Source organism: Microcaecilia unicolor, chromosome 1 (assembly GCF_901765095.1).
Source record: "Microcaecilia unicolor chromosome 1, aMicUni1.1, whole genome shotgun sequence".
Taxonomy (NCBI): Eukaryota; Metazoa; Chordata; class Amphibia; order Gymnophiona; family Siphonopidae; genus Microcaecilia; species Microcaecilia unicolor.
Genome location: NC_044031.1, coordinates 266572768 through 266831611, shown reverse-complemented (window position 1 = coordinate 266831611; position 258844 = coordinate 266572768). Strand labels below are relative to the sequence as shown.

Below are 258844 nucleotides of genomic sequence, written 5' to 3'. Positions count from 1 at the left end.
AAGATGTTCGACACTGCCTCTAATGGTTACCAAGTTACTTTCAGTATCTGAGATGCATTTTTCACCTGACTCAGTTGACCATTTCTTAAAGCTCCATACATACTGCTTTCAGATCAACTTCTATGTTGCTGAGCTGATTGCTCATTGTAGAATGTTTTGGTGTGACTTGCTGTCTGAGATGGCTCTGGCAGAGGAGAAACACGAACAGCTTGGTGTTTCCAGTGTGGCAGTGAGAACAGCGCCATCTTGCTGAAGCATGCTCTGCAGCATTGTTAGCTACTACTGTACATGATTTTTGCTAGTTTCCTAACTAGTAAAGACGCTTTCACAATTTGCGTCTGCATGGATTAGATTGCCATTTTGATGCAGCAGTCTCACTTGGGTCAGCTGTAATTAAACATATATCTCGGGCACACAGGAAAGAAGGAAGAAATTTCTATCTATGAGACAAGAGACTCTATCCTTGGGAATTAAATTTCAATTAAGATTTCCTTGTAAATGTGTTTTACGGTTAGATAATACGATGTACCATTTCTTTGAACCAACTCAGCTACAAGCATTTTTAGATGCAAGACTCCCTAAATGTTAGCAGAGAAGTTTAAATAGAAGTTGGAAATAATAATGTGTAATCATAACTTCCGATATCTATCTTTTTGTTACTATAGTTTATTTATTTTTTTGACGCCTTACCCTCTATTAAGGCATTTCAGTCAGTCTTTCTCTATCTTGTGGACTATTGCAGGACTACCAAATAATGGTTGAGGTATTATTCCTCAAAAAAATTATTTTCCTGAGTAATGGCATGTTACTTGACAAAGTGTGCTTTGGAAATGTATTGAAAATGAATAAATAAAGAATAAAAAAAAAAACATATATCTAACATACTCTAATGTCCCAACCTAATCTTACCAACCTCCATTCCCAATTCTGTTCTGACTTAGATACCGACCTCATCATTGGTTTTACTTATCCCTCCTCCCCATTCCCCCTCTACGCATTCCATCCCATCCTTCTCTTCTCCATCTCCCCTTTATTATATCCTTCCTTACCCCTTTTCCCCTAATTTATACTATCCTTTCCCGTCTACCCTATTTTTATCCTAATCATACATTATGAAACTCAACTTATCATACATTATTCAAGCTCAACTTCATAATGTTTCACTACCGTTTTGAAATTTCTGTTATAAGACTTTGTATTTCGAATTACTATGTAAGCCGCATTGAGCCTGCATTGTGTGGGAAAGCGCGGGGTACAAATGTAATAAATAAATAAATAAATCTAGGTTGCAGGATTTCTTGCCAAATCAGTGGGAGACCCAGGAAACATGTCTGCTTGTTTACTCAACCATCACATGACCCTTGCCACAGAATTGTATTTATTTGTAATTTAAGACCTCCCTGGTACCTTCTGTAGCAGGGGTTTGTTGTATTTGGTAGGCAGTCACCTAGTGTGTACGCGAATGATGAGTAATCCTTTTGCATAAACAAGATTTATTTAATTGGAACCACGGCTGGGAACAGGATCCTCTGGGAAGCTGTAAGTAGCTTTATTCCTTCTCCACAATGACCACTTTCTCAATAAGCTAGTTCACTCCCAAGGCTGCTGTTCTTTTTTTTTTTCTTCTTTTTATCAATTAAGGGGTCCTTTTACTAAGGTGCACTGAAAAAAGGCCTGCGGTAGTGTAGGCGTGGGTTTTGGGCGCGCGCAGATCCATTTTTCAGCACGCCTGCAAAAAATGCGTTTTTTAATTTTTGCCGAAAATGGACGTGCGGCAAAATCAAAATTGGCACACATCCATTTTGGGTCTCAGACCCTACCACCAGCCATTGACCTAGTGGTAAAGTCTCATGCAGTAACCAGGTGGTAATGACCTACGTGCATCAAATGCCGCTTGACACGCGTCAGATACATGCGTCGGAAAATACAAATTATTTTTCAGATGCGCAAATTGGACGCGCGCCAAAAATGAAATTACCGCAAAAGGCACACGGTAGCTGGGTGGTAACTCCATTTTGGTGTGCATTGGGCACACGTAAACGCTTACGCAGCTTAGTAAAAAGGTCCCTAAACAAATTACCACATAAGCATTCACTTGAATCAGAACCATAATCCACATATTTATGCAAAAATCAAGAAAAAGGTACCGTATTTTTCGGACTATAAGACGCACCGGACCATAAGACGCACCTAGGTTTTAGAGGAGGGAAATAGGAAAAAAAAAATTTCCTTTTTCCCTCCTCTAAAACCTAGGTGCTCCGGTGCGTCTTGTCCGAGTTCGAGATCGCCCTCCCCCCCAGCCGTGTCACCACTTCTCCCTACTCACGTCACGCGATCTTCCCTGGTGGTCTAGTGATGTCGGGGCAGGAAAGAGCCCCCTCTTTCCTGCCCAGCGCGCTGCTCTCCGTCCTCCTGTATGCTGCCTGACGGTCTCGGCGAGATTCAAAATGGCCGCCGAGAATTGAAGTCTCGGTGGCCATTTTGAATCTCGCCGAGACCGTCAGGCAGCATACAGGAGGACAGAGAGCAGCGCGCTGGGCAGGAAAGAGGGAGCTCTTTCCTGCCCCAACGTCACTAGACCACCAGGGAAGATCGCGTGACGTGAGTAGGGAGAAGTGGTGACACGGCCGGGGGGAGGGCGATCCCGAACTCGGAGGGAGGGAGGGAAATCTCTACCTTCGGACTATAAGACGCACCCCCCATTTTCCTCCCAAATTTTGGGGGAAAAAAGTGCGTCTTATAGACCGAAAAATATGGTAAATAACTTACACAAATATCAAATGTGGATTCAATAGACCACATCTAGGAAGGGAACGATAAGGGAAGTAGTGGAACATTGTACCAAGGCTGTTTTTCTGAACTGTTTACTTAAATAACATCTCTTCAGGCAAACACAATGTGGCACAGGAAGATACAGTGACAAAAGGCAACAATTATTTACTCTGATGCTTGATACCTTTAACTCTAAAGCCCAGAGAAAATCCAACTCTCCTTTCTTTAATCCTTCTACTATGAATAGCAGGAGATCAATACAGTTCCTTTCAATAGTCACTTACAGTTTTGATGTTAGCTGCCATGAGACTAAGGGACTCTGACTCGGATGCAGATTCTTGCAATCAGGATCAGCTATTTGGATCCTCAGGAACTCTGCTAATGTTGATTGTAGTTGTCCTTGTACAGCCAGTATATCAAATCAATTCTTGTATACCGCTATTATCAGTGCAGTTTACATTCTAGGTGCAGGGGCATAGCCACGGATGGGCCTGGATGGGCCCAGGCCCAGCCACTTTTGCTCCAGGCCCGCCCAGCCTCTTCTGCCCGCTCTCCCCGTCTGTGTGGTCTGCTCACTTTTACTGCCCTGAAGCGCCGTTCTCCATCCAGCACCAGCGATTCCCAAAGCCAGCCTTCTGCCAGCGCGTGTCGTTGGGGCCTCTTCTCAGGCACGTCCCGCCTACTCTGCAACTTCCTGTGTCCCACCTTTGCAGAAAACAGGAAGTTGCAGAGTAGGTGGGACGTGCCTGAGAAGAGACTCCGACGACGCGCGCTGGCAGAAGGCTGGCTATGGGAATCACCAGTGCTGGAGGGAGAACAGCACTTCAGGTCAGTAAAAATGATCAGAACTGACCATGTGCAGGGGGCTGTCGTGGGGGGGTAGCGGATGGAAAGGAAATGCGGCGGCGGCGGCGGGCGGGGGGAGGTGGTAGCAGGTGGAGAGGAAATGCGAGGTCTGTGCCCACCCAGTCCACCTCCAGGCCCATCTAAAAATTAAACTCTGGCTACGCTACTGTCTAGGTAAGACAAAATCTGATAATGTTAGTGTGAGGTATACGCACAATTAGAGACCATTGGTGTAATGCATGAGACCAAAAACATTATAGGAAAGGATAATGGATGATACTATGAGGTAGAAGTCAATGAACTGTTATGAAGCTGTCTTTGGGAAGAGAAAAGGTTTTAGCCTCTTCCTGAAACTAAGGTAGCTGTTTTGTGTTCTGAAGGCAATAGGTAGAGAGTTCGATATTTTAACTCCAAGTACAGGGAATAGAGAACTGAAAATCTTCTGATTTCAAATTGTCTTTGAAAAACGGTGACACTAGCATCAGTTGTTCTTTTAGTCTGTTAGGCTGAACCAAACGTAGCGAAGTAGTCTTAGTCAGCAGTTCAGAGGTAAAACCCTGTAAGATTTGAAAAACTAAACAAGCAGATTTGAACCTCAGTCTTTCTGCTATGGGAAGCCAGTGCAGTTTGTTAAGATGAGTTGAAACACTAGTATATCTATTCAATCTGTATATTAGTCTTGCAGCTGTATTCTGTATGATTTGCAGTTTTTTTCTGATATTGACACTAAATACCAAGAAATAGAATGTTACAGCAATCCAACTTAGGTAGGACTAACATTTGGACTAGTAGTACAAAGGCTTTTTGGTCGTAGAATGATGTGACTAGAAGTAGCTGTCTCATTTTGAATATTGTTTTCTTCCATAGCTGGTTAATATGGGAAGAGAAGGTGAGTGAAGAATCAGGTAAGACTCCTAGTACTCTGGTTTCAGCCTCGACTGCAAAGCTTTGACCATTGCTACTACTACTACTACTTAACATTTCTATAGCGCTACTAGGGTTACGCAGCGCTGTACAGTTTAACAGAGGACAGTCCCTGCTCAAAGGAGCTTACAATCTAAAGGACAAAATGTCAAGTTGGGGGTAGTCTAGATTTCCTCAATGGAGGTGTAATGGTTATGTGCCGAAGGCGACATCGAAGAGGTGGGCTTTGAGTAAGGATTTGAAGATGGGCAGGGAGGGGGCTTGACGTATGGGCTCAGGGAGTTTATTCCAAGCATAGGGTGAGGTGAGGCAGAAAGGGTGGAGCCTGGAGTTGGCGGTGGTGGAGAAGGGTACTGAGAGGAGGGATTTGACCTGTGAGCGGAGGTTGCAGGTAGGAACGTAAGGGGACATGAGGGTAGAGAGGTAGTGAGGGGCTGCAGATCGAGTGCATTTGTAGGTAAGTAGGAGAAGCTTGAACTGTATGCGGTACCTGATCGGAAGCCAGTGAAGTGATGAGGAGAGGGGTGATATGGGCATATCGGTCCTGACGGAAGATAAGACGTGCAGCAGAGTTCTGAACGGATTGAAGGGGGGATAGATTGGACAAAGATATTGGTGATGGGACCTCAACTCCCTGATTTCAGAACCACGTGACCTTGTTTTTTTGCACATTGAATTTCAGTTTATTGGTTAGAGCCCAGATGCTAACATCAGTCATGCCATTCGCCACAGACTGAGTTGTATCTTTGTTTGATGCTGTCACTGGTAAAAGAAGCAGGATGTCATCTGCATAGGATAATAGTAGTTCATTAAGACCCAGGTGTATTGAAGCAAGGGATTACATAAAGAGGTTGAACAAGATAGGGGAGAGGGGAGATCCCTCAGAACACCACAGTTAGGAGACTAGTAGTTGGAAAGTTGGTTGTTTTGCTTGACAGAATAGCTTCGATTTGAAAGGAATTCACTGAACCATTTGAGCACAGTCCCTGTTATTCCTATCTGATCCAGGCATTCGAGTAGCAATGTGTGGCCAACTGCATCAAATGCCGCCAATATATCAAATTGGAGAAGAATTACTTGATCGCCTTTGCATAGGTGTTGTTTGACATACGTAGTTAGAACTAGCAGTAATGTTTCCATAATATGGGGTCTTTTTACAAAGGCGCGCTGAAAAGTGGCTTGCAGTAGTGTAGGTGCGGGTTTTGGGCGTGCGCAGAATAATTTTTCAGCGCGCCTGTAAAAAAGGCCTCTTTTTTTCCCCTGAAAATGGATGTGCGGCAAAATCAAAATTGCCGCACGTCCATTTTGGGTGTCTGACCTTACCGCCAGCCATAGACCTAGCATACATGGAGGGGCATAATCGAACGGGGCGCCCAAGTTTTCCTGAGGACGTCCTCACAGGACGTCCCGGCGAAGGGGCGGGGAAACCCGATTTATCGAAACAAGATGGGCAGCCATCTTTCATTTCGATAATACGGTCGGGGACGCCCAAATCTCAACATTTAGGTCAACCTTAGAGATGGTCGTCCCCGGTTTTTGGTGATAATGGAAACCGAGGACGCCCATCTCAGAAACGACCAAAAGCAAACCCTTTGGTCGTGGGAGGAGCCAGCATTAGTAGTGCACTGGTCCCCCTCACATGCCAGGACACCAACCGAGCACCCTAGGGGGCACTGCAGTGGACTTCAGAAATTGCTCCCAGGTACATAGCTCCCTTAACTTGGGTGCTGAGCCCCCCCCCCAAACCCACTCCCCACAACTGTACAACACTACCATAGCCCTAAGGGGTGAAGGGGGGCACCTACATGTGAATACAGTGGGTTTCTGGTGAGTTTTGAAGGTCTCACGTTTACCACCACAAGTGTAACAGGTAGGGGGGGATGGGCCTGGGTCCGCCTGCCTGAAGTGCACTGCACCCACTAAAACTGCTCCACGGACCTGCATACTGCTGTCAGGGAGCTGGGTATGACATTTGAGGTTGGCATAGAGGCTGGCAAAAAATATTTTTAAAGTTATTTTTTTAGGGTGGGAGGAGATTAGTGACCACTGGGGGAGTAAGGGGAGGTCATCCCCGATTCCCTCCGGTGGTCATCTGGTCAGTTCAGGCACCTTTTTGAGGCTTGGTCGCAAGAAAAAATGGACCAAGTAAAGTCGGCCAAGTGCTCGTCAGGGACGCCCTTCTTTTTTCCATTATTGGTCGAGGATGCCCATGTGTTAAGCATGCCCCAGTCCCGCCTTCGCTATGCTTCCAACCTGTCCCCCGGGAACTTTGGTTGTCCCTGCGACGGAAAGCAGTTGAGGGTGCCCAAAATCGGCTTTTGATTATGCTGATTTGGGCGACCCTGGGAGAAGGATGCCCATCTTCCAATTTGTATCGAAAGATGGGTGCCTTTCTCTTTCGAAAATGAGCCCAATGGTAACATAGTAGATGACGGCAGAGAAAGACCTGTACGGTCCATTCAGTCTGCCCAACAAGATAAACTCATTGTGCTACTTTATATGTATACCTGACATTGATTTGTATCTGTCATTTTCAGGGCACAGACCGTAGAAGTCTGGCCAGCACTAGACCCGCCTCTCAACCACTAGCCCCGCCTCCCTACCACCGGTGCTGCCACCCAATCTCTGCTAAGCTTCTGAGGATCCATTCCTTCTGAACAGGATTCCTTTATGTTTATCCCACGCATTTTTGAATTCCGTTACCGTTTTCATCTCCACCACCTCCCGCAGGAGGGCATTCCAAGTATCCACCACTTTCGCTGTGAAAAATACTTCCTGACATTTTTCTTGACTCTGCCCCCCTTCAACCTCATTTCATGTCCTCTAGTTCTACCACCTGCCCGTCTCCGGAAAAGGTTTGTTTGCAGATTAATACCTTTCAAATATTTGAATGTCTGTATCATATCATCCCTGTTTCTCCTTTCCTCCAGGGTATACATGTTCAGGTCAGCAAGTCTCTCCTCATGTGTCTTGTAATGCAAATCCCATACCATTTTTGTAGTTTTCTTTGCACCACTTCAATTCTTTTTACATCCTTAGCAAGATACGGCCTCCAAAACTGAACACAATACTCCAGGTGGGGCCTCACCAATGACTTGTACAGGGGCATCAACACCTCCTTTCTTCTGCTGGTCACACCTTTCTCTATACAGCCTAGCAACCTTCTAGCTACGGCCACCGCCTTGTCACACTGTTTCGTCGCCTTCCGATCCTCAGATACTATCACCCCAAGATCCCTCTCCCCATCCGTACATATCAGACTCTCACCGCCTAACACATACTTCTCCCGTGAATTTCTACTCCCTAAGTGCATCACTTTGCATTTTTTCGCATTGAATTTTAATTGCCAAACCTTAGACCATTCTTCTAGCTTCTGCAGATCCTTTTTCATGTTTTCCACTCCATCCCGGGGAGCAATGTCACTCACAAATATATTAAACAGAATTGGCTCCAGCACCAATCCCTGAGGCACTCCACTACTCACCTTTCCCTCATCCGAGCAAATTCCATTAACCACCACCCTCTGGCATCTGCCCGTCAACCAGCTCCTAATCCAGTTCACCACGTCGGGTCCTATCTTCAACCTGTCAAGTTTATTCAAGAGCCTCCTGTGGGGAACCGTGTCAAAAGCTTTGCTGAAATCTAAGTAGATTACATCTATAGCACGTCCATGATTCAATTCTCCAGTCACCCAGTCAAAGAATTAAATGAGATTCATTTGGCACGATTTACCTTTGGTAAAACCATGTTGTGTCTGATCTTGCAACTTATTGGCTTCCAGGAAATTCACTATCCTTTCCTTCAGCATCGCTATATCTTTTATCTTCCTCCACCCATGCAGCCACCTCCACCCACCCCTACCAACTTATCTAATAGCCCACTCAACCACTAAGTCACTTGCTTGCATACCAAATCTTCTCCACTCACGAATGACATGACATGAATGCTTATATTCCGTGAAACCTGGTCAACTTGTTGCAAATTACAAACAAGAGAACTAGAAACAACCCAGAGAATAATTACTCCTGCTGGAATTCTGCGCGAATGTGGAGCACAGAATTCTGCAGCCGGTGGCAGAGACTGCCGCCGGAAGCCTCAGCAGCCATTTTTAAAATACGGTGGGGCCGTCCGCAGCACAGAACAGAAAAGTGGAGAGCACTGGAGACGGAATACTGGCAGCAGGCAGGAAAGAGTGGTATTCTTTCCTGCCCCCGCAGCTGCAGAGACCACTACACCACTAGGGCAAGCAGCTAGGTAGTAGTAGTACGCTGGAGGGGGATGGCAGCATTGCTGTGGTGGTGGGGAAAGGGTAAGCAAGAGTAAGCATGGCAGTCTCTGCTGCCCCCCCCCCCCGAATGTTGGCGCCCCCCGCCATGCATACCCTGCTTACCGTGTTCTGCTGGCCCTGCTTGATTTGCATCTCTCCCAATGCTGGGGCTAAACTGCACTTCCATTGAGCAGCTAGTACTATTATGTCTACAGTGAACTCCAATATAATGAATTTGTCCACCAACCACTCAGCCCTGTCTACTTCCCCGCTCAGCAGCGCTAACTCCATTGTTTTAAGGATTGTAATATGAACCAGCCCACTTAGAAATGCAATCACTTGTTCCCAAAATATTTAGACAGGTCCACCAAATATGAGCAAATGTTCCCTTAAAACCATATTCTCTCCTGCAATGCTTGTTTCCCCTGGAGAACATAGTTCTGAGAAGCACTGGTTTGTAATACATAGAAACATGATGGCAGATAAGAGCCAAATAGCCCATCCAGTCTGCCTATCCTCAGTAACCACTAATTCTTCTTTTTCCTAAGGGATCCCATATGTCTGTCCCACGCTTTCTTAAATTCAGTCACAGTCCTTATATCCACGACCTCCACCAGGAGGCCATTCCATGCATCCACCACCTTTTCCATGAAAGAGCATTTTCTTAGATTCCTCCTAAGCCTATTTTCTCTTAACTTCATTCTATGCCATCTTATTCCAGTTTTTCTTCATTTGAAAAAGGCTCACCTCCTGTGCGCTAATGCCACTGAGATATTTAAACCTCTCTAACATATCCCCTCTCTCCCGCCTCTCTTCCAGAGTATGCATGTTGAAGCTCATAAGCCTGTCCCTATGTTTTATGACCAAGACTACTTACTAATTTTGTAGCTGCCCTCTGGACCGACTCCATCCTTTTTATATCTTTCTGTAGGTGTGGTCTCCAGAATTGCACACAGTACTCTAAATGGGGCCTCACCAGAGACTTATACAAGGGCACCATCACCTCTTTTTTTCTTGCTGGTCATTCCTCTCCTTATGCACACAAGCATCCTTCTGGCTTTGACTGTCACTTTTTCTGCCTGTTTGGCCACCTTAAGGTCATCAGACAAAATCACCCCCAAGTCCCGCTCTTCTTTCATACACAAAAGCACTTCACCCTCTATATTGTACCGTTCCCTTGGATTCTTGTAACCCAAGTGCATGACCCTGCATTTCTTAGCATTAAATGTTAGTTGCCAATTATTGGACCATTCTTCAAGCTTCCTAATGCCAACCATATCTTCCGGGGTGTCCACCCTGTTATAGAGTTTGGTATCATCCACAAACCTTACCAGACAGTCCTTCCACAATATCACTCACAAAGATGTTAAAAAGAGCCGGCCCAAGGACCGACCCCTGAGGTACACCATTGATAACATCCTTTTCCTCAGAACAAGCTCCATTTATCGCTACCCTCTGTCTCCTCCCATTTAACCCATTTTTAACCCAGTCAGTCACTTTAGGTCCCATACCAAGGGTACTCAGTTTATTTATCAGTCGCCTGTGCAGAACCGTGTCAAAGGCTTTGCTAAAATCCAAGTACACCACATCTAGCACCCCTTCCACATCCAACTGTTTGGTCACCCAGTCAAAGAAATCAATCAGATTTGTCTGACATGGCTTGCCGCTAATGAAATCATGCTGCCCAGGTCCTGCAGTCCATTTGATTCTAGAAACCTCACAATACCATTGAAATAAGACTCAACCATTTCTACTCAGTGACTTGCAATAGCTATTTCTGATATTTCCTCCCATTGATTGTTACTCAGTTCTTTAACCAGATCTTATTCCCAAGGTAACATATATCAGGATTTCTCTATCTCTGTTTGTTCAGCAACCTATAAATGTTTTCACCCGTTCTGTTACTGGCTTTGCTGGTCATTCCTGCTCATCTGTAGTTACTTTGGGCAAAATCATCTCTTCCAGATACTCTGCAACACTGCTTGTCAGTCTTTTTGTGGCCGTGACCCCGTGATAGTGTCCAAATAAAATTGTGCAACCCCTGGAAGTGCAAAATAATGATGTACCTATAGGTTGTTAATAAAGACCTTCCCTGGAATGCTTTGTTTCATGTGTTGTCTGGGAATATGTTTGACATGATGAATTCCTAGACCCCTAATGCAGGCTGGTAGGGCCGAAACACGAGTCGTGTCGGGTCCCCTTTATTGTTTTTGAAGATTGTTAATAAAGACCTTTCCTGGACACCATCTGCGAGAGGTTCTTCTATTTTGTTTCTCTACTGTTTGATGCCTGTACCTATAGAGAAAACCACCCAGATTGTGCCTCTATTTGGGGTTCTGACCCACAGTTTGTGACGCTCTGTTCTACAACTTCCCTTTTGGTTGCTTTTTCCTTTGATGTACAGAGATCCTGCTAAAAGCAGACACTTATGCTCTCCTCCTTCTCTAACTCCTTCCCTCTAATATCTCTTATTTTGAACATGTTATTCCTTGTCTCCTGTAACTTCAGTCTAAGGGCCATTAATTGGCTAGCTTTATTCCCATTCTCAAAATATGCCTGTCATGTTCTACTCATATGGAAATTTATTTTGTCTTTGTCTAGAACTTTCAGTGCACTTCTTGCCAACTCTAACTGCTTGAGTATCCTTTTAGACACCGTGCTTTGCTTATGCATTTTCTCTAGCCTGGCAATAGCAGCCCATAACTGGATTGTTTGTGGCAAGTGTTCATTTGTATTATCGAATTGCAAATATTCTTATATTTCTCACTCACATTTTTCTAGTGCTTTATCCTCTAGCAGCCCATCATTGAGTTCGCAATAATGCTCTCCAGTTTTTAAAGACTCCGCCCTGATCTCAACCCACACAGGTGCATGATCTGACCAGGTGATGCAGTTAATCCTTACCTCCACTATCTTTTACACTAGTGATCCTTCAGCACATATTATAGCTACAAGTATCTGTGAGTAGCTTATGTCCATGAATAAAATGTAGTCTATGAGCTGCAGCATAGTTATGGCATTTTAAAAAATGTGAGCCTATGGCTACTATGTCCTTCTCTTCCTGTTGTTTTTTTCTAGGGTCTACAGTCAAGTTGAAATTCCTACCCCCACCACCAGCAATGTCCCTTCCTTAAATTCTAGTATTTTCCTTAATAGGTTCTCAAAAAAGCTCCCTGCTAACTACTTGAGGCATAGACACATACTAGTCTGTTTATGATTATCAACAGTAGTATTGACCATCAAAAATTGCCCTTCTAACTGCTGAATAGTATGATTAACTATTTGGAAATTAATATCCTTACCCCCTCCAATTTCTTTTCAACCCAGCTGAATACTAGCAGGATTGTGGGATGCTCTCTCTGCTGTATCTAATGCTCATCTCTGGGTATTAGAAGAGTTTCTTGGATAAAGCACAAGTCCGTCTTTTGGCATGTGGCTTCCTAAAACATAGGTTGCATTTTCATATGTATTTTGAGCCCCCACATATTGAGGGTAATTATTTTAAGTTTATCCCTCATTTCTGTTCGGAGGCAGTTCTATCCTCAAGCTCCCTTTGGTCCTTGTCCCCCTGAACTCGCTATCCTTCTTTTCCCCCTTTCCCCTTCAAAACGCCTTGCTATTTTTACCCTCCCTTCTCCTTGCCTACTCATTACTTTGCCTGCTCCCCAGCCTCACTGCAGGTCTCTACTAGGGACAGGTGTACATTTCAGCCAAGGCTTCCCCATTGCCACCACCACCACCCCTATTCTGCAACAATGTGTCTACCTGCATCTCCATCTACCCCCCCCCCCAGTTCACATCCATACACTCCCTCATTCACACTCCATTTCAACCACCCCCTCATCCTTTATTTGCCAGTACTTTCATGCTATCCCTAACTTGTCTTAAACATTGTCTACCAGGAATTTCACAGCACCTCATGGAGCACTTCCAGATGAATTAATAGTTTCTCCTGAGCATTAGCTGAGACATCTGCCTCCTTTGTGCACTTTTTCCTAGCAATGGCATGGGTTCTACATCTTCCTTAGGGGTATGGTTGAGGTTACAGGTGGACGTAGGCTTTTGTATCCAGCTTGCTGCAGTTGTTTGTGGACTTCTGCAACTGTGCAACTGTTTTAACCATGAAGGAGTTGTCATTTGTAGATATTTACAAGCTAAAGGGGAAAAGCCCACTATACTTGATTTTGTCCTATCTCAAATATTTACCTAGCTGTTGACTGAAACCAGGTTTTTCGGTTTCAGCTGAAACCAAATCCTCCACTCAGTTTCAGCTGAAACCAGCCCAGCTCCATCCTCTGTACAGCACCCACTCCCTCCCCCATGACCAGACCAGACAAACCATCCACCCCTGCAACCAGACAGAGCCTCCCTTTCCCCTCCGCCACTGTGACAAGACAGAGCCCCCCTCCTGGGTCAAAGCTGCACAGCTACGCTGCCATCAAGCTAATGACATCACAGGAAACCACCTAATTCCATGTTTTAAAGGGGGCAATTGCAGAAATAGTTCACCCCACAATGTGCATAACTGCTAGTGAGGAGAACCTGTTGTTCAGTTGGAAATGGGCAGCAGAGAAGACAGCTGTGGGCAAGGGGTTGATGTGAGAAATAATGTTTGGTAACTGGTGATATTTCAACAGATGGAGAGTTGAGTGGTGGCAGCTGGATTATTCAAACACAATGCGTTGTTTGCTTGTATGCTTGACTGAGAAAGCAAATGTAATATTTTTAGCAGCTTTGCTTTCTGTGACGTGAAGTTGCCATAGAGCAGATTTCAGAAATGTGTTTTTGAAGTGAGTTGGTTGGAAAACATTAAATCTAAACAAAATTTGTGAAAATAAACTAGAGCTGAAGCATTTCTTGAAGCTTGGTCTATCTGAAGAACATTGGAGCATATTAGCTTGACAGACTTCTGTTTTTATGGAAAAACTGCTGCCAAAAGAGGGAATAAATTTACCAATAAATGCAATCTGCCATGATAGGGATGATTGTGAAATATTCAAAGAATTCAGCTCAAATATATAAAACTGAAATAAGCTCTGGCAAGAAGAATCCAAGACTGACAGATGGAAAGATTTGTGTTTCACATTTAGAAAATTCCTGAACACTGAGGGTTCAATATTCAAGAGGGTTTAACCAGGCAGGAGCTGGCCGGCCACTGATACGCAGTGGCACTTAATTGGGTAGTGCCCCTGAATAGCTCTACTAACCAGCCATTCTCTAACTGAGGGTCTCTTTTATCAAAGCGCACTAGCGGCTCCCAGTTTGGTAATGCTGACAAAGGGCTTAATTGGCATTGCCGCACGGGAACTTCTAGCGCAGCTTGATAAAAGAGGCACCGACTAGGCTAGGAGCAGAGTTTAGACAGAGCCACAGCTTAGATGGTTAGGAAAGCAAAAGGTCTGTCCTAACTTTTGCTCCTCCCAAATATATAACACCCCTAGTTCCCTTGTGTCTCATTTTAGATACTTGGGTGTTTTCCTGGATCAGATACTTTCTTTCGACCATCACATTTCTGCTCTGTCCAAAACTTTTTTTTTTCCGCTTATACAGTTCAGAATAATTTGCTCTTTTTTAGATGAAGCCTCCCAGAAAGCCTTGCTTTATGCGTCTGAGCTATCGAAACATTATTTACTCTGGTCTTCCTCAATCTCAACTTTGCCGTTTTCAATCAGTTCAGAACACTGCTATTCGTATTCTTTCCCATGCCAGTTGATTACTAGCCTGTGTCTTATTCTGTGATGTTAATGCTCTCTTCAAAATCAGTTTTAGTCTCCTCTAATAATCTTTACTGATTTGTTTTATCTCAGTAACTTCTGCTTGATAGTTGTTCTTTCTTCCACTCCTAGATATTAATATACACCTCCCTATTCAAGTTCCTTTATCTCACAGTCATCATTCAGAGAGATGCTCTCAGTTTTGCTCAACTTTCCCCTAAGGAAAGTCACCTTAGCACACTTGTTCAGCCCAAAAGCCATCTCAATGTCATCTGAATAGCTTTTCACCACTTGAAGTTGTTCCACTAACTGCTGGTCACTGGAACTGTAGAGTTTCTGGTCATCTACAAACAGTAAATGCAATGGAGTGTCTGATGTCTCTTTAAATTGATACCTCTTGATTGCTGGCCTCTTTGGAGTAAGGCTAAATCCACAGCCCAAGGAGTTAATAAGAATACTCAGTGGATAAAGTGCCAAGGAAAACAGAAGCAGGGGCAGAGAGTCTCCCTGAAAATATGCCTTGCTGAATCTTGATGTTAGGAATGACAAACTGTCCACCTGCATACTGCAGGTGGAGTGTGATTTGCCACATTTTCATGGTAAACAATTATTTTGTACATTTCTAGGCAATTTATTATCCAGGAATGTGGGACTCTATCCAAAGCTATCTTATAGTCAATCCATTCTATACTAAGATTTCTGCTTTTCTTAGCACTGACTATGATGGCTTTATGCAACTTTAACTGGTCTTTTGTTCCATATTCAGTATCTTTGGTGATTGTGATACATTTTTTGTAGAAGGCAAAAGTAGAGACTAACAGACGATTCACCACTGGAGACGTGAGTCCAACAGTCTTTATTACATCAAAGATAATGACCCGACACAGGCCGTGTTTCGACGCTAAAAAAGCGTCTGCATCAGGGGTCAATAAATACACCAAGTAGTGAATGCAAAATGAGGAGTCCTACTTGTATGTGTGTTGTCAACTCACTAATCACATAGCACTAAACAGAAAATGCTGGACACAAACTATCAGCATTTTCTGTTTAGTGCTATGTGATTAGTGAGTTGACAACACACATACAAGTAGGACTCCTCATTTTGCATTCACTACTTGGTGTATTTATTGACCCCTGATGCAGACGCTTTTTTAGCGTCGAAACACGGCCTGTGTTGGGTCATTATCTTTGATATAATAAAGACTGTTGGACTCACGTCTCCAGTGGTGAATCGTCTATTAGTCTCTACTTTTGCCTTCTGTGATTCGTCATCGTAGAGAACTTTTCCTGTTCTATATTTTGGATTTGTACATTTTTTGTATCCATTTATCAAGAACACCTCTATTCACACAAAGATTTTATTTTTCCCTAAATGCAAGTTTTCCAAGGAGGAGTTGTTGTCTTTCTCTTTTTCTTTTAGCTCAGGATCCTCGATGGTAAAAAAAACCCCTCTCAGTAATAATTTTGGCTGCATAATATGTGTATTCATTTCTATAATTTCCAAAGGTTGCCTTATTTATATAAATTATGGCCATCTTATTGATCATATTCCTTACTCTAGGTGTTAAATTCAACTTTGGTTACCTTTCTCTCTCCTGGAGCCCAGCAAATTTATCTCTATCTATATAAACCATTATTACCAAAATTGTCATCTTGCCGTTGTGTTTTAGATATCTGTCCTTCCAATCTTTTTTAAGAATCCACCTGGTATTATAATGCTTTGGCTTGTGTCTTTTTTAAATTCCTTATTGACATCTGGGAAACTTCCGGTAGAGATGGGTACAATTGCCCTTGTTCCTATCCCCAAGGGTCAAAATTTGGACTTATCACTTACTTCTAGTTTCAGACCAATAGCAGGTATTCTGTTGCTTATTAAGGGGTCCTCTTACTAAGGCGCGCTAGCATTTTTAGCGTGAGCTAAAAATAAGCGTGTTAAATGCTAGAGATGCCCATATATTCCTATGGGCGACTCTAGTGTTTACTATGCACTATAAATGCTACTACGCCTTTGTAAAAGACCTCTTAAGTTACTGGAGACATTGGTTAACTGTCAGCTATCTACTTATATTGATAAATTTTCTTGCTATCAAATATCACAGTTTGGGTTCAGATCCCAACATATTTCTGAATCCCTTTTACTGGTTTAGTATTGTCAAAGAGTATTTAAGCAGGGATAAACAGATTTTTTGCTTCAATATGATATTTCGGTGGCTGTTGATTCAGTGGATCATAAATTATTGTTAACCAGATTAAGTAGTTTAGGACTGACTGGCCCAGTATTAAATTGGTTTAAAGATTTTCTTTTGAACCACTCTTATACTGTTTGGGAAGGAGGTGCTATGTCAGGCTTTTGGAGATCTGCTTGTAGCATGTCTCAGGGCTCACCTCTGTCTCCAATGCTTTTCAATTTGTCTGAGTTCTCTCTCTATCATTAGGTAACGATGAACATTTATTTTCTTATGCTGACGATATCCAGATGTTGCTTCCAGTTTGCTCTACTTCAGGTGAAACGTCAGTTAAGATTGCAGTTGCTGTGGAAAAGCATTCAGAGATGAGCTATAGAGAACATGCTTCAGTTGAATCAGGCAAAAGCAAAAGTTTTATGGTTCTGTAATTTTCTGGTGGATATCCCTCGGAATCTTACATTACCAAGTGGTATTATTTTGAATGTGGGAAATTAATCCTGAGTTTTAGGTGTTATCTTGGACAATTCATTGTCTTTTGAAGCTCAGATTAATCAAGTTTGGAAGAAGTCTTTCTTTTGCTTGTATCAATTAATGCTAATTAGACCTTTTTTCATAGTTCTCATTTTGCTCTTTTGGTTCAGATGCTGGCTTTGTCCAATTTGGATTATTGCAATTCATTGTATGTTGGATTGAGTCATAAATTACTGTATAAATTGCAACTACTACAGAACACAGCAGTAAGGTTGATTTTTTGGCTGAGGAAATGGGAAAGTGTATCTGATTATTTTTTAAAACTTCATTGGCTTCATGTTCATGCACAGATTATTTTAAAGTCACATGCATAGTTTTTCAGATACTTTATAGTAATACTTCTGTATTATTCATTTTTTTTCTCACTGCTTTTATATGCCAACTAGAGTCTGTAATAGTTTGCAATTGAAATGTTCTGTATTTAAAAATATTTGATTTAAGCGTCAGCTGGATTCTATGTTTACTTTTCAAGCAGTTGTTATTTGGAATAAGTTACCAAGAGGAGCATTTTTGATATGACGTCCAAGTCTAACTTTGGACATTTTGCTAAAATTGTCCAAAATTCAAGTGAGGAATATAGCCATTTTCAAAACATAAAAATGTCTATTTTGTTTTTGAAAATGGCTATTTGCTAGATATTTTTGAGCTCTGTCCATATTTGAAAAAAAAAGAAAAGGTCCAAGTGAAAAACACACATAATCAAGCCATTGGGATGTAGGAGAAGTCAGCACTCATAGTAGACTGGCCACACAGACACCCCAGGAAAGCAATGCTCCCAGGTACACACCTCACTGTTTCTCCCTTATCTTGTCTGCTGAGCCTCCCATAATTCACCCAAAGCCCACCACCCTCCAACTATACACCACTACAACAGCCCTTATAGGTGAAGGAGGCACCTATATGTGGGTACAGTGGGTTTCTGGTGAGTTTTGGAGAGCTCACAGTTTCACCCACAAGTGTAACAGATAGAGGGAGGTATGGGCCTAGGTCCACCTGTCTTCAGTGCACTGCACCCACCACTAGACTACTCCAGGGACCTGCATGCTGCTCTAATAGACCTGAGTGTAACAGCAGAGGCTGGCTGGTAAGTAATGTTTTTAATCACATTTTGGGGAGTGGCGGGGTGGGAGGGGGTTAATGACCACTGGGAGAGTCAGAAAAGGTCATCCTTGATTCCCTACAGTGGTCATCTGGTCATTTAGGGCACTTTTTTGTGGCTTATTCGTTAATAAAACAGGTCTAGACCAAAACATCCAACTTATAGCCCTGGATATTTTTCTTTTGTTCCATTATAGCAGAAAAACATCCACGTGTTAGGAATGCCCAGATCTTGCCCTTAACATGCCCCCTTGTGATTTGAACGCACTTCTGACAAACTTCATAGAAAAAGTCTATAAATTGGTTTTGAAAATACCAATTTGGGTGTTTTTGTGAGAAAAATGTCCAAATGCAGATTTATGCCAATTTTGGGACATTTTTCTATTTTGAAAATCTGCCCGCAAGTGTACTTTGAGTAGATCAAAATTATATGCACTTGCATGAGAGGTTGGAATCTTTTTTTATTTGATACAATTGATGGTTACTTCTTTAGCTTATACTTTTAATAACGTAATTCCTCATTTTGATTGAGCTTCTTTTATGTAATCCACCTGGAACCTCTTGCTGGGATACAGCAGTATGTAAAATATGGATTAGATTAGATTAGATAAACCAACAGCTCAACTGCTAATTCCTCCACCTCTGGGTCCTTCTCCTGTAATTCTTCCTCTTCAGTTGACTTCTGTTCCTGTCCCTCATTTATCATGCTATCTTGCATTTCTGGAACTCTTTTCTCCATCTCCACCTCATCTATCATAGAAACATTCCTCGTTGCTGCCTCCAAATGCTATGGCTGCTGCGGTACCTCTCCTTCTGTACTCCTTGTTAAATCCCCTTTCTCCCTCTCTTTTTTTCTTTTTCTGTGGCATCACTCAGCTGTTTCAAGACATCCTCACTCAGGTATCGTTCTTTAATTTGTCCAATCAAAGATCTTAGATTGACATGGGTTGCCTTTTGAAGCTTGTCCTTCGATATATTTCCTCTTTCTTCCATTTTCTGATGAGCTCTCTTGGTGTATTCTCTGTAATCAAATATAGGATTTATAGCATAACAATAGCAGTACATTATCTCCTTTTTATCTTCAAGAGTTCACCTCACAGTTTTTAATGCTCTCAACTTTTTCATCAGTTTCTGTGGTTTATCTCCTACTGCAGTGGGTCCATGAACAAGTTCACCATGGCCTATAGCTGCATCAGGGATGTTCTCCTGAAGGTTTTGCATTGTCACTGCCACCATCATTAGCCCTAGTGTGTAAGCCAGAGGTAGTCAACATGTAGACAGTATGTATTCTTCCTTTTCTTTCCTGCCTTACTTATATATCAGTTTCACCTTTCTGAGATTTAGCATCAATGTTATACAATAGGGTCACCATGTGAAGGTATATCAGCAAGACTTGGGGAGAAAACATATGCCCTCCCCCACAGAGACACACAGCAATTCACCAGTTTATCTGCTGAGTTGCTTTATTGTGATCCCCTTTCACCCAATTTGGATCAATTGTCACTTTGTGCTATTTCCCGTGCTATTTCCCATGATCTTTCCAGGAATGTTTGCTTTGCTTATTTTTATTTGGCCGTTTTGTCATCACTGGAGCAAAGTCATTGAGTGTTGTAGTCAAACCGGGGTGTGGGAGTCTTTTTTCACCCTCCAAATGACTGCTTTCCCCTGCAGGCTTGGCTTTTAACACAGTTCGAGTTAGGGTAGAGAACTAAGTCAGTCCGGATTTTATGGTCTTTATTTTTACTATAAACTTTTCACTTTCAAAATCCCAATAATTTATTTATTTATTTATTTATTGCATTTGTATCCCACATTTTCCCACCTATTTGCAGGCTCAATGTGGCTTACATAGTTTTGTTATGACATTAACATTCCAGGATGTCAGATAGAATTAGTAAGGTGATTAATAATCCACTTTCAAATCCCAATAAGGGTCCATAACAATAAGAAAAATGGTCCAAACCTAATAAATGTTCACAGAGTCTTTGCAATCCTGGTAACAATTCCCTTGAAGTATATTCCAGCTTATACATTTTAGCAGATCCTCAGCAAGGATTCCTCCTCTAGGTATGCTTAACTTGTAAAGTTCAACAGTTAAAAAAAAACCCAAAACAAACTCTAAGGCCTCAGCAACTAGCCCTTCTCGAGAAGGGCTGGCAGCTCACCTCTCTCTACACAGCTTGATTCTGGCTATGTCCTTCCACTTGTTAGGCCTGGGTTTTGTCAGTAGCTTCCCACTCCATTTTACTGCTCTCTCTAGGAGATTCTAGTGGTATCTCCTTCTCCTCCTCAGTGTAGGGCATCAGTTCCTCAATCTCCAGGAAGTCACTAGTTGCTTCCAGTTCTGGCTGGGCTGAGGGGAACACCTCCCTCCACTCTCCCTGGCTAGGAGGGATCGCATACTGTCTTTTGATCCAGGGGAACTGGGCCTCATCCCTACTGCCCCCTCTAGTAAACATTTGTGGGAACAGCCACCCTTTCTCTAAGAGATTCTTCCTGATTCCCCCTCCTGGAGTATGCTTCAGGTCTTGGACCTCTCCTTTTGGTTTCCGCTTACAAAGTGGTTCTAGGGGTTAAGTTTTTCTATTGTCTCTCCTTCTGTTGGGGTTTCCTAATCTTGCCTCAAAACATTGTGTGCACTCTTTTGAAGAGGGCCACGCTATGTGCAAAGAGGGTGTACACATTCTAAAAAAGTGCACACTATTTCCTGGATTCTATCTATGGTGCTTTGAGTTGCGCGCACAACTTAATTGAATAATGAGCCAATTAGGGCTGATAATTGGCATCCTAACAAGGAATTATTAATGCTAATTGGATTTAATTAGCAGTTATGCATGTACATTAAAGTGCCAGATCTGCACCTAAATTTTGCGCACAAGTCTGAAAAGGGGGCACAGAAATGGGAGGATCATGGGCGGATCGAAGGCATTCTTAGAATTTACGTGCATAGTTATAGAATAAGGGGAATACACAACTAATATAGGCACAAGGATTTGCATCACATTTCCATTGGTACAAATGGCCACACCTAAAGTTAACAATAGTAGGAGGATCACCATAAAGGACTCCAAGGTATAAGGTCACCAAACATATAAAGAGGAATCCAATAAAATTTATATGGAAATATGATGTTTAATTTTAACAAAATATTTCTAAAAAAGCAAGGAAAAGACCTCAAAATGCCCAACTGCTTACTTTCAGTTTTCGGCGGCTTTAACTGGGGGCATGGTGTTCATCACTGGTCATAAAAACCTTGCTTGGAACAATTTTAACTTTTAATTTATTTCCAAAAAGATTTTTAGCAATTGTACTCTTTTTTAGAAAAATTGTTTTTAAATATATTGACAATATCAATGCTAACTTCAAATTTTATTTGGATCACAAAAAACCTTCACTAATTCTCATGAAGTACTGTAGAGCAGCTTTACATAGAAAAAGTAAAGTCGAGCACTTATCTGTTGCCCTTTTGTTAAAATTAAACATCATATTTCCATATAAATTTTATTGCACACCTAAAGTTAGGCATAAGCGCTGTTCTATAAACCATGCCTAACTTTAAATATGGTTTATAGAATAGCACTGTGCGTTATTTTTTTCTGTGCCGATTGTTTAGGCGCCATATATAGAATCTAGCCTTATGTGCACGTACACAGTGGCTTATGCATGTGATAGTTCGCGCATGTGCAAAGGGTCCTCTCTTTGCAAATAGTACACACGTGGAGGGGCATAATCGAACGCGAACGCCCATCTCCATGGGCGTCTATGTCCGAGAACGGGTATGTGAAGGGGTGGGACAGACCATATTTTCGAAAAAAAAATGGGCATCCATCTTCCGCTTCGAAAATACGGTTTGTACAGACCAAAATGCCATGGATTTAGTCGTTTCCGAGCTGGGCATTTGATTTTTTTTAGCGATAATGGAAACTAAAAACGCCCAGCTCAAAAACATCCCAATCCAAGCCATTTGGTCGTGGGAGGGGCCACAATTCGTAGTACACTCGCCCCCCTGACATGCCAGGACACCAACTGGACACCCTAGAGGTCAGTGCGGTGGATTTCAGAAACGCATAGGTCCCTTACCACGGGTGCTGAGACCCCAACCCCCCTCCCCCAAAACCCACTACCCACAAATGTACAACATTACCATAGCTCTTAGGGGTGAAGGGGGCACCTACATGTGGGTACAGTGGGTTTTGGAGGCCTCCCATTTACCAGCACAAGTGTTACAGGTAGGGGGGATGGGCCTGGGTCCGCCTGCCTGAAGTGCACTGCGGTACCCACTAAAAGTGCTCCAGGGACCAGCAACAGACCTCTAGGACTTGTTGCTGCTATATAACATTGGCACACCAGTTGACACCTGAAGACTAATCTCTCCGAAAACGTCCTTTATTGGAATAAGTACGCTTACTCACAGTTAACTGCAGATCAGAGGTTGTGCCCCACTGGCAACGAGTCTCCCTGGTACTGAGATGAGCAGTAGGTCAGAGCTGGCAGAATGGTGTACAATGCCCTCTTTCAGTCACATTCAAGGTAAGAACTAAGTTCTGTAACATGGCTAACACATGAAAGGGATCTAAAACTGTCTTACAAAAATGGCCACTACCTCATGGACTACCAGAAACAAAACAGGGCACATTCTGACCCAGTAAGCAGAGGGAAAAGCACCATGGGAGTAGAGCCTACCAACTACCAACATCGTGAGCATGTAACACAAGCTAGTGGAATCACGGAGCCCAATACCCTACACCCACCACAATGCATTGCTGATGTGACTCTGCAGTGCCCTTAACAGAAAAGGTGTTACACTCACCCGAGACCCGCATCAGAACCAGGGAAAGGCTGTCAGAGGATAGAACACATTCTGCTGTCATGGAGGTGGGTATACAGGCTGGGAAAAAGTTTGTAAAGTGGGGGTTTTTTTTTGGTGGGAGGGGGTTAGTGACTACTGGGGGAATCAGGGGAAGTGATCCCCGATTCCCTCCGGTGGTCATCTGGTCAGTTGGGGCACTTTTTTGGGACTTGGACCTGAAAAAAGGGTCCAAATAAAGCGGACCAAATTCTCGTTAAAAACGCCCTTCTTGTTTCGATTATCAGCTAAAGATGCCCATCTCACCTCGGCCGATAACCACGCCCCAGTCCCGCCTTCACCATGCCTCCGACACGCCCCCATCAACTTTGTTTGTTCCTGTGACGGACTGCAGTTGAAGATGACCAAAATCGGCTTTCGATTATACCGATTTGTTCGCCCACGGGAGAAAGATGCCCATCTTCCGATTTGGGTCAAAATATGGGCATCTTTCTCTTTCGAAAATAAGCTGGTTAATGTGCACTATTATCAGCAATGAAAAAAAACACAAAATTTGTGTTTTTTCTGCTCATTTTCATTAACAATGTGGGATATATTTTTAATATTTCACATCTCATCATAAACAAATGCTCATCCGTACTCAGTACTCCCAAGGATGGAGAAAAAAAGACATGTCCCTTCTTTATGAGGGATTTTACACTTCAGCTCCCATCATCTCCCCTTGGACATAATTGTTAGCATAATACATCCTCTCTAATATGCATTGTATACTGAGCTTGTGAACGCTCTGAAGCACAGCATTATAGCAAAAAAGAAAAACGTACCCTCTGATTCCATAACAAGTCACTTTATTAAGTGCCGTTTGTGCGGTTAAATTTATAGAATGCTGCTATCCATGCAGTCATCTTAGCGTTTAAAAGGTTTATCAGCTAATATTCAGTGCTGGAACAGCTCCTGGCCAGTTAAATAGCTCCCAAGTGTTTTAATAGAATAGGTTCACAGCCCGCAGAAAGTGAGTGCCTAAATTGTGGCACCCAGTTATAGATCTTAACACATTTCAATTTTCTAGTATTGCCGTTTTTTTTGCTCATTCTGTTCTACTCTGAGAATGAGTTTTAGCTCCTCAACGCTACTCAAAAAATGCATTTCCTTTCTTTTCATGTTTCAATCATTTTTTTATTACATAAACCCAATACAGTAACAAAGGAGGGTATAAATCCAAAGACAAACTGAAAGCCATATACACAATGCATCACGTAACTCTGGTAAATCAATAACCAACAGCAACCACCCCCCCAATCCCTGCCCTACCTTTCCCTCCAAGCATGGTCCTGTTAATTAACAATAAAAGTGATTGATGAGCACATATCCAGTCAAAAAATTTTTTAAATTAACAATAGAGCAACCAACTTCTAGCCTGTAGTGTGAAAGTCTTCAAAAAGAGCTCCCAAACATTACAAAAACATTTACCCAATGCTTCAGAAAAGTCTTGCACCTGGAGTCTATCCATTCGTAATTGAGAAGTCATGTAGGAGCACCAACATTGTCGTGAAGGGGCCCCTGGAGACAACCATGAAAATAATATGGTTTTGAGGCCCATCAAAATCACCAGTAGAACATAATCTATAGTCCTGTGGTACAGGGCCGTCAATATATACTCATCAAACAATAATACTGGCAGGCGTTGAACAATTAAAGACCGTAATCTGTGAAATCCCAGTGCACTCCGCACAGTAGGGTAGGACCAAAACATATGGCCTAAAGAAGCTTCAGGGAGGTCATATTTCGGACAATGTCCGGTTGTGTCCAGCCCGAGCAGCACAATATGGGGATAAATAAAGCCGGAGCGCAATTCTTTTCTTTTTATTTATTAACCCTTATTTTTGAACAGTCAAATTAGAAAAGCATACTGCTCTCCCTTCTAGCACAGTATTGTGCAACTCCCAGGACTTGCTAATAAAACAGAAGTGACATTGTATGCCGCATTATTGGCATCACCGTTAATCAGGCTGTGTGATAGATGCAAGCAACACTTTTTTTACTCACTTTGCTGATGAGTTGTAGGGCTGCTGCTTATCTAATCTCTTGCAAAGCATCTGCTGTTGTGCATTGATTTTTGAGAGTAGGTTTTTATGGACTTTTAAGTATGGATGTTAAAAAAAAAAAAAAACCATGAGACCAACAAAATAGTGATTTACACAGTCAAGGTGAATTGATGAATCATAAATGAAAGGCTGAAGTGTGCCTGGACTGAACAGCGTACCTCTTAGATCCAGTAAGAATACAGCAGTATGTATACAATAAATCAGAAAATGGATCAATTCTTTTTTTTTGTGTGTGTTGCAGTAGTTGAATTATATAATAATTTAAACATCCTCTCCAGATCTATAGATTATGAGGCAACTGTGTGGTTTATTTTATTTTTTGATTTGATAGAATTTGACATACCATTCTTTATATTAATATCAGTGGTTTACAACCAAGTGTAATAAACAGGGAAAAACAAGTCAATCTCAAACACTTGACATAGACCACAAAAGAGAGAGGATGCTTAGTACAACAGTACAAACCAGAGACTTCTTATAGCAGAGATAAATGTTGGGTTTTTTTGTGTGTAATCTGAAAAAAGTGGCCAGCTAGCCTCATGGTGCAGTCGGTAGGTTCCTTGCCTGCTGTGCCCATGAACTGAGTTCAGATCCTGCACTGGGATTTCTGCCAGGCCAACTGAGCCATCCATCCACTCTTGTCAGTAAACGAGCACCTGGCCTTAGCCTGGGAGGAGGGGGTAAAGATGACTGAGAGGCAATGGCAAACCACCTCACTAAGGGCCAGATGAACTAACTCCACATAAAGAGCCCTTGGAGCACGTGGAGTGGAGGAGTAGCCTAGTGGTTAGTGCAGTGGATTTTGATCCTGGGGAACTGAGTTTGATTCCCACTGCAGCTCTTTGTGACTCTTGGCAAGTCACTTAACCCTCCAATGCCCCTGGTATAAAATAAGTACCTGAATATATGTAAACCGCTTTGAATGTAATTGCAAAGAAAACCTCATAGAGGCGGTATATCAAGTCCCATTTCCCTTCCCCTTCCCTTTCCTTACTGATCCCTTAGCAAATTGGTAAGGAAAGGGCATGCATGTTAGCTCATTTGTACATGATTTCCTTCCTAAGGAGGGGAAGCCAGTCGGCCAGCTGAGCATGCGCAGAGCAGCCAATCGTTATGTTGGCTGCTCTGCGTATGCCAAAGACATCCTTCAACAAAAAAAAGGACATCCCTGACGAGCACCTGGATGTTTTCCTTCAGCTTTTGTCCTTCTCAGAGCAATGTTGGTTTTGACTTTGCACATTTGAAACTTGTTCACTCTTGTCTTGATAAAGAGCAGCTTTGTTTAGTGATGGGGGTGGAGAATATGTGGCTGAAAAGTCTGGCCAGAGAAAGCCTTTTGTGTCCTTTATTTCAGCAGTGGTGAAATCCATCCCTGCAGAACAGTTCTTGGCAGACGTTACACACAGCTTGCACCCCCCCCCCTAGGATAGGGACATGTGAGGAAGTCCAAATCAAAATAATTTGGACGTCCCTCCCTCCAGGTCTCTCTCTCAGCCAATCACAGCGCGTTTAGCTGTCACCGTGATTGGCTGAGAGAGACCTGGAGGGAGGGACGTCCACATAGTTTTGATTTGGACGTCCTCTCATGTCCCGATCCTGGGGGGGGGGGGGGGGGGGGGGGGGGGGGGGGGGGGGGTGCAAGCTGAAAACAACCTTGGAGGGGACGGAGAATGTTGAGAGAACCTCCATGGCTGTGGTCATTTCAGGCATGTAAGAAAAACATGTCTGAGAAGGACGCCCATCACAAAAGCTGAAGGAAAACATCCAGGTGCTCCTAATAAGCTGTTGATCATGTCAGGCCCAGAAAGCAGCACATTGTTAAATGATATTCCTTGAAACTGAACACTGGAATGAAACACAATCCTGATCTGGCCTGGTTTTTGTGCATGATACACTCCAAAGGTAGGTAAATACCAACATTCTTCTTTGTCTTTTAACGGTGGAGCTGGCTCTGCATGGTAAAGTCCACAGGGAACAGGAAAATACCCTCTACTAAATACAATGAACATCACTGAGAAGTAGAGGGCGACATGACAGGGCCGCCGAGAGGGGGGGACAGGGGGACAAAAGTCCTGGGGCCCGCCGCCGCCGCCACCTGGCCCGCCCTCTGTTGCTCCCGGAACTAACCTTAAGCCTCCTTTCACTTCGCAGCAAGCAGCAGCAGGGCAGGCCACTCCTTCCTTCCATGTCCTGCCCTCGCCTGACGTAACGTCCGTGAGGGCAGGGCACGGAAGGAAGGAGGAGAGGTCTGCCCTGCCGCTGCTTGCTGCGAAGTGAAAGGAGGCTTAAGGTTAGTTCCAAGGGCCCGGCCCGGTAGCGGGTGGGCCCGGCGACCTCGGGTGGGTGGGCGGCGGGAGGGCCGGTGATCTCGGGTGGGCAGCCGGCGGGGGGGGGCCCGGCAACCTTGGGTAGGGAGGCCCGGGGGCGGCCTTGGCCCGGGCCCGGCTCCGGCGGCCCTGGACATGACTCTCAGGCAGGGAGAATTCAAATTGAAACTCTTTATTAGGCACCAAAGTAGAAGACCCAACACGGGCCAGTGTTTCGGCTGGAAAACCACCTGCATCAGAGGTCACAAGACTGCACATAAAAACACATAATCATAAAATTAAAAAAGAGTGAACTTATGTAAATTTTAAAATCTCACATCTATAAACATGTATATAAACAGAAAAATGTCATCATAATGCTAAAAACTTTCAAGGCAAATAAAATAATAACATCTTAAACATAGCAATGAAAAAAATATATCAATAAAAAGTGTGAACAATGAATAAAATATTAAAGATTTAGACCTTAGAAATGAACATAAAAGCAATCTAAAACAATTTCAACAATCTAAAACAATTTGAGCCATAGGATATTATGGGGTCCTTTTACCAAGCTGCAGTAAAAAGGGCCCTGCGCTAGTGGCGGGGGCCATTTTTGCCATGCACTGCGGCCCTTTTTACCGCAGCAGGTAAAAAAGACTGAAAATGGCCATGGCTATGCAGTAAGATTACTCCTACCGTGTGGCCATGCGAGAAGGAGCATTTACCGCCTAAGAGCTCCCATGCTAACCCAGAGGTAACTTTGTAGCATGTGGCGCTGCCCGATTATTGCTGGGTTAACGGCATGCTAAAAAAATATGGGCTGATTTTTCCCTAGCACAGGAAGTGGCACATGCTGGGGCTGGAACTACTGCCGATACCCTTTCTTATGAACATATTCTTTATGTTTATATTTCTAATCCCCTTTTTTAAAAGCTTTTAATTTAATTTCTCATTTTATTTCTCATTTACTACTACTACTATTTAGCATTTCTATAGCGCTACAAGGCGTACGCAGCGCTGCACAAACATAGAAGAAAGACAGTCCCTGCTCAAAGAGCTTACAATCTAATAGACAAAAATAAATAAAGTAAGCAAATCAAATCAATTAATGTGAACGGGAAGGAAGAGAGGAGGGTAGGTGGAGGTGAGTGGTTACAAGTGGTTACGAGTCAAAAGCAATGTTAAAGAGGTGGGCTTTCAGTCTAGATTTAAAGGTGGCCAAGGATGGGGCAAGACGTAGGGGCTCAGGAAGTTTATTCCAGGCGTAGGGTGCAGCGAGACAGAAGGCGCAAAGTCTGGAGTTGGCAGTAGTGGAGAAGGGAACAGATAAGAAGGATTTATCCATGGAGCGGAGTGCACGGGAAGGGGTGTAGGGAAGGACGAGTGTGGAGAGATACTGGGGAGCAGCAGAGTGAGTACATTTATAGGTTAGTAGAAAAAGTTTGAACAGGATGCGAAAACGGATAGGGAGCCAGTGAAGGGTCTTGAGGAGAGGGGTAGTATGAGTAAAGCGACCCTGGCGGAAGATGAGACGGGCAGCAGAGTTTTGAACCGACTGGAGAGGGGAGAGGTGACTAAGTGGGAGGCCAGCAAAAAGCAGATTGCAGTAGTCTAAACGAGAGGTGACAAGGGTGTGGATGAGGGTTTTGGTAGAGTGCTCGGAAAGAAAGGGGCGGATTTTACAGATGTTGTAAAGAAAGAAATGACAGGTCTTGGCAATCTGCTGGATATGAGCAGAGAAGGAGAGAGAAGAGTCAAAGATGACCCCAAGGTTTCGAGCTGTGTTCCGCCCTTGCAGAAATAGGAAGTTACGTCAGAGGGCGGGACACAGTGAGGGAAGGCCAGCCGACGAGGCGACCCCTCCTCCCCCATAGGCAGACGCGAGGCACCGCTCCGCCGCCCCGCAGACCTCCCCAAAGGCTGGGCCACGGCGCCGGGCGGCAGGAAAAGAGAGCCGCTGGCACGGAGCCGGCAGGCAGGCGGGGACTGGGTCGGGGAGGGGACCTACAAAAAAGGTGCCGGTACTCTACCTAGCGCATACTGGGGCTGGAACTATCACTGGTGCCCATGATAGGCCGGCAGTAGCTCCAGATTAGCATGCGGTAAGCCCGCGTTGAGCTTACCGCCGCTTAGTAAAAGGGACCCTTAGCCAAGAACTCCACATGGTCCTGACTGTCAAAATAAATAAATAACCGCATAAGAATTTTGTTAAGTGCGATTCATGCAGTGGTGTGAAAACTGGCCTGAACTGGAGGACCCTTCATCAGAACCCCTCCCCTAGGGGGAACTCAAGTTTCTGTTGTCCCAGAGGACCTGACACCCCTGGATCTAGCAGCCTCATTCCCCTAAACCTCTTGAGGGTGAGTTGAGATGCTAGCAGGAGGCAGGCTGACCCAGGCTTACCATTACATTGTTAAGAGGTGGGGTGGGAATGGGAGGGGGTGGCGAGTGACTGTAGCAGGTGGAGAGGGAAGGAGAGCTTTTTGGTCAGAAGTAGTGGAGGGAGGTTGGGTAGTTTCATTTACGGTTTTGGTTTCTGCCAAAACTGAGCGGCCAATATTGGTCGCAGATTTGTTTTTGCAGAAACCGAAGATCCTAGGTTCAGTCAGGCTCTACTCTTAGTTACTAGCTGTTCTCTACTGCTGTTGTTTTTGGCACAGATTTGCGTTGTTCCATTTTTTTTCACTGTTTATAGACTTTCTGTAAGCTGGTGATATTGTAGTGATTTATCCTTTATTTTTTTTAAATATCTCTCTACAGTATATGTTCCGTTTTATTTTTTACTTACTGATGATAGAGGTATTTTCTGTCAATGTGGTATCAGTACCATTCTGTTCTGCCTCCTTCCCACCAGAATCAGTTCCACCCAACTATTATATTTGTCATTGCGCGTACTTCCTCAGCTGGCAACACACCCTCTCAGGCACTTCTTCTTCTTCCCTCTCAGAGCATATTTTCACTCATTGTGATAAACTTGGGGAATTTTCAGCAGACATTTCACAGGGCTTTTTCCCTTTCTGCAGTAGCATTATTATTTCAGTTCTGCAAGCTTGCTAATATTGAACTTGCCAATTTAAAACCTTTTGGGAAGGTGTCTTAGTAAAAGTCACTCAGGCTAATTTGGAATGGTTGTGGTGGGGGAGACCTCAAATCGGGGGTTAAAGAAATGTCAGAGCCGTAGCCTGTTGCCGATCCACCCAGCAATGGCATTCAGGCAGCTGGAAACACCTGGTTCCCTGAAGGCATTGGCCTTTCATGGCTTAAAAAGATATCCATAAGTCCTGTAACTATTGCTTCAATTAATCAACAGTGCCTTCTTAGTTTGGATAATGCATGATTGTGGTGCATGCTTTTTTAACTCTTATATGACCTCCATTGCTTTGTTATTTGAAATACTGAGGGGCCCTTTTACTAAGCAGCAGTAAGCCCACCACAGGCTTACCATGCACCAATCTGGAACTACTGCCGGGCTACCACAGGAACCCAGCGGTAGTTCCCACCCCTAGCGTGTACAAGTTCCAGTGCTACAAAAAGATGATCTATTTTTGTAGAACTGGAACTTATGGCATTAATCAGGCAGCACTGCAAGCTGCCTGGTTACCGCTGGGTTAGCATGGAAGCCCTTACTGCCATCTCAATGGGTGGTGGTAAGGATTCTCCTTGAAACGACCACACACTAAGGGGCCCTTTTACTAAGCCACGTAGGCGCCTACGCGTGCCCAACTCGTGTCAATTTTGAGTTACCGCTTGGCTACCAGTTGGCCCTTGCAGTAATTTCATTTTTGATGTGTATCCGCTATGCACACCGGAAAATATTTTTATTTTCCGGCGTGCGTTAATCGGGCAGCAATCATCATCCTACGCGCGTAGACCATTACCACCCAGTTCCCACGTGAGACCTTACCACTAGGTCAATGGCTGGCAGTAAGGTCTCAGACCCAAAATGGACGCGTAGCAATTTTCATTTTGCTACATGTTCATTTTTGTCAAAAAATTAAAAAAAAACATTTTTTACAGTTGTGCTGAAAAATGATTCTGCGCGCGCCCAAAACATATGTCTACACTACTGCAGGCCATTTTTCAGCGCACCTTTGTAAAAGGGCCCTGAAGTGTTTCGTTTACTGCACAGCCATTTCTTTTTCTCAAAAAAAAAGAAAGCCTTTTACCCGCTACAGTAAAAGGGGGCCTCAGCGCGCATCAAAAACACATGCTAATGCTAGCACAGGCCCCCTTTTACCGCATCTTAATAAAAGGGCCCCTGAGTGTTCTAGGGATGCACAATATCCTTGAGGGGCAAATCATAGGGAACTCTTTCTTTCTCTGTCTCCACTGATGAACAGATATAACTCTCAAGTTCTGGACTGATCTGCTGGGAGTAAAGGAAAGAAAATTATCAGGTAAGACAAAATTTCTCCATAGCCAGATAGCCTTAGGCATCAAAATATCCCACTTCTGTAAGTGAACATCCCCTTGTCACCATCTGAGAGAGACTGCTGCCCTAGATCAGTGGTTCCCAAACCTATCCTGGAGGACCCCCCCCTCCCCCGCCAGTTGGGTTTTTAGAATATTCACAATGAATATTCATGAGAGAAATTTCATGCAGTTCCTCCACTGCATGCAAACATATCTCTTGCATATTCATTATGGATATCCTGAAAACCCAACTGGCTGGGGTATCTCCCAGGACAGGTTTGAAAACCATTGTCCTAGATGGACCATTGTTCAGATCAAGTTTGGTGTTTCCAATGTTCTAAAGTGACCCCCATGCATGAGATACTTTGGTTATACTTCTAACACTTACTTTTACCAGCTTTACTAGGTGTCTCCTTAGAAACAGTGTTTTGCTATCCTAGAACTATCCTAGGATGTCACATGGGTGCCTTTTTATGAACTATAGGTATTCTAAGGGAACTGGTTTCCTCAAATATCAACACATACAATTACAGAAACACAGTTATCTGTACGTAAGCAAGGAAGAATCCTTCCAAAAGGAGGAAAACGCCTCAAGACAGACCTCTCCCGTATTTATAATGGGACAAGGGCTAAAATTTAAGAAGAAGGCTGCCAGCCTGCTTAAGTTAAATAAATTTTGAAGACTATATGGCAGAGCAATTTTGTTTATTAAGAAACTAAAAAAAAACAAAATACAAAAAATAATTATAACCAGGAGGTTTTTATATCGCCAATGATGATGAAATTTTAGCCCTTGTCCCATTATAAATACGGGAGAGGTCTGTCTTGAGGCGTTTTCCTCCTTTTGGAAGGATTCTTCCTTGCTTACGTACAGATAACTGTGTTTCTGTAATGGTATGTGTTGCCGTTTTATGAAAACAGACTTCTTTTTTCAAATGTTACAGAGTTGAGATGCTCACAATTACTTTTCTGTATATTCTTATCAGAGCTGCCTACATAATGATAGTTTCCTGGAAAAACTGACAATTCCTACAGCACAAGGAGGCAGCCTTTGTTTACCTTACAAGAAAATTACAGAAGCCGATCAAGAACAAATTTTAATGAGCACTTCCACAACATTAACAGCAATGATGCTACCGAAATTAAATAGCACAGTCTTAAGCTGCTCCCAATATAGTACAGTCCATAAACAGACAAAACCCTGTCTGCAGAGAATAAATATTCTGCTGGTCCTCCTCTCTTTTTTCTCCTTTTGCAATATTATTGATTGCAAATTTGCTGGTTTTATAAGCAGAAAAATTAATGCAGACAGTTTTTACTGGGACTGATTATTAGACCACCACTTGCTACATGAGTATTTTCTCCATTGCTAGTCGTTGTTTTGTTGTTGAAATAAGGATAAACATCTACCCGACCTGAGAATAGGCATACAATTACTTAACAATACTTGAATCTCTGACATTTGGGCAACCTGATGAAGTCCATTTCCAAATTTAGGAAAGTTGTTGTGGGCTTGTATTCTTGGCTGGTCCTCACATGCTTACTAACAATCTATAGTAACTTACTATAGATTGTGCTACTTACAGAACAGGTAAGTACTGCTTAATTCCTGTGCAACTTAGTTTGCAGACTTTAAGATTGTACAAATCTGTGAGAATTTATGAATCGTTCCTCCTCTGTCCTTGTGTGTGTGGCCGTGATACACGGAGGCAATATGAGGAAGCAAAGCATCTGGAAGCACCACATGGCCAATGTGAGTTTTCCATAGCCTGTTAGGATGTCTTCAAAATTCAGTTTTCAATTGTGATGCCTCCTCTTCGGCTTGGATGACTGTCTGAAGGGGAAATAATGGAAATGGCATGATTATGAACAAGGAATGCAGAGTAGAATGTTCCCCTAAGCCAGCAATCTTGTCTGTCCACATTTAACAATGGATTAATAAAGTTAACACTTTGTATTAATTCTTGTACACATTCAACATTTGCAAGTGTTTTATTACCAGAAATCAATTACCCCGATAAAATCCAGTGTCTTCTTCCTTCCCAAATAACTCAAATCCTTATCAGTACAACTATTAAAAGAGTGGATAAATGCAAAGTGATGCACATTGGGAAGAATAATCCGAATGATAGTTACCTGATGCTAGGGTCCACCCTAGGAGCCAGCAGTCAAGAAAAAAATCTAGGTGTCATTACAATACGCTGAAATCTTCTGCCCAGTGTGTGGCAGCGGCCAAAAAAGCAAACAGGATGCTAGGAATTATTAGGAAAGAGTTGCAAAATAAGACCAAGAATATTATAATGCCTCTGTATTGTTCCATGGTGCTACCTCACCTTGAGTATTGCATTCAGTTCTGGTTGCTGTATCTCAAAAAATACAGTGCACTCCATTTAAGTGCACGTCAGATAAGCGCATGCTCTGTTTAACTGCATGCCATACTTTGGTCCCATTTTTGGCGCCATCAATTTCTATGGGGACACACTTCGGTTTAGCGCACCACTGATAAGTGCAAGATTCGCTTATATGCATGGTTTAAGACCGCTCCTCTGTAGGAAAGACTCCGCATACGCGCACGCACGGAATATGGAAGTCAATTGGCACGTGACAAAGGGGCGATAAATTTGAAATCTCATTGGTTAACTGCCACAGGCAGAATAAGCAAAAGAAAGTTGTTAGAGTTTACACTGGGGTTGGAGTCGTCATTGCGCAACTGTAAGACTTTAACACTGGCTGAATGAATAGAAGTTCTTAAAAAATTAGAAAACAAACAAAGTCAAGCATCTATTGCTAAAGAATATGGTGTCTGCCCCAGTCAAATTTCACGTATCTTGAAGCAGAAATATCAGCTTCTGGAAGACTGGTAAAACAATACAAACCCACATAGGAAATGTAAACGGGCGGGAAAAGCTGAGGATGTAGAAGATGCTCTTCTTCGGTGGTTTTCTCAAGTCAGGAGCAGACAGTTTTCTGTCAGTGATCCACTGCTTATGGAGAAAGCTAATCAGCTAGCTGAAAGTCTTGGACTAACTGAATTCAAAGCCACTGTTGGATGGTTGGAAAGATGGAAGGAGAGGAACAACATAAAATTCAAGAAACAGCAAGGTGAAAAACAAGATGCTGATGACTTTGGTGCTGAAAATCAGGTTGTTTCAGTTCTTCCCACCATCTTGAACGAGTTTGCAGCGCATGACATTTTCAATGCTGACGAAAACGGTCTCGACTGGCGAGCGATTCCTGATGGAGCACTTGCATTCAAACAAGGCAAAACTACAGGAAGTAAAACGTCGAAGGACTGACTGACGATCCTCCTTTGCTGCAATATGGATGGGAGTGAGAAGTTGGAACCACTCATCATTGAAAAGAGCAAACAGCCCTGTTGCTTCAAGAATGTTAAGCAACTTCCTGTGTCATACGATGCCAACGCAAATTCATGGATGACTGGGGAAATTTGGAAGCAGTGGCTAAAGAAGTTAGACACTAGAATGTAGGCACAAAAGCATCAGATTTTGTTGCTTTGTGATAATTGTGCTGCACACAGTGATGATGTCAGGCTGTCTAACGTCAAGGTGGTCTTCCTGCCACCAAACACTACCTCGCTGATCCAAACTGTGGATCAGGGCATAATAGCCAATTTCAAAAAACATTATTGGGCTCTTGTGCTATGTCGTCTGATGAGCGTTATGGATGACCAGTCTGGCAAGGATAAACGTGCTGTTGAACTGGCTCGTAATCTATCTCTGTTGGATTCCCTACATATGCAGAAAGAAGCCTGGAATCATGTTACACAGGCAACCATTGTGAACTGCTACAAGCGGGCAAGCTTTGTTAAGGATATGGAGAGGGACGAAACAGATGCAGCTGTTGCAAACGCATCAGATGAACAGGCTATTGACATCCCAGCCGGTGTTACTGAAGAGGAGTTTTCATCACTATGTAGCTGTTGATTACAATCTACAAACAGCTGATGACAGCACTGATGTTGAGATATGTGCCTACACGCAGGCAACGGCTGATGATGAAACAGATGATGAAATGAGCAGCGAGGCACATGCTAACGAAATTCAACAACCTCCTGTCACTTTTGCAAGAGCACTGGAGAGTCTCAACACCGTACAGGCCTATCTGGAGGCCACTGGATGTCAGTGCTATGACAGTTTTTACTGTCTGGTAGACGTAGTCTATGGAACTCACAGACACAATAGTGTATAGAGAACTATGACTGATTACTTCAGTAAGCCTAACGTCAGTTAACGGAGACTGTATACTGTACTTCTAATAAACAGTACTGTACATATGTTTATCAGATGTCAAACTTCTTTGGGTCACAACGGTTAAGTGCATACTCCGGTTAACTGCATGTATTTCATTGGTTCCAGACCCTTGCACTTAAGCGGATTGCACTGTATATAGCAGAATTAGAAAAGGTTCAAAGAAGAGCTACCAAAATGATAAAGGGGATGAAACTCCTCCTATAGGAGGAAAGGCTAAAGGGGTTAGGACTCTTTAGCTTGGAAAAGACATAGATGAGGGGGGATATGATTGAGGTCTATAAAATCCTAAGTGATGTAGAACAGGTAAAAATGAATTGATTTTTCACTCTTTCAAAAAGTACAAAGACCAGGGGACACTCACTGAAATTACATGGAAATAATTTTAAAACAAATAGAAGGAAATCAAAGAACAGTTAAGGTCTGGAACTCACTGCCGGCAGATGTGGTAACAGCAGTTAGCGTTATCTGGGTTTCAAAAATGTTTGGTCAAATTCCTGGAGGAAAAGTCCATAGTCTGTTATTGAGATGGATATAGCTGAAGCCACTGCTTGCCTCGGGATTAGTAGCATGGAATGTTGCTGCTAATTGGGTTTCTGCAAGGTATTTGTGACCTGGATTGGCCACTGTTGGAAGCAGAATACAAGGTTAGATGGACCATTGGTCTGACCTAGTATGGCTAATAATATGATTCATTTAGCAGCTTCCTATATTTTACTTCTCTTTTTCTTGAAATTACTTTATGTACAATATTTTATTTATAGCAGTATTTATATCTCATATTCTCCAAACATGTTTGGTTCAATGTGGCTTACGAATATAGTTAGAAGAGGAAGGATGGGGGGAAGAGAGGCAGGAGAGTTAGAAGAGGAAGGGGGTTACATTTTAAGAGGAAGGCTGGGGGGGGAGTGAGACAGGAGAGTTACATTTTAAGAGGGTTTTTGGTAAATTTAATTTAAGAGATAAGCTGGATGTGTAGAGGGTTTAGAGGGAGAGCTTGGTCAAGGAGAGTAGGGTGGTCGGTTGACTTAGGGGGAGGTGGGGGGTTGATGGTTTAAGGAGAGTTTGGGAGTGAGGTAAGCGAGGGTCAAGTGGCTTGTCCCTTTTAGTTGTATGGGGGTAGGAACTTTTTGAACAGGTAGGTCATGAAGTGTTTCCAAAAATTGGTGTGAGGTGTTAAGGATCTTAGTGACTTGGGCAGAGCATTCTAGAGTTTGGTGCATTGGTAGGGGAAGTTCGCTGAGTGAACAGACTTGTAGATGAGCTTATGACATATGGGGTAGTGAAGGGTCAGGTAATTCTTCGCCTCTTTGAGCGTGTTTTTAAGAGGTAGGATAATCATGTCTGAGAGGTATGTGGGTGCCCCACCGCAGAGCCGTAGCGAGGGGAGCTGACACCCGGGGCGGCTCGCCGCTGCGCACCCCCCCCCCCCCCTGGGTGCAGCACGGCGCACCCTCCTCCCGCTGGAGCGCACCCCCCCCGGAGCGCATACTTCCCCCCCCCCAGAGCGCATACCTGCGGCGAGGGACGGGCGGGAGGGCCAATCCGCCCCGACTGCACGTTGCTGGGGTGTGTCGGCTCCGCGCTGGTTCGCTGCTCTCTCTGTCCCAGAACAGGAATAACCTGTTCCGGGGCAGAGAGGGCAGTGCACTAAGTAGGTTAGCAACATTTGGCAAAAGCTTTAAAAATAGTTTATTTCATACTATGGTTCAGTGGCATAGCCACAGGCGGGCCTGGGTGGGCCAGGGCCCACCCACCTAGGGCTGAGGCCCACCCAACAGTAGCATACGTTTAGTGGGTATCCCAAGCTCCACCAGTTGAAGCTGATGGTAACGAAAACACTACTGTCCATGATACTGGCACCTGCACATGCTCAGTTTTCAGCGCATGCCTGCTGCAGACTACCAAGGTGAAAAGAAGTGTTTTCCTGCTAGCTGAGATATTTTCTTTGGTGGTGGTGGTGGGGAGGGGGGTGGGGGGGAAACACTTGGTGCCCACCCACTTGTTTCCTAGGTCCACCCAAAATCTGTTGTCTGGCTACGCCCCTGCTATGGTTAACTAATGTAGCAGCACTTTCAGTGCTTCAGTATTAGTTAGCTTATCCTATATAATAATTCTCACCTCCAACAGGATGTGCCTGGGACCGTGCCTGCCGGAAGTGGTCTGCTAGGCAGGCACACACTGACGTCAGACAATTTGGCAAAGCAAAACAATCTGAGTGCTGGCCATTAGGACACAGGGTTGATAGGAGAGTTTTAAAAGACTGAAGGAACCGCAAGTGTTAAATGGGGGGGAGGGGGGAGTTCTGAACTACTGAAAGACATGAACATTTGGGAAAGGAAAACAATGTGAATGCTGGCCATAAGGACAACAATGTGAATGCTGGCCATTAGGACACAGGGTAGATAGGAGAGTTTTAAAAGACTGAAGGAAACAAAAGTGTTAAACTGGAGAAGGGGGGGGGGGGGGGAGTTGTGAACGACTGAAAGAAATGCAAATTTGGGACAGGAAAACAATCTCAATGCTGGCCTTTAGCACACTGGGTACATAGGAGAGTTTTAAAAGACTGAAGGAACCGAAAGTGTTCGGGGGGGGGGGGGGGGGGGGGCAAGTTCTGAATGAATGAAAGAAATGACAATTTACGAGAGGAACACAATCTGAATGCCGACCATTTGGACACAGGGTAGATAGGACACTTTAAAAAAAAAAATGAAGGACGTGAAAGTGTTACATCTTGGGGGACGGGTGAGGAGGAAAGCGGTGGGGTATCCGGATACTGGGCGTTAGGGCCACGGGGGTACATAGACTTTTGAAAGCCTTAAGGAACCCAAAGTGTGGGAAGGAGGAGGAAAAGGAGGGGAGGGAACGGGGTGAGGGGCATTAGGAACAGGGGAGGGGGCCCTGCCACACACTCTCATTCTCACACACACACTGTCACACAGACAGTCTCACTCTGTCACACACCCGCACATTCACTCTGGCTCTCTCTCTCAAACATACACACTCCCAGGAAAACCTTGCTAGCGCCCATTTCATTCGTTCTAGAAACGGGCCTTTTTTACTAGTATATGAATATTATCCTCAAAGTTCTCTTAACTAGCCATGCATCACAGCTGTTTCATATACTCAAGGCTTTCACTTATTGTTACCAAGAGTGATCTGGCTGCTTTCCTACTCACACATTATCTCTAAATCTGATAAGTGTAATGCCTGCTGAGGAGACACACTAAAATGCCAGCTCAGAGGAGCTGCCAAGCCTCTGCTGGTATTGCTGAAAAGGGACTGTTTCTGCTGGAATAGAAATACTTTGCATGTGCCTCACTAGAACCAGAGCCAGCACACTCTGTTCATTTCCAGACAAAGCAGTGTGTTTGCTATGTTGGTCTGCTTGAATGCACAGAAATAAAAGTGGGACTAACAATACAATTCTCGACCATCTTGCATTATAAGCCATAGAATGTTTCTGCCTGTCATCATCTGATCACATATCCATCCATTCCCTCCTCTCTTTCCCTTTCTATCACTAGAATGTTTTCTATAATTCACTTATATGTAACCCTGGTCTCACCACACAGTTCCGGGCACCAGCTAGCTATTCGGGTCAGTACCTGAACCAGTGCCACAAACAAAAAGTTTTTTTCACTGAGTTGGATGCAGGCTGGGGCCGGGCTTGATCCCGGTAGGCTGAAGGGTTTTAAGCCACACTTTCATAGGCGCCCAGTATAAGAGGCTTGGGGAGGCTAAGCCTCCCCAGCTGGAGGACCGTCGAATTATGATTGACAGGTCGCGGTCGGACCGACGACGCCGACCCGAAACGCCACCCGCATCAGCTCCCAGTTCCGCCCACAGGGCTCGCTGCTCGGCCCAGCCACAGGAGTATCTTCATCAAAACTTTTTCGGAGCGACGCCGATACGCGCGACCATGACACCGAGCCGACACAGACACGCCATCCCAAATTCAGCCCGTCCAGCCACAGGCCCCAGGCAGTTGAGTTCCGCCCGCTTGGGCTCTCACCGGCGCGCTGGTCCTGTGTGTCTGTAGTGCTTACTGCGTGCTTCTTCTTTCTTCGCCCGTCGCCCCTCGCCTGGGCTCACCTTCAGCTCACACTACTGGGAGCCATCAAGTCAGATTGTGTCAGGCTCTAAGCAAATTAGGGAGGCTCATTTTTGAACGTCTTTTCCAAAGAAGAAGGCGGCTTATGAGGGTGAGAAAGTGAATGTATGTGTCTGTGTGTCCTTGCTAAACTCTCAGGCTATGGCAGATGGGTCATGATGTTTTTTTGCCTGTCTATCTGTGCATATATAGGCGACCCAGAAAGCAGAAAATATTTATTTATTTTTATTTATTCATTCTTGTATCCAACGAGTATCCAAAAATCAAATTTCGGTTCAATGTGGCTTACAACTGATTAACAAGATGAGGTTACTATCTGGATTGACCCTATCTAGCTTTGTCTATATGCACTGGACAGAGATCAAGTAAATTGCTTACTTTAGTACGTCTCTGTAAAGATATAGGGATAATCTTAGCTTTCAGCACAGAAGGGGGAAGATCTATTAGGGTAGCAGTTTGTGGTTAGTATATGCTTTGAACAACCACTTTATTCTTTGACAGATGATACATATCTAATATCTAAATTTAATAAAAGGTATTAATTGTAGCTATTTTATTTTTACTTGTTTTTTTTCTGTGTTGTCAGACAATTATGGATGTAAGCTCCACCCCTGGCCCCACCCCTAATCCCGCCCCCTTTAGCCTCCCCAAACAGTTGGGCCACCGACCGCCTATGCACACTTTATTATTCTTCTTTATCAGTCTGGGAGTAAAATAATTTCACTCACACTCCAAAGAAACTGTCCACTACAAGTTTTATAACAAAAAGCAATAACTTTACTGGAACACTGCAACAGGCAAATATCCAAACTTCATACTTTCTTGTACTAGAACAGTTCCCTTTGTATCAAAACAGTTCACTTTGCGGAAAGAGATATTTGTGCCAGTCCAAGACTTTTGATGAAAGTTCCAATTAGTAAATTAATAGTCTCTTTATAAATCCTAGGGTATTTACTTATTGACAGTACCACCAGTTCTCCAAATACCCATCCTTTCTGGCAGAACAATCCAAGGCTGTGCTTCCTGCTCTTGCTGCGGCAAGCTGTCCAACTGGGCTTCTACCCAGCTGCTGGACCCACTAAGGACCAGATCTCCCTGTCTGTCCTTCCTCCAGAGATGTACTTCCATGAGCTGCTTGCATGGGCAAATGAGCACGAGGGCACGTTAATGCTCCTGGCTGTGGAAGCGCAGATGGAATTCAAGATCCACAGGGACAGGTTAAAAGAAATTGAAGTTATTACTAAGGAGTTAGAGAAGGTCTGGGGGAGTAAAAAGCTCCCCAGAGAAAAAAGTGCTTATTCAAGAATTGGACTGATAATTATGTTATTTTGAACTGTCTTTAGTTTGCTTCTGATTCAGGAAACCAAACTGTTATACCCTACCAGAAAATGTCAGGTTCTAAATCCAGAAAAGCCAGTGGGCTACAATTATTTGTATTAATGTCAACCTACACCTTATTCCCCCCCCCCCCCAAAAAAAATGTCTATTAGATTGTAAGCTCTTTGAGCAGGGACTGTCTCTCTTTGTTAAATTGTACAGCGCTGCATAACCCTAGTAGCGCTCTAGAAATGTTAAGTAGTAGTTTCCCCAGACATGTCCTCTTTTTAGGCAACTGTCCAGGTGTCTGGCAGTTTTCTTAAACTAGGGGGATTAGTGACCGTTTGGCCAAGTTTTAAAAACTCGTCATACTCGTTCCCTACAGTGGCAGCATAGCCACAGGCCCACCCATCCACTCAGGGCTCAGCTAATTTACCCACTGTCCCCCTGAAGTCTGGCATGTTTTCCTCTTCTTCCTCATCTCCCCTCCTGGCAGATGGGCACCTCTTCCCTAGTCCCTTCCTCCTTCTCCCCCTCCCATGGCGGTCCTCTTAAGCCTTGGATATGTTTCCGGTAGTGTCAGTGACTGAGGCACCCACTGCTGGCTGGCTCCTCAAGTCTTCTCTCTACTGTGTCCCATCTCCTGTGATGTAATTTCCTGTTCTTGCGCAGGCAGAACGTGGTAGACAGAAGACTTCAGGAGCCGGCCAGGAGTGGGTGCCTCAATCGCTGACAGTGCCAGTAAGTGATTAGAAAAAGCCTCATGTTCTCCCCAAATGTGTGTGGGTTTAGCTTTCTTAAATTGCTGCTCCCAATATTCACGCATCCTTGATCCTTCTGTGTCAGCATGCTGTCCACCTCCACCCCAACACTCCTCCTGTAGCAACAGAACCCCCATTACACATAGCCTCCTGACAGCAAGTCCCCCAAAACACCCATTCCTCTGACTGCAAGACTTTCATGATCGATCACCCCACCCGACAGCAGAATCCCCTTAAACATTCCTCTCCTCCCAGCAGACAAGCCCCTACTCCTCCCACTGTGAGAGTAGACAGAACTGTTAGCAGATAGATGTGCTGTTCACTCTCTCTCCCCTCTGAAATCACCCTGTGAAAGGAGGAAAGAGTGAACAGCTGTTTATTGAGCTGGTTCCTCCCCCTTTGCCTGCCTGGAGGAGCAGCCTAGTGGTTAGTGCACTGGACTTTGATCCTGGGTTCAATTCTCACTGCAGCTCCTTGAGACTATGGGCAAGTCACTTAACCCACCATTGCCCCAGGAACAAAATAAGTACCTGTATATCTGTAAACCGCTTTGAATGTAGTTGCAAAATACCACAGAAAGGCAGTATACCGTCCCATTTCCCTTTCCCTAGAGAGCTGACTGCTTGTGAGGTTCAACATACATGAAGAGGGAGAGAGACTGAACAGCACAGCTCCACAAATACCCTAGCTGCTACTTCTGCCACCAGACAGGCTCTTTCCTGTTCTGCTCCCTTTTTACCCACCCGGAGCACTCCTCACAATCCAGTTAATGCTTTTGTTGGCAAAAACCTCCTCTTTATTCAACCTTAGGTTATTGGGCCTGAGCAGGATACCTCTTAGGAAACTGTAAGAACGGGGCATCCAAATGGCAGATGGAATTTAATGTAGACAAATGCAAAGTGATGTACATTGGGAAGAATAATCTGAATCATAGTTACCTGATGCTAGGATCCCACTTTAGGAGTCAGCACTCAAGAAAAAGACCTAGGTGTCATTGTAAACAATATGCTGAAATCTTCTGCCCAGTGTACGGCGCTGGCCAAAAAAGCAAATATGATGCTAGGAATTATTAGGAGAGGGATGCAAAATAAGACCAAAAATATTATAATGCCGCTGTATCGACCTCACCTTGAGTATTGCATTCAATTCTGGTTGCCATATCTCAAAAAAGATATAGCGGAATTAGAAAAGGTTCAAAGAAGAGTGACCAAAATGATAGAGGGGATGGAACTGCTTCCATATGAGGAAAGGCTAGAGAGGTTAGGGCTCTTCAGCTTGGAAAAAAGATGGCTGAGGGGGGATATTATTGAGGTCTACATAATCCTGAGTGGTGCGGAGCGGGTGGAAGTGAATCGATTTTTTACTCATTCAAAAAGTACAAAGACCAGGGGACATTCAATGAAATTAAATGGAAATACTTTTAAAATAAATAGGAGGAAATATTTTTTCACTCAAAGAATAGTTAAGCTGTGGAACACTTTGCTGGAGGATGTGGTAACAGCAGTTATCATATCTTGGTTTAAAAAGGTTTGGACAAGTTCCTGGAGGAAAAGTCCATAGTCTGTTATTGAGATAGACATGGAGGAAGCCACTACTTGCCCTTGGATTGGTAACATGGAATGTTGCTACTAATTGGGTTTTTGCCAGGTACTTGTGACCTGGATTGGCCACTGTTGGAAGCAGGATACTGGGCTAGATGGACCACTGGTCTGACCCAATATGGTTGTTCTTATGTTCTCTCCTTACAGGTCCTGGTGGGGGTGAAGGCAGCCAATGACCATGTGCTCTCTAATCCTATCACTTTTATAAAGTCACAACTCCACCCCAACTATGACACCTATTGTCAATTATTCTCTACTAATCCCTCCCTTTGGGCTGGGCTCTTTGCCCTCCCATCCATACTGCTCTCCCTCCCCCCAATGAATCTGAAGAGTTCTACATAAGTCTAGTAATCCCCTGAGGACATTTCCAAAACTCAGTTTACCAGGGGATTATATATTGTGAGGAACCCCTGAGGGTCAGGGAAGAAGGGATCCGGGAGAGGAGCAAGATGGGTAGATTTCATACCCGGGATTCCAACTACAAGTCCCAGGATCCTAGGAGTTGGGAAGCCATGAACCCACGGAGGCATAAGTTTCCCAAGAGCCAGCGGAGGAGGACTACAGTTCCCAAGAACCTCTGCAAAGCCCTGGGGGCAAGCAAAGGGAGCAGCAAGGGAACTACAAGACCCAGGATCCCAAAGGAGAGGAGGGGGATTGGCTGAGGAGGAATAATTAGGAGGGAGAGCACCAGCTGGGGACCATAAAGGGAGAGGAGCCCATGGAATGGGAGGGGGAGAAAGAGTTTGGAGAGGAGATCCAAGCCCAAGATGACTGGGGAAGTGAGCCCATGGAGGTTGCTGCTCTAGCTCAGGTACAAGGGAAGAAGTTGAAAGGCTTCATAACAAACCTTCTTCAAGGCTGGGGAAAGCTTGGAGGAAATGTTAAGCAGCTGTTCCACTCAAGGGGGACAGAGGTGCCGTGCTGTAAAGCAGTGAATGATTTTAGCTGTGGCCAGAAGTCAGACCCGGCTGGAGAAACAGGTAGTGACTTGAACTGTGTCCAGGAACCTGGCTATGCTGGGGAAGCAGTGAGTGATTTGAACTGTGTCCAGAAGTCATGGCATGCTGGGGAAGCAGTGAATGATTTAAACTGTGTCCAGAAGTCGTGGCATGCTGGGGAAGCAGTAAGCGATTTAAACTGTGTCCAGAAGTCGTGGCATGCTGGGGAAGCAGTGAATGATTTAAACTGTATCCAGAAACTGAGGCTGGCTGGGGGAAGGAAGAAGGGGTGATATGTGCTGTAACCAAGGACTGTGTCTGAAAGAGGAAATGTCTTGGCCTTGCTGATGGAATAAAGCGGTTTTAAGCATATTTTTGGAGTCTGCTTCTGGGCGTGCTGTGTCCAGGGAAGGGCCCTTCCAGGGTCAGCTGAGTTCATACCTGCAGGAAGGCTGAAGGTGGAGGCCTGCTGACAATATATATTTGAGTATTGTAATCATTTCTTCATTCTGTCTTGAACTGAAGAAGAGGGGTTTTGCTCCTAAAATCTAGTGTTGTCAATCCAATAAAAAGCTATACATGTAACATATTTCTACCTTTCAAAGGATTATGGAAAATGGACCTCACTGTATCTGGTGGTGTAGAGTATTTTTATTCTAGGAAAAGGCTGCTGCAGTTCTGCTTTTAGAAATTTTTAGTCTTCCTTGTTGTCACTGCCCTCAGAACAGATGGTCTCTCAGATAATTACGTTAGTTCCTCTTTTAAAATGCTGTTAATACCTCAGCAGATGTTGCCTACATGTATTTCTTGTCATATGACAAATTAACAAAAGAGTGCTATTATTGAGATGTGAGTTAGTTATGAAGCACTGCTCAGTGCAGTAGGCCTGAGGGTCAATTATGTCCTGACTAGAGAGTTGCACGAGGACCAGTGGCGTAGCCAGACCTGACTTTTTGGGTGGGCCCAGAGCTAATATGGGTGGGCATTATGTATATAGGTATGAGTAGTGTTTCTCGGGATACTACAAAATAATGCCTTAGAATGCTGTCCAACAGCTGCCCTGCATCAACATAAACAACATACATACATAAAAAAAACAGTATTTGTAAATATAGTTACATTATACCATATCAAACTTGACCAAACATAAGTCTACTATAATAGCAAACATCTCAACGCACATGACAGGATCCTGCATTATAATTACAGCAGACATATAAAAATGTATTCAAATTCTGGTAGCACCTCAATAATAGCAATAAAATCCCATCACTGCCAGGTATTTTGTGAAGTAACACTAAATCCTGCAGAGCCTATATTGCAAACCATAACACCAGTTCCAATAACAGTACCTTTAAAAAGGCATCAGTGAATATATACAACAGCAGTATGCATACCATTGGAAAAGCCAGAAAAGTCAGACTCATGGATCCCTATACAAACCACATGCCAGTAGAAACTCTCACCTGCTCAGTTACACGCAGACAACAGACCAACCCTCATCAATTACAGAATACAGAACCAAAAATTTATTGAGTTAATTTCTAAGCAGATCACAATTCAATACACATAATTTTAAAACATATTACAAAAACATAAAGACCTTCCCTACCTCCCCCCCCCCCCCATTCATCCCAGCAGCCCCTGGCATCAGCTTTTCCCTTTCCTACTCCCAATCCGTCCCCATAGCTCACCTTCAGCCCTTCCCTTCTCTACCTTACCCCCACCCATCCATCCCTGTAGTCCAGTATCTTCCCTTCCGCACCATCCATCCCATAGCTAAGCATAAGCCGTATCCTACCACCCCACCCCTCCCTGTAGCCTAGCTCAGCCCTGTCCTAATCCCTACCCACCCACCCCCATGGCATTAAATATAAAATACTTTTTTTAATGTCCTGGGCAATGCTGAGCCCACCTCCGCACTGGTCCACCAGAGAAAACTGCCTACATTTTTTTTAAACCTAGGCACTGCAGAGACCATCCCCACCCAAAAACCTACCAAAATGAGAGAACTAGACAACTTTTTAAAAATGAACCTGGGTACTATTAAAATTTATTGTTGGTGAATTTTTGAGTGAGGATGAGCTCCTCATTGCCTAAGGCAAAACAGATATTTAATGATTAAATATACCTTTCTTTTTTTCCCTAGGCAGTGAAGAGTCCACCCCCCACCCAGAAGCCCAACACCAGACCAGAGTAGTCAAAATGCTGGCTGGTGGTGGGCTTCTGGGTGAGGGTGGGCTTTTCACTTTCTATGACAAAAAAGAAAGGTATATTTAATCATTAAATATACCTTTTTTATCCTAGGCAGTGAAGTGGTTATCCCACCCAGAAGCCCACCACCACCAGCCAGCATTCTGAGTACAAATACAATTGCTACATGACACGTTAAAATTTTTTTAAAACATATATATGTATTTACTACCTGGCTCCTGTAGTTGTATGGGGCCACGGGAGAGTGCTACTGCTATTACTGCTACTGTGACTGCACTGCGATCAATTAACTCCCCAAGAGAACCGACTTCAAATCATAGACCTGGCCGGCAGGGCACCATGCACAGGCAGGCACAGTGTGGACTTGAAGCTGCACTGGCGAGCTTTCCCATGCAGCACTGTGTGTGCCGGCATGATGCCATTGTGCCATGCACAACTGCGCACTGCGGGCCCCGGACGGGCCTGGGGGGGGGAGAGAGACAACAGTGTGTGGTGGCGTGCTGGCACATGCATGGCGCGTGCAGCTGAAGTTGCTTGCTTCAAGAATAACAGTGGCCGCCCGCAACTCCGCAAGACTGTGTTTCGCACGAGTCCACGTCTCTGCGAGATTACATGAGGCCCCGCCCGGCATCGCGCGCTGGCTGAGGAGGAGCTGCCAGTGAGTGCCGACTGATGAGAAAAGCATGTGGGAGGTGGCTGAGCAGGCCGCCGTCGCCGTGAGGGAAGAAACAAAGGCCGTGGAAACAGTGTGGCTGCTCGGCTGCTGTAAATCTGGGTGGGCCTGAGCTGAGATTGGCACCCGTAGCTACGCCCCTGACGAGGACAGTAACTTCACCCATCCTCGCCCGTCCCCACTAAAACCTCCTTCATCTCCACCTGTCCCCACAAATATCTCCTCTATACCTGCCTGTCCCTGCAAGTAATCTCCTCCATCACTGCCTGTCCCCTGGACTAAAATAACCTGACTTGTGGTAAAATAACCCAACCTATACCATCTTATGCTCATTATAATAATTTGTAATATATTTGCATGGGTTTCTTAGTAGCTGCTACAGCACATGGTTAAAGCAACGTAGAACCCCTTTGTGCATTAGACACTGCATAACGTTTGCTTTAGACTGGCTCCAACCAGTCTAAAGCAAATGTTGCAACCGCAGTAAGCTTTGTGTATCAGCCCATAGGTCTCCTTCACATTCTGGTAAACCCTTACGTAGGCCCTGCTGAGATGGGGGGGAATGGGGCAGGGTGGGGTGAGGGGAGATATGATAGAGGTCTATAAAATAATGAGTGGAGTTGAACAGGGAGATGTGAAGTGTCTGTTTACGCTTTCCAAAAATACTAGGACTAGGGGGCATGTGATGAAGCTACAATGTAATAAATTTAAAACAAATCAGAGAAATATTTTCTTCACTCAACGTGTAATTAAACTCTGGAATTCGTTGCCAGAGAATGTGGTAAAGGCGGTTAGCTTAGCGGAGTTTAAAAAAGGTTTGGATGGCTTCCTAAAGGAAAAGGCCATAGACCATTATTAAATGGACTTGGGGAAAATCCACTATTTCTGGAGTAAGCAGTATAAAATGTTTTGTACTTTTTTGGGATCTTGCCAGGTATTTGTGACCTGGATCGGCCACTGTTGGAAATAGGATGGACCTTTGGTCTTTCCCAGTATGGCAGTACTTATGCACACCCAGACATTGTATATTTCCTTTGGTGGGGTGGGGGGGTGAACCACCTCCAGCCACTGCATTTGCCCATGCTTCTGTTGTGGATCCTTAATCTTGTGCTGCAGAAACCTCCTTTTGAGTCTTTAGGCACTTTGTCGGTAAAAGATCTCACTCAGAAGATGGTCTTTTTGGTGGCATCACTTCTGCATGTGCTTCTCAGATACCTGGAGGACGCCAACAACTTCCGGCGTTCCGATCATCTTTGTTTTGTTTGCAGGGCATAAGAAAGGAAAGATGGCTTCAAAAGTCATGGTGGCCTAGTGGCTCAGACAGGCAATCTCCTCCGCTTACCTGGCCATAGGGAAGTCACCTCTGCAGCTGAAAGCGCATTCCACCAGGGCACAGGCGACTTCCTGTGCCGAGTCCCATTTTGTTTCCTTGGATGAAATCTGCAGATTGGCCACTTGGTCATTAGTCCATAATTTCTCAAAGCATTACAGGGTTGGATGTGGCAGCATATCAGAATGTGGCATTTGGCGCTTTGTTCCCGCCCCATTTGAGGACTGCTTTGATACATCCCACAAGTCTATGGATTGATCTGTGGGATGCTATGGAAGGTAAAATTAGTCCTTACCTGATAATTATTTTTTCATTAGTCCCAATAGATCAATCCAGAGGCCCACCCTTTCATTCTCTATGCTCCAGTTTTGTGGTTGTGGCACGTCAGGTTTCTTCGTTTGTTTTTTTTTTTACAAGAGGCGAAGTTGTTGTTTATAAATGTAATCAGTATGACAAACAAGAGCAGCGCTTTAGGCATTTCCTCCGACAGGAGCAATTGAGAGGCCTGCATAGGATTACAGAGACAGGAGAGAAATATTCTGTTGGATTTCAGGTTGTTTCCACTGTTTTGGTATCGATAATACTGAGGTATAAGCTGCTACACATATAGCAAAACTATCTCCACCCTGCTGGCAGAGGGACATAACCCACAAGTCTCTGGATTGATCTGTTGGGACTAATGGATTGTTAGGTTCTCAAGGCAGAACCTGGGTTTGTGAGCCCTTGGACCACGGACGAGGAGCGGCAGTGGCAGGCAAAGCCACCCCACACCAGAGACAAGGCAGAACTCTGACAAGAACAGCTAGATTTCACCTGCACTTGATCGCCGTTCCCTAAGACTTGAGCCCCTGGGTGCAGGCAGCCGGCAGGACTTACAGGACAGGGCAGGAACTGGATACCAATTAGGCTGAACAGGGACTGAGGGTAAAGGAATATACACAGGAAGCAAGACAGAATACTGGGCTAGGACTCACAGACAGACATTACAACACTAGGCAGGAAGCGGACAGGCTAAAGGACAAGAACTGAAAGCTTCCAGGCAGCCACCGAAAAGGGTACAAATACAGGTAACAGCAAAGACTGAAAGCTGCCAAGCAGCCACTAGGGAAAAAACACAGACAGACAACAGAACAAGCACTGAAAGCTGCCAAGGAGCCACTAAGCAGGGAACTAGCAAACAAAAGCTAATAGCTAACCTACACACAGACTAACCAAGGAGAAGACAAAGAAATACAAATAAGAAACAAGACTAGGAAACAAACAATAAAGCACAAGCTAAGCTACACAAAGACTAGACTAGAACCAAGCAAGGATTTCAGACAAGAAACAGAATAACCAGAAGTGCAACAAAGCACACCAACATACCAGGGACATTAGACCATGCAAAGGCAAACACAGAAGTTTCCAGGTGCTTAATAAAGCCCATCAGCAGCTGAAGTTCAAGCTGCAGGAACCACAAGGCAGCTACGGGTGCTGTTCAGGCACAAACAAGAAAAGCAAGTCTGGCAGCCCAGAAGATCCAGACCGGATAGGGCTGAAGTCTGGAACGTGTGACAGTCCATAGTAGCCACCGGTTCTGGCCACCAGAGGGCGAGGTGAGCACAGACAAGGAAACAGTCACCAGCATGACATGGATAGAAAATTATCAGGTAAGGACTAACTTTACCTTCCTATTTCTCTTGTCTGTTTACTTTCCTTATATAAAAGATCTGTTGCCATATTTATAGAAGCTTGCCATATTTATAGAAGCTTTCAGATTGGATCACTCTTTCCACTTCTCCAGTACCTACACATGCCATTAGCTCCTTCTTCAGGCACTCTCCCATTTTACCAAAATCAGCATGTCTGAAATGCAGTACAGTTTTGTGTGTCTGCGTAGCACTATAGCTCTTATAGTGAACCATATAATGTGATGATCATATTGCCTAGGTGGGCACTCAGCCGGACATTGGAAATAAGTTGTCCATTTGTAAGCACTAGATCCAACATCACCCCTTCCCTTGTCGGTTCCGTCACCATTTGTCTAAGCAGTCATCCACAATCTCTGATTCTGCAGATGGGACTTTCCAATCCACATCAGGCAAGTTGAAATCTCCCAGGAACAGCACCTCTCCTTTCATTCCAAGCTTATGGATATCTTCAATCAGATCCTTGCCCAGCTTCTCCATTTATGTTTGAGGTCTGTAAATAACAGCCATGTAGATACAGGTTCCATCTTCTATTTCTATGATGTTTCTTTTTTCCACAGGTTTCCTGCATTGCAGTCACTTTTTTGCTTTTCACATACAGTGCCACTCCTCTACCTCTTTGTCCCTCCCTATCCTTCCTAAAAAGATTATTGCTTGTTATAGTTGTATTCCATTCATTGGAATCATTGAACCAGGTCATTGTAATTGGAATAGCAACAGTATCCAAGTCTGCCTCAAACACCAGGGCCTGCAAATCTTGAACATTTTTACTTTGACTATGAGCATTTGTACTCATTGCTTTGCATGTGTTAAGTGAGTTTAGATGGTTTTGTGTTAACATTACCTTCCCCGCTGCTCTCATGTTGTTGCCACGGGTGACGTTCTGAATTCCCTTACTTCTTTTGTCACCCCCACTCTCCAGTTTAAATATCTAGAAACATACTGTCTGAATTTCTCCCAAAGATCTTTTTTTCCTGTTACAGAAAGATGTAGCTCATCATTATAGTACAGCTTTTTATTCTTCTGTATATTGCCCCTTCCTGCTGTGCATCTAAAACCTTTTTTACAGCAGGCTTTGAGCCACTTATTGAACTCCGTTGTTTTATGTAGTCTTTATTCTCCCTTTCCATATGTAGAAATTATTTCAGAAAATACTACAGTCTGAGCCAAGGACTGGAGTCCCTCCCCAAGCTTTTGGAATGCTCTGTGCTCCAAATTTGCTATTGTTGGCCAGGTCATTTGTCTCCAGGTGGACTACAATATCAGTATTAGAATCCTTAATCTCTTCTCTGACCACTTTCAGTATTTGGTTGGTAGTACTGGTAGCAGAGAAATCTGGAAAGAATTTCACCTGGTTGGGACTCTTGAACTGTGTTCGCCAGTTAATGCTGTGGATAATGGAGTCTGTCTCCTAGCAGTAAGAATTTTCTGCTTTGAGCCGATTTCAGTGTTTTGGGGCTATCCTTTAGATTGAATTACATTCTTTCTCTGGCTCCACCTCACTACTTCTTTTCTGAGAATCTGAGCAACTTTACTGAGTAATACCAGTACCACTGGAGACCAAAAGTCCTCTGGAACTTAAATAAAGTTTAACAGTAATTCTTGCAGAACAGATGATGAAATCTAGTTTTTATGACTGGGGAAGAGGTTACATTCTCTAGCACTGGAACCAAGCAAGTTGAAACACTGGTTTCTATTGCCATCATGTGGAGAAGAATACACCACTGAATAATTTCTATCCATAAGAATACACAATTACAACATCTCTATCCATCTTAAAACAGGCAAACCAATACAGTAAACCAGGGGATGCTCATTTCCAGGCCTGCAAACAGATCTGGTTTTCAACATATCCAAGCTACTACAAATTATTTATGTCTCCCATTATGCACTGCTCCTTCTATACAGCTTCAGTTGGTGTGCATCAGAGTAAAACATGATATAATTTTCTTGTTCTTAGACTTGAATGCATGCAAATATGAGATTAGTAGTTTTATTTGGATCTTTGTCAGTAGTAGCACAAGGTAAGTTATATTCAGGTACACTAATTATTTCCCTGTCCATGGAAAGCTCACAATCTAATTCTGCACCTGAGGCAATGGAGGATTATAGACTGGTGAGCCTGAAGTCAGTGCCAGGTAAAATAGTGGAAACTATTGTGAAGAATAAAATTATGGAACACATAAACATGGTTTAATGGGACAGAGTCAGCATGGTTTCAGCCAAGGAAGTCTTGCCTCACCAATTTGTTACATTTCTTTGAAAGCATGAAAAGACATGTGGATTAAGGCGAGCTGGTTAATGTAGTGTATCTAGATTTTCAAAAAGCTTTTGACAAAGTTACTACTACTAATAATAATTTCTATAGCGCTAGTAAACATATGCAGATTATAAAGAGGTATTCTCTGTCCCTAGAGGGCTCACAATCTAAGTTTTTATACCTGGGGCGTTAAGTGACTTGCCCAAGGTCACAAGAAGCTGCAGTGGGAACTGAACCCAGCTTGACAGGGTCAAAGCCTGCTGCACAAACCATTAGGCTACTCCTCCACTCCTGAGAAAATTAAAAAGTAATGGGATAGGAGGCAATGTTCTGTTGTGGATTAAGAATTGGTTATTGGACAGAAAATAGAAGGTATAGTTAAATGGCCATTTCTCTCAATGGAGGAGAGTGAATAGTGGTGTGCTGCTATTTAACATTTATAAATGATCTGGAAATCGGAACTAGTGACACAGATGACATAAAACTATTCAAGGTTGTTAAAACAATTCAAGGTTCTTAAAACACATGTGGACTGTGGAAAATTTGCAGGAAGGCCTTTGGAAATTGGAAGACTGGGCACCAAATGGCAGATGAAATTTAATGTGGACAAATTCAAAGTAATGCACATTGGGAAGAATAATCCGAGTCATAGTTACCTGATGCTAGGGTCCACCTTGGGAATCAGCACCAAGAAAAAGATCTAGATTTTGTTGTAGACAATACACTGAAATCTTCTGCCCAGTGTGTGGCGGTGGTCAAAAAAGCAAACAGGATGCTAGGAATTATTAGGAAAGTGATGGTAAATAAGACCAAGAATACTATAATGCCTCTGTATCGTTCCATGGTGCCACCTCACCTTGAGTGTTGCAGTCAGCTCTGGTCACTGTATCTCAAAAAAGGTACAGCGGAATTAGAAAAGGTTCAAAGAAGAGTGATCAAAATGATAAAGGGGATGGAACTCCACTCATATGAGGAAACGCTAAAGAGGTTATGGTTCTAAAGCTTGGAAAAGAGCTAGCTGAGGGTGGATATGATTGAGGTCTATAAACCCTGAGTGGTGTAGAATGGAGAAATGAATCGATTTTTCACTCTTCCAAAAGTACAAAGACTAGGGGACACTCAATGACGTTACATGGGAATACTTTTACAACAAACAGGAGTAAATATTTTTTTCATTCAATGAATAGTTAATCTCTGGAACTCTTTGCTGGAGGATGTAGTAACAGCAGTTAGCATAACTGGGTTTAAAAATGTTTAGACGAATTCCTAGAGAAAAAGTCCATAGTCTGCTATTGAGATGGACATGGGGAAAACACCGTTTGCCCTGGTAGTGGTAGCATGGAAATGCTGCTACTAATTGGGTTTATGCCAGGTACTTGGAAAAAGAATACTAAGCTAGATGGACCATTGGTACCACTGGTCTGATACAGTATGGCTGTTCTTATGTCTTGCACAAAATCATAAAGAGAAGCAGTGGGGTTTGAACCAGGCAGCCCTGGATGTTGAGCTCAATGCTCTAACCACTAGGTGGCTGCTCCACTATTGCTTGTGGATATCCTGAAATGAAAGCCAAGACTTGTTGCAGCAATCGTTCAAACAACATGCATTAACCAACAATCCCATTCAGCACAGTAAGTTAAAAAATAAGTGCATTCCTTTTCTCCAATCAGTACTTAGAATTAGTGTATCATTTCCACACGCAGGGCCCAAGAGACAGGCAGAGCTCCGGAGTCTCAATGCGTGGATGAGACGATGGTGCAGGGAGGAGGGTTTTAGATTTGTTAGGAACTGGGCAACATTTTGGGGGAAGGGGGAGCCTATTCCAAAAGGATGGGCTCCACCTTAACCAGGGTGGGACCAGGCTGCTGGCATCGGCATATAAAAAGGAGATAGAGCAGCTTTTAAACTAGAAACAGGGGGAAGGCCGACAGTCGCTCAAAAGAGGATGGTTCGGGATAAGATATCTTTCAAAGATATCACCAAAACAGGGAAGATAGGGTATCCTGATAGTGAGGTTGCAAAAGAGATCATAGTAGATCAGGTGTCCTTAAATAAAAATAAAAATCAGACAAAAGATTGCAAATTAATACTGTCAAGTACCAAGCTTGATGTAAATAGGAACAACAAACACAGTTTGAAATGTCTATATGCGAATGCCAGGAGCTTAAGAAATAAGATGGGAGAGTTAGAATATATTGCACTAAATGAAAAATTAGATATAACAGGCATCTCTGAGACCTGGTGGAAGGAGGATAACCAGCTAGGACACTGCCATACCGGGGGTACAAATTATATCATAGTGATAGTGTGGATTGAATTGGTGTAGGGGTAGCATTGTATATTAACGAGAGCCTTGAATCAAATAGATTGAAAATTCTGCAGGAAACAAAACACTTCTTGGAATCACCGTGGATTGAAATTCCATGTGTAAAGGGGAAAAGGATAGTGACAGGAGTGTACTACCGTCTGCCTGGCCAGGACGAACAGACGGATGCAGAAACGTTAAAGGAAATTAGGGACGCAAACAAACTGGGCAACACAATAATAATGGGTGATTTCAATTACCCTGATATTGACTGGCTAAATGTAACATCAGGGCACTCTAGGGAGGTAAACTTCCTTGATGAAATCAAGGACAGCTTTATGGAGCAGCTGGTACAGGAGCCGACAAAAATTCTACACCTAGTCCTTAGTGGAGCGCATGATCTGGTACAGGAGGTAATGCTGCTGGGGCAGTTTGATAACAGTGATCATAATATGATCGGATTTGATATTACCTTTGAAGTAAGTATACATAGGAAATCAAATATGTTAGCGTTTAACTTTAAAAAAGGAGACTATGATAAAATGAGAAAAACGGTGGAAAAAAAAAAAAAAAAAAAAAAAACTTAGAGCAGCAGCTGCGAGGGTCAAAAGTTTACATCAGGCGTGGATGCTGTTCAAAAACACCATCCTGGGAGCCCAGGCCAAATATATTCCGCGTATTAAAAAAGGAGGACGGAAGACCAAACGACAGCCAGCGTAGTTAAAAAGTGAGGTGAAGGAAGCTATTAGAGTTAAAAGAAAATCCTTCAGAAAATGGAAGAAGGAACAGACTGAAAATAATAAGAAACATCATAAGTAATGTCAAGTTGAATGCAAAGCGCTGATAAGGAAGGTTAAAAGGGACTTCAAAAAAAAGATTGCGTTGGAGGCAAAAATCACATAGTTAAATTTTTTTTAGGTATATTAAAAGCAGGAAGCCGGCAAAAGAATTCGTTGGACCGCTAGATGACCGAGGAGTAAAAGGGGTGATCAGGGAAGACACAGCCGTAGGAAGATTTATTAAATGAATTCTTTGCTTTGGTCTTCACTGAGGAAGATTTGGGTGGGATACCAGTGCCAGAAATGGTATTCGAATCTGACGAGTTGGAGAAACTTAATGAATTCTCTGTAAACCTGGAGGATGTAATGGGGCACTTCTACAAACTGAAGAGTAGCAGATCTCCTGGACCGGATGGTATTCATCTCAGAGTACTGATAGAACTGAAAAATCAGCTTGCAGAACTATTGTTAGTAATATGTAATTTATCCTTAAAATTGAGCGTGGTACCGGAAGATTGGAGGGTGGCCAATGTAACGCCGATTTTTAAAAAAGGTTCCAGAGGAGATTCGGGAAATTATAGACCGGTGAGTCTGACGTCGGTGCCGGGCAAAATGGTACAGACTATTATAAAGAACAAAATTATGGAGCATATTCAAAAGCATGGATTAATGAGACAAAGTCAACATAGTGAAGGGAAATCTTGCCTCACCAATCTACTATATTTCTTTGAAGGGGTGAACAAACATGTGGATAAAGGTGAGCCGGTTGATATTGTGTTATCTGGAATTTCAGAAGGCGTTTGACAAAGTACTACTACTACTACTTAGCATTTCTATAGCGCTGCCAGGGTTACACAGCGCTGTACAAGTTTAAACATGGGGAAGGACAGTCCCTGCTCAAGAGAGCTTACAATCTAAAGTACCTCATGAAAGACTCCAGAGGAAATTGGAGAGTCATGGGACAGGAGGTAGTATTCTATTGTGGATTAAAAACTGATTAAAAGATAGAAAACAGAGAGTAGGGTTATATGGTCCGTATTCTCAATGGAGAACGGTAGTTAGTGGGGTTCCCCAGGGGTCTGTGCTGGGACCACTGCTTTTTAACATTTATAAATGACCTAGAGATGGGAGTAACTAGTGAGGTGATTAAATTTGCTGATGACACAAAGTTATTCAAAGTCGTTAACTCGCGAGAAGATTGTGAAAAATTAGAAGAGGACCTTATGAGACTGGGCGTCTAAATGGCAGATGACGTTTTATGTGCGCAAGTGCAAAGTGATGCATGTGGGAAAGAGGAACCCGAATTATAGCTACGTCATGCAAGGTTCCATGTTAGGAGTCACAGACCAAGAAAGGGATCTAGGTGTTGTCGTTGATGGTACGTTGAAACCTTCTGCTCAGTGTGCTGCTGCGGCTAAGAAAGCAAATAGAATGTTAGGTATTATTAGGAAAGGAATGGAAAACAAAAATGAGGATGTTATAATGCCTTTGTATCGCTCCATGGTGCGACCGCACCTTGAATATTGTGTTCAATTCTGGTCGCCACATCTCAAAAAAGATATAGTGGAATTAGAAAAGGTGCAGAGAAGGGCAACGAAAATGATAAAGGGGATGGGACGACTTCCCTATGAGGAAAGGCTAAAGCGGCTAGGACTCTTCAGCTTGGAGAAAAGGCGGCTGAGGGGAGATATGATAGAAGTCTATAAAATAATGAGTGGAGCTGAACGGGTAGACATGAAGCGTCTGTTTACGCTTTCCAAAAATACTAGGACTAGGGGGCATGCGATGAAGCCACAATGTAGTAAATTTAAAACGAATCAGAGAAAATGTTTCTTCACTCAACGTGTAATTAAACTCTAGAATTCGTTGCCAGAGAATGTGGTAAAGGTGGTTAGCTTAGCGGAGTTTTAAAAAGGCTTGGACGGCTTCCTAAAGGAAAAGTTCATAGACCGTTATTAAATGGCCTTGGGAAAATTCCACTATTTCTGGAATAAGCAATATAAAATGTTTTGTACTTTTTTTGGGATCTTGCCAGGTATTTGTGACCTGCATTGGCCACTGTTGGAAACTGGATGCTGGGCTTGATGGACCTTTGGTCTTTCCCAGTATGGCAGTACTTATGTACTTATTTAGAGACACAGACCACATTGAACCTGGCTGTCCTGCTTTTCCTAATGCTAGTTCCATTTTTTCTTTAAATTTATTGGAAAAAAGATCCTACAGAGAGTTCAGAATGTTAATGTTGCAAGAAACAATATATTACAACTTATTTTGGCCATAAATTCCATTGATGCCTGGAGTCAGGACTTTCAAATCAGCAGAAAAATAAATACATTTGTATTTATTTACTGCCTTTTTGAAGGAATTCACTCAAGGAGGTATACAGCAAGAAGTCAAACATAAGCAACAGACTACATCTCCCACCTTACTTCCCTCTCCATTGCCTATTTCTACCTACTCATCACGTCTATTATTCTGGTATAATTAACTTTTACCCTCTCTAACAATAGTCTGTATTCCTTTTACTGAGTAAGCCGCATTGAACCTGCTTTGAGTAGGAAAGCGCGGGATACAAATGTAATAAATAATAATAATAAAAATATTCAAAGTATTGCATAATATACTACATTACAGTGTCAACACAATACTCAAAACATGTTAATAGAATAGGATGTAAGCAAAGATAGAACATATAGATAAGGGAAGGGAAATGGGACTTGATATACCGCCTTTCTGAGGTTTTTGCAAGTACATTCAAAGTGGTTTACATATATTCCAGTACTTATTTTGTACCAGGGGCAATGGAGGGTTAAGTGACTTGCCTAGAGTCACAAGGAGCTGCAGTGGGAATCGAACTCAGTTCCCCAGGATCAAAGTCCACTGCACTAACCACTAGGAGTAAGAAAATAAGGGGACTAATTTAAAGAAAGTTGCACATGGCGTCAGAAAGGTGCTTGAATATTATCTTAGCTAGGATAGGAATAAACATGTCCTGCTATAGTATGTGTAGCTGGTGTGTGTGTGTGTGTGTGTGTGTGAGTGAGAGCAAGTTAACTACTATTTCTATTAAAGGCCTGGTTGAACAGCCACGCTTTCACCTGATTCCTGAAGTACAGATAGTCTTGTGTTAAGCGAAGCCTTTCAGGGCATGCATTCCAGAATTTGGGGGCAACTCTGGAAAAGGCTTGCTGGTGGGTATCACATCGTGTGATGTCCTTTGGAGAAGGTGTTGTTAAGGATACTCCTTGGAAGGACTTTAGTGTCCTTGGAAGTGCGTAGAGGGAGATCCTGTTCTTCAAGTACTCTGGGCTATTTCCTTTAAGGGCCTTGAAGTCCAGACAGTTTTAAATTTAGCTCTGTATTGTAGTGGCAACCAGTGAAGTTTTTGAAAAAAAAAATGGTATGATGTGGTCACGTTGCTTACAACCGTCTGTTAACCTTGCTGCAGCATTCTGAATGAATTGGAGTCGGTGCAGATCATTTGTAGTCAGACCACTGTATAGTGCATTACAGTAATCCAGTCAATGTTATCATGGTATGCACAACTGAGACAAGACTTGCTTTCTCAATGTAAGGAGAGAGGCGGTAGAAGCAGCTCTTGAAGATTGCTTGGATTTGGAGGATCAAAGTAAGTATTGAATCTAGCTATATTCCAAGGTTCCTGGCCTGTAATTTGAGGGGTAATTCATATTTCTCAAAAGAGATTTTAATGTCAGGTATGTGCCCACTTGTGTGGGGGACCCATAGAAGCTCGGTTTCACTTGCGTTCGGGCAGTTTGTTGTTTTTAGCCCATTCTTGAATTAATGTTAGAAACGTAGTCAGTTTATTCAGGGCTACGGGTCAGTCAGGTTTAATGGGTATGAGTAGCTGCACGTCATGCGCCTAGATGTAGGACTGAGTGTCCATCGACCAAATCGTTTCAGCTCGGGTAGTGGCTGGAGGTAGATTTTGAACAGAATAGATGACTGTATTGATCTTTGTGGTACCCCACAGGTCAGTGCCCATGGTGGCGATGAGGTGCTGCAAAACAGTATGGGCTGTTGCCTGTCTGATAGGATCTGAACCAAGTAAGTACTTTTCTATCGATACCCGTTTCTGCTAGTTGTACTAGCATGATATTGTGATCCAGTGTCAAAATCTGCTGAGAAATCTAGCAATACTAACACTGAGACAAATTTCCTGTCTTGGTTTCTGTGAAGATCATCTTGTAGGGATACAAGGACAATTTCTGTTCTATAACCGGGTCTGGATCCGATTGACATGGATCAAGCCAGTTTCTCTCTTTTAGCCAATCATTGAATTGAACAGACTGTTTTTCTTCTCTGTTTTCCTAGAAATGGTATGTTAGATACCAGTCGGTAACTTTCAAGTTTGAACTGGTCAAGGTTGTTCTTTTTTAGCAAAGGATGCACCACTGGCCTTTTTAATGCCCATTAGAAAGAGGCAATCGTGATTTTTGTGACACCTTCTATGAGCCCCATTTGCCTGCTGCACTATCTTTGATGGGCAGATGCCCTTCTCTGTTATTGGGTTGAGTCCCATATGTATGTCAGGAGGGGGCAAGTTTGTGAGATGACTGGAGACTGAGTGGGATTGCCTATAAATCCTGGTGGAGACTAATTTTATTGGCAAAGTATGCAGGAAAATCATAGTTCAGTTTAGACTGGGCAGGCTGGTTCTGTTGTGGGGGGGGGTTGCAGTTGGCTGTTTTGTATGCTGAACAGGTGCTTGGTTGAATTGGCAGCCTGTGAAATGCATTGAGAGAAATATTGTTTTTGACTGCTATTAAGGCTTGGAGGTTCTTTGTCATGTGTTTTCTACAGTTTAGCCTGTCCTCATCCAGGCGAGATTTATGCCATCTCCTTTACAGTTTCTGTCCTTTGCGCTTAAGGGTCCAAAGTTCTGGAGAAAATCAGTGTTTGTGAGTGGGGCATAAGACTATTTTAGTGGTGCTGTTTTCTCTAAGGTCTTAGCTAAGTGTGTGTTCCAAATATCAACCTATTCTTGACACTGTAGTTGCCATTTCATCCACATGTGGATAGTCAAAGGCCTCTAGCAAATTCTCAGCAGTCAGCTTTTTCTGGTCTTTGATCTCCTTTCAAACTCTGAGAGGTGCCATTTGTTTCAGGTGGTCACTTAGGGAAAACAATTAGAGAATAGTCTGTCCATGATAGGGGTTTTATTTCAATACTACTATCCCAGTATTCTAGCATGCCAACCCCTTTGGAGAAAATATAGAGTCTAGTATGTAACCCTTTTCATGGGTTGGAGAATTGATCACCTGTGTGAATCCCAGTGCTGTTATGTCCAGGAAGACAGATGTGGTGGTATCTGGTGTTTTGATGAGTAGATTGAAGGCTCCCATAATCACCATCCTAGGGTAATTCAGGGTCACTTGTGTAATCAGATCAAGGAGCTCTTGCACAGATGATGTGCTGTTATGAGGTGCTCGGCATACCATGAGCAGCCAGATTGGTTTCTCCTCTTATAGCTGGATTAAAAAGATTCTGATTAATTTAGTTGGTGAATGGCAATTCTGTGCAGTTTGACTGCTACGCCTCTACTCTGTCTTCCTGGTCTTGGCTGATGTTGAAACCTGTTGGGCATAGTGCAACCAGTGGTAAGCCCCCGCTTTCATCTAGCTAGGTTTCACTTATTCCTAAGATGTCAAGATGCTGTTCATGGATGACTGAAGATTTCTTAGCAGCTGATTTGGCATTCACCAGTTCTATAGTGCAAAAAGGGTGGTTTGGGGGTAGCTTTGGTATGGCAGCGAGGTGATCTTTTAAGTACTATTATTGTAGGTGTTTTACCTCTTGCACTTTTGTCTTCTTTTTGGTGGTGCAGATTATAGGTTCCCTCTCTCACACACCACTGGGATCCCCAAGGTCTCCGCATTCTTTGTGTCAGAAACTCCTTAGGCAAATTTCACTGGGTGGCATTAGAGTCCTGAAAGACTCTGTGAATCAGCAATTTTACCAGTTGGCACTGTAGGATAAAAGGCTTTAAGTCAACAGATCTGAGAGAACAGACTTTTTAAAGTGGTAAATTCAGACCAGGCTTGGGAGATCAAAGGCTTCTAGTATATAGAGAAACAAATGACTGTACTCTGCACTTATATGTGAGACTTAATGCAGAGGGGGTTGATGGTGTACTTTAGTTTTAATAGAATCAGAAAATTAAAAAGTTATGTAGTTAAAATAAAATTTCAACTTGCAGATTGTAGTTATGCACTTTGTAGTTTTCTGGTTCTGATATCCTTGGATGGTCCAGATGAAACAAATTGCTGTAGGCTTTTACTTTTGTTATCCGGGAGGATGGTTAGACATAAATATAGATCCAGTTTACATCACAGACATGAGGAGAGTTGTTTATAATATAAAAGGAAGATAAGTTTCCTTTCTCCAGACAAAATAAATGAAAGCAGTCTGAAGTAAAGTTGAGGACTGGTGCTTCAACATGGACTGAATAGAAGTCTGTAAAAGTTTGAGTTGTAAACAGATTAAATAATACACTTTTTGTTTGTTGTAGGAGCTTGACATGTACACAGCCTGCACAGACCAGCAATTCTCTGATTAAATGTCAAATTAGATGTTATCTATTTCTTATGATTGTTTTATGGTCAGGATTGGTTTTATAATATTTTTTTACTTCACATTTTATGGCTGAAATGTATCTACATGTTATACTTTGCATGCTGTTGACTTACTTGGTATGCTCACCTGTAGAGGGGAGAAAGTCACAAATAAATAAAATAAAGCTGTATGGAGTAGACCAGGAGCAGCACTAAAAATATTTCTTCACAGAAAAAGTGGTGAATACATAGAATAACCTCCAATGGGATAGGGATAGGGGATGGGATTTGATATACTGCCTTTCTGTGGTTACAATCAAAGCGGTTTACATATTATATACAGGTACTTATTTTATACCTGGGGCAATGGAGGGTTAAGTGACTTGCCCAAAGTTACATGCAGCTGCAGTGGAACTTGAACCCAGTTCACCAGGATCAAAGCCCACTGCACTAACCACTAGGCTACTCCTAGGGAAGGAAGTAGAAACAATTTAATACAAGGACATATAAACCCTAACTTTCAACAAAACGTCATAGAGCACAGGGTACAAACATACAATCATAACCAGTAAAGAAACATTAAGCCCCTTCCCCCCAAGAGCAATCTCCTTTCAGCCTACCCCACCTCTCCTCCAAATACAAAAGAAAAATACTGAGTAAAAATACTAGCTTTTACCTGCTTCCTAATATTTCACAAACCCAGAGCCACACCAGAAAAACAAAATGTACATGTCCAAATTAAAATAAACCCCCTTCGCTGCTGGCAACGCCAAATTATCAGAGCCACCTAAACATAATTTGTGACCCAGGTTGAATGGCTACAAAAGACCCTCCAAATAACAGGGCCCAATTCCCCTAAGAGACTTAAAAACCAAACAACTTTAAACTGAATTTGAATCTTAAGTAACAAATAATGCAACACAAAGAAATGGTGCAGCTCAATCCCAAAGTTTTATATATATTGTCATAGCTCATATGTAGCCTCTGTAAGACCCTCAGGAGGAGGAATGTTGGCTTTGGCCTAACCCCTGGTAAGCCTTTCCTCAGCTGAGAGGTGCCCAGCTCTACCACCGGCTGCCTTTCAGGTGCTGTGGCGGACTTGCAGCTCATCTGCATATCCTTTACAGCCTTCTCCGAGGTGACTCCCAGGTCCACTCCGATCCACTCAGGGCCTCTGCGGGGGCATTTTTCTCTTTACATTTATTTTTCTCCCAGTTACTACTTATGGCTCCAGTACACTTTTTCTTCTTGGTACTGTCCCTTCCTAATTTGTTTCTCCATCTTAAACCACTGTACACTGCAGGAACACATTGTCCACCCTCTGTATTCATCATCTCACCATCTCTTTTTTCCTCTTCCTTTTTCTCAGCTCTCAACCGTCAACATTTCCTTCCTTCCTTCCATTCATCCATTTCCTTTCTGAGTACATCTCGCCTTCATCGCTGTCGTCGTACCTCTCCTACTCTTCTCCGTACTCTCTTGCTCCTTCTCCTGCTCTCCGCTGGGGACATTAATCCCAATCCTGGTCCTCCACATCAGCTCTCATCCTATTTGTGCAGGTCACACCGCGATATCTCCAATCTAATTTCTGTTCCTCTCCTCCCTCCTCCTTCCCAGCCTCTCTCTTGCGCTCTGTGGAATGCCCGCTCTGTCTGTAACAAACTTTCCTACATCCATGACCTCTTTAGTGATAAGACAGAATAAAGCTAAAATTTAAGGTATTAAACTTTATTAAAGAACTTACAGACCACACTCAAATCAAGACAGTAAACACACCGGCCTAGAAAATAAGTTGTTTTAATGACAAAGGTAAGACACAAAAAGCATGTAGCATACAGAAGAGGCTAAAGACCATCCATTATCTATACTCTGACTTTGTGACACTTGAACATTTAGGGGATACTTTGCTAAAATATTTTTCTGCATGTAAAGTTTGGTCTACATGCAGAAAAGGCTGACCAAATAATGTATGCTTATAGACGTACAACTGTTCCTAGGAGCGTAGTTTGTGTAGAGAAGGGATGGAGTTAAAAACGTACACACACATACATATTTACACTTGCCTTGTAGCAGGTGGAAATGTCTGCAATGGCATTTATGTGCTGTCTGGGCTGAATCTGGGAGCTTATTGTATACAGGCAATTAAGCATCTATGCTGTTTTTATAAAATACAGCAAGATGGAAGGTGGTAGCAATACCTCTTTGAAAGTGGCAGTAGCTATTCAAAATTCCAATACAATAGGATGACGATTACCTAAATGAACCTCGGCAAGGGTGTTGTCCAGATAATCATGCATCCGGATGATTGGACAAATCGTTTAGAAACTATTAGACCTACCTGTTTTAAAAAAAGAGAACTCATTCAGAGCATTGTATGTTGAATGTGAATTTTTATTTTCAACAATAAGTGGGAAACAAATACCAAACTACAGTACTGTATTTGTAGTATATATACTACTGTATTTCTATTTTAAAAAAGGAAGTAATTCTTCTTCTTTGCTTCAGTGCCAATTTTCGTTTCTCTGCTGCAAGATCACGTAGTCTTTTCACACAAAGGAGCTGGGCCGCACTGCTTTCTTCCTGCTTTTCCAGACAAGCCACTGCTGTATTTAAACATTCAAAGGCTTTTGCATGCATTTGTCCCACATTAGCATTAACCTGGTGATTATCATCAGTTTCTGATTCTTTGTGTTCCTTGTCTTGTACCGATGCCACAATTTCATCATCCATTATGATCCGATACCCTGGATCATTAGCGTCACTGCATTTCCATTTGCTGACATTCTCAACATCACAATTGGAGCAGCCAGGAACCTGTAGAACATCCTTAGCAATGTTTTTAATGACATCATCTCCATGTCTTTCCAATTTGCTTAGAATAATATTCCATGCCTTTTTCAGAGTTTGATTGTTATGACTAACCAGAGATTTACTGGGAAGCAATTTTCAATTCAGACCCATTTTGTCTGCATGGTAAATACAATTGGGACTTTCCTCTGTTACATCCCTGCTCTTGTTAATGTCATTTCCCGAGGGGCTAGCGCAGGCCGCAAGGATGAATCGCTGGGATGGTACAACATGGAAGACAGAGAGGGGGCGGATGCTGGGCCACTGGCGGAGGAAAGGGAGACAGGGGTGGTGGTGCGCTGCTGCACGGTGGGCCTGTTCCCACCCTGGCCTACCCATAGCTACACCACTGTGCGTCGCTCTGGATAACTGGACATCTGGATGATTGTCATTGAACTTTATACATGCTTTCACCACTTATCAATATATTAAATTTAGTCCGATCACCAAAAGGTGGATGTGAGATAGTACATGAGTAATGGCAAAGTCTTCACCTTAACATCCTCACAGATCCATTGTTCTGATGGTAAAAGGTATGTATTAATAGATAGAACAATGGATCTATGAGGATGTTGCCAGTACTTATGTACTGTCCCACATCCACCTTTTGATGATCGGACTAAATTTAATATATTGATAAGTGGTGAAAGTATATATATATATATATATATATATATATATATATATATTGGAATTCTGATTAGATACTTGCACTTCCAAAGAGGTATTGCTACCACCTCACAGCATGCTGTATTTTATAAAAACAGCATAGATGCTTAATTGCCTATATAAAATAACCTCCCACATCCAGCCTAGACAGCACATAAATGCCACTGTATTTGCTAAAGCACTTTTGGAGACTAATTTTTGTTTTGACTTAATTTACCCTAAATATGTATCTTCCTAGGATCTAGTTGGTTAAATCTTTTTGCACTGAACTACTTAGATGCTAACTGCAGTATATAAGCTTCTGAACTCCATTGAATTGAAAGTGTGTATAGATTAGGGTTTTTATAAAATAAGCATCTTTTTAGACTTCTAATATCCTGTTATAAATATCAGACCCATAAAATTCAATTCTGTTTATAAAAATTAGGCCTCCAAAATATGACTTTCTGGTTTACAAGATTCCAAGAACGAGGCTATAGCAAGGTAAAAAAAACCAGCAAATTTTCAAATTCATTTCATTATGAAACCAAGTCCGATGTCACTCTACAAAAATCACGTGCTCTCTTGAGGCTTTCTAAATTTACTTTGTAAGAAAACCCTTGGCACACACAGGCCTTCTTTCTTATTGACCGTCTCCCGCAGAACATAGTCACTGACCACTTGTTCGAATCCCAGAGTTTTGAAGAGCTGAGCTAAATATTCTGCAAGAGAGAGAAGAAAACATGCAAGAAACAGGAGCTTGGGAAGAGAGAGAAGAAAACATGCAAGAAACAGGAGCTTGGGAGTCTGCTAATGTTACAGGTGCGTTGAAACCAGAATCCGAGTGAGACCCAAGGTCAAATTGGGCTTTTGACACATGACTCTCAACCAAAAATTAAAGTATGCCCCCTTTCACAGATTTCTGCTTGGCATTCTTTCTCCATATGTCTGGCATTCTGATGCGCACCAACTGAGAAAAGAGCCCTATCAACATGGGGCATAATTTGGATATTTTCTTGCATATGTGAATAGATCAGCATTATATAAAGCAGGGCTGTGGAGTTGGTCTACCAAACCTTCAACTGACTCCTCTACTTTTCTACTGCCCAACTCCTACTGATATTAGGCTTTATATTTTTTTGTTCTGGGTCGAAAGTACTGGTAACTATAACATATTTACCAGTCATTAGATCCAGGACAAAAACAAATGATATATATATACTGTATATTTAAAATGATAACTTTGCCATATGTTATAAGCTTTTATTCTGAAGCTGAAGTCGGAGCTGATACATTTTTACCGGCTCCGATTCCACAGCCCTGATATAAAGACACAATATCCAAGTGAATATAAACACCACCAAAAAACACGGCGATGTCGATAATGTGTGTGTAAATTCCATATCCTCCTCTGTACTTAAATGTGATACACATAGTTCTATATATGTATTTCTTACCTATATATGCACAAACATATAAAACTCAGTTTATTTACAATTTAATTTTCCAGACAAACATTTTCATTCTGCAGCTCCCCTCCCCCCCCCCCCGTAAGTGGCTCTAACATGGCTATGGAACCATGAACTACCATGCACAGCTGCTGTTTTTCTTCTCTCCCCTGCCCTTCCAAATATCCTAACCCTGTCACTGAGCAATAGTCCTCTGGTTGGGAGATATGGGGTGCAGTTTCCTTTGAAACCCAGTCCAAGAGTGCTACTGAGCCTCACACCCTATGGAGTGATATTGGCAGTTACTTAGAGAGGAACAAGCTGAAGCATTATCAATTGTGCAGCAACAGTTGCTAAGCTGGAAAAGACAACCTGAGCTTACAGACAAAATTGAGGGCATTGAAAACTAGGAGGAGGAGTGGCCTAGTGGTTAGGGTGGTGGGCTTTGTTCCTGGGGAACTGAGGAACTGAGTTCGATTCCCACTTCAGGCACAGGCAGCTCCTTGTGACTCTGGGCAAGTCACTTAACCCTCCATTGCCCCAGGTACAAATAAGTACCTGTATACAATATGTAAGCTGCATTGAGCCTACCATGAGTGGGAAAAGCGCGGGGTACAAAAATATATATGTCCCGCTGCAGTAGCCTGCAGTTCTGGGGAATACCAGACACCAGAATGTATCTTGGTGAGAATCTCTAAGGCAACCTTGGAGCCAATGTAAGAGTTAAACTTGAGCAGGCCCACAGGTCACTTAGAACACCACATCTGAACTTGCCTAGAGATGGTTAGTATGTTATAAGGTCAGATTGCTTCCAAAATAAGATCCATGGGATCTATGACCTGGGAATCACATAAAATTGATATATTTTCTTCAAGATATCTCCTTCTGTGACTCTGTAAACAGAGCACCTTTAAGGACATTTTAGGAAAACTCAAGGAGGAAATCATAAGTGATAAAACATCCTGAGTCTGCACTAAAGGAGAGGGAATACAGGCACTTCAAGAGGCAGAAATCACAGCATCAAATTAACTTCATCTAAACTCCAAGTTTTATACAAGCAATATGTGAAGTGGCGAAGTGCTCCACTGGGGAGAAGATGCCTGAAAGGGGGGGGGGGGGGGGGGGGGGGGGTTATCAAGGTGCAGTAAAAGGCAAGCTTTTACCACACTTTGATTTACCACGTGAGTTGGTAAGCTCCAGTGTAACAGTCTCACAGGTTGCTGACTACCATGGTAAATGATTAATGCTGCTTGCAAGCTACTTTGTAAGCAGAGTTATTCTAGCAGCCTGGGAGCACTGGGCCTCAAAAGCTTATGGAAACATGATCCCTAGTGATAGTAGTGCAAGACTGCATTGGCCAAGGCAAGAGCAACTGGGGATTGTTCCTGCCCAATTACTACTACTACTACTACTACTTGTCATTTCTACAGCGCTACAAGGAATACGCAGCGCTGTACACCATACATAAAAGACAGTCCCTGCTCAAAGAGCTTACAATCTAATTAAGACAGGTAACAGACAGAACAACTGAACCACCAACGAAAATAATGGTAGGCCCTTTCTGAGGGTGGGGGATCTGATCAGGGAGCTAGGGATTTTGAAATTGGCTCCACAGCCTCTTTAAGCTCCAGCCAAGAGCATCAGGCTGCAGCTTTGGGGCCCAATGCTATCGGCATGGTAAAATAACCCCAGCTGTTCCAGATATGATCTGGGTCCAGGTCTAGGTTTGAGTTGCTATGTTTCACGGGGGGATGGTCTGTTCTCCAGGGATAAAGCAAATATATAGTTTTGGAGGGAGAGGGAATGGAATTTGGGCAATTTCCCACAGTGGGGAGAGGGGGTTCAGGCAATTCAGTAATGGAGAGAATATGATTCTTATGCTCCTGAATCCAAATCTTAAATTCCCTTTTTGTTCTTTGTATCTCTCTCTCTCTCTCCCTCCTACTCTCACCCTTCCTTATGTAGGCATGGAGGATCACAGGCTGCCCTGGTTCCTCCTGGGTCCAAGCTACCTTCAGGCCCCAGACTGCTGGGTCCAGAACAGAGGAAAGCATCAACTGTTTGATATCTGGGTACCATGATGTCCAGGAATTTTCCACCCCTGCTTCCTGCACCATAAAAGTCTTTTAATATGATTGATAAATGATGTAAAAGCTCAGTGAAAATGGCATAAAGAACTGAAGAATTTTAAAATAATCAAACCATAGCTTTTTATTTTTAAATAATATACGATATTACTAAGGAAGGAATTTATCAACATGAGCTACTGTTAAGATGGATTACTTTACCACTAACATGCTATTTTAGTACAGGTCCCATTTTATGAATGAGTCCTAGTTACTAATAACCCAGGTTAACAGTAAATAACCCGTCTTGGTGATAGGATAACTTTCCCCCTAAATGGTCATATGTACTTTTGAAATAAAATGGCAACACAGAAGGCGGTTTTCTTTACAGCACAGAAAATCTTACCTTCAGTGAAAAAATAGGATCGTGTTCCATCCTGTCTGACATAAAAGTTTTCTCCAAGCTTGCTGCCAGATTTAAATCTGAGCATTGTATGATCATACAGCCCATAATCTCGAAACAGAACACTTCCACCAAATTTCAGCACCTATGAAAAAGGTGACAATAAATAGGCCTCTAAACATTTTAAGCAACTTTTAGTTGTCAGTTCTTTCTTCTTTCCATCCGACTCAAGTCTTGACTACCTCATGCTGGCCATGCCCCTCTGCAATCCAACTGCTGTCTTGCTACATCCATCTCGCTCCCCATGGTGGTAATTGAAAGTGGGGTGCTGATTGTGAAAGAAGGCAGGCCTTCCCATAACTCCTCAAAACATGATAAGTGGGGCAGGGAAAAAAAAAGGACTTTATTAAGCTCTACAGGTTGTAACTCCTCAAAATACGATAGGCTGGACAGGGGAAGAAAGCCATCATGAAGCTCTCCAGGTTCATGAAGCAGGGAGGAGAGGTAAATGGCTTTTCTGTGGTGATGGGAACTGTTTCCTTGCCTTATTACTCCCCCAAAATCAGAGAACTTCATTATTTTTCAAGCAGGAGCCACTTTGGTACAAAACAAACTAAAACTGAGGGACATTTAGAGTGAAGTACTGGTAGAACTAAAACCATCTACTCGACCACACTCTCTTCCCTCATCCCAGTCCACCCACCCTCAACACATGCTCTTCCCCCAGCTGCCCTCCTCCTACACACACAAGACCAATTCTTGCATGCCTCTCCCACTAGTCAGCCTCTACATTCTGACTCTCTCTACAATGTTAATCCCCCTCACCATCTCTATAGGCTTGCTGATAGAACAGCTGTGTTACTTTCGTGAGGAACCCAGGAGTTGTCTGTGAGTTTGAGCCACATAGTACCCAAACTCCCATAATGATTTTAGGATCTGAGAGCAGGAGTTTTTGCACTGCACTGCTAAAACTCACTGAATGAGGTAATATAAGATGACAGATCAGCTGTTTCAGTGGCAGCAGAGCCTCTGCAGAATGTGTGGAAAACATGTGTAGTGGGTAAATAGGAGATAATCACATGACTGATTGAAGCTGCCACTTGCTCCCGGAGCTTTACAATGGAGAATGCCAACCTAGAGTTTTTTTGTCAACGCTGGAAGGGAACCATACACTCTTGAGACCTGACTGTAAATCTCTTGGTCCAAGGAAACAAGGCAGGCAATTTGCAAAAGCCAAGGTAGCAGAAGAAATGAGTAAAATTAACAACATACATATAGGCACCTTTGTGGTTTGTATTTGTGAATCTACATATGAGTTGGTACTTTTTCATGTTTATTGCTTTCTTAAATTGTCCGCATTATTTACTATATAACACAATGTATATGTCATAATTTTTATACTAACTTTTAAGTGCATATGGTTTAAATTAAGTTACTTTTAGTTATTTTGCTATATATGTTTTGATATGGTGCATATATGTTGTCATTTTACTACAATAATACTTATCTCATTTTAACAGTATCATTTGTGGCCACATTTTGCCCACTAATAGGACTGTGTCAGGTGATTTGTTTGTTATACCCTCAAGTGTTGTTGAATTAAAATTTCTTTTGGACCTCTACATACTTAGGTTTACTTATTTCTTCTGCTACATATATCTTAGTCCAGTCCTTAGCTATTTCTTTTAAGACAAGAATTATGTCTGGTACTGCTACTATATAAAAAGCATCAGAATTTGTACTTTGATGGCTTACCTTATAAATATTTTCAACAGCAAGGTGCATCTTGTCAGGGTGGATAGCAGAAAGCACAAATATTAAGATGACCACATCGACAGAATCTGCAAGTATGTTATCCAGGAGGTCATCTTTGGTCAGATCACACTGGAACACCTTACACCTCTCTGCGTTATACAATGGGTTTTGCTATTAATTAAAAAATAAAGAAGTGGCTGTTTGGTAAAAAAAATAGTAACATATCAAAATATTTCCCAATGCAAAGCTTCAAGGGTCCTCCAGGGGATAAAAGATCTTTCAGCTAATTTGCTACTTTCAAAATCAGGGGTGGGCAGTCATTTCACATTTATGGAGGAAAAGAAGAGAAGGCACAAGCTTAGATGTGTGGTCTTTCTGTACCTGTTAGAAGAATTAGCCAAGAAAAAATCCTGAACTTCCAAATATTAGTACTCTGTTCGAATGCAGAAAAACACCACAATCAGCAGGTGCTTTCTAATGGATAATGAGCTCTGAACATTCCTTACTTATTTCCTCCCCAAAAACACAGGACTGTCAGAAAATCCTAAACTGCAACTGGAAAAAAAAAAAGTTTTAATCTCACACAGATAATTCCAATGATCTGGTTTTCAAATGAACCATCACTGCTTTCTAAACTATATCTATACAAGTATGTTTAGAAGTGTGCACACAAAGCCCATGTTGTAATGGGATCATGCTGTCTACAACCATATCCAGTTTATTTAAAATTATACATACCTTATCAAAATGTCATGTTCAAAGCATGGCACAAACATTACAAAAACCTACAATAGCTGCAAATCAACACCACACAAATATATAAATATCCAGAGAAGTTGTGTAAGCAGACCTCTGATTTGGAGGTGGGAGGGGGGGCATCACAACATTTTGTCCCCCACGATGCCACCCTCCGTATCCCTCCCCCCTGGGCAACCCCACATACATGAGCTAGTAGGGGTCCCCAAGCCCCACCAGTGGAAGCTCTCCTCCATCCAAAGCCTGGCAGCTAGCAGCACTTTCCCTGGGACACTGCCACACCAGCAGCACTGCCAGGTTAAGTGCTGCTGATTATCAACAGTTGGATGGCCCTGAGCGGCTTTAAGTAGGCTATATCAATCCATCATCATTCAAACTGTCTTCATTTTTAGACCATCTTCATTATCACTTTGGTGGTCTGCTGTTCCATTCTTGAGTACCACAAGCCTGCTATGCTTTCAGGATATCCACAATAAATATGCATGAGATAAAGGCTATGCATGCCTCATGCATATTTAGTGTGAATATCTTGAAAACCTGACTAGCTTATGGCACTTACAGACCACAGTTACCTACCTTTGGTATAAAACAAATAAATTCACTTTTAAAATTCCTCAAGCCTCTATTTATTTCAAAGTGTAACTTTCATGCGAATCCCACCTGCTTTCACCATCTACAGCTGGAATTAGTTTAGTAGTGAAGTCTTCATTGTCAAGGGGAAAGCAGAAATGGGGGGGGGAATCCACATTTATATCTAACTTCAAATATGCTTAATGAAAATCAATACTACTATTACTAATTTCGGTAGTGCTACAAGACACACACAGCGCTATACATAAACACTTAAGAGAGACAGTCCCTGCTCAACACGCAAGCAGGACAAATAAAGGATTAGGGAATTACATTTATTATGGGAATGATAAACAATATGAACACTGAACATGTGGATAAGGACTTAAGAGTTAAAAGCAGCCCCCACAAGATGGGCTTTTAGGCTGAACAAGGCTAGAGAAGGAGCATGATGTACTGACTCAGGAAGTCTATTCCAGATGTACAGCACAGCAAGGAGGAAAGAATGGAATCGAGATGGCGGTGGAAGAGGATTCAGTTGAGAGTAACTTATCCAATGAATAGAGTTCATTGAGGGGGTCTTTTACTAAAGCTTAGCTCAAGTTATCTGCAGCAGGGCCCATTTTATTCCTATGGGCCCTGCTGCAGATAAGTACATAAGTATTGCCATACTGGGAAAGACCAAAGGTCCATCAAGCCCAGCATCCTGTTTCCAACAATGGCCAATCCAGGTCACAAATACCTGGCAAGATCCCAAAAAAGTACAAAACATTTTATACTGCTTATCCCAGAAACAGTGGATTTTTCCCCAAGTCCATGTAATAACGATCTATGCACTTTTCCTTAAGGAAGCCGTCCAAACCTTTTTTAAACTCCGTTAAGCTAACTGCCTTTACCACATTCTCTGGCAACGAATTCCAGAGTTTAATTACACGCTGAGTGAAGAAACATTTTCTCCGATTCGTTTTAGATTTACTACATTGTAGCTTCATCGCATGCCCCCCTAGTCCTAGTATTTTTGGAAAGCATAAACAGACGCTTCACATCTACCCGTTCAACTCCACTCATTATTTTATAGACCTCTATCATATCTCCCCTCAGCCGCCTTTTTTTTTTTTTTTTTTTATATTTATTAAGATTTTCCATTATATTACAAGACAATCTTCTTGTTCAGGTAAAGTATCTAGTAATTTACAAAATTGCAAAATAATAATAATGAAACAGGAAATACAAAAAAAAGTGAAGGTTAAGCTTCACCAAGGAAAAATTATACTCAAGTCCATAATTGTGATCCAAGATTTCAGGAAAATACGGAGACAAATAGGAAATTATCAATAGAAATTATACAAAAGCTGTTAAGTAGAGCACAATTATATTTAACGCTTTTCCATTTTCACTGAGGTTATAAGCGAGGACACATGAGACGGCTCTGTAAATACGTATTTTTTCTCCCCAAGCCTTACTATGCACTTGCAGGGGTATCTTAGAAAGAAGGTACCCCCCAAGTGCAAAATCTCAGGCCTAAGGAGCAAGAATTGTTTCCTTAGTCGTCGAGTCTCCTTAGAGACATCAGGAAAAAGTAAAACTTTTAAACCCAAAAAGGGTTTATCTTTATTACGGAAAAATAAACGAAAGATCCAGTTCTTGTCTGGTAATAATGCCACCGTGGCCACTAATGTAGCCGCAGTTGCCAATTCGGTATCAGAAGTCTCAAGTAAAAGAGAGACATCAATCGGAGCTTCGGGTAAAGAGGTTCCTTTCCCAGGAATATAATACACCATAGACATTGGTGGCAGATTCTGTTCAGGAATTGATAAATTTTCACACATATAGCGTTTCAGCATATCTGTAGGAGTTACATTTTGAAGTCGAGGAAAATTAATAAATCTGAGATTATGATTTTTGGTATAATTATCAAAAGATTCCATTTTGTCTCTAAGGCTTGTCAAGTCTTTCACCATAATAGGTTGTAACGTTTCAAGTTTCACAAGTCTCTGATCCAAATTGGTAATTTTCCCATTTAATTCTTTAATCTGTTGTTCTTGTATCCCTAAGTTACTTTCCAAAGATTTTACTTTAGGGTGAAGATCATTAATCTGCTTAAGGAAAACTTGTCCCAGATTGGAAACCAAATCCCACAAAGCTTCAAGTGTCACATCTTTAGGTTTACTCATAAATTCTTTAGGTAATTCAAACCTTACAGGCTGGTTTGTATCTTCGCTTTGCCCCTCAGCTTCTCTCCCCTCGGTTTGCAGCGTTTCCACAGGCAAACTGATCTCCAATCCTACCTCCGTAGTAAAGGAGGCTTCGATTCGGCGTTCTTCTGGGCCCCTAACCTCTATGGGAGTAGACCCTGTCGAATCCAGGAGGAAGGAACTGGCGCCAATCGGCTGGGGAGGAGGAGTGCGTTCAACGGGGCTTAGAGTCACTTCAAGTCCAGAGAGCGCCAAATTCTCCGTTTCGCCGGCGCGTACATCTGGTAGTAAACCTCCTTCGTGATGGGCTCCTTGCGATCTCAAATATCGGTCCAACGGACCAGGTAAGGAGGGTGTTAGCGGGGAAGCCCTGCCCGCTATTCGTCCTCTCCGTTTCGGCATGTTTAGGAGCTTGAGTCGCTGCGACCTATCAGCTTGCGGCCATCTTGGATCTGTCCTCAGCCGCCTTTTCTCCAAGCTGAAGAGCCCTAGCCGCTTTAGCCTTTCCTCATAGGGAAGTAGTCCCATCCCCTTTATCATTTTTGTCGCCCTTCTCTGCACCTTTTCTAATTCCACTATATCTTTTTTGAGATGCGGCGACCAGAATTGAACACAATATTCAAGGTGCGGTTGCACCATGGAGCGATACAAAGGCACTATAACATCCTCATTTTTGTTTTCCATTCCTTTCTTAATAATACCTAACATTCTATTTGCTTTCTTAGCCGCAGCAGCACACTGAGAAGGTTTCAACAAATCATCAACGACGACACCTAGATCCATTTCTTAGTCTGTGACTCCTAACGTGGAACCTTGCATGACGTAGCTCTAATTCAAGTTCCTCTTTCCCACATGCATCACTTTGCACTTGCGCACATTAAACGTCATCTGCCATTTAGACGCCCAGTCTCCCAGTCTGATAAGGTCCTCTTGTAATTTTTCACAATCTTCCCGTGAGTTAACGACTTTGAATAACTTTGTGTCATTAGCAAATTTAATCACCTCACTAGTTACTTCCATCTCTAGGTCATTTATAAATAGTTAAAAAGCAGCAGTCCCAGCACAGACCCCCGAGGAACCCCACTAACTACCCTTCTCCATTGAGAATACTGACCATATAACCCTACTCTCTGTTTTCTATCTTTTAACCAGTTTTTAATCCACAATAGAATACTACCTCCTGTCCCATGATTCTCCAATTTCCTCTGGAGTCTTTCATGACGTACTTTGTCAAACGCCTTCTGAAAATCCAGATACACAATATCAACCGGCTCACCTTTATCCACATGCTTGTTCACCCCTTCAAAGAAATGTAGTAGATTGGTGAGGCAAGATTTCCCTTCACTATGTTGACTTTGTCTCATTAATTCATGCTTTTGAATATGCTCCATAATTTTGCTCTTTATAATAGTCTCTACCATTTTGCCCGGCACCGACGTCAGACTCACCGGTGTATAATTTCCCGGATCTCCTCTGGAACCTTTTTTAAAAATCGGCGTTACATTAGCCACCCTCCAATCTTCCGGTACCATGCTCAATTTTAAGGATAAATTACATATTACTAACAATAGCTCTGCAAGCTCATTTTTCAGTTCTATCAGTACTCTGGGATGAATACCATCCGGTCCAGGAGATCTGCTACTCTTCAGTTTGTAGAACTGCCCCATTACATCCTCCAGGTTTACAGAGAATTCATTACGTTTCTCCGACTCGTCAGCTTCGAATACCATTTCTGGCACCAGTATCCCACCCAAATCTTCCTCGGTGAAGACCAAAGCAAAGAATTCATTTAATCTCTCCACTATGGTTTTGTCTTCCCTGATCACCCCTTTTACTCCTCGGTCTTCTAGCGATCCAACCGATTCTTTTGCCGGCTTCCTGCTTTTAATATACCTAAAAAAAATTTTACTATGTGTTTTTGCATCCAACGCAATCTTTTTTTTGAAGTCCCTCTTAGCCTTCCTTATCAGCGCTTTGCATTTGACTTGACATTCCTTACGCTGTTTCTTATTATTTTCAGTCGGTTCCTTCTTCCATTTTCTGAAGGATTTTCTTTTAACTCTAATAGCTTCCTTCACCTCACTTTTTAACCATGCCGGCTGTCGTTTGGTCTTCCGTCCTCCTTTTTTAATACGCGGAATATATTTGGCCTGGGCTTCCAGGATGGTGTTTTTGAACAGCATCCACGCCTGATGTAAACTTTTGACCCTTGCAGCTGCTGCTCTAAGTTTTTTTTTCACCGTTCTTCTAATTTTATCATAGTCTCCCTTTTTAAAGTTAAACGCTAACGTATTTGATTTCCTATGTATACTTACTTCAAAGGTAATATCAAATCCGATCATATTATGATCACTGTTATCAAGCGGCCCCAGCACCATTACCTCCCGCACCAGATCACGTGCTCCACTAAGGACTACGTTTAGAATTTTTCCTTCTCTTGTCGGCTCCTGTACCAGCTGCTCCATAAAGCTGTCCTTGATTTCATCAAGGAATATTACGTCCCTAGCATGTCCCGATGTTACATTTACCCAGTCAATATCAGGGTAATTGAAATCACCTATTATTATTGTGTTGCCCAGTTTGTTTGCGTCCCTAATTTCCTTTAACATTTCTGCATCCGTCTGTTCATCTTGGCCAGGCGGACGGTAGTACACTCCTATCACTATCCTTTTCCCCTTTACACATGGAATTTCAAACCACAGTGATTCCAAGAAGTGTTTTGTTTCCTGTAGAATTTTCAATCTATTTGTTTCAATGCTCTCCTTAACATCCAATGCTACCCCTCCACCAATTCGATCCACCCTATCACTACGATATAATTTGTACCCCGGTATGACAGTGTCCCACTGGTTATCCTCCTTCCACCAGGTCTCAGAGATGCCTATTATATCTAATTTTTCATTTAGTGCATTATATTCTAACTCTCCCATCTTATTTCTTAGGCTCCTGGCATTCGCATATAGACATTTCAAACTGTGTTTGTTGTTCTTATTTACTTCATGCTTAGTACATGACAGTATTAAATTGCAATCTTTTGTCTGACTTTTATTTAAGGATACCTGATCTACTTCGGTCTCTTTTGCAACCTATCAGGATACCCTATCTTCCCTGTTTTGGTGATATCTTTGAAAGATACCTTATCCCGAACCATGCACTTTTGAGCAACTGTCGGCCTTACCCCCATTTCTAGTTTAAAAGTTGCTCTAGCTCCTTTTTAAATGCCGATGCCAGCAGCCTGGTCCCACCCTGGTTAAGGTGGAGCCCATCCTTTAGGAATAGGCTCCCCCGTCCCCCAGAATGTTGCCCAGTTCCTAACAAATCTAAAACCCTCCTCCCTGCACCATTGTCTCATCCACGCATTGAGACAGGAGCTCTGCCTGTCTCTTGGGCCCTGCACGTGGAATGGGTAGCACTTCAGAAAATGCTACCCTAGAGGATCTGGATTTGAGCTTTCTACCTAAGAGCCTAAATTTGGCTTCCATTACCTCTCTCCCACATTTTCCTATGTCATTGGTTCCCACATGTAACAAGACAGCCAGCTCCTCCCCAGCACTTTCTAAAATCCTATCTAGGTGACGCATGAGGTCCGCCACCTTCGCACCAGGCAGGCAAGTCAACAGGCGATCCTCACGTCCACCAGCCACCCAGCTATCTATATGCCTAATGATCGAATCACCAACTACAACAACTGTCCTAACCTTTCCCTCCCAGGCAGCACTTGATGCTCTCCTTCTAGGAGACCTCCCTCCTCCAAGGTAGCACAAGGGCTACCAGACTGGAGGTGGGACTTCTCTGCAACATCACTGTAGGTCTCCTCTATGTACCTCTCTGTCTCCCTCAGGTCCACCAAGTCTGCTACTCTAGCCTCAAGAGAACGGACACGTTCTCCGAGAGCTAGGAGCTCTTTGCATCGGGCACACACATATGACATCTCACCAACTGGGAGATAATCATACATGTGACACTCAATGCAAAAGACTGCATAGCACCCCTCTCTCTGCTGGACTGCTGACTCCATCTTAGTGTTTTTGAGTTCTTCAATAATTTAAAACTTGCTACAGTATTAAGGATATTAGCCTAATATAAAAGTGTCTTTTAGTTTATATAGTATATTGTATGATTTATTTAGTGTTTCCTTCTTAGATGGCAATGAAATGTATTTAAAACTCTGTAAGAGCACTCTTTGCTTGTTACCCTAATTACAATAACTGACTATAAATGAAGAGTTGTCCTAGGGGTTGGCGGGAAGACTAAACTAGATCCTGCAGTGCCTGCTAGATTCTGTTAATGCTGTGGTACAAAGTTTTTAAAACTAAGTGGAAAGACTATGGAGATTAGTTGATAAAATTTGCTTTCTATATTTTTATTTTGCCTAACACTAACCTACAATTCTTCCTCCTTTAAACCCCAATTTTTAAGTTCCCAAAGCACAAAGCAAAATAGCGTTCACTTACCAGAGAAATGTCCTCTTCTCTTGGAACTTCTCAAAAACTCGCGATAAGCTTTAGTAAAAGACCCCATGAGTGGAGTGTAAGAAAAGCTCAGAGAGGAGAAGATCTACTGAGGAAATTCAGAATGAATGCACGTGTAAGTTAGTAAGGGGAGTTTGAACTGTATACAGAGACCAACTGGGGTACAATAAAGCAAGTTATATCTATTGAAGAGTTACAAGCTGATTTGTGTAAATCAGAAATGCTACCTTACAGACTGGTGATGATACTTCAGTCACATCTATTGAAGAGTTACAAGCTGATTTGTGTAAATCAGAAATGCTACCTTACAGACTGGTGATGATACTTCAGTCACAAGCTGATTTGTGTAAATCAGAAATGCTACCTTACAGACTGGTGATGATACTTCAGTAACAAGCTGATTTGTGTAAATCAGAAATCCTATCTTACAGACTGGTGATGATACTTCAGTCACAACATGCAATGGCACACACTGCCTCCTCACATCTCCTGTCTGGATCCTTATATATGTCTGTCTATCTATGAAGGAGGGAAGCAGTGCAGAGGGCTGAACAGGTCACAGATCTGCATTCTCATCATTTTGACCTGCTTTCTGCACTAGTCTGAAATGTTTCACATGTATGCCCTGAAGTAAATCTGAATAATCATTTTCACAGCATGAGCGTAAACTGCTCAGGCCAAGTACTTCCAGGTATTCAATTACACGGCTCAGGAGTTTTATATTCTTAAGGAGGAGTATGCACCACAGTGATACCAGGGAGAAAAATTTAGACATCTATCAACACCAACCTTCACAAATTCAATGGCTCTGGGAGAGAAATCACAGGCGTAGGCAAATATATTCATATCTTCTTCCAACAGGGGGAACAGACAGTTCCCTACTCCACAGCCTGCTTCCAGAATAGTTAGCTTCTGATTTTCAAACTGTGGAGAGGCAGGAAAAATGCATGGGATAAGCACTTCTACCAGCTTTTACATTAGGTACTATAAAACCTAAATTTTTCCCTTAAATTCATATAATAATTGCCTAATGCCAGAATTAAAAAAAAACATTACACACAAATTTAACCTAATTCAATGTATAAGGAAATTAAATATTTTTGGAATTCTGTTGTTCACATCCTTACAAACCAGAGTAGATATGGATAAACAAGAATTTATCATGCAGAAAGCCTCCAAAAAACCCACATGACCATATTAATCAGAAAGGAAACTATGAGGCTACTGGAGAACTGCACCATATGAGGGATGAGAGAAGAGACAGTCATGTTGCTATTTCTCCACAATGTCTTACTACAGGCCGAGACCTACAGAAGTATTTATAGTTCTCTAGAACATTTTAAAATTTTCCATCTTGGAATTAGTTTTCAAATATTAGCAAGCTGCATTCAAGCTAATGATAGGTATGAAGCGGAAGGTTCCGGGTTATGGAATTCTTTATCAGACTGTTTCTAGCTCTGTGCAACAACCACAGTCCTCCTCACTGAGCCAACCACCAGCTTTATAATCCCAGTCAGCAAGATCATCACATACAATGACCTTTTACAAACAACAAATATTCAGTCAGAGATTATTCCTGGCAGAAGTGTAGAGGGGCTCCCCAGTGTTCTGAGGTACACAGAGTGATCTCGGAGGGCCCAGGGACACCATCTCCATTCATCTACACTTTTGTTTTAATTCCCGCAGCATGAACAAAGAAAGCAAGACAGACATGGAATGCCATGGGGCAGTAATGATACTGATCACATAAAGGGAGAAACCACGAGGGTCTCCTAGGCTTTTTCTAAAGGACAGGGCCTCACTAGTAGGCCCTCTTTTATTCCAAGTGGTGACCAGCACCCTTGTTCAAGGACAGGTCAACACTCTGTGGGAAGGGAAGCACGACTTTTTGTTGCACCTTGGGATTGTGAGGCCTCCCCACCCCTTCTCTTAAGTCTAGCAAAGAAGCAAGTCTGCACTGCCCACGAGACTAGCAGTACCCAAAGAGATCTGACCAGATCTGCCATCAGTAGCAGTCTTGGCAGGTGGATGGCTGAAAATGGAACAGACACAGGCCTTGCAATGCTGCAGATTGTGAACTGTTACCTAGAGACTACTGCACTCTTGTATTGCTGCAGGTTGAAAGCCCATGGCCAACAGGCTATTAGACACTTTAATCTACTATTGGGAAATATGTAATTTTGACTTTGGCTCTGATTGAGATCATTAAATGTTGGCCCTGAGGGGAGAGACAGAAGGGACATATACCCTCATCAGTATATGACCCCAAAGTATTAGAATCAGTGATCTATTGAATTATGCTTAGATTATCAGTCCAGAGAAGTATCAAGCTATGTAAGTGTTGCATTTATAAACACTGTTCAAATACAGCTGCAGCCATTTATACCCACCATGTGTGTGATGTTTCTTCAATGAGGCACACTTACTATACACGTTTAATCACTTCCCCAACCCTGTGCCCATAATCCTGTTCTTCCTTTTCAAGTTAACGGGGATTCTAACTGTACTTTTCAAACAAGAGAAGCCAACTTGCTTTAAGGCTTAAAGTTTAAACTCAGTGGCATATTCATGCCAATTTGTTATAACTGGGATAGGACTGTATCATCCTCTACCAGTCTCCACTACTCTACTAGCACAGCAGACCACAGCCTACCTCCCGGCAGGCTCTGAGTTCCTCAAATTCTCTCGTTGTCCAATGTCGATCCTTAAAGAAGTTGGTGCTGTTTCGTTTGTAGAACAGGTCCCAGTTCTTCTGAGCCTCCTTCTCCAGCTTCAGTTGCTTAAAGTGAGACACCAGAGTTTGATCCTTCTCCAGTCTGGCTGCTTCCTCTGCAGTAAGAATCCGTGCAGGGCTCACTCTCCTTTGCAGCAGCGAGTCCGAGTAGATAGGGGCTACTAAATTTACCGAATTGGCTGTCAGAAGATTTTCTGACACTTCCTCCAGTACATGCACAGGTCCAAACACAGAGTTTACAGGGTTTTCCCCTGGCTGCATTTTGCATCCTCCAAGCATCACACTGAGCAACACACAGCTTATGGTCCTTCAAGGGTTTCTAAAAATAAATAAATACCCAGATTAACATTAAATCTATGAAAAAATCAGTGGAAGATAATGGAAAGCAATACTAGGAAATCTAGGAGCCCTTTAACTAATGCTTAGCACATGATGATGGACATTAGTGTTAAGTGCCACGTGGCCCACAGAAATAAAATAGGACACGCAGCATTTAGGACAAGCTAAACTTTGGTAAAAGGGCCCCTTGTAATACATAATTCAAGGTCACCTTTTCACATATTAGTTTGTTTCTGAAGATTTTGTTTAGAATTTAAAATCATTTGAAAAAGCTCTGTCATTCCCATTGCTAGAAACATGAACTAAGTCAGCCGCAATTTATGCTAACCCCCAACTAGAGGCCCACACAGGCTACATGTACAAGGGAAAGGAAAATGGGACTTGATATACTGCCTTTCTGAGGTTTATTTTGCAACTACATTCAAAGTGGTTTACATATATTCAGGTACTTATTTTGGGCAATGGAGGGTTAAGTGACTTGCCCAGAGTCACAAGGAGCTGCAGTGGGAATCGAACTCTGTTCCCCAGGATCAAAGTCCACTGCACTAACAACTAGGCTACCCCTCCACTACTTCTCCACAAGGAGAAATTTTGTCTTATTGAATAATTTTATTATCTTTAGTCACAAAATTCAGGAGCACTACCATTTATCAAACAGACCAGTATTCTCCAGTGACTACCCTCCTCCCTCTCCATGAATGAAGAAATGACATTTGTTGTCTCAAAAGCTCATAAACAGCATCATCTCAGTTTCTTAGGCTGTTTCAAGAAAAGGCATCACAACCTACAAAGATTCCAGGTTTCTACAGAACTAATTTGGATATTAGATTACAGTAATTAATAGTGACATAGGGGCTGATGTAATAAACTGTGCGGTGCATCTGAAGGGTGGTTTACTCTGGATTCTCCTGCACTAGTCTTACTATCCAGTGTAAAATTCCACAGTAAAACCACCACACTGAACAGTAGTGCATGCAGCATGCAAACCAGCAGAAGCAATAATTGCTAATGTAATAATAATAATTTTGAGTTTCTCACTTTTACCTTAGCTCTCACTCAATACTTTTCTGTAGTTACAAAATGGAACTCAAAGCCCCCCCCCCCACCCTCAATTCCTGAAAAAGAAATTCCCAGTGGTTCAAGTGGGCCCTGAAACCCCCTTATAAAAAAAAACAAGCAACACCCCCTCCCCCCCCCCCAACTTTAGGCTAGGAGGTAAAAGTGCTCCTGCTTCTGGTTCCTTAGCAATGCTATATCACCAAATCTCCAATGAGGCCAGGTGGCAGGGAAGTACCACTACACAAATGGCATGTGATCTTGGTCACAGGAAGGGACTATCCTGAACTTTACACTTGGATCCCAGCCATAGGGAGAAAGAGGATGGGATTTGATATACCACTTTTCTGTAGTTACAAAGTGGTTTACATATTATATACAGATATTTTGTACCTGGGGCAAAGGAGGGTTAAGTGACTTGCCCAGCATCACAAGGAACTGCAGTGGGAATCGGACACAGTTCCCTTGGCTCTCAGGTCATTGCACCAGCTATTAGGCTTCTCCTCCACTACAGAAGCAGAGTAATACTGTTTATTGGATGTGAAGAGAAGTCTAATATTTAGAATAAATAACGCAAACTGTAGTAGATGTTTATTATACTAATGTTTTTCTTATGCCACCCCATGAATGTCAGTGCTCATTTCATTCTCAGGGTGTATACTAAGGATTGCCAACTAACTATTTTTTCAGGACAGGTTAATTCTATTCTGCTTGAACTAATAGATCCTGACATACAAAAACAAAACCCGGGCTAACCCGGGGGAGGAGGGGGCACATCAACAGCCAAGTGGAATCAGAGAAACAGCAGACAGTATTTTGGGGAGCAGGTAGGACGGGCAGTTTCCAAAAAGCACATTTAACCAGATTTTTATGGGAAGGGTGGTACTGGGGTGATTACGGTTATTGGGGGGGGGGGGGGAAATTAAAGGGCTTAAGATTATTGGGGAAATGCATGGCTAAAGGTTTGCTTAGTCATCTAATACCCTTGCACCAGCCCTGAACAAAATGAGCTAGGTGGCAATCCTGTGTATCTGGGCCAATCAGCACTTTTTTTTTTTTTTTCAAGTTTCTCTAGAAGATTATTTTGGTACTTATATCCCACATAATCTGAACACCAGCTATTCAGCCCCATGTGGCTTACAACAGTTAAGTAAAAGCAGATATAAATATTTGATGTAAAGATCGATCTGTTAAAGTGGCAGCTAGAGTTCATGGGCTTTTACAGAAATACTAGAATTCAATGGATAACATATTTCAGAAATTTTTCAGAGAGAAAAAGTTTTCAGAAATTTTCTGAATACTAGAAATTAATTTAAATTTCAACTGGTAAATCACTCCACCATTTAGTGTCTATGTAAGAAAAAAATCTTTAAATATAAACTTGAAATTGATGTTTTTACGGTTAGGATAATGAAGTATAAGGTATTTTTGTGATTTTATGGGTGCATTTCGAGCTGGTAAACCAATTAAATCCAACATATATTCAAGTGCCAAAAAACATATTTTGAAAATTAATGTGCAGGTTTTGAAAATTAGTCTAGCTTTGATTGGAAGCCAGTGTAGTTTGTGGAAAGTAAAGGAGGAGCTCTGCCAAATTTTGAAGCTCTCAATGCTTGCTCAATTGTTCGGAAGGAATTGAATAGGAAAAAGGATCTAACTCTTTTTAACTTCCATAATGCCACCGCTTCTCCAAAGTAAAACCACCTGGATCACCCACCCAGAAATCGCCATTGATGTTCCACCTAGGAAAACGAAGAGCTCCATACTCAGGATTCACCAGCGAGAAAACAACTGACATTAGCACGTCAAGTCCAACCAGCAACGCCTCAAGGTGCCGGGAGCGTATCGCAAGAACACGTTCCTTCCTGGAAAACAACCACCTCCATGCGTTCAGTGTCTTCTTATTAAACCTCACTGAAAGCTAATCTCACCAGAACGCAACACGAATAAAGCTGCTCAGCAGCACCACACCGGCTGTATGTATTGCGAAATCGACCGGACTACCGGAAGTAGCCCTAGCCCCTAAGCCCCGGAAGCGGAAGTCGGATGAGGCCTAGCGGCGAAGGGCGTGGTGGCTATGCTGCGGGTGACAGGAGAGTTGCAGCCTAGCTCTTCCCGTTTGTTGTTGTTGTTGCTGCAGTTCTGCGGCGCGCGACGGACCGTTCCAGTTCCCACTATTCTCAGCGGTTCGTTCGCGTTGTAACATAGTAGATTAGGGGGTGAAGCGAGTTTGTATTTTTCTGTCAGTGATCATGAACGGGGCGGCAAATCCGCTACAGGACCGCGAGGAGCACGGGCTGCGGCTAGGGGAGAGCTTCGAGAAGCGGCCCAAGTCCTCCTTCCACACTATACGCTGTGAGTACAGACCCCGCCCTTAGAAGCTGCGCATCCATTCAACTTGCCACACAGACTTGTCTCCCTGGAGGGCAAGGGGCCACGCCTCCGTTCTAGAAGCCCCGCCCTTGTCCGAATACTTGAGAGCATGCTGTCTTCCCTTTACATTTTGAGAGAATCCAAGCCCCGCCTACCAGACAAAACGTTAGAAGTTGAGAGGCTGCCTGGAGTAGCTTCCGGTTTACGAATTGCCATGGTGATGGGAGGGTGTGTCCTTTACTAATATTATGCTCTCTTCCTCATGTCTGATCCTTGGTCGTTGGCTGACACGAGTTTCACTCATTTTGGCAGAGGAGTGTGGTAGCCGTGTTAGTCCACTGTTAAGGTTATCAATAGAAATCAAACAAAATAAAACATGGAAAAGAAAATAAGATGATACCTTTTTTATTGGACATAACTTAATACATTTCTTGATTAGCTTTCGAAGGTTGCCCTTCTTCGTCAGATCGGAAATAAGCAAATGTGCTAGCTGACAGTGTATATAAGTGAGAAACATTCAAGCATTGCTATGACAGTCTGACAGGGTGGGAGGATGGGGGTGGGTAGGAAGTATGCATGGGGACATCAAAGTATACCATTGGTATTCTAACAGGGTGGGTGTGGACAGGTGAGGGGAGGGTGATCAACAGAGACATACAGCTTTATGGTTTATAATGGGCTAGGAACCCCAGGTCCTTGTTAAGTCCTTTCTGTTGGGTGTTAAAATATTCAATCATTCTGACTTCAAAGGTCTTACGTTCTTGTATGGTTTTAAAGTTACCTTTGAGGATTCTCACTGTGAAGTCACTGGTGCAGTGTCCTGGTCTTGTAAAATGTTGCCCAACAGGCGTGGGAACCCTGCTGGCACCAGCATTGTTTATATGATGTCTATGTAAATTGAATCTTGTCTTAAGCATCTGGCCTGTTTCTCCAATATAGCATCCTTCATTACATTTTTTACACTGAATGATATATACCACATTGGAAGATGAGCAAGTGAAAGATCCCTTTATGTTGAATGTCTTTCCTTTGTGGATGACTTTGGGGTCCTGTGAAATATTTTGGCATAGTTTGCAACTGGATAAATTACTGCCCTTCTGTTCCTTTTCAGTCTGTGAAGGAAGTTTACTTCTGATTAGCTTGTGTTTTAAATTGGGTGGCTGTCGGAAGGCCAGTACTGGTGGGGATGGGAATATCTCTTTCAGTAATTCATCCTCCTGGAGTATAGGTTGTAGATCTCTTATGATTTTCCTCAGTTTTTCCACTCTGGATTGTATGTCACTACAAGCGGGATTCTGTCTGTGGATTTTTTCTTTTTGTACTGTAGCAGATTCTCCCTGGGTGTTTTGAGGGAGGAGGCAATTTTCTTGGAGATTATTTTGGGGTTGTAGCCCTTCTGTTTGAAGGATTCAGTCAGGGTTTTAAGGTGTCTGTCTCTGTCCCCTGGGTCAGAGCAGATACGGTGGTATCTTGTGGCTTGGCTGTAAATGATGGATCTTTTTGTATGTGAAGGATGGAAGCTGGAGTTGTGGAGATAGCTACATCTGTCTGTGGGTTTCTTGTATACAGATGTTTGTATACAGCCATCACTGATTGAGACTGTGGTGTCCAAAAAATTGACTTTTTCTGGGGAGTAGTCAATTTTGAATCTGATTGTAGGATGGTATGTATTGAATGCAGAATAAAATTGTTTCAGAGTTTCTTCACCCTCCATCCAAATTATAAAAATGTCATCGATGTACCGGTAGTATTTTAGAGGTTTGGTCTGGTGTGTATTCAGAAATGTCTCTTCCAGCTCAGCCATAAAAAGGTTGGCATATTGGGGTGCTGTCCTGGTGCCCATCGCAGTGCCCATTATTTGCAGATAGATATCATTGTTAAAGTGGAAGTAGTTGTGAGTTAAAATGAATTTGATTAATTTTGTAATAGTTTCTGGAGAGTATTGATGGTCCAGTGTGGATTTTTTTAGGAGTCTTCCACATGCAGCTATGCCATCCGCATGTGGAATGTTGCTGTATAGTGATTCTACATCCATCGTGACCAGAAGGGTGTTAGGTGGTAGTTGCTTGATATTTTTCAATTTATTCAGAAAGTCTGTGGTGTCTTGTATGAAGCTGTTAGTTTTGTGTACGAGAGGTTTCAGAATTCCCTCTATGAATCCAGATATTTCTTCCGTGAGTGTGCCAATACCTGATATGATTGGTCTGCCAGGGTTTCCCAGTTTGTGGATCTTGGGTAGCATGTAAAATGTGCCTACGGAAGGTTGATTTGGTATGAGTTTCTTCAGGTGAGGTTGCGCTTGTGTAGGAAATGTTTTGATAAGGTCTTTCAGCTGTTTTGTGTAGTCCTGTGTGGGGTCCTCAGTTAGTTTCCTGTAGTATTTATTGTCTGAGAGCTGTTTGTGGCCCTCTTCAATGTATTTTTGTATGTCCATAATTACCACTGCGCCTCCTTTGTCTGCGGGTTTGATGATAATGCGTTCGTTAGTTTGTAGGGTTCTTATGGCCGCTCTTTCTGGTGGGGTAAGATTGTACAGAATTCTTTTTTGTTTGTTGGAGAGTTGTGATTTAACCCTATGTCTGAAACTTTCTATGTAGTTATCCAGTTTGTAGTTTTGTCCCTCCTGTGGGGTGAAATAAGTGTTCTTCTGTTTAAGACTGTATTTCGGATCATTTGATGTCTCTCTATTGTGGAAATGTGCTTTAAGACGCATTTTTCTGAAGAATTCTTCTAGGTCTGAATATAGCTGGATTTTATCTAGGTTATTCGATGGGCAGAATGAGAGCCCTTTGGAAAGCACAGAGATCTCATGTTGTGATAATTGATGGTTCGAGAGGTTTATTATCCCCATTTGGTTTGCATCTGTAAAGGTGTGATCAGTATTCCCTGGTTTGTTTGGGCTCTGATTTTCACATGCCTCAGATGTGTATCCAAGTGTCTCCAAAGTGTCTGGAGCTGTTGGTTCTGCAGAGCTGTAGCTATTCAAGGATAAGCAGTTTCTCTCTCTTTGATTTTGAAGAAGAGAATATAGCTTTATTTCCTTTTTGCGGATAGCAATGTATTGTTTTTCTCCCTGGATGTTATGTAGGTCCTCTTTAAGTTGGTTCACAAGGTGTGGATGTAATTCCTCCATGTTCCTCATGGTTACATCCCTTTGGGTTTGTATTATTCTTTTTTTCTTGTAGAGTTGATGTATAAGTTCATTTCTTAATTTCTGACTAGTGCGTTTGCAGAGTTTCTCTGCATAGTCAGAATTGTAAGTAGTAGCCAAAGGATTTTTGATCCTCAGTCCTTTGGGAATGATGCCATTCTTCTTGCAGATTGTCAGAAAGTAAAGATGACTGTTTACTTTTGTTTCTTTTTCCAAAAGTTTGTTCATTTGCTTTTTCATGCGGCTGTATGCGGTATCTTCCATCTTAAGTAGAGGAGTGTGGTAGCCGTGTTAGTCCACTGTTAAGGTTATCAATAGAAATCAAACAAAATAAAACATGGAAAAGAAAATAAGATGATACCTTTTTTATTGGACATAACTTAATACATTTCTTGATTAGCTTTCGAAGGTTGCCCTTCTTCGTCAGATCGGAAATAAGCAAATGTGCTAGCTGACAGTGTATATAAGTGAGAAACATTCAAGCATTGCTATGACAGTCTGACAGGGTGGGAGGATGGGGGTGGGTAGGAAGTATGCATGGGGACATCAAAGTATACCATTGGTAATCTACAATAGCCAAGTTGGGATAGAGTCAGGCAATGTGCTCCGGTTGAAAGTGAGAGGAAATGCCGGCCTTGAATGGCAAGTGATTTATAAAATCCAGATCCCCGAAGGTTTACTTCTGCCTTCTTGTTTGCGAATAAAGCGGTATATAAATGCCAAGTGTGGATAAGTGATGGATAACAAATAGGGTACTTCTGTAACTGCGTCTATTTAGTTATGTGCACCATATGTGTGTAACAATGCATGTATGTGCACTATGTATTGTGTAACTGTACGGCATACAAATGGGCCGTTCAGGGAGGAGCACGGGCATGCCTCTGTGATGCATAGCTTATAGAATAATGTCAGTTGCATGCAGATCTTGGAGCATTTAGGTGCAATTGCTTATGCCTGCCATACATTGTGTGCAAATTTTAGGGCTTACCCCAGTATTTTGTGTGCGCACAGATGTTGTTACAGAATTGGCACTATGATGCCTAACACAAGGCAGCCAGGTATAGAATTGGCCCCTATACCCTGGATTCTATATATTGGATCTAGATTTGCATACCCAAATTTAGGTGCACTCCTGAGATGCATGTGAAAATTAATTGAATAACGAGTTCATAACCATCAATAATTGGGTGACAATAACCAAATTGATGTTAATTGGCACTCATTAGAACATGCACATGCATCTGGCTACACACTATTCTGTAAGGCAGCGTGTCTAACTTTCATAGTGCTTAACTCAAGGGGGTGTGGCCATGGAAGAGGCATGGGTATTCCAAAAAATTATGTGCATCGTTACAGAATACTGCCTCAGCGCGCCTAACTTGGGTGCCAGCATTTACACCAAGGTTCAGGAGGCGTAAGTATGGCGCTTAAAGTTTGAGCGCAGGAATCAGTGCTAAGCATGATTCTTTAAAGGGAAGGCACCCTTTACAGAATTGCGCTTAGCGCCAATCTTTTCCAGCAAAAGCAAGTAGCCAAAGAAGCACAGGGAGCCTTCAAGAGATGTCACAAGTATACTTTATTAATGAGACTTGACCCATAACAGTAAAATAAAATCAATCTGCCAGCTTAACAAAATAAATTAGTACATCAGTTTTCATTAAAACAAATGCGTTTTTACAGCTTTACAAAAACTTTTCAAGCTAAAACGTCTCTCTTAGCCCATTTTCAAACAGGAAAGCCGGATGTTTTTCCTGTTAGAAAATTGCTGTCAGATGGACTTTTCTTTTGGACGTTATCGGCAAAACGTCCCAATTAGGACTTAGTCAACTTCTCAAAAATGCCCTTTAGTGGCTATTTCCTCATTTTGAGCCTAGTTTCATAACAACACAGTTACATGAGAAGGCACACATTGGCATCTAGATCTAAATGCCTTTATGAACTAGGTCCCCAGAACCAGCTCCAGTAGTGTGTAAATAAATGCTGAGCCACACTTTATAGTTGCTCCGAGGCAGGTGCAAATGTGTGTGTACTTGGGTGTTTTATAAAATTTGCACATACATTGCAGCTCCACCCTTGCTTCACCTAAACTACATTCGCATAAATTTGTACACAGGGCACATGTATAAGTAAGCACCATTTTCTTCATGCATGTACTTACAGGTGTGTATACTGCCTCGCAGTTTTATAAAACACCTTTTCTGCTTGTAAAACAGGCCTTATATGTGAAACAAGCTTTTTTAAAATTATCCACTCTATTTCTAAGGGGCAAAAAAGCTTTGTGAATCAAACTAAGTAGAAACTGGCTTCAAGAAAATTGTGGTAAATCCTTCACGAATCTAATTGGAGCACTTATAGACTGCTTAATCCTAGTTCTGGTCCAAAGTGGGTTACAGCAAGTAATGAGAATAAAATTATAGTATTGAAAGCATCAAATAGACATCTTGCCAAAAGGTTTTGGAACACACAAGTTTTTAAATGTGTGTGTGATATTCTATATGTATTTTTTTTCTTTGCCTCCGTTCCTCCTTACATCTCGCTTGTCATGTTCATATTCTTTTTCCCCTGGTCTTGTTATCCTTCCCCCAATAATTTCTTATTTCAGTTTGTAAAGCACTTAGATTTCTTGTTTGAAAATTTTGCAGCTTATCAAATAAACTAAACCTGAAGCTATAAGTAGGCGATCATGTGATCGGAGGTGGTAATATATTTCATATTTGAACTGCTCTGTAAGAAAAAGACCAGCTGCTATACAGGGTGGCTTTGTACATGTGCAAGGCAATTCCCTCTCTTTAGCAATTCAAAGCTGAACTCAAGACTTTTCTGTTTTCCGATGTATATGGTTGATTCTTGCTCTGCTTTAGGCCTCCCTAACGACTAGCCTAAAATGCACATCTTCTTGCCTGATGTATTCCCTCTTGTCCCCCCTGTTTTCCTGTCCATTATTGTAGTTCAGCCCCTACCCCCCTACCCCCTTCACCTGTTCTTTCCTGGATTTTCATTTCTTCTTTTCTCTCTCGCTCAGAACTAAAATGTAAGGTGCCCAGATATTGAAGTAATGGGCAGGGTAGAAGAAGTCTTAAATAAACTTGGAAATAAACTATATACTAACAATTATGTGCCAATTATCCAAATAATTCCTGAGGATAATGGCACTTATAAGTGCCAGAATTTTGCCTAAGCACTATTCTATAAATATGTACAGCATGTATTTTACAGGTGGAGTCTGGGTGGGACTCCCATGCGTATAACATAGAATACTGTAAGCTGAATGTGTATTCCCAGAACTTAGGCACACACAGTATTCTAGCTGTGTGGCAGGCATGTGCTCACATCTAACTTACACATGCATATTTTCACTGTTATGCTAGTATCCTATAAGGGAAAGCAGGATTCTCTGTTCCTTTTTAGAACAGGTTCCTACCAGGCACCCATTTGTAGAATTGCCTCCATATTGTGTATTCTTTGGTGTGCTCAGTGGAATTTGTACATGTACTTCCAAATCATCAATGTTTTTCTCTTCTGTAGATGATTTCAAGCCAGCATCAATCGACACTTCCTGTGAGGGAGAGCTACAGGTTGGCAAAGGGGATGAAGTCACAATTACTTTGCCACACATTCCAGTAAGTTTCAGTAGAACTTTCTAAGGTATTCCTGAAGCACTTAACACCGTTTTCCATCCCACTCGCACATTTTCTAGCAGAGATGAGAGCAGGGCTTCTCAATCCTGTCCAGGCGACAGTAGAGTTCTCAGGGTGTCCATAGTGAACATGCCTGTGAGTTAGTTTTGTACACTGGAGACCTAGTTGATGCAGATTTATCTCCTGCGTAGTCATTGTGGATATCCTGAAAACCTAACTGGCTGGAGGATTCCCATGACAGGTTTGGGAAGCCCTGGTTTAGATATTGATTGAACTTGGGGAGGCATCCCTTTTCTATTAAGTAGCCTCTGACTCCATAAATTTATGTAACCCCATCTTGAATCCATTTCTGTAGTTTCGTACCACCAGTGATGTCCCTAGACAGAAGCATTTGGGGAGGCAAAAGAATAGGCAAGCCAGGTTGCCGGGGGGGGGGGGGGGGGGGGGGGGGGGGGGGGGAGGGGGGGGGGGAGGGGAGAAGCCAAAGTGACATTTCTTTGTATCACATTCACATCACAGCCCTCGCCCCCTTCAACTTGCCTCATGTGGATTAGAACATCCCATTGGCAGAATCAGAAAGAAATAGATCATGGATGCCTGTCAAAGCGCCTTGCTCAGAGAAATAGTGATGGAACTTACAAGGGAAGGGGCAATGCTGGATCTAGTTCTCACAAATAGAAGTGTTTCCAATGTCCGTGTGGGTGCCCACCTATGTAATAGTGATCTTCACATGACATGGTTTGATATAAGAGCAAAAGCAGAGTGCAGATGTACAAAACTCAAAGTATTGGATTTCAGACGTACTGATTTTGGTAAAATGAGGGAATACTTCTTCAAGGAACTGATGGCATGGGTAGGCATAGGTGAAGGGGAAGCGCAGTGGTCCAAGCTGAAAGCTGCTATAAAAATGTCAACTGATCTTTAGGCAAGGAAAGTAAACAAAAATAAGAGAAACAAGAAACCTATATGATTCTCCAAACAAGTGGCTGAAAAAATAAGGGCAAAAGAGGCTTCGTTGAGAAATACAGAAGAACACAACAAGAGGATCATAGAAAAGATTATTGAATTAAACTCAAAGAAACGAAGAGGGAAATACGACTAGCAAAAGCGCAGGTCGAAGAAAAAATGGCTAAAGATGTTAGGAGAGGTAACAAACTTTTTCAGATATAGTGGGGAAAGGAGACAAGATAGGAATGGAATTGGTAGACTGAAGTGGGCGTGTCAAGATGGCGGCACGCTAATTCCTCCTGGTGTAAGCTCTCGTTAGTTTGGAAAATAATTCCCTTTTTTCTTCAAGAAATATGCCCCACACAAAGCGTAAGGGGTTAGTTAAGACGGTTTCCTCGGCCGCCGTTAAACTACCCCCGCAACAACAAACTATAGAGCGCTTTGCCACGAGGCAATCGGTCCAACTTACCGAGAGGGGCCCTGCTGAAGCCATGGGGGAAGACACCCTTGGAGTCTTGGGGCTAGATGTGTCACTCTCCCCTCCGGACCATCATCCGCCGCTGCCGCCCGATGGTCGCCTCTTCAGAGAGTGGAATTGACGACAGCCAGAACAGCACAAGAGATTGCAACCTTATTTGGTACTGTTGAAAATTTAAAACTTTCCCTAAATACTTCTAACCAGGAAACGGCTGAGCAATTTAAGGCTGTTAGAGATGATATTTCTCAGTTGCAAGGAGTATCAGTCTCGGTAATTAAGGATAATAATATAATCCACCGTCGACTTGAACAAATAGAAAACTACAACCGTAGGTTGAATTTACGTTTTTTGAATTTTCCTCAGGAGTTTGGAATCAATCCACAGGAAGCCTTTAAAACATATCTTTCAGAAGTATTAAATTTTACCCCAGACTCTTTTCCACCATTGAATAAAATATATTATATATATACAAAAAAATCAGTGGATGATACCCTTCAAGCCGTACCATCAGAGGCACCAGAGGAACAATTAAATATATCAGAGATACTAGAAACATCTTTAACAGCTGATTCAGCAAGAACAACTTTAATAGTCTCCTTTGTTTTCCAACAAGACCTAGATGCAGTAAAACGTATGTACTTTAAAAAGATGCATGTCCTGTTCCGTGGGAAAAGGGTATGGATGTACCCAGATATAACAAAACAAACACAAGACAGAAGGAAACTTTTTCTTTCTATGAGATCTGAAGTGTTACAACTGGGAGCCTCCTTTTATTTGAACTACCCATGCAAATGTGTCATCAAATATACTGGTTTGAAATATATCTTTTTTCAACCGGAACAATTGAAAGACTTTATAACCGTAAAGAAAGTTGGTTAATGTCATTTTCCACTATGATGGTATAATCTGTTTTGATGGGACCGAAAAAGTGTGTTAAGCATATTTCCTCAGGAACCGATATTTTTGATTTAAGAAGTCTTCTTTTTCCTTTACGCCCATCTCCTAAGTTAGTGGTCTAAAGAAGAAATTGGTATGTTTGCTTTTAAACTGCTGTTATTGTAATTTTTTTTCTTTTCTGAATTTCCTGTCAAGTGTAATAGCTTGTTATTTAATGAAAATGAATAAATATAAATAATAAAAAAAAGGAATTGGTAGACTGAAAGATGCTCAGAATGGCTATGTGGAGATTGATGTGGATAAAGTGAATGTGCTAAATAATTCTCGTTGATTTTCATGGAAGAAAATCCTGGAGAAAGACCGCAGTCGGCTGCCAAGGGAGTATCTGGGAATGGAGTGGATATTGTACCGCTCACAGAAGAAAGCATTTATAAATAGTTTGAGAATCTGAAAGTGGACAAGTCTTTGGGGCCGGATGGAATATATCCCAGGATACTGAGGGAGCTCAGAGAAGTCCTGGCGGAACCTCTTAAGGATTTATATAATAGATCTTTAGAGACAGGAGAAGTTCCTCAGGACTGGAGACGAGCTGATTGGTCCCACTTCACAAAAGCGGAGATGGAAGAAGTGGGAAACGGCAGGCTGGTACTCCTCACGTTGGTGGTAGGAAAAATAATGGAGTTGCTGCGGAAGGAAAGGATAGTTAACTGTCTAGAAGCCAATGGTTTACAGGATCTGAGGCAACATGGCTTTACCAAAGTAAAGTCCTGCCAAATGAATCTTATTGACTTCTTCAACTGGATGACCAAAGAACTGAAGGACACGCACTTGATATAATCTGCTTGGATTTCAGCAAAACCTTTGATACGGTCCATCACAGAAGACTCATGAATAAGCTGAGAGGGCTGAACTTAGGACCCAAAGTGGTGAACTGGATAGGACAGGCGGCAGAGGGTGGTGGTAAATGGAGTCTGCTCGGAGGAAAGGAGGGTGAGTAGTGGAATGCCTCAGGGGTCGGTGCTGGGGCTGATTGTGATTAACATATTTGTGAGAGACATTACTGAAGGATTGGAAGGAAAAGTTTGCCTTTTTGCAGATGAAACAAAGCTAGCTAATAGAGTGGACACGCTGGAGGGAGTAGAAACCATGAGAAGGGATCTCCAAATGTTAGAAGAGTGGTCAAGGGTCTGGCAGTTAAAATTTCATCCCTAATTCAGGGAGTTAATTAAGTGTAACTCTGTGCTCTCAACAAACTACCCTATACCAAGCACAGCGCTTCAAATGATAGAAATCAACAATACAAATAATATTTTCTTAAATTATTTAACTTCAGTGACCTATTTCCAAATGCAAACAGAAGTGCTTTACACAAAATTCTTTATTTAGAAATAGTAATTAGAGAATACTCCTAACAATACTTATCTGTATAATCTTTTTAAAATACCCAAGTTGTCCATATCATACTCATTGTATCATTTACAAATATGTTGAAAAGATGTTAACCTCAAGTCCAATCTCCCAATGATGATAATGTGTGTCCAATCCCAGGCAGTCTGCAACAGTCGCCCTCGAATGTGTTGAACCATACACAATAACGTTCAACCATAAATCCAGTTGTAAACGTGAAATACCAGTCCTTTATTTCCTCGAGTTCAGCTGTTGCACATTGTGAAGGTGACTTCTATTTTTAAAGATGGCTCCAGCTTCCCCTTGGCATAACTCCAAGTAGGAAAATCTCAAAAGTGTATTTCCTTTACTCATGTAGAGTTTTGCAATTAGTTTCCTCAGAAAGATACACTACAATAAAACAATACAGATGCAAACACTCTGTTATACACTGGTGTCAGACACTGAAATCCACATGTTCAATTCACACTGAATTATTTTCAAAAACTATCATAACGTATTTCTAACCTGCTTCTCATAGCCGCCTCCTCCAGAGAGACCTGTGAGAAGCAAGTTGCATTAGTCTAAGCGAGAGGTGATAAGAGTGTGGATGAGGGTTCTGGTAGTGTGCTCAGAAAGGAAAGGGCGAATTTTGGTGATATTATCAAACATATAAATGGCAAGTGACCGACTCAGTTGTAAATGCACAGTAGAGACTTCCCTCTTTGTCCCGCCCCCACGTCAAGACGTGATGACGAAACAGAGAGGGAAACTGCGTGGAAGGAGAGGGAGGGAACCGCCGAGGTCGCTACCGCGCCCCCCCAGGTCGCCGCTCCCCTCCCCCTGAGGTCACCACTACCGCTCCCCCCCCCCCCCCCCGGAGTCGCCGCCCCTCTCCTCCACCCGGGCCGGGCCCTCTCTTCGCTATTGAACTTACAGCACAGAAACCGCAGCAGGCAGATCAGCTCCCGTCAGCCTTCCTTCCCTGCCTGTGTCCCGGCTTCGTGTGACGTAACGTCGGTGAGGGCGGGACACAGGCAGGGAAGGAAGGCCGACGGGAGCTGATCTGCCTGCTGCGGTTTCTGCACTGTAAGTTCAATAGCGAAGAGAGGGCCCGGCCCGGGTGGAAGGGGGGGCGGGGGCGGCGACTACGGGGGGGGGGGGGGGGGGGGGCGGTGACTCCGGGGGAGGGGGGGGGGGGGGCAGGAAGGTCTCAGAAGGAGGGGGGCCTAGGAGCTGGCTTGGGGGGAGGGACGGAGGGGGGCCTTGGAGCTGGGAGGGAGGAGGAGGGGCCTTGGAACTGGGAGGGAGTGCGGGGGGCCTTGGAGCTGGGAGGGGAGTGGGCCTTGGAGCTGGGAGGGGAGTGGGCCTTGGAGCTGAGAGGGAAGGGGGCCTTGTAGCTGGGAGGGAGGGACAGAGGGCCTTGGAGCTGGCAGGGAAGGAGGGAGGATGCTGGACATGGAAGGTCAGAAGGAGAAGGGCTTTGGAGCTGTGAGGGATGGACAGAAGGGGGCCTTCGAGCTGGCTGGGAGGGAGGGAGGGACGGAGGGGGGCCCTTGCAGCTGGGAGGGAATGGGGCCTTGGAACTGGGAGGGAGGGCAGGGGGCCTTGGAGCTGGGAGGGGGGCCCTTACAGCTGGGAGGGAATGGGGCCTTGGAACTGAGAGGGAGGGCAGGGGGTCTTGAAGCTGGGAGGGAGGGACGGAGGGGGGCCTTGGAGCTGGCAGGGAGGGCAGGGGGTCTTGAAGCTGGGAGGGAGGGACGGAGGGGGGCCTTGGAGCTGGCAGGGAGGGCAGGGGGCCTTGCAGCTGCAAGGGGAGGGGGGCCTTGCAAAAAAAACATACCAATACTCACCCGTTTTAACGGGCTTAACGGCTAGTAGAGAAAGAAACGACAGGTTTTAGCAGTCTGCTGAATATGTGCAGAGAAGGAGAGGGAGGAGTCGAAGATGACCCCAAGGTTACGAGCTGATCAGACAGGAAGGATGAGAGGGTTATCCACAGAAATAGAGAATGGGGGAAGAGGATAGGTTGGTTTAGGGGGAAAGGTAAGAAGCTCAGTCTTGGTCATGTTTAGTTTCAGATGGCGCTGAGACATCAGGCAGCAATGTCAGACAGGCAGGTTGATACTTTGGCCTGGATTCCTGCTGAGATTTCTGGTGTGGAGAGGTAGATATGGGAGTCGTCAGCATAAAGATGATACTGAAAACCATGGGATGAGATCAGAGTACCAAGGGAAGAAGAGGTCCCAGGACAGATCCCTGAGGTACACCAACTGACAGTGGGATAGAAGTAGAAGAGGATCCACTAGAGTATACACTAAGGTACGCTGGGAGAGACAAGAAGAAAACCCCAGATCTCATTTGTTAGGAGAGAGCATATATGTATTAGGTGACTGACACTATATATATATCCTTTCATTTCTTTATTTGTCAATAAGGTGACGGACGACACTGTAAAGTCCAATTCTTTATTGCATCTACTGTCTCAACATGTGTTGAGTCAGTGGATTAAATAAAGAATTGGACTTTACAGTGTCGATCGTCATCTTATTGACACCTTCGCTGTGTTTGTGCGCTTGTACTGTTTGTGAGGATTGTTTCCTCTGTGTTTTTTAAATGTATTTTCCTTAGCACCATGTAGCCTGATCGGACTTGTATATGTGTATATCCTGCTGTATTTTTCACGTTTTGAGAGCTTTAGCCTTGCTGGCATTTTTGGAATTCTGTAGCTCAGGGAGGAACTTCCTGAGCTATGTCTACACCAGTGGGCTTCCTATGTGGCAACATGGTGTCCTGATCCCCAGGCTGCCATGGAAGCAATCTGTAAACAGGAAGGGAGCTGTGTCTGTTACAGCCGGCGACATTGGCTTCAGAGCCTACTGCAGAGAAATCATTTTCAAGGGTGAGATGTTGTATCAGCTGATGATAAGGAGTTCCACACAAGGCCATGTGACGTAACTGCTCTCTGTTACAAAAGTGGAACTTGTAAGTAACAGGATTCCTATGTTTAGCAGCTCAAGCGATGTGTTATGTTCCCAAGAATTAGGCATGGTAGTCATTAATCTGTTGTTCAGTGTTATGTAAGCCCATAGCTGGTGTGATGCAGCCAAAAGCTAGTTAGAATGATTCAGTGGAACAGTAGGCAGACTGGAAGGTAACCTTTTTCTGTTTCTCACATGTATATTACAAGCAATTACAAACTTAATATTTTTTTTGCAGAGAGATTTGCAATTCATCTTTCTCTCTGTGAGATGTGTGAACGTCAAATCTCTTGGTCTCTGGGGAAATTCATGTGCAAAACCCTTTTAGTTTTGCCAGTTATATCCTGCCCTGCCCCATTCTCTTTGCCACCGGTTAATGGTGCAGTGGGTTGGACAGGAGGCATGTGAAGGCTGCGAGCCTCCATCAGTGTATGATAGAAACAAAGAAGCATGTTCTCTGTTTTCCTCTTGCCCCAGGGCTCAACACCTCCCATGACGGTTTTCAAAGGGAATAAAAGACCATACCAGAAGGACTGTGTACTTATCATCAATCATGATACTGGCGAGTATGTTCTGGAAAAACTTAGCAGCAACATACAAGTAAAGAAAACCAGGTAAGGGATGCACTTTCAACAACTGAAGGTTAAAGGGTCAATTCTGTTCCATGTGATAGGAGATGTGGTGAAAATGTCCATATAGAGACTTCTCTAATACCTTTTTAGCTTCTTCCGATAGTTAACATGGGTTGTAAGATGCCTGAGGCACAGCCAGGATCCAGAGACAGTTATTATCAACCTGCTCTGCCTGGCATTAACCTGTCAGTCCTTCCAGCCTAAAACTCAATCAGAAAACATATTTAGTCCTCTGGAGTAGATAGCAGCATCCAAACTTAAGTGCACTTCTGCCAAAAAGCATGAAACCAACAGCACAAACCAATCCAAACCCACACCCCCATATCTGTCTTTTGAAAAGGTCCAGTACTAAGGCGATATTAATTTCTTTATAAACCTGTCCACCACCAGTCACACCGACATTGCACTATATTCAGAGAAAATGGAAAGCAGTCATATACATGGGAAGATCTCTCAGCCTCCGTTGTGGGCTGGGTTGCACAGTGTCTGTGAGAATGTGAAAGTGTGTAAATAGATGAATTTGGCAGTTTTCATATATTGGTCTCGGGGTGTACTTTTGAGCTTGTCTGAGGAGCTGTCAGTGTGACCTGTCTCTGAAAGTGACAGAGTCTTGCTATCCTGTCAGCAGGAAAACTAGAAATTTTGCAGCGAGTCAGTGTTAGGATGTTTTCCTCTCCTTTCCCTCCAGCCTTTGGAAGTGTGTTGTGGATCTGTCCTGGTTCTCTGTCTTGACCTCAACATACTTAGCTGGGGTAAAGTTGTAGTAAATGGAACTTTTTGAATTCTTTTGTTCAGTGCCAATTCTTTGGTAAGAATAAAACTGTCACCAGACTTACAAACACTGAAAAGCCATGTTTCAATTAGACTAAATTAATTGTTTGTGTTGTCACATATGGTTAGACACAATTTGGAAGTCATGCTTTAGTGTTTCTGCTCCCAATTATTTATTTATGCAATTTGAAAATCTAATCACAAGTAAAGTACTTGCCAAAGTAACACGAATAGTATAAGGAAAGAGGAAATTAGGGACCCCCCCCCCCCCCCCCGTATAAAACAGAAAATCTAATTCTAATTACTGTTATCCTACTTAGACCTCAAATACAGTTTTTGAAATGTAAGAAGTTGTTAAAACACTTATTTTTACCCAGGCATACCCATAACCCTCAGTGTTGAAACTAATGATGGCGCTTCAAACTTTTCTTTTAACCTAGGTATACACAAAACAGTAACTTATACAGACCCTTCCTTTCTTTTCATATACCCTTTAGCAAAAAGGATTGTAACTTAGGTTTTTTCCTTCTGCACTTTCCTTTTGTGTACTTTAGGGCTCATTTCCGAAAGAGTAGGACGCCCATCTTTCGGCATAAATCGGAAGATGGACGTCCTTTTCACAAGGTCATCCAAATTGGCATAATCGAAAGCCGATTTTGGACGTCCCCAACTGCTTTCTGTCGCAGGGGTGGCCAAAGTTCAAGGGGGTGAATCGGAGGCGTAGCGAAGGCGGGACTTGGGCATGCCTAACGCTTGGATGTCCTCAACCCATAATCAAAAGAAACAAGGATGTCCCTGACGAACACTTGGATGACTTTACCTGGTCGTGTTTTTCTTACGTCCAAGGAACAATAAGGTGCCTGAAATGACCAGATGACCACCGGAGAGAATCGGGGACGACCGCCCCTTACTCCCCCAGTGGTCACCAACCCCCTCCCACCCTCAAAAAATATCTTTCAAAATATTGATTGGCAGCCTCTATGCCAGCCTCAGATGTAATACTCAGGTCCATCACAGCAGTATGCAGGTCCCTGGAGCAGTTTTAGTGGGTGCAGTGCACTTCAGGCAGGCGGACCCAGGCCCATACTCTCCCCACCTGTTATGTTTGTGGAGGAAACAGCGAGTTCTCCAAAACCCACCAGAGACCCACTGTACCCACATCTAGGTGCCCCCCTTTACCCATAAGGGCTATGGTAGTGGTGTTCAGTTGTGGGTAGTGAGTTTTGGGGGGGGGGGGGGGGGGGGTTGGGGGCTCAGCACACAAGGTAAGGGAGCTATGTACCTGGGAGCAATTTATGAAGTCCACCGCAGTGCCCCCTAGGGTGCAGAGGCCTGATTAGAACCCATAGTGGTCCCTTTTCCACTGCACTCCAACAATCATCCAGAGAGTTTCAAGTGTATGCTACGATTATTTCAGGGTGTCGTGTCTGACAACAAATCCTACTTAGCTTTGAGTAAGCAGTATTCTGAAATACCCCTTCGATTGGGAATCCCACCTGCATTCAGAAAACCAGATCCAAAGCTGGTATTCCCAACCTGCATAGGTAGAAACCCAAAATGTAATCCAAAATTTGTGGGTAATTTGACCAACTGCAATGTTACTCTGGAAAACACTTTTGACTTGGTGAATTTCACCAGCTTTACCCATCCCAGAGCTGATGTATGGTGGTATTGTAGGACTAACACCCTTTACCAGACTTTGAGCCTGAAGTGGAAGGGAAAGTGTGCCCTGCTAAAGTTAGTTATTCCACTTACCATTGCCTCTCTGCGCCCTCAGACTCCCTCCAGAACAAAACGGAGCACCTCACCCTCCGGTTCCTTTGATGACCGGGTGTACAGAGATGCGATTGGTGTTCCAAGAGGGGTGCCAGATGAATTTAAAGCACGCAATCAAATTGCTGATTTGAGTCAGTTTTCTTTTGGTGGTCTACGATAAACAAAAACGTGGACTGGATAAATTACATCTATTATAACCAACAAAGATTTGTGAATTACACTAGGGATGCTATCAAAGGGATAGCAACTCAGTTAGATGCCACCAGCAGGATGACGCTTGAGAACCGATTGGCGCTTGACCAACTTCTGGCAGCAGAAGGGGGCGTGTGCAAAAAGATAGGTACCCAGTGCTGTACCTTTATCCCCAACAATACTGCTCCAGATGGATCGATCACCAGAGCTCTGGAGGGCCTCACCTCACTTTCTGAAGAACTTGCTAAGAACTCTGGTGTTGATACATCCTGGACAGGTTGGATGGATAAAGCCTTTGATAAATGGAAAACATTTATCATCTCAGTAGCAACCACTATCATAGTGGTGGTAGCTATCTTCATATTAGTTGGATGCTGTATAATCTCATGTGCTAGAGGACTAGTAGAACGCTTAATTGAAACTGCTATAAGCAAGAAAGAACCTGCAGGACAATATGTCCTGTATGAAAATCTCCTCCCTAACACAACTGGAGAAAATACTTTGGACTATCTCCTCATGCGGTGGACAAATCGCTATGCTAATGCAAAAGATGCAATAGAAGTATCTGCCACTATGTAGTGGAGTGATACACATGGGACTGCAGTAATTAAAGGATGTTGATGTTAAGCAATAGTTAATCGATATTTAACCTATAGTTAATCAATATGTAATCAACGCATAACCTATATAAGATATATATATATATCCGCATAATCAGCTTAAAGAAATAATTTAGCAATATATATTATCAAAATGATTTTGTGAAAATGTACTTGAGTTTGTATGTATAGTTATACTTCCAACCATGCCTAACTGCAGATGTAGAGGGGTAAGAGTAAACACGAAAAAACCCTTTGGTTTACCATGTCCATATTTGACCCAGATTCCATACCTAACATTGATTGAAGCGACTGAATGCCCTCTCAAGTGATGGTTTGGCACCTTCTGGAATAGACAATGACAAACCACTCTTGTGTCATCCCGGCAGATGGGGTGACAAGAGGGGAATGTTAAGATATAATACAGCCAGAGACCCCCACTGGAATAGTGGAGGGCTGAGCCATAGAGCTCAGGCTACTCTTAGAGACACTGGTCAAGTCAGGAATCTGATGGCTGGCATGGCTAGGAGCTTGTTGGAAAAGCATGGCCTAGTTGTTAGCCCAGATTATGGCCTAAATAATCTAAATTGGGAAAGTTAGGTCAAGAGAATCTGAGATCAAAATGGAAGCTCAGCTATAAAATGGATTCTTATCTCTGCATCTGAGTTAAGAAAAAGCAGTTGTCTTCTTGAAAAAAAAAGTCTTGCAGGTGCAAGGAAACAGTTGAGAAAGAGTAGGAGGAAACTTCCCATGTAGCAAGGTTGCGGTTGAGCGAGTTTGGGATAAACAAGCCTAACATGGGGGTAGATGAAGAGCCATTAGTTGTAATGGGATCAGAAGTGTATAAAAAGGGCAGAAATTAGGGGTGGAGCTGGAGCAGTTCCAAATGTCATCCAGAGATGCTGCCGGTCAGATCTGAAGTCTGATTGATGGTCCTGATTGTCTTGTATTGGCTGGGTAAGAATAAAAATATATCTCTGCAATCAATCCCTCCAATCTCTTTCTTATAAAACATTTAAAGTAGTAATTAATCTCTGGGACAAGAATGGATGTTGGCAGTAGCTTATATTTCCCCCCACTAACACAAGAGTTAGATGGTCATTGCAAAAGCCTTCCAGAAAGCCTCCCTGATATGTGGGTAGTTGACCTGCATACTGGAGGGGCTCTATGGGGTAGACTCCCCACATAAAAACACATGTCATGGGGACCAGTGCACTACAAATGCTGGCTTGCATTTGGTCGTTTCTGAGATGGACGTCCTTGGTTTCGATTATCGCCGAAAATCAGAAACGACCAAATTTCAGGATTTGGATGTCCCTGACCGTATTATCGAAACAAAAGATAGACGTCCATCTTGTTTCAAAAATACGGGTTTCCCCGCCCCTAGATCGGGACGTTTTGCGAGGACATCCAAATCGAAATGAGGACTTTCCTTTCGAAAATGCCCCTCTTTATGTCATTTTTGTCTCGGCTGTTCTGTTAAGCATTGAGCGGCAGCATGTCAGATTTGCATTGGAGATCCTAATAGTCCCTGAGGCAGCAGTTATTTTCTGCAAAACTCTGGATATATTTGGGAGAACTGTTGCTTAAAATGCCTGAGCACTGAACACTACAGAGAGGCAGATAAGTCCAATTTTGATAACAGTTATTTAGAAATTACATGCATTCTGAAGGTTTTTTGCCAATAATAGAATAAGAGGAAGGCGCACAGTAGAAGTGATGTAAATCCTAGTCTGAGGCATTTCCTTCTGATTTTATGAAAGGTCACTGATTGCTTGTTAAAGCTTTGGATATGTTTGAACACTGTTTTGTGAAGTTTTTTTTATTTGGAATTGAAATATTCAACTTGTTAAAGTCATATTTTTCCTTTGTTTTAATCCCTATTACCTGTAAACCGCCTAGATTTTCTGTTTTATGATTTGTGGTATATGAAGAAATAAACCGTGATTGTCAACTGTTTTAGGCTGGGGCACAACCTGTGAAGCAAAGATCTCATGCCCAGATGAGATTTTCATTTTTGAATGCTTTGTTAAATACCAGTAATTAGGGGCCCTTTTACAAAAGAATAGTAGAGCTGCTGAGTGGGAAAACAGCACTACCGCCGAGCGCACCCAGGTGCCCTGTAGTTCTGTTTTTGGCGAGCACCATTTTCCACGTTAAAAAATAGTTTGTATTTTTTAGCACAGGGGCAAGGAGTAGGCGTTCCCAGAGGTAATCAGGCAGTGCACGGCCATCACCGCATGCTGTCCAATTACTGTGGGAGAAGCACGTGAGCCTACTAAATAGTTGTCAGTAAGGGCTCAGGCAGTAAATAGCCACATGCCAATTGGAGAATTAGTGCATGGCCATTAAGAACCTCAGTTAAAAAAATAGGGTTTTTCCCATCGCAGTAGAGTGGCCTCTGCTTACGGCAATCTTACAATGTGATGATGTGGTAAGATAAGGTTCATACGGCAGAGCCACATTAGGAATCGTAGAGCGGAAGAGTTGTGTTATGTTCATTACGTGCTTTAGTTTCCTTGTGTAGCTGAGATCAGGCATTTAAGTTGGATCGGAAGGGTATGCCTTTTTAAACAGGGTGGTTTTTAGTATTTTCCGGAAGTTTAGGTGGTCGTACGTCATTTTCAAGGCTTTTGGTAGCGCGTTCCACAGTTGTGTGCTTGTGTAGGAAAAGCTGGATGCATAGGTAGATTTGTATTTAAGTCCTTTACAGCTTGGGTAGTGTAGATTTAGATATGTGTTAAATCGGATGTGTTTCTGGTTGGTAAGTCGATTAAGTCTGTCATGTATCCAGGAGCTTCGCCGTAGATAATTTTGTGAACCAGAGTGCAGATTTTGAAGGCAATGCATTCTTTGATTGGGAGCCAGTGTAATTTTTCGCGGAGGGGTTTTGCACTTTCAAATCGCGTTTTTCCAAATATAAGCCTAGCTGCCGTGTTTTGAGCAGTCTGAAGTTTCTTTAAGGTTTGTTCTTTACATCCTACATAGATTCCATTGCAGTAATCTAGGTGGCTTATTACCATTGATTGTATCAGGTTGCGAAATGTTTCCCTCGGGAAGAATTGTTTCACGCGTTTGAGTTTCCACATTGAGTGGAACATTTTCTTTGTTGTGGATTTTACTTGGCTCTCCAGTGTTAGGTTATGGTCCATTATAACGCCAAGGATTTTTAGGCTGTCTGAGATAGGGAGGGTGTAATCTGGGGTGTCGATACTTGTGGGGTTGTCTGTGCTGTGTTGGGATGAGAGGATGAGACAATGTGTTTTTTCTTTATTGAGTTTTAGTTGAAATGCATTTGCCCATGAGTCCATGATGTTCAAGCTTAGTTTGATATCGTTGGTGATTTCTGTCAGTTTGGTTTTGTAAGGAATGTATATTATGGCATCGTATGCATAGATAAAAGGGTTAAGGCCTTGGTTGGATAAGGACTTGGCTAGTGGGGTCATCATTAAGTTGAAGAGGGTCGGTGATAGCTGTGATCCTTGTGGTACTCCACAGTCTGCTTTCCATGGTGATGATATGTTTGAGTTTGATTTTACTTGATAAGTTCTTGTGGTTAGGAAACCTTTGATCCAGCTAAGTATGTGTCCACCGATCCCGAACTTGTTTAGTAGTCTTATTAATATATTGTGGTTTACCATGTCGAATTGCAGGAGGAGGAGGATGTTTTTGCCTTTGCTACTTCTTGTTTGAATTTGGCTAGGAGAGTGAGTAGTACTGTTTCGATGCTATGGAGGGGGCGAAATCCTGACTGTGATTCATGTAATATTGAGAATTTGCTTATATAATCTTGAGTAGAGAGGTGTGGTAGCCGTGTTAGTCCACTTTTAAAGGTAATCAATGGAAATAAAACAAAATAAAACATGAAAAAGAAAATAAGATGACACCTTTTTTATTGGACATAACTTAGTACATTTCTTGATTAGCTTTCGAAGGTTGCCCTTCTTCATCAGATCGGAAATAAGCAAATCTTGGTAGATGACAGTATATATAAGTGAGACATCAAAGCATATCAGTGACAATCTAACAGGGTGGGGATGGAGGTGGATGGGTGAGACAGGGGGATATGCATGGAGACAGGAGAGTGACAAACAAAGCAGTACAATTTACAATTTTATGGCTTATAATGGGCTAGAAAGCCCAGATCTCTGTTAAGTCCTGTCTGGTGGGTGTCAAAATATTTAATCATTCTGACTTCAAAGGTCTTACGTTCCTGTATTGTTTTAAAGTTACCTTTCAGGATTCTTACTATGAAATCACTAGTACAGTGTTCTGTTTTTGTAAAGTGTTGCCCCACAGGCGTGGCATCCTGGCTGGCAATGGCGTTTTTCCGTATTTTGCTGTTGAGACAGACATGGGGATGCTACTGCTTGCCCTAGGATTGGGAGCAAGGAATGTTGCCTCTATTTGGGTTTCTTCCAGGTACTTGTGACCTGACATGGAAACAGGTTACTGGTCTGACCCAGTATTGCTATTATGTTCTTATGAATAACTTTGTATCATCAGCAAATTTAATTACCTCACTAGTTGTTCCCATCTCTAGATCATTTATAAATATATTAAAAAGCAGCAGTCTCAGCACAGACCCCTGGGGAACCCCACTATCTACCCATCTCCATTGAGAATACTGACCTTTTAACCCAACTCTTTGTTTTCTATCTTTTAACCAGTTCTTAATCCACAACAGGGCATTAACTCCTATCCCTTGGCTTTCTAATGCCCTCAGGAGTCTTTCATGAGGTGCTTTGTCAAATGCCTTTTGAAAATCCAGATACACAATATTGAGCAGCTCACCTTTATCTACATGTTTATTCATCTCTTCAATGAAATGTAGTAGATTGGTGAGGCAAGATTTTCCTTGACTAAATCCACTTCTTTGTCTCATTAATCCATGTTTGATTGGCCAAGTGTGTTCCTTGATCGCCTTTTCAGTGTCTGTATTAGCAGGTAATACACAATCATGTTGGTTGTACCAATGAGGTATCTCCAACTATGCAGTTGCCTGGAAAGTTTGAGCCAATGTTTTTTCTTAGGCAGCTTCTACCATTCCTAGAAAATGTCACCATGTAGAAGGAGTGGCCTAGTGGACAGAGCAGTGGTTTGAGAATCGGAAAGCCTGGGTTCAAATCCTGGTTCCCTCACCGATGCTCCTGTGACCTTAGACAAGTCATTTTATTTTCCTTGAGGGACCCAAGTTCATTGTAAACTGTTCAAGGCAGGCATCCTTCTCATACCTGAATTACTAATAGTTGTGGAAGTTGCCTAGACCACTATTTGGGAAGGTGACCTAAAGGTTTAAATTATTATTAACTAGTAAAAAAGGCCCGTTTCTGTTTTAAAGGAAATGGGCGCTAGCAAGGTTTTCCTCGGAGTGTGTATGTTTGAGAGTATGTGTGAGAGTGACTGTGTGAGAGAGAGTGAATGTGCGAGTGTGTGTGTGACACAGAGAGAGTGTGACTGTGTGCGAGTGTGTGTGTGAGAATGAGAGTATGTGCCAGGGTCCCCCCTCCCTCCCAGTTGCAGGGTCATCCCCCTCCCCCGGGTCTGTCTCGCAGTTGCAGGGGGTTCCCCCCTTCCCCTTTCCCCCCCTCCCTCCCTTCCTCCCAGTTGCAGGATCCCCCCCTCCCTCTTTCCTCCCTCCCTCCGAGTTGCAGGGTATGTTTGTCTCCCCCCTGCTTTTGTCCTCCAAGTTTTAAGGCACTGTCTATCCAGTTGAAAGAGCTTTAGACTTGTTTCAGATGGAACAACATTTTAAAAACGACAATGTCAAGCAGCTGCAAGTTTTTGCTTGTTTTTCAGTGTATAGCAATGATGGCTGCGTAGGGGAGTGGAAACAGAGATTAACCAATGGGCTTCATTGCTTACCGTAGACTTGCTTTGCTGACTTCCACTCCTGTCTATTGAACTTGCTGCAGCATCTCATAGGTTTGCAACCTTTGTTTTGAGTGAACGGGGATGACGGCTGCGCTGTAGTAGGAGCTGCTTCTCTTTGTCTCCTCCATCTTGCGAGTCGCCAGTGGAACCCGACCCCCGTCCTGAGCCCTCACCCGCCTCCTGCAGATTCGACACTCGCCGTAGGCGCTCGCTCGCCTTGTCACTGCCCTCCCTCTTCGTCCTCTCCAATTGAGGGCAGTTAGTGTGCGCGGGTGGTTCGGGAGGTTCGCAGGCAGTGTGCAGCGATTCCTAGGCAGGGGGAGGAGTAACGCTCCGCGTGTTTCCCTACTTCTCCTTATGCCTGGGTCGCTGTTTGCTGCTGGCTGGGTGGCGGTTTGTTGCTGGGCATCGGGCTGGACTCGGAGGTGCAGCCAATCAGTGGCACTTCTTCTTTCATGACGTCACTTTTATCTACTCCACTCCATTAAGTAGACCACCTCTGGCCGGAAGCCACGGTTCCAGGCAGCCTCAGAACGTTGGAGGTGAGAATTATTATATAGGACTATAGGTCCTCCTCCATGATGATGAATGAGCAACGTTTATATACTGGCCAATACTCAGCCAGTGTTGCTGAGCATTTTTATGTTCGCTGACGGCTGTATTCCCAGATATTCAGTTCTGCGCCATGTCTGGGCACCAGCATTGAATATGTGGTTATAGATTAGCCACTAAAGCTTATGTGGTTTTTTACTGCTGTAATTGCCTGTTGCTCATGTTTGATCTATTCTTACTGTACACCGCCTTGAGTGAATTCCTTCAAAAAGGCGGTAAATAAATAAATAATAAATAAATATTCAGCCCTTAATCACATAAGCTGAACCATGTAAAAATGGGACTGCTGTATATGTGGCCCAATGACTGAGTATTGATATATAACCGCATAACTGCTGACTCTGCCCCTGAAACACCCACAAGTTAGCCGGTTTTGGCTCAGGCGCTAACTGCGGATATTCAGCAACACCATCCATTTAATTACTGCTGAATATTCGCGGTTAGCCACGGACACGAGATTTAAACAGCCAGGAGCTTCTCTGGGTCATTTAAATTGCTTTGAATATCAGGTGGGAAAGTGCTGCAGCTGGGCTTTCACTTTATAACTGAGAAAATAATGTTATTTAAGAACTCAAATCATAATTACCTCTATTGTTGTTGCCTCCTTTGTTTTTGATATTTGCAGTAGCAAATCCCATTAGATCTTGAAAAATAAAAAGTATCCTGAGTACCTTTTGTTATTGGTATTGGGTTAATCTAGTTTGAATTGGACCCCAGAGGATTCAGGCTTTGTAAGGCATAATGCCAGTGCTGTTAGGATGTACACCTGTGCATAAAGTATGATATTCTACTCAGCAACTGCATGAAGTTACATGGTAATAGTTTTAAAAAGAACAGGAGGAAATATTTTTTCACTCAATGAATAGTTAAGCTTCCTTGTTATCAACTCTAGTGGAGATGCCTCAGAAGGTGACTGATTGTTTAAACTTTTTAGAACATTGGATTCAGGACCATTATTTGAAATTAAGAGCCTTGTTTACAATGGCGCACTAGGAATAATATAGGCATTTACAGTTAGCGTGCGCTAAAAACGATAGCTCATCTTTGTAAACAGGGTCCTAAATAAGGGTAAAACAAAGTTTTTATTAATAGGACAAGAAGATGAGATATGGAATGATAATGTACTGAAACTGAGTAATCCTGATTTTAAATTTGAGTCTAGTCTGAAAATTTGGGGGATTTTCTTGACAGATAGTTTAACATTGGTAAAGTGGGCTTTCTTGATGCTGATTAGTAGTAGAAAGTCTACTAGTTGCCAATGGAGGGTCGAATTCAGTTCAAATTGTGTACAATGATTTATAACATAATATATGGGAAAGCACCACACATATATGTTAACTTGGATTTATTTGTCAAAGAGCAGTAGATCTAATACTCTACATCAAATCAATTCTTCTATACCGCTAATATCCCCTTTCCAGGTTCAGTGCAGTTTACATTCTAGGTGAGACAAAAGCCGATAATGTTAGTGTGAGGTATGAGAACAATTAGAGACCATTGGTGTAATGCGTGAGACCAAAAACATTATAAGAAAGGATAATGGAAGATACTAGGAGGTAGAAGTCAATGGATTGTTATGAAGCTGCTTTGGGAAGAGAAAGGTTTTTAGCCTCTTCCTGAAGCTAAGAACGCTGTTTTCTTTTCTGATGGCAATAGGTAGAGTTCCATATTTTTAACTCCATGTACAGGGAATAGAGAGCTTTTGAAACGGTGATGCTAGCATTAGTTGTTCTTTCAGTCTGTTAGACTGGACCAAACATAACGAAGCAGTCTTAGCGGTGAAACCCTATAAGATTTGAAAAACTAAACAAGCAGCTTTGAACCTGAGGCTTTCTGCTATTGGAAGCCAGTGCAGTTTGTTAAGATGAGCTGAAACACTAGTATATCTATTCAATCTGTATATTAGTCTAGTAGCTGTATTCTGTGTGATTTGCATTTTGTTTTCCTGATATTGACACTTAATACCAAGAAATAGAATGTTACAGTAATCCAAGTGAGGTAGGACTAACATTTGGACTAGTAGTGCAAAGGCTTTTTGGTCGAAGAATGATCTGATTAGACGTAACTGTCTCATTTTGAACATGATACTGTATCACTGCATTTTCCAGATCCTAAAGGAATTCATTTTAAAAGAATATTTTCAGAGGAGGAATTGACATCACCCTCGGTGATGGCTGCCTGAAGGAGCTCTGTCAGGGCAGTGGTGATATTATGCTAATCCTCAGCACATATATTCAATTTTGGGTTGGACAGGGAGAATACATCATGGTGAGTGATGTCCACTTGTAAAAAGCTGGAGAAATTTTGGTTTGCGGCAGAATCAAGTGAGTTCCAGAAGACGAGTGCACCGGTGGGCCTGAGTGCTAAGGCAAACATGGCGGCCGAGAACTCTAACTCGGAGGTGAAGGACTCGGGACCAATTGGTGATGAAAGCCCTGACTTTACTAAGAGAAAGGTGGTAAACTGGTTCAAAGAACGTAGAGATGGAAGCAGTTCAGCTTGATGGGCAAGCAGCCTTGGCAGGAATTTGCTCGGAGGTGGGAGAGTTGGACATGTACATTGGACAGATGGAGGACACAGTGAGCGCATTGTCAATGGATGTGGCTGCTATTAAGGCTGATTTTAAACGTGAACTGAGTGCTCTCCAAGAGACTCTGGATCAGATAGAGGACCTGGAAAATCGGTCCCGTTGGTGCAACCTCAGATTTGAGGGCATCCCGGAATCATAGGCATTTAAAGACTGTAAGGTGATTCTACAAGGGGACCTGGAGCTCGATCAATGTGATTTTTGACTAGTGCAGGCGCACAGAGGACTGGGGCAGTCAAGAGAGGGTCTTCCTTGAGATATAGTTGCCTGCTTTGCAGATTTTGCAACTAAAGAGATGGTAGTAAAGAGAGAGTTTTAATGAAAGCTTGTCAGCAACAGGAAGTTGTATGGAAGGAACTAAAGGTCATGGTGTTTTAGGACTTTATTTTTATGTAATGGTGGATACAAATACTGTTGGATGTTTTCCTTTGCATTGTGGATCACAGTGGCAGGCAAGTCACGTAGAGTTAAGACAATGGCAGAAGCCTGGAGAGCTTTGCGGGAATTGGGCTGTAATTATAAACCATCCCAGCAGTAGTCCTGAGTGTCGCAGGCCGTTTAGGAGCCCTGGCAAGATTCAACCTGGCAACAAGTGGTGGGCATTCATTACAGTGGTCTGAAGTCTGCAAGCTGAGGAGCTTGGTGACTGAGTATTTTACAATTTCTCCCAGTCCAGTGGATAGGATATGTACAGCATTTGGAATGAGCTAGTGGAAGGGACAGAGCACTCTGCAAGAGGACACTGGGTTTAACATGGTTTATTATGCTTGTACCAGTTTCAAGTTTCACTGTGGTTTTGGTTTTATTGGGAATGGGGTCTGGGGAGCATGCTTTGTGTATATGTGTGTGTGTGTGGGGGGGGGGGGGTATCTCTGGGGAGCTTAGAGGGGAAGAGGATGGCGAGAATGGTACTAACAGCGCTCCAGTTGTGGTATTAACTTCTCTATGGGGGAGCTGGTCAGCATGTTCTGTGATCAGCACAGTTTGACGGGTAAGGGAGGGGATAGGGAGCAGAGGGGACAGGGTTTAGGGACTCAGTCGGGTGCTTATCAAACTGCCTGCATTCATGATTAGTCCATACTGGGTAAAACATTATACTAGTTTCTTGGAATGTCAATGGACTCAATAATAAGGGTAGAAGAAGTAGGGTCTTTAAGGAGTTTGGGAGGTTTCGGTGGGACATTTTCTTTTTGCAAGAAACACATCTTTGGAATTGGGATGTCCATATATTGAGGCATAGAGATTAAGGGGGTACAAAATCGTGAGGAATAACGATTCTGTTTCAAAAACTTTTCCATTTGAGATTCAGGATCACTACAAGGATCAGGAGGTCCACTATCTAGCAGTTTGGGGACTTTATCAGGGCCGTCTAGTTACGTTAGTTAATTTGTATGCGCCTAACTTAGGATAAGCCCAATTTTTTACAGGTCTCCGACGAACATTGGGGGATTTTGTCCAGGGGGAACTTATAGTTGGGAGGAGATTTCAATATAACACCTGACATGCACTTAGATCACTCGAAGGGTGAGGGTAATATAGGAAGATTCCTCATAGAGCATTATTGCAATTAATGAGGCATCTGGACATAGTGGATAGTTGGAGGCTTTTGCATGGGTCACAGAAAAACTTTACATTTTACTCACGTGCTAACGACACTTATACTCATATTGATATGATTTCAGCTCACCACAACGTGGGGTAGCATCTTAGATGCAGGGTTGAAGAGTATACATATCTCAGATCATACCCCAGTCTGGGTTAATTTTTCTGGTTTGGGTAGTTCTGAAGGTAAAGGGTTTTGGCGCCTCAGTGAGTCTCTTCTTGGCGATGTGCGGGTTTGTGAGGAGGTCCGCTTCACTATCTCTCAATTTTTAGAATTTAATGATACTGTGGTAGTGAGCAATGACATGTTGTGGGAATCTCTCAAGGTGGTGATTCGAGAAATACTTTTCAAATGGGGTGTGCAGAGGTAGCAAGAGTGGGCTGCTCAGTCCCTACAGGTGAAGGAGCGTCTTTTAGAGATGGAAAAATGGCACAAGCAGTCTTATGACCCAAAGCTGTTGGCAGAATTGCACACCTTATGAACTAAGCTTAGTAAGTTCCAAATTGCAGTAGCTGAGTTTCAGAGATTGGAAGTTGAAACAGAAATTTTTTGAATTTAGTAATATATCAGACTCTCTGTGAGCTAGTTTTTTAAGGGGCTGTCATGGGGCTTCCCATATTCAGAAAATCAAGGGACCAGGGGATAGAATGTATTTTATGGATGCACAGATTAAACAGAGATTTGTGGAATATTATAGAAGACCGAGGTGTCTTCTGCAACTATTGATTCCTACTTTTCCTCTATACCTCCTACCTCGGTAGTTGGAGGAGGATAGAGCCCAGTTGGATGAGCCTTTATCCCTGAGAGACATAGTAGGGGGTAATAAAAACTTTAAAAAGGATAAGGCTCCCACTTTGGATGGTTTCTTAAACGCTTTTTATAAGTTTTTTGTTGGGGAAGTGGGGCCCCTATTGGTGAGGGTGAGCAATGGATTGTTGGAGGGCCAAACTCTCCCTCCATCCATGCAGGAGGTGTGTATTTCAGTGTTGCTCAAACCTGGGAAGGATCCTGCAGTATGTGGGTCTTATTGACAAATTTCTCTTTTGAACCTGGATATAAAACGTATTGCCAAGATTTTGGCAGACTGGCAAGTCCTCCATAGTCTTATCCATGTTGACCAGTCGGGATTTATTTGGAGATGTCAGATGGGGGACAATGTGCGGCATACGTTGCAATTGATGTGGAGAGCCCAGCGTGCCCTAGACAAAGTGGTGTTGTTGGCGATAGATGCCGAAAAGGCATTTGATAGGGTGCACTGGGCCTTTTTGTGGTCTCAGATAGATAGGTTGAGACTTGGTCCGAGATTCTGTTCATGGGTACATGCAATGTATTCCGCACCACTAGCTAGGGTGCAGGTGAATGGGAGTTACTCTGAAGCTTTTTCTGTGGGGAGGGGCATGAGGCAAGGCTGTCCCTTGTCCCCTTTACTGTTCACTTGTCCATTGAACCATTGGCCATCCATATACAGTATGATTCCGATTATCTGGACTAACCGCAGCAGGGGGGTAGTCTGGATAATTGAAAATCTGGATGATTGGACAAACCATCCCCTACTCATCCCTTTCGAATTTCCCTCCTGCCGCTCGGGATGTGCACCTCGCCGCTGCCTGGGATTTTATCAGGGCAGGCACACGCACGCACACTGCATTCCAGGGCAGCAGCCAACACCAGCATTAGTAGCAAGAGAGAGCAAGTAGCAACGGACAAGGGCAGTTGTGGGAGATTGTGTTGAGGAGCCTCCCTCCCTGTCACTGTTGGCAATGAAGAAAGCGAACGGAGCGTTGCGGGAGGCTTGGCCCAGCTCTGTCCTCGCCTCTGGCTTCTGGGCTTGCTGCGGTGGTAGCATGTAGGTCGCGGCTCATTCATTACTGGACCTGGAGCTGGGGAAGGGGATGGAGAAAGAAAAGATTTTAGCCCTTGATGATAATGATGGGGCCCGGAAGGCCACCGGCGGGGGAAAAGGAGATAAGGGGGGGGGGGGGGGGTGATACACTGCTGCTGGGTGGGCCACTGTCACCGGTCTGGATAATTAGACATCCAGATAATCGGCGTTCGGATAATTGGAGTCGTACTGTATATGGTAATCCGGATGTGAAGGACATTCGGGTACGGACCCTTGAACATAAATTGGCGCTCTATGCAGATGATATTCTGTTATATGTCAGTGACCTGGGGTTAACTCTTCCTGTAATTTTGGCAGAATTAATTATGGTGGAGTGGTTGGATTTAAGTTCAACGTGGATAAGTCCGCGATACTAGGTCTCCCACATCTGAATGACGTGAGATGCTTCTGCGGCAGTCCTTCCCGTTTAAAGTAGCATGGAAAGCTATTTGATATCTGGAGATAAGGCTTCAACGAGATCTTTCTGAGCTCTTTAGATACCATTATTCAAAAATTTTACAGCTACTAAAGGGGGAGTTTAGGACAGTGGGGAGGGCTGTGGCTCTTGTGGTGGGACCATATCTCTGTGTTGAAAATAAATGTGTTACCTTGATTGTTGTTTTTATTTCAAACCTTGCCCATTGTGCTTTCTAGAGGGATTCTGCAGAAGTTGCAGCGGGACTTTTTTTTCATTTGCCTGGGAAGGAAGACATTTATCCTAGGTTGGCAAGGAAGATACTTTGGAGTAGCCCAGAGCAGGGGGGGTAGAGCATTGCCAAATGTATGTTGGTATTATTGGACAACCCAACTGCATATTTTTTTGGACTGGGAGATTGGAGCAGATAAACCTGTAACCCTCATTGTGCAACACTTTTGTCCATCTTTCCCATTGAAACCTTTATAGGGGGAAGCAGGCAGCGTTGACAAATCCCTTTTCTAAACATCTATTGGGGATTTAGGGAGAGGCACTGAGGGGGAGGGGAACGAGTTTGCACTTTGGCCTTCATTACTTTGGAACCTAAATTCAGGTGGGGGGTAGCTAGGCAGGCTTTTCAATGCTGCGAGGGGGTAGGAGTGGTGAGATTTAGGGAGTTGCTGGAGGGTGGGAGAATGATTTCATGTAGCACTTTACAAGAGGGTCATGGTCTCCCATCCAGGGATTTTTTCCTGTATTTACAGCTTAGACATTTTGTGTCTGTAGAAGATTCCGAGCACTTGGAAAATTTGTGGCTAGCGTTTGGGAAACTCTCTCGTCCCTTATCTATATTGTATAAATATTTTAGGGGCTTTGAGTGTACTAAATTTGCTTTTATGGTAAAGTGGAGACAGGATTTGGGGGTTACTTTTACAGTGCAGGACTGGGAATAGATTTTTAAGGAAGTGAAAAAGGCCTCTGTATGTGTTTTGATAAGGGAAAATGCCTATAAAATGCTCACTCAATGGTATCTTACTCCTTACTGGCTGCACAGCATGTGCCCCGCATATGGTGAGCATGTAACTTCTTGTAGGCCTCCTAGAAGGGAGTAGGGTGTGAGTTATCTAACGTTGGGTATGACGTTCCAAATCTTCCCCCAGCACTGCTTGTTGGGCCTGGCTAATATTTCATGTGGATAATGGCAACAATGGATTAATCGTCTGGGACTAGCAAGCTGCTCGGTGTGTTATTGCAGCTCACTTGAAACAGCAAAGTGGACCTTCTTTACAGGACTGGAAATTGATAGTGTCAGTGGAGATGGAGCATCTCACAGCTCAAAGAAAAGGACTCTATGATCGACATGTACAGAACTGGACAAGGATTCTCTCATAGGTAAAGACCTTTGGGGGAGGGGTTGGTATGGATGATTGCATGTGTTGAAGGAACTACAGCACATGTCATCTATGGGTAATTGTGTTGGAGGAAGGGGGAGGGGTGGGCTGAGTACAGAGAGATTAGGGTATGATAGATGGATGAATGTGCTGCCAGTCAACATAGCATTGTGAAGTTTGCTGAGTAAGCTTGGGAAGCACTTATGTAAGGTGGTTGTAGGACTACTTTTAGGGGTTCACTTTGCTTTTTACCCCTATTAGTTTTTTTACCCCTGACGCAGCCTGAGGGCGAAACGTGGCCACGTCGGGTAACTTGTAATAAACTACTTCTTCTGTTACCCTCCTGTTCTATTTTTTTGTCTTTTTTGATCTGCTTTTTTTCTTTTGATTTGCCATTTCTGTGGCAGATCTTTGCCTTTTTTTTGTTTCTGTCTGCTCTCTGTGTTGAAGGAACTACAGCACATGTCATCTATGGGTAATTGTGTTGGAGGAAGGGGGAGGGGTGGGCTGAGTACAGAGAGATTAGGGTATGATAGATGGATGAATGTGAAGGTACAGGGATTTGTTAAAAGTGGTTTGTGATGTGAACATTGGGAATTTGTTTTTATGTGAGATACCAAGTGAGATTGTATTCTGTGTTTAAGTTCTTGTACTTTTGCATTTTCTGGATTTGGATGTTTTTCAAATAATAAAAATGTAAAGTTTTTTAAAAAAGAATGTTTTCAATGTGGTTTTCATATTTGGCACCTACTGTTTGGAACATATTATCGTACCATGAGGTGTATTTTCAAAGCACTTAGACTTACAAAGTTCCATAGTAATCTGTGGAACTTTGTAAGTCTAAGTGCTTTGAAAATGAGCCTCCATAACAACATAAGACTAACCATACTGGGTCAGACCATGGTCCATGTAGCCCAGTATCCTGCTTCCAGCAGTGGCCAATCCAGGTCAGAAACCCACTTAGTAGGAACATTCCATTCTACCAATCCTAGGGCAAGCAGTGGCTTCCTCCATGGCTATCTCATAGTAACATAGTAGGCCATCTCATAGTGACATAGTAGATGACGGCAGAAAAAGACCTGCACAGTCCATCCAGTCTGCCCAACAAGATAAACTCATATGTGCTACTTTTTGTGTATACCTGACCTTGATTTGTTTCTGCCATTTTCAGGGCACTGCCCAGCACTAGCCCCGCCCCGCCTCCCACCACCACAAACTATGGACTTTTCCTCCAGGGACTTTTCCAAACTTTTTAAAACCCAGATGTAGAGAAACTTCAGAATTACTTTTTATTTAGTATTTAGACATATGATGGTACTATTTTAGTAAGTTGATTGTGATGTACATCCCAGGGGAAACCTGGTTTTCTTAATCTTGAAATCCACGTAGAACTGAGTGGTATTGGTGGAATACAAGAATCTTTTGTAATGTAATATGGTAACAGCGGTTAGCCTATCTTGGTTAAGAAATTAACCCTAGACACCTGTAGCCCTGGCACAGGAGGGTATGTGGCATAAGGGTTCTGAATAGATGTCTTTGAAGCACTGACCAATTCTAATACCTTATGTACAAACTTAGGAATGTATTCAGCCTCTACAGCAATGTGCAGGATTTACTCTGTACAGGGATTAGTGTTTAAGGAAAGAAAACATATGCTCCAGTCATTGAGTATATTTCCTGTAGTCGTACAGGAATGTGTGAGCTCACCCAAGTGTCTCTGTTCCTCCTTTCAGAGCTGAGGGCAGCAGCAAGATCCAAGCTCGCATAGAGCAACAGTCAGCACGCTCCTCCCAGCCTGCTCCACAGCTCAGAGCCCCGCCAAAGCCAATTGCTGGACCAAAAACCTCTCCTATGAAAGATAATCCTTCCCCTGAGCCTCAGCTGGATGACATTAAGAGAGGTAAGCACTCCCCATTGTCCATGCCTCCAGGCTGTACTGTTTATTACACTTTTGCTTGTTTTCACATGTGTGTGAATGACCTCTTATGAAACCGTGACCAGTGTAAAAGTAGACAGTTACTTTTAGGATGGGTGGATCATAGATGAAGCATGCAAGTAATGCATAAGATAAAATGCTATGGTTTATGCACATTCTTGCTAACGTCAAAATGTTTGTGACTGGATTTTGTAAAGGATTGGACATAATCTCTCTAGGGCTGGTGTAAGTGATCATGCCTTTAGGTGTGTTTTTGACCACTTGCGCTAGTATTTTATAAAGCAAAGTCGACAGCTACTCTTCTTTATAAAATAGGTGCCTTAAATAATGCTTTTAGTGGTCACCCTGTTATAAAATTACCTTTTTATTGTCCTTGCAGAGTCAGTCAGTCCTTTGCCTTTCTGCTTAGACTGCTTTCAAAAGTACCAGATATTTAACTTGTGGCTCTCCAGGACCCTTATCCTACAGACTTATCAAAAGTCACAGAATAAGGTGGTGCTGGTGTATGAAAGGTGGGGCACTGAAGAAAACCCCATTGTAACTGGGGCTTTTTGAGACTCCACTTTCAGCCGGAGCAGCTCATTGAATGATGAGTTGAGCACCACTGAACCAGTGATAGTTTGTGATGCTGCTTTTAGTCAGGTGGGCAACTGGCATTGGACACTCGGATCACTGCCTCAGTTTTCACAGAACACCAGACCACTTGCAGATGGGTAATGATTTTTGTTCCATGCCAAACAGAGCCACACTTATCTCCTTTTATTTTGTAGCCTGACAGCTTGCTTCTGCTCCTTTAAGCTTCCAGCTCAAGGGAACCAGCCTCTAGGGAGCCAAGAGCCTTTGTTCACAACCAGTTGGGATATTCTTCCTTACATAACTTCCACATCTCCATCGAAACCACTCCTTACAATGCTAGTCTTTGGCCGGGGACCATGGAACACCTCTGGCACATGTGCAGCCTAAGACTGGACACTAGATTTCACCATTGAGCAGTGACTGATTTCTCCTTTGCATGGGTCATAAGCACTGCTTCATATGGATCCATAGCAGGCCTGACGCCATAGAAACCTATTTTCAAAAAGACCCTTCCCTGCCACAGTGAAGGAGTTTGCTTAGTAATGGGGATGGTAAAGCACTCACTGCTCCCCCAGTGCTGGAATCTAAGCCTGAAGTACAGAGACTGGGCTGAGGTCCGTCACATGATACCACACAGTGCCACTGGTGGGCAGGCCTGTTATTTCTCTGATCTGATATTACATGAACATTTGAGTATACCTCTCACGGGGAGCTGCAGTTCAAGTCTGTAGGGCTGGCAGATGCTTTAAAAGCCAAAACTGTGAGCATTTCAACATGTAGAGGTGAAGCTTTGTATACCCACAGTTTTGTTCTAGAAACTCTGAAGCCCTCCTTCTCCTCCATGTACACAGAATACAGCACTTCCTTATACTGCTAATATGTCAGTCAATGTAGACTTTGGCCTTCAGCAGCTATAGGTTGTAGTTATTACTTGTGTATACTGGTTGTCATGAGCAGAGGAGTTAGTGGACAAAACAATACTTTATTTTAAAAAAACACACCCACACACCCTTGGTTGCCCACCCTTGTGGAGAGCCCTGATCATAATCACAGTGAGTTGTACTCGCAAATTGGAGCTCACCCTTCTGTAAAGTCATCTAACCATGTATAGACTTCACAGAACAAACCCAGGGCTACCATCCTGCATGCAGTAGTTATTAGGGATCCCAATGGTAAATCCAGGTATCTCCCTTCTCACAGTCTCAGCAGGAGCCAGGTGGTAAAATTAGAGTCCCCAAATTGATCTAGAACTCGGTTTGTTTATACATGCTGTTCCTAGATTGATTTCATGAACTCTTGGATTTCAGTCACCAAAACTGTTGCCCGCAGAGACATTCCCAGATTTTGGACAGGATTTGTGATCACGAGCTAACGTCTTAACTTTTCTGCCTTTGTTCTCTCTCATAAATGCTGCCATTATTTATTTTGTTACATTTGTACCCCGCGCTTTCCCACTCATGGCAGGCTCAATGCAGCTTACATGGGGCAATGAAGGGTTAAGTGACTTGCCCAGAGTCACAAGGAGCTGCCTGTGCCTGAAGTGGAAATCAAACTCAGTTCCTCAGTTCCCCAGGACCAAAGTCCACCACCCTAACCACTAGGCCACTCCTCCACTCCACAAATGGCAAATATTTCTATGCAAAGACCTATTTTGCAGTGTGGCCTGTTCATTGTTCATAGGTTTTGGTTGGTTTTATTTGCTTTTCCGTTTTGAGCACTGCTGTTGTAACCAGATGAGAATCACTTGGTCATAGAGCTTCGTGCGGAAGTGGACATCATTGAGCAGATGAGTAGCAGCGGGGGCAGCAGCAGCTCTTCAGATTCAGCGAGCTCTTCAGGGAGTGATGATGACAGCTCGAGCTGTGCAGAGGAGGAGGTCGCACGGGGGTCCCCCTCACAGCAGCACCACCACATGAACAGAACCTCAGCTGCCAATGGTACCAGCAGGCCACCAGGGACCCAACAGCTAATGAGCACACTCAGTAAGTAGAGGGAAGAGTGGAAGCTCAGCACCAGTGGTGTCTCTAGATAGATAGATAGAAATATTTGGGGTAGTAACAGGGGAGCAAGCTAGGTAAGGAGGAGAGCGGGCCAAAGCAACATTTCTTCACATACCCATCACAACATCATACACCGTTTCCTTAGCCCCCATTTTTAAATTAGTAGTATAATACAGTATAACCTCCAGCTAGTTTCAACTACCAGGTGAAATCGCCATTATAATCGATAGCATCATTCAATAAATTCTGCTGTGTGGTGTGAAGTCTGGATTCTGTAAAGGATTGGACATAATCTCAATATAAACCCTGAAGCTCCAGTTCTGTATCACAAACTCCACATTCCCCCACATCAGAATTATTCCCCTTACAACACACCATATAAAAAATATTCAGATTGTGATGATCACCTCAGGAGCAGCACATGCTCCTTCCACTGGCCAACACTTTGATTGAATCAGATGGGGTTTTTATTTATGTGGCATGGATGGGCAGACTAGATAGGCCATATGGAGGCTTATTTTCAAAGCACTTAGCCTCCCAAAGTTCCATAGAAACATATGGAACTTAGCCTCCCAAAGTGCTTTGAAAATATGCCTCATGGTCTCTATCTGCCTTGAATGTTTCTGTGTAACCCTACAGGATGTGGAGACCACTAGTCTTCACATTTTTATTTTGGGTGCAAGCAGACACATTCCAATCCTTAAAAAGCATTAAATAACATTTTTCTTTTCCACCTTTGTTGTCTGGGCTTTTCATTTCATATTGGGTTGGTCCCAGTCTTTTTTCCACTTTACTTGGGCCAGTCTTCTCCTAAATTCGTTTTCAGGTTTGCCTTTCCATTTCTTCTCCCTCTTCGTGTTTTCTTTCTTTCTTTCCTTCTCTACATCTGTCTGACACTGATCTTTCTCATTATGTTTTATTCCACTCCACTTTTCTGTTCTCTGTATTTATATCCACCCATTTGTTTTTACTCTCATTCTTCCTTTCTCTCACGCTCTAGTCCTTAGTCTCCTTCTCACCTCTCATTTACCTATCAGCTTTTCTCATCTCCCCCTCACCCCCGCTCCAGTACTCCCATTGCCCACTTTGACTCACTCCTTCCCTAGTCTCCTGTTTCCCTTGCTTCAGAACAGATGGGGACACAGAGAGAATAATAGTGGACTAGACCTTCTCATCCCTCACCTAACCTCCACTACCTCATTCCCTCACCAGCCCCAGCTTCATCCCTGTCTCTTCTTCCTTCCCTTGCCTCCAGGACATTTTCTATTTATCACTCACTACCCCATCTCCTCTTGCCCCTTCACTGTCTTTTTAACCCCATTTCCACCCTCACTCAAACCCTTCAGAACTCCCCTTCTTCTCATACCCCTCCCAAATACCTCCATCCCTTTTCAATGCCTCTCATTCTCTCTCCCGTCTTCCAGGTCATTCTCATCATGTTTCAGCTTTTCCCCACACTTCATCTCCTTTCTCTTACCCCCCATTTCACAGCCTCACTCATACTCCCAACATATCATACTTACCAATTGCCAGATCCTCACTATCCCCTCAAAGTTCCCTCTCCATCTCTACCATCAGTAATTCTTTGCTCTGCCTTGCAACTCTCTCCCACTCAATCACCAAGTTCCAGTCATCTTCTGCTCTGTTCCTCTACCCCCTCCCCTCTCTAGTCTCATCCATCTTCTGCTCTTCCCAGGGTCTCTGGTCCATTTGATATTTCTTCTCTCTCCATATCCACTTCCATTCTCTCTGTGTCACAATCTCTCCTGGCTGGTATTCACCCTCTGTATCCTCTTCCCTATCCCTTCCCTATGTTCAGAATCTGCCTTCTTTGTTACCATCCATCTCCCTGTGTTCAGCATCACCCCTCTGTGTCTGTATCCCTCCTTGAGTCCAGCTTCTCCCCCTCTTTTCCCTTTCTCCTGCACCCCCACCTAAGGCCCAGCATCTCTCACTCTCACTCCTTCTCCCCTGCTCCCCTTCCCACAGTCCATCAGCTGTCTCTCTCGGTCTGTCCCTTTTCCTCTCTGTCCAGTTTATCACTTTTCCTGCTGCTCATACCCCTATCCCCATCCTGGCATCTATCTTTCTCTGTCTCCCCCTCTCTACGTGGCTCAATCATATTCCACCCCCACCATTCCAGCATGTCTCTCCCTCCCTGACATCCCTGTAGGCAGGTCTCTGTTTCCCTTCCCTGCTGCATCTCTCCCTCTTCCCCATCTCACCCTGGTGCTCCTCCAATCTTCCAGTTCATTGCTAGCAGTGTCAGTGATCACCTGCCATCCTTGGAAGCCTTGTCTCTGCCGTGTCCCACCTATGCTGGTGGGACGCAGCAGAGACATGACTTCTGGGATCGGCCTTTGATCACTGACACTGCTAGCGATGAACTGGAAGGTTGGAGGTCCATGGGGGAAGGGAGGAGAAAGGGAAAGGAGAGGAGGTGCCAGTCTACTCTGGGTGGGGGGAGAGGCTGAGATGCCTGATTTGGGAAGGGGTGGCACATGCCAGCCCATACCAGCACCTATGCTACAGCCAGGGAAAAGGTAGGATTTCCTTTTCTCAGGAGATAAAGGATGCCTCTAACACATCTCCGAAGAACCCTTAGCTCACATATTTTACATATAGCATGGGTGTTTAACAATAGCACAGATAATACTTTGAATTTGTAAGGTAAAAGAAGGGTGATCTTTGCAGTAATGCAAACAAGCTAAAAATGAAGCAATCAAGGCTGCAAATATTGTGCTGAGAAGAATGATAATTGAGAAAGCCGGAAGGAGGCTCAGATAAATCAGACACTTATTGCTACTGCTGATCTAGTTCCATTCTGAAACCTTGGGGAAGGTTTAACAATAGAACTGAAGTATCAATTAGCAATTTTTAATACATTTCTGAATTATTTCTTCACTGGCCTGCCATCACCTGACCCTGTTCTTTAACATTTTACTCTGGGCTTTTTAAAACTCACTGATGGAAAAACATCTCAGGTGACTATAGTTGTGTAACCATTGCTTGGATGCAAACTCACAGTGCCCAAAATCTTGGATGTTTAAAATGTACCCATCTCTTGTGCATCCTCAGGGTTTACTTGCCCGTGAAGCATTTTGGTGGCAATTCTGTAACTGAGCACCACGATTTGTGTGTATTGATGGTGAGCGCTAATTCTGTAATGGCATCTGTGCGCCCTGATGCTGTTACAGAATTACCAACCTAAGTCGCCGTTGTTGTGCCTAATGTAGCTGCAAACAGGCATAACTGTTGGCTCCCAAATGCTGCAATTTATTTTGTAAGTTATGAGTGTAACTGGGAGAACCGCCACGGCCCACTTGTATGCACTAAGCAGTCTGTATGCGTAAGTTCTAGAATAGCACCCAGCACTTATTCACATATGTACATATTATACTCATATGAACAGTAGTGTTTCTAGTACTGTGCAATCAGTGCCTAACTTCAAGTGCCAAGTTATGGAATGAGGTAGTTTGTGCAGACCAGGCTGCCTCTCAGGATCAGGCACCTGCTGAAGGGGGTCTCACGTATCAAGGAAAGAACCTTAAACTTACTCTGGAGTAGTTTGACCTGGGGCAGCCTTGTGCTAGTGATACTTTATGCTCTTTGATTTGGTAGCACAGGGTAATGCCCAGTGCTTGACCAAATCAGTGCCACAGAGCCACGCATTTTCTTAGCCCATGTGAGTGATGTGGTGATACATCCTAGTTAAAATATGTTCAGAGTTGAGAAGAATTCAGCATGTTTAGTGTGGCACGTTCTCTTCTGTTTTTCAGGAAATGACCTTCAGCTGAGTGAGTCTGGCAGTGACAGTGATGACTAGAGCCTGGCTTTCTTCTAATGTGTTTTTATAGGTAAACAGCAATAGTAACATGCACCCTTGGTGAGAAGAGGGTGGGTGAGTTCTTCGAACCACAGCAAGGGATGTACTGGAATTTTCTTGGAGACTCTGACTGTAACTAACCTGTCATCATGTACTCAAGCTGTTGACTAGAATTACCAGACTGTTTTACCTCAAGAGCACTGCATTTTCTATCAGTGCTTTTTATGTTGCTTTTAAAGTTTTACCTCACCTTATACAGCAGCAGCAACCATTAATGTGATGGTTATCGGTTAATGTAGACATCTCTGCCTTCTGCCTGTTGGTCAGTAAGGGACTGTACTAAGATCTCTGCTCTATATTGTCAGCCCTTTCTGTTGCACAGAAAGATGAGGCTGCATTTTGTTCAGGTCCACAAGCGCAGTTTTAAAAAGACAGAGTATCTTTGAGATGTTTCTTCTGTTAATATTTTGTTGGTGAGGGTTTTTGTTTGTTTGTTTTCCTTACAATTCAATTTCTCTTTCCCAGTTTTTTGCATATGCATAAAAGCGTGTAAATGTATCTGTATAACTATTTATTATTATAGGAAGATAGTTGAGAACAGCACCTTATCACTAGTTCAGTCGCAGGTGTCCTCTGTGCTGTACTGAACAGCAGCTTCCTGTCATTCTGCAGATTTCCAGAGAAGCATGCTCAAATGGACATTACAGAAAATAAATACACATTATCAGCACATCTCACAGAGGAAACATGCTCTGTGATGTACAGAATGATTGCTTTTACCAGGCACAGTGGGTGGGTTGATAGTGCCGATGTGCTGCCATTTACTGTATAATTGTGTAAATACTAATTTTAAATAGCAGATAGACTTACAGCTAAAGTTTCTAACATGTACCACTGGCCCCAGTTACTAATAATGCACGGTAACAAAGTAGCGCACATTTATACCTCTAGCTATTAAAGATCTCAGTAGGTATACTTTAGAAAGAAGGAAAGGGGAGATATGATAGAGACAAATCCCCCAATGCATGAATGCCTCTAATAGGTCATTAAATGAGGGCAAAAGTGGGTAGACAGGAGTAATCCTGCTGTATTGAAAGCCTGGTAGATGCATGGAATAGCCTCCCAATGGAGGTGGTGAGGACAAAGATGAAATTTGAATTCAAGAAAGCAGAGGACAAGCACAGAGGATTTCTGAGGGAGAGGAAAAGATTCTAGGGATCGGTAGACTGGCTAGACTGGTCGTTTTCTGCCATCATCTTCTGTTTCTAAAAACAAGGGAGGACATGATGCTTTTCAGGATCCAGTCATTTTAAATAGGGCAACTTGCAAGACTCTAATAGACCTTGCTCCCCAAAGCTTGAGGGGATTGGCATAGTTTAGTGGAGGTTACCTTGCCAGTGGAGGGACAGATAAGATTGATTCATTGCTTTTAGCACCTCATGTTGGAAGATGGTAAAATAAAATGCAAAATAAATATTTTTTAAAAAGCACACTTATTTTTGTTAATATCTGAAGGATGGCCATTTGTGAAGTCCTCAGATCCCCTAGATGCCTTCATAAGCATGATCATATATTGTCCACATGATAGTTTTATCCTACTAGTTAAATCCTTCCATTTTAAAGTCAATAGAGCGACTCATTACTTTGTTCTAACCATGCTAGCCTCCGGTAAACTGTGAACACTTCTGTTATTAGCTAGGACAATAATCTGAAAGCTGCTGTAAAACTCTTTGGCTCAGGAACGTTCCCCTTAGTAAGAGCTTCATACTCCAGAAAAGACCACTATACCCAGCTAGATTCCCTGCACATGATATACACACAGACTAATAGGGTTGGACTTGGCTGGTTGATTTGAGGCTGCACTCATTTCAGAAAAAGCAGTACTTATTCACATTTGGTAACTGGCTTCAGATCTTAAATATATGAATTTACATTTTCAACAAAAATAGCACGATTATTACATTTTTGTAATGTAGTATTCTAGTAGCCATCTTAGTCCTGAAGAAAGCTGGAGTTGTCGTAGGTTTGGGGATCTTTTAAAGATAATGTTATACAATTAGGGACTCAATAGAGCTGCTGGAGCACTCGTATTATCAATCACTAAATAGCTCCAGTCTTATTGAATACAAAATATCTTTATTAAACACGTGTGCTTCAAAACCTGCTCACGTGTGTTTAAAACCTTTATTCACAAACAATGTTCTCTTATATCTTCCATACTCATTCACACCTTATAGTACCTGCATAGAAAATCTATAACAAGGAGGATTTATATATACATGACTTTCTTGAATATCATTACACACTGTGTCAGAGTTCATAACTTCTTGTCTCTCAAAGAGACTTCACAGAATTAGAAATACGGGACCTTTGCATGTGTCCATTCACTCTGCTCTTCCGGTTTCCGGTTTCACATAAAGTTTCATGAAAGTTCAAGACAAACCCCAACACACTTCTCTGGGGATGAACACCTCCACTTGCAATAGATTTCAGGCACTACATAAGCAGAATGAGACTTTCAATCTCATAACTGCTGTTGCTCCAGTCCTTAAGCAAGCATCAGCTGATGCTTGCTTAAGGACTGGAGCAACAGCAGTTATGAGATTGAAAGTCTCATTCTGCTTATGTAGTGCCTGAAATCTATTGCAAGTGGAGGTGTTCATCCCCAGAGAAGTGTGTTGGGGTTTGTCTTGAACTTTCATGAAACTTTATGTGAAACCGGAAACCGGAAGAGCAGAGTGAATGGACACATGCAAAGGTCCCGTATTTCTAATTCTGTGAAGTCTCTTTGAGAGACAAGAAGTTATGAACTCTGACACAGTGTGTAATGATATTCAAGAAAGTCATGTATATATAAATCCTCCTTGTTATAGATTTTCTATGCAGGTACTATAAGGTGTGAATGAGTATGGAAGATATAAGAGAACATTGTTTGTGAATAAAGGTTTTAAACACACGTGAGCAGGTTTTGAAGCACACGTGTTTAATAAAGATATTTTGTATTCAATAAGACTGGAGCTATTTAGTGATTGATCTTTTAAAGAACCACAAGGCAGATGCTGAATAGATGAGACTCTACAAAACTTCTGAAAATATTTCCCACTTTTTGAGCATCGTGGTTTTGATATTTCTATACTGTGAAGCTATTTATAAGTGGGGGAAAAAGGTGTGACGGGTGATTTTTGCATAAAGATTTGTATTTGGAGACAGAAGTTAATGCCTTTATAGCATGCTGACCTTAAATCTAGTTCTTAATCCTTCCTCCCAACATATAGCCAGGGTAGGCCATCACCTGTTGCTGGCTGTTCAGCTTCTACACACATCTTGCTCCAATATCTTGGAAGGCCTAAAGCGAATGAGATATACTGTGTGGCATTCATTTTGCTACCATGAGTGAACTATCTCCGCAGTATATGAAACTGATGATATGGAAGACATTGAATCTACTTAACTTTCATCTCTACTAGTTGGACTGTTTCATCAGGAACAAACACGTGTTTAATGAAAGCAATATTCAAGAAATGTTTGAGGAAGACATTGGGCTGAGAGTGTTGCTGAAACAGCACTAAGACCTCATGAAAAGGTGAAACTTTTCTATTAGTGCTTACTGGTCAATGAAAGAGCTTAGGCACAGGAAGCTGCTACAGTACTTGGCCTGTATGAATACACAGGGAGAGGAGAGAGATGCAGGTAAAAGTTAGCATAGAAAAACTGAGCAATTCCAAGTATCGGTGAGATTTGTCTTGTCTTCTGCTTCCCTTCCTGAGTCTCCTACCCAGCATGGTGGCCTAGACTGCTCCTTGAGGGCCACTGACTTGACTTGTAAAGGATTTCTTGTGCTGTCACTAGTTTCCATTATTTTACAAAGTGCAAAATTGGCTTTCTGAACTTCTTGTCTTCAGCTACCTTCCTGCCAGATGCCACAGTCCAACTTTCATGATGTGCATCTGGGTTAGCATTACAGTTGTAATCTCTGCTCAGGATGCCCACAATGAAGGTTTAGGAAGGGTTTGTTTGACCTGGGTTCAGGTGCATATCCTGGTTTCCTGAAAAAGTAGCAGTAGTATATCTCATTAGTATTTGTCAACCATTAATTATCTTTAATTGATTTTGACAGGTGGCCATACTTACTTCCAGTCACAGCAGCCAGTCAGAATTGAGGATCCACCCAGTCCATGCCCATTTGATGATGACACTGGATATGTCATCATAGCCCTGCCCATGCCCCACTCCTTTGTATAATCCTACCCATTTTGATGATGTCACAGGAAGCGATGTCATAGCCACACCCCTTTTCCAAGATGACTCTTGTCTTTCCTGAAAGCCTGTGAGGAACACCATGGGACTGTTAGATCATGAAGGAGAAAAAGGGGCATTCGAGCGGACAAGGAAATTCTCTCTCACAATACAGCACATTGCTCCGTCAGCTAGGTGTTATTTCCGAAAGGAGGGTGGGGTGTCTGGGTTAGTGGCATTCTTTCCTGAGAGAGAAAAACAAAGCTGTAAGACATCGGGACTCGGAAGCAGGAGGAGGGAGGGTCTAGGGTCAAGCCTTTTCACAGCACTATACAGAAAAGGAGTTTAAAGTAGTGTGAAGGCTAAAAAAAAAAATGCCTATGTTCTTTCCTGACAAAGGGGAAACATGTGGAAGCTGTGCACGGTCTGCCTAGGCTGTAGAGTGCAGTCTCAGGTGCTTTTGACATCACTTCCTGTCATGTAACCCCCATCCAAGATGGCTGTGAAACAGGAAGTGACATGATGTGTACTGTAGTCTCCATCATCTTGGAAAACGAGCATGGCTATGATGTCACTTCCTGTGACATCAGCAAAAGGCAGGGTTTGGGGCATGGTTATGCAAAAGGGGCGGGATTTGGGAGCAGGGTTATTAAAAAGGTAGAGTTAGGTGGAATTATGCAAAGGGGGTAGGGTGTTGGCAGGGCTATGACATATCCAGTGATGACGTCAAATAAGTGGGGCGTAGGTGTGGCCTGAGCGGATTCTCAACTGATTGCCTGAGGTGACGAAGTGGGTGTGGCTGTCAAAATCAATTAAAGATAACTGATGGTTGACAAATGCTAACAAATTATACTACTAGCAGGTATATTTTTGGTCCGTGATGGACTGGGTTGTCTGACCTTGACTGCCACGGACATTTCCAGCCCAATGTCAGCAACTTTGCAACCGTGTTCTTTTCTGCAACTATCAGTGAATGAGATGATAAAATTAGATGCCATGGGAAAGAAATTGCCCCAAAAATGTGTTATCTGGTATCTTTAGCTGTTCTTTGTTGTCTTGCTCATTCTGGTCAAGCTTCCCTGAAAGCACTTCAAGGGCAAATCTATAACTGGGCACCCCTTTTACAAGTGAGTGTGTGTAAATGTACAGAATGCCAGCACTTATGTGAATAACTGCAAGTAAGTGGCAGCAGTGCAGCTTCTTAGTGCTATTCTGTAAGGGTGTGCAAAAGTGTCCTAGTGCGTAAATGCATGGGTCGTTCACTGGCCAGAGCATGAAAGAGGAGCAAGGGCAGGGTTGCCACATACAAGCAAAATACTGTATGCATCCCTGCCGCATTTAGGCACCTGTAGTTATGCCAGGTCTATGGCTGCTGTAACTGCGGGTGTGTAAATATAAAGCACACTGATACCGGGTTACACTTGAATTCTATAATAGAATCTGGGGCCCCATATGCCGTAATATTATAGACTCTTACCTTCTGACATCGGGGCGCCCACTTACAGAATTATTCCTTTTAAGTCTTGAGTGACCAGCAAGGTTTTCACAAACTCCTGGCTGAAGCCAAGCCTCCTAGCAAGCCATCTTCCTCCCTCATTCTTTTTAATGTCTACAGGGAGATAGCATATTAAAAGGGATTTATTCCTCCAGTTTGTGTCCATAGGAAAAACACTTACTACATCGGGTTCCATGACATTGCAGTCAGATTCACAAAAATTAGAATCGGGTTAATCAGGCAGAAAAGCTGACAAGAGTGTGAGCTGTCCAAGGGGGTTTTAAACTGTCCCATCCTAACTATTCTAAGGTTATTGTGCTGGTATTTTGCCTTTTTTCTTACTGGGTATGTTCGTGTTTAACCTTTATGGTATTATAAAAATGCCAGTTGTTTGCCTTGATATGTAAAGTTTTATAGATGAACTGTAAAGCACTGTACCTTTAAATAAAAAAAAGAGAAACCCTTAAAATATGTTGTTCTTTTGAACCTGGTTCTGTCATGAAAGGGAATTCTTTCTTGCTGTTCTCTTAAGACAGACTTTCATTCTACACACACACATGCCACAGTACATTCTTCAGAGCCAGTGCTGTGCCTTTACCTGATTGTTTACAGACAAGTGATCCAATGTCTTGGGGCAGATGTACCAAAGTTTGGTAAGGTATTATAAATAGCTCCCGACTTGTGAATGTAAATTTTCCCTTGGGAAGTGGATGCAGTAAAATCTGAGGCAAAATATTGAACTAAAGCCACACTTTGAGAAATCCTTCTTTCATTGGGGGTCAGCCTTTTTGATATAAACTTGACTAAATAAGTGGAAGTATTGTGTGCCACTGGTGCAGTCAAGCGTTATAACCAAGACATTTAGGGGTAAAGTGCGCCAAAAATTAGGTGTGAAGAATATATGCTAATTATCAATTCTATAACAACATCGAGCATAAGTCGACACGTGTCCAACTTTAGGCATGAGCACTTATACCATGTGAAAAGCTAGTGTAAATAGTTGTTCCTAAAGTTCACAGTTGTGTGCATAAGTAATAGTATTCTGTAACTTATGCACAAACTGCAAGGCACAACCCTGATCCTCCCATGTGTATGCCACCTCTGTAGTTGCATACTATAGCATTTAGGCACTAACCGGTCAATATTCAGCGTGAGTTAACAGGCCAGGAACGGCCGCTGACCAGTTAACTTGCCTCTTAGTGGATAATCAGTCATTTTCAGCAGCATTTAACCGATTATCACTGCTGAAAATGCCCAGTTAGTGCTGAAAATAAATCCGACGGTGTTGAGGGCATTCCAGGGGCTTAACCAGTTAAGTCCAGATATTCTGCACTTAACTGGCCAGGTTTAGCAGCCAAATAAGGCCACATCAAAAGCAGGCCTGTCTTTGCCCGCTCAGCCATGGCCGGTTAAGTCCAAATATGGACTAGCTGGTGTTGAAAAACCCAGATATTCAATGCCGGTCACCAGAAAGCCCGGCATTGAATATCTGGATTGAATGCTGAAAGCAGGCAGTCAAAGTGCTATCACTTGCTGGTGATTTGGAAACACAACAGGACACGCTGTTTGTGCTGGGTTTTTTTTTTTTGCATTTCCTTTTTCCTTGTCCTGATATGCAATTTGCAATTGTTCTTATTCGTAGATACAGACTAGCCCCTGACGCAGCCCTTTTGTGGGCGAAACACAGCCTGTGTCGGGCAACTGTCTTATATACGGTATCTTCAATAAAATATTTTGGATAATATACTGATCTGCTTGTTCATTTTCCACAACCCTCTGAAGTGCTTATACAGTGGATAATGGCACTGATGAATTGCTTACTACATACAGGATTTTTCTTCTACGTCTATGGGTAAAATCACCATCAAGCCTATATCTAAATCTCCTTCTCTAGACCTTCATCGACATCTAGTTATAGACTGATCGCTAACATTCCTTCTTTTACAAAATTTACCAAACCTTTAGTAACCAGTTAACACTGTAATCTCCTATGATATGGGGATCACTAAGACTCTGGGGAGAGGGAGATCCCTGCCAGTGGGCTGGAGAGAGAGGTGGGAAGGCCTGCCCAAGGGAAGGGTTGGCAGAGAAGTTGCAGATATAAAGTGGATCCCTATGTGAGTGACAGCAGGGGTGGAGTTTGGAAAAATAATAAGAGATTGTAATGGGGAACTTGAGGTCTGTGGTTGCCTGGACCCCTGCCTGGACCCTTGGGAATATTGGGGGATCCAGGAGTGCTGAATAAACTTAGGCTGAATAAAGGGAGTACTTGCTGCCCATAAAAGTGGCAACTGAGAGACAGAATTGGAGCTTCAGGTGGACAAGGGGAATCCAGAATAGAAGCGGGAAACAGAGCGGGGAAAGCCCGTTCAAGGCCAGGATGCAGCCCTGTGAGGTGCATCGCTACAAGAAGGAGAGCCTAAAGGGTCTGTGCCTGAGGGGAGTAGATTGCTATCTTGCCTTGAGATTATTCCTGGCCCACAGGATAGGAAATGGATGGGAGGTGTTGTACATATTCCACTGTCCATTATCCCAGGCCTAAGCCTCTGCACCACTGATCTCTGAGAGTACTCCCTTTCCCTGGTGTTTGCGAGTGAAAATGCAAACGGAAAGGGGAGAGACAGGTACAGGGATTCCTCCTGAAGCGATAACTGAATTGTCAGAAAGTGGTTTGGAGTTGGAAGTCAACCACCAATGGGTTGGCCCTTGAAAGAGATTATATTGTTGACTGCCATTGCAGGTTAAAGTAAATTTTACTGCATTAAAAGAACCTCTGGTGGGGTGAGAGCAGGGACGCCTGCTCCTGAGCAGTGAGGTTCCACTAGAAGGACCCCATTTAATCTCCTAAAACTTCAGATCGCTATTCTGTACCATTAACCCAGTCCCGAGTTCATCTGAGGCAGACAGTGAGTGGTGAGTGGAATGGAGAAAGATAAAGCACTGTGAGTGTGGTTTATCCCTGTGACCCGGGTCGGAGGATGGAACTGAGGTAGTGGCAAGACCTGGGTTACATTGCATGGAGTCTTTATTACTTGTTCTAACAACTAAAGCAAGGGAAATTAGTAGTAGTGGGAAAGGCCTTAGTTCTACAATCTGACTTATTGGCAGCTTTTGATGTGGTGGACTGTACTATTTTTGTTGAATTTTCTTGGAGATCTTGGGATTGATGGAACTGTATTTGATTGGTTTGAGGAATTTTTGAAAAATTGATCTTACATGGTAAAGGTTAAGGGGACCTTTCCTTATTTTTGGAGTCCGGGTTGCGGCTCGCCTTGTCACCTATTTTAACATCTTTATGTACTCACTGAGCTCTGTGAAATTAGACAAGGGTGAGTACCTGTACTCCTATGTCGATGATATTTTTGTCCTACAGAAGCTGCTCCCAAATGCAGGTGCATCGCATTTGAGGCTATTAAACTGTATTTCTAAAATTGAAAACTGGTCTAGTTGTTGTCTACTAAAGCTAAATCCAGCTAAAACAAAAATTCTATGTTTAGTACTGCAAAACTCTTTTTCCCTAGCACAGTGCCACCTTGTGACTTTACCTTGTAATTTGCTACTGATTGTTATGTGTACTGCCATCAAGTGGTGAAACATGGCACTACCTGTTGGCTTGAGGCAATGGCACCCTGTGGTTAAAGTCTAAAAAACATCCACAATCTGTTGATAAGGTTTCGTTGTATTATTCTTTCCAAATAAACAAAATATTTGGATACCTACCATTCCATTCTTACTACTCTTCCCCTCTCTCCTTGTGGTCAGAGCGAGATCGACACACACATACAGAGTCAACATATATGCAAACGTGTGTGCACACATACGTGTACATGGAGAGGGGTTAGGAAAACGTCCAAGAAACTAAGGAGAGCATTGATGAGCTCCAGCCCAGATAGCAGCTTAGGCTTGTGGTTCCCAAACCTGGTCCTGGAGGTATCCCAGCCGGTCAAGTTTTCAGGATATCAAAATGAATATTCATGAAAAGATTTGCATGCACTGCCTCCACTGATGCAGATCTCTCTCATGAATATTTGTTGTAGATATCCTGAAAACCTGACTGGTTGGGGTGCCTCCAGGACATTACTCGCATTGTCCAAGAACAACGAAGCTAGTCTACAGAGACAACAGCATCACTCCCTCCCCCCCCCTCCTCCAGTGAACTATGTAACAGCATCAGCCGACAAGGACTCGAGAAGGCTGAAGAAGAAAGCAATCCGAAATTAATCCTCGCATCCTCCCCTCCCGACCCACAGCTCCAGAAATCCGGCGGCGCGGCGATTGGGAGCTGCTTTTGTGACGTCATCGAAGCGGACGGGCGCGCGCCGTATGCGTTCTGAACGGCGATTGTGATCTCAAGCATTCTGGAACGGCCACAAAAAAACAAGTAAGGCGTAAGAGTGGCTGCGCAGCTGCGTATTCTCGGTGCGGTCGGGGTGGAGGGCCCTCAGCAATTACAGCATGCAGCACTACATCCTCAGCATGGAGTGGTGAGCGCACAATGCTGAGCTGTGCCTACCGCCACTAAAGCCTAATCGCGGCTCCGCAGCACAGCCGCAACAGCACACGCAGCTAGTGGAGGAGGGGGAGAGCAGGCGGGGCAGTCAGACAGCAGCAGGAAGGGGGCGCCGCCGCCGAGTGACGAGTATGGATTTCCAGCAGCTGGCGGACGCTGCGGACAAATGGTGCTCCAACACCCCCTTCGAGCTCATTGCCACCGAGGAAACCGAGAGGAGGATGGATTTCTACGCCGATCCCGGCGTCTCTTTCTACGTGCTTTGTCCTGACAACGGCTGCGGGGACAATTTCGTAAGTATCCGCAGCTAGAGGGGTGTGTTATGTGTGTTCAGCACACGTGCACACACCCTATTAATGCCGACAGATGCGCCAGTACCACCGAGGAAACCGAGAGGAGGGTGGAGAATGATGTGCATCCGTACAATGAGTGTGTATGTGGTGGAAGGGCGTGTGTTTAGCATTGCGTGTGATGGAGGGATGCGAGTGTGATATCATGCTATCTGCATCCCAAAACAAAGATCTCATTTCTATTTCTATATAATGTGCTTCTCTCCAAGTGGCATCTGCTGGCATTAATGCGGTGTGCACGTGTGCTGAACGCCACGGGGCGCCAGGGGCCACGTGGGAGGGAAGAAGGCACCCACATTGGTTTTGAACCCAGTCAGTAGCAGGCTGGTGGCCTGGATAGCCCCCAAGAAAACAGGGGCCTTGTAGTGAGTGATGAGAAAGATGAAGTCAAGCTAGGGAATTGTGCTGGAGTGGGGAGGGGAAATGAGGATGGCTGTGACAGACATCTGCAAACCCCCCCCCCCCCCCCCAAAAAAAAAAAAAAAAAAAAAAAAAACCTAGTGGTGGCTCTATCATGCACCCCTGGCCTCCCAACAGGCTCTGTGCCCATGGTGTAGGCTGTGACATTTCACTGGTGATAAGTCATTTACCCCTCTGCAGCTTCCTGTCCACAGATTCCCCCAGGCCTGAGTTATCAGTGGTAGGGAAACAGCATCAGTGAATGTGATAAGGGACGGTGGTATGGGGGTGTCATGGTGGATACACACAGATATGTTACTTATGAATGCACATGGTCTATACCTATAAAACATATGTGATGGAGAATTAAACTACTGGTTAATACAACTTTCTATTTAGCTGAATCGTGGCCTAGTAGAGGTGTGTGTGAGAAGCAACTCTTCTCAATAGCTGCATCCTGTATTGGGCAGCTGTCTTTGGAGTAACCAGCATGTCAGTACACTGCCTTTGACAGCCCAAGCCCTGTGCTGCTTATTTTCTTTTCAGACAGGAAGTATACTGGGGTGTGCACTGTGCCAGTTGATGCTGTTGCTGAGGAGTAGCTTTCTAAAAACCTGTTCAGGGATGTGATTCACCTAAGCAGTTGGGGTGGAGACAGCCAGCCACTGGATGCAAAAATACCACTTGTATTTTGGGAACTTATGTGTATATAGAGTGGAAGGTTAGGTTAATTTGTAGGCCTTGCCACTTCTAGTGCTTCTCCTGTTAGTTCCTTTCTGCAGTGTCCTTGACATGCAGACTCCAGACGAGAGTATGATTCAGTTCCGTTTTGCATAGTCCAGGTACCCAGAGCTGGACTTCTGGGTAGGACTGAAGCTGTGACCGCTTCTGCCTGGCCCCTGCACACAGTACTTCTCAATCATTGAACAAGTTCAGTGACCTTTCTTGAAAGGAGTAATACAGTCCCAGCCAACAGGTTTATTTTCATAGCTCAAAAGATTTGCCAGACTGGATCGCTTGCATTATAGCTTTCTGGTGGGCCACTGAAAATCACAGCATGTGGACAACCATTTTCTGTCGTCTGGGTCCTCAGTCTATGCCAGTGGTTTCCAAACCTGGTCCTGGAGGCACCCTATCCAGTCAGATTTTTAAGATATCCACAATGAATATTCATGAGAGAGATTTGCATGCACTGCCTCCAATGCATGCAAATCTCTCATGAATATTCATTGATATCCAAAAAACCTGACTTGCTGGGGTGCATCCAGGATCAGGTTTGGGACTCACTGGTCTATACGCTTTCTTAATTTAGAATGAACAAAGCTGCTCACCCAGTTGCATGATTGTGGAAGCCAAGTTTCAAGGAATCCCAGAAGCTCTCTACCTAAGAGCGATTCATGGAGGCCAGCAAGGCCTTGGTAAATTGTTGGTGGCATATGTGGTTCTTGAGTTCATCCACGTTCTTCTCCAAATCTGCCAGCTTCTTAAGTAGTTAATCCTACCGCATGGGCCTGGTCTTCAGCATACTGGTGCATTGTTGGGCATTGAGTTCCAGATCCGTGCTATCCAGGTGTTCATGGGCACCTTCAGCTCTGTTGTCAAACTGTTGCAATTTTATCACTGCCATCCACACAGAACTTATAGATGGACTAAGCGAGCTGCACAGATCTGCCATCTTGCTGTCAATGATGTGCTGCTTCTCATCTTTTTACTGTCAAGCCTCTTAAGACTTGTTAACTGTAAAGTCTCAATATCTTGAAGTATAACCTTGGCACACCAGAACACACCTGAAGTCTCTTTCTTTTCTGAAGTTTCCTTTATTGAATAAATACAGATAATTTACTCAGTCAGATGTTCAGAAGTGTTGCCTCAGGGCACAGAGACTCTAATTCTGAGAGCTGTATCAGTGGTTGGAGGTAGAAATCTGAGGAGAGGCAGCTTTATTGCAGAGGTGAGCGAATAGTTGAACAGGCAGAAGTAGCTCAGAGCTGGGTGACTGGAGAGTGCAATATCTCATTAGGAAGATATATTCAAGGTAAAAAACCAAGTTCGTTCCAGGGAGTTTTAGCAGGACAAGTGCTGTCTGAAGCAAGATGGAGAATGCCTCATGGCGAGGGGGAGGAAGAGGCTAAGAAGGGCTCGCACAGGCCCAGGGAGGAGGGGGTAAATAGACCAATGGGGACAGAGCCTGCCATCGGGTAGCAAGGGGTGGTCCTAGAGGACAGCCTTCGATTGGAGAGAGAGGTCGTACATGGCTGACCTCTCAGGACAGAGATAGTAAGAATGACCAGGAAATGATAGCAGGTAGACAAAGGAGCCAAGCTTGGCTGAGAAAGAGAGGCGGTCTGGGCAGCCGCACAACCAGTGGTAACAGTTCTTATACAGACAGACAAGTGTGGCTGCATTGCCTGTGAACTACATTACACACAATGCATTGCTCACATGTTTTGCAGTGGGAACTGCAGCAATGAAGATCCTTAGAAGTGAGAATGACAGTAAAGACATCAAACACATTTTAGGGTCACATTGTAAACTAGTGCAAGGCTGTCAGAGGACAGAACATTTACACTAATTTTAAGATGCTATGTCAGCCTCCTCCAGCTGTTGAAAAGCTCAAGCACAAGTCTCTGTGCACTCCAAACCCTAGAATAAATACCAAATGGGATGCCTGAAGGTTTGGGATGGATCGATTTAGTTGATGTAGAGGGGTTGCAAGTTTTAGCTAAAATTCTATTCCTTTGTGCCACATGACCTCCCAACCCCCCCCCCCCCCAGCTGCTGCTGCAGGTCAGCTGCCCACCACGCCACACTCCTTCACGGGCCTACCTTGTAGAGGCCCTGGTGGCCTAGTGGTGTCTTTGAGGCAGGGGCATCCTGAGTTGCTCCATCCCCTGTCAGCTGTGCTGATAAAAAAAGGCAGCCGTGACTTTCTGCTGCTGCCTCACAGCCACCATTTTGGAATTACCTTGAGCAGCAGTTGCTCCTGCTCAGGCTGTTCCCAGTTCCAAACTGGAGCCTGCAACCTGCCATGGCAGTCTCAAGGCTGCTGCGGGAAGTTGTGGCTGCCGTTTTTTCAGTGTGGCGAACCAGGGTAGGAGCAATTCAGGATGCTCCTTCTCCGAAGATACCACTACACCACTAGGGCCTTTACAAGGTAGACCCAGGGAGGATCTAGGAGGGAGGGCGGCTTGCGGCAGCTGGGAGCAGGGCTACGGTTTCAGGTTTCTGCTGAAAATGTACACGTATTTTGGGGGAAACCAGTCTGTTTCGGTGCCAAAATCAAAATTTGGTCAGCCTCCAAAATAAGAGAGATATATAAAACATAGCAACATTAGTCTACAATGGAGGGGGGGAGCATTGGCACTATAATGATGAGAGGCTGGAAATATATTTATTATAATTTATTTTACATATAATATGGGATGGGGGGAGAAAGTCAACCAGCCACCAACCCCACTGTCTTGAAATAGAAGGATCCAAAAAATGATGTAACGTTATTTAAAGTTTACTATGCATTTGCAAGGGAATCTTAATTGGTATCTTGCACCCAAAGCCAATACTTCCTGCCTTACACTGAATTTTTTTTTTCCGTCTCTTGTATCCACCTGGAAAGATTGAACTCTCCCAAGAACATTGTAGAAGCAGCTTGTTGCAAATAGAGCTTAAGTAATACAGCCTTGTCCTGTAAAGAGACATTAAATGATACTAACAGAGTGGCTCTAAAAGGTATCCCATCCTGAGAATTTTCCAGAATAGCTGACTCTTAAACTATCAGAGGGAAAGGGGGGTGGGGTCACAGGACACCATTCCGATGGGAAAGACACTGAGCGTTTGAGCTCCCAGGTTCAACCACGCTAAACTACCCCACCAACCGTGAGTCTGTTTGGTGCAATCATACCATATTTGACAGTTTGGGAAGTGCTGCTTCAAAATAAGCATTTGTTGCTGGACATCCCTGCTGAATGGTGTTTGAAGACAAGGAACGTTCCAAAGTACCAGTGAGCAAGACGATGGACCCACGTAGCCTGTCTACACCCGCATTAAGTTCTACCTGATTTTCAGAAATTGTGGCTGAGGTAAAGGAAGCAGCAGAAACCGCGTTAGAAGAGAGATTGCATGACCTCTCTAACAAATTGGACACAGTTTTGGAGCAGGTAGATGAGCTGTGTCGCGATTTCAGTAATCCTTAACGAGTAGCTCATTTAGGATCTTCGGACCAGTGCGTCAATAAACTGGTGGCCTTGCTTTAAGAGAAGATCAGTGTTACCTCTCGAACAATTTTCGAAGTCCATCTTCGACTTGTAGGTGTACCTTATCAAATGTGGAGAATGAAACGGTTTCCTAGAAAATTGGCTATTGATCTCATTACAGTTGCAGAGTCAAGTTGGGTGCCTCTGCGTTGAAAGGGCATTCTGTATTGGCCCCAAAAGAGCCGAGGGAGCAAGGCCTTGGGTGTTGATATTCTGCTTGTTAAACTTTCATCATAAGCAGAAAATATTGCAGGCGATTCAGGCAGGCAAAGTTCTCACCTATGAAGTGCATAGAATTCTTTGCTTTCAGGACTCCTCCTGTATAGCAGCACAGTGAAAGGAATTTAACCCTATTTAGTCAAGCTTATTGAAAGAAAAATCAAGTTTGCGCTGCTGTTTTCAGCCCGCCTGTGAGTAGAACATGAAGACACAGCAGTGATGCTGGAAATGGTGCAAGTGAATTTTTTGATCCATCTTAATTTGAAACCAAGATGGCCCATGAATGGAACAGATCTGTTAGAAATTTTGATGGGAACCTTCTGTGTTCTAATTCAGTTTATAGAGAACATGCAGTGCTGCTGGATTTTTATTGGGAAGTTGAATCTAATAGAAAAGGGGGGGGGGGGGGGATTTCTTGAAGAGATTTTTCTTTGCCCCTTGGAATATGGATGTGGTAACAGCGGTTAGCGTATCTGGGTTTAAAAAAGGTTTGGACAAATTCCTGGAGGAAAAGTGCATAGTCTGCTATTAAGGCAAACAGTAACTACTTGCCCTGGGATTTGTAGTATGGAGTGTTATCACAATTTGGGTTTCTGCCAGGTACTTGTGACATGGCTTGGCTAAGAACAGGATACTAGGCTAGATGGACCATTGGTCTGACCCAGTATGGCTACTCTTATGTTCTAATAAATATGTTGGAATATATATTCCAATCATGAATGTGGTACCCACTAAGCTGACATCTTAAGGAAAATGTTCTTTACCTATGACTAATTGAAGCACCTTGGTGTTTACTACTACTTATCATTTCTATAGCGCTACTAGGCGTATGCAGCGCTGTACACTTGAACATGAAGAGACAGTCCCTTTTCGACAGAGCTTACAATCTAATTAGGACAGACAAATAAGAGATAAGGGAATATTAAAGTGAGGATGATAAAATAAGGGTTCTGAACAAGTGAATAAGGGTTAGGAGTTAAAAGCAGCATCAAAAAGGTGGGTTTTTAGCTTAGATTTGAAGACGACCAGAGATGGAGCTTGACGTACCGGCTCAGGAAGTCTATTCCAGGCATAAGGTGCAGCAAGATAAAAGGAACGGAGTCTGGAGTTAGCGGAGGTGGAGAAGGGTGCAGATAAGAGAGATTTACCCAGTGAACGGAGTTCCCGGGGAGGAGTGTAGGGAGAGATGAGAGTGGAGAGGTACTGAGGAGCTGCAGAGTGAATGCACTTGTAGGTCAGTAAGATGAGTTTGAACTGTATGCGGAAATGGATAGGGAGCCAGTGAAGTGACTTGAGGAGAGGGCTGATATGAGCATAATGACCCTGGCGGAATATTAGTCGTGCAGCAGAAGTTTGAACAGATTGAAGAGGAGAGAGATGGCTAAGTGGGAGACCTGTGAGAAGCGAGTTGCAATAGTCTAAGCAAAGGTGATAGAGTGTGGATGAGGGTTCTGGTAGTGTGCTCAGAAAGGAAAGGGCGCATTTTGGTGATGATATAGAGAAAGAAATGACAGGTTTTAGCAGTCTGCTGAATATGTGCAGAGAAGGAGAGGGAGGAGTCGAAGATGACCACAGTGGGTTTATTAGCTGGACTGCATCCAAGATGCCGATTCCTAACTGATGTGAGTTGATTCTTTGCTCTTTTGTTGGATTTCCTCACGACGCCGAAGCAAAAGGGCCGATCGTCTGTTGTGGTTTCTCAGAGATCGGCCCCAGTAGTGGCTGGCATGCTTGATTCTTTCTTTTGTATGGAGAACCGGGATGCCTTTGGGGTCGGAGGGTAGCCTGCATGTGACGCCCAGGTTGAGTGGAGATCCTGTGGCGCCGCCAGGGCTGGATGTTACTCTGATCCCCAGCCGCAGAGCACTAGTTTGCCACAAATGATGCCCTTGCTCTTGAAACCAGGAAGTGCTGCTGAGTTGGAGTGGCGGGAGACCTTCATACATCCAGTGAGTGACTTATGGGTATCAGTTTCACTGGACCCCCCATAATAGCTGCTGCGAGTTTACCTTCATCTGCAGGTGAATCCTTGGCTGTTGGCCATGAGCAGGGCGATATTTCTTTAGTAAACTCAGCAGGTACCAGCAATGTCCTTTCTTTCTTATTAGAAAAACCATCTGAAGTAACATTGGACAATTTGTGGGCTGTAATAGCTAATCTGGGTAAGGCTTTGTGCCCCCAGGTTCAGAAATTGGAGCAAGAATTGTGTTCCAATAAACTTATGATGGAAATGTTTGAATCAAAATCCAGCAGAACATGTAGGAAAGCAGGAAATAATCTGATTACTGTTCAAACAATTCAAAGTACATGATAAGGGATGTACTGAATCTTAGAAGGAAAGCTGAATCTTTTGAGAACTCTTAGTCAATAATTTGCGCTTCTTAAATTTCCCTAGGGTTTTTTCTGTTACCCCCTAGGGAAATGCTTAAAAGATTATATTATGGAAGTACTATATGTGCCTAAGGAATCTATTCCTCCTTTTACTCAGATTTACTACCTCCTGGTTAAACCATTGGAAGATCTTCATCATGTGGAACAGGACAGTGTACCTTTAAATATAACAGCTGTTCTAGAGTCTTCAGATACAGAAGCGGCTGTGCCTTCAATTTTGTTGGCTGCAGTTGCTTTATCACCAGATAAGAATTGGTTACTTAAAATGTTCTTTAAAAATAAGAAGACTTTCTTGGGATTTAAAATTCGTTTTTTTTTTTCCCAGACGTATCAAGAGACACTCGGAAAAGACGTTGCCAGTGTTTATTGCTTAAACATGGTGTACTTCAGCTAGGCGCTACATTTTATTTACGAAATCCGTTTAAATATGTAGTTCGATACTAGTCTGTCAAATATGTGTTCTTTGAACCATCCCATCTCACCGATTTCCTTGCAGGTAGAAGAATAGGGTGTTAATTAACATCATTAGTAGCTCTCTAATTTACTTTAGACATCCTATATCATGTCAGTTTTTTTATTTCTTGTTATAAGTTTTTCTTTTTCGTATAATAGTTCCACTTTATATAATCTTGGATCAAATTATGTGGACTTGAGTGTAACTATCTGTTTTCTAATGATGTATTAGTAAGATATTTTCTTTATTTTGATTATGAATGATAGTGATCCTTTACTGTACAAGTATTTACTTAGTTGTATAATTAAAAAATAAATAATTGGCTATTATAGCCATAAAATAAAATCTAGAGAAATATTTCTTTAAAATGGAATGGGGCATTTTTGGAGATTATCCAACCCTTCAAAATAAATTGCAATTGTTGAGTACACAAATGGTTGTTCACGAGTTCTTGCATCAAAGATCAAAGAAATCTATGCAGTATTTTAAATACAAGCTTTACAAACGTGGGAACAAAAATGGTAACCTGTTGGCTAGGATGGTATGTGGATGGGAGGGCCACCGTAAAATCTTAAAGATGACATTTTCAAAAAGGGTGGAACTTCAAACGGATATTCTTTGAAAAATTGTACTCCAAAGCTTTGGGAGAGGATCTTGTGGGTGAAAGTTATTTGTCTAGTATAGAAGTACCCCAGGTTACGTCAACAGAGGGGAGAGCTATTGAATACTCCAATATCTGAGGAGGAAGTGTAATGACTGATTAAACAGAATGCATTAAGTAAAGCACCATGACCTGATGGGTTTAGGGTGGAGTTTTATAAAATTTTGCAAGGAAGTACACGAAAACCTCTTTTAAGAAAGTTTAGTCATACACTGGACTACTAAACTTTACCAGATAGTTTATCTTTGGCTCAAATAATAGTTCTCCCCCAAGCCAGGGAAGGACCCTTTGGTCCCAGAATCTTATCATTCACTGAAGCCAAGTTGTTGGCCAAGCTTTTGGTTAACCGCTTGGCCCGAATATTGCCTTCACTACTATTGGATTCCCAGGTAGGTTTTGTTATATTAGGAAAATCTTGTCCTCCTTAGAGCATCTCAGTAGGGATGGAACAACTTCTTTGTTGGTTAGTTTTGATGCAGAGAAGATCTTTAATTACATTAATTGGGGTTTTGTTTAGTGTTTTGAGACGCTATGATGTCATGGGCCTCTTTAGCTCCTTGGTCAGAGCGCTTTATACCAAATCCATGCCTAGAATATGGGTTAATGGGCAGCTCTCTGAAAGTTTCCCTGTTCTTAGGGGTATTGGCCAGTGTTGCCCTAACCTTAGATCCTTTACTGAGGTAGATTCAAGAGATCCAAAGTATATAAGGGGATTCAGATAGAAAATAGCAACTTTTGCTGATGATTTATTGGTGCATTTAACTAACTCTTAGGATTAATTGAAAACCCCTTTTAGAAAGTTTTGCAGAGTATGAAAACTTCTCAGGTTTTACACAATTACCAGAAATCTGAGGCCTTGGCTGTGGGAGTGGGTCTGAGTAGACCAAAGGCTTCTTTAAATATGTGGGTATTTTGTTGCTGACAGACAGGTTGATCCTCTTAATGTTAATCACCTATTAGAGATTACTCAGTGCCAATTAGCTCTGTGGAAACACCTGCCCTTATCTTTAAGTGGCTGTGTTTGTTTATACCAGATGACTATTTTTCCTAGTGGCTATATGTTATGCAAGTTCTCCCCATATGTTTGTTACAGAAAGATTTGAAGATGCTGAATAAAGTAGTGGGGCATTTTTGTTGGAGTCCACCACCCTAACCACAATATATTTTTAAGCATAGGCAATGGGGTTTTTCTTTTAGCTATTTGGACTACATATATTCAATCCTTGTCTCCGAGAGTAATCTTGAATAGGCTGCATTTATAATATTTGGTTTGGGTTTGTTGACGTGGGTTTGGGGTTGCATCCCTGTATGATGGAAGTATTACTGTGCTTAGATGGGTCTCTGTGGAGGGGGTAGGGGATATGATAAGTGAAGGGCTTGGACTTAGGGCCAGATGCACTAACCTTAACACGCCCTTAAAGAGCCATTAACGAGCAAGTAGTAAACCCTGGCATGCACTAAAGACTTTTTTCTGACTCTAGCAGCTAACGAAAACGGAATATAGATGAGCAAATTGTGTAGAAACCCCATTGTAATGAGATGCACTAAACTTTTCCGATTGCCTTAATGCTGGAAAATCTAACGAGAGGTCTGTACCTCTCTTTGAGGCTGCACAGAATTGGAAAAATTATTAAAATATAAAAAAAAAAAAAAATCGGGGGGGGGGGGGGGGGGCAAAAACGGCCAAGTGCTCCTCATGGACGGCCATTATGGCCATTGTACACCCGAAAAGCCGCCCAAGTGCTCGTCAGGAGCGTCCTTTATGGACGTTCTTCACTGTATATTGAAAAAAAAATAATCAGGCTCCGATGCTGCAGGCTCTTTTTTGGACATCATTCAACCCTGGAATAATAAAAACGTCGTTTTTGGCCATTCTTCACTCAGCTGAGAGACTTGGAAATCATCACAACGCGTTTAGCTCGGCTAAACGCGCTGTAATTGGCTCAGAGACTTCCTGGTCTCTCAGCTGTGAAGCACTGCCAAAAAAGACGTTTTTATTATTAAAAAAGGGGGGGAATGGCCGGCCATCCAAAAAAAAATGTCCATTTTGGCCCCTTGCAATAATAAAAACGTCTTTTCTGGCAGTGCTTCACTCAGCTCAGATACCAGGAAGTCTCTGAGCCAATCACAACGCGTTTAGCCGAGCTAAATATGCTGTGATTGGCTCAGAGACTTCCTGGTCTCTCAGCAGTGAAGCACTGCCAAAAAAGACGTTTTTATTATTGCAAGGGGGGAATGACGGCCAAAATGGACGTTTTTTTTCTGGATGGCCGGCCATTCTGGCCGTCATTCCCCCCTTTTTAATAATAAAAACGTCTTTTTTGGCAGTGCTTCACAACTGAGAGACCAGGGAGTCTCTGAGCCAATCACAGTGCGTTTAGCCGAGTGAAGCACGGCCAAAATAGACTTTTTATTTTTGCGAGGGGGGAAAGAAAGCCAAAATGAGGTTGTTGTTTTTTTAATGGGCATCCTCAACTGCACCTCTGCTGGATCAAGCCGCACCAGAGGGAAGTGAGCAGCGCGGCGTCTTCAGGCAGCACAGGGAGGCGTATTTGGCATGTGCAGAGCAGCCAGCATAACGCTTGGCTGCTCTGCGCATGCACGACCGGCCGATTGGCCGACTGTTTAACGATGGAATAGAGAATGCAAGTGAGCTACAACGAGCAGCTCATTTGCATTCCTATTCCTTGATGCATGCCCGTTCCTTACCGATTCGCTAAGGGAATTGGTAAGGAAAGGGCTTTAACGATTGATTAGTGTATCTAGCCCTCAATAGGGTGGGAGGCTATAAGAAACAAGGCCTTTTCACTTCAGTTTTGGTTATTGAGCTTTGAGCCCTGCTAGTTACTTGCATGATGTGTGGTTTCCATTCTATTCATATATTTGTCTGGGATAATGTTGTTCACAACATGAAACTTTTCTTATTTTTTGTATTAAAAAAAATAATAATATAAAAAAACAAGATTTAAACTAAACTTTCAGAGGAGAGCTCCATAGCCACCTGATTTGAAGACCTAGATTAAAAAGTATATATCTTGCAAAGGTGGCAGACCATTTTCAGCATACTTGGGACCTTCTTTTAAGAATCTATGTAACATTTCATGAATAGGGGACAATTTTAATAGATGGAAAATTAAGAATTCCATATCATCCTTACACTGTTCCAGAACTCGTGGGATAGTCATGCCCATTGATCAGCAGGTGGAGATAGAGAACACAGAAGCGAGTTAAAGTATATAACCTTAGCCTGATAGCTCATCCCTTCAGTATTTTCCATCTCCGATGTTAACTGACTCCTGGTTGAGCTTCCCAGGCAATAGTGCAGGGAGAGGGGCTGGTGCGGCTCATTCCTATTTTGTTTTCTGTCCTGTGCGGTAAGGGCAGTCTCTGTGCTCTCTTTTGGGGGGGGGGGGGGGGGGGCTGTTGCCGAGCCTTTGCAGCGGGTAGTGGTGGCTCCCACGGAGTTGCTTGTGGTGCTTCCTCTGCAGAGCCCCCAGCAGTCTTCTGGATGCTGCCTGTTGTGGAAAGTTGGGGAAGTTTGGGAGATGGGGGAAGTACTTCACAGAGAAGTGTGTGCAGCTGTCATTTGGGCTGCAGCCTGTGGAGGCCCTGAATGCAGCAGCCAGCAGTTCTCAGAGCGACTCTGGTGCAGCGTCCACTTTCCCACAATGAGGGAAGAGCGCAAGAATGGCCTCTGGGCTTCCCGCGCATCTTCATGTTACTGTCTTTCCTCCTGCGCTGCCTGAGTTGCCTGGAGGGCCGGGGACACGTTTTCTCCTGAATTTGTGCTTGTGTTGACTCTGACATACCTGCTGAGGAAGTCGGGTAGGGGTCCTCCAGCTTCTAAGGGGTCATGTTTGGAGCCTTCTGCGGTGCCTGGGGGGGGATTCTCCTCCTTCCTCACCCTTTTCAGAAGAGGCCTTGGTCCTTTCAGAGGAATCTTCTTTTAGGGAGCCTTTGGAGGAAGGGGATGATCCCAAGATGCTGAGGCTGTTTGAATAGCTGAGCATATTGATTTTGGAGGTGTTCAGTGCTTTCAATTGAGGATCCTACAGCATTGCCTCAGGAGGGCAGGGGTCTTCTGTTATAAAATGCCTTAAGGGCCCTTCTAAGGCCTTTCCAATGCACTCTGATATACAGGAGTTGATTTCGGCGGAGTGGATGGTGCTGGACATAGGGCTGAAAGTGGGTTGGGCCATGGCCCAGTTGTATTCCTTGTTGCCCAAGGAAAAGCTCCAGCTACTCTGTGTGGACTCACTAGTGATGGTGGTCACGAGGACCACCACCATTCAGGTGGAAGGGGCTATTGCTTTAATGGATCTGCAGGACAGGAAAATTGAGCACACTCTAAAGCTGAGGTAGCCTCCTTTGGTCTCCAGGTAACCATCTGCAGCTCCTTTTGTTGAACGAGCCTGCCTGAAGTGGCACCAGCAGTCCGTGGTGCAGGACACATGCCAGTTGGTCCAGTTGCAGGCGGGTTTGGCATACTTTACAAATGAGATCTACAGTACGCTTCAGGCCTTGGCTCGTGGTATGTCCTTGGCAGTGGCGACAGTCAAAAAAGCAAACAGGATGCTAAGAATTAGGAGAGGGATGCAAAATAAGACCAAAAATATGCTGCATGGTGCGACCTCACTTTGAGTATTGTGTTCAGTTGTGGCTCAAAGAAGAGCGACCAGAATGAAACCATATGAAAGGCTAAAGAGATTAGACTCGTCAGCTTGGAAAAGACTGCTGGGAGGCGGGGGGTGCTATAATTGAGGTCTACAAAATCCTGAGTACTGATGGAATTGAAAAATGAATTTGCAGAACTATTGTTAATAACATGTAATGTATCTTAAAAATAAAGCGAAGATTGGAGGGTGGGCAATTTAATGCCAATTTAAAAAAAAAAGGTTCCAAAGGTGATCTGGGAAATTATAGGCCTGTGAGCCTGATGTCTGTGCTGGGCAAAATGGTAGAGGCTATTATAAAGAACAAAATTACAGAGCATATTCAAAAGCATGCATTAATGAGACAAAGCCAACATGGATTTAGTGAAAGGAAATCTTGCCTTGCCATTTATTTGAAGGGGTGAACCAACATGTGGATAAAGGTGACCCAGTTGATATTGTGTATCTGGATTTTTAAAAGGCATTTGACAAAGTACCTCATGAAAGACTCCAGAGTAAATTGGGATAGGAAGTAGTGTTCTATTGTGGATTAAAAACTTGTTAAAAGATAGAGAACAGAGTAGAGTTAAATGGTCAGTATTCTCAATGGATAAGAGTAGATAGTGGGGTTTCCCAGTGGTCTGTGCTAGGACTGCAGCTTTTTAACATATTTATAAATGATCTAGAGATGGGAGTAACTAGTTAGGTAGTTAAATTTGCTAACAACACACTTATTCAAAGTTGTCAAACTGAAAGAGGATTGTGAAAAATTACCTTATGAGACTGGGCATCCAAAGGCAGATAACGTGCAAAGGTGGCTGAGGGGAGATATGATAGAGGTCTATAAAATGAGTGGAGTGGAACGGGTAGATGTGAAGCGTCTGTTTACACTTTCCAAAAATACTAGGACTGGGGGCATGCGATGAAGCTACAATGTAGTAAATTTAAAATGAATTGGAGAAAATATTTCTTCACTCAAAGTGTAATTAAACTCTGGAATTCGTTGCCAGAGAATGTGGTAAAGGCGGTTAGCTTAGCAGAGTTTAAAAAAGGTTTGGACGGCTTCCTAAAGGAAAAGTCCATAGACCGTTATTAAATGGACTTGGAGAGAATCCACTATTTTTCTGGGATTAGTATAAAATGTTTTGTACTTTGTTGGGATCTTGCCAGGTATTTGTGACCTGGATTGGCCACTGTTGGAAACAGGATGCTGGGCATGATGGACCTTTGGTCTTTCCCAGTATGGCAATACTTATATACTTATGTATTTATGTCTGATGCATGTGAGAAAGAGGAGCCTGAACTATAGTTATGTGATGCAAAGTTCCACATTAGGAGTCACGACCAGGAAAGGGATTTAGGTGTCATCATTGATGATATGTTGAAACCCTCTGCTCAATGTGCGGCGCTGGCAGCTAAGAAAGCAAATAGAATGTTAGGTATTAGGAAAGGAAAACAAAAATGAGGACGTTATAATGCCTTTTTATTCTCCATGGTGCGACTACACCTTGAATACTGTGTGCAATTCTGGTCACTGCATCTCAAAAAAGATATAGTGGAATTAGAAAAGGTACAGAGAAGGGCGACGAAAATGATAAAGGGGATGGGATGACTTCCCTATGAGGAAAGGCTAAAATGGCTAGGGCTCTTCCGCTTGGAGAAAAGACAGCTGAAGAGGAGATATGTTAGAGTTCTATAAAATAATGAGTGGAGTGGAACAGGTAGTTGTAAATCACTTGTGAATCTTCTCTCAAAGTGTAATTAAACTCTGAAATTCATTGCCAGAGAATGTAGAAAAAGTGGTTAGCTTATCGAGGTTTAAAAAAAGGTTTGGATGGCTTCCTAAAGGAAATATCCATAGCCATTATTAAAATGACTTGTGGAAAATCCACTGCTTATTTCTAGAATAAGCATCATAAAATGTGTGGTACTGTTTTGGGATCATGCCAGGTACTTGTGACCTGGATTGGCCACTGTTGAAAATAGGATGCTGGGTTTGATGGACCTTTTTAGTCTGTCCCAGTATGGCAATACTTATGTATTTATGTCCTGCAGGTGACAACACCAGGGACCCACCCTGAGTAGGTACTGCTTTGGCACAAATTCTTAGGATAGTGTATAGATGATATGGAAGGAGAAATTAGTTCTCACCTGATAATTTTCTGTCCTTTTACACTATTGCAGAAGCCCTCCTAATTTTTATTTCTGCAGCTGTGTGCAGGTAGAGAGTAGCCTGAAACAAATAGAATTGAGTGCTTTCAAAGCGGTATATGAAACCATTCCCAGTGATCTTTCTCTAACCATTTCATCTTCATGAGCTGAGCCAAGCTCAGGGCTCACACATCTGCTGTTCTATACCTCCAGCATTTGTTGCCTCATGAGGTTCTCCGCATTGTCCATTCTCCCAGTTAGGTTTTGCAGCTCCTGCTACTCTAACCTCAGAAACAACTCTATTCTAATTCATGCCTATTAAGGTGTTTGTTTTGCATTGTGATGTCATGGTGAGTTGTCATATCTGTTATGAATGTTCATGCTTCCTATTAAAGTTTTCATTTGTTCCTGATGGCATTTATTATATTTAATTGTTTTACAGTGCTATTAGATGTTTATGTCTTCTACTTTTATGTTAGTCCCATTGTTTGCCTTCTTTAGGTTTACCTCATTAATGGGCTGTTTTAGAAAGGTGTGGCAAACCTACCGTTGGCTTGCCATGCGCCAGTTCCCCACTACTGCTGATGGTAGTTTGTGCGCCATTTCTGCGCTGAAAATATGCGTTTGATTTTTTTTTTTTTTTAATGCCAGGTTACCTGGCAGTGATTGGGCAGTCCATGTGCTGCCCGTTTACCACTGGGTTAGCGTTGAAGCCCTTACCACCTTCTAAATAGGTGGCAGTGAGGGCTCCCCTGGAAACATCCACATGGCAAGTGGGTTCACTTACAGTATGGTCATTTCCTTTAAAAGAAATTTTTTTTTAAAGGTTTCAGTGAGCTGCAAACCTGTGCTCCGATGGGATAGGAGGAAAAGTCCTATTGTGCATTAAAAACTGGTTGAAGGATAGGAAACAGAGAGTGGGGTTAAATGGGCAGTATTCACAATGGAGAAGGGTAGTTAGTGGGGTTCCTCAGGGGTCTGTGCTAGGACCGCTGCTTTTTAATATATTTATAAATGAGTTAGAGATGGGAGTAACTAGCGAGGTAATTAAATTTGCTGATGACACAAAGTTATTAACTCGCGACAGGATTGTGAAAAATTACAGAAGGACCATATGAGACTGGGAGACTGGGCGGCTAAATGACAGATGACGTTTAATGTGAGCAAGTGCAAGGTGATGCATGTGGGAAAAAAGAACCCGAATTATAGCTACGTCATGCAAGGTTCCACGTTAGGAGTTACGGACCAAGAAAGGGATCTGGGTGTCGTCGTTGATAATGCACTGAAACCTGCTCAGTGTGCTGCTGCAGCTCGGAAAGCGAATAGAATGTTAGGTATTATTAGGAAAGGTATGGAAAACAGGTTTGAGGATGTTATAATGCCGTTATATCGCTCCATGGTGCGACCACACCTTGAGTATTGTGTTCAATTCTGGTCGCCGCATCTCAAGAAAGATATAGTGGAATTGGAAAAGGTGTAGTGAAGGGCGACTAAAATGATAGCGGGGATGGGACAACTTCCCTATGAAGAAAGACTAAGGAGGCTAGGGCTTTTCAGCTTGGAGAAGAGACGGCTGAGGGGAGACATGATAGAGGTATATAAAATGAGTGGAGTGGAACAGGTGGATGTGAAGCGTCTGTTCACGGTTTCCAAAAATACTAGGACTAGGGGGCATGCGATGAAACTACAGTGTAGTAAATTTAAAACAAATCAGAGAAAATCTTTCTTCACCCAACGCGTAATTAAACTCTGGAATTCGTTGCCGGAGAATGTGGTGAAGGCGGTTAGCTTGGCAGAGTTTAAAAAGGGGTTAGACAGTTTCCTAAAGAACAAGTCCATAAACCGCTACTAAATGGACTTGGGAAAAATCCACAATTCCAGGAATAACATGTGTAGAATGTTTGTATGTTTGGGAAGCTTGCCAGGTGCCCTTGGCCTGGATAGGCCGCTGTCGTGGACAGGATGCTGGGCTCGATGGACCCTTGGTCTTTTCCCAGTGTGGCATTACTTATGTACTTATGTACCTATGTACCACAGGGGCTCTTTTACTGCAGCTTGGTAAAAGGACTGTTTGTGATGATGCTTGTATTTGATTATTTCACTATCATACAACATTGTAAGTTTGTCAAGCACTGACTTATTATGATTTATTCACTACCTTTTTTAAGGAATTCACTGAAGGCGGTGTACAGCAAGAATAAGTCAAACAAGCAATAGACAATTACAGCAGTAAAATTATTAAAATTACAGTACAAAGTATGTCATAGTATTACAAGAAATGATTTACTTGGGGGAAAGAGCTCTAGAGCACTCGCTACTGTTTCTAATTTAAGAGCAGGCACTGTATTTATAAGTTTTAGGATATCAATTTCTCCACCAATCACCGAAGGTGATAATTGCAATAAATTAAATAAATTAAGTATATATCTGTTGAAATGCAGTATTCTGTACTGCAAGATTTGAAAGCATGTACTCAGCACAAAGAGACTATACTTTTAGCTTCAGAAAAGGTTTATTTTAAAATACAATTGCACACGAGAGGTAGGTTTTTTAAGAGATCTTTACAAATAATCTGTACTTAAGTAAAGTAAAGTAGCAGGTCTAGATCAAAAGTTATGTTACTTACAAGTCCTTGTTACATAGTATGAACAGCATGAGGTAAGCACATGTTTGCAGAAGAGGTCCTCATAGCAGGCAGGTGGGCTACAGGTCCCAGGAGAAGAATCTGTGTTGCAGTTGAAGGGCAGCATCTGCTTGTCTGGAACAGCTTCTATCTTTTATACTCTTGCAAGCTGCAGGAAGACATGCCATGTGTATCTCTGTCTTGGTTTCCTGGTTTGCACACGACCCTTGGGCATTTGCAAAGCATTGTGGTATCTTGGTCTCATGTCTTATGACATCACAAGGCTTGATGTCTGGATTTTGCTGACAAATGGTTTATTGTAGTGCAAGGTTTGCCCTGCTTGAATTTCTGTGATAGATATTCTGATAAGATTTGTCTGGGGCGGCCAGCAGGTGTCCTTTGTTTTTAGTACCTGTATTTCACACCTTTCCCACCTGCCTGTCTCCTTGCCTCTACTGGTTACCTTTTGGTGTTTGTTGTGTTGATCAGAGGAAGAGAATCAATTTAACCTTGAGGCAGTCTCTTACTTGAGAAGTCTTTTGTTAAAAGGGGGAGGTGAGGTCAGCAATACCTTTGTCTTTAACATGTCTTTTAAATGTTCCCCAAAAGGAGGGGGAAGAGGGCTTTGGAATGAAAGCCAGTTGCATCTTAAAGCTGTATTTTTGTATTGCTATATATGATCCAGCAAAATATCATGCTACATATTTCAATAATAAACTGATACCATTACAATAGTATGCTTCATTAGTGTCAACATAATACACAAAATGTATTAATAGCATAGGATGTATGCAAAGAGAGAACATATAGATAGATAGGAGAGTAACAGAAGTATATAAGGGGACTAATTTAAGGAAACTTGCACGTGAGGTCAGAATGGTGCTTGAAAATTTATCTTAGCTAGAGTAGGAGTGGATAAACATGCCCTGCTATAGTATGGTGCAGGGTGGCCATCCTGTCACCTGGACTCTGATGTTTTCCAAGTCCTGGGAAGCTGCTGCTTCTGACTAGCTTCCAGTGGACACCAGTGAGTAAGCGATTGACTGGGAGATCAACTCTGGAGTAATAGATTGCCTTAGAAGAAGAGCAGCCTTCTGTTTTGAAGGTTACACCTGCACTTTCCTACTTATGCTTCCATGCCGCCACAGAGAGCCAGGCACGGAGCTCGTCCAAATCCAGCTTCTGTTCGGCCCACAGAGGTTCATTTTTTAGAAATTGTATGATCCCCTTCCCTTGGATTTTGAGAGGGTTTCTGTCTTGCTAGAATGCAGCGGATGGGCGATTAGGGTGCCATTGTAATGTCACGTGTGCAGATGTAGGCATGCTCAGATAGTGCTGGGAGGAATCCTCCAAGTAACTGTGGAGTTAACCCTGAGCAGATATTAGAAGCATTGAGGTATTCGTGAGGCATTTTGGCACTAGAGAAATTGATGTGTATTTCTTCCTGTGCACCTCCAATACCTTTGTATTTTGCACAGTACATTTCCAAAGCTAACAGAAAAAAAAAAATCAGACTTCCCACAAAAGAATGATCAGGAATATTTCTGTATAATCCTGGGATAAAAACAGCAGCTGTAGCAATAAAATATGTTGTGTGCTGCCACCATGCCAGAAATATGCTCAAAACCAGATAAAATGTGGACCAGCACCAGAATCCAGGAACTGCTGACTTTGTCCTTTCTCTGCTTATTTCATTGCTGTTGGTATATGGTTTTTTTTTCCTCTTCTTTTATATATTAACCACTTTATTGATACACGTGTTGCCAGTGTAAATACATAAAGTCTCTGGAATAAATTGTAATGCTTTGTAATGTGATGTAGAAAAGGCAAACAGAGCCAGGAATAGAACCCCTGTGGTTAGGTTTTGGAAGACGGGCAGTGAAAACAGGGCTCTTATAATGACGCTTGGCAACACATGGGGATTTCTTCCATTGCCGCCTCCAGAAGTTTCTACTCCTTTGGGCTGGCTAGATAAGGGAACATTGCTTTTTTGAGAGCTTTAGGCCCTGTGGTAACACTGGTTATAGCAATAGCGTAACAAGGAGGGGAAGAATACTGCACTGTTTTCTGCCTCAGGTATGGGGCTTGCTGTACATTGTAGTGATGGTCAGTTCTGGGTGGGTTCACAATCCAACCTCTTGTAGGTCTTTAGGGGGCTACAAGGATGGGAAAAATCCTAAGCACTCTTTTGGCTGGATGTCCATGTTTTTATGTTCAATATCTACCTAGTCACATTCAGCATGAGGCCCTGCAGAAAAAAATAAATGGTCTGAAGGGGGCTGCTGTGGGAACAGGGAAGTGCGGACTCAGTAGCAACTATAGGAAGGAGCAAATGCAGGCTACAAGCTCACCAAGTCTGGTAGAGGTGGGGGTGAGTGGGCTTCCCTTGAGAGAACCCTGGAGTAAGACAGCGGAGAAAAGGTAGATGTTGGAAAGAAAGAAAGATATAAAAAGACTGAGTGAGGGAAGTCAACAAAGAGCAAAATAAATATTATGCAAGAAGAAGGGGAAAAAACCCTCTAATTTGTTAATCTAAAGAAGAAAAAAAATTTTGTCTGGCATTCAGCTTTTCTAAATATTTTCCACCCCAGTCCCCTTTCACATATGAATGTGGAAGGAGATTGTGTTGTTTGTGTGGCCAACTTTCTAATGATTAACCTATGCCATAAAAATAAGGGGAGAATGCATGTGCAGGCGAGACTTAATGGTTTGAGTAAAGAAGACACTCTTAGTGCAGGAGGATAATCTTTTGAATAGAAGTTTATTGAAATTACTTTGGATTTGTGCAAGTGAGAGCTTATGAGCTCATGTCCTGCTTTTGTTCCCAGCATGTGTGGAGTGAAAGTGAGGACTGCCTGCCTTTCCTGCAGCTGGCACAGGATTACCTCTCCTCCTGTGGCAAGAAGACGCTCCATGAAATTCTGGAAAAGGTTTTGAAGTCTTTCAGACCCGTAAGTCCCTGTTTCTTTTATGTCGTTTTCATAGCAGATTTGAATGTTTATCCCTTCCGTGATGAGATTCCTGATAGTATTTATCTGACTTTGCAGACATGACATTTTGATTTGTCATTGACATTGTTTCTTCAACAGATACCGGTCTTAAGACCGAAAGGATATAATGACTTGGCACTACTTCCTCTTTCCTGAGAGGAAAATGTTTTTCCAGTGTTGCAGTGTGAAAACAAGGTGAACACGGATATTTGTGGAACGATATTGTGTTGACGCGGCAGTAGCTGCCATGTCACTTAATTTCTGTTTGACTTGGCAACTTTGCCTGCTCCTTTTGGCTTCCAGTTTTAAACATAAAATGCTCCAGTTCATGAAGCTCAATTCAGAGCCACCTGCATCTTTTACCATATTAATTCAGTCTTCTGCTTCTCATGTGGCTCAGTCCTCTGGCTGAGAAACACCATGGTTCACTCCAGAATTTGGTACCATGTACAGCCTTAGACTGACCAGTAGGTGTTGCTTTTGATCTTGGAGGGCTTCTCCTGCCGGAGCCCCAAGTCTATCCCATGGGCTTTTGTTTAGTGAAAGTGGTCTGGCAGTGGTCCTCTCAGGGCTCCTACCGGAGAGCCTGCCTGTTTACTCCCCCTCTGTCAGCATTAGACTCAAGCACACACACACCCTCATACCCATCTCTTTAGAAAAGCTTACCTCAATGATCCAACTTAACTAAAGTCCACCCACATGATTATGTACCGAAGACTGTTATACATTGACCAAATCTCCTGTTCTACTTATGTTCATCCCCCATCGTTTTCCTCTCCATCCTTCCTACGCCCATCTCCCTACGTTCATTCCCTTCTACACTTAATCCCTCCTATTACTTCTTACTTATTCATTAATCTCATTATTATTATGTTTTCTACAATTTGTAGAATCTTCTTAAAGACCTTGTTATTTCTTTTTCTTTTTTACTTGTTACTATGTAAGCCACATTGAGCCTGCCATATATGGGAAAGTGCGGGGTACAAATGTAATAAATAAATACCTGCAGACCTTTTTTCTGAGAAAGCCATTCCATACACACATCCCTCTTCCTTCAGCCCCAACAGAAAAACACACTCATTCACTGACAGACATGCAGACTCGGACACACAGAAGCAGCGCTGAAATACCTTTCTGCCGAAAGTGCTGTAAAACTGTTAAGCCTATTTCTATATAAAATACCTTTTCCAAGCCATACCTTTGTGTGATATTATTGTGCTACGAATCCTACTGCCCCTAAGAAGTGGATCTAGGACCAGAGCAAGGAATGCAGACCAGAAGAGAACCAAAGCTGACATCCGACTTCTGGAGACCATAGACCATAATGGACCCCCACACACACTTTTCTGACTGGCTTTATTTCCCTGGTTGTGTTACGGAAATAATGTTGTTGAAAACACACACACACAGAGCTTTCTCCCTTAGAAGAAGCATCGAGCAGTGCAGGAATGTCAGCTTGGGTAGACGCCAACAGGAGAGAGGGGAGAGTAGTGACTTGGACCCACAAAATGTGGGGGGTAAAAGATGCAAGGCCTGTGGGAACCAGCGGCAGAGCAGTGCCACCAGTTCTTTTGCTCTGCTTGTGATGGGGCTTTGCTGATTGTGTTCCTGGAAAACCTTGGGGACAGGCTACAGAAGATTCATGGCGATGTTGTGCCATGGCATTCCTATCATGCAAGTTGGGTGGAGGAATGAAGCAGCCATGAGGTGTGGAGGCTCTGGATGAGGCCTGTTCTCTCTCAGCCAACAACTTGTTGAGGAGACCCTGGGGGGATCTAGGACCACATTGGTTGAAAGCCATCTTTGACTGTGTGCAGCAGGTCTTGGTAGAGAACCAATTCCCCAGCTCTGGGGTCCCCCGTAGCTGTAGAAGATCCCCTGGGTTTGGGGCTCTTGCACATACCTTAAAGAGACTAAGGTGGCAGAACAAGGGCTCACATGTGGCTTGTACCCTCTGCCCATGTGTTCTCCATGAGGGCTCCATTCGGGAGGCAGGCTCTCCAAGTGAGAGGTACCTCTCCCAAGAGGAGGAGGACTTAATAGTGGTACACTTCTTCTGGAGGGAAGAACGCTGTAACTTGATTGACCTGGATCACTCTGGCCCTATGGATTTTGATGGCATAGGGTCCTCTCTCAGATATTTTTAGTGAAGTGGGAGACCCTGGAATGTTTCCTGAGGGGGCACCAAGCTGTTGGGCAGTTTCTCTTCCTTACCTCTTGAGGACCTGGACAAATTTTTCTGCATGCCTAAAGGAGATGCTCTGGTCACAATTCTAACAAGTCCTCAATCCCAGTAGAACGGAGTTTAGCTCTTAAGGATGCTCATGATGGAAAGGTGGAGCAGCAGGTATTCTTGTCATTAGCAGCAGACAAATCCAGAGACTTGTGGGTTATGACCATCTACCAGCAGGTAGAGATAAGAGTACCAAACTGAACTCTGCCATATAAGACAGTATGCTCCTTGGTCAGTCAGTATTCTCTATCTACAGCAGGCGGTGGATGGTCTCTCACAAGCTTCTGGTTTCTTCTGTTTCTTTGGCTCCGGTTCTGAGTTCTTGGTTCAGATGAGCTTAGGGGTGTCTAGGCCAGTAGAATGGGATTGCTGTGTGGCCCTGGGGGGAATAGATTGAGCCATTCTGGGTTCTGATTCTATTGAAAGCAGTGGGCTAGGATCTGGACTGGCTCAATCTGTCCTCTGAAGTCATACGGTAGAGGTACCTGACTTGGAGTACACCTGGTGGTACCAGGTCCCTCCCCTTTTCCCCTCTCTTGCCACTTCCTTCCTCCTCCTCCTTCTCACAAAACTTTGGGGGGGGGGGGGGGGGAACAATGCTGGGAGAGCCATTCTGGAGGAGAAGGGATATGTCTGGATTCAGCCACTTGATGGGAGTCGGAAGGCCTGTGAGTACCAGTAAGTCCAGCAAAATTGTGAGTTTCTTTTTTTTTTTTTGAACAGCCTGTATGGGGGTTCTGTGTTTTCGGTACAGGAGCGATTTTTGGCACACTTTTTTTTTTTTTTTTTTTTTTTTTTTTTTACAGTACCTCTCATCAGTCGGCGGCAGCCATTTTGGTCACAGGCTGCAATAATGAATTGCTGTTTCTTCTTTTCTGTTTTTGCAACTTTTGGGCCCTTGTGGTCAGATGATGCCAGCTCCCTTGATGGAGGATTTTTGTCTGCCTTCGTGGTTTCAGGTCTCAGCTCCTTCTCATGTGATGAATTTCCGCACAGAAGAAGCCTGGACCTTGCTGCTCCCAGGTCACTGTTGGCTTCTCAGCGGCAGCTACTTCTGGCTGCGTTTTCGTTCTGCAGCTCACTTCTCTTTCTGAGGCCTGGGCTAAGCTGGCATGGGGAGTGTATTTCCTTCTCACTTCTAGCTATGGGGCAACATTTCCTCACGGTTGCCTGGCCTGCTCTTTCCCAGTAGCATAGGCAGCCGTCGTCCCATGCCTGCACTTGCAGGGGTGTTTGCTGCCCTCTGCTGCCTTTACTCCAGACTGCCCTCTGCTGCCTTTACTCCAGATACTGGATTGCAGTTGGCCATTTTTCTCCTCTCTGATGTGGGGGCAGCTAGCATCCTGTATCCGCATTGAGCATCTAGTAGTGCGCTGATGCAGCTGCTGCCTTCAGGGCATGTCGTTCATCCCAGCATGGCCTCCCTAAGGCAGCAATCCCATGTGACATCGAGAGCCTTGGACTCCCAGTTGTCTGGCCTGTTTTTTGGTCCCTTGTGGTATTGTCAGCCTTCAGCTCCTGACTGCATTTGCAGACTTCGACTTCAGCATATGGTGGCATTTTCACCTCCCAGCTCTCTGCACCTTTAGCTACCTTGGGGCTGTTCTGGTATGGGCAATTGCCCTGGGCCGCTGTAACCTATGCCTGGCAGGTTGCAGCCTTCTGGGGTTTGGTGTTTGGTTTTTTTTGCTGCTAATCAGTGGAAGACAGTATATGGCACATTCACCAACCTCTTCATGGCTGCTGTTCCAGGACCTTCCTGTTGGGGGGCTATGCAGGCTGCCTGGCCTTGCTGCCCACTGCATACTGTCAAGGTCTTGCTGCCTTGAGTACCCTCTCTCGTTGGGCAGGCTTCATAGTCATCTTTTTGCTTCTACAAGCACTAATTCGCTGTTAGCAGCTCTAGCTGTGTCATCCTCCAGCAGTTTCTGTGACCATTGTTGGCCTTTGCCTGACAGCTTCATCTCAACGTAGGGCTACTGCTGCTTGGCTGACTTGTGGCTCTATGGTTTCTGTAGAATTCGGCTTTTTCATGGCTGTTGATCTTCTTTCGTTGGTACTTGTGGAGTGTGGCTTCATCACTGTACAGAGCGGTTTCCCCTTTCCACGTGCTTCGCTGCATAGTTTTTGGGTGTAGCCAGAACTCTGCTCCACAGCTAGTTACCACATCACCATATCTAGCGTGGTTCACTTGTGCTTTTCTGGTTCCGTATTGGGATGCTGTTCCCAGTTTCCTCTCTTGTCAGTTGTTAGTTACAGTTCTATGTCTGAATGGAGAGCAAAACCCTTCCTTCTTTGTGTGTGCAACGCAGCCATAGTCCTGACTTTGAACATGACTGTCTGTGCCTGGTGACTGTGGGGCACAATTCCATTTCTGATGACTGGGTGTGACCCTGTCGTGGCCTGTTGGGTGTGGCTCTGGGCGAGGTTTCACTGGTAGGATGTGGACTTCCTTCTTCCTCTGGTTATGCCTCACAGCTTCATCCTTGGAATTGTCCAAAGCCTCTGTCTCTGAATCAGGGTGCAGCTGCATTTCTGGATGAGGAGCACTGTGCCACTCATGAAGGTGGAAGTGCACCCACCTCTGAATAAGCACAGCAGCTTTGATGCTGTTCCATATCTCTCATCCTTGTCATCTGTGACTTTCCAACTTTGTTGGGAAATCTGTTCTAGCTGGAGTGTACAGCTCAACCCTTTCTGTGTGGAATGTTGCCTTCAGTCTGTTCAGAACTCTGCTGCACGTCTCATATTCCGCCAGAACCGATATACTCATATCACCCCTCTCCTCAGGTCACTTCACTGGCTTCCGATCAGATACCGCATTCAATTCAAGCTTCTCCTTCTTACCTACAAATGCACTCAGTCTGCTGCCCCTCACTACCTCTCTACCCTCATCTCCCCTTACGTTCCCGCCCGTAACCTCCGTTCACAGGATAAATCCCTCCTCTCAGTACCCTTCTCCACCATCGCCAACTCCAGGCTCCGCTCATTCTGCCTCGCCTCACCCTATGCTTGGAACAACCTTCCTGAACCCTTACGCCAAGCCCCCTCCCTGCCCGTCTTCAAGTCTTTGCTTAAAGCCCACCTCTTCAATGCTGCGTTCGGCACCTAACCCTTACCGTTCAGTGAATCCAGAATGCCCCAATTTGACTGCCCCTATCGGGCCGACCGTTCAGTTGTCTATTAGATTGTAAGCTCTTTGAGCAGGGACTGTCTCTCTTTGTTAAATTGTACAGCGCTGCGTAACCCTAGTAGCGCTCTAGAAATGTTAAGTAGTAGTAGTAGTAGTAGTATTTCAGCTCATCCTATGTCTATAGGGTTGTGCTTGGCTCTGAGCCTAGGGCACAGTCTTGCCTTATCTTGGGCCTCAGCAGTGGCTCTTCCAAGTCTGTCTAAATGATAATTTAAGGACCCTAGCCTCCAGGAGCTTGTCCAAAAAAGTCCCACGACTACATCTTTCAGCAACAGACTCAATAGCTTAATTAAGGATGAATTAAAAAAAATCTTCCTATGGTTCTGAGACCTTGGCTCATGGTTCAGGTGGCCAGCTGGTTCCCAGTTGAGCATGGTGAGCAGTTGGGCAGACATACCTAGTGGTGCTGGGTCCCTCTCATGCCTTCCCCCTTGGGTGTTCTGCGCTTTTCCCCTGTCTCCCTCTCCTCTATGTGGAAACCTGCTCAGCAACTAGCCTACATAAGAAGATAAGGAGTTGCAGTCAATGAAGTGAGTTTGGTGGTGGTGCTGCTGTGTCCTGCCATGGGGGGGGGGGCATGGCTGTGTCCTCTGGGAACGTGGATCTGGGGCGGTGAGTGCTGTGCCTTGGGACATCTTTGGGAGCGTTGTGCGTCAATGCTACAAAAAAAAAAAGTATCATGTTTTCCAAACAGTGGCCAAGTCAGGTCACAAGTACCTGGTGGCAACACTCCATACTACAAATCCCAGGGCAAGCAGTTGTTTCCCATGTCTGTCCCAATAGCAGACCATGGACTTTTCCTCCAGGAATTTGTCCAGACCTTTTTTTAAACCCAGATACGCTAACCGCTGTTACCACGTCCTCCAGCAAAGAGTTCCAGAGCTTAATTATTCATTGAGTGAAAAAATATTTCGTCCTATTTGTTTTAAAAGTATTTCCATGTAATTTCATTGTGTCTCTCCGGTCTTTGTACTTTTTGAAAGAGTGAACTGTCTACACCACTCAGAATTTTATAGACCTCAATCATATCTCCCCTGAGCCGTCTCTTTTCCAAGCTGAAGAGCCCTAACCTCGTTAGCCTTTCCTTTCTGGAGCTGTGAGCAGTAGTGGTATTGTTGAAAGGATAAACAATAAATCATTGTCACTTAACTGTTACCTATACATTGAGATCGGTTTTATTCTGGGTTTCTACTTGTAAGATTAATCCGTTGATTTAGGCCTACAACCAAACACTACATATTAGAAAAATTTTTTTCTAAAACCTGGGAGGATAAGCTAAATCACTGAATATCCCAATAATAGGCAAGGAAGTAGATTGACTACATCCACAGAGTAAATCTGAACAAGTTCTTAGATATCACAACAAAACTACCTGCCTCCCGTAACTTACAGAACAGGTGAAGTCAAAAATAGGGTTGGTAGGCCTTTTTCAGTTCCCTTTATCCACAGGTACAAAAAGCTCCTACACTTGAAGTATGGCAAAGAAACAATGTACTCCTAAAGCTGCAGCTCTCATTACAGCTTCTGCCTCTGTCCAGACTTGAATGCCCAAAGCAAAATTCTGGTTTCATGTGATAAATGCATACACATTGAATCCCTTATGAAAGAAGTATAAGAACTAAGAGGAGGTCGCAAGATTAAGAAGCATCTGTGAGAAACCAGAAATTCCTCCCAGAAATGCATGTTGCAACATTGAGGACCTCCAGCAAAGGGAGAGAAGGTCTTGTGCAGAAAGAGGCTAGCTGGGCACAGGACACCAGATACTATAAAATCAACCCCCAAATTCCATCTTCTGTTGAACTGAAGAATCGGTTCGCAGCCCTGAAGGCAGAAGAGCTGAAAACATCTCAGGAACAGGAGGAAACAACGATCAAAAATCCCAAAGCCACTGGAGCAGTGGCCAATAAGAAGCGAAAGGTAATGGTGGTTGATGATTCTCTTCTGACGGATACTGAGGGTGCCCATCTGCTGACCAGACATGATGTCCAGTGAGGTGTGCTGTCTGCCTGGTGCAAAGATTTGAGTTGTAGCGGAAAGACTGCCTAGACTCATCAAGCCTACTGATCACTATCCTATGTTGCTCATCCATCTTGGCACAAATAATACAGCTAGGTATCCTACTGAACATATCAAAATGTGACTTCAAGGCTCTGGGTCAGAGGGTGAATCACCTAGGCAGTGTTCTCATCGATCCTCCCTGTTGAAGGTAAAAAGTCAAATGAGGGAGCTAAATGTGTGGCTGCGTGATTGGTGCCAACACGAGCGCTTAGTTTTCCCAGACAATGGGATGATTTTCCAAGAGCTACTGAGTGGTGATGGTGTCATCTTTCAAGGAAGGGACGAAGTGTCTTAATAACAGACTGGCTAAAGCACTAATGAGGGCTTTAAACTAAATTTGCTGGGGATGGGAGAGAAAAGCCCCAAAGTTATTACTAACCCTCAGGGAGGACTCCATCCTGTTTATATCTTTCTTTAGGTGCAGTCTTCAGAATTGCACTCAGTACTTTAAATGGGATATCACCAGAGACTTATACAAGGGCACTAGCACCTCTTTTTTTTTCTGCTGGTCATCCCTCTCTTTATGCACCCAAACATCCTTCTGGCTTTGACCGTTGCCCTTTCTACCTGTTTGGTCACTGTAAGGTCAAGAGACATAATCACGCCCAAGTCTCGTTCTTCTTGCATACACAGAAGCACTTCACTCCCTGTATTGTACCGTTCCCTTGGATTCTTGCAACCCAAGTACTTGGCCCTTGCATTTCTTAGCATTAAATCTTCGTTGCTAATTAAATCTTATTAGCCAAATATCAGACCATTCTTCAAGCTTCGATAGATTCTTCCTCATGCCAACCACATATTCCGGGGTGTCCACCCTATTACAGAGTTTGGTATCATCCGCATAGAGACAAGCCTTACCAGACAGCCCTTCAGCAATATCACTCACAAAAATGTTAGAGAGCTGGCCCGATCCCTGCAGCGCACCACTGATAACATCCCTTTCCTCAGAGCAAGGTCCATTTACCATTACCCTCTGTCTCCTCTCACTTAACCAGTTTTTAACCCCGTCAGTCACTTTAGGTCTCGTATCGAAGGCACTCCATTTATTAGTCACTTGTGCGGAACCGTGTCAAAAACTTTGCTAAAATCCAAGTACACAACATCTAATGCTCCTCCCAAGTCCAACAGTTTGGTTACCCAGTCAAAGAAATCAATCAGATTTGTCTGGCACGACCTGCCTCTAGTGAAGACATGCATCTTGGGTCCTGCAGTCCATTTGATTTGAGAAACCTCACAATCCTACGCTTTAGAAGCGTTTCCATTAGTTTGCTCACCACCGAGGTCAGACTGATGGTCTGTAATTCCCAAGCTCCGTCCTCTAAGGAAACATTGAAGAGGTCAGACAGCAGAGCCACCAGAACTGTTTTGAGTTCCTTGAGATCCCTCTGATGTATCCCATCGGGCCCCATTGCTTTGTCTACTTTTAGTTTAGCTAGCTCCTCATGAACACTGTGTACCATACATCTATCCCCCATTTGCTTTTGTTTTCTGCTGTCCTTCCCGGCCTTCCATCCATGAATACAGAACAGAAATAATTGTAAAGCAGTTCAGCTTTATTCTTATCAGCTTCTACATATTTCTCCCCCTCAGCTTCACAATGCTATTTTGGCACTTCCTCCTGTCACTTACATATCTGAAATGTCTTGTCCCTCCCAATTTTACAATATCTACTATTTTTTTCATTTGCCTCTTCGCTTTCCTAACAACTTTTCCAGCTTCCATTAGCTTTTCTAGGTACTTTTGCCTGTCTTCCTCTTTGAGTCATCTTGTACTGTAAGAAGGCTAACCTTCTTTCCCTTACCTTTTCAGCTACTACATTTGAGAATCAGAGTGGCCTTCTTTTCCTCTTACTTTTATCTAATTTTCTAACATAAAGGTTTGTCACCTTTAAAATAGCTGCTTTCAGTTTCGCCCACTGTTGTCTACATCCTTCAGCTGCTCCCATCCAACTAACTCTTCCTTGAGAAATTCCCCCATCTCGGCAAAGTTAATTCTTTTGAAATTTAGGACCTTTAATCTTAGAGTAAGGCCTCTCCTCCCTTGTTTTAATATTGAACCACACCATTTGGAGATCACTAGATGCCAACTGATCTCCCACCGATACATTGGAAACATTTTCCTCATTTGTAAGCACCAGGTCTAGAATAGCTCCATCCTGTGTCGGTTCCGTTACCTGCTGCTGGAACAATTCTTCCTTTAGAGAATCCAAGATCCCTTTGATTTTAGAAGATCCGTAGCAGGGACACCCCAGTTGATGTCCAGCATATTAAAATCACCTATCGGTAATTCCTCCCCTTTCCAAACTATCTTGTTGATGTCTTCAGTTAAGTCTCTCTCCATTTCTTATGACTGTGAAGGTGACATGTATCTTACACCAATGTAATTTTCCTTTCCCTCTTACCAGTTTGACCCACAGTGCCTCTTCCTTACCCAATACGTCCTGCAGTTGTGTCACTTCAGTATTATTCTTTACATATACCGCCCCTCCACCCTTTTTTCCTACCCTGTCCTTCCTGAATAGGTTATAGTATGTTAGGCTGGGTCAATATGACAAAGGGACCATGTCAAGATTGCCCACATTCCTCCTTGCTTGCAACATTCAGGTTGCCATCAAGTTGGTTCCAATAGGGGGTCAGATTTATTGTAGAAGGGGCTTTTACCCCCATATTTCACCCCCCCCCCCCCCCAAATAAAATAGGAAGTGCTGTAGGGGCGCTTGGCATCTTACACCTGTAGCTAAGATTTTCATGCATGTGTGTTAGTATCCAATGACACAAAAGTACTAGCAAGAATGCAGCACAGCAGTAAGTGAACAAATAGCAAACACATGCAAACATGTCAAGCTAATACATCACATACTAGTACTGAACATAACAAGCAGTAATAGTAACTTTCATTACGTCCCAAGGATCAGTTGAGACACATGCGTTGTGACCGTCCGCCAGCAGGTGGAGATAGAGAACTCTGAGTTGTCTCATAAGCTCATGCACTTAGCAACCAAGCCAGTATTCTGTATCTCCAGGAGGCGGGATAGCAGCTCCTGTGTGCTGTGGTGACTTCTGTTTGACCTCCTGTCCTGCTGGCAGGTTCAGTTGATTTTGGGTTGAGAATATCCTGTGCCTCATGTGTAAACCTAGTGGTCTAGGTTCCTCCCTGCTCCCCCATTGCCACTTTCTAACTCTTTTTCTCAGTCTTACCTTCTCTTTCTCCTGCCTCTACCTTAAAGAAAAAAAAAACACTGCGGTTGTCTTTGAGAGCTTTTTGTGCTGTGGTAAGATTGTGGTGCTTCAGTGCCTTGGAGGTCCACTAGACTGACTGTTTTCTGACTATATTATTCTCTGTGTCTGAGCCTATTAAGTCTTGTGTGTGCTGCGGGAGTAAGCTCTTGGTTACTTCTGTGAACATGCCGCTTTTGCCTTCTTTGGCCGTCAGTACTCCATCTCCGGGAGTTCAATCCAGACCTGCTCTGATGGCGGTTTTGGCGGTCTCGGTGCTCACGGTTCCTGTTCTCCATGAGGATTTGGCAGCAGTTTTGTCAGTGGGTTCCTCATCTGCTATAGTGTTCTGATATGTTAGTTTTGTGGGGGTAGAAGTCTCTGCCCTGCTGTTTTTGCCTGAATTTGTTCTTTTATTACATCAGATCTTTTTATTAAAGTTGTTTCAAGCTGCCTTTCCTTCCCCTCACATTGCTTTTGAGGAGCAACTTCCTAAGAAACAAAAAAAACTTTGTTTCGCAGGATTTGGAGAATATTCCTCCTTGGGACTCGGAGGAGGTTTTATCTGTGTATTCTGACTCCTAGTTCTGCTGATATCCCTGACTTGGACATTTCAATGCAGACAGGGTTATGACCCTACTTGTAGCTAGGCTGTTTTTGAAAGCGGAGTTACCTCTGTTGATCACAAAATCTATGGAGGCTTTCAACATTTCTTCCCCTGCTTCTCAGTCCTCTAGTCCTGCTCCATCTATTATGTTGGGTACTAAGAGACCTCCTGTATCTTTCCATATTCATGAGGCTATGCAGGAGCTTTATTACAGCTCAGTGGGAAACCCCTGATTCTAACCTCCGAGTGGCTTGCGCTGTGTCCAAATTATATCCCCTACTGCCATCTGATTTTAGAGCAGTTTGCTCTGCCTAATGTGGATGCCCTTATTTCTGCAGTTAATAAATGTACCACAATCCCTATTGAAGGCGGCAGCACTGCATTAAAGGATATGTATGACTGCAAGCTTGAGGCTTCTTTGAAGCTTACCTTTCAACTAGCTGCGTTAAATTCTCAGCCAGTAGTTTCTTCTTTTTGTAGAGGCAGGGTTCTCCTATTTGTCAGATGCTCTTTATGATATTCTCTGAGCGTCAGCTAAGGGTATGGACTTGGCCGTTTTGGTGCGACGCTGGCAATGGTTGAGGCATTGGGCTGCTAATGTGGCATCCAAATCTCGTCTGGCGAAGTTGCGCTTTCGGGGAAACTACTCTTTGGTGCGGATTTGGAGAAGATTGTTAAAGATCTGGGAGATTCCAAGGTCCAGCGGCTACCTGAGGACAAGCCTCTAAGACACTTCTCCAGGCAGCTTAGTCTTGTTTTCACGAAGCGCGGAAGTATAGACCATGGAAGGCTAGTTCTTCCACTCAAAAACCTTGCTTTCCTTAGATTCAGTCTTCCTTTAGAGGAGGCAAGGACATCCACAGTGAATATGCATGAAAGAGTTGCATATAATGGAGGCAGTATGTGCAAATCAGGTTCATGCACATTCATTGTGGATATCCTAAAAACCTTACTGGCAAGGGATACTCCAGGACCGGACTTGGGAAACACTGACCTAGTTTAATTGTTGCCGAAATAAAGAGGGAAGACATAACTGACTGATATATATTGAGAATGGAGTGATCTGGATGAGGAGTAGGGAGTAAGCAAATCTGAAAGGTACACTGGTATACTAATTGAAGAATTTTATGGATCAGAACCAAGACCTTGAACCATTTGCAAAAATATATTGGAAGACAGTGGAGCTTTTTAAGAGCTGGCCTGATATGATCAAATCTATTTATGCCTGTCAATAGCCTTGCAGTTGTTTTTGCAAAACTTGTAATGGTGTAATATGCTGAAGTACCTAGTTATTTTGTCGATAACTTGAAAATGTACATGCTGAAACACTCATTGATATCAGAACCTGCTAAGTAGAGGAGTGTGGTAGCCGTGTTAGTCCACTCTTAAGGTTATCAATAGAAATCAAACAAAATAAAACATGGAAAAGAAAATAAGATGATACCTTTTTTATTGGACATAACTTAATACATTTCTTGATTAGCTTTCGGAGGTTGCCCTTCTTCCTCAGATCGGAAATAAGCAAATGTGCTAGCTGACATAACCATAAAGCTGTATGTCTCTGTTGATCACCCTCCCCTCACCTATCCACACCCACCCTGTTAGAATATCAATGATATGCTTTGATGTCCCCATGCATACCTCCTACCCACCCCCATCCTCCCACCCTGTCAGACTGTCATAGTAATGCTTGAATGTTTTCACTTATATACACTGTCAGCTAGCACATTTGCTTATTTCCGATCTGAGGAAGAAGGGCAACCTTCGAAAGCTAATCAAGAAATGTATTAAGTTATGTCCAATAAAAAAGGTATCATCATCTTATTTTCTTTTCCATGTTTTATTTTGTTTGATTTCTATTGAGAACCTGCTAAGCAAATTGTGCGGCCTGTCTGCTACAGCATGTTGTCATTCTGAGACTGGGAACTGTTCCTTGTCTTTTGCAGCACCCTTATTGTGGAACAAGCTTCCTGGCTCTTTAAGATATTGTGGGAATGTGCATCAATTTAAAAGATTGTTGAAGACTCATTGCTTTGTAAAAGCTTTTTTAGAGGAATAAGATTCCCTTTATGTGGATTGTATGTACTCTTGCAGATAGTTTGTTTATTGTGCATTGTGTATGTTGGTATGTAGTATTTTAGATTATTTTTAACATGCTCACTGTTTTGTAGGTGAGTTGCTAGAGAGAGAATCTCTTTAAGAAACATGATTTTGTAAGGATCATCATTGACTTTGTTTACTTTTTAATTATGTATATGCAATTGTAGTCTGCTTTGGTCAAGGCAGGATATAAATCTTTAAATAAATAAGTTGAAATGTAAGGTTGCAATAATCCAAACAGTGTAGAACAGACTCTTCCCCCCTGTCAAATTGTTTCCACCGCAAAAAATTGCCCCTTGCAACTGACCCAATCCCCAAAATCTATTCCCTGCAACTCGTTTCTCTTCCCCCCACTCCTCCGGTTAATCTAGTAGGAGAAGCCAGGGTTTTATTATTTACCATTGTAGAATTCATTTAAAATAATGCTCATTTTGTGTGTGTATGCATAACAAGGGTAATTTCCAAAACCCATCCACTGGGTACAAGTAGACTCTAATTTTTCTTTGAGGTTTTGTGGCTGTCAGCCAATGTAGCTGAGCTTAAAAAAAAAAAAAGGTTTGGATGAATTCCTGGAGGAAGTGTCTATAAACCATTATTAAGGTAGACCTGAGGAAAGCCATTGCTTAGCCCTGTGTTTAAAAACAAGACATTTCTTGCTGTGTTTTGGGACTCTGCCAGGTACTTGTGACCTGGACTGGCCACTGTTGGAAACAGTATGCTGTGTTGGACCTTTGGTCTGACCCAGTAGAACAACTGTTAACATTCTTAACCTGCAGCTACTCTTCTCTCCCCTTCCTCCTCTGCTGGAAGTTGCTGCCCTAGGCAACCACCTAGTTTGTTGATTACCCAGTCCTAGGGAGCCATTGTATGTGTATAGTCAGTTTCTCTAATAGACAAGCAGGGCATGAGAGGTGTGTTGATTTTTTTTTTTTTTTAACGAGATTGCTATGAGTACAGCAAGGGGGGTGGTGCTGGTGACTAATAAAACTGTCCACACTTTTTTTTTTCTTTTTTCTTTTTTTTTCCTAGTTGCTGGGTCTTCCAGATGTAGATGACGATGCTTTTGAAGAATATAATGCAGATGTTGAAGAGGAAGAACCTGAAGCAGACCATCAACAAATGGGTGTCAGTCAGCAGTAAATTACCAAGGAATTAAAAATATTAAACCGGCAACTACAAACTATCTCTGAGCTATGCTTAAATCAGATATATATGCGTGTGTGTATATACAAATATGCAGACACACATATCTACATACATACATATATACATAATGCTCAATCAAGTGACTGCAGTTTCACTCCTGCTTCAGTGGAGTCTATATGGATTGTCTTGGTTGCATTTCACCCTTACTTAGGCTTAGCTTGGTTGCTAAAGGCCTCCTCAGTCTATAATAGAGAATAACAGCACTTTGAGTCCTTTGAATGTAAGAACCATTTCAGCTTTCTGTTAAGCCCTGGTCTCTCACCTCATGTAGTGAAATGCACACGGTCAGGGAAACAGTCTGCCCATCTCATGTCAGCAAGCTGTTTTTCTTTTTTCCTTTTTAAACTTGGTTTTGGAGATTTCTTCATATGTGTTTGTTTTTACCAGCTACCAGACAATGTGTACAGTTGTGACAGATGTTGTGATAGAAGGTTAACAGAAGAGGAAGGTGTAGTGGGAGTGACACTCTTATACAACATAAGTCGGTGACTCAATTTTGTTTTTGAAAAATTTTTTTTTGGTGCTTCTTCATGACTAATTCATCAAATACTAGCAACATATGGCATGAAATGACAAATCAAAAAATGTTATTCCATTAAACATTTACTTAAGTAGCTGAATTAAACTCCAAGAGAATGCAACCTATCTAATAAAGCCATAGAATATGTGGAGTTCACTAGAAGCCCAAATTAAGGTGCAGGTTTCTAAATTGAATATAATGGTAGTCTCTTAATATTCCAGGAAGGCGAGAGGAGAATTAATTTGAATTTGCTTGTTTTTATTTTGGAGACAAGGTGCTTATAAAATGGCCTTTAAATTAGCAGGTTTTCTTTTCAGAGGGGCAGTTGGAGGCGCATGAACTAGAAAGGACTGGCAGGTGTTAAGGTTGCATGGAAAGTGAAAGAAAATTAAACTTGACTGTATACAGTGAAATCAAATGAGAAAAAACATGTTGCAAGTGTAGAAATACAGCTGTAGTGTTTAAAAAAAATAAATTCTAGCCATTTCTCAGAATATTAATCTTTAAACATGAGGAGTATTTAAATTCTTCAGATTTCAGTAGTAAAACTTGCACGCATGAAGATTTCCGTGGCCTGAGTAGCAGGTAGCCCTTCACTTTTGATGCAGGATGGGCAAGGATGGTGCATTGGCACAGTGGCTGTGTACTCGCTGCATCCACTGGGACCATATGAGAGACTAGATATAAGGTTGAGAGCTGGGAAAAGCATTGTTTCAGTCCACGAGTGGTATGTACACACTGGCAGGGGCCATGACTCTTACGCCATGAAGGGGTAGGCATGATTTAACTAAGAGAAAATGAGTCATGATACTAGTGTGCCCCTCTCCCAGGGCTGATAAGGATAGATCCTGGTGTCAAACATCAATGCTTCCTCTGCAGTAACTTTTTTTTTTTTTTTTGTGACTGTAAGCACTGTGTTTATCCTGTGCAGTGTTATCTATTGCACTTTGCTCCATGTCTATGGGCACCAGGCCCTCTAATCCATTTTGAGAGGCCTAGTGTCCAAGTTTGTTATATGCTAATTCAGCCCCCTTGCTGTAAACAATCTTTGTTTGCAAGCGTGATACTAATGATGGTAGTTTCACATCCCTGTACCCAGCATGATCTGTGACGTAGAGAAGAGAAAAACTTGCTTGCTGAAAAATTGTATATATCAAGGGCGCTAAGTATGTACATGTTTATACAATATGGTGTGCATTGCTAAAACTGAATGTATGTAATAATAAAACAAATTTTTAAATTTTACTTCAGCTTGGACCACACCTGTGTGTGCTCATATTCATGTTGTGCCCTAATCCTTAGGAATCTAATTGGCTATATTGAAGCCTTGTTTCAAGAAAAGAAAAATGAACCTGAAATCTTTGCACTATCTAATGATATTGTTCCCTTGCCACAGGGACGTTCTTTGCTGTTGGTGAGTCTGCGACCTGGGCTGCAGGAATTTCAATTCCAGCAATAGGCGAAAAGTAGAGGATTATGTGGTATCCCTTTTGGCCAATTGCTGTTTTCCAGAATATTTCAAATAGCGGATTGCTTGATAAAGATATGTGGTTTTTATTTTTTAATGACTTTGAGAAATCATCCTCTGAAGGTAGCAAGTTTTCTGAGGATGAAGACCAGAACTGCCCTTCATTTCACTACACCCTGCATAGTGGTAAACAGACTTCTTTTGAACTTTCAGCCAAGATGGTCATTGATCATTCAGTTGGACTGTTTAGAAACCCAGAACAGTTTTTCAAAGGAACACTTAAAAAATATTCTACTCAGTCAGCCAGGACCTATGTGCTCCCCATGGATACGTAACATTGAAATTAAGTACCCGCCCTAGGGAAATATACATCGTTACCATCTGAAATCTATTTAGAGCAATGCATTGATGGTTTCAGTTGATTGCTTAGAAAACCACTGTTAAGATGTGAGTGTGAATTACCCTTTAGGGGTGGTCCTTTTAAAGCAGGGGTCGGAATGATGTGAGGGAGCTTTTTCAGTGCCAGTGCCTACTGCTGTAAGAATATTTGTGACTGACAGAAATAGATTTATGAGCTGTACGCCTGGCATTTGTCATGAGATAAATTGACTGTAACAAATTTAAAGAGAGATAAAATGTATTTAAAATAGTTTCTCTAGAATCACTTGCCCCCTAATTCTATAAACTTGCTTGCTGAATTTTCCAAATAGTGCTCACATTTGCACGCAGAAATTATAAATTAAGATCAGTGGTGCACATAACTTCAATAACTGGTTAATTGGAATTAATGGCCAATTATTGGCAATAATAGTTGGCCTTTGAAATATTTTATGTTGAATGCTCAAATTCCAGTGTGTGCAACTTCTAGGGGGCGTGGACCTGGGAGGGGCATGGTAGGTCGGGGGGGGGGGGGGGGGGATGTCAGGCAGTTACAGGCACAAGGTTATTCTAGCATTTATGCCAGCCATTGAACTTGTGTGCATAATTACCATTATAGAGTACTAGTACAACTGCTGTTACAGAATTTGTGCTTAAAATGCAGATCATCCCTTGGTGATCTTTTGAGAATTTACCCCTTGGTATGTGCTAAGGGAATATTTGTTTCCTCTGTGGACACTTCTGCTGAATCATGGGCATGAGGAGAGTGTGATGCACAGAAGAAAGTACCTAGCTTTTCGATGAAAAGGTTTTTGGAGGGTTTCTTGTTTTCTAATCCATTTTTCCATTCTCTAGGGGGTGTAGTCCTTTGGTCCAGAACCACAGTTGCAGACATTTTCAAACATACCCAACTATAAATCTGCCAGGTTGAAAGGCTGCCTTCTTGGTAAAAAAATAACATCACACCTGTATTTCAAAGGATTGAGAGCTAATTTAACTATAGCTGTGCCTGTTAATGCAAAACCGTTGAGCTTTAAAAGGATGTGTCTATTAACGTGTCTGATTATATGTTGTCCATGGCTTATGTGTATAATGGTCTGTGCTGGAGCTCTATCAGCAAGCCCAGTGTGTAGTGGCCTAATATCAATACATTATTTTTTTGTTTGTTTTCCATTTTGTTTCTTAGTCCCTGTAAATAGAAACAAGACTGCAAGCCCTGTAACATGTGCTTCATTTAAAATGCCAATTTTAATAGTCACTGGAATCGCATTGTTATCCATCCAAGTTGTGGCTTGAGCCCTGCATCATAAAATATCATTGTGTCTGCCATGTCATAACAGCTTCATGTAAGATACTGTGATAGAATACCTTTTTAAATTTTATTTTTCTGTAATTAAGGTGCATACCATTATTTATGTAGACAAGGTCTGTGCTAAGTTTGCATGTTAAAACAAAAAAAAAGTTTGCTTCTGTCTTTTGGAGGGGAAAAATAAAACCATTTTAACTCTGTCTGAAAAAGTGTGTGGTGTTCAAGTGTTTTGCTTAAAGCAGGGATTAATGGAACTAGCTATATACAGAGTGAAGATGTTTTGTCCTATAAGGAATGCTGCTTCAGTATAAAATGTTGGAACTGGAATGAAACGCTTTTGATGATAACTGAAATGGATTGTCTAAGGCAGTGACACCATTCTACAATGCCAAACAGAAAAGTTCCAAGTCTTTTGAATTAACTTTGCCTGATTTCATGTCTAACCTTGAGACATGTAGCTGGAGCTTGCAGTTAAATTGCTTATGAAATGCAAAGGTATACAGGTCACTTTTTTTCCCCCCGAAGTAAGTAGATTTTTCTATTTGCTTGCTGCACTGTATGGCAATATACTACAGTTGAGACCTGTGTCGTATCGAGCTAAAAGGGTTGGTATTAAAGGGTTTGGAATCTAACCCTTCTAGGCAAAAAAGAGCAGATCAATCAGTAGTATAGTTGAAACTTTATTAGAAAAATAATCGCCCGACACAGACTGTGTTTCGCCCACTAGATTTTTGTGACCATATGATGTTCCTCCTTTGAGCACAAGCCCCTGACGCAGCCCTTGCGGGTGAAACACAATCAGTGTTGGGCGATTATTTTTCTAATAAAGTTTCAACTATACTACCGATCTCTTTTTTTTGTTTTTTTTTTTTTGTTTGCCTCACGTTGGATTTTGTAGATCGTCTGCCGCCTTGTTTTTTGTGATCTAACCCTTCTATACTGCCCTGCAAAGGCAGAAAAGATGTCCACTTAGGCACTTACGTTTGAGCATATTTGAAATTTAGGAAGTATGTCTCATCATAATATGTATTGTATTTCTGCATAGCTCCTGCAGGATTCCAAGATAGTAAATCCATTGCAGAGACACCAAGCAAAAAATGTTTTCATTTTCCCACAAATTGACCAATAATGGACTTAATACTTCTGCTATTGCAGGATAGTATAAGAAATCAGAGGATTGGTGGTATGAAGATAGTGAATAGTTTTATTCTTGTAATAAAATACCTAAGGTGGTTATTTTTTTTTCTGTTAAATACCTGATTGCTTTTAACAATGACACATTCTGGATCCTCTTGCCTGTATTTGATTTGACAGAAACAGAACCATAGTTTCAGAGGTGGATGCACAGTAGCAATAGGACTTAGTAGAGCTGTCATGTTTTAATAGTTGCTATAAATACATACTATTGACATCTTAACAAAATACGCATGGGCCTCGATTTAAAAAAAAAAAAAAAAAACAGTCAAGAAGTAGCCAAATACAGATTGACAAGGGTAAAGAGTTAAAAAAATTTTTTTTTTTACAAACCTCTGCAGCCATCACTGAAAACAAATGAGTCCATCACTTTCTAAGGAACAAGGATATAAAAGCAGCCTTGGTGGTGAGGTTTAACTGCACCCTAAAGTCTAATATGTGACAGGGAAGCTGTGGAAGGTTCTTTTTACCTGGTAAATCTATTAAAAATTAATCCTGATCTGGATAAGGGTGTACCATGTGGGAAACGTTTTAGAAGTAAAAGGAACAGAACGTGTGTAGGGAAATGGAGGGGTGCTGGCCTCTGAGGTACAAGACATCATTCTAGTAAGGTGTCTCACCAAGCAAATTGGGGTTTAAGCTTGGGGGGGGGGGGGAATCCTGTGCAGCTTTGAGCTGGAATGAATGAATGAAAGGGATTCGTATGGCAAACTATGCTTATTCTAGAAAGGATATGGGGGGGGGGGGGGGGGGGGGGGGGGAGCTTTTCAAACCTCTTCAACTGTGCTTTTTGTTCTGAACCGATTGATTGCCCTGAGGGTATTATACTGTGAGCAAAAGAAGCAAACCAAAAAAAAAAAAAAAACCCTTTCAAGACTGTCACACAGTGAGATATTTGCTCTCAGTTGCCCATAGTGACAAAAATACACTTTAAGGGTTGTAAAAAAAATAAGTGGGGCTCAACTGCGCATGGTCAGTGTTTGTACAAACTGTATGTGAGCCTCTGAGGCTGTAGGGGGGCAGTGTCTGGTGATGGATGTCACTTCTTGTCACTAATCCAAGATGATGGTGAGTAATGTGAAACAGGAACTGACACTATAGGCACTGCCATCTTGGATTTGTTTGATCTAAAGTCACTGCCATCTTGCCAAAGGGGCATGGCCTGGGCAAAGACATGATGCTACTTCCTATGACATAAACTAAAAGGGTAGGGTTTAGGGAGGAGTCACTTCAAGTGCTGTCATCAAAAGGGGCAGGGCTTGGGCAGAGAGTAGATGGGGCTTGGGTGAAGAATAGTCATGGCTAAGACATACTTGATTCTAATTGGTTGATAACCTGGAAGTTGATAGGAACGGTCTGTGAGATAGCTAGAAAACCAAGAAGATAGCTAGAAAACCAAGAGAGGACAGAAACAGACGAACGGAGAAAAGACAGCAAAGAAGAAGAAGAGAGTGATGATCTAGACCAAATGCTGAAGAAAGATCAAGAGAGATGATAACAGATTGGGCTGTTCTTGACCAACACCAATGTCATAAAGAGCCAGAAGAAGGATCGTAGTGCTGTGGCTGACCCAGAAGCCAGCCTGGAAGGGATGCAAGTTATACAAAGAATTGTAGCTGAGAAAGGGCAAGCTTATCTAAAATTTTAGGAAAAGATGGCAAGTTAGAGATGGGGTGGAAATTAGGGAGGGAAGGGTCAAGTTGGTGTTTCTGAATAAGGGGGGGAGGGTCACTAGGGTATGTTTCCAGAGAAGAGGCACTACACCCAGGGAAAAGCTAGCCTGTGGGAGGGGAAGAAGGGTTGAGCAAGGCGCTTAACCAGCTGTGTAGGCCAAGGATCCAAAGGTTCAGTGACTGTAAGGCTTTAAGCACGGAAGATAGCTAAAGGAGGACTGGGGGGAGGGCAAGGGAGGCAGGAAAGCACATGAAAGGACAATTTTGGAGGACTAGGCATCAGCAAGAGAGGAGAGAGAACAGGGAGAGGTCATAGGGTAAAATGGTGACTGGAGGAGAGAGTTGGTTAAAAATTTGCACTAGAGCCTGGGGGTGGTTAGCAGCTATAGCGATACATCAATCTAAGTACTTGAACAGTTTTGATCACAAATTAAAATTTGCAGAGATGGGCCTGGTAGTGTGTGAGGTTAGAGAGGGTGTTTTATGTTGTTGACATTCAGTGTGTCATAGCTGAGAGTTAGAGAACCAGAGGGACGGGAAACACAAGGCACATGCAAATTGAGAAGATGACAAAGTGCAAAATTGAGACTATGAGACCACATTGTGAGCGAGTCAAAGGGGGGTGGGGAGATATCCTGGGTCCTCACCATAGTGCTACCAGCTGAGGTTGTCAATGCAATCAACCCTTATATCTGCCCTGGACCCATATCTACCTGTTACAGGAAGATGTTAGTCATCATCTCCAGTCCAGTTCCTCTCCATACAAGGAACAAACATTTCTGTTCCACTGATTTCCAATAAAACTGGAGGCCCATGCTGGGCTTCAGGGATTTGTCTGTTTCTCTACAAACTGAAGTTACAAATGAACACGCTTCATTCTACATTTTCTGAAGGAAGGTTGGATGTACACTTTAAATCTCAGAGATGCTTTTACTCCCATCCTGATCCATATCCACTACAGACAGTATCTGGTTTCACCTTTGCAATGACAGTCAATTCAAGATTCTCCCTTTTGGCATCATATCATCCCTCAAAGTTCTTACCAAATAGCCATATAGTTGCAGCTGCACATCTTCAAAAACAAGACTATTTTTTTTCCTATTGCAAATACTGACTTTTGGCAGCATTCTCCGAGAACCATACAAGACTTCCCAGGAAAGTGGATTGAAATGCTGCCTTTCTGTGGTTACAATCAAAGTGGTTTACATATTATATACAGGTACTTATTCTAGCAATGGAGGGTTAAGTGACTTACCCAGAGTCACAAGGAGCTGCAGTGGGAATTGAAGCCAGTTCCCCTGGGTCTCAGGTTGCTGCATTAACCATTAAGCTACTGCTCCACAAGCCACCTCACTTGCAGCACAATCTGGGCTTTATCAACTTCCAGAAGTTGAACTTGGACCCTACATGCAGACTTTCATTCATAAACACAATAGAAATAAGGGCATTCTGCCAAACAAATTACTCTCCTTGATTATGCATGTCCACCATATATGGACAGTGATGAAAGTTACTGGCAGGGCTTATGTAGATATTGGATCATATGAATGCTGCAGTTCTTCTTTGAAAATAATACAGTCCCAATTGGATTTCGGGTTCCCATAGGCGCCTGGTATAAGAGGCTTGGAGAGGCTAAGCTTCCCCCCTGCTGCAGCAGAATGGATCAGCTGTGGATTCCAGCTGCTCTGAGGGGATTAAATTGTTGATTTACCTCCATCCTCACAGCAGGAGCTGCAGTGAAAGCCCTCTAGCAGTTGTAGAAATTGGTTTATGGTTTGTTTACCTTACTGCTGGGAAAGCAGGGGGGGGGGGGGGGGTTGGCTGGAGGTGTCCTGGGTTGCCAGGGAGATATTTAAGGAGGATGATTTCCTGACCTGCACTGAGGACAGATAGCAGCAGAACGGATACTGGGCCAGCATGATCAGAAAAAGTCACCAGACAACAAAGGTAGAAAAGATCATTTTATTTTCATTATAGTGTTTGGAATATGTCCACTTTGAGAATCAGGTGCTCAACATTAAAAGTTTATATTTATTTACTTATTTATGGCATTTTATCCCACATTAAACATGAATTAGGGTGTTTTGTGGCTCTACATGAGAATTGTGATGATATGATCCCTTGTTTCATATTGTTGACGGTCTGCATTTTCCGTATGGGTGGTATATTGGTGTATTAGGTCTGCCCAGTGTAATATTTATGGTACAGTAAGGTTCTGAGTGTGTTTTTGGACAAAGTTGTGCATAGTGTTTTGCAGTTGAGCGATTGTGGTTAGAATATGCTTTGAGCAACCACTTTATTCTTTGACATATGATACATATCTAATATCTAAATTTAATAAAAGGTATTAATTGTGACTTTTATTTTTATTTATTTTTTCTGCGTGTTATCAGACAATTATGGATTTAAGCCCCACCCCCTTTAGCCTCCCCAAACAGTTGGGCCACCGACCGCCTATGCAGGTTCCAGTGGAACCAGCATTCCAAAACCTCTGACCTCCATACTGACTCCTTCACTTAAGTTAAGTTACAAAACATGCTACTGTGGTGGATATCTGAACTTCACACAAGGTGCTCCTTATCCTCTGATGGAATATGATTCTCTCCTGACAATGAATGCTTCAAACACACTGTAGGAAGACAACTTAGATTTCCATTTCAGGGGAAGGCCTGGTTCAAGTCCAAACAGCTCCTCCAGTTACTTGGAACTTGCAGCTGTATTTTAAGCCTTTTGCCAATCTTGTAGGCTACTCTTTCTTAGTTCAGACAGCCAATCAAGTTGCCATGTTTTAAGTCACCATGATACTGAGAGAATTAATGAATTAAAGCTCCGAAGGAAAATTGCTGACAGTCACAAATAGAATAAGTCCACAGGAGTGGCCTAGTGGTTAGGGTGGTGGACTTTGGTCCTGAGGAACTGAGTTCGATTCCCAGCACAGGCAGCTCCTTGTGACTCTGGGCAAGTCACTTAACCCTCTATTGCCTGCCATGAGTGGGAAAGTGCGGGGTACAAATAAAAACAAAACACCCTTTTCAAAGAAATGCCACTGGTCTTGAATTAAAGATTTACATTTTTTTGTAATTTGCTCATATACCTTCATGGGATTATCACAGACCCTAAGGTCTTCTGAAATGTCCACTTCATGTTTCAGTCATTGCACATTATATTTTCATTTTTTGAACCCAATTGTGCTTCACTTCACCACTAATATAACAATTTTTTATCGGAATTAAAATTAAACTTATCTTCCTTCACTGTCTTGGGTCCTGATATGGTGTTCCGCATGTCACTGTTTTAACCCTGGCCTTTAGTGTTCAATATTCCCGCAATAAGCCATATGGGAACAGATTGATGGGACCATTGGACACTAAAGGGTTAAGGTACCCAATTGTGAATAAACTTGAGGAATGTCTGTAATAGCCTCAGGGATTTTTCTGTTTCTCTACAAATTAAAGTTATAAATGAACACTCTTCATTCTATTTTTTCTGAAGGGAAGTTGAATGTACACTTTAAATCTCTGAGATGCTTATACTCCCTTCCTGATCTATATCCAGTACAGACGGTAGTTGATTTAAAAGAGGTTGAGTTCATATCCGATTAGGGATGGCATCTTTCATCCTTGAAAAAGGAGTCTAGTAAAGTTCTACCTCCCTCCCATCTCTGGAAAAGGTTTGTGTGTATATTAATTCATTTCAAATATTTGAATGTCTGTATCACATCACCCTTGTCTCTCCTTTCCTCCAGGGTATACATCTTCAGGTCATCAAGTCTCTCCTCATATATCTTGTGGCGCAAACCAAATATCATTTTTGTCACTTTTCTCTGAATCACTCTTTTTACATCCTTAGCAAGATACACCCTCTAAAACAACACAATACTCCAAATGGGGCCTCATCAACAACTTGTACAGGGGCATCAACACCTCCTTTCTTCTGCTAGTTATACTGTTCTCTATGCAGCCTAGCTTCCTTCTGGCCTCATCAACAATTTGTACAGGGGCGTCAACACCTCCTTTCTTCTGCTAGTTATACTCTTCTCTATGCAGCCTAGCTTCCTTCTGGCCATGACCACCTTGTCACGTTGTTTCATCACCTTGAGATCCTCAGACACCATCACCCCAAGGTGCTCAACAATCTCTCGCCTCCTATCTCGTACATTTCCTGGCACCACTAGAGGACATGAATTTAGGTTGCAGGGGGCTGCCTCAGGAATAACGTCAGGAAGTACTTTTTCATGGGGGGGGGGCAAGATTCCCTGGGCCCAGCTGACCCAGTGGCATGGGGAACCTGGGCTCCTCCACTTTGGGCTCATGTCTGCCCAACTGCAGTACCTTGAATGGCTAGTGTAAGGAAATCGGCAGCATTCTTTCTAGTACCTGATACCAGCACTCTGCACATGCTCAGTTCGCATGCACAAACTGGCATGAGTGAGGAGTGCCAGCGTTGGTGGTTAGACAGCATGCTGACACCTTCCTTAGACCAGGGGAGGTTTGGACTATGGAGCTGTTTGGCTGGAGGGGCTTGGACATCCCTACCAGCAAAAGTACTGGAGAGACAAAAAGAATGGGCAGCCCCCAAGTTCCCCCCTCCCATGGTCTGCTGGCTATGCCCCTGCATTTGGTGCAGCAGGATGGGGGGGCCCCCTAAGAGTGTTTACCCCAGGCCTGCTTTTGTCTCCCAGCGGCACTGGTGGTAGATACCCAGAGTGCCCTCCCGTAGAAGATGGTGGAACTGAAAACAGTAACAGAATTTTAAAATGTGTGGGATAAAAGCAAAGTTTCTATGTAGCATTCTGTAGTAATTTGGTTTGTTCAGTTTTCTTGATAGATGTATCAATATTTTAGAGCCGCTTTTCATAGGTAGAGGATCCTTGTTTTGGAAGTTAGTGCTGGCATGGTAGATTTGCTCTAGATTGAGTAACTTTTTGTTTGTAGATTTTTTTAAATTACGTTACAACATGTCTATTATTGAGATTACCAGAATTTCTTTGTATGGTGAGTTTTATGGGGAAATGTCCTTGCTGTGCTCTGCATCCATTGTTGATGGAAGGCCAGGAGGTGCTCTGGATGCGGAATGTGTTTGGCGTTCAGTGTTTGGCTTTCAATACCATATGTGTGTTGGAGAACCGAGGCTCAATGGGGGCTGAAGAAGAGTGCAGTTCCTTGTACTTCCTTTAGCTCTCAATTGGCCACTGAAGCCTGTACTGCTACCCTCATTGAAGTAATTGGGAGTGAGGTTGAGGTGGAGCATGGGGTGGGGTAGGGGCAAAGCATGGGTGTATTAGGTGGTTGGGTTTTTTTTCTCAAAAAGTTGGCAGCTCTAGTGCCCACCCATCCAACTTGTTGGCCCACCCAAAAATTGCCTTCTGGCTACACCACTGGTTCAGTTGCAGTGAGCGAGGAGTGGATTAGGAGAGATGAGTAGATAACAAAGAGCAGGGTTGAGGAGAACATAATAGCTGAATACTTGGACCGTGAGCTGGTCTAGTTACTCCAGAAGTGTAGATGGCTCAGTTCAACAAGGCTCAGTTTAGGGCGGAAGAACAGCAACTATACTCAGCGAAAAACAGATGCGTAGGTTACCTACAGTAGCAACCATTCCAACAGCCTCCAGTGACAGCCTTGTAGCTATAGTATTTAAAAGAGGACAGGACTCTTTGCTAATTAAATCACAGTGAAGCAAGGCAGGTGAGCCAAATGTCAAAACCAGATTGGGACACCAACAGTTACAACCACACCAGCAGCCGTCAGTGAAGCCCTTGTATAAGAAAGTGTTAGTGGAGCAGTAGCTGCAGTATTCAAAAGATGTCAGGATTCCAAACCGGTGCTTGAGGAGTCTTTGCTAGTTAAAACACAATGAAGGAAGGCTGGGGAGCCCAAATGTCAAAACCAGACTGTGATCTAGCCAACCCCTTCACGAAGACACGCTCCGCCCATATACAGCTGACCATGGAGAAGCAGCGGCTCGAGTGGAGGTGGATACCGATGACCCACAGCTGTTTCAGTGGCAGAGTAAGCCCGCTGTGCGGCAAAAGTACAGCAGATCCAGCTGCGGGAATGAAACCTGCAAATGCTCACCGGCAGCAGTCGGCATGCTGAAAAGCAGGCAGCTCTGACGACCGCAAGCAAGCCAGCCAGCCAGCAGTCAAACACGTTTCCCCGCGATCTGACACAAATCAGCACTCCAAGAGGCAATCAGCGGCATGCGGATCAGCCGGCAGGCAGGTACAAGCAAAACAGGCCAAAATAAAAACGGGCATCGGTTCAACCCGATGCGGGGTTCAGGAGCTGACGGTTCACAAGTCATTCTCTTGGCAGCCATCTTGAATAATGTCTTGAATAATGTATCAGCGTGCATAGATTTTAGAAACGCCCATGACCTGCCCACTCCACACCCTTGGCCGTGCCCTCTTTTTGGTTCTGTGCCTTAGAATTTATGCGCAGAACTTTACAGTCAATGCTACAGTCAAGTTCTGCGCGCAAATTCTAATTAATGCCAGGAAATTCTTTGAGTAAATATGCACTAATTATTCTGAAACAGCAATACACAACGCAACCTGTAACTGTAACATATCCTTTCACTTAAGAAATGAACTAAGACATATCTTCTCAAGAAACCCACTGACTATTGCATATGCACTAATAGTTATCATGCCAACCACTGTAAAACACAGCGTCATACAACCTTGTAAATGTAATTGAATCAATGAACCAAAACTCGTTTTTGGGTAATTGTGGGATACAAGCATGAATAAATAAATAAATAGCCTATGAACTGTCAATTATCGGAGCTGATTGGCTTGTTAAGATAATTAATTTGCGTGTGCAAATCAGAATACAACCTGATTGCATGCACAACTCTGGTCACACTCAGGGCCGTGCCAACACAGTAAGCATGGTAAGCGCTGCAGGGGGGTGCCTGCCTTCAAGGGCGCCGTGCCGTCAAGTTGTAGTTTAAAAAAAAAAAACCTTACTCCTCCGCTCCATCCCCGATTCCCCGGCGCTTTAAATTTACCTCGCTCCTACATCTGCACAGTGTCAGTGAAAGCGCTGCCTGTCTGACGTCTCTCCACCAGCCTTCCCTTCGCGTGTTTGTTCCCTCTGTGTCCCGCCCTCAAGGAAATGACGTCAGAAGAAGGCAGGACACAGAGGGAACGAACGAGCGAAGGGAAGGCTGGTGGAGAGACGTCAGACAGGCAGTGCTTTCACTGACACTGCGCAGATGTCGGAGCCGGAGAGAGGTAAATTTAAAGAGGGGGGGCGCGCGCCAACTGATATGCAGGGGGGCGCCAGAGACCCTAGGCATGACCCTGGTCACACTCTATAGAATCCAGGGGTATGCGTGTGTTAGGGCTTAATGCCCTTTAGTAAAAGAACCCCTTAGTAAATTAGGCAAAAAGGCAGTGATTCAATATGGGCTTAACTATTATTTGCTCATTATTTATATATGATACAGAGGTTTGTATCTATGACATCCAATTATCTTCTGGTTACATAACTTTTAGTGTGTTACCATTTCTAATCCTACTGGTTAGAATTTCCTCTGTAGGGAGTTGTTCTTTGCTCTGTCTCACTCGTTAATTGTTTTCTTTCCGTCATTATTTGTTCTAAGTGTGGAATAAAGACATCCTTTAAATATAATGAGAAGAAACCTCAAACTATCGGATGAAATTAATCTGTTTATCTATGTAGCCCTCGCTGACTCTATCATGTGACAGGAACAGGGGTTCTTGTCCTCTGTCTGTATGAGATAATTCATATCATTTAAAAGAGATTACAAAGAGTTCTTAAATAGGCTACCTTGAAGATCCTCCGTTCAAAATAATCTGCTGAGTACGATATGTAAATTTAGCATTTAAACCAGGAAATAACTGTTGAGGTTATAAACAACTCTTGAAGCCTTTCAATATCAAATGGTCAATTTGTATCAAATGCTTCATTAGAATCTAACCCTTTAAACAGTGCGTGCGTAAAGAATTGGAAATGTTTTAAGTCTTGATTTAGTTTGATTGTGATGATTCTGTGTGAGCTTTTGTTTTTATTTATGTACTGTTTTATTATGTTTATCAACATTTGTTATACTGCTCTTTCTGAACAGACAGGTCAGGGCGGTTTACAAAAACTAAAAATATAAATTACCCCCCCCCCACACACAGAATTCCTTTATGATAGGAAAGACAACTCACAAACAAGAGCACTCAGCACTTAACAATTAAATTAAAACAGTTGAAACCCTAGTCAAGAAAATCACTGTTGACGATGTATGTATACTTGCAATCTGCCACAAATTTCAGATTGATCACAATAGACATTTTTTAGATAAATAAAATAATGTTTCCATCCCATGAGTCACTTGAAATCTATATTGATGTACATCTAAAATCTAAGATATCAAATTGTTATAAAGCTGTTTGAAAACAACTTCCAGAATTATTTTCCCTAAGGTAGAGAAAAGGGTGATAATTAGATGGGTCATTGGGTCCAGAAAGGTTTCTTTAAAAAGAGCATCTGTATGTTTAGTTTTGAAGACACTGAAATTCTTCCTTTTTTCAGGGAGGAGGGGAAGCTTTCACTACCCTGCATAACCCAAGAGTTATAAATTTTTTAACCCCCTTGTTTACTAAGCCATGCAGCAATGCGAGCACAGCCCACTGAAATGGAATGGGCTGTGTTGGCATTAGCAAACAGTTTAGTAAACAAGGGGGTAAGACTCTAAAGTTTCCATTTTAGATAGGACCTAGAGATTGGCATTGAGACATCCAGGTTGGGATGTGCTCAATTGCAGTGGTATTTTATAAAAGACTCTGCTGAATGTGAAGCTTTTTGTAACATAGTAAATGTCGACAGATACACGGAAAACAAAAAAAAAACAAACAAACAAAAAAAAAGAGCTAGCAGTTGAAGCAGAGAGCTGGGAGCTGATGCAGAAAGATCCCCATGGAAAGTACTGGTGGAGCCCTATGGACTGGTGGTGAACTGTGTGTATAAAGAAAGGAAACTGGTTGGGAGACGACATTTTATGAGCTCCATTGTCTGTCAGTATATATTCTGTGCAACCACTGATCGACCCCTGATGAAGGCTTTTTTAAAAGCCGAAACACGGACCGTGTAGCGTCCCTAATAAAGCTTTCCTGGAGCATCTTACCCCTTGTCTCGGATTGATCTCTTGAAGTTGTGTTTTTCCACTTTTTTCTTTTTTGTTGGACTTTTGTGGAAACTTCGAACCCCTTTTTGTTTCTGCGGTTTTTCGACAGATACACGGTCCATCCAATCTGCCCATCAAAGTGGCCAGAGTTGAATCTGGCACTCTGCACAGGTTCCACTTCTTCATGAATAAACACTGGTATACTTAACTCTGTCTCTTCCTGCCAATTTTGGGACACAGACCGTAGATGTCTGCCCAGCTCCAGCCCTATTTCCCAACTACTGGAGTTGCTGTTGAAGCCACCTCCAGCCTTGATCCTGATCTGTTTTTGCTGTTTATGGGACTCAGACCATAGAATTAAAATATGCATAACAGTTGCAGAAGTGAATGTGTATTTGCCAGCATGCACATGTGTGGAAAGAGTGGCATCAACTGGGAATTTTCTGATGTAAGTGGCACTTTTGCAACTTCCATGTCTAACTGCTGACACATACACATGTAGCCAGTCCCATTTACAAACCTAATCATCTCCTGCTATATGGTGATGCTAAACATTTTTTGGACCTCAAACCCACATATCCAAACCATAAAAAGTTTTTTTCAAAGACTCATTGTGGATAAAGCCTAAGTCATATTCACTTAAAGTTATTTTTTAAAATGACCACCAGAAGTGGTACATAAAGGTGCTAACAGACCATTGTACCAATGTGCTCCAGACTGCTAAATTCTTCATTGGTCATTGGTCATTTTCTTATTTTAAATAAATATTATTCAAATCTTCAAATCTCTCTTACCTCATTCTAAATTTGTCTTTTATGTTAATAATAGTAATTGCTGTATCATGATATATAGAATGTTCAATGTGCAAACAAAGCCCTTATCTTTGAATGATGAACAAACCAAAGCCGACATGCTTGTTTCGCTGCAATCTGCATCAGGGCTGGTCTTCCGAAAAGAAACAGCAATATTTCAAATTAGTGCAGAGAAAAAAATATATCACATCCATTAAACCTATTTACTAATAACTCCCAAAAATAGAGCTTTTCCAAGTTCAAGCATATCAACTTCTATTTGCTGATGACACAAAGTTATTCAAAGTCATTAAATCACGGGAGGATTGTGAAAAATTACAAGAGGACCTTACGAGACTGGGCGTCTAAATAAGTACATAAGTAATGCCACACTGGGAAAAGACCAAGGGTCCATCGAGCCCAGCATCCTGTCTACGACAGCGGCCAATCCAAGCCAAGGGCACCTGGCAAGCTTCCCAAACGTACAAACATTCTATACATGTTTTTCCCGGAATTGTGGATTTTTCCCAAGTCCATTTAGTAGCGGTTTATGGACTTGTCCTTTAGGAAACCGTCTAACCCCCTTTTAAACTCTGCCAAGCTAACCGCCTTCACCAAGTTCTCTAGCAACGAATTCACGCGTTGGGTGAAGAAAACTTTCCTCCGATTTGTTTTAAATTTACTACACTGTAGTTTCATCGCATGCCCCCTAGTCCTAGTATTTTTGGAAAGCGTGAACAGACGCTTCACATCCACCTGTTCCACTCCACTCATTATTTTATATACCTCTATCATGTCTCCCCTCAGCCGTGTCTTCTCCAAGCTGAAAAGCCCTAGCCTCCTTAGTCTTTCTTCATAGGGAAGGCGTCCCATCCCCGCTATCATTTTCGTCGCCCTTCGCTGCACCTTTTCCAATTCCACTATATCTTTCTTGAGATGCGGTGACCAGAATTGAACACAATACTCAAGGTGCAGTCACACCATGGAACGATATAACGGCATTATAACATCCTCACACCTGTTTTCCATACCTTTCCTAATAATACCCAACATTCTATTCGCTTTCCGAGCTGCAGCAGCACACTGAGCAGAAGGTTTCAGTGTACTATCGACGACGACACCCAGATCCCTTTCTTGGTCCGTAACTCCTAACGTGGAACTTTGCATGACGTAGCACTTGCTCACATTAAACGTCAACTGCCATTTAGCCGCCCAGTCTCCCAGTCTCATAAGGTCCTTCTGTAATTTTTCACAATCCTGTCACGAGTTAACAACTTTGAATAACTTTGTGTCATCAGCAAATTTAATTACCTCACTAGTTACTCCCATCTCTAAATCATTTATAAATATATTAAAAAGCAGCGGTCCTAGCACAGACCCCTGAGGAACTCCACTAACTACCCTTCTCCATTGTGAATACTGCCCATTTAACCCCACTCTCTGTTTCCTATCCTTCAACCAGTTTTTAATCCACAATAGGACTTTTCCTCCTATCCCATGACCCTCCAATTTCCTCTGTAACCTTTCATGAGGTACCTTGTCAAACGCCTTTTGAAAATCCAGATACACAATATCAGCCGGCTCCCCTTTGTCCACATGCTTGTTTACTCCTTCAAAGAATTGAAGTAAATTGGTCAGGCAAGATTTCCCCACACAAAAGCCGTGCTGACTCGGACTCAGTAATCCATGTCCTCGGATGTGCTCTGTAATTTTGTTTTTAATAATAATACGATGTTTAATGTGAGCAAGTGCAAAGTGATGCATGTGGGAAAGAGGAACCCAAATTATAGCTATGTCATGCAAGGTTCCACGTTGGGAGTCATGGACCAAGAAAGGGACCTAGGTGTCGTCGTTGATGATACGTTGAAACCTTTTGCTCAGTGTGCTGCTGCGGCTAAGAAAGCAAATAGAATATAAGGTATTATTAGGAAAGGAATGGAAAACAAAAATGAGGATGTTATAATGCCTTTGTATCGCTCCATGGTGTGACCGCACCTCGAATATTGTGTTCAATTCTGGTCACCGCATCTCAAAAAAGGTATAGTGGAATTAGAAAAGGTGCAGAGAAGGGCGACGAAAATAATAAAAGGGATGGGATGACTTCCCTATGAGGAAAGGCTAAAGCGGCTAGGGCTCTTCAGCTTGGAGAAAAGGCAGCTGAGGGGAGATATGATAGAGGTCTATAAAATAATGAGTGGAGTGGAATGGGTAGACGTGAAGCGTCTGTTTACACTTTCTAAAAATACTAGGACTAGGGGGCATGCGATGAAGCTACAATGTAGTAAATTTAAAACAAATTGTAGAAAATATTTCTTCACTCAACGTGTAATTAAACTCTGGAATTCGTTGCCGGAGAATGTGGTAAAGGCGGTTAGCTTAGCAGAGTTTTAAAAAGGTTTGGACGGCTTCCTAAAGGAAAAGTCCATAGACAGTTATTAAATGAACTTGGGGAAAATCCACTATTTCTGGGATAAGCAGTATAAAATGTTTTGTACATTTTTGGGATCTTACTAGGTATTTGTGACCTGGATTGGCCACTGTTGGAAACAGGACGCTGGGCTCAATGAACCGTTGGTCTTTCCCAGTATGGCAATACTTACGTACTTATGTATTCAGTCAGCCTCCAAAATGGCTGCTATACCTTTTATACAAACACTCACTGAATTCAAGACATTTTTTGGAGGCAGAAACAAAAATACAGGAGAATTATGCCCTTAATTCCTCATGGAAAGCCCTGAGCAAAGTGAGCACTTCTTAAAAATCTGCATGTGTCTCCAAGCTGATGAAAAACTGAACAAGGAATAAAAAAAAAAAACATAAACGTGTCTTCCCTATCTAAGATGGGCCTTTACCTCTCCTCCTTGAAATCTCTGCATACTGGTTATCTCCATATATAAACAGCAGTTTCCTGAAATCATTTACACTTGTGTGTAATCTATGCTTATAAATGCTACTATTTATATGGGGAGATGCTTTTAAAATAGAGATCTTAATCATCCAAGCTGGGTATAGATCCAATTAACAATGGGAATTTTTATCTGTTTTATCTATGTTAGATTCTTACATAAAATCAAAAGTTTCCATGTTCTTAGATAGCTTAATGCTTCATCAACAGCTCTAATAAATCATCCAAGGTCCTAGCAACAGGAGGACTCTCATTGTACTATTCAGTCCTCATTCCTAGCTTCATAATCTATCACCAGACCTAACCAGAATTTCTTAGTTTTCTCTAAAAAGTAATTGGGTAATTCGTCGCATTTAACTTAGTCTCAGTTTGAGATACCTGTGGAGTATGCAATAAAGACCTAACAGTAGCTCAATAAATACAATACATTTTACCTAGCATCTCAATTATTACTTTAAAAAATCATCTTTATTAAACATTATTAAAATCATTCACAAGTAATTCAACAAGAAACAAAACTAAAGTCCCTCCCCTTCAAGATTATGAAAATAACTATCCAATCTTGTTCTTGCCACCAAAACCTGCCAGAATCAAGGTCACTTTGAATTGGCCAGTGTCTCCGATTTAGAATATAGAAAACTCCAGTATGCAAAAAGAACGCTTATCTTATGGAATGCCGCAGTTGATCTCCAGATTCCTCGTTAATGTTCATTCCATTTCATCGATCCATCAAGCGCATACTGAGCTTTATCCGCATCAGCCAAAACATGGTGAAGGACATCCGCCTCCTCTTCTTTAAAGCACAGGGGTAAAATGCAAATATACACACAGTCATAGCAACCCAGTTGTCCTCAATACAGACCTGTATTTTGCCCCATGCTTCCTCAAGAGGACATAATTACCCAACCTGAAACCAGACACAAAACAAAAAACTAATATCCTTTGAACTAATCTCCATCACATTCCTCTTAACCTCCCACAACAATATAACAAATAACAAAAACACATGCTTATAATATTTCTATTTGTTACATTTATACCCCACATTTTCCCACCTACAGTATTTGCAGGCTCAATGTGGCTTACAAGTACCGTAAAGGCATTTGCCCTTTCGGTTGAGAACAAATACAATATTGTGTTGTGGTCAGATGAGGTAGATGTGAGTCAGGCGTCATGGGTCGAGGGGAAGATTTTAGTAAGTTGTCCAGTACGATGCTTGATTATGTTGTGTTGCTGGGTGTGGGGAGTTACTTTGGATCGGCGGGATAGACTTTTTTGAAGAGGTATTTTTAATGATTTCCTGAAGTTTAGGTGGTCATGTATTGTTTTCACAGCATGCGGGAGTCCATTCCATAATTGTGCGCTCATGTAGGAGAAGCTAGATGCATATGTTGTTTTGTATTTTAGCCCTTTGCATTTAGGGTAATGTAGGTGCTGATCTGGATCTGTTTCTGTTTGGTAGATCTATAAGGTCTGTCATATATCCTGGGACTACGCCGTAGATGATTTTATGGACCAAAATGCAGATTTTGAAGTAGATCCGTTCTTTGATTGGGAGCCAATGCAGCTTTTCTTGGAGGGGTTTAGCGCTTTCAAATCGTGTTTTACCATATATCAATCTGGCTGCTGTGTTTTGGGCGGTTTGGAGGATTTTGTAAGTTGTTCTTTACATCCTCCGTAGATTCTGTTGAAGTAATCTGCATGGCTTAGGACCATTGATAATATAAATAACCAGCAGCTTACTACTACTACTACTTATCATTTCTATAGCGCTACTAGACGTAAGCAGCGCTGTACACTTGAACATGAAGACACAGTCCCTGCTCGACAGAGCTTACAATCTAATTAGGACAGACAAACAGGACACATAAGAGGAAAATAGAATTACCGGGGGGAATTACCAACTCCAAATCATAGTTATTTATATAACTGCCAAAAGATGTTGTGAAGCTACAACACCAGCTCACCTCGCAGACAACATAAGATGCTGTGGACTAACTAATGCACTGTGTATGTATCAAGTATAACCAGCCCACTCCAATTTTCTGATTGGGTATCACATACTCCAATGTTCCAATGAAATTAAATTTAATGCAAATCCTTCAACAAGTGTTGTACATTCAAGCAGTGTTCAACTAGGGGGCCTTCTCTCTTATGTAATCTAATATTACTCAGATGTTCCGCAACACGTTGTTTGATTTTCCTGCGGGTCTGACCAATGTAGTAGAGGCCACATGGATAAACAATGCAGTACACTACCTGATCACTTTCACAGTATTACATTTCAAAATAAAACATTGTTCTTGAATGAGGTATCTGAACTTCAGAAGTTGTCATCAAATGTTGATAATAGATACCATGTCCACATGGGGAATGTTCCCCAGACTTATAATGGATGATCCTATGTGTCAACATTTCTCCCATGTTCCTACTGTGTCAATATCCAAATTTAGGAGTTTCATTGAGGGCGGAGTGAACACCCAAAAAATGCCAATATTTTAAAATCAGCTTTCTTACAACCAATGTATTCTGAGAAAATGGGACAACACACACAAATGCATTTGCTGACTGCTTTCATTGAGGTAAAGACAGCCAGAACCTCTGAGCATTCAAAGCTCACTTGCATGCTTATTTAATAACTTGACAGGGATAACCCCATTAAACAAATCTGTCAAATAAGGCCCCCGCATGCTGTTTTATAAACTTGTAGAAAAGAACACAACTACCTTAAACGCAGGAATTGACCTACAGGGATACCATCCTTCAAGGCTCTGGGATGATGACCAGAATAATGAAGTAATATGTTTTGGTCAGTTTCCTTCTTAAATACCTTTGTAACAAAAGTATTGTTATCAGTTAGACGTATGTGAATATCCAAAAAGTTTATATCTTGCCATATCAGGATGACATCATCCATGCACCTCTTCCAGTGATGCTGTGGCACACAGCCCCGGGTGTACAGCCACAGGGCATGGCTGAAGGGGCATGGCCAAAGGGACACAACAAGGCCCCTTGGGAGCCCCTTAGGAGCACTGTGGGAGCATAGCAGGAGTGATATACTTGTATTTTTTTCCTTGAGTTCAACTTGTGATCGAAGACTTCCATAGGAAAGCGTAAAGTCAAGACAAAAGGTAGTGCTTCTTCTGCTTCAGTGACTGTAGCTCTCATGGACAAACATGTGCTTCCAGGAGGGTTACTATCTACTCCCTCTGGAGGAATTGCCTCCATAGAGGAAGCTTCGCTCAATCTAGCCATTAGAACCCCTCCTTCCCCTCCTAATGTATCATTGTCTGATTCCCTTAATCCTCCAGTAGCTGCTTCAGCACCAAAGATGGAAACATAGATGGAGGCATCTGGCTGCTTAGACTCGAGTTGACTCCTTCTTTGAATCCTATTGATGTTGTTGCTGGTATGGCAGTTTTGAACATAGATAAGCAGAATGCTTCTTTGCTAGATTTATAGCAGGCTATGTGTGAGGGTTTCTTCCAGGGTACTATTGCTCAAGTGTGTTCTTTTTCTAAGGATTCTGTGTCAAAGTTTAATCATGTGGATACTACTTTAAAAATCTTACAGAAGCAAGTTATTAAAGTAGAACCACGGGTCTCTACTCTGCAAGCAGTTTCTTATTCAGTTATTAAGGATTCACATACTATTCATTTAAAACTGGAGATGCTGGAGAATGCAGGCAGATCTAGAAACTTACATTTCTTAAATTTTCCATGCTCTTATTTATTATCTGTAGAAATTCTTCTCAGAAAATATTTCAAGGAGATTTTGCTTTTTTCTGAAGCTGATTCATTGATCATTTCTAATTATTATTATTATTATTAGTGCCTGCTGGAAGATGACAAATCTCCAGCCCTCACCAGCAGTCAGGGCACTGTGTGTCCGCTATCAGTTTATTTGTGTTATACATTTTTGAGTTAGTGGAGATTTTTTTCTACTATTTTTTGTTTTCAGCTTAGATATTAATGTAGCCATTATTGTTTCAGTGCTAAATCCACTTCTGAAACCTAATTGTGAATAATGCAAAATATAAAGTGTAATCATATATACCAAACTATGACGTGTAAATGTTCACGCCTAGATGTCAGGCAGAACATGCATAAATTATAGAATACTATAATTTACATGTGTGTTTGCAGGCTTCATCTATGCTCTGCCCAATATCCACCCATGAGAATGCCTGCTGGAAAAGTTCACACCTTCAAAACAAGGTGCATTCTTTTCTACTGGTTGGTGTTCTATAAAAAGTGATTTTTGTGCATTCCTGCCACCTAAATCTAGATGGTTCCTTATAGAATGTGTGCTGATTTGAACACCTCCAATCATTTTGAAAAGTTGACTCCTATACTTTCTCCACTCATGTTCTGCTCTCCTTAACAGCTTCATCTTGCTCAAAGAAGGGGTAATCAATAGAAATAAAACAAAATAAAAAATAGAAAAGAAAATAAGATGATACCTTTTTCATTGGCCATAACTTAATACATTTCTTGATTAGCTTTCGAAGGTTGCCCTTCTTCGTCAGATTGGAAATAAGCAAATGTTGGTAGATGACAGTATATATAAGTGAAACATCAAAGCATTTCAGTGACAGTCTAACAGGATGGGGGTGGATAGGTGAGAGACAGGAAGAGTCGGGTGGATGAGGGACAGGGAGATATGCATGGAGATAGGAGGGTGACAAAGCAGTACAATTTTATGGTTTATAATGGGCTAGAAAACCCAGATTTTTGTTAAGTCGTGTCTGGTGGGTGTCAAAATGTTTAATCATTCTGACTTCATAGGTCTTACGTTCCTGTATTGTTTTAAAGTTCCCTTTCAGGATTCTTACCATGAAATCACTGGTACAGTGTTCTGGTTTTGTAAAGTGCTGCCCCACAGAGGTGACATCCTGATTCCCCTATCCCAGGCTTAATTGTTGTTTATAGGCTTTTCACCCAATTAGGAGTACAGAAGTTTTATTTGGGGCACCTACATCATCTAGTAATTAGAAGTACAATGTTTATAGGTCCTTGAGGTAAGCCTAGAATAGCATAACATAATAAGCTTAAGGGAGTTTTAGTTTTCATCCCCTTATTCCCTTATTTAATTAACAGCCCACCAATACAAAAATGCAGGTTGCAGTCTTGCAGCGAGATTGGGAGGCTATCCAGTCTTTTGCACGGAGTCAAATGTATGACTATCTCCCAGTTGGTGAGAGCTCATATAAGTCCGATCCCTGGAAGCAGGAGAAGCAGACTTGGAGGAGCTGAGGCAGACAGAGAGGTATATAAAGGACACCTTTAACGACACAGTAGAAAGGTCTCACATCCAATCTGGCAGCCTCTGTGCTGCCTAAGAGGAGAAAGGTCACCTGAAAGGCACAGGCAGCTCCTTGTGACTCTGGGCAAGTCACTTAACCCTCCATTGCCCCAGGTACAAATAAGTACCTGTTTATAATATGTAAGCCGCATTGAACCTGCTATGAGTGGGAAAGCGCGGGTTACAAATGTCATAAAAAATGAAATGAAAATGAAAGGAGAACACCGCCTTGATGTGGCAGGACATGCCCTTCAGTGATATGTCCTCTCACTCAGAGGAAGAGTCTCCAAAGTCATGTGCACAGAAGGGTTAGGACAGCTATAGCTATAGTAGGTAATTCAGTCATTAAGCATGTAGATAGCTGGGTGGCTGGTGGATGTGAGGATCACTTAGTCAGTTGCCTGCCTAATGTGAAGGTGATGGACCTCATACATCACCTAGATAAGATTTTAGGCAGTACTTAGGAGGAGCCAACGGGCTTGGTACATGTGAATACCTAGGACAAAGGAAAATGTAGGAGGGGGAATCTGGCAGCCAAATTTCAGCTTTTAGATAGAAAGTTGAAATCCAGAACCTCCAGAGTAGCTTTCTCAGAAATGCTGCCCGTTCCACATGCAGGACTCGAGAGACAAGCAGAGCTCCTGAGTTTCAATGCCTGGATGAGACGATGGTGCAGGGAGATAGGATTTAGATTTGTTAGGAATTAGGCAACATTCTGAGAAAGGGGGAGTCTATCCTGGAAAGATAGGCTCCACCTTAACTAGTATGGAAACAGACTGCTAGCGTCAACATTTGAAAAGGAGATAGAGCAGCTTTTAGACTAGAATTTGGGGGGAAAGTGAACATTAACTCAGAAGCACAATGTTCAGAAAAAGGTATCTTTGAAGGATATCACAAAACCAGGGAAGTTAGGGCATCCCATTCTTATGTCAGGATCATCGATTACATGGATGTCATCATTTAAAATCTTAAGGGTATTATTAGATGAGGAATTATTATTTAAACTACATGTTTCAAATATATCAAAGAAATGCTTCTAGACACTAGATAAGATTCCCTCAGAAAGATCTTTCTTTTCTATCAAGTCATTAAGAACACTGATTCTTTCCAATCTGATGAGTAATATTGATTCTTGCAACTCATTATTCAAAGCAATCCATTTGACTGATCTCCACCTTCTTCAGCTTTTGTAAAACACAGCAGTAAAACTGATTTCAAGAGCAAGGAAATGGTATTGTGTTACTCCCCAGTTGAAAGAGCACTGGCTTCCAGTTGCTCACAGGTTAACATTTAAAATATTAATCACCATGTACAAAACCAACCAATCAGGCTCACCACTTGCTCTTCCTTGCATCCTTATACCATATTTAACATATTCATCATTACATGAACTACCTTCATCTATGCAAAACTTGCTGCCTGTTCCATTTTTTCAACATATATACAGTGCACTCCATTTAAGTGCATGTTGGATAAGAGCATGATAAGTAGTAGTAGTAGTTTAACTGCATGCTGTACTTCGGTCCCATTTTTGGCACCATCAATTTCTATGGGGACAAACTTCGTTTTAGTGCACCACTGATAAGTGCAAGATTCACTTATATGCATGGTTCAAGACTGCTCCTCTGCAGGAAAGACTCTGCATAAGCGCGTGCATGGAATATGGAAGCCAATTGGCGCGTGACAACCAAGATTTCAAATTTACTGCCTCTTTAACTGCCCCAGGCAGATAAGGGGAAAGAATGTTGTTGGAGCATGCACCGGGCTCGTCATTGTTGCGGCGGCGGAACTGTAAGACTTTAACAATGGCTGAACGAACAGAAGTTCTTAAAAAATTAGAAAACAAAGAAAGTCAAGCATCTATTGCTAAAGAATATGGTGTCAATCCCAGTCAAATTTCGTGTCTTGAAGCAGAAAGACCAGCTTCTGGAAGACTGGCAAAACAATACAAATCCACAACGGATATGAAAACATGCGGGAAAAGCTGAGGAGGTAGAATATGCTCCTCTTCGGTGGTTTTCTCGAGTCAGGAGCAGTTTCCTGTCAATGGTCCACTGCTTATGGAGAAAGCTAATCAGTCTTGGACTGACTGAATTCAAAGCCACTGTTGGATGGTTGGAAAGATGGAAGGAAAGGAACAGCATAAAATTCAAGAAACAGCATGGTGAGAAACAAGATTCTGATGACTTTGGTGCTGAAAATTGGGTTGTTTCAGTTCTTCCTACCATCTTAAACGAGTTTGCATCTCGTGACATTTTCAATGCTGACAAAAATGGTCTCTACTGGTGAGCGATTCCTGATGGAACACTTGCATTCAAACATGCCGAAACTACTGGAGGTAAAACATCGAAGGACTGACTGACAATCCTCCTTTGCTGCAATATGGATGGGAGTGAGAAGTTGGAACCCCTTGTCATTGGAAAGAGCAAACAGCCCCATTGCTTCAAGAAAGTTAAGCGACTTCCTGTGTCAAATGAGGCTAACGCAAATTCGTGGATGACTGGGGAAATTTGGAAGCAGTGGCTAAAGAAGTTAGACACTAGAATGCGGGGACAAAAGCATCAGATTTTGCTGCTTTGTGATAACTGTGCTGCACACAGGGATGATGTCAGACTGTGTCTAACATCAAGGTGGTCTTCCTCCCACCAAACACTACCTCTCTGATCCAACCTCTGGATCAGGGCATAATAGCCAATTTCAAACAACATTATCGGGCTCATGTGCTATGTCATCTGATGAGCGTTATGGATGACCAGACTGGGAAGGATAAACATGCTGTTGAACTGGCTCGTAATCTCACTGTTGAATTCCCTACATATGCATCAATAGAAATCAAACAAAATAAAACATGGAAAAGAAAATAAGATGATACCTTTTTTATTGGACATAACTTAATACATTTCTTGATTAGCTTTCGAAGGTTGCCCTTCTTCCTCAGATCGGAAATAAGCAAATGTGCTAGCTGACAGTGTATATAAGTGACAACATTCAAGCATTACTATGACAATCTGACAGGGTGGGAGGAGGGGGGTGGGTAGGAAGTATGCATGGGGACATCAAAGCATATCATTGATATTCTAACAGGGTGGGTGTGGATAGGTGAGGGGAGGGTGATCAACAGAGACATACAGCTTTATGGTTTATAATGGGCTAGGAACCCCAGATCCTTGTTAAGTCCTTTCTGTTGGGTGTTAAAATATTCAATCATTCTGACTTCAAAGGTCTTACGTTCTTGTATGGTTTTAAAGTTACCTTTGAGGATTCTCACTGTGAAGTCACTGGTACAGTGTCCTGGTCCTGTAAAATGTTGACCAACAGGCGTGGGAACCCTGCTGGCACCAGTATTGTTCATATGATGTCTATGTAAATTGAATCTTGTCTTAAGCATCTGGCCTGTTTCTCCAATCCTTCGTTACATTTTTTACACTGAATGATATATACCACATTGGAAGATGAGCAAGTGAAAGATCCCTTTATGTTGAATATCTTTCCTTTGTGGATGACTTTGGGGTCCTGTGAAATATTTTGGCATAGTTTGCAACTGGATAAATTACAGGGAAGTGTGCCCTTCTGTTCCTTTTCAGTCTGTGAAGGAAGTTTACTTCTGATTAGCTTGTGTTTTAAATTGGGTGGCTGTCGGAAGGCCAGTACTGGTGGGGATGGGAATATCTCTTTCAGTAATTCATCCTCCTGGAGTATAGGTTGTAGATCTCTTATGATTTTCCTCAGTTTTTCCAGCTCTGGATTGTATGTCACTACAAGCGGGATTCTGTCTGTGGATTTTTTCTTTTTGTACTGTAGCAGATTCTCCCTGGGTGTTTTGAGGGAGGAGGCAATATTCTTGGAGATTATTTTGGGGTTGTAGCCCTTCTGTTTGAAGGATTCAGTCAGGCTTTTAAGGTGTATGTCTCTGTCCCCTGGGTCAGAGCAGATACAGTGGTATCTTGTGGCTTGGCTGTAAATGATGGATCTTTTTGTATGTGAAGGATGGAAGCTGGAGTTGTGGAGGTAGCTACATCTGTCTGTGGGTTTCTTGTATATAGATGTTTGTATACAGTCATCACTGATTGAGACCATGGTGTCCAAAAAATTGACTTTTTCTGGGGAGTAGTCAATTTTGAATCTGATTGTAGGATGGTATGTATTGAATGCAGAATAAAATTGTTTCAGAGTTTCTTCACCCTCCGTCCAAATCATAAAAATGTCATCGATGTACCGGTAGTATTTTAGAAGTTTGGTCTGGTGTGTATTCAGAAATGTCTCTTCCAGCTCAGCCATAAAAAGGTTGGCATATTGGGGTGCTGTCCTGGTGCCCATCGCAGTGCCCATTATTTGCAGATAGATATCATTGTTAAAGTGGAAGTAGTTGTGAGTTAAAATGAATTTGATTAATTTTGTAATAGTTTCTGGTGAGTATTGATGGTCCAGTGTGGATTTTTTTAGGAGTCTTCTACATGCAGCTATGCCATCCGCATGTGGAATGTTGCTGTATAGTGATTCTACATCCATTGTGACCAGAAGGGTGTTAGGTGGTAGTTGCTTGATATTTTTCAATTTATTCAGAAAGTCTGTGGTGTCTTGTATGAAGCTGTTAGTTTTGTGTACGAGAGGTTTCAGAATTCCCTCTATGAATCCAGATATTTCTTCCGTGAGTGTGCCAATACCTGATATGATTGGTCTGCCAGGGTTTCCCGGTTTGTGGATCTTGGGTAGCATGTAAAATGTGCCCACGGAAGGTTGATTTGGTATGAGTTTCTTCAGGTGAGGTTGCGCTTGTGAAGGAAATGTTTTGATAAGGTCTTTCAGCTGTTTTGTGTAATCCTGTGTGGGGTCCTCAGTTAGTTTCCTGTAGTATTTATTGTCTGAGAGCTGTCTGTGCCCCTCTTCAATGTATTTTTGTATGTCATAGTACTGTCATAGTAATGCTTGAATGTTTTCACTTATATACACTGTCAGCTAGCACATTTGCTTATTTACGATCTGAGGAAGAAGGGCAACCTTCAAAAGCTAATCAAGAAATGTATTAAGTTATGTCCAATAAAAAAGGTATCATCTTATTTTCTTTTCCATGTTTTATTTTGTTTGATTTCTATTGATAACCTTAAGAGTGGACTAACACGGCTACCACACTCCCCTACATATGCAGAAAGAAGCCTGGAATCATGCTACACAGGCAACCATTGTGAACTGCTACAAGCTTTGTTAAGGATGTGGAGAGGGATGAAGCAGGTGCAGCTGTTGCAAATGCACCAGATGAACAGGTTATTGACATCCCAACCAGTTTTACTGAAGAGGAGTTCCATCGCTACGTAGCTGTTGATTACGATCTACAAACAGCTGAAGACAGCACTGATGTTGAGATATGCTCCTACATGCAGGCAACAATGGCTGATGATGGAACAGTTGAAGAAATGAGCAGCAAGGCACATGCTGATGAAATTCAACAACCTCCTCCTGTCACTTTTGCAAGAGCGCTGGAGAGTCTCAACACCTTGCGGGCCTATCTGGAGGCCACTGGATGTCAGTGCTATGACAGTTTTTACCGTCTGGCAGACGTAGTCTATGGAACTCACAGACCCAAGAGTGTACAGAGGACTATAACTGATTACTTCAAGCCAGCCTAATGTCAGTTAACTGAGACTGTATATTGTACGTATAATAATAAACAGTACTGTACATATGTTTATCAGATGTCAAGCTTCTTTGGGTCACAACGGTTAAGTGCATGCTCTGGTTAACTGCATGCATTTCTTTGGTCCCAGACCCTTGCACTTAAGCGAATTGCACTGTACTTAGATTCCATCCATAATTCTATTTGTAGCACAGTAGGCCCCTCTTAATGGAATCACTTGCCGCAATATTTAAAGTTGGAACCGTCTTATCAAAACATTTAGGAAAGGTCTTGCACAACTTCTATGCACAGAAGGTTGCATGAATGAATGAATAAATAAATAAATAAGTAACCATTTAACTAAAAAGAAAAAAAGCAATGGAAACAAACTGCTAGAGTGACTATCTGAAAATATTGTTGACCCCCCCCCCCCCCCACACACACACACTTATGGGAAAGTTTAAAGAGAAATTGGGCACAGTGAGTTTCACTGGCAGATTTTCTCTGTATTATCCTGAGAAAATAAGAGGGATTTCTAACTATCATTTTGCCTGAGCAGCAGCACTCTAGTAGGAATGAATTTGCTGAAGTGAGGGCGATGAGTAGTGCCTTGTGTTAATTATTCATTGAAGGAAAGACAGGCAGGCTCTCTATTGTGGAAACCCTTATACTACTGGTTGTAGAGCTCTGTTAAGAGCTAGTATTCTGGGCCACAGCAGGGAAAAGTGCACTATGAGCTCCTCCTAAAGATTGGCAAAGGAGAGGTTGTCCTCTACTGGAGAAACCCTGATACTGCTGGTCATACAGCTCTGTTAAGAGCTGCTATTATGGGTTGCAGCAGGGAAATTAACCCTATGGATTGGTGGAGAAGAGATTGCCCTCTGTGGGGAAACCCTGAGAATGTTGGTTGCAGAGCTCTTCTAAGAGCTGGTAGAGGGCGCCACAGCAGGACCCCTAGAGGCACCTCTGGAAGACCAGCGACCCTTGAGAGGTGATCAGGGCAACTGGTCCTTGAGAGCAGCTCAGGATGAGGCAGAAGATCAAGCGGGGCCTAATTGGGCCCCAGGTCCAGCAGCAGAGGAGGCTCTTGGGAATGAGCTAGGGGCATATTGGCCCCTGGGAGCCAACTCAGGGCAAGGCCTTTGGAGTCACTAGGGGGCGCCCAAGGTCCAGTGGCAGAAAGCTTCAAGGGTGCAATCAGGAGCGGAGTGGTGGCTCATGGAGTGTAGATCAGCACCAGGAGCCGTGTATACTTCCTACAGCCTCACAGGCTGCATAAAATTCAATGGTAGGCCACATGTTGCCCACCCACCCCTGTCTTAAAGCTTTCCTGTTTAGAGATGCATTTGAAATAAATTAAGAGCATGGTGGCAAGTGGAGTCTAAGGAGGCCAGTTGAAGACCTAGGAGGTACAAATACTTTATTTTCTGCTATATTAATTAATCTGCTTTTAAAATCTTTCTTTTGCTTTCTTTTCTTGTTTTTTTCCTAATTTTATTTGTGTTTTATCTACAATTAGTACAGCACTTATCTGACCTTTGTTTGTCTGACATTCTGGATTACCTGACATACCTGGGTGATGTCACAGCATCGTTAATGAGATGCATGCAAGTTTTTTTTTCTCTTTTCTGGTGTCACATTTAGTTATCAGGCAGCAGTGCTAGGTAACATTTTTGGGCACATCAAGCTTGGAAACTCTTGTTATTGCTTCCTCTTTTGAAATATGCATTCAATATGCCTCTTTTATCCTTCATCCACTTGTTTTGTATTATCCAACTTTTTGATTATACATTCAACTGTTGGTCCTGTTTAGTCAGATAGTTAAGACTCTCTTGTATTTTAAATTGCTATGTCAGTATCCCCACATGGTGGTATATCAGGTCCTTAATAAAGTATACACTGTAACCTGTTAACTTGAAAGACTGCAAACTATCACTGTCAACTGCTGAGCAAGTTGTTAATAGGAACAAAAAACATTGTTTGAAGTACTGTATCTGTATATAAATTCTAGAAACCTAACAAATGAAAAGGTGGGTATCTCTGAGACCTAATGGTATGACAGTGTCCCACCTGATGGTTGGTGGGATACTGTCATACCAGGGTACAAATTATATCACAGTGATAGGATGAATTAACTTTGTGGAGGGTTAGTGCTTGCTATATTTTAAAGTACCTGCTGGCCCTCATAAAGCTCTCTGTTTCGGGCCTTATGATCATACCAGGTCTTTTGCTGAGTCTGGGCTGCCTGCAAGTTATCTCTGACAAAGCCCACAAGTTTTTTTTTTTTTTTGTTACATTTGTACCCTGCGCTTTCCCACTCATGGCAGGCTCAATGCAGCTTACATGGGGCAATGGAGGGTTAAGTGACTTGCCCAGAGTCACAAGGAGCTGCCTGAAGTGGGAATTGAACTCAGTTCCTCAGTTTTCCCAGGACCAAAGTCCACCACTCTAACCACTAGGCCACTCCTCCACCAAGTTCTAATCTCTTGTCGCATATTAACTACATATTCAATTACAGGGGTGTCAGAGATATCAACTTACCCCTCCCAATGTTCTCTTATTAGGTCAAGGGGCCCTCTCACCCTCCAGCCATAAAGCAGCTCATATGGGGAGAACCAAGTAGACTCCTGAGGTACTTCTCTGTATGCAAACAGTAGGTAGGGCAAGTGTTTCTCCCAGTTGTGGTCTCCTGTTTCTACAAAAGTCTTTAACATATGCTTTAATATACCATTAAATCTCTCCAGCAACTCATTAGTTTCAGGGTGATATGGTGTAGTACGTACAGATTTCACTCCACAGTGTGTCCACAGATTATGGATCAGCTCAGAAATAAACTGTGTCCCTTGGTCTGAGAGTATTTCTCATGGATATCCTACCCAGGAAAATATTTCTAGCAGGGCAGTGGCAACTTTCTCTGATTCTATGGAGGATAAGGCTACCGCTTCAGGATATCTGGTAGCAAAGTCCACCACTGTCAATATAGATCCCCTTTCTTGTTCTACACAGACTCTGATTGAATACTTTCTACACTTGTCAGAGTCTGGTATTGTCACAATTGTGGCCGTGCCTTTATGTTCAGACCTACTGTTTCTCGGTATCTAGCTCTGTGACCTCTCCAGTCTGCCTTTTTCCCTATTGTTGTTCTTCCTGTAAGCCAAGCCTCGCTTTGATCTCCCTGCTTCTGCTTCATTTCCTACTTGTGACATCAGCAGCCTAGACTGCGATAAGCGCAAAAGTTCTCATGAAACTGTCTGTGACATGCTTGCTTTCCACTTAAGTATGGTCAAAGGGACTTTCCCCACCCAGTATGTTTCAACATTTTTATTGATGACAACCAATAGTAACAGTTCACAAATAGAAAAGCTTCCAAAAAAGAACATACCCGCACATGTGAAATCTGAATACACACAACAGTGGCCAAAAAGATCCATTAGTCATCAAGCTTGTATTACATTTAACCCCCCCAACAACAGAAAAGTTAACACCTGTAGATTCAACATCAAAAACCCATTTAAGCCACTACATCCCCCCCCCCCCCCGGTAGAGCATCCTCCCACTCCCTTACCCCCCCCATTCTATTAATGAAACAGTATAACTATGCGACCTTAACCCCCCTTGTACCCTCCCCCAACTAATGATAGAGGACACCATACCATGCTGAATCCCTACCTTAATTTCAAAACCCCTCACAAACCCCCCCCCCCCCCCCACCCACAGCACCTTAACAGGAACTAAACAAGAAACAGAGGAAGAAAAAAAAAATCTTTTTTTAAAATTGTTTATAAATCATTGATTGATGATGATGAGGCTGCGCCCCCAAGGATTCAAGTTCTCCAAATATGGCTCCCATACGAGCAGGAAAGACTTCTTTTTTTTTACCACTTTAAATTTTTTATTGTAATTTTTATTGTAATTTTTTCGCAAAGAGCACATCCTGCTCACATTTGCCCATGCAGAGGCCATCATTTGCTGGACTATAACATGTTGAACTAGCTTATCAACTATATACACTTCTCCACAACACGTTATCAAAATAGTCCCATAAACAGTATCCGCTCCCCAGACAGACCATACGCCCATAGTATACACCATCACCCCTCCCACCCCACCAATCACATCCAACCCCTGCTCAACTTGAGAATGACCCCTGATTCTTTGGGACACGCTCTCTCTCCCCCTCCCCTCCCACTCCCCCCAAACCCACCCACCTCCTATAATACTCCACCATCCTAAATGCATGTCAATCGCTGTTGTAATCAAGCCCATCCGCCTTTATGTCGCAGTACCTCCTCCCTGCGGTATGCCGTTAGGCGCTCGATTTGTATTAACTGACCCAATTTGCACTTCCAATCACCCAATGTTGGGGAGTCCGCTGTGCTATGAGGCACTTAGTTGCTGCCAACCCCCAGCACAGCCATTTACGCTCCTCCCAAGAATCCCTCTCATTATGTAAGCCCAAAAGGCACACCAAAGGACTGCACACCAAAGATGATCCAATCAACTCTACCAACGCCTTCATAACAACCCCACGTAAACCTCTTCACCCAGCAACATAGCAAGACTATAATCGTACTGGACAACACGCAATCTTCATCCCTTCCAACCCTCCACTTATACCTCATACGATCACTATACAACCTTGTATCTGTTATCAACCGAATAGGCAAATGCCTCTGACGGTACTATGTAAGCTACATTGAGCCTGCAAATAGGTGGGAAAATGTGAGGTACAAATGCAACAAATAAATAAATATATATCTTTTCTCAGTCCGGCTAGGGACAGCTAGAGGCCCCACTATATCCACAGCTATTCTCTCAAAGGGCTCACCGATAATAGGTAAAGGTTTCAGGGGAGCTCAGGGTTGGTCTTGGGTCTTGCCCACTCTTTGGCATGCATCTCAGGTTCGACAATAGTCAGCTACAGCTTAGGATACTCCCGGCCAATAGAAGTTCTGGGTCAATCTAGTGTGTGTGCGTGTCACTGCCTGATATCCTGCTAGTGGAATGTTGTGTGCAGTCTGTAGAAGTTGTTCTCTGTATGCCTTGGGCACTATAAGCTGCTTGCCTGCTGTCCAGATAAATATATAAATTAAAAAAAACAAAGATTTTGGAACTCTGCTATTGAAAAGCTAAGCTCTCCTGCTTCTTGTTCCCGATAACAAGAAAGATATAGTAGAATTGGAAAAGGTGAAGCGAAGGGCGACGAAAATGATAGCGGGGATGGGACGACTTCCCTATGAAGAAAGACTAAGGAGGCTAGGGCTTTTCAGCTTGAAGAAGAGACAGCTGAGGGGAGACATGATAGAGGTATATAAAATAATGAGTGGAGTGGAACAGGTGGATGTGAAGCGTCTGCTCACGCTTTCCAAAAATACTAGGACTAGGGGGCATGTGATGAAACTACATTGTAGTAAATTTAAAACAAATAGGAGAAAAGTTTTCTTCACCCAACGTGTAATTAAACTCTGGAATTCATTGCCGGAGAATGTAGTGAAGGCGGATAGCTTGGCAGAGTTTAAAAAGGGGTTGGACGGCTTCCTAAAGGAGAAGTCCATTGACCGCTACTAAATGGACTTGGGAAAAATCCACAATTTCGGGAATAGCATGTATAAAATGTTTGTACGTTTGGGTAGCTTGCCAGGTGCCTTGACCTGGATTGGCCACTGTCGGAGACAGGATGCTGGGCTCGATGGACCTTTGGTCTTTTCCCAGTATGGCATTACTTATGTACTTATGTCCACGTGGAGCATCTGTATGCTGGTGGATTACTAAAACACTAAATAATTCACAACTTTCCTTAGCACAAAATTAGATCATTTACACATTTATTAAAAATAATAATAATTTTCTGAGAGCTGTAATGGCAGATGGCACAATAGAGCCCCCTGAGCAGTGTTCCTCTGGGAAGCTGCCAGTACATGAATAATGGCACACATACATGGAGACACACACACCCCCCTCATACTACAGCGGGGTTGCCTTCAGCGCACAGACAAACATTTAAAAAGCGACAATACAGTTGATCACAGACCACTCAAAAGCAACATCCAAGCTCTAAGCAAGCTATCATCTTTCTCTTTAAGTCTGGTATTGGCTTAGAATTGGAAAATATACCCAATTGTGTCTTGTCCAATTGGATGTGTTTCATTTCATTTCACTTGGCTAAGTTACCTTAAAGCCCACAGCAACTTATAGCATAAAATCATAGACAATCATAAAAACAACAATGCACATCACAAAACAGCTTGCTTTGAAGAGAGACCAGGGGTACAAACTTCAGGGGGCTGCAGCTTACTCCTCATGTGAGCACCCAACCTCTGGTAGGCAGGGAATGGGACCAACAAGTGCTGGGAGGCCTTCAGCACAAGATTCACTTGCTTCTCTCACTCTCTACTCCAACAAAACACAGTGCAGTGCAAATGTTTGATCTGAACTATGTTTAAATCATATTTATTCAAACCAAATACACAGTAACAGAACTATTTTTGTTACAGAAATGGAGTTTTTACATTTCTCCCCTTCCCCCCCTACTCCACCCCCCCTTCCCCCTCCCTTGTATTAATATCACTTTATTCATACATTCAATAAATAACTTCGTGCTGATGGAGTTAATGTATTCCAGAAAGGTGTCCACAATTGCTGAAATTTTTCCCCTGCCCGTGATTCAAAGTCAACAATCTCCACCCTCTCTATCCGCATCATTAACAACATTTTCAACCGCCATTGTTGGAGGGAGGGCGCTTTAGTAGCCAACCACTCCGTTAGGATAATCTGTTTGCCAACTATCACAGTTCTTGCTACGAATGCTGTAAAGCCCCTCGCCAGTGGCTGCCGCAGCTGGGGTTGGCCAAACAGTAGAGCCGGATCATAACTCCAACGCTGGTGCCAAATTTTATTAACATAGTTTATAGTGGCCTTCCAGAATCCTTCTATGCTTTTGCATGTCCAAAACATGTGTCCCAAATTGGCGCCCTCTGTTCCACACTTCGGGCATTCCCCCCAGGACGACAGACCCATGTAAAACGCTCTTCTAGGGGGAATATGCAGCCGAAAAACAAATTTGTACTGTAATTCCCAGTGTGTAGACTGATATGTCACCCTTCTGATTGATAGTACGTGAGACTGCACCAACGCTGGTGCAATGTCTGTCCCCAGGTCTGTTGTCCACTGTTGGGATAAAGTTTTATAATCCGGTTCTGGCATAGTATCCTTTATGTGCCTGTGGTGATGAGAGAGTGGCACTTTATGTTGGGCCTCTAGGGAGAAAGCCAACGCAAGTTCCTCCTGAACATCCTCCGCTAGGTGCTCCCAGGGCAGAGATGTCACATAATGTTTTAACGCTCATAATGAAATCGCTCTCCCTCAAGAAGGCCGTATTCTGTTTTCAGGGCCTCAAACGATTTCATGTGCCCTTCCCGGGTTAGCACCTGCAGCAGGTACTCCAATCCCCGTTTTTTCCATTTCCTAAATGTCCCATACATACTGCCTGGTACAAAGGCCAGATTGTCACAAATGGGTAAGTATGGCGAGACCTTTGTTGAAAAATGATGCATCCTACTAACCCATTTCCAGGTTGCTGCCGCTGTTCTCATAATCAGGGCTTGTTGTAAGACCTGCGGTATGGGTGCCCCAGTCGAGTGCAGATAATTGCTAAAATGGGTCCCCAAAGTAAAACTCAGTTCCACAGTAGTATCTGAGAAGTCGCTTAGTCCTCGGAACCAATCGTTTATATGTCTCATTCCACAGGCCACATTAAAGTACCGCACACTCAATAGTCCTAATCCTCCATATTCCACTGGTACGCATAGTACCTTCATCGGCAATCGAGCTTTTTTGCCCCGCCACAAGTAATGCTGGATCATTCTGTCCAGTTTTTTCTCGTCTTTCTTATTCAGGTATAACGGCATTGTTTGTAGGACATATAGCCACCTCGGGGCAATTATCATGTTGTATAAGGCTATTCTGCCCAACAAAGAGAGAGGCAATGTTGTCCACGCTTGTAGACTATTTCTTGTATCCGTTAGCAGTCTTTGTATATTAAGATCATAGAGTTCCCTCCTCTCTGCGGAAACCAGGACTCCCAAATATTTGAATTTACCTTGAGCTATCTGGAAAGGTATCTGCCCTCCCCTTACTCCCCCCTCCCCCGCATGCCCTATCTGCAGTACCACTGATTTTGATAAATTTAACTTAAATCCTGATATATGACCATACTGCCTAATATGTTCTAATAGGACCTCTGTAGATCTTTGTGGGTTGGTCAACGTTAGCAACAAATCGTCCGCATATGCCAGCACTTTTATTGACTGCTCCCCCACCTGGACCCCTTCAACTGTTTGTTCTGCTTTCAGCGTGTGCAGCAGAGGCTCCAATGCCAGGATGAACAGCAGGGGAGAGAGGGGGCAACCTTGCCTCGTGCCCCGCTCTATTTCAAATTCACTACCTTTCATGCCATTTACCAGCAATCGCGCCATGGGGTGACAGTAAAGAACCTTAATTATTTCTAGAAATTTGCTAGTAATACCCATATGTTCAAGCGCCTGAAACAGGTAACCCCATTGTACCCGATCAAACGCTTTTTCCGCGTCTAGGCTTAGTATCCAAGCCGGCTCAGCTTTCTCTATGCACACTGCCATTGCCATAAGTAATCTGCGAACATTTTGGGTAGATTGTCGACCTCTCACAAACCCTACTTGTTCAGTACCTATTAAGCGAGGTAGGCAGTCAGCTAGTCTTTCGGCCATCACTTTGGCTAAGATTTTAATATCTACGTTAAGTAATGATATCGGCCTGTATGCTTCTGCTCTGTCTGGTGACCTACCCGGCTTGGGAATTAATGTAATCAAAGCCTGATTTGCATATGGAGGGAACTGGCCCGCATCTATTACACCCTCATAATATTCCAACAAGGAAACCAACGCTTCCGGAGCCAGCATTTTATAATATTCCCCCGTATAACCATCTGGGCCCGGGGCCGATCTAAGCTTTAACCCCTTAATCGTTCTTTTCAATTCCTCTAAGGTCAAAGGAGCATTTAATCCCTCTTGCTCTTCTTCGGTCAACCTATCCAAGCCAGCTTTCCTCAAATATTGCTCTATTATTTGTACTTCGCTTGTTGGCCCGGCTGCATATAGTTTGGCATAGTGCTCATCAAATATCTGTGCAATCTCTTCCCTAGAATTAACCAATGACCCCGCCTGATTTTTTACCGCTACAATGGCCCTAGATCCCCCCCAGGTGTTAATCACTCTTACTAACAAGGGACCTGCTTTATTCCCAAATCTATTTAACTTATATTTACACCTGTCTTCGTCCTATCCATGCAAACGTTTCCGGGATGTCTCCAATCTCATATCTATTCCCCTCCTCCCCCCCTCTTCCCTCCCCTTCTCATGTGCACTGTGGAATGCCCACTCGGTCTGCAACAAACTTCCCTTCACCCACGATCTCTTCATCTCTCATTCCCTTCACCTGCTTGCCCTAACTGAAACCTGGCTCTCCCCTGACGACTCTGCCTCAGTTGCGGCTCTATGCCATGGAGGCTATCTCTTCTCCCATACTCCCCGCCTAGTTGGCCGTGGAGGAGGCGTCGGGTTACTACTCTCGCCCTCCTGTAGCTTCCAACCCCTCCTCCTACCACAGTCTCACTGCTTCTCATCCTTTGAAGTCCACTCCATCCGTCTATTCTACCCGTTGCCACTCAGAGTGGCAGTCATTTACCGCCCCCCTGATAAATCCCTCCCTTCCTTCCTCACCGACTTCGATGCCTGGCTTTCTGTTTTTCTTGAACCCTCATCTCCATCCCTCATTCTCGGAGACTTCAACATACACGTTGATGACCTGTCCAACTCTCACGCTTCTCAGTTCCTCACTCTAACATCATCCTTCAACCTCCAGCTTTGTTCCACCACCCCTACTCACCGTGATGGCCATTGCCTTGACCTCGTCCTCTCCTCTTCCGGCTCACCCTCCAATTTCCACACCTCAGCTCTTCCTGTCTCTGATCATCACCTGATCACCTTCACACTTCTTCACCCTCCCCCTCAGCCCCGCCCAACATTAACCACTACTTCCAGGAATCTCCAGATTATTGACCCTCCCACCTTATCATCTAGTATTTCTAATCTCCTCCCCTCCATCATGTCCTCCGAGTCTGTTGACGAGGCTGTCTCCGCTTACAATGCCACTCTCTCCTCTGCTCTGGACACCCTTGCACCATCCACCTCCCGTCCCACAAGGCGTACTAATCCCCAGCCCTGGCTGACCCCTTGCATCCGTTACCTTCGCTCCTGCGCCCGATCTGCTGAACGCCTCTGGAGGAAATCTCGCACCCATTCAGATTTCCTTCACTACAAATTCATGCTATCCTCCTTCCAGTCCTCACTATTCCTTGCCAAACAGGACTATTACACCCAATTGACTAATTCTCTCAGCTCTAACCCTCGTCGTCTCTTCGCCACCCTTAACTCCCTCCTCAAAGTGCCCTCCGCTCCCACCCCCCCGTCACTCTCTCCTCAATCACTGGCTGACTACTTCCGCGACAAGGTGCAAAAGATCAACCTTGAGTTCACTACCAAGCCACCTCCTCCTCTTCACCCTTCAACCCTCTCCCTCAACCAACCAACCCAGACCTCTTTCTCCTCCTTTCCTGATATCTCCGAGGAGGAAACCGCCCGCCTTCTTTCCTCCTCAAAATGCACCACTTGTTCCTCTGATCCCATCCCCACCAACTTACTTAACACCATCTCTCCTACTATCACCCCCTCCATCTGTCATATCCTCAACCTCTCTCTCTCCACTGCAACTGTCCCCGACACCTTCAAGCATGCTGTAGTCACGCCACTCCTCAAAAAACCATCACTAGACCCTACCTGTCCCTCCAACTACCGCCCCATCTCCCTCCTACCCTTCCTCTCCAAGACACTTGAGCGCGCAGTCCACAGCCGCTGCCTTGATTTTCTCTACTCTCATGCCATCCTTGATCCGCTTCAATCCGGTTTTCGCCCTCTTCACTCGACAGAAACAGCACTTTCTAAAGTCTGTAATGACCTGTTCCTTGCCAAATCCAGAGGCCACTACTCCATCCTCATCCTCCTGGATCTATCCGCTGCTTTTGACACTGTCAATCATGACTTACTTCTTGCCACACTGTCCTCATTTGGGTTCCAGGGCTCTGTCCTCTCCTGGTTCTCCTCCTATCTCTCCCACCGCACCTTCAAAGTTCACTCTCATGGATCTTCCTCCACCCCCATCCCCTTATCTGTTGGTGTTCCCCAGGGATCGGTCCTTGGACCCCTTCTCTTCTCAATCTACACCTCTTCCCTGGGCTCCCTGATCTCATCTCATGGTTTCCAGTATCATCTCTATGCTGATGACACCCAACTGTATCTCTCCACACCAGACATCACCGCGGAGACCCAGGCAAAGGTATCGGCCTGCTTATCCGACATTGCTGCCTGGATGTCCAACCGCCACCTGAAACTGAACATGTCCAAGACCGAGCTTATCGTCTTTCCACCAAAACCCACTTCTCCTCTTCCTCCACTTTCTATCTCAGTTGATAACACCCTCATCCTCCCCGTCTCATCTGCCCGCAACCTCGGAGTCATCTTTGACTCCTCTCTTTCCTTCTCTGCGCATATCCAGCAGATAGCCAAGACCTGTCGCTTCTTCCTCTTTAACATCAGCAAAATTCGCCCTTTCCTCTCTGAACACACCACCCGAACTCTCGTCCACGCTCTCATTACCTCTCGCCTGGACTACTGCAACTTACTCCTCACCGGCCTCCCACTTAGCCATCTATCCCCCCTTCAGTCTGTTCAGAACTCTGCTGCACGTCTCATATTCCGCCAGAACCGATATACCCATATCACCCCTCTCCTCAGGTCACTTCACTGGCTTCCGATCAGATACCGCATTCAATTCAAGCTTCTCCTTCTTACCTACAAATGCACTCAGTCTGCTGCCCCTCACTACCTCTCTACCCTCATCTCCCCTTACGTTCCCGCCCGTAACCTCCGTTCACAGGATAAATCCCTCCTCTCAGTACCCTTCTCCACCACCGCCAACTCCAGGCTCCGCTCATTCTGCCTCGCCTCACCCTATGCTTGGAACAACCTTCCTGAACCCTTACGCCAAGCCCCCTCCCTGCCCATCTTCAAGTCTTTGCTTAAAGCCCACCTCTTCAATGCTGCGTTCGGCACCTAACCCTTACCGTTCAGTGAATCCAGACTGCCCCAATTTGACTGCCCCGATCGGACCGACCGTTCACTTGTCTATTAGATTGTAAGCTCTTTGAGCAGGGACTGTCTCTCTTTGTTAAATTGTACAGCGCTGCGTAACCCTAGTAGCGCTCTAGAAATGTTAAGTAGTAGTAGTAGTAGTAGTATATAGCAGATCGTGTCTCTCATTCATGCAGAAGGGTGTTCAACGCCACCTGAACCGCCCTCAATCTTTCTAATGACTCAGGAGTGAGCTTGCGCATGTGTGTGCGTCTAGCCCTCTGAAATTGTTTCTCTAAATGTAAAATACTAGCTTGTTGTCGCTTGCGCCGGGCACTACAGTACGCGATAATATCTCCCCGTATCACTGCCTTGGAAGCATTCCAAAACAGCACCGGTTGTGTTTCTGTATGAACCCCATTATTAGTAAAATATGTGTCCCATTTCTCTTGTAGATATGTCTGAAATCGCACATCTCCTTGCAAATATGCCGGGAACCGCCATCCCTTACCCCCTTCCCTATCCGCCGGGACAGCCATATCCAGCCACACCAACGCATGGTCCGAGACTTCCTCGGGACCCACCTCTGCGGCCTGCACCCAGGGGAACATGGTGGACTCAAACAGTATGTAATCTAAACGGGCTAATGTGCCATACGCCCGTGATCTATGAGTGTATTCTCTATCCCCAGGGTGTAGGATCCTCCAGGCATCCACCAACCCCAACATCCTCCGGAAGGCACTGAAATCTTTACGCCTTTGTCCTTGATAATGTGGAGAGGTGGGGCTCGAGGTATCCATCTCAGGGTCTGAGGCCATATTGAAATCCCCAACCACCATCAATTTTGCCGTTTTATACTGCAAACAGGCGCTTCCCAGGGCCACATAGAAACCGGGTACATACCCATTAGGGCCATATACATTTACCAATATAAACTCCACTCCTTGTATCCAGATCTTCAAAATAAGATACCTCCCCTGTCCGCCCTGAGCTAACACATCTACTTTACACGAGAGCCCTTTCCTAATCAAGACCGCCAGGCCCCCTCTCCTCCCCTGCGCATCTACTGCATAACATTCTCCCACCCAGGTCTTTTTCAATTTAGTATGCTCCTGGCCATTCAGCCGCGTTTCCTGTAGACAAGCTATATCTGCTTTATGCCTTCGCAGCGCTTGCAAGATCTTGTAACGTTTCGTGGGGGTGCTAATCCCCCCCACGTTCCACGTTATTATCCGTGCTGGCATGATGTTTCTAAAACTGCCTCCGCGACCAACCCCTGAGCTCCTGTGTGTGTACCTGCATCAACTAACTTCATATATCTCCATCTTCTTTGCACGTTTAATCTGGTGATATTTAATAACCTCCCATTCCAACTGCCCTTCCCCCCACCCGAACCCACCCTTCCATGCTTCCTTTTATCTACCACCCTTTCCATATTCTAGGCCTCACCTAGCTATGGAACTGAATCACGCTTTTCGGCTAGTGACCCCCACCCGCCATGTTCAAATATATGTAGATTGCTTTTCTCTCTACTCACGTACAGTCCAAACTTTGTGCCCCCTCTGTTTTAAGGCCTGTTATCGTGTTCTTGTCCTGTTCCCGTGATATCTTTGTCCCGGAGGAATTTCCGTGCGGCCTCCACTGTCGGAAATGTATGCCATTGGTCCTGTAGCTGCACCTTTAATTGTGCTGGATATTGTAGGGCAAAACGGATTTTTTTGTTAATTAACGCAGTGCACAGTGGGTGGAACTGCTTACGCTTTGCTTGCACCTCAGTTGAGAAATCTTGGAATATTAAAACGTTCCTCCCGTTATACTTGAAAGTCTCTCTCTTCATGCGAAAGCCCTGTAAGATTTCTTGTTTGTGCCTGTAGTTTAACAGCTTTGCTACCACCACTCGGGGTCTTCCCTGCGTCTCCATCTTTCTCCCCACTCGGTGGGCCCGCTCCACCACCACTGGCCCCATAGAATCTGTTAGGGCCAGTTCTTTCGATAGCCACGTCTCCAGCCATACCTCCAGATTACGTTCCGGGAGCGATTCAGGGAGTCCCACCAGACGTATATTATTTCTGCGGGAGCGATTCTCCAGATCTTCCAACTTGGAGGCATGTGTTTCCATCTGGTGCTGTAAACTGGTTATATCCGGCCCGTATGCACGCGCCTCATCCTCCATCGCCGCTATTCGCACTTCGGCGTCGCTCACGCGGGTTTGTAGACCTGCCAGCGCGGTTTGGATCCCTTCCAGCTTTCTGTCAAGCGCTGCCCATTTCGGCTCCCACGCTCTTGTCATTGTGGAGGTGAGTTGTTCTAGCTGCACCTCCGAGAACACCACCGGAGCCTCGTGTGCTCCGTCCGCCATTTTGTTTTCGCCGACCGCGACTTTGATTTTCTCTTTTTTAGCGGTCTTCGGAGCCTTTATCGCGGGTGTGCTGCGAAGATATCTATCCATGTGGGGTTCACACGTTTCGCTGTGAAAAGATATTTCGACTGCAATCATTAATTTATGCAAATTGCGGGTGAGGGTTCCGGAGCCCAAGCAACCGACTGCTGCTTAGCTCATAGCACCACGTGATCCTTGATCTGAACTATAAAAATGTACTTAAAATCATCAAATATTGGATAGACTGACAAACAAAACAGGAACAATATAAATAGTCAAAATTTAGTCTTCCCTTGTTTCTATTTCTAAAATATAGAAGCTTTACATATCAAGCCCCTCTTCTTTCCTAACTCCAAGGGCCCGCATCTTGAGATCTTGCGAAACCAGTCTCTACTTTCTCTTCAAACACCAGTCAAATTAAGTTGGAGATGGGACTTAGACTCAGCTCAGCTACTCGCTTTCTAGTACTCTGGTCCTCCTGGATTCAACTCCTAGGAAGTCCTCTGGATTCTCAGCTTCTCTGCTAGACCTCTTTTTCTTCCTCCTTGAAAGGCCTCTCTTAGTCAGACACTGTGGAGCTTTGGCTGAGCCAGCCAAATACTCAAAGATTCTGTGATCCAGTGGCTTAGCCAACCAAAGACAAGTTTATGTCCTTAGACTGCACTATTTAAAAATTCAGTTGTCCTTTCTTTTTGATGGGGACTCCTCCTACTTATGCTTTATTAGTAGTAAACTTCTCAAGTCTGGAAAGTTCTTTGATTTTAGAGCAGGAGTGTTCAAATTCTTTCAACAGGGGGTCAAATGATCAGAAATCCATGAATATTTAAGCCCGTTATAACATGATAAATATGCTTATCACAATGTGTGAATTTTTTGTGAAGTTGTTTGGGATAATGTGGGGTACAAATGCCATAAATGAATAAATATTCATCTGATAGCTCTGTAATGGTTCAAAATCATGTGTATGGGCTAGTTAGGTAAAAAATTAGTATTGCTAAAAATCTCAAGTAGATCACATTTGGCTCATGAGCCACACACTGGATGCCCCTGTTTTGGGGGATATCAACTTATTTGCCTAATAGAACCACAAGTGGTCTCTACACACTTTACCAGTACAAAGCCTGAGACAGATTACAATCAAAATAAAATCACAATTTTAAAACATAAGAATCCCCATAATTAAGATTACTATGATAAGCAAAAACTAAAAAACAAAACAAAACAAAACAGAAAACAAATAAATTTCCACACACTAGAACCCCACATCTAAAAAAAAAAAATGCTGAGGAGCAGCATCTACCATGCCCAACTTGAACTTGGATGCCATGCAAAATGGTAGAGACTATTATAAAGAACAAAATTACAGAGCATATTCAAAAGCATGGGTTAATGAGACAAAGTCAACATGGATTTAGTGAAGGGAAATCTTGCCTCACAAATCTACTACATTTCTTTGAAGGGGTGAACAAACATGTGGATAAAGGTGAGCAGGTCGATATTGTGTATCTGGATTTTCAAAAAGCATTTGACAATGTGGCTTGTTTATTAAGGCATATCAAGGATTGGATCTTTGGTACAAGCTATTATACTCCGCTGGATATAGAACCAGCACTTTTTGAGCCTTTTAGTACACAATCACTACTACATTTGGAGAGACCTCAAATACCGTGGAAATATCGGAAAAATATACTGTTGTATCCGCTGATGAAGGCTTGGCGGTTCCTAGTGGGTAGACTAGGTATAGGGAGTGGAGTAACGGAACTTCTAACTATTAGGGGGAACCCTATGTTTGCGGCAGGTATAGAAAACCCAATTTTCCGACGCTGGGAAGAACGGGGATTGACCTGTTTAGGGGATGTTCTGGGTGAGAATGGCAAGCTTAAGACACTGGAGCAGATGTTACAGGTAGGTCCTGATAATATACAATGGGGAGATGTATATGCATTTTGGTAATTTAAGCATTTTATTCAGTCTTTGAATCAAGACCGTATTACTCAGCACTTAGGAACAAAGATAAAACTCTTTTTTGAGGGAATTTTAGAGACAAAACTGTCCATTTCAGGGTTGCATAAGGCACTGTGGGCGAAAACAGATCACAAAAATCTCACACAATTAAAAGAACGTTGGGAAAACGACTTAGGAACTAACTTGGCCACATGGGACATTATTGGGCAGTTGAAAGGGATATCAAGTATGATCAGTGGAGCTCAGTATAGGGAATGTGCCTTTCGCTTTATACATTGCGCTTACATGACCCAAGCTCAATTAGCAAAGTTTGGGGGGATTCAGACAGTGATTTGCAGGAGATGTGGGAGAACAGAAAATTCCTTTTATCATGGTTTTTGGAATTGTAGGAAAATTAGGGCGTTTTGGGGGAAAGTAACTAATTATCTGTCAAACGTGCTAGGCTATCAGATAGCAGGCACACCCTTACAGTTGTTGTTGAATCTTTCGGGATCAGTGGGGGGTGGGGGAACTCACCCGGGGGTGCCCTAATACTTCGCAAATTTACTTTGCTGACAAAGAAGTGTATCCTGCAACACTGGACAATGGACACTGGGCCAGAATATTGGCACAGGAGGAATTCAATCCATCAGTTGATGATGTGGGAGGCAAAGGTGGCTAAACGTGGACCCAAAAAGAAAATTGCATTTCTCAAAATTTGGGGGAAGTATATAGATTCGTTAACTCATAGAGGTAGAGGTTTAGTCTTGAATACACTGTAGTGCTGGGATGAAGATACAATATTTATCAATATACATGAGTGAAGGGAGGGGGGAGGGAGGGGGGATTGGGGGGAGGGTTATAAGCGGAATAAGGAGACGTGTAGTTACAGAATCAGAAGGGACAGAGACGAATGTCAGTTTGGTGAAGGTATTGTGTGATAATCAGATTAGTAAGAATTGTTTAATTTATAGGACTATTAGGTATCGCTGGAGGGGAGTCTAAGAGTCCAGGTCTTCTTCCACTTAGGCTCTGATGGGTTTGTTGTTCTAATATTTGAATTTTGTTATTCTTGTTCTATACATATAATATATATGTGAGATTCAGGTTTCCCAAGGGGGTGGAGGGAGTCGATAGAATGGAAAATTGAACAACTTTCAAAGGCTTATGGTTGTAATGTTTTATTGCTTGTTCAATAAAAAATGTTTAAACATAATTATGTAAAGATGGGAGTAACTAGTGAGGAAATTACATTTGCTGACAACACAAAGTTATTCAAAGTTGTTAAAAGAGGATTGTGAAAAATTAGAAGAGGACCTTATGAGACTAGAAGGCTGGGCATCCAAATGGCAGATGACATTTTTTTTATTACATTTGTACCCCGTGCTTTCCCACTCATAGCAGGCTCAATGTGGCTTACATGGGGCAATGGAGGATTAAGTGACTTGCCCAGAGTCACAAGGAACTGCCTGTGCCTGAAATGGGAATTGAACTTAGTTCCTCAGGACCAAAGTCCACCACCCTAACCACTAGGCCACTCCTCCACTCCACTTTAATATAAGCATGTGCAAAGTGAAGCACGTGGGAAAGAGGAACCCGAATTATAGCTACATAATGCAAGGTTCTATGTTAGGAGTCACCGACCTAGAAAGGGATCTCAGCGGCATTGTTGATGATATATTGAAACCCTCTGCTCAGTGTGCAGCAGCAGCTAAGAAACCAAATAGAATGTTAGGTATTATTAGGAAAGGAATGGAAAACAAAAATGAGGACGTTATAAAGCCTTTGTATCACTCCATGATGTGACTGCACCTTGAATACTGTGTTCAATTCTGGTCACCGTATCTTAAAAAAGATATAATAGAATCAGAAAAGGTACAGAGAAGGGCAAAGAAATTGATAAAGGGGATGGGATGACTTCCCTATGAGGAAAGGTTAAAGCGGCTAGGGCTCTTCAGCTTGGAGAAAAGATGGCTGAGGGGAGATATGATAGAGGTCTATAAAATAATGAGTGGAGTGGAACGAGTAGACGTGAATCCCTTGTTTACGCTTTCCAAAAATACTAGGACTAGGAGGCATGCAATGAAGCTACAAAGTAGTGAATTTAAAACGAATAGGAGAAAATACTTCTTCACTCAATGTGTAATTAAACTCTGGAATTCGCTGCCAGAGAATGTAGTAAAAGCCATTATCTTAGCAGGGCTTATAAAAGGTTTGGATAGTTTCCTAACAGAAGAATCCATAAGCCATTATTAAAATGGACTTGGGGAAAATCCACTGCTTATTTCTAGGAGCAGCAGCATAAAATGTATTGTACTGTTTTGGGATCTTGCCAGGTACTTGTGACCTGGATTCATCACTGTTGGAAACAGGATGCTGGGCTTGATGGACTTTCAGTCTGTCCCAGTATGGCAATACTTATGTTCTTATGTCCCTGTGTTTAACTAATGTAAATAAGGATATCTCTTCCTCTTTCTGTCTCTTCTGACACATTTGAGTCCTAGAAGCCAAAGCACTCACTTTCTAAAAATGGATTTCAGCAGAAAAAAAGCACAAAATATCTGCACAATTAAAAAAAAAAAAATCTGAATTTTGACATTTTGTGCTTTTCTCCATACAAAACCCACTTTTGCAAAGTGAACCCAATGTGGGCTTTGTAGTAGTAGGAAACATTTGGATGCAGTCCATTCTGTGAAAAAGTTTATTTAAGTGTAATACCCCATAAAATGGATATTACTAGAGTTGATGGATTCTTCCAGAGCCCTGGGGGTAGGGAGATCCCTGCCAGTGGGCTGGAGTGGGATGTTCAAGGGTGGGGGGAGGCCCAACCCAAGGGGAGGAGTATTGGAATAAAATGCAAAGATGTGGAGGGGCATAATCGAAAGTGATATCCTTGTTTCGATTTGGACGTCCTCGCAGAACATCCCAATCCAGGGGCGGGGAAACCCGTATTTTTGAAACAAGATGGACGTCCATCTTTTCTTTTGACAATACGGTCATGGATGTCCAAATCCTTAAATTTGGTCGTCCCTAGACTTGGTCATTTCTGATTTTCGGCGATAATTGAAACCAAGGACGTCCATCTCAGAAACAACCAAATGCAAGCCATTTGGTCATGGGAAGAGCCAGCATTTGTAGTGCACTGGTCCCCCTGACATGCCAGGACACCAACCGGGCACCCTAGGGGGCACTGCAGTGGATTTCATAAATTGCTCCCAGGTACATAGCTCCCTTACCGTGTGTGCTGAGCCCCCCAACCCCACCCCCAAAACCCACTACCCACAACTGTACACAACTACCTTAGCCCTTATGGGTGAAGGGGGGCACCTAGATGTGGGTACAGTGGGTTTGTGGTGGGTATTGGAGGGCTCGCTGTTTCCTCCACAAACATAACAGGTAGGGGGGTGGGCCTGGGTTCGCCTACCTGAAGTGCTCTGCACCCACTAAAACTGCTCCAGGGACCTGCAAACTACTGTGATGGACCCGAGTATGACATCTGAGGCTGGCAATCAATATTTTGAAAGATGTTTTCTGAAGGTGAGAGGGGGTTAGTGACCAATGGGGGAGTAAGGAGAGGTCATCCCTGATTCTCTCCGGTGGTCATCTGGTCATTTTGGGCACCTTTTTGTGCCTTGGTCGTAAGAAAAACATGACCAGGTAAAGTTGTCCAAGTGTTCATCAGGGATATCCTTGTTTCTTTCGATTATGGGTGAAGGGTGTCCTAATGTTAGGCACGCCCAAGTCCCACCTTCGCTACGCCTCCGACATGCCCCCTTGAACTTTGGCCAGCCCTGCGACGGAAAGCAGTTAGGGACGTCCAAATTCGGCATTCGATTATACCAATTTGGACGACCCTGTGAGAAGGACGTCCATCTTCCGATTTATGTCAAAAGATGGGCATCCTTCTCTTTCGAAATTGAGCCCAATAGTGGTATCCTTGTAGAGAGTAACAGCAGGGGTGGAGTTTGTATTTAATTAACTAAATGGTGGGGAGGTACACAAGGTCTTTGGTCAACTTGCAGGTTGTTGGTTGCCCGTATCCCTGCCAGGACCCTCAAGAGTATTGGGGGTTCCTGGAGTGAAGCAAACAAATACTGGCTGGCTACAGGAGTAGTTACTGCCCCTATAAGTGGCAACAGGCAAGAGGAGTTAGGCTTCGGGTGGACAAAGGAGAGTCCAGCATGGAAGTGGAATTGGGACAGGAGAGAGTCTGCTCGGGTGGCCGGAGTGTAGCCTTGGAAGGGTGCACTACTGATGGTGAAGAGAGTTGACACGGGACAATGCCTTCAAATTATCGTGTGGCGAAAAGGAGTAGGGGTCACAGCCTGGAATTTATTCTTGTCGCGAAGGGATGGGAAAGTTGACAGATGGTACTGTAAATATGTGCAATATGAATCTCAAGTGAAAGGGATGTGAGTTGGATCATTTCATCCCACCAGAGGATGTTATGGGATTGTAAATATCTGAAAGTTGATTCGTTATCAAACTGGTTGCCAAAGATACGGTAAAGTTGGAGTTGCATTTTCAATAAACTTCTGGAGTGGAATGGAAGTGAGAGGGTGCTCAGACTGATAGAAATGACCCCTGATGTTCTCACTAACAAACATCCAACACCTCGGATATCTATTCTGGACCACTTACCCACTCCTAAGTTCGATGGATGGAAGTGTGACTATGTAACCGAATAGAGTAGTGAGAGAAATTGGTCTCCTGTGACTTGGATTCAGGAGATGGAGTGTCAGACCAGGGGTTATACAAAACTGGTGCCCAGTGTGGGGCCTGAATGAATAAATGTGGAAGAGGAAGAAAGAGGAAGGAGTCATAGGGAGACAGTCAGAAGAGTGAAGGAAAGAAGGAGTAAAAGAGAGGACTGTGCTTTGTGGACCCAGGCGGGACCTTGGAGCTAGCGGGGACTGCAAGGTCTGGGTTACATAAATAAAATATTAATGATCTACTGATATGCAAAAGCATACATACGGTGACTGAAAAAGGTTTCACAGATCTGTTTTTGCAAAAGATACCTACATCTCCATGAGATGTAGCTACAGATTTTATAAAAAGTGTACATCCTCTTCAAAATGTTTACCTTACAGCTTGGAAGTAAAATGCATTAAAGTAATCTTTGTTCTACATATCCACATACCCTACCCCACAGCCAAGTAAAAAATGTAGTCCAGAACTCTTTTGAAAATGAAGTGGAATAGATCCAGATAGCTTTATTGGCATGGCAATTTCGCATGCACTGCCAACGTACTTGTGGATAGCGAGAGAGAAAAATAGTAAAAAAAGGATATAGCTTGATTAGGGAAATGGGACTTGATATACTGCCTTTCTGAGGTTTTTGCAACTACATTCAAAGCAGTTTACATATATTCAGGTACTTATTTTATACCAGGGGCAATGGAGGATTAAGTGACTTGCCCAGAGTCACAAGGAGCTGCAGTGGGAATCAAACTCAGTTCGCCAGGATCAAAGTCCACTGCACTAACCACTAGGCTATTCCTCCACTCATTTGTATTTCTGTAACAATCCAAAATACTCGAATTTCTGATGTAAGCAATCACCTTCAAAAGCACACAGCAAGTGAATCAGCCCCACCAATTTGGACTGATTCATATATGATAGGATAAATGTATCAGTTCTGTAGATTTCCTCTGCAAAGCCCTGCCATGGAGATGGCAAAAGGGTGATACAGGCAAAACCAGGAGATGGGTATAATATAATTGTCAAGTTCTTTAATATTCCTGAGAGTATGGTCAGAAGAACTTATGGAATAATTTATCATTATATATACATTTTAAAAACTTACTTTTCTCATTTTTTTAAAAATATAATTTTTATTGAGTGGCCACATGCAAGCCAAACCAGAGGAACATGATACGTCAATATGTAAGTAAACACAAAAAGAAGATCCTACAGCAAGAACTGCACAGAATCTTAACTCCACTCAAACATTTTTACAGTAAACAAAACCACTCCCCCAACACACCTACCCAGCAAAATCAGCACCGCCCCAAATACGTAACAGTCCATCAAAGATGAAGGAGTGTTGATTCCCATTCTATAAATAAATCCAAATTTATAACTGGTCAATGTGAATTAGTCATTTATTTTAGATTTGCATTATTGTCAACAAGGAGGAATACCAACAGGGACCTTAGGCTAACCCACAGATGTGGTAATGAATCCATTCCATTCAAGGAATGACAAATATAAACATAGGGGAGGGTTAGACAGAAAAGAGATAGAAAATCTCAGGACCATAAATCTATCATCCTGGTGCCTAAATAGGGAAAGAGTAAACATTCCTATAGACAGCTTATCTCTTAACTATTGTCTGTAGTGCCTGGACAAATCAGAGGTTAATAGGTGAAGGCTAAGAGAACAAGTCAGTCTCAGCATTTTTCTACCATTAAATGTAGAATATTTTCCTTAAGCATTCTAGACTAACATTAACCATTTATTTACCAGATTCCACAGGAGTCTAAAGCACTCCCAAACTTGTTGAAATGTCAAACCTGCAGGGGAGTTGAAATCGTGTACATCCACACACTCCAATCGTAGTTGCAAGATGGGTTGTAGATCAGGCAGAGGTGGGGAGAGCCAGGCAATCAAAATAGTTTTTTTTTTTAAAGCCAAGAGCACTGCCCAGCCTAGAAAACCTTTCATGCCCCCCAGGCACAGGCTGCTCAATTTGAAACTCCCAAATAGGATTTTAGGATCCTTCCAGATGAAGTCTGCAGGACCACCAAATAGAAATCCTAGCCAGAAGCTGCTTCCAAAAGGCCAGAACCATGGGGCAAGTCTAAAATAAATGTCCCAGTGAAGCCCCTGCGGCTGAACATTTAGGACAAAAGTCCATGGAAGCCAAACCAGCCAGATGAGCTCCCTGTCTCCTCAGCTCAAAACCTTTGGGTCGTCTTTGACTCTTCTCTCTCCTTCTCTGCTCATATCCAGCAGATCGCCAAGACCTGTCGTTTCTTTCTTTACAACATCCGTAAAATCTGCCCCTTTCTTTCCGAGCACTCTACCAAAACCCTCATCCACACCCTTGTCACCTCTTGTTTAGACTACTGCAATCTGCTTCTTGCTGGCCTCCCACTTAGTCACCTCTCCCCTCTCCAATCGGTTCAAAACTCTGCTGCCCATCTCGTCTTCCGCCAAGGTCGCTTTACTCATACTACCCCTCTCCTCAAGTCGCTTCACTGGCTCCCTATCTGTTTTCGCATCCTGTTCAAACTTCTTCTACTAACCTATAAATGTACTCACTCTGCTGCTCCCCAGTATCTCTCCACACTCGTCCTTCCCTACACCCCTTCCCGTGCACTCCGCTCCATGGATAAATCCTTCTTATCTGTTTCCTTCTCCACTACTGCCAACTCCAGACTTTGCGCCTTCTGTCTCGCTGCACCCTACGCCTGGAATAAACTTCCTGAGCCCCTACGTCTTGCCCCATCCTTGGCCACCTTTAAATCTAGATTGAAAGCCCACCTCTTTAACATTGCTTTTGACTCGTAACCACTTGTATCCACTCGCCTCCACCTACCCTCCTCTCCTCTTTCCTCTACACATTAATTGATTTGTTTGCTTTATTTTTTGTCTACTAGATTGTAAGCTCTTTGAGCAGGGACTGTCTTTCTTCTATGTTTGTGCAGCGCTGCATACGCCTTGTAGCGCTATAGAAATGCTAAATAGTAGTAGTAGTAGTAATGAACAGCAAATTTATATTGGAGTTTCCAGTGAAGAACGTGGCAACTGCATGACCGATTGCTCAGTACATAGGCACGAAACAGATCCTCAGAGATTGCACAGGAAAGGAACCTGGACCAAGCCAAAGCAAACGTCTTATAAGTAATCTCCTCCTGAAGGTAGATGTGATGAAATGATAGAGGCTCTTTATCCTGTGCTTCCAAGGGATAGGCTGTAGATTGTGTGTCCTGAACATCTTCAGTAAGATGTTCAGGACACACATAAAAGTCATAAAAGTCAATAGCTGGCAGCTGAATTTCACTTTGTAAATCCACCCAGGACTTGATTGCACCCTCTTCAATCAGCACTTGAAGTAAGAATCACACATCCTGAGCCCCAGTGAACAAAATCCCCGGGTGGAAATCTGCATTCCTCTGAAAAGGCAGATAAGGAGTAGCCTTGGAAGAGGACCTATTCAAGCGACACAACCCAGCATCAAACAGCCTTTCCAGTCTGAAGAAAAAAGTTATTATGCAATAGAATAGGATCAGGCCTCCCACGGGAATGCAGACAGCAAGTGATATGAAAGGGTTGCAATAAACCAAGTTCAAGCTATGTGGCAGAAAAATAGTGGGTACTCCAAAGCCAATCATTAATATGATGCATCCCACAAGTAATGGATAGATACTAGAAGTTAAGCAACCACAGCCCCCCCCCCCCCCTCCCGTTGCACGGGAGTCTGCAAAATTGAAATAGGCAAGTGGGCCCTCTTCCCTAACCAAAGGTAATGTTGCAAACCTCAGTGCAAGAAACATAAGTACATAAGTATTGCCATACTGGGAAAGACCAAAGGTCCATCAAGTCCAGTATCCTGTTTCCAACAGTGGCCAATCCAGGTCACAAATACCTGGCAAGATCCCCAAAAAATACAAAACATTTTGTACTGCTTATCTCAGAAATAGTGGATTTTCCCCATGTCCATTTAATAACGTTCTATGGACTTTTCCTTTAGGAAGCCATCCAAACCTTTTTTAAACTCCGCTAAGCTAACCACCTTTACCACATTCTCTGGCAACGAATTCCAGAGTTTAATTACACATTGAGTGAAGAAACATTTTCTCTGATTCATTTTAAATTTACTACATTGTAGCTTCATCGCATGCCCCCTAGTCCTAGTATTTTTGGAAAGCGTAAACAGACGGTTCACATCTACCCGTTCAACTCCACTCATTATTTTATAGACCTCTATCATATCTCCCCTCAGCTGCCTTTTCTCCAAGCTGAAGAGCCCTAGCTGCTTTAGCCTTTCCTCATAGGAAAGTCGTCCCTTCCCATTTATCATTTTCGTCGCCCTTCTCTGTACCTTTTCTAATTCCACTATATCTTTTTTGAGATGCGGCGACCAGAATTGAACACAATATATAATCCACAACAGGACACTACCTCCTATCCCATGACTTTCTAATTTCCTCAGGGGTCATTCATGAGGTACTTTGTCAAATGCCTTTTGAAAATAAAAGATTTATAACATAAATTTTATAGCGTAGACCTTTATTACAGTCATTCCCCAACTGTAAAGGTCTAAAATACAAATTAATGCACGCATCAACCTTTTCCTATATGAGTACGCAATTCTGGAACGCGTTGCCACGCAACCTAAAAGCGATCTATGAACTGACCAACTTCCACAAACTACTGAAGACCCATCTCTTTGACAAGATATACCACAAAGATCAACACATGTAAAACTCCACACATATATCCAGAAATGTTTAATAATGCCTTCTGTCATATTACTACCATGTATTCTATTACCATGTAACCTAAATTCCTTCTGTAACACCAAATGTCTATTCTCTTCTTATTTCCACTATCCACGATGTATTGTAAGCCACATTGAGCCTGCAAAGAGGTGGGAAAATGTGAGGTACAAATGCAATAAATAAAATAAAATACAGATACATAATATTAACTGGCTCACCTTAATCCACCTTTAATTGACTAATGAGCTGTTAACCAGCAATTGGATGCTAACAACCAATTATTGACATTAATTGGCAACAATTAAGATTTGCACGCACATCTAGCTGCATACTATTCCATATCGCTGGGTGCCTAAATCTCATAGTGTGTAACCCAAAAGAGAGCATGGCCATGGGAGGGGAAAGGGTGGGTCAGGGGTGTTCCGAAAAGTTGCACACAGTGTTATAGAACAATGAGTTTCCATGCCGAACTTGGGTGCCTGGATTTACACCAGGTTTCAGCAGGTGTAAGTCTGGCTCCCACAGTTTGGTGTAGGAATTGGCGCTAAGCATTATTCTGTAAAGGGCACATACCCTTTATATAATAGCACTTAGCACTGATCTTTTTTTGTGCCAATTTTTGAGATATATGCTTGGCGTTTTGTTTTGCACATATTTCGTGCATTACATTGCTATATTGGAATTGTTTGTGTGCATTCTTTGCAATTTTGATTCCTATAGCCTGGCGGTTTAATAGATAACACTTATGACAAGTTAATGACCCCTGAGGAAGGCTTCATGCTGAAACAGGGCCCGTGTATGGTCTAGTTTCTTCATGCCTGTGGCTGGCCAAGACTGTACATGTTTTGTTGAACCACTGGAAAATAAAAAGGTTTTAGAAGCTTAGACTTCATTTTTTGGTTTGATTCTCTTGGATCATCCTTCTTCCCTTCTTTGTTTGCCTTTTTTTGTGGAAAGTTTGTGTCCCTCATTGTTTTGTTGCCAATTTTTGAGCGCCATTTATAGAATTTCCCCCCTAAATTCCCAGCATTAGGAAACCAGGCGTTACATTTTTGGGTCATATGTGCACATACTTGTATCCAGGTTTAGTAGCTAATACCTTTATTACCATTGGATTTAAATGAACAGTTTGCTGATTCTTTGTGCACAGTTTTCCTCTCTGCATATGACAGCCATCACAGCACAGAAAATTGTGCACAGGAGCCACGTTAAGCTGTGCGCTAAACTTCCTGTGTTTTATTATATTGGGCCCTGCCAGATGTATGCCGCGCTGTACCAGAAACATGTAAGATTCAGTCCCTAGGGGATTACTAGAACTGGTTTATAGAACTCTCCAGATTCACTTGGTGGATGGATAGTGTCAGTGGGAGGATGAAGAACCCGGCACAGAGGGAGGTATTGGGAGATAAGTGACAAGAGATGTCATAGGAGGAGTGGAGTTAAATGTTATAAAAGTTGTACTATAACAGACCACATGGTCTTTGGTTGCCTTCAACCCCACCAGGACCCATGAGGAGAGTAGGTATCCTGATTAGGCCCAATAACCTCAGGCTGAACCAAGGAGTAGTTTATTCTACCAAGAGCATCAACTGTGAGGAGAGCTCTGGGTGGGTAGAAAAGGTTAACCCTCTGGGAGCAGAGTGTCATGTCTGTGGTCGTGACCCCCCTCAGGCTTATCTTATTTCTGGCGGTCAGTTTCTAAGCTGGCTTCTGTCTGGTCTTTCTAAGTTAGCTCTGTCTCTGTGTGCTGGCTGCTTCCAGCATGGCTCTGATTTCTCCACTATACTGCACCTGTGTGTGTTAAGCCTCTCTGTGCTTCTGTATGCCTTCTGCTTGTGTTTTGTTTTGTGTTCCTCTTGCCCTCTGGTGGCCAGACCTGGTGGCTGCATTGGATTGTCTATGTGCTGTTTCCTGTTCCAGATTTCAGCCCAGTCCAGTCCGGATCTTCCGGCCTGCCAGACTTGCTTGTCTTGTTTGAGCCTGCTCAGCACCCGTAGCTGCCAGGTGATTGCTGCAGTGAATCTCAGCTGCTGCTGGGCTTATTAGCCATTTGGAAACTCTCTGCTTGGCCTTTGCATCGCCTAAGGCCCTGGTTTGTTGGTGCTTGCTGCACTTCTGCCTACTCCAGTTTATAGTCTGTATTCTTGCCTGATTCTAGTTTAGTCTTTGTGTAGCTTCTTGTACTTTATTGCTTGTTTCCCAGTCTTGTTTCTTGTTTGTATGTCTTTGTCTAGTTCTAGGTTGTCTGTGTTTCTTGTTCAGTGGCTGCCTGGCAGCTTTCAGTTCTGTCTCTTATCTATCAGTGTTTTTTCCCTGTTTCAGTGGCTGCTTGCAGCTTTCAGTTCTGTCTCTTATCTATCTGTGTGTGTTCCCTGTTTCAGTGGCTGCTTGCAGTTTTCAGTTCTGTCCCTTGTCTGTCTGAGAGTCCTAGTCTAGTATTCTGCCTAGCCTCCCTGTGTGTTCTAGTCCCTGTGTGTATCCTGCTGGTATCCAGTTCCGGCCCTGTCCGGTAAGTCCTGCCGGCCACCTGCACTCAGGGGCTCAACTCCTGAGGAACGGTGGTCAAGTGCAGGTGAAGTCTAGCTGGCCCTGTCAGAGTTCTGCCTTATCCCTGTGTGGGGTGGTTTTGCCTGCCACTGCTGCTCCTTGGCAGTGGCCCAAGGGCTCACGATCCTAGTTCCTGTGTTTTGGAAAACGTGACACAGAGCAGGAAGAAGCCTGTTCAGTGCCCGAGGCAGCAGCTCGAAACAGTGCACCTCTGGAGATAGAGGATGGACAGGGAGGTCCAATCCTGAGTGGGTCCGGCAGCTGGGTAAAAGCCCAGCAGGACAGCTTGCCATGGAAGGAGCGGGAAGCCACAGCCTTGGATTGTTCTGCCATAAAGGATGGGTATTGGAGGACTGGCTGTAAATTCCCTAGGATTTTTTAAGAGATTATCAATTCAGTTATTAGACCCTCTACCAATAGTCTTGGATTGTTATAACAGACTCTACCAATAACGTGAACTGTATGAAGTTTGGATGTCTGCCTCTTGCAGTGTTCCAGTAAAGTTTATTGCAGTTAATACAAATCCTGGAGCGGAGAGTTTCTTTGGAGTGCAAGTGAAGTCAATTTGCTCAGAGACAAATAGAGAAATAGTAAAGAGAGAGGCCATAGGGTTTTAAGCTAATCGGGATCAAGCCTGGCCCGGCCCGGCCTGCGCCCAGCTCATGATAACAGAACTTTTGTTTGTGGCCCTGGTTCAGGTGCCCGACCTGAGAGCTTAGCCAGTGCCCAGAACTTGTGCGGGAGTCCAGGGTTACATACAGAAACAAATGAGTCTTACTTTTGAGTCTGCAACTAACATCCCATGTCACCTTGGCAAAGTGCTTCACTACAATTAAATAGTATTTGTTCCTGTGCTCCTTTGGTAGTTGCATTTGCAGTACAAATATGGCAGTCATGAACCCTGAAGGGGCAACAACACGGTCCTTGAAGGCCACAACCTAGTTCTCATGCATATTCATTGTGGAAGTCTTGAACACTTGACTGGGTTGTGGCCCTCGAGGACCACGGTTGCCCACCCTTGTTGTAGAATATATTTGGGATCCTGACTGGTTAAGCAGTAATGTATTTACAGTGGGGGAAATAAGTATTTGATCCCTTGCTGATTTTGTAAGTTTGCCCACTGACAAAGACATGAGCAGCCCATAATTGAAGGGTAGGTTATTGGTAACAGTGAGAGATAGCACATCACAAATTAAATCCGGAAAATCACATTGTGGAAAGTATATGAATTTATTTGCATTCTGCAGAGGGAAATAAGTATTTGATCCCCCACCAACCAGTAAGAGATCTGGCCCCTACAGACCAGGTAGATGCTCCAAATCAACTCGTTACCTGCATGACAGACAGCTGTCGGCAATGGTCACCTGTATGAAAGACACCTGTCCACAGACTCAGTGAATCAGTCAGACTCTAACCTCTACAAAATGGCCAAGAGCAAGGAGCTGTCTAAGGATGTCAGGGACAAGATCATACACCTGCACAAGGCTGGAATGGGCTACAAAACCATCAGTAAGACGCTGGGCGAGAAGGAGACAACTGTTGGTGCCATAGTAAGAAAATGGAAGAAGTACAAAATTACTGTCAATCGACAAAGATCTGGGGCTCCACGCAAAATCTCACCTCGTGGGGTATCCTTGATCATGAGGAAGGTTAGAAATCAGCCTACAACTACAAGGGGGGAACTTGTCAATGATCTCAAGGCAGCTGGGACCACTGTCACCACGAAAACCATTGGTAACACATTACGACATAACGGATTGCAATCCTGCAGTGCCCGCAAGGTCCCCCTGCTCCGGAAGGCACATGTGACGGCCCGTCTGAAGTTTGCCAGTGAACACCTGGATGATGCCGAGAGTGATTGGGAGAAGGTGCTGTGGTCAGATGAGACAAAAATTGAGCTCTTTGGCATGAACTCAACTCGCCGTGTTTGGAGGAAGAGAAATGCTGCCTATGACCCAAAGAACACCGTCCCCACTGTCAAGCATGGAGGTGGAAATGTTATGTTTTGGGGGTGTTTCTCTGCTAAGGGCACAGGACTACTTCACCGCATCAATGGGAGAATGGATGAGGCCATGTACCGTACAATTCTGAGTGACAACCTCCTTCCCTCCGCCAGGGCCTTAAAAATGGGTCGTGGCTGGGTCTTCCAGCACGACAATGACCCAAAACATACAGCCAAGGCAACAAAGGAGTGGCTCAGGAAGAAGCACATTAGGGTCATGGAGTGGCCTAGCCAGTCACCAGACCTTAATCCCATTGAAAACTTATGGAGGGAGCTGAAGCTGCGAGTTGCCAAGTGACAGCCCAGAACTCTTAATGATTTAGAGATGATCTGCAAAGAGGAGTGGACCAAAATTCCTCCTGACATGTGTGCAAACCTCATCATCAACTACAGAAGACGTCTGACCGCTGTGCTTGCCAACAAGGGTTTTGCCACCAAGTATTAGGTCTTGTTTGCCAGAGGGATTAAATACTTATTTCCCTCTGCAGAATGCAAATAAATTCATATACTTTCCACAATGTGATTTTCCGGATTTAATTTGTGATGTGCTATCTCTCACTGTTACCAATAACCTACCCTTCAATTATGGGCTGCTCATGTCTTTGTCAGTGGGCAAACTTACAAAATCAGCAAGGGATCAAATACTTATTTCCCCCACTGTATATCTACAAAAAAATGATATTACTGTACCAATATTCTGCTTCCCACAGGCAGACCTCTTGCACACTCCATGACACATAATTAGGCTGCATTCACAAGACATTGCTCTTTGCATCCTTCCAGCTTTTATTTTACAAATGCTTTTCATTTGCACAATCTAATAAGCAGACATCCTTTATCATGCAAAAGAAGCGAGGCAGGCATCCTGGGACCGAGACAAAGCACAAAACTGCCCCTCATACTGTAGTATGCTGGCAAAGCTGCATGTGCAAAAGATTTGGGAAAGTACACAGAGGAATGAAAATCACAAACTGGCATGAAATTACGCCTCCCTGTAGCCATCTGAATCACCTCTGGTACACACGTTGAGAGAACCGTTCCACTTTGTTCCATATCCTGCAGAAATACAATCTGGGAGGGTTTGTGTGGGATGCAACTGCCAAATATGATACAGCATAAATTAAGAGGAAACAGGCAAATCAAGCAGAAAAACCATCTGCTGTGAAAGAACTTATTTCCTTTGCTATGAGCTTCTTGACAAATCTCTGGCATTAGATTAAAACATTTTTAATCCTGTGATAGCAATTCCCTTCCTAGTTAGTTACATATATATATATATATTTTTTTTTTTTCCCCAACGGCTGAACATTGTTTATTGGAAGCTCACAATTTCTACAATTGAAGGTGGACTATCATATAAAGGCTTCCATCATTAAAAGCTGGTGTTTAGGAATCACTAACAGAAGACAACAGTTTTGGATCTTTTACTTTCATACCTAGCTGCAGTTTGGTCTGTATGTAAATACTGAATGACTGTTGATATGGATTTAATAGTATAGTTGATGTGCATGGTTTTATTCAGTCAGTGTTGTACATATATCTGATTCAAAATAAGCAGTGTACATCATTGGGGTAAGGGTGCTAGAAAAAAGTGTTAAAAACTTGAGTATAATCACCTGAAGCAATATCAATGGCATAAATACTTCCACCTATGCTGTGTTTTTTTTCTTCTTTTAAAGGAAAAATGAAAGAAATGTTACTTGAACTGATGATCAAAATTAAGGCTTAAACTGAATGGGCCATATTCACGATGATCAAGATCCTACTTTTACTGTGGTGTCTATGTATAAAGAATAATTAGTGCATACATTTTTAAAAAATACATGGAGGGGCATAATCGAAAGGGATGTCCTCATTTTGATTTAGATGTCCTCGCAAAACGTCCCCATCCAGGGGCAGGGAAACCCGTATTTTCGAAACAAGATGGATGTCCATCTTTCATTTCGATAATATGGTCAGGGACGTCCAAATTCTGAAATTTGGTCGTCCTTAGAGATGGTCGCCCCTAGATTTGGTCGTTTCTGATTTTCGCCAATAATGGAAACAAAGGACGTCCATTTCAGAAACGACCAAAAGCAAGCCCTTTGGTTGTGGGAGGAGCCAAAATTTGTAGTGCACTGGTCTACCTGACATGCCAGGACACCAACTGGGCATCCTAGGGAGCACTGCAGTGGACTTCATAAAATGCTCCCAGGAACATAGCTCCCTTACCTTGTGTGCTGAGCCCCTCAAAACCCACTACCCACAACTGTACACCACTACCATAGCCCTTATGGGTGAAGGGGGGCACCTAGATGTGGGTACAGTGGGTTTGTGGTGGGTTTTGGAGGGCTCGTTGTTTCCTGCACAAGCATAACAGGTAGGGGGGGATGGGCCTGGGTCCACCTGCCTGAAGTGCACTGCACCCACTAAAACTGCTCCAGGGACCTGACTATTGCTGTGATGGACATGACTATGACATCTGAGGCTGGCAATCAATATTTTTAAATCCACTGAATATCTCACAATGCTAATCGATCTCCCAATGAGAAACACCATCGCAGGCATAGGTGCCCCGTATAAGAGGCTTGGGGAGGCTAAGCCTCCCCAGCCCGCCACTGTCCCCCCCCCCCCCCCCCGCCGTACCTTTAAATATTATATTTTTGCTGGAGTCGCGGGCAGCGCCGGCATTGAAGGCATCAGCAGGCTTCATCGCGGTTCCAGCAGCCTTCCCTCGCAAGTCGGATGATGGCTCCGCCCTCTTCTGACGTATTTCCTGTTTCTACGAGGGCGGAGCCATCATCCGACTTGCGAGGGAAGGCTGCTGGAACCGCGATGAGCCTGCTGATGCCTTCAATGCCGGCGCTGCCTGGGACACCAGCAAAAATATATTTAAAGGTACGGGGGGGGGGGGCAGGAAGGAAACGAGGGCAGACGGGAGAGGAGAGGGTTGCTGCACATGGTGGATGAAGGGGAGAGGAGAGGGCAGGGGAGAGGAGGGTTGCTGGACATGGGTGGATGGAGGGGAGTTGAGGGTTGCTGCACATGGTGGATGAAGGGGAGAGGAGGGTTGCTGGACATGGGTGGATGGAGGGGAGGGGAGAGGAGGGTTGCTGCACATGGTTGATGAAGGGGAGAGGAGAGGGCAGGGGAGAGGAGGGTTGCTGGACATGGGTAGATGGAGGGGAGGGAGGGGAGAGGAGGGTTGCTGCACATGGTGGATGAAGGGGAGAGGAGAGGGCAGGGGAGAGGAGGGTTGCTGGACATGGGTGGATGGAGGGGAGGGGAGAGGAGGGTTGCTGCACATGGTGGATGAAGGGGAGAGGAGAGGGCAGGGGAGAGGAGAGTTGCTGGACATGGGTGGATGGAGGGGAGGGTAGGGGGGAGAGGAGGGTTGCTGGACATGGAGGAGTGAGGAAGGAGATGAGATGACGGAAAAGGAAGAGAGTAGAAAAACTGCACACGGATGAAGAAAATAGGCAAAAGCTGGATCCACTGGACAGTCAAGTTTGCGGAGGACCCAGCTTTTACTTACGGATGTAGGACAAGAAATGAAGAAGAAAGGCAGAAAGTAAATGGAAAGGAAGCCCTGGAAACGGAGTTAAGAGGACAGATAGCAGCAGAATCGGATACTGGGCCAGCACAATCAGAAAAACAAAGTCACCAGACAACAAAGGTAGAAAAGATCATTTTATTTTCATTATAGTGTTTGGAATATATCCACTTTGAGAATTAGGTGTTCAACATTAAAAGTTTATTTACTTATTTATGACATTTTATCCCACATTAAACATGAATTAGGATGTTTTGTGGCTCTACATGAGAATTGTGATATTATGATCCCTTGTTTCATATTGTTGATGGTCTGCATTTTCCGTATGGGTGGTATATTGGTGTATTAGGTTCTGCCAAGTATAATATTTATGGTACAGTAAGGTTCAGAGTGTGTTTTTGCACAAAGATGTGCATAGTGTTTTGCAGTTGAACGATTGTGGTTAGTATATGCTTTGAGCAACCCCTTTATTCTTTGACATATGATACATAACTAATATCTAAATTTAATAAAAGGTATTATTTGTGACATTTATTTTTATTTATTTTTTTTCTGTGTGATCAGACAATTATGGATTTGAGCTCCACCCCTGGCCCCACCCCCTAACCCCGCCCCCTTTAGCCTCCCCATATAGTTGGGCCACCGACCGCCTATGATCGCAGGAACTTGAAACTTTCTGATTCCCCACTGCCAACCCCACAAAAGACTACGTTATACATCCATTTTCTCCTCCTGCTTTTTGTACCTAGCCAGCAAAACATGGAACACCCTACCGCCCGCAGTCAGAAAATCACCGACTTAATATTTTGAAAAATGCTAAAAGCACTTTTGTTCAAAGGTGATCTCTGATGCGTGTACCTATGTCAGAGCTGAGACCTGCGCATCAGCCCAGGAGCAGAGAAGATTAATGGAAGAATTTCTGCATCTGCGCTGTTAAAGCAAGGAGGAGGAGGAGGCTACACTTAAAGAATTTGGTATTTGGTAGATGAGAGACTGGTGCAGGTACAGCTTACACTTCCACGGGAACCCCACAGGAACTGCTTCCATCCCTGCAGAAATCCCATAGCCCCAGAGAGTATTCCCATGTGATTCCCACAAAACTCCATTCCCGTGCAGGTCTCTAGTACTCTATTACACACTCGTATTCATTTTACAATGGACTTGGTATTATTTGATCTATCCAGGGGGATGGGCACTGAGTAAGACACAGAGGCACTACTTAGGAAATTTATAATACTGGAAAAAAAATGCATTTTGTGTTCCTGGGTGAATCTAGAGCCTCCATCTATTTGGACATGGTGTTCCAATGTCCACCATTTGGCATTGTGGGAGGCGAGAGATTTAGCACTTTCTGTAAAAATAGAAAAGGATTACCTTTCTGTGTGAGATCTGTATATACAATCTCTGTCACAGATAGCAAGGAGTACGATTTTGAACCATTTGTATTCTCCTAGTAGTTGTTAGGAGGAATTCTTTTTTTTTTTTTAAATATGTTGTTTTCTTGGTTCCACCTAATCGGAATGATACAGTCTTTAAATATGGGGATGAGGGGTTCAGTTGGGGGGATGGCTACACTTTGTTTGTAATACTAGCAGAGATAAGAAACCAGGCTCTCTGCAATGGTCATCATTTTATTTTTTTCTGTACTGTTGATTCTCAATAAACAGATTTAAATATTTGTGGGTGGAGCTTGATGTCAGCAGAATGAGTTACGGAGAAAATCATCTTTATTGATATTTTAGAAACTACAGCCAAAACAGAGAAAATTATACACAATAAATTCCATTTGGCTATAATGAACAGATCTTCAATTACAATTTTTGAAGGAAATTGTTATTCTAACATAACCAATCTAATTATTCTATACGCCCCCCCCAAAAAAAAAAAAATCTGTAAGAGCATCATTTCACAACTGTCTCACTCATAGAATATTCAATAGAATTTGTCTCTCCATGTGTAACAGATCATGCATAAGATTTCTCCATAATGGAAATATAGACAGGTCTGGGTATATCCATTAGATTAAAATGCATTTTTTATTTCGCAATGAGACGGGGGTTTCCAGAGAAATAACTCAGGCTCATTGACTTGCAGCTCAACATCAGTAGAATGTTTTAAAATGATGGCATCTGTCTCTCCCTACAGCCATTTTGCAAGACAAATTTGTGAGAGCCATAGGCGGTCGGTGACCCAACTGTTTGGGGAGGCTAAATGGGGTGGGGTTAGGGGTGGGGCTTACATCCATAATTGTCTGACAACACACAGAAAAAATAAATAAATAAAAGTAAAATAGTCACAATTAATACCTTTAAAATTGTAGGAGGAAATGAACCTGGGTGCCCTAGTTTATTGTCCACTGCACTGACCACTAGGCTGCTCCTCTGCTCTACAAGGACATCTATATGGCCACTTTTTGAAAACAAAATGCTGCCAGACAGATGTCCTTGTCCGTTTTTTTTGGGGTGAGGGGACATTTCAGTTTGTAAAATGGCTGTTCATTTTGGGCATTCTCATGTAATTTTGAATTTAAAACCCAACATATTTCTTGTTTGAAAATGCCTGTGAGATGGACGTTATGAACAGGACATCTCAATTTGCTCATCCTTTTGAAAATGATCCTTATTACAAACACTAGTTATACTGCCATTAATGTCCAAAGGCTATATAAACAGGGAAAGGAAAACCTAAAAGAGAGAGAGAGAGAGCACTATGGGCAATGAAATCAGAACTGTCCTTGACCTGTGTAATTCCATTGTTCTGGTTTCTCTGGATCTTTCACCTGCCTTGAATCTAGTAGCCCCTCCTCCTTCTCTACTGCCTGGATGACCTTGGAATTTGGGGACACTTCTAAAACGGTCTACTTCCTACCTGAATGGCCAGCCCTACCAGGCCCCAATGGCTCTTCTCTCTCTACATCTGATCCTATGTCCTGTGGTGTCCTACTGGGGTCCCTTCTGGCCCCTAATCTCTTTGATATTTTTCTTGCCCCTCTGGCTCTACTTAAACCTGAAAGCACTCACTCACACACACACACACACACACACACACACACACACACACACACGCACACATGCATACTCACACACATACAGTCTTAGTGCTGGGAGCATATTATCTGGAAAGCTGTCATTCCAGCTGGATAGTTTCCATCTGGAACCTGGTCAAATTTTTCCGAGTGTCACTGCTGTGTGTAAATGTGAGTGATAGGTTTCTGCCCTCTCAACATATCATCACCATCACAGTTATCTTTTGAACTGTTTCCAACTTCTGTTTCAATATAAAGGAAAATGTGCCTTACGGTTCAGTTCTTTCCCTTCTGCAATCAGTCGCAACGCACAAAGATGTGGCAACTGGATGCTTAGGATTTTCACTGACTTTTCTTGTGCCTTTAGCCAAAGCAGTGCTATTACAGGTGTAAGGCAGTCTGCAACATCCTGCCAGAGATCAAACGCCAAAGATGTGGCAACTGGATGCTTAGGATTTTCACTGACTTTTCTGGTGCCTTTAGCCAAAGCAGTGCTATTACAGGTGTAAGGCAGTCTGCAACATCCTGCCAGAGATCAAACGCCCACACCCAGATCAGAAGCTGGGGAGAGAGTGAGAAGTGCTGAATAAGAGAAATTCCAGGCTGAACAAGTGTTCAAAAAAGGCAAAAATCTGTTCCTAAGAGCAGTGGAGGCAGATCGTAAGGGAGGCTTTTCCAGAGGTCAGGTCAGCGACGGCTCACCTCTGCTGCAGCCTTTCCCTTCTTGCTTCTCGCTCAGTGTCCCGCCCTGCGGAAACAGGAAATACCTCATCAGAGGAAGGCGGGACACTGAGCGAGAAGGGAAAGGCTGGAGCGGAGGTGAGCCATCGCTGCAACTTAAAAAGGTTTAAACGCCGGGCGGCCACTGCAGAGAGGTCGGGGAGCTGAGAGGGCAGGCTCAGCGGCGGCAGAAAAGGCGAGGAAAGGTCACAGCTTGGCTGGGGAGGCTTAGCCTCCCCAAGCCTCTTATATGGGGCACCTATGAGTCTGCTATGTGCTGCTGGTGTTAACGTTCTCCAAAAGGGTGCCCATCTGTTCTCGAATGATCTCTCTCTTGTCAATGTTGCTGAAGACGTCTCTAATCGCTCCATCCGCATCATGTGTATCATTTGACTCCTCCACTGTTGAATCGTTGGGGCTTTTCTTGATAGCCATTGTGCTAGAATCACTTTCTTGGCTATGATTATAGATCTCAGTAGAAAGTCTCGGTAGCCTACTGGGCGGGGGCTGCTCAACGTGGGCTGTGCAAACAGTAATGCCGCATCTGGGACACCATAGATAGCAAGGAATTCCAAAAACCCACTATTGCTGGGCAACGCCAGAACATATGGCCCAGTGACACCCCCTGTTCGCCACATTGTCCACATGCTCCCTCTGATGAGGCACCCATATGTATCTCACAAAAGATATAGCAGAATTATAAAAGTTACAGAGAAAGGCAACAAAAATAATAAAAGGGATGGGACAACCTTCCTTTCAGGAAAGGCTAAAGTGGCTAGGGCTTTTCACGTTGGAGAAGAGACAGCTGAGGGGAGATATGATAAAGGTCTATAAAATACTGAGTGGAGTGGAATGGGTAGATTTGAATCACTTGTTTACTCTTTCCAAAAATGCCAGGACTAGGGAGCACATAATGAAGCTACTAAGAAGTAAATTTCAAACAAATTGAAGAAAATATTTCTTCACTCAGTGTGTAATTAAACTTTGGAATTTGTTGCCTGAGAATGTGATAAAAGCAGTTAGCTTAGCAGGGTTTAAAAAAAGGTTTGGATAAGCCATTATTAAGATGGACTTGGGAAAATCCACTGCTTATTTCTAGGAGAGTTAACTATAAATTAATTCGAGACCGACACTCTGTCCCATATAGTACGATATCAAAAAAATTCCACAGAGTATGTGCATGCAAATATGATAGTCTTAGATAATTCTAGACTAAAGTGAAGGAGAGTCTCATATACAATACTCAGTAATATTGCTTTCACTCAATAGGTGAATACATTACATGTGTTCATGTTATAATCATGGACTCGACCTCCACCAACCCAATTACAATAACAGAAAAGACTTGCTCTGCTTTTTTTATATACACTGTATATGTATTCTCCAAACACACTGCACTTATCTTAGGCAGATTAAACACACTGCACTTATCTTAGGCAGATTGTTGCGCTCTTGAAGAGCGCACCAATCTGCCTAAGATAAGTGCAGTGTGTTTAATCTGCCTAAGATAAGTGCAGTGTGTTTGGAGAATACATATATATATAAAAAAAGCAGAGCAAGTCTTTTCTGTTATTGTAATTGGGTTGGTGGAGGTCGAGTCCATGATTATAACATGAACACATGTAATGTATTCACCTATTGAGTGAAAGCAATATAGCGAATGCTACATACCTGTAGAAGGTATTCTCCGAGGACAGCAGGCTGATTGTTCTCACTGATGGGTGACGTCCACGGCAGCCCCTCCAATCGGAAACTTCACTAGCAAAATCCTTTGCTAGCCCTCGCGCGCACCGCGCATGCGCGGCCGTCTTCCCGCCCGAAACCGGCTCGAGCCGGCCAGTCCAGTATGTAGCAAGACAATACACTTCAAGGGAAGACACAACTCCAAAGGGGAGGCGGGCGGGTTTGTGAGAACAATCAGCCTGCTGTCCTCGGAGAATACCTTCTACAGGTATGTAGCATTCGCTTTCTCCGAGGACAAGCAGGCTGCTTGTTCTCACTGATGGGGTATCCCTAGCCCCCAGGCTCACTCAAAACAAGAACCATGGTCAATTGGACCTCGCAACGGCGAGGACATAACTGAGATTGACCTAAAAAATTTACCAACTAACTGAGAGTGCAGCCTGGAACAGAACAAACAGGGCCCTCGGGGGGTGGAGTTGGATCCTAAAGCCCAAACAGGTTCTGAAGAACTGACTGCCCGAACCGACTGTCGCGTCGGGTATCCTGCTGCAGGCAGTAATGAGATGTGAATGTGTGGACAGATGACCACGTCGCAGCTTTGCAAATTTCTTCAATGGAGGCTGACTTCAAGTGGGCTACCGACGCAGCCATGGCTCTGACATTATGAGCCGTGACATGACCCTCAAGAGCCAGCCCCGCCTGGGCGTAAGTGAAGGAAATGCAATCTGCTAGCCAATTGGATATGGTGCGTTTCCCTACAGCCACTCCCCTCCTATTGGGGTCAAAAGAAACAAACAATTGGGCGGACTGTCTGGTGGGCTGTGTCCGCTCCAGGTAGAAGGCCAATGCTCTCTTGCAGTCCAATGTGTGCAGCTGACGTTCAGCAGGGCAGGAATGAGGACGGGGAAAGAATGTTGGCAAGACAATTGACTGGTTCAGATGGAACTCCGACACGACCTTTGGCAGAAACTTAGGGTGAGTGCGGAGGACTACTCTGTTGTGATGAAATTTGGTGTAAGGGGCCTGGGCTACCAGGGCCTGAAGCTCGCTGACTCTACGAGCCGAAGTAACTGCCACCAAGAAAATGACCTTCCAGGTCAAGTACTTCGGATGGCAGGAATTCAGTGGCTCAAAAGGAGGTTTCATCAGCTGGGTGAGAACGACATTGAGATCCCATGACACTGTAGGAGGCTTGACAGGGGGCTTTGACAAAAGCAAACCTCTCATGAAGCGAACAACTAAAGGCTGTCCTGAGATCGGCTTACCTTCCACTTGGTAATGGTATGCACTGATTGCACTAAGGTGAACCCTTACGGAGTTGGTCTTGAGACCAGACTCAGACAAGTGCAGAAGGTATTCAAGCAGGGTCTGTGTAGGACAAGAGCGAGGATCTAGGGCCTTGCTGTCACACCAGACGGCAAACCTCCTCCAATGAAAGAAGTAACTTCTCTTAGTGGAGTCTTTCCTGGAAGCAAGCAAGATGCGGGAGACACCCTCTGGCAGACCCAAAGAGGCAAAGTCTACGCCCTCAACATCCAGGCCGTGAGAGCCAGGGACTGGAGGTTGGGATGCAGAAGAGCCCCGTCGTCCTGCGTGATGAGGGTCGGAAAACACTCCAATCTCCACGGTTCTTCGGAGGATAACTCCAGAAGAAGAGGGAACCAGATCTGACGCGGCCAAAAGGGAGCAATCAGAATCATGGTGCCTCGGTCTTGCTTGAGTTTCAACAAAGTCTTCCCCACCAGAGGTATGGGAGGATAAGCATACAGCAGACCTTCCCCCCAATCCAGGAGGAAGGCATCCGACGCCAGTCTGCCGTTGGCCTGAAGCCTGGAACAGAACTGAGGGACCTTGTGGTTCACTTGAGATGCGAAGAGATCCACCAGGGGGGTGCCCCACGCCTGGAAGATCTGTCGCACCACACGGGAATTGAGCGACCACTCGTGAGGTTGCATAATCCTGCTCAACCTGTCGGCCAGACTGTTGTTTACGCCTGCCAGATATGTGGCTTGGAGCACCATGCCCTGACGGCGAGCCCAGAGCCACATGCTGACGGCTTCCTGACACAGGGGGCGAGATCCGGTGCCCCCCTGCTTGTTGACATAGTACATGGCAACCTGATTGTCTGTCTGAATTTGGATAATTTGGTGGGACAGCCGATCTCTGAAAGCCTTCAGAGCGTTCCAGATCGCTCGCAACTCCAGAAGATTGATCTGTAGATCGCGTTCTTGGAGGGACCAACTTCCTTGGGTGTGAAGCCCATCGACATGAGCTCCCCATCCCAGGAGAGACGCATCCGTGGTCAGCACTTTTTGTGGCTGAGGAATTTGGAAGGGACGTCCCAGAGTCAAATTGGAGCAAATCGTCCACCAAAACAGGGATTCGAGAAAACTCGTGGACAGGTGGATCACGTCCTCTAGACCCCCAGCGGCCTGATACCACTGGGAGGCTAGGGTCCATTGAGCAGATCTCATGTGAAGGCGGGCCATGGGAGTCACATGAACTGTGGAGGCCATGTGGCCCAGCAATCTCAACATCTGCCGAGCTGTGATCTGCTGGGACGCTCGCACCCGCGAGACGAGGGACAACAAGTTGTTGGCCCTCGTCTCTGGGAGATAGGCGCGAGCCGTCCGAGAATCCAGCAGGGCTCCGATGAATTCGAGTTTCTGCACTGGGAGAAGATGGGACTTTGGGTAATTTATCACAAACCCCAGTAGCTCCAGGAGGCGAATAGTCATCTGCATGGACTGCAGGGCTCCTGCCTCGGATGTGTTCTTCACCAGCCAATCGTCGAGATATGGGAACACGTGCACCCCCAGCCTGCGAAGCGCCGCTGCTACCACAGCTAGGCACTTTGTGAACACCCTGGGCGCGGAGGCGAGCCCAAAGGGTAGCACACAGTATTGGAAGTGGCGTGTGCCCAGCTGAAATCGCAGATACTGTCTGTGAGCTGGCAGTATCGGGATGTGTGTGTAGGCATCCTTCAAGTCCAGAGAGCATAGCCAATCGTTTTGCTGAATCATGGGGAGAAGGGTGCCCAGGGAAAGCATCCTGAACTTTTCTTTTACGAGATATTTGTTCAGGTCCCTTAGGTCTAGGATGGGACGCATCCCCCCTGTTTTCTTTTCCACAAGGAAGTACCTGGAATAGAATCCCAGCCCTTCTTGCCCGGATGGCACGGGCTCGACCGCATTGGCGCTGAGAAGGGCGGAGAGTTCCTCTGCAAGTACCTGCTTGTGCTGGAAGCTGTAGGACTGAGCTCCCGGAGGACAATTTGGAGGTTTTGAGGCCAAATTGAGGGTGTATCCTTGCCGGACTATTTGGAGAACCCACTGATCGGAGGTTATGAGAGGCCACCTTTGGTGAAAAGCTTTCAACCTCCCTCCGACAGGCAGGTCGCCCGGCACTGACACTTGGATGTCGGCTATGCTCTGCTGGAGCCAGTCAAAAGCTCGCCCCTTGCTTTTGCTGGGGAGCCGCGGGGCCTTGCTGAGTCGCACGCTGCTGACGAGAGCGAGCGCGCTGGGGCTTAGCCTGGGCCGCAGGCTGTCGGGAAGGAGGATTGTACCTACGCTTGCCAGAAGTATAGGGAACAGTCTTCCTTCCCCCGAAAAATCGTCTACCTGTAGAGGTAGAAGCTGAAGGCTGCCGGCGGGCGAACTTGTCGAATGCGGTGTCCCGCTGGTGGAGAGACTCTACCACCTGTTCGACTTTTTCGCCAAAAATGTTATCCGCACGGCAAGGCGAGTCCGCAATCCGCTGCTGGATTCTATTCTCCAGGTCGGCGGCACGCAGCCATGAGAGCCTGCGCATCACCACACCTTGAGCAGCGGCCCTGGACGCAACATCAAAAGTGTCATAAACTCCTCTGGCCAGGAATTTTCTGCACGCCTTCAGCTGCCTGACCACCTCCTGAAAAGGCTTGGCTTGCTCAGGGGGAAGAGCATCAACCAAGCCCGCCAACTGCCGCACATTGTTCCGCATGTGTATGCTCGTGTAGAGCTGGTAGGACTGGATCTTGGACACGAGCATAGAGGAATGGTAGGCCTTCCTCCCAAAGGAGTCTAAGGTTCTAGCGTCCTTGCCCGGGGGCGCCGAAGCATGTTCCCTAGAACTCTTAGCCTTCTTTAGGGCCAAATCCACAACTCCAGAGTCATGAGGCAACTGAGTGCGCATCAGCTCTGGGTCCCCATGGATCCGGTACTGGGACTCGATCTTCTTGGGAATGTGGGGATTAGTTAATGGCTTGGTCCAGTTCGCAAGCAATGTCTTCTTCAGGACATGGTGCAAGGGAACAGTGGACGCTTCCTTAGGTGGAGAAGGATAGTCCAGGAGCTCAAACATTTCAGCCCTGGGCTCGTCCTCCACAACCACCGGGAAGGGGATGGCCGTAGACATCTCCCGGACAAAGGAAGCGAAAGACAGACTCTCGGGAGGAGAAAGCTGTCTCTCAGGAGAGGGAGTGGGATCAGACGGAAGACCCTCAGACTCCTCGTCAGAGAAATATCTGGGATCTTCCTCTTCCTCCCACGAGGCCTCACCCTCGGTGTCAGACACGAGTTCCCGGACCTGTGTCTGCAACCTCGCCCTGCTCGACTCCGTGGAACCCCGTCCACGATGGGGGCGTCGAGAGGTAGACTCCCTTGCCCGCATCGGCGAAGCTCCCTCCGCCGACGTGGTCGGGGAGCCTTCCTGGGAGGTGGCCGCGGTCGGCACCGCACGCGGTACCGACGTCGGGGACCTCAACCTGGGCGATGGGCCAGCCGGCGCCACGCTCAACGGTACCGGAGGCGCAAGCACCGCCGGTACCGGAGGGGTAGGGCGCAACAGCTCTCCCAGAATCTCTGGGAGAACGGCCCGGAGGCTCTCGTTTAGAGTGGCTGCAGAGAAAGGCTGAGAGGTCGATGCAGGCGTCGACGTCAGTACCTGTTCCGGGCGTGGAGGCTGTTCCGGGCTGTCCAGAGCGGAGCGCATCGACACCTCTTGAACAGAGGGTGAGCGGTCCTCTCGGTGCCGATGCCTGCTGGGTGCCGAATCCCTCGGCGACCCAGAGCTCTCGGTGCCGACACGGGGAGGAGACCGGTGTCGATGCTTCTTCGATTTCTTCCGAAGCATGTCACCGGAGCTCCCCGGCACCGACGAGGAGGACGTCGAATCCATCCGTCGCTTCCTCGGGGCCGAGACTGAAGAAGGTCGATCTCGGGGGGGCTGTACCGCAGGAGCCCTCAGGGTAGGCGGAGACCCACCCGAGGGCTCACCGCCACCAGCAGGGGAATGGACAGCCCTCACCTGCACTCCACCCGATGCACCACCGTCCGACGACATCAGCAGACGAGGTCCTGGTACCACCGACGTCGATGCAGCTATCCGATGTCTCGGCGCCGATGCAGAGGCCCGATGTCTCGATGCACTCGATGCAGGGGCGGCCGAGGAAGATGGTCTGGACGCTGACGACGTCGATGCACTCGAAGATCCCGGTGCCGATGCCGACGAAGAGCCCGAGAACAACACGTTCCACTGGGCTAGTCTCGCTACCTGAGTCCGCCTTTGAAGCAGGGAACACAGACTGCAGTTCTGAGGGCGGTGCTCGGCCCCCAGACACTGAAGACACGACGAGTGTCGATCAGTGAGCGAGATAACCCGGGCGCACTGGGTGCACTTCTTGAAGCCGCTGGAAGGCTTCGATGTCATGGGCGGAAAAATCACGCCGGCGAAATCAAAAGCCGAAATGGCGAAATTTGAAGCACCAAAATTTAGAGGGAGAAAAATCTCGACCGAGGCCAAAAAGAGGCCTACCCCGACGACGAAAGAAAACTTACCGGGGCAAAAAGCTGGAAGTACGGGGAGGATTTACACGAAACCCGGCGGGGGGTTTCCGGAGCACTTCCCGACAAAGAGAAAACTTTCCCGAAGGAAAAAAACACGCTCAAAATAAATTGGACGCGCGAGGTCGACTTTCCGGGGCTCGACACGGCGAAAACACGACCGTACCGAGTGCGGACAAAAGAAGACTGGCCGGCTCGAGCCGGTTTCGGGCGGGAAGACGGCCGCGCATGCGCGGTGCGCGCGAGGGCTAGCAAAGGATTTTGCTAGTGAAGTTTCCGATTGGAGGGGCTGCCGTGGACGTCACCCATCAGTGAGAACAAGCAGCCTGCTTGTCCTCGGAGAATACTGAGTATTGTATATGAGACTCTCCTTCACTTTAGTCTAGAATTATCTAAGACTATCATATTTGCATGCACATACTCTGTGGATTTTTTTTTTATATTTCTAGGAGAAGCAGCATAAAATCTGTTTTGCTATTCTGGGATCTGGCCAGGTACTTGTGTCCTGGATTGGCCACTGTTACAAACAGGATACTGGGCTTTATGGACCTTTGGTCTGTCCCAGTATGGTAACGCTGATGTTCTTATGTTATGTTCTAATTTGATCCTGATGTTGGATAGGGCTGCAGATGCAGCATTCATAGTGCATGAGGGAGAAAGGAGATATACTCATTGCTTAAGGGTGAAACCTGATAGCTAGAATCAGGGTCCATGATTGCAAGGTTCCAGAAAGTCACTGTAGTGATTACTCTCGATATGCTGGGAGGAGGGGATATGAAATAGGGGAGAAATCTCTGCATAGTTGCCAATGGAGGCTCACGGTGCCAGATTTCAACTTGGTTCCATCTGAGCTGGCAGCACAAAGGAGCAGGAGGAAAATTGCCAGGTCAAAAAAAAGTACAGTACTATGATACACTATTACATAAACATGTTGATTGCTGTTAAGACAAATCTGCTACACTTATCACTGACTGGGACAGGTGGACTAGTAAAGCAACTGAAGATCTGGCATTTCCATTTGGCAGTTACTGCAAATAAACCTTGTTCTGGGATTTCTTCATGCCATCGCTCTAGGAATAATTTTTGCTTCTTCCTCTTTTATTATTCCATCTTCTTCCCCATCCCCAACTTCCACAGATTGGATTGGTGTTGGGGTCAATTCTTTACTGGTCAACTGATTATATTAATGTTGAAGTTGTTTTCTGATTTGCCATTTTTATGCTATTTTAGTTTTTCAATAATTGAATTTTAGCATATTTGTAAACCATCCAACTCTGAAGAGGGTTGGTACGGTAATGAGATAAATGTTGTTTATGGCTGCAATATATGGCAAAACAGGTAAAAGTAGAGGCTGACCAAAGGACGAATCCAACACTGGCAGAAACCTTTATTCAAAATCAGCAAATATCAAACCTTTTTTGTATATGAACGGACCCCACAGAGTTTGTTAGTAATCGGTCTATTGCATATGTCTTTTGGTGAGTCTGACTGAAACACAGTTCTCCGGTTTGATGTTTGCTGATTTTGAATATAGGTTCCTGCCGATGAAATATTTATTTGACCACTGATGTAGGCGTTGTGACATGCCGAAACACGGACCCTGTTGGGTCCCTCAGTATCTGCATCTATAAAGTATTTCTCCATAACATCTCCAGTGCTGGATTCATCCTTTGGTCAGCATCTACTTTTGCCTGTTTGGTCTTCCTGACGAAGAGGTTCTCCCTGTTTTTGTTCTGCAATATATGGCACCTATATAAGATTAATAAACCATAACACATTGTAGTATGCCCAAGCCACTTTGGAAAACCTCTCTGAGGGTGAAAGGGCACCTCCTTAGAGCACACCCTCACTAGCCAGAAAGGTTTGCAACAGCAACTAGACTACCCACCGGACCTGAGTGCACCACCTTTGTAGCCCTTCCTGACCAGTCAGACAGGGTACTGAGACTCAGATCCTTCCATGTTTCAAGTTACAACACTATGGCCTGAACGGTGGCGTTAGCACCTTCAGGATTCATTAAGTCTAGCAAGAAATTATACTATTGCACTGGACATACAGCACCTACATACATTAAAATTAATTAAAAACAATACTGGACTTGCCAGAAATCATCTGATCACGTATTAAAATTCTACTCACTGCATGGTCGTCTGGTACCCAAAGATTATGAACAACGGCTGGCTAAAAGTTTTTCTTTCTTTCTTTTTGTTTTGGTGTTTTTTTTATTTTTATTTTTGTTATAAAACTGGCTTTAAAATATGATAGACCTTACTGCACTTCTCAAGTCTGTGCAAGACATTCAGCTTTTCCTCATGCCTCAAACACACGGGATAGATGGTAATATCTGCCCTACTGCACACCCAGAAAGAACTTACTGCTTACAAAGCATTTATCCAGTTATTTGTCACAGTGCTCAGAACAGGACAACAGCATTCTTAACTATAGGAAAAAAGCAAGTAGAATATGCAGGCAGAGTCTTCTGTCAGGCTTGTCGGCTCAGCTCACAGGATGTCACAGAGCTAGCACCTTAACAGTCAGCCCTATGCTGGCTCTTTGCAAATTACTGACTTTAGGCCAGATTCTATATATGGCACCTAAAAAATCCACGCTGAAAAGATTTCCACCTAAGTGTATTCTATAAGCGGTGCCTAGATTTAGGCGCAGTATATAGAATACACTTAGGCAGAAATCCTAGCACCTAAAACAATGCACATCCATTTAGGTCAATTTTTTTAATGTTTTTTTGGTTACATTTGTACCCCACGCTTTCCCACTCATGGCAGGCTCAATGCGGCTCAATGAAAACATGAACTAAATCCCTGCGTGTAGATTTACGTACACTTGCCCATATTCTATAACTGCATGCATAAATTTTGGAACACCCATGAAATGCTCATTTCCTTGCCCATAGTCACACCCCTTTTGAACTGTGCACATTAGAAATTGGGGACAGTTTATTACAGAATACGTGTAGCGAGCTGTACACGTAAAGTGAAGATACTTACCTGTAGCAGGTATTCTCCGAGGACAGCAGGCTGATCATTCTCCCAAGTGGGTCAACGATCCACGTCGGTCTAGGAAACAGCATAATCCAGAGAAAAAAATAAACTTTGCTACAGCCTTCTAAAGTATGTTCCGCGCCCGACCGAGCATGTGCGGAGTGCCTTCCCGCCCGCCGCACGACTGCGCTCCTCAGTTCAGTTAACAAGCAAAAGGATAGAGGAGAAGAAGACAACTCGAAGGGGAGGTGGGTGGGTTTGTGAGAATGATCAGCCTGCTGTCCTCAGAGAATACCTGCTACAGGTAAGTATCTTCGGACATTACGTAGATTAACCTGAAACTATATACAACCTAGCTGAGAGTGCAGCCTGGAACAGAATAAAACAGGCCTAAGGGGGGTGGAGTTGGATTCTGAACAGATTCTGAACAGACCACCCGAACCCTCGTCCGCTCGTTACCTCTCGTCTTGACTATTGCAACCTTCTTCTCGCTGGCCTCCCGCTTAGCCATCTATCCCCCCTTCAAGCTGTCCAAAATTCCGCCGCATGTCTTATCTACCGCGTGAACCGATACTCTCATATCACCCCTCTCCTCAAGTCACTTCACTGGCTCCCGATCCGCTACCGTATTCAGTTCAAGCTTCTCCTATTGACCTTCAAATGCACTCAATCTGCAGCCCCCCATTACCTCTCTACCCTCCTCTCCCCGTATGTTCCCGCCCGTAACCTCCGCTCTCAGGACAAATCACTCCTATCTGTACCCTTCTCCAACACCGCTAACTCCAGACTCCGCCCCTTCTGCCTCGCATCACCTTATGCCTGGAACAGACTTCCCGAGCCCATACGCCAAGCGCCCTCCCTGCCCATCTTCAAGTCCTTACTTAAGGCCCATCTCTTCTCCCTTGCTTTTGGCGCCTAACCACCTTCCCCATTCATGCTACCTACACTGACTACATAGTTTGTAACCTTTAGATTGTAAGCTCTCTTGAGCAGGGACTGTCCTTCCCCATGTTAAACTTGTACAGTGCTGTGTAACCCTGGCAGCGCTATAGAAATGCTAAGTAGTAGTAGTAGTAGTAGTAGATCCCAAAGAGATTCTGCAGCACTGACTGTCCAAACCACAGTCACATCAGGTGTCCTGCTCAAAGCAGTAATGAGATGTGAATGAGTGGATTCAAGACCATGTCACAGCTTTGCAAATCTCTTCAGTGGAGGCTGACTTCAAGTGGGCTAAAAATGCAGCCATGGCTCTGACATTAAGAGCCGTGACATGACCCTCCAGAGTCAGCCCAGCTTGGGCATAAGTGAAGGAAATGCAATCTGTTAGCCAATTGGAAATGGTGCATTTACTGATAGTGACTCCCCTCCTGTTGGGATCAAAGGAGACAAACAACTGGGCGGACTGTCTGAAGGACATCGTCCACTCCAAGTAAAAGGCCAATGCGCTCTTGCAGTCCAAGGTGTGCAAGCTGCTATCGCCAGGGTGGCAATGAGGATGGGGAAAAATGTTGGCAAGACAATCGACTGGTTTAGATGGAACTCCAACACCAGGATCTTAGGATGTGTGCAGAGGACTACTCTGTTGTGATGAAATTTAGCATAAGGCGCACCCACTACTAAGGCCTGAAGCTCACTGACCCTATGAGCTGAAGTAACAGCCACCAAGAAAATGACCTTCCAGGTCAAGTACTTCAGATGGTAGAAAATCAGTGGCTCAAAAGGAGCTTTCATCAGCTGGGTGAGAACGACATTGAGATTCCATGACACTGGTGGAGGTTTGACAGGGGGCTTTGACAAAAGCAAACCTCTCATGAAGCGAACAACTAAAGGTTGTCCAGAAGATAGGCTTACTTTCTAGATGCTGATGATATGCACTAATTGCTCTAAGGTGAACCCTTATGGAGTTGGTCTTGAGACCAGACTCTGATAGGTTAGAAGGTATTCAAGCAGGGTCTGTGTAGGGCAAGAAAAGGGATCTATGGCCTTGCTGTCACACCAGATGGCAAACCTCCTCCATTTAAAAGAGTAACACCTCTTAGTGGAATCTTTCCTGGAAGCCAGCAAGACCCGGGAGACACCCTCCAAGAGAACCAAGGAAGTGAATTCTAGGCTCTCAACATCCAGGCCGTGAGAGCCAGAGAGACTTGAGGTTGGGATGTAGAAGCGACCGCTCGTTCTGAGTGAAGAGGGTCGGGAAACACTCCACTCTCCACGGTTCTTTGGAGGACAATTCAAGAAGAAGAGGGAACCATATCTGACGCGGCCAATAAGGCGCAATCAGAATCATGGTTCCACGGTCTTGTCTAAGTTTCAACAAAGTCTTCCCCACTAGAGGTAAGGGAGGATATGCATACAGAAGGCCTGTTCCCCAATGTAGGAGAAAGGCATCTGATGCTAGTCTGTCATGGGCCTAAAGCCTGGAACAGAACTGAGGGACCTTGTGATTGATTTGAGTGGCAAAAAGATCCACTGAGGGGGTGCCCCATGCTCGGAAGATCTTGCGGCCTATGCCCATAATCAGAGACCACATGCATGATCCTGCTCAGTCTGTCGGCCAGACTGTTGTTATGTAATACATTGCAACCTGATTGTCTGAATTAAGATAATTTGGTTGGACAGCTGATCTCTGAAAGCCTTTAGAGTGTTCCAGATCGCTTGGAGTTCCAAGAGGTTGATCTGAATATCTGTTTCCTGGGGGGACCAGGCTCCTTGAGTGTGAAGCCCATTTACATGAGCTCTCCACCCCAGGAGAATAGCATCCATCATCAGCACTTTTTGAGTCTGAGAAATTTGGAATAGAAGTCCCAAGGTTAGATTGGATCAAATTGTCCACCACTGAAGACAGCGTACCAGCTTGCGGGACACACGGATGACATCTTCTAAACTCCCCGTGGCTTGAAACTACTGGGAGGCCAGGGTCCATTGAGCAGATCTCATGTGAAGACGTGCCATGAGTGTAACATATACTGTGGAAGCCATGTGGCCCAACAGCCTCAACATCTGCCGAGCTGTGACTTGCTGCGATGTCCAAACCTTGGACGCAAGGGACAGAAGGTTGTCCGCACGCACCTCCGGGAGGTAGGCTCGAACAGTCCGCGTATCTAGCAAGGCTCCTATGAATTCCAATTGCTGGACAGGGGAGAGTTGGAACTTGCAGCAATTTATTATGAACCCCAGTAGCTCGAGCACTTGAATAGTTTTCTGCATGGACTTGCGAGTACCGTCCTCCGAGGTGCTCTTCCTCAGCCAATCATCAAGATAAGGGAACACATGCACTCCCAGTCTGAGTAGCGAAGCCGCAACTACCACTAAACATTTTGTATACATTCTGGGAGCTGACGCTAGGCCAAAGGGCAGTAAGTGTTACTGAAAGTGATGCGTTCCCAGTCAAAAACAAAGATACTTCCTGTCAGCTGGAAATATTGGGATATGAGTATAAGTGTCCTTCAAGTCCAGAGAGTATAGCCAATCATTTTTCTGAATCATGGGAAGAAGGGTGCCCAGGGAAACCATCCTGAAATTTTCTCGGAATAGGAATTTGTTCAGGGTCCTTAGGTCTAGGATGGGATGCATCCCTCCTGTTTTTTTTCTGCACAAGGATGTACCTGGGATAGAATCTCAGCCCTTCTTCCCCTGGTGGTACGGGTTCGACCACATGGGCCTTCTGTAGGGTGGAGCGTTCCTCTGCAAGTACCTGCAGGTGCTGAGAGCTGAATAAATGAGCTCTCGGTGGGCAACTTGGAGGTTTGGAGACCAGATTGAGGACTATTTGAAGAACACACCGGTCGGAGGTTATGAGAGGCCACCTTTGGTGAAAAAACATTAACCTCCCCCTAACCGGCAAGTCATCCGGCACGGACACTTGGTTTGTGGCTATGCTTTGTTGGAGCCAATCAAAAGCCCGTCCTTTGCTTTTGCTGGGGAGCAGCAGGGGCCTTAGGCATATGCTGGTGACAAGAATAAGTGCGCTGGGGCTGAGCTTGAGCAGGCTGGAGAGACATTGGAGTGTACCTACACCTAGAATAGGAATAGGGAGCAATCTGTGACCCACCGAAATACCTCCTAGATGAGGAGGTGGAAGCAGAAGGTACCCAGCGGGAGAGAGAAACCATAGCATCTGTATGCTTCTTGATCTGGTCAATTAGATCTTCCACCTTCTCTCCGAAAAGATTATCCCCCCCCCCCCTCCCCCCCGGCATGGAACATTCGCTATCCTCTGCTGGACTGAATGGTCCAGGTCAAAAACATGCAGCCAAGAGAATCTGTGCATTGCTATACCTTCAGCAGAGATTCAGGATGCTACATCAAAAGTATCGCATGCACTCCTGGTCAAGAATTTACAACACGCCTTCTGCTGCTTGACCAGCTGGCAAAAAGGTTTGGCCTGCTCCGAGGGGAGGGCATTGACCAAACTAGACAGCTGCCGCACCGAGTTCCGCAAATGGATGCTCGTGAAGAGCTGGTATGACTACATACGTGCAATGAGCATGGAAGTCTGATACATTTTCGGGGGCGCCAAAGCATAGTCTCTGGAACTCTTGGCTCTCTTGAGGGCGGAGTTCATCACCATGGAGTTGTGGGGTAATTGAGACCTCATCAACCCAGGCTCCCCATGGATCCGATATTGAGAATCAATCTTTTTGGGAATTATAGGAACAGACAGAGGGGACGCCCAGTTTCGCATAAGGACTTCCTTCAGTACCTTATGCAAAGATGATGTCACTGCCTCCCTAGGTGCAGAGGTATAGTCCAGGACCTCAAGCATCTTGGCCCTGGGCTCATCCTATGCTACTATGGGGAATGGAATGGCCTGAGCCATTTCCCATACAAAGGATGAAAATGGGAAATGGGACTTGATATACCGCCTTTCTGAGGTTTTTGCAACTACATTCAAAGCGGTTTACATATATTCAGGTACTTATTTTGTACCAGGGGCAATGGAGGGTTAAGTGACTTGCCCAGAGTCACAAGGAGCTGCAGTGGGAATTGAACTCAGTTCCCCAAGATCAAAATCCACTGCACTAACCACTAAGGACAGGCTCTCAGGTGCAGACAGTCTCCGTTCAGGTGTAGGGGAAGGTTCAGAGGGAATCCCAAAGGACTCATCTGAGAAGTACCTGGGATCCTCCTCTGATTCCCACGACCATTCCTCCTTGGTGTTGGAGAACATTTCCCTCAGGCCCGGACCCGCTCATCGGTAAAGGCTGCGGGGCCAGTGGAACAGCAGGCCGCAGAACTGGCTGGGGTTCGGGAGCAGGAATTTCACTGCTGGGAGACAGATGCACTGGCACTTCTTGAATGGAGGGGGAGCAGTCCTCCTGGCGTTGATGCTTCTCAGGCGCTGAATCCCTCTGTGCCCCAGAGCTCAAAGCACCATGCATCAAAGGAGAACGGTGTCAGTTCTTCTTAGCCTTCGCTCGATGCACCTCACCGAGACTCCTCGGTGCTGACAAGGAGGACATCGAATCTCCACGTCTCCTTGGGGTTGGGTCCGACAATGGACGGTCCCGGGGGGCCTGCATAGCAGGAGGCCTTGAGGCAAGTGGAGACCCACTCAATGCCTCACTGTTCCTAGTGTGTCTGGGTCTCTCAGCAGCCATCTCTACCGCTACTCCCGATGTCGATGCTTCCCTCGATGCTGATGTCAATGTCTAAGGACCGGACCGAGCCCCAAAAGGTTTTTCAAGTTGGGCTTCTCGAGCCAGTTGAGTCCTTTTCTTCATACAAAGACAAAGGGCACAACGAGTTGGGCTATGGTCAGGCCCAAGGCACTGGATACACCAGAATGTGTATCAGTACCCGAGATGGTCCGGTTGCACCGAGTACAGCGTTTGAAGCCACTGGGAGTCTTCGATAACATGGAAGGGAAGACAGCTTCGGCAAAATTAAACTCTATGGTGCCAAAGAAAAAGGAGGCACAAAAAGGAAAAAAAAAACAAGCAGCCTAACCTGGCTGCAACGAAAATAAAGGAAACTTAAAAGCGGGTCAAAAAACTGGACTGGACTACAATCTTGGGTTTTTTTAAACTATAAAAGAAGGAAAAGAAAGAAGAGAAACTGACTCCTCGGAGTCGCTGTGATGGAGGTCCCTGGCTGGAGTGCCCCAGTGGTTGAGGAAGCAGAAGACGACCATTGGTCCGCCATCTTGTTCCCTGCTCGGATGGCTGCGTCGCTGTGGAAGTTTGTCTCCAGCTTCATTTGTTCCATCTGGGCCCTGCTGCTGTCCCGAATTGGGGATCATCTTGCTGGTCTTCTCTGCGTCAGCCTGGTTTTTCGTCTCTCTTCTTGGCCCACCAGGACTTTCGTTGGTCATTTCTGTCTTTTTTTTTTCCCTTCCTTTCCTGTTCTCCCACTCTTTGTTTCTAAATTGTAACTGTAATGTATTTATTTTGATTAGTTCATTGTAAGCCGCGTTGGGGCTGTAACACAATGGCAAAAGGTGGAGTATAAATGTACTGAAATAAATAAAGGCACTAAAAAGGCTCGTTCCCGGGCGAAACAGGAAAACCTGCTGCTCCTGATGCAGAGAAAAATGAACTGAGGAACACAGTCGCATGGCAGGCGGGAAGACACTGTGCATGCGCAGTCGGGTGCGGGACATGCTTTAGAAGGCTCTAGCAAAGTTTGCTTTTAATATGGATTATGCCGGTTTCCAGGCTGTCGTGGATCATCGATCCACTTGTGAGAACTATTCAGCCTGCTTGTCCTTGGAGAAATTCTAATTATTGCCAATAATGCTGTTATCAGCGCTAATTAAGTTACACGAGTTTTTATAGAATATGCCTAGATTTCAGCTTGGATCCTAGGCACGCTATATAGAATCTGGGGAATTGTATGCATGTATGTTTTACATATAATTTCTATTTGTTTTTCTCTTTTGATGCATTCTGATATGGGAGCCAGTTGCTCTTCCTTTCGTTGACTGATGATCCGTAACAACTCACATCTACTGAACAAATCAGATCAAAGGATACTGCTATAATCCTGATAACTTTCACTCCCCTTAGGAATGAGTTTTTGAATTAAAAGCAGAATATAACATCATGCACAAGCCAAACTATTAACACCCCCTCCCCCATTTTGAACCCATGGCAGTCAGTGTTTATTTAAACACTAATCACCACGAACAAAAAAAATACAAATATGCAGTGGCAGTGGTAGATAGTGGCTGCTGCTGAATATTCAGATAAAGTGAAGAACTGCTGGTACTATCTAGATAGTGGGGATATTCAGCTGCTATCCAGCAAGCTTATCCAGATAGCACTTAGTACAGCTTATCCAGATTGTGTCCAGTGTTCCCCTTAAGAAGCAACCTGCTGCAAGTGAGTGGGCAGGGGAGGGGGGCACCTGTAAAAAGTCAGAAGCTGTTCCAGTTGGTTAGGCAGTGCTTTAAAAGGTGGAGGACAGAAGGGTTTTTTTTTTCAACTTATTCAACAGCTTTTTAATTTATTTTGAAAGCTTCCCATATGTAGACATAGATATCATGAAATAAAAACTGAATATCACTAAAACAACTTCAAACAGTAATACATGGCCACATTTTAGTGAAGATATTCTGTTTACCGATCTGCTTTGGGAAGCCTGGTGTTATAAAGATTGGAAGTAAAATTAAACTC

General features: G+C 43.6%; 3 protein-coding genes and 1 long non-coding RNA gene across 6 annotated transcripts; 2 read left to right on the top strand and 2 right to left on the bottom strand.

Moving 5' to 3' along the window:
- Positions 1-9474: 9474 nt before the first annotated feature.
- Positions 9475-26041, bottom strand: LOC115460202. Its single transcript, XR_003940407.1, has 3 exons — positions 26013-26041; positions 11720-11722; positions 9475-9559 (listed from the first exon to the last, which is right to left on the bottom strand). It is a non-coding gene; the product is annotated as an uncharacterized LOC115460202 (long non-coding RNA).
- Positions 26042-32993: 6952 nt separating this feature from the next.
- On the bottom strand, positions 32994-86128 carry METTL6 (methyltransferase like 6). 3 transcript variants are annotated; one of them, XM_030206273.1, is made up of 6 exons: positions 85802-85890; positions 82609-83008; positions 80745-80879; positions 71963-72133; positions 70211-70352; positions 32994-33806 (listed from the first exon to the last, which is right to left on the bottom strand). In XM_030206273.1, the coding sequence occupies exons 2-6, from the start codon at positions 82966-82968 to the stop codon at positions 33763-33765; spliced, it is 852 nt and encodes a 283-aa protein (XP_030062133.1). In that variant the 5' UTR covers positions 82969-83008; positions 85802-85890; the 3' UTR covers positions 32994-33762. The 3 variants fall into 3 exon arrangements, with proteins under 3 accessions (XP_030062133.1, XP_030062123.1, XP_030062114.1); XM_030206263.1 differs by lacking the exons at positions 32994-33806; positions 85802-85890 and adding exons at positions 66326-67012; positions 86051-86128; XM_030206254.1 differs by lacking the exon at positions 32994-33806 and adding an exon at positions 66326-67012.
- A 188-nt stretch (positions 86129-86316) lies between these two features.
- EAF1 (ELL associated factor 1) lies at positions 86317-128646 on the top strand. The gene is made up of 6 exons (XM_030206288.1): positions 86317-86439; positions 93134-93228; positions 100414-100550; positions 120004-120170; positions 122537-122764; positions 126562-128646. The coding sequence occupies exons 1-6, from the start codon at positions 86337-86339 to the stop codon at positions 126606-126608; spliced, it is 777 nt and encodes a 258-aa protein (XP_030062148.1). The 5' UTR covers positions 86317-86336; the 3' UTR covers positions 126609-128646.
- Positions 128647-136519: 7873 nt separating this feature from the next.
- Positions 136520-175914, top strand: MTURN (maturin, neural progenitor differentiation regulator homolog). Its single transcript, XM_030206241.1, has 3 exons — positions 136520-137142; positions 157828-157950; positions 172425-175914. Exons 1-3 carry the CDS (start codon positions 136981-136983, stop codon positions 172533-172535), a joined length of 396 nt encoding a protein of 131 aa, XP_030062101.1. The 5' UTR covers positions 136520-136980; the 3' UTR covers positions 172536-175914.
- Positions 175915-258844: the final 82930 nt, after the last annotated feature.

Bases quoted from the DNA above. Each gene is read 5' to 3' on its own strand.
- METTL6 (XM_030206263.1), bottom strand. From the start codon at position 82,968: ATGCTTGGAGGATGCAAAATGCAGCCAGGGGAAAACCCTGTAAACTCT. The intron at 80,880-82,608 runs GTAGGCTGTGGT...GCCTCTCCACAG, and splicing joins AACTCAGAGCCTGCCGGGAG to TTTGAAAATCAGAAGCTAAC. The intron at 72,134-80,744 runs GTTGGTGTTGAT...TTTAATTAATAG, and splicing joins GAGCCATTGAATTTGTGAAG to CAAAACCCATTGTATAACGC.
- EAF1 (XM_030206288.1), top strand. From the start codon at position 86,337: ATGAACGGGGCGGCAAATCCGCTACAGGACCGCGAGGAGCACGGGCTG. The intron at 120,171-122,536 runs GTAAGCACTCCC...ACTTGGTCATAG, and splicing joins GCTGGATGACATTAAGAGAG to AGCTTCGTGCGGAAGTGGAC. The intron at 122,765-126,561 runs GTAAGTAGAGGG...TCTGTTTTTCAG, and splicing joins ACAGCTAATGAGCACACTCA to GAAATGACCTTCAGCTGAGT.
- MTURN (XM_030206241.1), top strand. From the start codon at position 136,981: ATGGATTTCCAGCAGCTGGCGGACGCTGCGGACAAATGGTGCTCCAAC. The intron at 137,143-157,827 runs GTAAGTATCCGC...TTTTGTTCCCAG, and splicing joins ACGGCTGCGGGGACAATTTC to CATGTGTGGAGTGAAAGTGA. The intron at 157,951-172,424 runs GTAAGTCCCTGT...TTTTTTTCCTAG, and splicing joins TTTTGAAGTCTTTCAGACCC to TTGCTGGGTCTTCCAGATGT.